This window comes from Choloepus didactylus, chromosome 13 (assembly GCF_015220235.1).
Source record: "Choloepus didactylus isolate mChoDid1 chromosome 13, mChoDid1.pri, whole genome shotgun sequence".
NCBI lineage: Eukaryota > Metazoa > Chordata > Mammalia > Pilosa > Megalonychidae > Choloepus > Choloepus didactylus.
The window spans coordinates 5,907,258-6,184,860 of record NC_051319.1 but is presented as its reverse complement, the minus strand read 5'-3'; the positions used below and the strand labels follow the sequence as shown (position 1 = coordinate 6,184,860).

General features: G+C 37.8%; 7 protein-coding genes across 20 annotated transcripts; 4 read left to right on the top strand and 3 right to left on the bottom strand.

The window, feature by feature from the left end:
* Window positions 1-80,188: 80,188 nt before the first annotated feature.
* On the bottom strand, window positions 80,189-99,362 carry MARVELD2 (MARVEL domain containing 2). Of its 5 annotated transcripts, XR_005211458.1 has the most exons (8): window positions 99,019-99,077; window positions 94,591-95,739; window positions 92,605-92,640; window positions 85,518-85,666; window positions 85,093-85,264; window positions 82,522-82,572; window positions 81,167-81,991; window positions 80,189-81,127 (listed from the first exon to the last, which is right to left on the bottom strand). XR_005211458.1 is itself a non-coding variant. In XM_037802083.1 (7 exons), the coding sequence occupies exons 2-7, from the start codon at window positions 95,722-95,724 to the stop codon at window positions 81,869-81,871; spliced, it is 1,665 nt and encodes a 554-aa protein (XP_037658011.1). In that variant the 5' UTR covers window positions 95,725-95,739; window positions 99,019-99,077; the 3' UTR covers window positions 80,189-81,868. The 5 variants fall into 5 exon arrangements, 3 of the variants coding, with proteins under 3 accessions (XP_037658011.1, XP_037658010.1, XP_037658012.1); XM_037802083.1 differs by having other exon boundaries at window positions 80,189-81,991; XM_037802082.1 differs by lacking the exons at window positions 80,189-81,127; window positions 99,019-99,077 and adding an exon at window positions 99,319-99,362 and having other exon boundaries at window positions 81,869-81,991.
* A 322-nt stretch (window positions 99,363-99,684) lies between these two features.
* RAD17 (RAD17 checkpoint clamp loader component) lies at window positions 99,685-170,626 on the bottom strand. Of its 5 annotated transcripts, XM_037801115.1 has the most exons (18): window positions 169,105-169,208; window positions 168,600-168,674; window positions 168,299-168,417; window positions 167,827-168,087; window positions 166,984-167,067; window positions 135,806-135,962; window positions 133,843-133,979; window positions 131,985-132,037; window positions 131,775-131,900; window positions 131,615-131,684; window positions 128,742-128,853; window positions 123,933-124,118; window positions 122,936-123,021; window positions 122,672-122,818; window positions 121,289-121,438; window positions 119,663-119,783; window positions 102,188-102,245; window positions 99,685-100,455 (listed from the first exon to the last, which is right to left on the bottom strand). In XM_037801115.1, the coding sequence occupies exons 4-18, from the start codon at window positions 167,962-167,964 to the stop codon at window positions 100,194-100,196; spliced, it is 1,887 nt and encodes a 628-aa protein (XP_037657043.1). In that variant the 5' UTR covers window positions 167,965-168,087; window positions 168,299-168,417; window positions 168,600-168,674; window positions 169,105-169,208; the 3' UTR covers window positions 99,685-100,193. The 5 variants fall into 5 exon arrangements, with proteins under 5 accessions (XP_037657043.1, XP_037657039.1, XP_037657041.1 ...); XM_037801111.1 differs by lacking the exons at window positions 168,299-168,417; window positions 168,600-168,674 and adding an exon at window positions 170,592-170,626; XM_037801113.1 differs by lacking the exons at window positions 168,299-168,417; window positions 168,600-168,674 and adding an exon at window positions 169,938-170,490.
* Window positions 170,545-186,580, top strand: AK6 (adenylate kinase 6). Its single transcript, XM_037801122.1, has 5 exons — window positions 170,545-170,780; window positions 172,551-172,643; window positions 181,490-181,548; window positions 181,690-181,835; window positions 184,738-186,580. Exons 1-5 carry the CDS (start codon window positions 170,594-170,596, stop codon window positions 184,928-184,930), a joined length of 678 nt encoding a protein of 225 aa, XP_037657050.1. The 5' UTR covers window positions 170,545-170,593; the 3' UTR covers window positions 184,931-186,580.
* On the top strand, window positions 170,731-174,455 carry TAF9 (TATA-box binding protein associated factor 9). 6 transcript variants are annotated; one of them, XM_037801116.1, is made up of 3 exons: window positions 170,731-170,780; window positions 172,551-172,643; window positions 173,438-174,455. In XM_037801116.1, the coding sequence occupies exon 3, from the start codon at window positions 173,455-173,457 to the stop codon at window positions 174,244-174,246; it is 792 nt and encodes a 263-aa protein (XP_037657044.1). In that variant the 5' UTR covers window positions 170,731-170,780; window positions 172,551-172,643; window positions 173,438-173,454; the 3' UTR covers window positions 174,247-174,455. The 6 variants fall into 6 exon arrangements, with proteins under 6 accessions (XP_037657044.1, XP_037657047.1, XP_037657048.1 ...); XM_037801119.1 differs by lacking the exon at window positions 170,731-170,780 and adding an exon at window positions 170,794-170,820; XM_037801120.1 differs by lacking the exon at window positions 170,731-170,780 and adding an exon at window positions 170,961-171,006.
* A 35,567-nt stretch (window positions 186,581-222,147) lies between the features above and the next one.
* Window positions 222,148-222,640, top strand: LOC119508466 (proteasome maturation protein-like). The gene has a single exon (XM_037802056.1). It carries the CDS (start codon window positions 222,148-222,150, stop codon window positions 222,616-222,618), a length of 471 nt encoding a protein of 156 aa, XP_037657984.1. The 3' UTR covers window positions 222,619-222,640.
* Window positions 222,641-235,765: 13,125 nt separating this feature from the next.
* Window positions 235,766-277,384, top strand: CCDC125 (coiled-coil domain containing 125). Its single transcript, XM_037801511.1, has 12 exons — window positions 235,766-235,851; window positions 239,876-240,222; window positions 242,687-242,745; window positions 244,234-244,320; window positions 248,061-248,138; window positions 248,850-248,935; window positions 256,647-256,729; window positions 267,156-267,274; window positions 269,335-269,442; window positions 270,668-270,842; window positions 275,718-275,848; window positions 276,674-277,384. Exons 2-12 carry the CDS (start codon window positions 239,916-239,918, stop codon window positions 276,998-277,000), a joined length of 1,560 nt encoding a protein of 519 aa, XP_037657439.1. The 5' UTR covers window positions 235,766-235,851; window positions 239,876-239,915; the 3' UTR covers window positions 277,001-277,384.
* LOC119508067 (cytochrome c oxidase subunit 7A2, mitochondrial-like) lies at window positions 251,479-251,743 on the bottom strand. The gene has a single exon (XM_037801512.1). It carries the CDS (start codon window positions 251,741-251,743, stop codon window positions 251,492-251,494), a length of 252 nt encoding a protein of 83 aa, XP_037657440.1. The 3' UTR covers window positions 251,479-251,491.
* Window positions 277,385-277,603: the final 219 nt, after the last annotated feature.

The following is a 277,603-nucleotide window of genomic DNA, read 5'->3' as shown; positions in this document are numbered from 1 at the left end:
TATCATATTTTATTTGCTTTCCTAATTCACTCATTCAACTATTTTCTGAGTGCCTACTCAGCGCACAGTAGTGAACAAACTAAGTAAATCCATGTCTTAGTGAAGCTTACTTTCTAGTTACTGCTGGATTCATGCATATCGAATAATAGGATTTATCAAGTTGAACTATATGAATTTGGTAATATTTGACAAATTTCATATGATTCAACCTAATACTAAACTAAATTTCTCTTGAAGTTTTGTATACCATTTGTATTCAGATTAACTTTCCAAACAATGCTGAAAACATTGAAAGATCTAAAAACTGTGTTCTTTTAACTATTATTTAATAGTGTGCAATTCATATAGTAGTTGAAAGTGTCCAGAAAGAAAATTCAGCCTTGAACCTAACACTTCATTCTTCAGTGGCAAAACATAATTTGTTGGGTGCTAAATGATGCATTACATAATCATTAATAACAAAAATGTTATTATTTTTAATTAAGTATTCCTTCTTGGCAACTCAGAATAGTATTATCCACTATTGAACATTATTTGATAAAAAATATCCCATGACTCAGAAACAAAGTAAATATTTTTCTCAAAAGACCTGTGATTTGAAATTGTGTGATTTTACCTGCAAGCAAATGAATGATAGTGATAAATAATCAATTTTATTTTCCTTTTTATATGTAAAGGAGAAAGTTAAGAGTTCAGATTATGCTCTCAGAAATCTAGGTTCAAATCTTGGTGTTGCCACTTATTAGCAGGGTGGCGTTAGGGAAGTTAAACTACATAAGCCTCATTTTTCTCTGTTAATTCAGGGTGATAGTAAATAGTACTTTCTTCATAAGGTTGGGAAGCATATGGATATGTTTTATCAAGATAAAACATAGGGTGCGCCATAAAACAAGTCATTGTTCTTTCCTCTCTACCTAAAACAGTCCCTGTCACACAGTAGGTTCTCCATAAATATTTGTTGAATGAGGGGATGAATATAACTCTGATTCCTAAATCTAACTGTGGAGTCTTAGCCATCTTTTTGTTACAGCCTCCTGCCATTGTGAAAATAGCACCTTCTTTAATAGGAATTTCAAGACTTAAATCTCTAGTACTAAGTCTTAGAGGAGAAAAGAAGGGAGATTAAAATATTTCCACTCCACCTCAGCTGCTTAGTGAACGAATTCAGTGATTGATATTTGTTCAAATGCAGCTCAGTGTGGAGTTGCTGAGGGCCTGACAGGAAAGGCTCTCTTGTTTCCTCACCCACTCGGGGATAGAGGTTCCCAGTCCATGTAGGACAGTTTCCTTGGAAAGATTTATGGACAAAAGTATGGGGAACTTATCAGGAAGGTAATTTTAAGAGGATGATGGTAAATAAAGCTCCATCTCCTCAATTCCAATGTATTAAGTAAGATCCTCCTGGGAGGAACTCAAGGTCAAACAAAGAGTCACACCTGAACTGGAATTCCACTTGAACAAGTAGAATAATAATAATAATTGTTATTATTATTACTCATACTCAGGACAAACATGTGCCAGGCACTCTGCTAAGTGTTTTATGGACTTTTTTTTTTAATTTTGCCTTTACAACAACCACATTAAACTATTATTTTCCCTATTTTACATGGTGGGAAACCAAGGCACAGAGAGGTTTGATCATTTGTTCAAGATATCTGCTAAGTTGTAGAGTCAAGATTTGAACACTGGTCATCTGATTCCAGAACTAATGTTCTTAATAGTTTTGCTATACTAAAAGGACCACTTTTTGTCTCTAAAAAATACCCAAACTCCTTAAAGCTACCTATAGAAAGATTTCAGAATGTAGCTGTGGAAAAAGAGAATCTTAAAAAAAAAAATGGGTACAATGGCATATTATCGATGAGAATTAACCAGTTATAGCTATTCCCAGTAACATAGTGAATCTTTAAAACAAATTTAGCAAAGTAATACCAGTTCCCCTCAAAATATACTGTGAGACATATTATATAACGATCAAAAAAGCAGGCAAAACAAAACTACATTTAGGGATTCATACATAAGTGTCAAAAGTATAAGGAAAAGTAACAAAATTATTATCATGAAAATCAAGATAGCGTTTACCTCTTGCAAGAGGTGAGAGAAGACAGAGGAGAGAGGGTAAAGATTGGAAAAGAAGAGTGGAAGTGTCTTGGGATGTAGGCAATATTCCACTTCTTCACTTGGGTGGAGCCTACATGACTATTAGTCTTACAATAATTTCTTAAACTGTACACATCCATTTTATGCACTTTTTGTATGAATTTTATGTTTTATAATAATAGAAAAAAAAGATTAGGAATTAGAGACATTCTTAGAAGATGGCTGGAGACCTAAGTCTAGGTATTATATTTTGTGGATAACAGTCCTCAAATACAGCAGAAAATAACTTTATAGGGTCAAAATAAATTGAGATCATCACATGAATAGGGAGAGAGTTGGTCTGGGACAGAATGTTGTCACAATTACATGGATAATCCAGAGAAAGAGATTTTTTAATTGCATCAGTCATCCATTGCAGTGGAGAAATAGCCTTGCAGGTTTTTAAAAAATTATTATTAGAGAAGTTGTAGGTTTACAGAAAAATCATGGAAAAAATACAGAGTTCTCATATACGGTCCCCTGCCCCCCTTCCCTGCCATAATTAACACCTGGCTTTAGTGGGATACCTTTGTAACAGTTGATGAAAGAATTGTATTATGATTGCACTTTTAACTACAGTTCATGGTTTACATTAGGGTCTTGCAGGCTTTTTCAGGATCTCGCCTTCCTGAATATTTTAATCTCATAAAAGGATTGAAGAAAAAGTAAAAATTAACCAACCACTTTGTTCTCATATCTAATTTTAACTTTATGGAACTCTTTACCTCCTGCATCCCCAAACTTAAAAAAATAATAGTAACCTGTAATTTATCCCAAGGAATCCTAACACTAGAAGAAAAGCACTTGAACCAAGTTGAGATGAAATTGATATACTTTAAGCAGATCAGAAATTCCTCTCGACATTCTGGTGGCTATGAGGTACAGTTCTTTTATTCATTGCAGGAGCTTCCAAGTGGCTGCTTTTCTGGTTTATTTGGAGTATCTTTAAGAGACATTTTAGGAGTCTATAAAGAGAAACTCACTGCAGCTCCTGAAATGTTGGTCCTGACCCACCTAGGGTGTGGTCTAAGTGGCATATTTAGGAACTGTGTATGAAAAGGAATATTTATGCAGTCAAATACATTTACTGAGCACCTGCTAGGTACCAGACCTTGTTCTAAGCCCTGGAGATACAGCGGAGTCAAGAGAAACAAGTCTGTCATGAAGGATTATACTCTATTTGGGGCAAGACATGCAACAAGATGATTAAACAGTAATGGACAAGATAATTTCAGATAGTGATGAGTGACTTGAAGAAAGGAAACAGGTTTAGGGAACAGAAAGAATGGGAGGGGCAGATGGAGGTGGGACAGGTGGCTGCCCCAAAGAGGTGATATTTGTGCTGAGATTTAAATGATAAGGAGCCAACCATGCAGAGACCTGGGCAGAGAACATCCTAAGGCAGGATCTAGACCATTTTGAAGATTATACATACAGGAAGCTAGAAGGAAGGAGAGAGTGTGGGAGATGAAGTATGAGAAGGGTAAAGAAATTAGATCTTGGATGCCATGCACCCAGTGTGTGTTTTCTTCTAACAGCAATGGAAGGCCTTCGGAGGGTTTTAAGCATTTCATAGTGATGACTTTGTTGAATTTTGCAGAATTTTGAGTCTCAACCTAAGCATTTTTAAATAATTCAAAATTATTTTTAAATAATTTTTTGAACACTTGAGCATTTATCTTAAAAGTTTGTAAACAGGATTTTACTTGAGAAAGAACCAGAGTTATCTGAACCCCAATTGATAGGATCTAGAGAAATGTGAACAATTCCTATTCATCTTCCTATAGGAATCTTAATTAGAAAGATTGGCCTTTGCCAGAGAGGTCTTGTGAAGAGATGCAGGAGGGAAGAGAAAGGGGAAATGGTAGGGGAATTGCTACAGGAAAACAACAAAAAATCACATGATTATTTCATTTTTCACGGTTTTTTACATTTTCTGAAATTTCTCAATGAACAGGCATGTGTTACTTTTGACAATTAGAAAAAAAAATGTTTTCATTTTTTCCTGACTTAGTATGTTGGAAAAGTTCAAACCTATAGAAAAGTTGAGAAAATAGCACAATGAACATCCTATATATCTTTTGCGTAAATTTAACAATTGTTAAAATTTTCTACCTTTGCTTTCTCTGTGTATGTATGTATGCATATATATATAAAAGCACATATGTATATATATCTATAGGCATATATACATGCACACATACATATGAAATGTGTATACAGTATACTTTTTGCTCAACTGTTTATACTCAAACATTTATACTTTTTTTTTTTTTTGCTTAACCATTTAAAAGTAATTTACAGATTGTATGCTTTGTATCACTGCATGATATGTGAATATATCTCAATAAAATTGAATTATTAAAAAAAAAGTAATTTGCAGGTATCATGACACTTCACCCATAATATTGCAATATGTATCTCCTAGGGGACCAAGACATTCTCCTACATAACCACCATACCATTAACACACCCAAGAAAATTAACATCAATACAATAATCCTATCTAATATGTAGGACATATTCATTCTCCCAGATATGTCTTTTATAGTTTTATTATTTTTGATCCAGGAGCCAGTCAAGAATCATTCATTGCATTTGATGGTTGTGCTCTAGTCTCCTTTAATCTTGAACACACCAATTGCCATTTTTGTCTTTTGGGACATTGCTATTTTTTAAGAATCTGGTCCAGTTGTCCTTGTGAATGTCTCACAGTCTGGATTTGTCTGTTTTTTTTCCCTCATTATTAGGTTTAGAGAAAGCATTTTGGCAATAATATTACAAGGGTGATGTTGTAGACTTCATACCGCATCACATCATGGGCCCAGTTGTCAAGTTGACTGCAGGATGACTGATGCTAAGTTTGATTGTTTGGTTAAGGCAGTGTCCCCCAGATCTCTCTTTTTCCTTTATAAGTAATAAGTCTTCTGTAGGATGATACTTTAATTCTGCGTGACTATCTTATTCCCCAAGAACTTTCATACAGTGAAAGATTTTAATGTTCCTTGCTGGTCCTTACCTGATACAACACAATATTTCATTGGTTTTTGCATAATTGTTATTTTCTAGTACCATCAAACACTAATAGTGACAATATTATCTAATACTATCAAGGAAAAGAAAGAATTCTTTTAAATTCTAAATGTGAGCAAAAGAAGGTGGAAAACATCTTATTTCATTAAAATATTGACTTTCCTGCAACCGTCCTGTAAGTTGGAAATTATTTTAAAATTAAAAGTAAAAAACTTGACTTTTCACAAAAATTTTTCCAAAAAAATAGGATGCAGGTAGAGGAAATTTTCTTTCTCTTTTGCCTTTAATGTGTCAACCAGTCCTCTCACCTGCCATTGTACTTTTTATTCATCACACAGAATATATGTATTGCTTGTTTATTCATTAAGTAGGGAAGGTGATGTGAAAAGGAATCAGTTTATACTTTTGTACACCACTCTTCCCTCATGTGGCCTGGGAGATGAGGTATCTCATAAAAATGAAATAATAATAAAATAAAAGGACAGATAGTTGCTGGATGTGTGGTGGAGATAACACTCTCCCTTCTAAGTGGATCTGCTCACCTGGCTGCCTGTATACTCCTCCTACTCCTGTCTCTGATTTGCCCTTTGCTCATACCAGTTCCTCTACCTGAAATGTTCCCCTTCCACCTCTGTGTCTTCCAGTCCTTCAAGACTGAGCTGAGATACCACTTCTTCTATCTAAAAACAGCAACAACGAAACCTTCTTTAATTTCTCTTCTTACATAAGAAGTGACTCCTCTCAATTCTGCACATAATCCAAAAACACTTTATCAGAGTCTTTTTACTGTCTAATGTTAAATCACTTTCAGTTTTGGATTACATAAAGCGTGTGTGGATCCCTCTTCCTAGAACATACACTGAGGGCTAGCTATCCATCTGATTCGTCTGAGTTCCCTGTGGGCTGCTCCTTAGGGTGCTTTGCACATCTGTTACTTTAATTGAGTAAGTGAACAACAGTCAATGCTGCAATAAATTGTCCTTAAGTATACTGGAGTTGAATTACACTGGTAGTATTCTCAATCAGAAACTCTACCCTTGCCCTCTTCTTGATTTTTTCAAACATATTCATTACAGTAATAGGTTAATGAGGAAGTTGCCTTTACTCCCTTCCCCCAGACAAGGGGAAAAAAATAACAGGAAACCAACCCACAGAACACAATGAAGATGAATATCAAATATTTATTCCTTTCCGTATAACAGGAGTTATGCACGATATTAGGTTGTGTAATATCAAAAGAATCAAAGTTGCTTTGAGCTTTAAGAATTTCCAGTATAGGAATTTGACTGTTTTTATCTAAATGGAGTAAAGTTAAAACATAACCTTCAACAGAAACTAATAGGTATTATTCCATTTCCCCATAATAGTCATATGGAAGTTGTGTTTGTCATAGTTTTGATCCAAAAGCCTGGTATGACGTTGCAGGCAGGTAAGTTGCTTCTTTACTGTGTTCCCATAGACATAATGTCTATTTATGTCTTACCTTGTAAGAAAAGAAATAGAAAATACTATTTGTTGAGTACCTTCTGTGAATCACACACATATTTTATACATCTGTCATTACAACATCTCAAGTTAAATATTGTCTCCATTTTGTAGATAAGGAAACTGAGTTTCAAAAATGTTAAACAACTTGCACCAAATCACATGGCTAGAAAGGGATAAAGCTGGGACTCAAAAACCCATGTCTCTCAATAAAACTGTATTTAAAAAAACAAAAACAAAGACATGTCTTTCTTTTTTTTTTTTTTTTTTAATCATCATTTTATTGAGATATATTCACATACCACGCAGTCATACAAAACAAATTGTACTTTCGATTGTTTACAGTACCATTACATAGTTGTACATTCATCACCTAAATCAATCCCTGACACCTTCATTAGCACACACACAAAAATAACAAGAATAATAATTAGAGTGAAAAAGAGCAATTGAAGTAAAAAAGAACACTGGGTACCTTTGTCTGTTTGTTTGCTTCCCCTACTTTTCTACACATCCATCCATAAACTAGACAAAGTGGAGTTTGGTCCTTATGGCATTCCCAATCCCACTGTCACCCCTCATAAGCTACATTTTTATACAACTGTCTTCGAGATTCATGGGTTCTAGGTTGTAGTTTAATAGTTTCAGGTATCCACCACCAGCTACCCCAATTCTTTAGAACCTAAAAAAGGTTGTCTAAAGTGTGCGTAAGAGTGCCCACCAGAGTGATCTCTCGGCTCGTTTTGGAATCTCTCTGCCACTGAAGCTTATTTCATCTCCTTTCACATCCCCCTTTTGGTCAAGAAGATGTTCTCCATCCCACGATGCCGGGTCTACATTCCTCCCCGGGAGTCACATTCCACGTTGCCAGGGAGATTCACTTCCCTGGGTGTCTGATCCCACGTAGGGGGGAGGGCAATGATTTCACCTTTCAAGTTGGCTTAGCCAGAGAGAGAGGGCCACATCTGAGCAACAAAGAGGCATTCAGGAGGAGACTCTTAGGCACAAATACAGGGAGGCCTAGCCTCTCCTTTGCAGCAACCGTCTTCCCAAGGGTAAAACTTATGGTAGAGGGCTCAACCCATCAAACCACCAGTCCCCTATGTCTGTGGTCATGTTAGCAACCATGAAGGTGGGGTAGGCAAATACCCCTGCATTCTCCACAGGCTCCTCAAGGGGGCACTACATCTTTTTTTTTTTTTTTTCCTTGTTTGTCTTTTTTCTTTTTTTTTTTTTTTTTAACTTTCCCTTCTTTTTTAAATCAACTGTATGAAAAAAAAAGTTAAAAAGAAAACAAACATACAATAAAAGAACATTTCAAAGAGACCATAACAAGGGAGTAAGAAAAAGACAACTAACCTAAGATAACTGCTTAACTTCCAACATGTTCCTACTTTACCCCAAGAAAGTTACATAATATAGCAACATTTCAGTGAACTTGTTCCTACTACATCCATCAGAAATTAACAGACCATAGTCATTTCTGGGCATCCCCAGAACGTTAAATAGCTTATCTGTTCTTCTTGGATTATTGTTCCCCCTTCCTTAATTGCTCTCTACTGCTAGTTCCCCTACATTCTACATTATAAACCATTTGTTTTACATTTTTCAAAGTTCACATTAGTGGTAGCATATAATATTTCTCTTTTTGTGCCTGGCTTATTTCGCTCAGCATTATGTCTTCAAGGTTCATCCATGTTGTCATATGTTTCACCAGATCGTTCCTTCTTACTGCCGCGTAGTATTCCATCGTGTGTATATACCACATTTTATTTATCCACTCATCTGTTGAAGGACATTTGGGTTGTTTCCATCTCTTGGCAATTGTGAATAATGCTGCTATGAACATTGGCGTGCAGATATCTGTTCGTGTCACTGCTTTCCGATCTTCCGGGTATATACCGAGAAGTGCAATCGCTGGATCGAATGGTAGCTCTATATCTAGTTTTCTAACTAACTGCCAGACTGACTTCCAGAGTGGCTGTACCATTATACAGTCCCACCAACAATGAATAAGAGTTCCAATTTCTCCACATCCCCTCCAGCATTTGTAGTTTCCTGTTTGTTTAATGGCAGCCATTCTAACCGGTGTTAGATGGTATCTCATTGTGGTCTTAATTTGCATCTCTCTAATAGCTAGTGAAGCTGAACATTTTTTCATGTGTTTCTTGGCCATTTGTATTTCCTCTTCAGAGAACTGTCTTTTCATATCTTTTGCCCATTTTATAATTGGGCTGTCTGTACTATTGTCATTGAGTTGTAGGATTTCTTTGTATATGCAAGATATCAGTCTTTTGTCAGATACATGGTTTCCAAAAATTTTTTCCCATTGAGTTGGCTGCCTCTTTACCTTTTTGAGAAATTCCTTTGAGGTGCAGAAACTTCTAAGCTTGAGGAGTTCCCATTTATCTATTTTCTCTTTTGTTGCTTGTGCTTTGGGTGTAAAGTCTAGGAAGTGGCCTCCTAATACAAGGTCTTGAAGATGTTTTCCTACATTATCTTCTAGGAGTTTTATGGTACTTTCTTTTATATTGAGATCTTTGGTCCATTTTGAGTTAATTTTTGTGTAGGGGGTGAGGTAGGGGTCCTCTTTCATTCTTTTGGATATGGATATCCAACTCTCCCAGCCCCATTTGTTGAAAAGACCATTATGGCTCAGTTCGGTGACTTTGGGGGCCTTATCAAAGATCAGTCGGCCATAGATCTGAGGGTCTATCTCTGAATTCTCAATTCGATTCCATTGATCTATATGTCTATCTTTGTGCCAGTACCATGCTGTTTTGGCAACTGTGGCTTTATAATAAGCTTCAAAGTCAGGGAGTGTAAGTCCTCCCACTTCGTTTTTCTTTTTTAGAGTGTCTTTAGCAATTCGATGCATCTTCCCTTTCCAAATAAATTTGATAACTAGCTTTTCCAAGTCTGCAAAGTAGGTTGTTGGAATTTTGATTGGGATTGCATTGAATCTGTAGATGAGTTTGGGTAGAATTGACATCTTAATGACATTTAGCCTTCCTATCCATGAACATGGAATATTTTTCCATCTTTTAAGGTCCCCTTCTATTTCTTTTAGTAGAGTTATGTAGTTTTCTTTGTATAGGTCTTTTACATCTTTGGTTAAGTTTATTCCTAGGTACTTGATTTTTTTAGTTGCTATTGAAAATGGTATCTTTTTCTTGAGTGTCTCTTCAGTTTGTTCATTTCTAGCATATAGAAACATTACTGACTTATGTGCATTAATCTTGTATCCTGCTACTTTGCTAAATTTGTTTATTAGCTCTAGTAGGTGTATCGTCGATTTCTCAGGGTTTTCTAGATATAAGATCATATCATCTGCAAACAATGACAGTTTTACTTCTTCTTTTCCAATTTGGATGCCTTTTATTTCTTTGTCTTGCCGGATTGCCCTGGCTAGCACTTCCAGCACAATGTTGAATAACAGTGGTGACAGTGGGCATCCTTGTCTTGTTCCTGATCTTAGAGGGAAGGCTTTCAGTCTCTCACCATTGAGTACTATGCTGGCTGTGGGTTTTTCATATATGCTCTTTATCATGTTGAGGAAGTTTCCTTCAATTCCTACCTTTTGAAGTGTTTTTATCAAAAAGGGATGTTGGATTTTGTCAAATGCTTTTTCAGCATCTATTGAGATGATCAATTGATTTTTCCCTTTCGAGTTTTTAATGTGTTGTAATACATTGATTGTTTTTCTTATGTTGAACCATCCTTGCATGCCTGGAATGAACCCCACTTGGTCATGGTGTATGATTTTTTTAATGTGTCTTTGGATTCGATTTGCAAGTATTTTGTTGAGGATTTTTGCATCTATATTCATTAGGGAGATTGGCCGGTAGTTTTCCTTTTTTGTGGCATCTTTGCCTGGTTTTGGTATTAGATTGATGTTAGCTTCATAAAATGAGTTAGGTAGTGTTCCATTTTTTTCAATGTTTTGAAAGAGTTTGAGTAAGATTGGTGTCAGTTCTTTCTGGAAAGTTTGGTAGAATTCCCCTGTGAAGCCATCTGGCCCTGGGCATTTATTTGTGGGAAGATTTTTGATGACTGATTGGATCTCTTTGCTTGTGATGGGTTGGTTGAGGTCTTCTATTTCTTCTCTGGTCAGTCTAGGTTGTTGATATGTTTCCAGGAAATTGTCCATTTCTTCTACATTATCCAGTTTGTTGCCATACAGTTGTTCATAATATCCTCTTATAATTTTTTTAATTTCTTCAGGATCTGCAGTTATGTTACCTTTTTCATTCATTATTTTGTTCATATGGGTCTTCTCTCTTTTTGATTTTGTCAGTCTAGCTAGGGGCTTGTCAATCTTGTTGATCTTCTCAAAGAACCAACTTTTGGTGATATTTATCCTTTCTATTGTTTTTTTGTTCTCTATGTCATTTATTTCTGCTTTAATCCTTGTTATTTCTTTTCTTGTACTTGGTTTAGGATTGGTTTGCTGTTCATTTTCTAGCTTCTTCAGTTGATCCATTAGTTCTTTGATTTTGGCTCTTTCTTCCTTTTTAATATATGCGTTTAGTGCTATAAATTTCCCCCTTAGCACTGCTTTTGCTGCATCCCATAGGTTTTGGTATGTTGTGTTCTCATTTTCATTCGTCTCTATATATTTAGCAATTTCTCTTGCTATTTCTTCTTTAACCCACTGATTGTTTAGGAGTGTGTTGTTTAACCTCCAGGTATTTGTGAATTTTCTAAGTCTCTGATGGTTATTGACTTCTAATTGTATTCCATTGTGGTCAGAGAATGTGCTTTGAATAATTTCAATCTTTTTAAATTTATTGAGGCTTGTTTTATGTCCCAGCATATGATCTATTCTGGAGAAAGTTCCGTGAGCACTAGAAAAGTATGTGTATCCTGGTGATTTGGGATGTAATGTCCTGTAGATGTCTGTTAAATCTAATTCATTTATCATATTGTTTAGGTTTTCAATTTCCTTATTGGTCTTCTGTCTGGTTGATCTATCTATAGGAGAGAGTGATGTGTTGAAGTCTCCCACAATTATTGTGGAAACATCAATTGCTTCCTTTAGTTTTGCCAATGTTTCTCTCATGTATTTTGTGGCACCTTGATTGGGTGCATAGACATTTACAATTGTTATTTCTTCTTGCTGAATTGCCCCTTTTATTAGTATGTAGTGGCCTTCTTTGTCTCTCAAAACATCCCTGCATTTGAAGTCTATTTTATCTGAGATTAATATTGCTACACCTGCTTTCTTTTGGCTGTAGCTTGCATGAAATATTTTTTTCCATCCTTTCACTTTCAGTTTCTTTGTGTCCCTGTGTCTAAGATGAGTCTCTTGTATGCAACATATTGATGGTTCATTTTTTTTGATCCATTCTGCGAATCTATATCTTTTAATTGGGGAGTTTAATCCATTTACATTCAACGTTAAAACCGTGAAGGCATTTCTTGAATCGGCCATCTTATCCTTTGGATTATGTTTGCCATATTTTTCCCTCTCTCTATTAATATCCTTTATTGTACCCATACCGAATCTCTTTAGTACTGAACCTTTCTCCAAGTCTCTCTGTCCTGTCTTTGTTTCTCTGTCTGTAGGGCTCCCTTTAGTATCTCCAGTAGGGCAGGTCTCTTGTTAGCAAATTCTCTCAGCATTTCTTTGTCTGTGAAAAATTTAAGCTCTCCCTCAAATTTGAAGGAGAGCTTTGCTGGATAAAGTATTCTTGGCTGGAAATTCCTCTCACTCAGAATTTTAAATATATCGTGCCACTGCCTTCTCGCCTCCATGGTGGCTGCTGAGTAGTCACTACTTAGTCTTATGCTGTTTCCTTTGTATGTGGTGAATTGCTTTTCTCTTGCTGCTTTCAGAACTTGCTCCTTCTCTTGTATGTTTGACAGTGTGATCAGTATATGTCTCGGAGTGGGTTTATTTGGATTTATTCTATTTGGAGTTCGCTGAGCATTTATGATTTGTGTATTTATGTTGTTTAGAAGATTTGGGAAGTTTTCCCCAACAATTTCTTTGAATACTCTTCCTAGACCTTTACCCTTTTCTTCCCCTTCTGGGACACCAATGAGTCTTATATTCGGACGTTTCATATTATCTATCATATCCCTGAGGTCGATTTCGAGTTTTTCAATTTTTTTCCCCATTCTTTCTTTTATGCTTTCATTTTCCATTCTGTCATCTTCCAGGTCACTGATTCGTTGTTCAGCTTCCTCTAGTCTTGTACTATGAGTGTCCAGAATCTTTTTAATTTGGTCAACAGTTTCTTTAATTTCCATAAGATCATCCATTTTTTTATTTAGTCTTGCAATGTCTTCTTTATGCTCTTCTAGGGTCTTCTTGATTTCCTTTGTCTCCTGTACTATGGTCTCATTGTTCATCTTTAGTTCTTTGAGTAGCTGCTCTAGGTGGTGTGTCTCTTCTGGTCTTTTGATTTGGGTGCTTGGGCTTGGGTTATCCATATCGTCTGGTTTTTTCATATGCTTTATAATTTTCTGTTGTTTTTGGCCTCGTGGCATTTGCTGAACTTGATAGGGTTCTTTTAGGGTTTGTAGACCAGTTGAAGTCCTTATCTCTAATTTATCAGATCTACAGCTTCGTGGAGTACACTTTCTCTAACTAACCAGCAGGTGGCGTCCACGAGCCACCTGTTCTCCACAAGCCAGATCTCCCCTGCTTAGCCTTTTTGGTGAGTGGGGGAGTGAGTCTTGTGGTGCCCAATTGGTGTACCAAGCTTGCGTGTGTAGTTGGTGTTGCCTGCCCTGTATGTGGGGCGTGTTTCTGGGCAGTCGGGGAGGGGGGGTGGCCCTAACAATCAAATCTCCCTGATGATCCTAGAGTTTTAAAGCTGCTGCAATAGTCTAATCCTTCAGTTCAGTCCTGCCACAGTTTGTCTCTGCCACTGACCCACAAGTCTTTGGTATTGGCGTATGGCTCCTGAGACTTGCAAGTGGGCCCCTCTTCCAGGCTGTGCACCCCGGGTCCTCTGTTGAGGGATGACTGTGCTATGTCACAGGTGAGTGCCGTCCCCCCAGGGCAGTTCTGGGCTGCTGGGCTGTGTTGGGAGGCTCCCAGTCTGCTCAAATGATGGCTGAATGGGGCTCTGTTAATTCACACTGCTCCCCCTTCCCAGCTCTGGGACATTCAGCTGAGGTTGCAGGGAAGGCTAATGTCCACGCCCAGTTTTGTGGTGTTTGCCTGTTATTTGAAGCACTTCCGTCACACTGGGTTGTCTGGGGCAGCTCTGGGCTATGGGGCTGGCGATGGGCAGGAGTGTTTCCTGTCCACCAGGATGGTGGCTGTGAGCAGACACCCCCCTTTTCTTGGGAAGTTGTGTTGTTTAGTGAATTTTCTCAGCCACTGGAATATTGCCTTTTGTCTGAGAGCTCTCTTAGTTCTGCTCTTGACTTGACGTGCCCAAATTTCAATTCTTTGAAGCTTTCTGTATTGAGCTTCTTAGAGTAATTGTTTTAGAAAAAGCAAAAAGGATTTAAAAAAAAAAAAAAAAAAAAAAAAACGGCCCTCCTCAGAGATCTAATGGGTTATTGAAATGCTAATAGACAAAGCAACCAGGGCCATTAAGGAAAGGTGCACAGGGCAGAGAGATCAGCTTTGCTTCGGGATTTGCATATGCGCCTCAAGGCCTGATCTCCGCCCTTCCCCTTTCTGTGTTCACCAGAACTTGAAAAATCCTCTGCTTTTATTTTGGAGTTTTTCGTGTTGTTTTTTTTCTATGTCTGTCTCCTCTCTGCTGGGCTGGCTGCTCTCAGAGTCTCTGGTGTCTGGTCTCAGTCTATCTATGGTTGGAGTTTGAATCAGTAGAATGAGTTTCCGATAAGAGCAGCCACTGCAATTCTCCCTTCTCCTTCCCGGATCTGACAGCCCCTCCTCCCCCGGGACTGAGCCTGGCAGGGAGGGGCGCGGGTCCCCTGGCCGCAAAAACTTACAGATTTCGCTGATCTCAGCAGTTCCACGTTTTCATGAGTGTTGTATGAAGTATGCCCAAAGACAGATTGCTCTGTGGTGTCCAGTCCACGCAGTTCCTGGCTTTTTACCTACTTTCCTGGAGGAGTAACTAAAACATACAGCTCACCAGTCTGCCATCTTGCCCCGCCTCAGACATGTCTTTCTGAACCCAAAACCCATACCAACATAGGATTGTACTTGTTTAATTGCCTGCCTCTTACACCAATCTATGAGCTCCTTATGGCCACATGGCTCACTTCAATGCCTGGTGCATAGTCATTGAATACATTTAGGTACTTCCCAACTCCCTTTACCTGTTTCTTCTTACATCACTAAATCCCAATTTTATTCTTGTGTTTACCCTCCCCATGCCAAACATTTTTGGATAGGTTGATCCCACTCCAAAATCCAGGGGTGGGTTTGACTGGCTAAAGGTAATCCTAGTTCCCTTGCAGGTGATTTGTTCAAAAACTCACACCCAAAAAAACTAGCACATAACAATTCCCCAGTAACTATTAATGGTCCAGAGGAAGGCAAGAACTCTAAGATAGGCCAATCAAACTGACTGAGGGGGAGCAAATTTTTTCCATCTAGTTGTCACGTGTTGCTGGCAGCCATCTTACAACCACAAGAGCAAACAACCTAAGGATCAAGTGCATACCCAGAGGAGGGAAGCTTGATTTTCTGTTGTCTTGAGCTAAAATCATCCCAAGTATTACAGAAAGTATACGCACTTAGTAGACATCTGTAATGGTTCAAAGCTGCTTGTACCCCAGAAAAGATCATGTTCTTTTAACCCATTCTTGTGAGTGCAGATCTGTTGTAGGTGGGACCTTCTGATTAGGTTATTTCAATTGAGATGTGAAACACCCCATTCAAGGTGAGTCTTAATCCTCTTACTGTAGTCCTTTATAAGAGTATAAAAGACAGAAAAAAGCCCAAGACAAGCTGAGAGAGGATGCCCTGAAGCCAGAAGCTGAGAGCAACAAAACCTGGGAGAGAAGGACCAGTAGACATTGCCATGTACCTTGTTATCTGACAGAGAAGCCCAAGCTCGCCAGTAGCCAGTCTTCAGAGACAAAGCATCACCTGTTGATGCTATGAGTTGGGACATTTCATGACCTCAGAACTGTAAACTTGTAAGTTATAAATCCCCATTGTAAAAGCTTTAGCAAACCAAAACAATGACTATTGAATAATATTTCTTTTGTGTCAGGAATAAGGCTAGTCAGTTCACACAAACCTTGCAAGGTAGTTATTATCATCACCCCTCTTCCCACTCCCTCACCCCATTTTTCAAGTAAGGAAACTAAACCTCAAAAGATTAAATGATTTGCTTAAGATCACAGAGGTGGTAAAATGCTGAATTTGGAAATCAAGCCAAAATCTTTTGCCTCCGTACCTCCCTTTCCTATCTGCCAGTTTGAATGTATTATGTCCCCCCAAACGCCATTATCTTTGATGTAATCTTGTGTGGACAGACCTATCAGTGTTAATTAGATTGTAATTCTTTGAGTGTTTCCATTGAGATGCGCCCCACCCAACTGTGGGTGATGACACTGATTGCATAATTTCCATGGAGGTGTTGGCCCACCCATTCAGGGTGGGTCTGAATTAAATTACTGGAGCACTATATAAGATCAGACAGAAGGAGCAAGCTGCTACAGCCAAGAGGGACACTCTGAAGAACGCCCAGAAGCTGAAAGAGGAAGTGCACTTTGAAGACGGCTATCGAAAGCAGACCCTTGCTCTTGAGAAGCTGAGACCCCAAGGACAAATACCCCAAGTGCAAGTAAGAGTGACACTTTTGAGAAACTGCAGCCTACAGAGGAACGTCCTGGGAGAAAGCCATTTTGAAACCAGAACTTTGAGCAGACGCCAGCCATGTCCCTTCCCAGCTAACAGAGGTTTTCCTGACACCATTGGCCATCCTGCAGTGAAGGTACCTGATTGCTGATGTGTTACCTTGGACACTTTATGGCCTTAAGACTGTAACTGTGTAACCAAATAAACCCCCTGTTATAAAAGCTGATCCATCACTGGTATTTTGCATTCTGGCAGCATTAGCAAACTAGAACACTATCATACTAATAAAGGAATGTAGATCCTCACTTTGTGACATTCTTTTGCTTAAGGTAGAACTCACAAGAAGTAATACAACCATTATTTGGCAAAATTAACTTCTGCTCTTTTCCATACACTTTCATTGATGTAGACCAAAACATCCATGTCCAAAATAGCCAAGCCAATCATGGTGATTAGGTTAAGATATGCTAGTTATGCTGATGTAACAGAAGTCTCCCAAATCTTGGTATATTACTCAGGGTTTTCCAGAGAAACAGAACTGTCAGGAGATATATATGTAAATGTTATAAAATTTATTATAGGAATTGGCTCACACAATCATGGGGATTGGAAAGTTCAAATTCCTTAGGTCAGGCCACAAGTTGGGAACACCAATAAAGATTTCAATGAATTCCCCAGGAGAAGCTGGCTGGCTCAGGTAGAGATAGAAATTCTGCTTTCTGATTGCTGAAATCATCAGTTCTCTTTTTAATGCCTTCAACTGATGAGATGAGAATTCCCTTATTGCTAAAAGCAGTCTCCTTCATAGATTATGGATGTAATCAGCCATAGATGCAATCACATGACTAACAGTTTAAGTCCACGAAATGCCCCTCACAGTAACAATCAGGTCAGTACCTGCTTGAGCAAACAACTGGACACCATAACCTAGCCAAATTGACAAATGAGCTTAACTATCATGCTCTACTCCTTGTCAACTTGGCACTCATATATATCTCCTTAAACTATACTTTATCTCTAAATAAGAACAATAACAGTCATACTTTCACCTAATGTAATTTAACTGTCCTGCATAGAACCAGAAACTCCCTAACATTTTCCCCAGAAAAGGATTCAAGTCCGTTAGTAATATTCGCTCTTAAACCTGATATCCTGTAACTTAAATACTATGACATAAAATAGACACAAATTATAGAATAAGGTGATAAAATAGGGAAGAAAACAAAGATGTTTTCTTTATGTATATATATAAAGATTCATAACAAACAAGTAAGAAATACTCATAACCATTTTAGTCCTCATTTCTTCAACTGGTCACATGGACCTAGCTCTTATTTACAACTACCTTCTTCCCCTACCCATTCCATATTCCCTTACTCTCAGCAACAACTTGAGTGCTTTTGGTTGTTTATCTAGTGGGGTACCCAAACCTTCAATAAAATAATGTTTTTGAAAATGTTTTGGATGTATAAAGTGCTATTAGTAGTTATTCGTTAATACATTCAATATTTAATACCAAATTGCTTTTATGAGCTCGATCTTAGTTGGGGTGGGGGGTACAAGAATAATTAAGGCAAGGTCTATGTTGTGGGCATTTTTTGTTTTGCATATTTACCTTCTGTTAAAAGCACCCAGCTTTTCCTTTGAGGATTTGTCCCTCCCCAGCTGCATGAGGTCCTGGTGGGATTGTCAATTACAGTGCTCTGCCCCCACTATAGTGGGAATATGATCCAGGGTAGTCGACCAGACATGATGACTGGTTCAAAGATGGACACATGACCCAAATCAAGGCCTATTGGTGGCTTTTCAGAGATGTAACAGATGGATGCTGGAAGAGTCACTGTCTTACTGGTAATTACTAGATGTAATTTTGATGCATACTGGAGCTGACAGCAGCCATCTTCCTCAGTTACATGGAAATATGGCAGCATGAGACTAATATGCTGTGAGAAGCAGAAAAGACAGAAGAGATGGGCTGAAAGGATCCCCTGAACATATCCTTTGCACTTTGAATCTAGCCTGAAGCCAAGTCAACTCCTGGACTATTTGCTTCTCTAAGTTAACAAACTCCCTTTTATGCATAAACTGGTTTGAATTGAGTTTCTGTCACTTGCAACCAAAGATGTTCTGACTAATATTAAGTAATTAATTCATATCCCACAAATTGTATAATTATTTACTTAATAATCAAAGAATAGAGATGATTTTAAAACATTTCAGCTAAGTTTAAAACATATCCACTAAAGGCAAGGATCAAGATGGTAGAGTGAAATGCTGCAGGGCTCCATCTTCTGCTGAAGCTTTGAACAATCAGTATAAATTGGCAGTAGCGTCTTTCTCAAAGCTTCTACTTCGGTAAAAGGGTGAAAGCCAAATCAAGAAATAGGCCACTTAAAAGGTGTAGGATTTCGGTGATGTCATCAACATGATGACATAAGACATCCCTGGAAAAGTCTCCCCTCAGAATCAACTAATAAAAGGACAAATCCCTCTTGCTTGGATCTCTGGAGTATAATAGAGACAGAAGAAGGACTTCACAAATGCCAAATCAAGGAGAAGGAAAAACAAATGCCAAAATCAGGTAGGAGATTTCTGTCCTGAACCTGCCAGTCCAGACCCCTCCCCATCATTTGGTCTCACACAGCTTGGAAATTGCACAAAGGCAGCCTCTTGCGAAAGATGCACACCATAGTGTCACTCACAGCAGTGAGTTAGAACCCCATGCAGTATGTAGCACACTATATAATCGAACTTGTATGGTCAGTTTACTCAAATACCGTAATTACATGGAACCTTGACTAGGGAGTGAGATCTGGTTGGTTTGTACAGGTTAGTGTGAAGCCCTGATACAACCCAGAGTAATTTGGGCAGAGAATAAAAAGTATTTGCAAAGCCCCCTTGAGGGACTGTGGAAATACTAAACTTCCCCAGCTGGGTATTCCTGATATTCTTGCAAACATTGGGGACCACCAGCTTAGTAGGCCAAGACCTCAATCTTGAGGCTTGGTCTTATGAAACTTGTTCTGCAAAGGAGAGGCTAAGCCTACTCATAATTGTGCCTATGAGTCACCCCCAGAGAACTTTTTGTTGCTCAGAAGTGGCCTCTCTCTCTAAGGCAACTCAGCAGGTCAACTCACTGCCCTCCCCACTATGTGGGACATGACTCCCTAGGTTATAATTCTCCCTGGCAATGTGGGATGTGACACCCAGAGATGAGCTGGACTCTGCACCATGTGATTGAGAAAACCTTCTGGACCAAAAGGGGGAAGAGAAATGAAACAAAATAAAGATTCAGTGGCTGAGAGATTTCAAATGGAGTCGAGAGGTCATTCTGGAGGTAACTCTTGTGTGTTATATAGATATCTCTTTTTAGTTTTTAGTTTACTAGCTTAGTTAGAAGGAAATACCTGAAACTGTTGAACTGCAGTTTAGTATCCTTGATTCTTGAAGGTGAGCATATAATTATATACCTTATACAGTGTGACCGTGTGATTGTGAAAACCTTATGGCTCACACTCCCTTTACTCAGTGTGTAGACAAATTAGTAGAAAAATAAGGACAAAAAGTAAATCAATAATTTGGAAGAGGGGGATATGGGACATTTTGGGTGTTCTTCTTACTTTTATTTCTATTCTTATTTTTATTTTTTGGAGTAACGAAAATGTTCAAAAATTGATTGTAGTGATGCAAGCACAACTGTATGATGATACTGTGAACAACTGCTTCACACTTTGGATGATTGTATGGTATGTGAATATATTTCAAAAATAAATAAATAAATTTTTAAAAAGACAATGACAATTAAATGCAATACATGATCCTCGGTGGGATCTAAGAATGGCAGAGAAAAGGTTCAAAAGGACATTATTGTAACATAAGAAAAAATTGGAATATAGAATGTAAGCTTTATATCACTGTTAAATTTCTTGAACTTGATACCTGCACTTTAGGCAATTATATAATTGTCTATCCTAGTTCATAGGAAGTGTGCATGGAAACATTACGCATTCAAGGAATATGATGTGTGCAACCTGCTCTCAAATGTTCAAGAGATAGGTAGATACCAGTGTCAACATTTTGTGCCAATAAATTCTCATTAATTAAGAAAAAAATAGATGGATGATAGATAGAAGAAAGAAAGAATAAAAGGAAGAGAGGGAGGGGGAGAGAAGAGAGAGAGAGAGAGAGAAAGAGAAAGAGAGAGAGAGAGAGAGAGAGAGAGAGAGAGAGAGAAGGAAGGAAAGAAGGAAGGAAGGAAAGAAAGAGAAGGAAAGAAAAAGAAAGGGGGGAAAGAATATCAAGGTGGAAAAATGTTATAATTGGTGGATCTGGGTATGGGGGGTTGGGGGTTGGAGTGTTGGAGTTTTCTGTATGGAGCTGCAACTGCCCTGCAAGTTTGAAATTATTTCAAAATAAAAAGTTAAAAAAAAAAGAAAAACCAAAATATCAACTAACTTTAAATAACTTGTGATGTCCATAGCACTATGGAAACTCACAATTGGAATGCCACTCTTTAATGAGCCCCCCCACTTTGGTGTTTGTCAACAGTGTGTTAGACTCAAACCTGTTTTTGCTACTTGAACTTGTTATTTATATGTCATTTAATTAAATATTTTATGAACTGATGAAATGTGAATGACTCCAAAAAGATGTTTCTAGTAAAAGCAAGTCAACTGTTTTGGAAAGAGTCAATAAAGATGTTGCTTTAAAATTTTTGTTGTCAACTTCGATGTGGTGGAAATGACTATAAAAGAATGAATGAAAAATATACAAAAATCCATAAAATTTCTGTTCTAAGATTGCTTCCTCACTCCGTTTTAAAGAAACTGAAACTGAAAATCATAGATTGTCATTTGGGGAATAGTTAATGCAAAAAATTACAATTTGAAAAATGATGAAATGATGATGTGGGAGCCCCAGACCCAGGGCCTTCCCTAAGTGACTTGAAGACAGCACACAGCAGTTTGCTTGACCTAGGAAAGTTAAGGGTTGACCTATTCTCCTTGTAATATCAGGCCTCAAGTGCTAAATGTTATCTATAGCTTACCTCCCTGAAACTCCCTGAGATACTGTTATCTACAAGATAATCTGTAATCCTCCTCTCCTCCCTGTTGATTACAATCAATCCCTCCCTACGTTGCAAGCCTGCCCTATGCTCTCATATCCATTGGAATGTCGAGCCCTTATAACCAGCTTGTTCAGTCCCCCAAAGTGTGCAGTATCTTCATGTTGAGCTCTGAACCTGCCACCATTCCGTGCAGCTCCTGAATCCACTCAGAGATGCTCCTGAATTCCGTGCAATGTGACTGATTTCCCACCCTGTAGGTAAGCCCCAAAATAAAAGCTCATGTCTTAGAATGTGTCCGGTACTTTCTTTAGTCCTTTGGCTGTAAAAGCCCTCTTGGGCCATGACAGATGAGAAACTACATACTCAAATAAAAGGACTTGATCATACCTTGGTAAATGATCATTCTTGGTAAATGAATGCACATTATATAGTTTTAATTAAAATAAACTATTTAAGGTATTTATTAGACACCTTTTGATCCCCACCATTAAACAGATTTTTCAGCTGAAACTGAAACTACTGATCCCAATTGTTTCAGGTAAGATAGCAACAATCAGTTGACTTCATATAATTGTGTTACTGAACAACAGCAGGTAAAGGGGGTTGGGGTATTCATTTTAATTGTTGTGACTCCTGAGTACACTACTGTCTTAGTTTGCTAATGCTGCAGAATGCAAAACACCAGAGATGGATAGGCTTTTATAAAACGGGGGTTTATTTCACTACACAATTACAGTCTTAAGGCCACAAAGCATCCAAGGTAACACATCAGCAATCGGGTACCCTCACCGGAGGATGGCCAATGGCGTCCGGAAAACCTCTGTTAGCTAGGAAGGCAGCTGGCATCTGCTCCAAAGCTCCTGCCTCAAAACGGCTTTCTCCCAGGACGTTCCTCTCTAGCAAGCTTGCTCCTCTTCAAAACATCACTCCCAGCTGCACTCTCTTTCCTCTTTGAGTCAGCTCATTTATATAGCTCCACCGATCAAGGCCCACACCGAATGGGTGGGGCCATGCCTCCATGGGAACATCTCATCAAAATTATCTCCGACAGCTGGGTGGGGCACACTCCAAGCAAATCCAACCAGCACCCAAGGGTCTGCCCCACACAAGACCACAAAGATAATGGCATTTGGGGGACACAATACATTCAAACCGGCACAACTACTGAAACATTTTAATGTATTTTCAAGACAACAAAATTTCAAGATAAGTCTTTCAGTTTGCTTAAGCTGCCAACAATTAAATATACCACAAATGGGTTGGTTTTTACAATGGGGACTTGTTAGCTAATAAATTTACAGTTTTAAGGCCATGAAAATGTCCAAGTTAAGGCATCAACAGGACAATATCTTCTTTGAAGAAAGACTGCTGGCATCTGGGACACCTCTGTCAGGTAGCACGGCACAGCCAGCAACTGCTGGTCCTTCTGTCCCAGGTTTCATTGCTTTCAGCTTCTGGTTTCAATGGCTTCCTCTCTCTGCTTCTGTGGGTGTGTCCTTCTCTCTCAGCTTCTGTAGGGCTTCTCTGTCTTCTATCCTCTCATAAAGGACTCCAGGAAAAGGATTAAGACTCATTATGCCAGTTTGTTGATGCTGCCTTTTTGCAAAACACCAGAAATGGATTGGCTTTTATAAAGGGGGTTTATTTGGTTACACAGTTACAGTCTGAAGGCCATGGAAATGTCCAAGTTAAGGCACCAACATGAGTATGCCTTCACCAAAGGAAGGCCAATGGTGTCCGGAAAACCTCTGTTAGCTGGGAAGGCACGTAGCTGGTGTCTGCTGATCCCAGGTTGTGTTCAATTCCTCTCTCAACTCCTGTGCATCCATCCTTCAAAATATTGCTCTTGGGCTGTTTTGTCCTCTCTTAGCTTCTCTGGAGCAAACTCTGGACTAGCATAAGTCTGCTTTCATTGGCTGTCTTCAAAATGTCTCTCTCATTTGCTCTCCAAAATGTCACCCACAGCTGCTCTGAGGTCCCTCTGCTTGTGAGCTCTTTTTATAGGATTCTAGTGAACTAATCAAGACCCACCCTGAATGGGCAGGGCCACATTTCCATGGAAACATTCAATCAAGAGGTCACACCATAATCAAAGGTGTCACTCACGGTTGGGTGGATCACATCTGCATGGAAACACTCAGTCAAAAGATTCCAACCTAATGAACGCTAATACGTCTGCCCCCACAAGATTGCATCAAAGAACTTGGCTTTTTCTGGGGGACATAATATATACAAACCGGTACACCCACCTTGAATGGGATGGGTCACATCTCAATTGAAATAACCTAACCAAAATGTTCCACTACAACAGGTCTGCACACACAGGAATGGACTAAAAGAACATGGCCTTTTCTGGGGGTACACAATAGTTTCAAACCACCACAAGAAGACTAACTAATAATTATGTGAAAGAGAGCACTTAATGTGAAATGTTTATTCAGCTTCATTTTTATTACCATTTTGCCTGTCATACAATTTTGAAGTTGAGTACATCTTTATTTCCATAGTTTTGCAAAATTCTTGGCATAACATAAATGGAATGCATTAAAATATTTAAAGGAATGTAGATCGTGTGGAAAGGATATTCTACAAACAGCGGAGAGACGGTACAAAACTACAGGACCTGAAAATCATAGCCTGTTTGTGAATAGCAAGCAATTGCAGCTGGCTCCTTTGCTCCGTGTAGCTGAAATGGACTACAGTGGCATACCTACAGTATTTGTACCCAGTACCAATAATTTTTTAACAACTCCTCCTCCATACAACAAAATCATTTTCTGTAATAGTCAAATAATAATCAGTAGTGATCATATATATTTTTTGCATTTAAAAATTTCCCCCTTTATCCACATTCAGATATATAATTCCGTGATGTTAATTAGATTCACAATGTGCAACCATAACCATCATCCATTACCAAGTGATCATATGTTCTCTAATTCATTTTTTTAGTTTTGAAACATTTAACAAATAAAAAAGAATAAATTTCAATTTTAAAGGTACTATTCAAATTCAGTGAAATATTCCATGGATGAACTAACATTTGCATTTGTGAGAGCCCAAGGCCCCATCCCCTCCTCCATTTTGAGAGCTAGTCACTGCAGGTGGCCAACCTACATGACCCAGACAGATATTAAAGGTTAACAAACCCCCTCACGAGGAAAGAATGTATCGTCAAAGTCTTAAAACTCCCCTCTCATGATCACTGCTAATACCCAAATCTCAGGAGACCCTGTGGAAACTCCGTCGTCACACCCTATGGACCTAAGCCTTTATAAGCCACCCCCTTGGCACTCCCCACTCTCTTCTTCACATGGTTCACTTTCCATGGCCAGCTATCACCATGGGACCATCTCCTACTCGTAAGTCCCAATTAAAGCCATGTCCGCTTCCATGCCTGGTGTGTTCTTCCGTCTTAGGGCTCAGCTGGGTTGGAATGGTATTTAGGAAACAAAAATATTACATCTCACAGTTTGCACTGTGTCAGTCTTTTAAAGTTTATGTGCAAATAAAAACTCCAAATGGTCACATAAAATAACCAGCATTGAAGTAATTAACATGTGTTTTCATTTTTACAATCACTGTGCTATACTTGTTATTTGGAATCTACTATTTAAATGCAGAGATATGTACACCTTAGGGGCTGGAGAATAACTGGGTCCCCCCCAGGAAGCTCAACTTCCTTTACAAACTTACTCTCCAAAAGAACATGAATAGCTGAGTCCCCTTGTGTCATCAGACAGTTCTCTGAATTAGCTTCCACAATAAAATACAACATTTTAAAAGGATAAATAATTAAAATGTGTTAATTTGAAGCTTAAGTATATATTATTAAAACTCCACTGTAACTTGTAGAACTTAAACCAATAAGTAGTTTTTTTAGAGACGAGTTATCTTATCACTGACCTTGTTTGGAGTTTCCCCTTGCATGATGGTGTTAAAAAGCCTGCAGGTTTAGTAAGTTTTGTTTATATCTTTGATTCTCTACAGACATCCTCTTATGCATCCTCTTATGGCCTTCCCCGGAGGTGGACAGCTTCTCATGCCATCCCGCCACTTACACCCCTTATATCACTAAGATGAGATGCAAGGTAGAACATAGAGTCTTGTAAAGGCTGGGATTTTAGATTTCATATTATAACATGGAGAGGGAGCTTTTGAAGGAAGCTGCACAAATGAAACTGTGTTAGGAAGAAAAGAACCTTGGTGACTATGGATGGAATGCATTGGAGGAGACTGAGGCTTGAGATTGTTTATTGCAGTTGCAATTTTGTGCATCTTTCACAAACCCAGCAGTTGCCCTGATTGCAAAAAACCCTCAAGGACTCTGAGTTCTAAGTAGCCTAAAGCTGAGTTTGCTATGCCCTCTTCAATCTGATTTTATGTAGTCCTATGGACTGACCACCAAGCCAATCAGTCTTCCCCACTCAAAGCCCCTTAACACACCCTGTTTTGTAATCCCAGCTATCCCAGCTCAGACCTCAACACCAACAGAAACTTTCCATCCAAAAATTTTCTGGTCATTACAGCCTATTGTAGCCTCGTCAGAATTTTTCTCCCCAGAATTCTTGGCACTTTTTGGATCTGTCAAGCCTGAGATAAGGTTTCTTACAGTTACGGTGAAATGATAAGGACTATATAAATGTAAAATTATAATATCTCTGGAATTGTTATTGAAACATAAGCATTCAGTGGAAAATTCCTGAAGGGCCAGGCAGGTATTTCAGGCTTCTTTGAACTCTGAAGGGCACTACACTAACTCATACTACTAGGCAGCTCTCATCTTTCTCAAAGGGCCTCTGGAGTGTCAACCCTCTTCTTCTGTCCTCCACTCCTTCCCTTCTCCCCATGCCTCACATCCTGGTTTCAAATTTTCAGAGAAAGGACCTTCTCATCTCTCAGCGATAAGTTTATGTTCTCCATCAGTGATTCACAAGGTAAAATTCCTGGTTCAAGTGTACCTCTCAAGGGTTTGCCCACTAATCCTAAACTGGAAATCCTTTCCATGGTTCCAAATACCGGAGTTCTTTCTCTCTCTCTTTTTTTTTTTTTTTTTTTTTTTTTAAATTCTACAAACATATTTTATTTGGAGGTAACTGTAGAATTCTACTCCGTTACACATTTAAGCTGTTTAAATAAATTCCCACATTAATTCTCACACCAGGTAACTGGTTTATATGTCATTATATCATCATCTCAAGAAGATACGAAACATTTTAGGGATTCATAGAAAAATAAACAACATGGTTGAAGAGATCTAAGAAAATGCTGACTTTTGAAATCTCACTTATTTTCCTTGATGTTCTCTATCCTCCCCACCCATGAGAAATCATGTACAGAAAAATTTTAACTGAGGTTAAATTCCAAAATAAACCTTCAAGCCAAAATCTTTTTCCAAGAGAATTTTCCTGACTTCTCTTTTTTTCAAATCTGGTTAAAATATTTTAGGCAATTAACTGCAGCGCTTCAAAGTTTCACCCAGGTTGCTTTCATGTACCTGTCTCAACAGGGAACCACAATTCTGCCTCTACTACATTACCTAGTGGAAGTACTTATCACCAAAGGGCTAGGCCACATGTCCAGTGGCAAGGAAGACAGCTTAAAATCTGGTATTTAATTATTAAATGTGCACCATATTTGGGCGTAATTGGCATTAAAATAATCCAGTAATGCCCATTACAAATAACTTATCTGGACAGACTCAATAATCAAAATAATTGGTTAACTTTAAAATAAAAAGAACCACATGTTTAACAACATATAAATAGCTTGATAAGAATGAACTGATGTGACCGAGGAGTCTAGAAATTCTTGGGTTAATTATAACAACATGGTGATAGGCTTTTTTTTTTTTTTTTTTTTTTTAATAAAAAACAAATCGTACTTTCGATTGTTTACAGTACCATTACATAGTTGTACATTCATCACCTAAATCAATCCCTGACACCTTCATTAGCACACACACAAAAATAACAAGAATAATCATTAGAGTGAAAAAGAGCAATTGAAGTAAAAAAGAACACTGGGTACCTTTGTCTGTTTGTTTGCTTCCCCTACTTTTCTACACATCCATCCATAAACTAGACAAAGTGGAGTTTGGTCCTTATGGCATTCCCAATCCCATTGTCACCCCTCATAAGCTACATTTTTATACAACTGTCTTCGAGATTCATGGGTTCTGGGTTGTAGTTTAATAGTTTCAGGTATCCACCACCAGCTACCCCAATTCTTTAGAACCTAAAAAAGGTTGTCTAAGGTGTGCGTAAGAGTGCCCACCAGAGTGATCTCTCGGCTCGTTTTGGAATCTGTCTGCCACTGAAGCTTATTTCATTTCCTTTCACATCCCCCTTTTGGTCAAGAAGATGTTCTTCATCCCACGATGCCGGGTCTACATTCCTCCCCGGGAGTCATATTCCACGTTGCCAGGGAGATTCACTTCCCTGGGTGTCTGATCCCACGTAGGGGGGAGGGCAGTGATTTCACCTTTCAAGTTGGCTTAGCCAGAGAGAGAGGGCCACATCTGAGCAACAAAGAGGCATTCAGGAGGAGACTCTTAGGCACAAATACAGGGAGGCCTAGCCTCTCCTTTGCAGCAACCGTCTTCCCAAGGGTAAAACTTATGGTAGAGGGCTCAACCCATCAAACCACCAGTCCCCTATGTCTGTGGTCATGTTAGCAACCATGGAGGTGGGGTAGGCGAATACCCCTGCATTCTCCACAGGCGCCTCAAGGGGGCACTACATCTTTTTTTTTTTTTTCCTTGTTTGTCTTTTTTCTTTTTTTTTTTTTTTTTAACTTTCCCTTCTTTTTTAAATCAACTGTATGAAAAAAAAAAGTTAAAAAGAAAACAAACATACAATAAAAGAACATTTCAAAGAGACCATAACAAGGGAGTAAGAAACAGACAACTAACCTAAGATAACTGCTTAACTTCCAACATGTTCCTACTTTACCCCAAGAAAGTTACATAATATAGCAACATTTCAGTGAACTTGTTCCTACTACATCCATCAGAAATTAACAGACCATAGTCATTTCTGGGCATCCCCAGAACGTTAAATAGCTTATCTGTTCTTCTTGGATTATTGTTCCCCCTTCCTTAATTGCTCTCTACTGCTAGTTCCCCTACATTCTACATTATAAACCATTTGTTTTACATTTTTCAAAGTTCACATTAGTGGTAGCATATAATATTTCTCTTTTTGTGCCTGGCTTATTTCGCTCAGCATTATGTCTTCAAGGTTCATCCATGTTGTCATATGTTTCACCAGATCGTTCCTTCTTACTGCCGTGTAGTATTCCATCGTGTGTATATACCACATTTTATTTATCCACTCATCTGTTGAAGGACATTTGGGTTGTTTCCATCTCTTGGCAATTGTGAATAATGCTGCTATGAACATTGGCGTGCAGATATCTGTTCGTGTCACTGCTTTCCGATCTTCCGGGTATATACCGAGAAGTGCAATCGCTGGATCGAATGGTAGCTCTATATCTAGTTTTCTAAGGAGCTGCCAGACTGACTTCCAGAGTGGCTGAACCATTATACAGTCCCACCAACAATGAATAAGAGTTCCAATTTCTCCACATCCCCTCCAGCATTTGTAGTTTCCTGTTTGTTTAATGGCAGCCATTCTAACCGGTGTTAGATGGTATCTCATTGTGGTCTTAATTTGCATCTCTCTAATAGCTAGTGAAGCTGAACATTTTTTCATGTGTTTCTTGGCCATTTGTATTTCCTCTTCAGAGAACTGTCTTTTCATATCTTTTGCCCATTTTATAATTGGGCCGAATGTACTATTGTCATTGAGTTGTAGGATTTCTTTGTATATGCAAGATATCAGTCTTTTGTCAGATACATGGTTTCCAAAAATTTTTTCCCATTGAGTTGGCTGCCTCTTTACCTTTTTGAGAAATTCCTTTGAGGTGCAGAAACTTCTAAGCTTGAGGAGTTCCCATTTATCTATTTTCTCTTTTGTTGCTTGTGCTTTGGGTGTAAAGTCTAGGAAGTGGCCTCCTAATACAAGGTCTTGAAGATGTTTTCCTACATTATCTTCTAGGAGTTTTATGGTACTTTCTTTTATATTGAGATCTTTGGTCCATTTTGAGTTAATTTTTGTGTAGGGGGTGAGGTAGGGGTCCTCTTTCATTCTTTTGGATATGGATATCCAACTCTCCCAGCCCCATTTGTTGAAAAGACCATTATGGCTCAGTTCGGTGACTTTGGGGGCCTTATCAAAGATCAGTCGGCCATAGATCTGAGGGTCTATCTCTGAATTCTCAATTCAATTCCATTGATCTATATGTCTATCTTTGTGCCAGTACCATGCTGTTTTGGCAACTGTGGCTTTATAATAAGCTTCAAAGTCAGGGAGTGTAAGTCCTCCCACTTCGTTTTTCTTTTTTAGAGTGTCTTTAGCAATTTGAGGCATCTTCCCTTTCCAAATAAATTTGATAACTAGCTTTTCCAAGTCTGCAAAGTAGGTTGTTGGAATTTTGATTGGGATTGCATTGAATCTGTAGATGATTTTGGGTAGAATTGACATCTTAATGACATTTAGCCTTCCTATCCATGAACATGGAATATTTTTCCATCTTTTAAGGTCCCCTTCTATTTCTTTTAGTAGAGTTATGTAGTTTTCTTTGTATAGGTCTTTTACATCTCTGGTTAAGTTTATTCCTAGGTACTTGATTTTTTTAGTTGCTATTGAAAATGGTATCTTTTTCTTGAGTGTCTCTTCAGTTTGTTCATTTCTAGCATATAGAAACATTACTGACTTATGTGCATTAATCTTGTATCCCGCTACTTTGCTAAATTTGTTTATTAGCTCTAGTAGGTGTATCGTTGATTTCTCAGGGTTTTCTAGATATAAGATCATATCATCTGCAAACAATGACAGTTTTACTTCTTCTTTTCCAATTTGGATGCCTTTTATTTCTTTGTCTTGCTGGATTGCCCTGGCTAGCACTCCCAGCACAATGTTGAATAACAGTGGTGACAGCGGGCATCCTTGTCTTGTTCCTGATCTTAGAGGGAAGGCTTTCAGTCTCTCACCATTGAGTACTATGCTGGCTGTGGGTTTTTCATATATGCTCTTTATCATGTTGAGGAAGTTTCCTTCAATTCCTACCTTTTGAAGTGTTTTTATCAAAAAGGGATGTTGGATTTTGTCAAATGCTTTTTCAGCATCTATTGAGATGATCAATTGATTTTTCCCTTTCGAGTTTTTAATGTGTTGTAATACATTGATTGTTTTTCTTATGTTGAACCATCCTTGCATGCCTGGAATGAACCCCACTTGGTCATGGTGTATGATTTTTTTAATGTGTCTTTGGATTCGATTTGCAAGTATTTTGTTGAGGATTTTTGCATCTATATTCATTAGGGAGATTGGCCGGTAGTTTTCCTTTTTTGTAGCATCTTTGCCTGGTTTTGGTATTAGATTGATGTTAGCTTCATAAAATGAGTTAGGTAGTGTTCCGTTTTTTTCAACGTTTTGAAAGAGTTTGAGTAAGATTGGTGTCAGTTCTTTCTGGAAAGTTTGGTAGAATTCCCCTGTGAAGCCATCTGGCCCTGGGCATTTATTTGTGGGAAGATTTTTGATGACTGATTGGATCTCTTTGCTTGTGATGGGTTGGTTGAGGTCTTCTATTTCTTCTCTGGTCAGTCTAGGTTGTTCATATGTTTCCAGGAAATTGTCCATTTCTTCTACATTATCCAGTTTGTTGCCATACAGTTGTTCATAATATCCTCTTATAATTTTTTTAATTTCTTCAGGATCTGCAGTTATGTCACCTTTTTCATTCATTATTTTGTTTATATGGGTCTTCTCTCTTTTTGATTTTGTCAGTCTAGCTAGGGGCTTGTCAATCTTGTTGATCTTCTCAAAGAACCAACTTTTGGTGATATTTATCCTCTCTATTGTTTTTTTGTTCTCTATGTCATTTATTTCTGCTTTAATCCTTGTTATTTCTTTTCTTGTACTTGGTTTAGGATTGGTTTGCTGTTCATTTTCTAGCTTCTTCAGTTGATCCATTAGTTCTTTGATTTTGGCTCTTTCTTCCTTTTTAATATATGCGTTTAGTGCTATAAATTTCCCCCTTAGCACTGCTTTTGCTGCATCCCATAGGTTTTGGTATGTTGTGTTCTCATTTTCATTCGTCTCTATATATTTAGCAATTTCTCTTGCTATTTCTTCTTTAACCCACTGATTGTTTAGGAGTGCGTTGTTTAAACCTCCAGGTATTTGTGAATTTTCTAAGTCTCTGATGGTTATTGACTTCTAATTGTATTCCATTGTGGTCAGAGAATGTGCTTTGAATAATTTCAATCTTTTTAAATTTATTGAGGCTTGTTTTATGTCCCAGCATATGATCTATTCTGGAGAAAGTTCCGTGAGCACTAGAAAAGTATGTGTATCCTGGTGATTTGGGATGTAATGTCCTGTAGATGTCTGTTAAATCTAATTCATTTATCATATTGTTTAGGTTTTCAATTTCCTTATTGGTCTTCTGTCTGGTTGATCTATCTATAGGAGAGAGTGATGTGTTGAAGTCTCCCACAATTATTGTGGAAACATCAATTGCTTCCTTTAGTTTTGCCAATGTTTCTCTCATGTATTTTGTGGCACCTTGATTGGGTGCATAGACATTTACGATTGTTATTTCTTCTTGCTGAATTGCCCCTTTTATTAGTATGTAGTGGCCTTCTTTGTCTCTCAAAACATCCCTGCATTTGAAGTCTATTTTATCTAAGATTAATATTGCTACACCTGCTTTCTTTTGGCTGTAGCTTGCATGAAATATTTTTTTCCATCCTTTCACTTTCAGTTTCTTTGTGTCCCTGTGTCTAAGATGAGTCTCTTGTATGCAACATATTGATGGTTCATTTTTTTTGATCCATTCTGCGAATCTATATCTTTTAATTGGGGAGTTTAATCCATTTACATTCAACGTTAAAACCGTGAAGGCATTTCTTGAATCGGCCATCTTATCCTTTGGATTATGTTTGCCATATTTTTCCCTCTCTCTATTAATATCCTTTATTGTACCCATACCGAATCTCTTTAGTACTGAACCTTTCTCCAAGTCTCTCTGTCCTGTCTTTGTTTCTCTGTCTGTAGGGCTCCCTTTAGTATCTCCAGTAGGGCAGGTCTCTTGTTAGCAAATTCTCTCAGCATTTCTTTGTCTGTGAAAAATTTAAGCTCTCCCTCAAATTTGAAGGAGAGCTTTGCTGGATAAAGTATTCTTGGCTGGAAATTCCTCTCACTCAGAATTTTAAATATATCGTGCCACTGCCTTCTCGCCTCCATGGTGGCTGCTGAGTAGTCACTACTTAGTCTTATGCTGTTTCCTTTGTATGTGGTGAATTGCTTTTCTCTTGCTGCTTTCAGAACTTGCTCCTTCTCTTGTATGTTTGACAGTGTGATCAGTATATGTCTCGGAGTGGGTTTATTTGGATTTATTCTATTTGGAGTTCGCTGAGCATTTATGATTTGTGTATTTATGTTGTTTAGAAGATTTGGGAAGTTTTCCCCAACAATTTCTTTGAATACTCTTCCTAGACCTTTACCCTTTTCTTCCCCTTCTGGGACACCAATGAGTCTTATATTCGGACGTTTCATATTATCTATCATATCCCTGAGGTCCATTTCGAGTTTTTCAATTTTTTTCCCCATTCTTTCTTTTATGCTTTCATTTTCCATTCTGTCATCTTCCAGGTCACTGATTCGTTGTTCAACTTCCTCTAGTCTTGTACTATGAGTGTCCAGAATCTTTTTAATTTGGTCAACAGTTTCTTTAATTTCCATAAGATCATCCATTTTTTTATTTAGTCTTGCAATGTCTTCTTTATGCTCTTCTAGGGTCTTCTTGATTTCCTTCATATCCCGTACTATGGTCTCACTGTTCATCTTTAGTTCTTTGAGTAGCTGCTCTAGGTGCTGTGTCTCTTCTGGTCTTTTGATTTGGGTGCTTGGGCTTGGGTTATCCATATCATCTGGTTTTTTCATATGCTTTATAATTTTCTGTTGTTTTTGGCCTCGTGGCATTTGCTGAACTTGATAGGGTTCTTTTAGGGTTTGTAGACCAGTTGAAGTCCTTATCTCTAATTTATCAGATCTACAGCTTCGTGGAGTACACTTTCTCTAACTAACCAGCAGGTGGCGTCCACGAGCCACCTGTTCTCCACAAGCCAGATCTCCCCTGCTTAGCCTTTTTGGTGAGTGGGGGAGTGAGTCTTGTGGGGCCCAATTGGTGTACCAAGCTTGTGTGTGTAGTTGGTGTTGCCTGCCCTGTATGTGGGGCGTGTTTCTGGGCAGTCGGGGAGGGGGGGGTGGCCCTAACAATCAAATCTCCCTGATGATCCTAGAGTTTTAAAGCTGCTGCAATAGTCTAATCCTTCAGTTCAGTCCTGCCACAGTTTGTCTCTGCCACTGACCCACAAGTCTTTGGTATTGGCGTATGGCTCCTGAGACTTGCAAGTGGGCCCCTCTTCCAGGCTGTGCACCCCGGGTCCTCTGTTGAGGGATGACTGTGCTATGTCACAGGTGAGTGCCGTCCCCCCAGGGCAGTTCTGGGCTGCTGGGCTGTGTTGGGAGGCTCCCAGTCTGCTCAAATGATGGCTGAATGGGGCTCTGTTAATTCACACTGCTCCCCCTTCCCAGCTCTGGGACATTCAGCTGAGGTTGCAGGGAAGGCTAATGTCCACGCCCAGTTTTGTGGTGTGTGCCTGTTATTTGAAGCACTTCCGTCACACTGGGTTGTCTGGGGCAGCTCTGGGCTATGGGGCTGGCGATGGGCAGGAGTGTTTCCTGTCCACCAGGATGGTGGCTGTGAGCGGACACCCCCCTTTTCTTGGGAAGTTGTGTTGTTTAGTGAATTTTCTCAGCCACTGGATTATTGCCTTTTGTCTCAGAGCTCTCTTAGTTCTGCTCTTGACTTGACGTGCCCAAATTTCAATTCTTTGAAGCTTTATGTATTGAGCTTCTTAGAGTAATTGTTTTAGAAAAAGCAAAAAGGATTTAAAAAAAAAAAAAAAAAAAAAAAACGGCCCTCCTCAGAGATCTAATGGGTTATTGAAATGCTAATAGACAAAGCAACCAGGGCCATTAAGGAAAGGTGCACAGGGCAGAGAGATCAGCTTTGCTTCGGGATTTGCATATGCGCCTCAAGGCCTGATCTCCGCCCTTCCCCTTTCTGTGTTCACCAGAACTCCAAAAATCCTCTGCTTTTATTTTGGAGTTTTTCGTGTTGTTTTTTTTCTATGCCTGTCTCCTCTCTGCTGGGCTGGCTGCTCTCAGAGTCTCTGGTGTCTGGTCTCAGTCTATCTGTGGTTGGAGTTTGAATCAGTAGAATGAGTTTCCGATAAGAGCAGCCACTGCAATTCTCCCTTCTCCTTCCCGGAGCTGACAGCCCCTCCTCCCCCGGGACTGAGCCTGGCAGGGAGGGGCGCGGGTCCCCTGGCCGCAAAAACTTACAGATTTCGCTGATCTCAGCAGTTCCACATTTTCATGAGTGTTGTATGAAATATGCCCAAAGACAGATTGCTCTGTGGTGTCCAGTCCACGCAGTTCCTGGCTTTTTACCTACTTTCCTGGAGGAGTAACTAAAACATACAGCTCACCAGTCTGCCATCTTGCCCCGCCTCCCTTTCTTTCTTTTTAAGGAGAAAATTTTTATATAACAATATGATTACTACCTTCTACTGGAGTTATTCAGGGTAAGTAATCTTTGCTGCTCATACACTAGAGTATTAGTTTATTCAGGGATCAACTCAGCATTGTACTGAGAAGATGAGTTGCCAGCAACTTTGCAAAGCTTGATTGTCTGATAGAAGGCTTTACTTGGTGCATTATCAGTTGACTTGGGTTGGTCTTTAGCTGTTAGGTTGAATTAATCTTTTCCTTTAAATGTAAATTATTGGTAATTTGGTTTCACTACTGTTAATTTGGTGTGGGTTGTTTAGCTAACTATATAGTTTTGGGGATGCTTCTTTGCATCAGTAAGATTTTGGAACCATAATTTTCAAGGAACTAGACTTTAATATGTTTATGCTTTGGTATTCTAAGAAAACTCTTCTAAATGCCAATTGCTAAAGCAGATGTTTTGGTTATGTGCTTCTCATTAATCTGTGCTATTTATATAGCTTAAAACATGGAATCCAAGTAAATGTATTGAAATGACTGGGTTATTTTAAATTTATAAGATGTTTTATAATATAAAATTATGTGGGCAAGCTTATATTTTGTTTATCAAGGAAATACCTACTAAGTAATTGTATATTTCATATCCAGGAACAAATTTGTTTATGAGGAAAAGCATTTTATTAATATCCCTAATCTATATTGTGATATGGCATTGTAATATTTGACAATATATTTCTTGTTTTATTAAAAGTACATTGGCATTGAACAAACAGGAAACTACAAATGCTGGAGAGGATGTGGAGAAATTGGAGCTCTTATCCATTGTTGGTGGGAGTGTATAATGGTTCAGCCACTCTGGAAGACAGTCTGGCACTTCCTTAGAAAACTAGATATAGAGTTACCCTTCGATCCAGCAATTGCACTTCTTGGTATTTACCTGGAAGATCTGAAAGCAGTGATATGAACAGATATCTGCACACCAATGTTCATAGCAGCATTACTCACAATTGCCAAGAGAGGGAAACAATGCAAATGTCCTTCAACGGATGTGTGGATAAATAAAATGTGGTATATACACATGATGGAATACTACATGGCTGTAAGAAGGAACGATCTCGTAAAACATATGACAACGTGGATGAACCTTGAAGACATAATGCTGAGTGAAATAAGCCAGGCACAGAAAGAGAAATATTATATTCTACCACTAATGTGAACATTGAAAAATGTAAAAGAAATGGTTTATAATGTAGGATGTAGGGGAACTAGTGATAGCAGTTAATTGTGCCTAAGAGCCTCCTCCCAAATGCCTCTTTGTTGCTCAGATGTGGCCCTCTCTCTCTAGCTAAGGCAACTGGAAAGGTGAAATCCCTGCCCTCCCCCCTAGGTGGGATCTGACACCCAGGGGAGTGAATCTCCCTGGCAACGTGGAATATGACTCCCGGGGAAGAATGTAGACCTGGCATCGTGGGATGGAGAACATCTTCTTGACCAAAAAGGGGATGTGAAAGGAAATGAAATAATCTTCAGTGACAGAGAGATTCCAAAAGGAGCCAAGAGGTCACTCTGGTGGGCACTCTTAAGCACAGTATAGACAACCCTTTTTGGGTGCCAATGAATTGGAATAGCTAGCAGTAAATACCTGAAACCATCAAACTATAACCCAGAACCCATGAATCGTGAAGACGATTGTATAAAAATGTAGCTTATGAGGGGTGACAATGTGATTGGGAAAGCCATATGGACCACACTCCCCTTTGTCCAGTGTATGGATGGATGAGAAGAAAAATGGGGGAAGGAAAAAAAAAAAAAAAGAAAAGGCACCCAGTGTTCTTTTTTACTTTAATTGTTCTTTTTCACTTTAATGTTTATTATTATTTTTGTGTGTGTGGTAATGAAAATGTCAAAAATTAATTTTGGTGGTGAATGTACATCTATGTAATGGTACTGTAAACAATTGAATGTATGCTTTGTTTTGTATGACTTCATGGTATGTGAATATATCTCAATCAAATGAATTTAAGAAAAGTCAATTTGACTCTTATTAATATATGTTTGTACTGAAAAATTTTATTCAAGAAAACTGAAAAAAATACATTGTTTAGAACTTTTGTTTGCTTTTTAAATGTTAATTCTAAAATATCTCAAATGTGCCTAAAGTACAAAGCATAAAAGAACCCATAATTTATGAAACCAACTCAGAACAGATATTAACATTTACCCTGTGTGCTTCAGAACTCTTTCCTACCATTTATATGGTTCAAAATTCAAAAGGTAAAAAAATGAATACGTCTTATGTCTCCTGACCCTCTCCCCAGAGGCATCCAATATTACCAGTTCTTCCTGCATCTGAGTTATTCTAAGACTATACAAGTGTGTGTGTATGTGCGTGTGTGTATATATATATATTTTTCACAAACAATAGCATTCATATACACTGTTCTGCCCCTTCTTGTTTTAACTTGTATACACTGAAGATAGTTCCAGATAAGTACAGAGAGAGCTGCCTTATTCCTTTTAATATCTGTATAGTATGCTATTTGAGGAGGTTTATTGATGGATATTTAGATTGTTTCCAATATTTTGCTCTAATGAACAGTGTTGTAGTGAATAATTTTGTACATAGCATACTTTGCAGATTTATCAGCAGGGTAAATGATAGAAGTGAGAGTACTCTCTCAAAAGTTAAGTTCATTGTAATTTTCAGTTATTGCCAAATTACTCTCTATAGAAGTTGAACCAATTTAGACTCCTACTGGTAATATATGAAAGTGACAGCTTCCCAAACTCTGATCATCAGTGTGTTATCAAATCTACCACTCTGAGAGGTGACAAAATGATAATTTGTTACTATCTTGGTTCACAGCTTTTCATATATTTAAGAGCCATTTGTATTCCTTTTTGGTGAACTGTCCCAATCGTTTGCTATTTTTCTATCATCTTTACTTTATTGATTTACAGGGACTCTTTAAAAAATAATGAATTTAGTCCTTTGCAATTTGAGTGAAAACTGTTTTTTCCAGATTTGTCATTTGTTTTTTATTTATTTTTTATTGTTTTATGAGAAGGGGATAAGGAGTGTTGCCATGAAGACATATTTATTTTCATGTAGTCAGATTTATCAATCCCTTTTGGGTTTCTACTAATCTTTAGAAGGGCCTTCCCCACTGTAACACTGTAAAAAAATTCTTCATGGTCTCTTCTAGATGCTTGTGGTTTCATTTTTGATGTGTAAATTTAGTTTAGTGTAAGGTGTGAAGATGTGGATCAACCTCTTTCCCAAATGCTACCCATTTTGTTAAATAACTTTTCTTTTCTCCTTTGATTCAAATTGTTACAAACCAAATTTCCATATATATTTAGAATTCTTATTGTTTTCATTGATCTGTCTCTTCATTTTTATCAGAACCACATTGTTCCAACCCAGATTAGCCCCAAGATCAAGGAAATTGCCTGGCATGGAATTACCCATAAGTTTAATTAGGGACTTGCAAGCAGGAGATGGTTTTTCACAATGACAGCAGGTTGGGAGAGTGAAGTCAGAGTTCTGCCATTCTTCAGGGAGAGAGAGGAGTGCCAAGAGGGGGGCTTATAAATGTTTGTGACAAAGAGTTTCTCATGAGATTTTGGTTGCTAACAGTGATTAGGGGAGGGGAGTTTTAATGCTCCCCCTCAAGGGGGAGGGGCCTGTTGCCTGGTCATGTAGGAGGCTGATGTGTATTTCAGTAATGGAGGAGGGGGCAGGGCTCCAGGGCTTGGGTCCTCATAATCTACTCCCATGCAGCAGACTACACTGACCATAGTACAGACATTGCAGAATAGGAGACAACATAACACTAGGGGTCCCCCCCCCCATACAGAAAGAACAAACTGACAAAGAGATGCTGTTGACAATTAGTAAAATCTTTGCTTATTTTCTGATGCATTGAATTCTGCTAGACCAGCAGGGTGTTCTACACACTCCAATTTGCAGGGGTTACAGTCTAAGAAAGGCCAGTAGCACCTAAAGGTGGCATGTCCATGCAAACCCAATGTTTGCAACAGATAGGCTTTCCATTTATCAATTGTGGGCATGAGTTACCACTGAGGCCCTTAGGGTGCTATGGGCAAAAAGAAAGATGTTTATGGGGAATAATAAGGGATAATTCCTGCTGATATACAAGCTAAATTTCCATTAGTGGGCAGAAGAGTTCCTGGGGAAGGGGTGTTACGATGGGGTTTTAGATAACACCCCTGCAATTGCAGGGAGTCTTCTTGAGTTAAATCTATGGTTAGCTTAGGCATAATAAGTGTCTACAAAGTTATATATACAGTAGCTTGAGGTATGGGGGGTCCTGGGTTGGTTATTTATATATTTTAAATCTTAGGTGACCCCAATACTCCCTGGGCTTAGGATTCCCAACACATGCAGCTGCATTGGCCAGGACCACAGCCAATTGACCTTATTTTCCACAATTTCTAATGCTCGTGGCACAGGCAAAAGCAAATTATTTTCATTACTTCATTGTGGTTGTAACATTGCCAGTCCTGTTACCTGAATTTGCTGCACTTGCATGAGTCCCACAATTACCAACTCAGCAGGAGTGGAAGCGACTGCTAGAGGTCATGAACTGAGGCTGGTGAGGGCTGGATCTAACCAACAGGTCACTGCTGCAGGGATTGTTTGTCATCTTTTCACTGCTCTTTTAAAAGTGCATTCATTCTTTCAATTAACTCCACTGCTGTGGGGTTGTACAGCAAATGAAATGTCCATAAGATGTCATGTTCAGTAGCCCAGGTTTAGGTTAATTGTCTGGAAAAGGGGGTCCCTCTATCACTATCCACATGAGTGGGGACCCCAAAGAAAGCACTTAATAGGCTATGTATTCAGCCATCTGGTTGACTTTTGCTACTGGGAAGGCCAGTAACAGTCCAGTAGGCGTGTCTACAGATGTAAAAGCATATTTTGCACCCTCAGATAAAGGAAGGAGCCCTATGTAGTCTACATGCCATCTGATGGCTTGTGACATTGTGACCCAGTTGATGAGGAAGCATTCTTGGAGGGCTAGGCATTCACACATCTTTCAGCTGTTGCCTCAGGATGGGCAACTGGAATTGCTGTGCCAGCCTCCAGAGTCTGGTTTCCTTGGTGTCTTGTTTTCCTATGTAGCCATTCAGTAGCCTTATGTAATGTTGGCTCCAGGCTATGAACTTTTACTAAATGCTCTGCTTTGATATTGCCAGGTAAAGGGTGAGTACAAATAGTGCATCTCCTGGATCATGAACAACGGCCATCCATACAGCCCTTAATTCAGCCCATTGACTGCTTTGCATAGTCGCAGTTTCCTACCATGTAGTGTCCATCATGGCTATTGCCATCTAGGTGGTAGGCTGCCCATGTGCTGATCCATCAGTATGCCAACAGACTCTGTTATACCGCCACATCTGTCAATGATGGGCACAGAAACAGCCACCTCAGAGGATCAACAGGAAGGGGCAAGCATTGTTCTTACACATGGGAAACTGGTACTATAATATCATGCATTTCTGCACTTAAGGGGCTGTTGTTAAAGACACTGCATTGCAGCAGATAGGCTTTCCATTTTATCAGAGTGCTAAGCTGAGCATTCCCTGAATGCGGTTTATTTGCTCTTTTTTATCCACCCATATATGCGGATGGGCAGTGTGCAATGACACTGGGCATTTTGGGGTTAGTCCTTCAACACAGCAGGGCAATATAGACAGCACACAGTTGTTTTTCTAAAGGACTGTACCACAGTTCAACTCCTTTCCAGAGATGAGACCAAAAGTGAATGGGAACTTGCTTTGCCTGTTGCCTTTGCCACAAGCCCCACCCAATGCAAATATTGGTACTGACCACCTCTAATTCACAAGACGCATCTGGCTCCGCCCTGTAAAGCCTGAGCCTGTGCAATAGCCCATTTGGCTTTTTCAAAAGCAGCCTGCTGTGGAACATCCCATTCCCATGTTTTTCCTCTGCTGACTAGAACATACAAAGGTTTTAGAATCTGCACTAAATGGGATATAAATGGTCTCCAATAACTCAACAAACCAAGGAAAGCCATGAGCTATTTAGGAGTATGTGGAGTGGGGGTAATTTTGCACTTTATCAACAACAGCAGAGGAAAAGTCTCAGCAGTGGTTTCCAATTCTGCAGGAGAGTAACCGGTCAACATAACATCATCAATATATTGAAAGAGAGTGACCTCTGCCAGAGGCTTCTACATTTCTAAATCTTTAGCTACCAAACCATGCAAACAGTGGGACCGTGAAGATATCCTTGTGGTAGCACAGCTAATGTCCATTGCTGTCTTTCCCACATGAGGGTGAACACAGGTTGGCTGGAGGGGTCTAAGGAGATACTTAAAAAAAAGCATTAGCAAGGTCTAACACAAAATGAAACTGGTCTAATTGCATACTTATGTCCTGTAACAAAGTGGTTGTGTTTGGTACAGCTGCAAACAAAGGAGGAGTTACTTTGTTAAGCTCTCTATAATCAACAGCCATTCACCAGGTCACACCGGTTTTTCTTACTGGCCAGACTGGACTATTAAATGGACTGTGAATGGGGATTATAATGCCCAATCTCTCTAATTCCTTGATTGTAGCAGTAATTTCTTGATGTCCCCTTGGCAACTTATATTGACGCACTGCTACTGTGCATCTAGGGAAGGGTACCTTTACCAGTGACCACTTAGCAAGTCCTCTTTGGATGTTTTTGACCACTCAGCACCAGAGAGAGAGTTCATCTACAGTAGTTTGCAGAGTGATATCCTGCAGAATATCAATTCCTAATATATATTCTGGAATAGGAAATATGTACCCTGTGTACTTTTGAGGTGGTAGCTGGCCAATCTACATTAGTAATTGTTGTTGTGTTGCTTTAATACTTGGGTCTCTGTGCCAGTTTGAATGTATTATGTCTCCCAGAAAAAGCCATATTCTTTGATGAAATCTTGTGGGGCAGACATAATAGTGGGGATTAAGTTGGAACGTTTGGATTAGGTTGTTTGCATGGAGATGTGCCCCACCCAACTGTAGATGATAACTGCTGGGATATTTCCATGGAGGCGTGGCCCCACCCATTGAGGGTGGGCCTTGATCAGTGGAGCCATATAAACGTGCTGACTCAGAGATGGAATGCAGTGCAGCTGTGAGTGACGTTTTGAAGAGGAGCAAGCTTGCTAGAGAGGAACATCCTGGGAGAAAGCCATTTTGAAACCAGAACTTTGGAGCAGACGCCAGCCACATGCCTTCCCAGCTAACAGAGGTTTTCCGGATGCCATTGGCCATCCTCCAGTGAAGGTACGCGATTGCTGATGTGTTACCTTGGACACTTTATGGCCTTAAGACTGTAACTGTGTAGCCAAATAAACCCCCTTTTTATAAAAGCCAATCCATTTCTGGTGTTTTGCATTCCGCAGCATTAGCAAACTAGGACAGCCTCTATACCCAGCAATGGCTAATGTAGGCCCCCTGGGCCATGGCCATTTTCCATATATTGGGGTGCATTTTGCTCCAGTATTCACCAGGGCTGAAACTTTATGTTCATTAATGGGGGACCAGAAAATAGCTAACTCAATATGTGGGCTCTGATCCCCAGTGTCCCCATTTGTAGCTTTTATTTGGAAATCTTGACCCATCCCAAGGGGTTTGCCATGCCTCCTCAGCAGGGGTAGCAGATGTCTCTTTATACTGCAGGGGTTGAGCTTTTTGGCCAGAGATCATTTCTCCCTCCAGTGATCTGGTTCTAAATTTGGTGTGTCTCTACCCTTTTGGTAACTTACTCCATAACCTTACTAGCACAGGGTTTGGCTGTCTATCAATATCTTCAATTTTAATGCCAGCAGCTATTAGATCAGTCCTCATCTGTCTGTGCAACACATGGTTTGGACCGTCATGTCTTTTGGAGGCATGGCCTATGGCTCTAACTCCAGCCCCTTTTTGCCTTAGGCATTCAGATTCTCCCAGATCTGCTACTACTTGGGCAGCCCTGGAGATGGGTTACCCCACCAATGCGCTAAGAATGGGCATCAGTGTCCCGTACCATTGATTTGGGGCACTTTGTAGGATTACATTTTTTATGCCCCTGCTGAATGTTTTGTTATCTGACCCCACCAAATTAGCAGCATAAACTGCATGTTTCATTCCTAGCCCCCTTAGTATATCTTGTAATTCATCAAGCGTGCTCCAATGGGGTGTGACCTGAGGCATGTCCCCCATGTTGGGCCAAGTCTCTTTACACTGATTCACTAATGAATTTAATAGTGAGCTGGACTCAGGTCAGGTGGCTAAAGAATATATACATTGACAGAGGGAAGGGGGAGTGTTTATAGAGGCTGGTTTGCTTATTTCATGTCCTGAAAGCAGTAGTCCCTCTGCGCCAGTGTCCCACAGGTACAGCACCCAATTTGGTAAAAATTTCTTTGGGTTTTTGTCTGTATTGATTCCCAATTTCCCATAACTAAGTGGCGGTATAATCCCACATTGTCACCCACACCTTTTGATCAGGAGGTGCTGCTAGGGCAGCGGCAGCTGCAGCACCATCCCCAAGAGCCTGGGGATTTGCACCATTTTGATTTTTTTATTAGACCAGAGGACAAACATGCCTATGTTCCTCAATCTCAGGTTCCCAGTCAGATGGGGGCTTATCCTCATCTGAAGAAAAATCGCTGGGGCCCCACACTTTGGGATCCCAGTTAGGGGAAGTCACAATATGCTTATCTTGCCCTTTGGGCAGCTTGTGCCCTCTCACCCTAGCATACCAGCATGCTATTTTCTCAACTTTTATCTAGGCAGTGCAGCCTCTCATTTAATGCATCCTTCAAATCTGCTTGGGCTATTTGCATGTTTCTTTCTAACTTACTTTCCCCTTCTAGGCAGCAGACCTCAGCTTTGACTACCAGAGCCTCTTCCTGCTGCAGAACCAACAATCCAACCGGGGAGTTCTTGGCATTGCCATACTCCCTCAGTGGCCCCTACTCATCCAGGAGGGCTGCTACCCCACCCCAAATGGCTGTTTCAGGCCATCTCGGTGTTCCCCCTGGTCTGTCTGCTTTCCTAGACTTGTCAGGCCTGTTCCTTGGTCTCCCAGCTGGCAAGCCAGATGTTCCAACCCAGATTAGCCCTAAGGCCAAAGAATACACATGGCACAGAGTTACCCATGAGTTTAATCAGGGACTTACAAAACAGGAGACATTTTTTCCTCATGGAAGTGGGTTGGGAAAGTGAAGTCAGTGTTCCACCATTCTGCAGAGAGAGAGAGAGAGAGAGAGAGAGAGAGAGAGAGAGAGGGAGGAGAGAGAGAGGCTTGTCAATGGGCGGGTGCTTATAAAGGTTTGTCACAACAGAGTTTCTTGTGAGATTTGGTTACAACCAGGTCTCTCAAGATTTGGTTACTAACAGTGATTGGGGGAGCGAAGTTTTAATGCCTTTCCCCCTGGGGTGGGAAGGGCCTGTTGCCTGATCATGTAGATGGCTGAATGTATCTCATTAATGAAGGAGGGGGCGGGTCCCTGGGCCTTGGGTTCTCACACACATTTAAGAAAAATTATTAATTTTATAATGTTTTGATTTCTAGTAGACCTAAGTACTCCCTTTACACTTTTTTTCCAGAATTTTCTGATTATTCTTGCTTGTTTATTTTTCTATATAATCTTTAGAATTGGTTTGGTTTGATCCAAAATATTATGGTAATATTTTTATAAGGATTGTATTAAATTTATAAATTAACCTAGAAAGAATGTAGACCTTTTCAGTGAGTTGTTTTTCTCCAAGTCTTTGGTCTCACTGAATTCTTTTTCTACTTGATAACATGGGTGGCTAGGTAGGTGAATTGCAGGGCCTTTGTAACCTAGTCTGGGGAACTAGACTACAAACCTTTCCCTGACTAGTTTTGGGCCCACTTGTTAGCCCACACTGGGATCTCCTCTTAGACTCACTCTAGGAAAGGGACACTTTCACCCACACTTTCTCACCTATTCCTTCCAATCCCAAACCTGGCTGAACAATGGGGACAGTCTATGCCCAGCTCCTTCTCTTCCCTGTTGTCCTGAAAATTAGTCTTAACTTCTTAAAAGTTTTATTGTTAATCACTCTGGGGAAATAGAAAGATAAAATGCATGATAAATTTATAAAGGCTAAGGAGACATAAAAGTGTCTTTCTCTGACCACTTAATTTTAAGTAGCCATCCAACTACTCTCTTTGATATCATAACTACTATCAGATATTTTTCTTATTTTTTATTTATCTCCTTCACTACAGTGTAAGTTCTAAGATAGCAGGGACCTATTTTTTTGTTTGCTTTACCATTGTACCCCAAGGACAAGCCTGACATGTGGTAGATAATACTTTTTGGGTGATGAATGAATAAAATTCTTACAGAATTCTAACCCATTACCAATTCTGTGATCCTAGGAATGTGACATAATCCTTCTAGATCTCAGTGTCTTCATCTATACAATGGAGACAGTGAATGTGCTGAGAATCAAGAGGCAGAAGTGAGGGGAGCCATGGGAAGGAACTATGGAGAGCTGGCCTTGTTTGTTGGTTTGGATTGATTTGATTAGGGGAGGAGTCATCCAGACTGTCAACCCCTTGTGTTCTCCACTATGGTTTGGTTTACAGCTGTATCCCCAATAACTACCCCATTGCTTCACACGGAGTATGTGGTCAATAAGTTTGTTGAATGAATGAGTGGAAGGTCTGCTAGAGCCAGGGTTTTGAGAGGTAATTAGGAAATAAAACCTAGTAATGAATTGAATGTTGGGGAGAGTAAAAGATATGCACAGGTTTCTGACTAAGAAAAAATCAGGAGGCTGTTTTTCTGCATGATTGTTTTATTTATGTGGATGGGGTTCCCCAGACCTGACCTTCATAATTTAAAACCTTTTCACTGGAATGAATCTTCCAAAGTCTAGAACAATAGACCCACCCTTTTTTTCTAAAATTCACAAAAGAAATTTGCTTCTCTGAGACCTTAGCATCTTCCTTTTGTATTATTCATATGGAATTAAAACAACATCATTTCCCAGCAAGGGTATCTCAGAATGGGAAGGGAAGAAAGAAGGTAAAGCCAGCTGCTATAAACCAGCTAAAATTAAAACAATGACATAATGAGGAAAGATTAACAGTGGCTGATTTGGCAGGTCATGTCCCTAAGATTTAGAGCCACAAATCAGAACCACAGATTCTGTTTCCCTCCCCACCACTCCCTCCTTTTGCCCCTGTTCCAGATTTAAAATAATAATAAACTTAACATAGGACTCTTAATTTCTCTGGTCTTGCCCCCCATGGTTACTAAGAGTAGTGACACCACATCTTCCCTTTATTCTTGTGCATTGGCTTCAGCTATTCACAGTTTTTTAAAACTTGGGAAATGACTTCCAGTTGACCAATGTTCCAACCCAGCTCTTGAAGGGCCTGGATTGGTACAGCCCCAAGACCAAAGAACACCCTAGGCACAGAGTCAGACATGAGTTTTATCATGGAGAAGATTTCTCCTGGTGGTGGCCATTTGGGAAGTCAGCACTCCATAAAGGTGGGAGTGCAAGGGGCAGCTTATAAGGGTTTAGGACAAAGACTTTCCATAGTGTATGAGAACAGAGTTTCAGGAGGATCTTTTGACACAGGGGTCTGGAGATTTGTTATCAACAGTGATCAGGGTAGAGAAGTTTCAATGCTTTACAAGATAAGTGGTTTATGATACCATCTGTACATTCTTTCCTCCTTGAGGAGGTCTGTTGACCTTTAAGTTCCATCCCAGTCAGATATGTGGCTTTGTGCAGCAACTTTCAATATGGAGGAGGAGCCCAGGTCCTGGTTGCCACAACTAAGAAGACAGCGTAAGACACTCTAGGGTGCCGTCCCCTTACAGAATTTTTGAGCAACTAACAAAAACTGGCAGAGATTTCTCAAAACTCCAGAAAACAGATAAAGGGTTACAGTAACTGGGCAAATGCTGGAAGAAGAAAAAGCAGCCTGAAAAATTGTAGGCAAGCTCCTGGTGTCCTTGCTAGTCCCTCTCCCAACCCCTCCCTGGAGTCATGTGGAGTTAGCACTCCCATTATGGATCCCTAGCCCTGTTCCAGAGGGAGCAAAGTAACCCCTATGCGCATACTGGGAGAGCAGTATGTCAGTGCCATTCTATCTGGTGGAAACCTGAGAGACTGCACCAGGAAACTTATCTCCTGCTCACCCTCCTAGAACTTGCCCCGAAGGCAGAGAAGAAACTTGTAGACCTTTAAAGCAGTTTAAGAAACAATTAGGTTGAAGTGGCCTGGGGCAAAGGATTACTTGCATTAAGTTATACAATAGAGCACCCAGGAGGGGGAGAAAGTCTATTTCAGTGGGGTATAGAAGGCATTCAAACTCCTGCAAACTGTGTATGAGTGAATTGCTAAGGCCAAGAGCAAGCTAAACCCAGGAAAAGAAGGAGACACCACTCTCCACTCAGGCTTAGATAAGATCAAGAAGACTCTACACTTCCCACTTGCCTCAAGTTGGGATCTTAATATGAGGGCTAAACTCTAAATGAGACCACTAGCCAAAGCAGAGCCAATTTGCAAAGACCATGAAAAGGGCTTTTGTAAGCTCCTGGCTCTCAAGGAAATTTGTCATATCACTAGCTGGAAACAAACTTAAGGTAGAGATACCCCAGGGACTAAATTCCAGAGTTAACACTTTAAAATATTAAAATGTACAGTGTGAAACAAAAGATTAAAAGACAAAGAAACAACAACCAAAAAAAAAATGATGACCCATCTGAAAGAACAAGATAAAAATCCAGAAAACACCAACAAAGAGGACCAGACTTGGGACATAATGGACAAGATTTTCTTTTAAATGATGCTCAGTATACATAAGGAGATAAAGGAAAACACAGGGAAAGAACTAAAGGATATGAGGGAAACAATGAATGAACATTATGAGAATCTCAATAGGAACCAAACAGAAATACTGAAGTAGAAGACCACAATCTCTGAGATGAAAAATTCCTTAGAGGGTTTGAATAGCAGATTGAAGCTAGCAAAAGAAAGAATCAGTAAACTCAAAGACTGGATGATTGAAATGATTCAGGTTGAGGAGCAGAAGGAAAAAGAATGAAAAAAGTGAACAGAACCTAAGATACCTGTGGGACACCATGAAGCATATCAATATATGCATTATAAGAGTCCCAGAAGGAGAAGAAAGAAAGAAAGGGGTAGAAGGAATATTCAAATAAATAATGGCAGAAAACATCCCAAATTTAATGAAAGGCATGAATAAGCACCTACAGGAAGCCCAAGGAACCCAAACAGAATAAACTCAAAGAGAACCACATCCAGGTACATAGAAATCAAACTGACTAATTTCAAGAACAAAGAGAGTTCTGAAAGCTGCAAGAGAAAGGCAATGAGTTATACACATGGGAATCCCAATAAGATTAAATGTTGATTTTTCATCAGAAACAATGTTGATGGAGGCAACAACATAGTGGGATGGAATACTTGAAGTTCTGAAAGAAAACAATTGCCAACCAAGAATTTTATATCTGGCAAGGCTTTCTTTTGAATATGAGGGAGAGATTAAGACATTCCCAGATGTGCCAGTTTGAATGTATTATGGCCCCCAAAATGCATTATCTTTGATGTAATCTTGTGGGCAGATGTATCAGTGTTGATTAGATTGTAATACTTTGAGTGTTTCCATGGAGATGCACCCCACCCAACTGTGGGTGAGACTCTGACTGGATAATTTCCATGGAGGTGTTACCCCACCCATTCAGGGTGGGTCTAAATTAAATCACTGGAGCCATGTAAATAGGCTGACAAACAGAAGAAATGCAGTGCAGCTGAGAGTGACCTTTTGAAGAGGAGCTATAGCCAAGAGGAACACTTTGAAGAATGCACAGGATCTGAGAGAGGAGCTGCAGATGAGAGACAGTTTGAAGACAGCTGTTGAAAGCAGACTTTTGCTTCAGTGAAGCCAAGAGAGGAAGAATGCCCCAAGAGCAACTAAGAGTGACATTTTTGAGGAACTGCAGCCTAGAGAGGAACATCCTGGGAGAAAGCCATTTTGAAACCAGAACTTTGAAGGCAGGTGTCAGCCACGTGCCTTCCCAGCTAACAAAGGTTTTCCAGATATCATTGACCATCCTCCAGTGAAGGTACCCAGTTGCTGATGTGTTACCTTGGACACTTTATGGCCTTAAGACTGAAACTGTGTAACCAAATAAACTTCCTTTTATAAAAGCCAATACATCTCTGGTGTTTTGCATTCCAGCAGCATCAGCAAACTAGAACACCAGATAAGCAAAATTTGAGGGGGTTTATCATCACTAGACCTACCCTATAAGCAATGCTAAAGGGAGTTCTTCAGACTGAAAGGAAAGGACAGTAGACAGTGGATCAAAGCACCATAAAGAAATAAAGACCTCTGGTAAAAATAATAGGGGGGATGTAGTGATTATGGGATTTTTCTTTTGGGAGCAATGAAAATGTTCTAAAATTGATTGTGATAATGAAAGGACAACTCTGTGATTATGCTGAGAGTCACTGATGGTACACATTGGGTGGGTTGTGTGGTATGTGAATAAAGTGCTTAAAAAAAAAGACTTCCAGTAAAGGTAACCATATGGGTAATTATAAATGCCAGTACTATTTGCATTACATCTTTTAGTATGTAACTCCACTTTTTATTCCTTGCAAGTTTTAAAATGCAAAAACAGAAAAAGTAATGATAAATCTATGGTTTAGATATAAAATGTATAAAGATATAATATGTAACAAGTGCAATAAAAGGTAGGGAGACTGAGGGATATAGGAATAATGTGTGTGTATGCTATGGAAGTTAGTTAGTATTAAATCAAATGTGATTGTTTTAGATTTAGGATTTTAAATTTTAGCCCCCTGGTAACAGCAAAGAAAATACATGACTATGAAAAATACATGTAAATAAAAATGAGCAGGGACTCAAAATGGTAAACTACAAAAAATAAAATAAATATGAAAGTAAGTATTAATTGAAAATTTGAGCATCAAAAAGGGTTAAGACTTACAATGACAAAAAATGGCAGAAGAAAGTTCTGCCTTATTAGTAGTTACTTTAAATGTAAGCTCTCTAGACAAAAGGCAGAGATTGGCAGAATGGATGAGAAAGCATGACCCAAGTATATGCTGTTTGCAAGAATTCACCTTAAATTCAAAGACACAAATAGGTCATATGTGAAAGGATGGAAAAACCATACTATGCAAATGGCAACCCAAAGAAAGTTGGGATAGCAATACTAATATCAGATATAATATTTATAATTAAAAAACTGTTACAAGGGTCAAAGAAGATTGCTATATACTGATAAAGGGGTCAACTCAACAAGAAGACAAACAAATATAAATATATATGCATCTAATGGCAAAGCCCCAAAATATATGAAACAATTGTTGATAGATGTGAAGGGAGAAATAGAAGGCACTACCTTAACTAAGGCTTAAAATGTACAGAGTTCCGATTTGGAACAATGGAAATGTTTTGGTAATGGAAGGGTGCGATGGTAGTACATTATTGTGAATGTAATTAACAGCACTGAAATATATATCTAAATGTGGATGAAAAGGGACTGTTAGATTATATACATAACAACAGATTTAAATAATTTTAAAAATGGAAGAAGACTTCAATAAACAACTTTCAATAATAAAGATGACCTCTACACAGAAGATCACTAAAGAAAATAGAAGAAAGATTGAATGATATTCTAAACCAATTAGACCTAACAGATATATATTGAACACTTCACCCAGTAGCAGCAGACTACACATTCTTCCCTAGTGCTCAGGTATCATCCTCCAGGATAGACCATATGATATGTTACAGAACAAGCCTTAATAAATTCAAAAATATTGAAATCACTATTTGACCATAATGGGAGGAGGTTAGAAATCAATAACAGGGGGAGAAATGGAAAAATTCACAAATATGTAGAAATTAAATAACATATTCTTAAACAACCAGTGGGTCAAAGAAGAAATCAAAAGGCAAACTAGGAAATATATTGAGGCAAATTAAAGTGAAAATACAACATACCAAAATTTATGGTGTGCAGCAAAGGCAGGGCTGAGAGGGAAATTTAGAGCTCTAATTATATAAAAAAGAAGAAAGATCTCAACTCAGGGACCTAACTACACAACTGGAGGACCTAGAAAAAGAAGAGGAAATTAAACCCAAAGTGAGCAGAAGGAAATAACAAAGATTAGAAATAAATGAAATAGAGAATAAGAAAACAATAGAAAGAATCAACAAAACCAAAAGTTGGTTCTTTGACAAGTTCAATAAAATTGACAAGCATTTCACTAGATTGACAAAGGAAACAAAGAGAAGAGGATACAAATAACAGAAATCAGAAATGAAAGGCAGGACATTATCAGCAACTCAGGAACCAAAAGAATTTTAAAGGATACTATAAAGAACTGTCTGCCAATGAATAGGATAACCTAGTTGAAATGGAAAATTTTCTAGAAAGACACAAACTATTGACACTGCCTCAAGAAGAAAGAGAAAATCTCAGCAGATCAGTAACTGATAAAGAAATTGAATCAGTAATTTTAAAAAAACCTCCCAACAAAGAAATTCGCATGACAAGATGGTTTCACAGGGGAATTTTACCAAACATTCCAAGAAGAATTAACACCAGTCCTGCTCAGACTCTTCCAAAATATTGAAGAGGAGCATGCTGGTTTGAATTTGTTTTGTAACCCATAAAAGGCTATGTTCTTTTAATCCACTCTTATGAGGGCAGTCTTATTGTGGGTGGGATCTTTTAGTAGTTTGTTTCCATGGAGATGTGACCCTGCCCATTCAGGGTAGGTCTTAATGAGTTTAGTGTAGTCCTTAAGACAGCTCAGGGAGAGAGAGAGAGAGCTCAGAGACGACACAGACCCTGACATCTGGAGATGCAGACAAAAAGACATTTGGAGATGTGACGCTACAAGATGAAACCCAGAGTTTGCCTCAGAGAAGCTAAGTGGGAACCCACAGATGCTTAAAGAGAAATCCTCTAGAATCAGAAGCTGAAAGTAACACAACCCGGGGAGCAAAGGACCAGCAGTTGCCAGCCACATGCCTTCATGGCTGACAGAGGTGTTCCGGATGCCATCGGCCTGTCTTCAGTGAAGGTATCCTCTTGTTGATATCTTAGTTTGGACACTTTTATGGCCTTGGACCTGTAAATTTGTCAACTAATAAACCACCATTGTAAAAGCCAATTCATTTCTGGTATTTTGCATTCCAGCAGCTTTAGCAAACTGGAACAAGGAGGGAACACTTCCTAATTCATTCTGTGAGGTCAACATTACCCTCATACTAAAGACAGATATACCCCAAGAAAAAAAATTATAGACTAATTTATTTTATGACTATAGATGAAAAAATAATGAAAATTTAAAATGCTAGCAACCAAACCCAGCATCACATTAAAAAAAATTATATACCATGGTCAAGTGGGACTTATCCCAGGTATGCAAAGGTAGTTCAACATAAAAACATTGGTTAATGTAACATGCCACATTCACAGAATGAAGAGAAAGAACTGCATGATCATCTCAATTAATGAAGAAAATACATTTGTCAAAATCCAGTACACCTTCTTGACAAAAACACTTAGAAAATTAGAAAAAGAAGGAGTCATTCTCAACCTGAAAAAGGGTACATAGGAAAAACCCACTGCTAACATCTTACACAGTGGAGAAAGGATGAAAGCTTTCCCTCTAAAATCAGGACAAGGATGCCCACTGTCACCACTGTTATTCAATATTGTACTGGAAGTTCCTGTCAGAGTAATTAGGCAAGAAAAGGTAGTAAAAGTCATCCATATTGGAAAGGAGAAAGTAAACTTTCCCTGTTTGTAGATGAAATGATCTTTTCTTTCTAACTTTCATTTTTCTAATAATGATCATGCATAAAATACAGGATTCCCATATACCACCCCACCAGCAACACCTTGCATTGGCATGGAACATTTGTTCCAACTGATGATAGCACATTTTTATAATTGTATTATTAATTAAAGTTATGGTTTAACTTGGGGTTCACTGTGTAGTGTAATTCTATGGATTTTTAAAAACTTTCTTTTCTATTACCATACACACAATCCAACATTTCCCCCTTTTAATCATATTCAGGTATATATTTCAGTGCTGTTAATTGTGTTCACAATATTGTGCTATCATCACCACCATCAATTACCAAAACATTTCCATCAGAGATGAAATGATCTTATATACAGAAAGTACAGAAAAGTCCATAATGAAGCTACAAGATCTAATAAATTCAGCAAAGCAGCTATGTTCAAGAACAACATGCAAAAATCTATACTGTTTCTATATGCTAGCAATGAACAACTTGAAGAGGAAATCAGAAAAAAAATTCCATTTACAATAGCAACTAAAAGAATCAAATATCTAGGGATAAATTTAACCAAGGATACATAGGAATGTGCACAGAAAAGCACAAAACATTGCTAAAAGTAATCAAAGAAGACCAAAATAAATGAAAGGACATTTCATGTTCATGGATTTGAAGACTAAAGATTAAGAAGTCAGTTCTACCCAAAGTGATTTACAGCTTCAACACAATCCCAATGAAATTCTAACAGCCTTCTTTGCAGAAATGGAAGAGCCAATCATCAAATTTAAACAGAAGTTTAATGGACCTGAAATAGCCAAAGCCATCTTGAAAAAGAAGAACAAAGTTGGAGGATCCATATTGCTCAATCTTAAAACATATTACAAAACCACAATAATCAAAAGAGCATGGTACTGGCATAAGAACAAACTTATAGACAATGGATTCAAATTGAGAGTTCAGAACCAAACCCTCAAAACTATGGCCAACTGATTTTTGATAAGGGTGCCAAGTTCATCAATTGGGATAGTATAGTCTCTTCACCATGGTGTTGGGAAAACTGAATCTACATATGAAAAAGAATGAAGGTGGACCCCTACCTCACACCATATTAAAAAATTAACACAAAATAGATTAAAGACCTAAAAATAAAAATTGGTATTTTAAACTCCTAGACAAAAACCTAGAGAAGCATTTTCAGGACATTTTGTCAGGAAATGTTTCCTCAGACTTTACACCCAAAGCACTAGGAACAAAAGAAAAGTAGATAAAGGGGACCTCATCAAAATTAAAAACTTTTGTGCATCAAAGGACTTTTTTCATGAAAGTAAAAGGACAACCTACAGAATGGGAGAAAATATTTGAAAAGCATATATTCAAGGGTTTAATATCCAGAATGCATAAAGAAATCCTACAGCTCGACAACAAAAAGCCAAAAACCCCAATTGAAAATGGGCAAAAGACTTGAATAGACATTTCTCCAAAGATGTACAAATTGTCAAAAAAGCATAAGAAAAGCTGGTCAACACAGTTTTCCATTAGGAAAATACGAATCAAAACTACCATGTGATACCATTTCACACACATTAGAATGGATACTATCAAAAAAAACTAACAGAAACTTACAAGATGTGGAGAAACAGAAGACATGCGTACCCATTGTTGGTGGGAATGTACAATGGTGCAGCAGCTGTGTAAAATCGTTTGGTGGTTCCTCAGAAAGTTAAGTATAGAGTTACCATATGATCTGGCAATCCTACTTCTAAGTACATGCCCTTAAGAACTGAAAGTAAAGGCTTGAACATATATTTGTATACCAAAGTTCATAGTGAGATTATCTACAATTGCCAAAAGATGGAAGCAACCCAAGCATCCATCTACCAACTGATGAATGGATAAATGAAATGTGGTATACATACAATGGAATATTATTCCTCCATAAAAAGTAATGAAGTTCTGATACATGCGACAACATGGTTGAACCTTGAAGTCATGTTGAATGAAATAAGCCAGACATAAAGGACAAATGTTGTATGATCTCACTGATATGAAGTAATTAGAATAAGCAAATTCATAGAGTTAGAAACTACAATAGAGGTTACCAGAGGCCAGGGTGAGGTTAGGGAATGGATTGTTAATGCTGAAATTATACAGTTTCTATTTAGGATGATGGGAAAGTTTTGGTAAGGGATGGTGGTGACAGTAGCACAACATGGTTGTTGTGGTTTTCTAATGCTGCCAGAATGCCAAACACCAGAAATGGATTGGTTTTTCAAAAAGGGGGTTTATTTGGTTACAAAGTTACAGTCTTAAGGCTATAAAATGTCCAAGGTAAGTTATCAACAATTGGGTACCTTCACTGGAGGACGGCCAACGGAAAACCTCTGTTAGCTGGGAAGGCACATGGCTGGTGTCTTCTCCAGAGTTCTGGTTTCAAAATGGCTTCCTCCCAGGACGTTCCTCTCTAGGCTGCTGTTCCTCCAAAATGTCACTCTCAGTTGCTCTTGGGGCGTTTTTCCTCTCTTAGCTTGTCTGGAGCAAAAGTCTGCTTTCAACAGCCATCATCAAACTGTCTCTCATCTGCAGCTCCTCTTGCAGCTCCTGGGCATTCTTCAAAGTGTCCCTCTTGGCTGTAGCAAGCTCACTTCTTCTGTCTGAGCTTATATAGTGCACCAGTGAACTAATCAAGGCCCACACTGAATGGGCAGGGCTATACCTCCATGGAAATTATCGAAGCAGAGTTATCACCCACAGTTGGGTGGGTCACATCTCCATGGAAACAAAGAATTACCATCTAATCAACACTAATACATCTGCCCATACAAGATTGCATCAGAGATAATGGTGTTTTGGGGGACATAATACATTCAAACCGGTACAATGGTAAATGTAGTTTATAGCACTAAATTACATATTTGAATGTGATTAAATGGAAACTTTTAAGTTGGTATATCTTACTAGAATAAAAATTAAAAAAAAAATAAGCCATAGGGCTGTACAACACAAAGAGGGAATTCTAATGTGAACTATGGACTATAGTTGATAGTAAAATTGTAATAATATTCTTTCATCAATTGTGACAAATATTCCACACTAATGTAAGAGGCTAATCATAGAGGGTATATTTGGGAACTCTGTATTTTCTGCATGATTTTTCTGTAATCCTACAACTTCTCTGAAGAAAGAAAAAATAAATATTAAAACAAAACTTGGGAAGCAAAGGAAATAACAGCCCCCCAGTCCTTTTGAAGCTGTGGGCCAAACTCTCCAACTTCCTCCGTTCCAGTGCCTCAGGAAAGAAAGGGCAGACTTTCAATGTTGGCAAAACAACAAGTTTGGTTTGTAAAGGGAAACAATAACAAACATTTTACATGCCTTTTCCCATGTTGCAGTGTCCCCACGGCAAAGATTTAATAAAATATTTATTCTCTGTCCACTCCCATTTTTGAATAAGGAAAAAACATACCACTTTTCTCTTAATTAAGTTGAATTAGGTAAATATCATATATATATTGAAAATAATGCATAAGATTTTTAAGTATATGCTTTAGTGTCCTTTTTTAAAAGCTACTTTTTAGTTTTATAAACCCCAGAAACTTAAAAGTTATTCATCTATTCGTATTATTTAAAGGGCTCGTGAACTGATTTTGATAGAATTTTTAAATAGCTTTCCCTCTTGTTTGAAATGTGTTGAAAAATTATAATGAAATTGCTAGACAAAAATAGTTTTCTGTAAAATTACTTTGTGTAGTTGCTGTTTTGAAAGGGTCTATTTTGTTAGCATGATGTTTCACTTATTTGTAATATTCTTGTGACTATCTCAAAACTCAAATTCTTGAATCATGTCTTTGGTCAAAAGTCTCAGTTAATGAGATGACAAACAAGGCAAAGGTTACAGCATGAAAGCAAATATTTAGATTGCCTCAGAAAAACTCTGTCACCTGCAATACTCCCGTAAAATAGTGTTACTGAAGTCAACACTGGAGGTGAGCATGAGAAGCAGAATTGGATGGCTTATTTTAATTGTTAATATCCTGACCCTCAATATTTACTTGTGATAGCAGTTTCCTATTCTCTTACTTGCTATTTATATCTAAATTTTCATTCTCTCAATATCTCTGAAAATGCTCTCATAATGTATGTACACTAATTTCATTCCCATTTCTCACCATATTTTCAGTCACTACAGCCTACGTTTTCTTCAGAATCTTCTGAACTGGAGGATCCTGGAATGATTCACTGGAGCTCTACCGCACCCCCACACACAAGCCAAAAACACTGCTGGGGCTTGTGCCTTCCATTTCCGACCCATTGATGGACACCTAGGTGCAGAAGTAGAGAGGCCCAGCAGCAGGCTTGGGGAACCACACATGAGAAAACATAGCTGCAAGTCTGAAGGGGTCTTGGCTTTTGTTGCCTGATTTTTTGTGGTGACCTATAGTCACCAACTAATCCAGCAAGGCCAGCTAGTATCCGTTAACCTAAGTAAACTCCACTATCATTAACCCCCTGTCATTATATTATTTTGCCTCTGAAGATAATCTAGATGAGATTATTTTCTAGAGTCTATTTTCACAAGTCATCTGATGAACAAACTGATGGATTTAGCCAAGTGCAAAACTAAATTAAAGAGAAAAAGAAGCAAAAAAATAAAAAAGAACTAGAAGGGAGGCTATTAATCTTCTCTCAGGTTGTCTTAATACACTTCAAATGTGATATCAACATTCTCAAATGTGATTCCTGACTCCAGGACATGGCGTGGGAGATCAGTTCAACCTCAGGTCATTTAGCCCACCTAGTGAGAAGGTGAAATTACTTGCCTAGTTTGAGTGATAAAAGAAAATATGAAACCCTGTTCGCACACTGGTATTCTTAAGAGATTTGAAGGTTCTGAGACTCGGAACTAACACAGGGACGGGGCAGGAAAGTCAGGTATCTCGAGTGCAATTTTCAACTCTTTATAAGACTCATGGGAGTTAAAGGTTGTTTTTAATTTTTAAAAAGATAATTTTTCTTATAACAAAATAAATGAAGATTCAATGTAGAAAAATTGGAAATTACATGAAAACATGAAGAAGAAAACAATAATGTGCATGGTTACACCAATCTAGAGAAAATAACTAAATAACTGTTAAAATTTTAGTGGATTTCCTTAAATTATGTTTTGTGTTGTGTACATATAAATGTATGTGTATTATTACATTTATTTTTTTAATTTTATATATAAGCAATGTATAACTATATATAGATCATATTGTACATGTATATTTAACTATGCTTCCTTCTTTTTGTTTAAATTTTAAATTTTTTTGAATTTGTGCTTTTCACTTTATTATTATAGCAGTTGCAGGTTTAAAGAAAAACTACGCAGAGAGTAAAGTATCCATTCATTGGTTGGTGGACACTTGGGTTGCTTCCATCTTTTGGCAGTTGTGAATAATATTGCTGTGATAATCAGTGTGCAAATATCTGTTTGTGTCCTTATTTTCAATTCTTTTGGGATTGCCAGGTCATATGATAATTCTATACTGAGATTTCTGAGGAACTGCCAAACTGTCTTCCACAGTGTCTGCACCTTTCACATTCCTACCAGCAAAGAATAAGTGTTTCTATTCCCCACATCCTCTCCAACACTTGCAATTTTCTGGGGTTTTTTGTTGGTGTTTTTTTTAATAGTAGCCATTCTAGTGGGTGTGAAGTGGTATCTCATGGTAGTTTTTGAGTTGCACCCCTCGTGAGGTTGAGCATCTTTTCATGTGCTTTCTGCTCATTTGAGTATCCTCCTTGGAGAAATGTATATTCAGTATTTTGCCTGTCTTTTAATTGGGTTGTTTTTGTTTTTATTGTTGCATTGTAGGATTTCTTTATATATTGAGGATATTAAACCCATATTGTACATGTGGTTTCCAAATATTTTCTCCCACTGAGTAGGTTGTCTTTTCACTTTTGCAACAAAGTCCTTTGATGCACAAAAGTTTTTTACTTTGATGAGGTCCTATTTATCTAGTTTTTCTTCTGTTGCTTGTGCTTTCGGTGTAAAGTCTAAAGAAACCATTGCCTAATACAAGATCCTGAAGATGCTTCCCTACATTTTCTACTAGGAGTTTTATCGTCTTGTTTCTTATATTTAGGTCTTTGATCCCTTTTGAGTTAAATTTTTTTATATGGTGTGAGATAGGGTTTCTATTTCATTCTTTTGCATATGTCTATACAGTTCTCCCAGCACTGTATGTTGAAGAGACTGTTGTTTCCTAGTTGAGTGGACATGGCCATAGATGTGAGGGTCTATTTCTGAGCTCTCAATTCAACTCCATTGGTCAATATATCCCTCCTATGCCGGCACCATGCTATTTGACCATTGTCGCTTTGTAATAAACTTTAAAGTCAGGAAGTGTGAGTCCTCCAACTTCATTCTTCTTTTTCAAGATATTTTTGCTGATTTGGGACCCCTTACCCTTCCAAAAAAATTTGGTAATTGGTTTTTCCATTTCTGGAAATTAGGCTATTGGAATTCTGATTGGGATAGCATGGAATCTGTAAATCATTTTGGGTAGAGTTGACATCTTAATGATATTTAGTCTTCCTGTCCATTACCATGGAATATCCATTTATTTACTTAGGTTTTCGTCGATTTTTTTTAGCAAAGTTTTGTACTTTTCTGTGCACAGGTCCGTTACAACCTTGCTTAAATTTTCTTGGGAACATTTACGAAACAACAACAAAAAGACAAACAACTGATTTTAAAAATGGGTAATTGACTTGAAATACAAATCAAAATCACAGTGAAATACCACTTCATACCCAGTAGTATGACCATTAATTAAAACATGGAAAATAAGTGTTGGAGAGAATCTAGATAAATCGGAATTCTGATGTACTGTTGTGGGGGTGATGTAAAATTGTGCAGCAGTATGGAAAGTCATATGCCAGTTCCTCAAATATTTAAATATAAAATTACCATATGATTTGGCAGTTGTACTGCTAGGTATATACTCAAAGAAAATGAACATAGGTCTCAAACAGATAGTTGTACACCAGTGTTCATAGCAGTATTATTCACAACAGCTGAAAGGGAGAAACAGCCCAAGTGTCCAAAAACAGATTAAGGTTAAACAAAACATAGTACATACACACAATAGAGTATCAATTGGCCATAAGAAAGGATGAAGTTCAAGGACCTGCTGAAAAATGGAATAATCTTGAAAACATTATGCTGAGGGAAATAAGAAAGACACATAAGAACAAATATAGTATGATGCCACTTACAAGAGCTATCTAGAAATAGGAAATTTGCAGAGAGAAAAAATAGGTTCTAGGTTACCAGGGGATTGAGGAAACGGGGGACTATTAAATGTTTGAAAATAAAAAATAATTTTAGAAACTTTCATGGCGAGATTGTGCTAAGTGATTGGTTAACAGAGGCTTAAAAGCTTGTCCTCATTTTGAAGATGAATGCTAAATATCAAGTTTATAGATATTGAACTTCCTATCTCTTTGATAAGAAAAAAATGCATCGTGAAATGAGATTTTCAAAACAGGCAACCTATTTTTCAACCATTTTGTCTTTAGCTTTAACTCACTGTAAATGAGTCATAAAATCTGGAGACATTTTTTGGGTCAAATATAGGAACATAAATGAAATAGGCTCTTGTCTGCAGGGATTAATCTCCCAATCCTTGAAGGAATAGAACCCATATGGTTGACACCTGTGATCATCAGGCGCTTAACTTTTTGCTGATTTACTCTTCCCTTCAGCTAATTCTTATTGATGTCCTATTATGTACTCAGTACTAAGGATACAGTGGTGAGTGAAACCAGAAATCGGCCTTGCCCGCATGGAACTTACAGTGGGGGAAGAAAAATACAAGTTAAAAAGAAACACAAATAAATATGATAGGGAAAATACTATTCTGATGGGGGTGGGAAGAGGGAGAGGGGAGTTACGAATGGGCATCTTGGAAGGAGCATCCAGCTCACAGAGAGGCTTGGTTGACCAGGATGGGGTCTTCAATCTGACATCCAGGTGGTTGATAGAACTACAAGCACCTTCACCTCCAAAATCATGGGGAATTAAGCTGAGTAATTTAACACTCCAGTGAAGGGAAAAACAAAACAAAACAAAACAAAGCAAAGCTTCAAGGAAAGGGAGAGAAGAATAATTGCTAATAATTTTTAAATGTTTTTTAATGTTTACTGAGTGCTAAAATTACTGTTCTCCGTGCTTTACATGTTTCAGCTCATTTAATCTTTATAAGAACCTTAGGAGATATGTGATATTATTCCTATGATACAATAAGGAGCCTGAGGCACAGAGAGGTGAAGTAACTTGACTAAGTTTCCAGAGCTAGAATCTTTGCTTAGATTTGGACCCAGGCAGTCTGATTTCAGAGCCAATACCTTAGCCATTCTATCATACAGCTTCCAACAAAGTTCATGGGCATTGGCACACCAGTGACTTCTATGAAAGAGGAAAATCATGGTTAAGTCTCACGAGTTGTTTAAGCAAAGCATGCTTTGTACACAGGAGGTGTTCAATTTGTGTTGAACAGTCATCACAAAATGGAGATAGGATGACCTATCTTCCAGTCTAGATATGAGCTGGTGTAGACCTGAATGTCACAAAGAGGGAGGAGGTATTTCTAAAACAATGCCTTATCATGAAAATAGGCAGAAATCAAGAACAACCTGTAGGGGAACAGTTATGCTGTGAAACTGACACACCAAGAATTACTCTGACTCATGGCATGTTGACATCATGTGCCTACAATAGCATTCTTGCAGTATGTGATGTCTCCATAGTCTCTGATTTCAAGCCCTTAATCTGACGGTTTTCTAAGAAAATCCTGTATATCCCCCTAACTATATGAACTGCAACAGACCATGTCCGTCACACTGTTGCTGAGTCACATGGCAGGCACCTTCCAAATGCCTTGGCAGTGGATCTGAATAACTTGGACTTGCCCTTCAGCAATTACAATCCCAGAGTACCCTTGAATATTAACAGCGGGTTTACTGGTCACAAACAAGATTTGAATAGGGAAAGACTGCTTGCTGCTTTTCACACATTGTTAATGAACGGCATTTTCCTCTCCTGTTATACAGCCTCCTACCCTATGCACAAGGAAAGAGAATTTAGTCACTAATACACGAATGTTTGAATAAAAGCATTTAAACAAGCATAAATAATCTTTAGGTTCACTTATTTGCAGACTATCTGTTTTAGGACCACTCGTTCAGGAAGAAAATGGTTATAATCTGCCATCTCAGATGTGGGTTTGGTTCAAAGTCATGCACACATTCACACACACACACACACACACACACACTCACACCCAATGCTTGGGTTTCACATATGACTCATGAAACCTACAATTGTAAGTTTGTTGTGTTGCCCCAGGTATAACTTTGTAAATGTTCTCCAAAGATCACTAGAACACTATAGTCCATCCTCAATTTATGAATGGTTTGTGTTGCAAAAGTTTACAGTGATTGTTTTAAAGTGGGAACATACCTTTCTTAAAATATATATATAATCTTTAAATGGAGATGTAACTTATGTACAAAAAGGGCATTTATTTTCAGTATTTAGCTTGGTGGATTTTTACAAATGTATGTACACAGGACCAACACTTAGATCAGGGTAGAGCACCCAGAAGTCTCCTACATGCCTTTTCCCAGTAAATAATCATCTTCCAGAGGTAACTCCTATTTTCACTTCTATCATCATAGTTTGGGCTTTTGGATTTCTTTTAAATAAGCTTTTACTGATGTATGACAGATATCTGATAAGTGCATAAAGTGGACTAATCTCCTAGGTAGAGCCCAATAAATACTTAAATATATGTACACGCAAGTAACTGCCATCCAGAGCAAAATATGGAATATTTTCAGCACCCCAAGAAGGCTCCCTTATGCCTCTCCCAGTTAATACCTGCTTTCCTGGGGTAACCACTAGCTCACTAACTGACATAGCACCACACTCAGTTTTTGTTTTTGCTTTTTTACAGTTTAAATAAGATTTATGAAGCAGACACCCATGCAATCACCAGTCAGGGCAAGACATAGAACACTAACAGTGTTTTTTTTTAATGTAATTTTATTGAAATATATTCACATGCCATACAATCATTCAAAGTGTCCAACATTTGTTCAGTTTCATCATACATTTGTGCATTCAACACCACAATCAATTTTTGAACATTTTCATTACTCCAGAAAATAAGAATAAAAATAAAAGTAAAAGAAAACACTCAAAACCTCCCCTACCCCTTCTCCCCCCTCATTTACTTTAAAAAAAATTTTAATTGAAATATATTCACATACCATACAATCATCCAAAGTGTAAAACAATTGCTCACAGTATCATCATATAGCTGTGCATTCATCACCACAATCAATCTTCAAACATTTTCATTACTCCAAAAAATAAAAATGAGAATAAAAATAAAAGTAAATTTACTTTTTTGTCCCCATCCATACACTAGGTAAAGGGAAGTGTGAGCCGTAAGATTTCCACAATCACACAGTCACACTATGTAAGCTACAGAGCTATACAATCTTCAAGAATCAAGGCTACTGGGCTGCAGTTTGACAGTTTCAGGTATTTGCTTCTAACTAGTCTAATAAACTAAAAATGAAAAAGTGATATCTATATAATGCATAAGAGTTACCCCCAGAATAACCTCTCAACTCCATTTGAAATCTCTTAGCCATTGAAACTTTATTTTGTTTCAATTCTCTTCCCCCTTTTGATCCAGAAGGCTTTTTCACTCACCCGATGCAGGGTCCAGGCACATCCCTGGGAGCCACATTCCACATTGTCAGGGAGATTTACAACCCTAGGAGTCATGTCCCACCTTGATTCCTTTTTGTATCTGAATAATATTCCATTGTCTGTACATAAAACATTTTATTTATCCATTTATCAGTTGATGGACACTTGGGTTACTTCCATCTTTTGGAAATTGTGAATAATGCTGCCATGAACAATGGTGTGTGAATAGCTGTTTGGGTCCCTGCTTTCAATTTTTTGGGGTATATATATATATATATATACCTAACTGCCAGAATGTCTTCCACAATGGCTGTACAATTTTACCTAGCCACCAGCAATGAATGAGTGTCCCTATTTTCTCTGCATCCACTCCAACATTTGTTAATTTCTGCTTTTTTAATAGCAGCCATTCTAATGGGTGTGAAATGGTATCTCCTTGTGGTTTTGATCTGCATTTCCCTGATGGACAATGATGTTGAGCATCTTTTCATCAACTGCTTTCGGGTCATTTGTTTATCTTCTCTGGAGAGATGTCTATTCAAGTCTTTTGCCTATTTTTTAACAGGGTTGTTTATCTTTTTGTTAAATTGAAGGATTTCTTTATATATTCTGGATATTAAACCATTATTGGATATGTAGTTTCTAAATATTTTCTCTCATTGTGTAGGCTGTCATTTTATTTTCATGATAAAGTCCTTTGATGCACAAAAGTTTTTAATTTTGTTGAGGTCCTACTTATCTATTTCTTCTTTTGTTGCTTGCACTTTGGGTGTAAAGCTGAAGAAACCATTGGCAAAGACAAGGTCCTGAAGATACTTACCTATGTTTTTTTCTAGGAATTTGATAGTTCTGACTCTTATATTTAGGTCTTTGATCCATTTTGAGTTGATGTTTGTATAAGGTATGAAATAGGGGTCCTCCTTTTTTTCTTTTTTTGCAAATGGAGATCCAGTTTTCCCTCATCATTTGTTGAAGAGACTATTCTTTCCTAATTGAGTGGTCTTTGCCCCTTTGTCAAAAAACAATTAGCAATAAATGTGAGGGCTGATTTCTGAGCTCTCAATTCAATTCCATTGGTCGATATGTCTGCCCTCGTGTCAGTACCATGCTGTTTTGATTACTGTGGATTGGTAATAAGATTTGGAAGTGAGTCCTATGACTTCATTCTTCTTTTTAAGATGGTGTGCGGGTTTAGATCTGTTATATATCCCAGAAAAGACTATGTTCTTTTAATCCAATCCTGTGGGCAATGACCTATTGTGGGTTTTGATTAGGTTGTTTCTATGGAGATGTGATCCCGCCCATTCAAGGTAGATCTTAATCCCCTTGCAGGAGTCCTCTATGAGAGGATAAAAGGCAGAGACATTTTGGAGAGAGCTCGGAGAAGCTAAGATATGTAATCCAAGGTTTGGCCCCAGGAGAAGCAAGGAAGACCCACAGGAGCTGAGAGAGCCATTACGAAACCAGAAATTGGTAGATTAGCAGACATTGCCATATCCCTTCTTATGGGACAGAAGGAGCCTGAAAGCAAGCTGCCTTTCCTCAGATAAGGTATCTTCCTGTTGGTGCCTTAATTTGGTCACTTCCATGGCCTTAGACTGTAAATTTGTGAACTAATAAACCCCCATTATAAAAACCAATCCATTTCTGGTATATTGCATTCCAGCAGCTTTAGCAAACTGAAACATACGGCTTTAGTCATCTTCCATATAAATTTCATGATCAGATTTTCCATTTCTATGAAGAACAGTATTGAAATTTTGAACAGGTTTGCATTGAATCTATAAATTGCTTTGGGTAGGATTGACATCTTAACAATATTTAGTCTTCCAATCCATGACCATGGAATGTTCTTCCATTTATTTAGGACTTCTTTGATTCTTTTAGCAATGTTTTGTTGTTTTCTGTATACAAATCCTTTACATTCTTGGTTACATTTATTCCTAGATATTGGATTCTGTAGTTGCTATGGTGAATGGAATTTTTTTCTTGATTTCTTCTTCTGATTGTTCATTGATCATGTATATAAATGCTACTGACTTCTAGGTGTTGCTCTTGTACTCGACCACTTTGATGAATTCCTTTCTTAGCTCTAGGAGCTTTTTTGTGTATTTTTCAGGATTTTCTGCAGATAGGATCACATCATCTGCAAATAGGGAAATTTTTAATTCTTCCTTTCCAATGTGGATGTATTTTATTTCTTTTTCTTCCCTGAATGCTCTGTCAATACTTTCTGGTACAATATTGAATAATGGTGAGGTTTTTTGTTTGTTTGTTTCTAATCTTAAGAGGGAAAGCTTTCAGATGTTAAGAGGGGAAGCTACAAGGATGTTAGCTGTGTGCTTTTCATATATGCCCTTTTTTCATGCTGAAGAAGTTTCTTTCTATTTTCAGTGTTCTAAGGGTTCGTGTTTTTTTTTTTCTTTTTTTAATCAACAGGGGGTGCTGGATATTGTCAAATGTCTTTCCTGCATCGAGATGATCCTGTGGTTTCTTCCATCATTGTGTCAATGTGGTGCATTGTACTAATTGGCTGTATCACGTTGAACCAACCTTTCATACCAGGAAAAGATCCCACTTGATCATGGTGTTTAATTCTTTTAATATGCTGTTGGATTCAGATTGCTAATTTTTTTTGAGGATTTTGCTTCTATATTAACAAGAGATTTATCTATAGTTTTCTTTTCTTGTGTTATCTTTATCTGGCTTTGGTTTGAGGGTGATGTTGGCCTCGTAGAATGAAGTAGGGAGTTAACATTCTTCAATTTTTTGGAAGAGTTTGAGCATGATTGGTATTAAATCTTCTTGGAATTATTGGTAGAATTCACCTCTGAAGCCATTTGGTCCTGGGCTTTTCTTTCTTGGGAGGTTTTTGATGACTAATTTAATCTCTTTACTAGTAACTGGTTTGTTAAGTTCATCTATTTCTTCTTGAGTCAATGTAGGTAGTTTCTATGTTTCTAAGAATTTGTACACTTCATCTAGGTTATCTAACTTATTGACATACAGTTGTTCATAGTTATCTTCTTATAATCCTCTTTATTTCTGTAGGGTCAGTAGTGTACCCCTTTTTAGTTTTGATTTTCATTATTTGTATCCTCTCTCTCTTTTTCTTTGTCAGTCTAGATAAATTCTTAACAATGTTACTGATATTTTTACAGAACCAACTTTTGATTTTGTTGATTCTGTTGTTTCCCTAGTCTCCATTTCATTTGTCTCCTCTCTAATCTTTCTTATTTCCTTCCTTCTGTTCACTTTGGGTTTAGTCTGCTCTTCTTTTTCTAGTTCTTCCAGTTTTGAGGTTAGGTTGCTGACTTGAAGTCTTTCCTCTTCTTTAATGTAAGCATTTAGGTCTATAAATTTCCCCCTCATCACTGCCTTCACTTCATCCTGTAAGATTTGGTATGTTGTATTTTCATTTTCATTCACCTCAAGATATTTCCTAATTCTGCTTGTGATTTCCTTTTTAACCCATTAGTTACTTAAGAGGATGTTGTTTAATTTCTACATATTTGTGAATTTTACAGTTCTTCCTCTGTTTTTGATATCTAGCTTCACTCTGTTGTGGGTGGAAAATATACATTGTATTATTTAAATATCTTTTAATCTATTGAGACTTGTTTTGTGACCTAACATATGATCTGACCTAGAGAATGATCCATGTGCACTCAAGAAGAACATGTATTTTGTTTTCAGTGGGTGAAGTGTTCTGAAGATCTCTGTTAGGTCTATTTGGTTTAGAGTGTCATTCAACTTTTGAATATCCTTACTGATCTTCTGTCTAGATGTTCTATCCATTATTGGATGTGGTGTATTAAAGCCTCCTATTATTAAGGTAGAAGCATCAATTTCTCCTTCAAATCTGTCAGTATATGCTTCATATATTTTGGGCTCTTCTGTTAAGTGCATATATATTTATAATTGTTACATTTTCTTGTTGGATTGTCCCCCTTATCAATATATAATTACTACTTTTGTCCCTCATACCTGTTTTTTACTAAAAGTCTATTTTATTAGATGTTAGTATAGCTACCCCAGATCTCTTTTGGTTACTACTTGCATAGTATATATTTTTTCAATCCTTTCACTTTTAACCTACTTGTATCTCTGAATTTAAGGTGAATCTCTTGCCTTCTTTTATCCATTCTGCCAATCTCACCTTTAAGGTGAGTCTCTTGCCTTCTTTTATCCATTCTGCCAATCTCACCTTTTTCCTGGAGAGTTTAATCCATTTACATTTAAATAAATTTACATTTAAAGCAGGGATTTCTTTCTGCCATTTTGTTACTTACCCTTTGTATGTCTTTTACCTTATTTGTCCCTCAATTCTTCCATTAATGCCTACTTTTACATTTATTTGATTTCTTGTGTTGTACCATACTGAATGCCTTCTCTTTTCCATCTGGGTATATTTTTCATATATTTTCCTTGTGGTTACCAGGGGTTATAATTTACCATCCTAAAAATATAACAATCATATTAGGTTTGATACCACCTTAACGTCAATAACCTACACATATGCTTTTCCTATGCCACTTTGTCCCCCTACCTTTTTCTTTGTACTTGTTACCACTTATATCTTTGTACACTGTATGTCCAAAGCCATAGATTTATAATTAATTTTTATGTATTTGCATTTGAGAACCTATAGGAAGTAAAGAGTGGAGTTACATACCAAAAAACACACTACAACAATCCTAGTATTTATAATTAACCACATGGTTGCCTTTACCCCATTCTTTGTTTCTTTATGCCACTTTGAACCATTGTCTGGTATCCTTTCTTTTCAGTCTTCAGAACTCCTTTTAGCATTTCTTGTAGGGCAGGTCTAGTGGTGATGAACTTCCTCAGATTTTTTTTTAATCTGAAAATGTCTTAATCTCTTACTTTTTTTTTATTTTTGCCTTCTTTTTTTTTCATGATTGTCTTTATTTTATTACTCATCTACCCATATGCTGGATAAAGGGAGTATAAGTCCCAAGGTTTTTATAATCGTGTGGTCACAAGATAAAAGCTATATAATTATCCAATCATTATCAAAGATCAAGGCTATTGGATTACAGTTCAATTTTTAGGTATTTCCTTTCGGCTGCTCTAATACACTAGAAACTAAAAACAAATACCTATATAACAATTCAGTTGTCACATCATTTGTTAAATCCTAACTTCTCCGCTACAACTCATTTGATCATTCTCTCAATCATCAGGGGTATATCTAGGCAATAACTGTTCTAACTTCTTTGTTCTGAAAAGGGCTGTCGACATTTTGGGGTAGAGGAATGAAACTGGTTGATATTCTTGGAGAGACTGGTACGCCTAAGTTTCAGGGCTTATCTGGCATAGGAACAATCTGGAGGTTTTAAGTTTCTGAAAAAATAGACTCGATAAGTAAAACTTTTATAGAGTCTTAGAGCCTAAGGTATTCTTTAGGATTTTCAGGAATACTGCTGATCAGAGCTTGGCATATGGTGGCAATTTGCCATATCTGGCTGAATCTTGCAGAAAAGTAGCCTCCAGAATGATCTCTCAACTCTGTGAAATCTCTTAGCCACTGAAACTATTTTGTTTCATTTCTTTTCCCACTTTTGGTCAAGAAGGCATTCTGAATGCCACGATGACAGGGCCAGGCTCATCTCTGGAAGTCATGTCCCATGTTGCCACGGAGACTTACACCTCTGGGAGTCATGTCCCACATAGAGTCTCCCTCATTTTTGAAAGAAAGTCTCACTGGATATAAAATTCTTGTTTGGCAGTTTTTTTTTTTTCCAGCAGTTTAAATATTTCAAACCACTGCCGTCTTGCCTGTATGGTTTCTGATGAGAAATCGTCATTCAATCTAATTGGGACTCTCTGGTACATAACATGTTGCTTTTCTCTTGCAGCTGTCAGAACTCTCTCCTTGTCCTTTGCATTTGATAGTGTTATCAATATAATACAGCGTCTGTTTTTCTTCATGTTTATCCTGTTTGGTGTTCTCTGGGCTCCTTGGATATACATATTCACCTCTTATGCTAGGTTTGGGAAGTTCTCTGTCATTATTTCTTTGAATATTCCTTCTACCACTTCTCGCTTTCTTCTTTTTCTGGGACTCCCATAATGCATATACTGGTATGCTCAATGGAATTCCAGAGGTGTCTTAGGCTATTTGTATGTCTTATAATTCTTTTTCCTTTCAGATCCTCAGCCTGAATCCTTTCAAGATTCTTGTCTTTGAGTTCACTGATTCTTTCTTCTGCCAGCTCCAATCTGCTCTTGAAATCTTCCTGGGAATTTTTCATTTCAGGTATTGTGGTCTTCAACTCCAGTATATCTGATTGTTTCCTTTTTAAAATTTATACCTCTTTAATATGACTCATATTGCTCATTTGTTGTTTTTCTGATATCCTTTAGCTCTATGTTTTTTTTCCTTCATCTCCTTGAGCATTTTTAAGATCACTTTTTTAAAGACTTTTTTCAGTATGTGCACTTTCTGGTCTTCTTCATTGGTATTTTCTGGAATTTCATCCTCTCCCTTTAGATGGGCCATCATTTCCTGTTTCTTTGCCTTGTACTCTTTTGCAGCTCACTGTACATTGATAATATTGTAAATATTAACTCTGTCATTTATTTCCTGAGATGTCTGTATCTTGATTTCTGTAACCAGCTGGTGATAATACAGAGATTTTCTTGGCTTCAGCCTTTCTATCAGGAAGGTCTGCCCAGAATAAATGCATTGTGCAGGATTTTTCCTGTCTTTCTGAGACTGTGCTTTGTACTGGGCTTTTGTTTGTTATTTGTTTTGGAGTACCCCTCTTTACAGGAGTTTGGCTGTTCCCTCTGTTTCCCAGCAAACTGGCCTCCCTCTCCTGGGTATTTGAAGCCAGCAAACCTTTGCCCTATATTGTTCACCTCTATAGTTTCTTACACTCCTTTTGTTGTCTCAAGCTGCTGTTGCCTGGAGATTAAACTCTGGGAGGAGTGGCATTCTAGAGAGGACTTTCCCACGTCAGTCTTTCCCAGAAATAACAGGGCCAGGGACCCACAAAAGGGTGCAGACCAACTCCAAACTGCCAAGAACATCTTCCATGGCTCCCCAAAGCAGGGCTTCCTTGGCCCCCCTCAAATGCAGCCCTTCAACTAACTGTCCCCTGCAACCCTGAGGAAGTATAGTATCTTTACATCTCATTCTCTACTGCTTTTGTTTGGGGCATGTTGAAACACTGTCCACCTTTAGAGCTGGCCCCCAGTAATCTGAAGTTGCTAATCAAAAGCCATGATCAGTGATCAGCTGTGCCTACCCTTGGTCTTGGGGAAAAGGATTTTTATGCCCCTGTCACCAGAGAGCTAGCCAAGGGCTGGACCCCACTGTGGCCGGCCATGAGAATGGGAGATAACTGCAGTATAGAGAGAGCAATTTACTGTTCTTTACTGTGATTTATCAGCCTTTTCCTCCCGCTCTTCCCTGGATGCTGTACAGTGTTCTGGCTTCCAGAGTTTTAAAATATTTGTTCCTGCTGATTTAATAGTTGTTCTGGTGGGAGGCCTGAGTCCTGGAGCTCCCTACTCTGCAATCTCCCCACAATGCCTCACCACTCAGTTCTGCTTGTTTTGGGACTTTATATAAATGGAATTGTGCAGTATCCGCTCTTGTCTGGCCTCTTTTGTTCAACAATAGGTCACGTTTTTGCAGTAGGTGTTTTTTCCTTTTTATTGCTCTGTGGTGTTCCATTTAAGTATATCACAATTTATTTCTTCATTCTACTACTCTTTTGTTGATAGAAATCCATGTTATTGCCAGTTTGGGGGCTGTGCTGGTTTGGATGTATTATGTCCCCCCAAATGCCATTATCTTTGATACAGTCTTGTGTGGGCAGGAAACCTATTGGTGTTGATTTGGTTGGAGACTTTTGATTGGATGTTTCCGTGGAGATGTGATCACTCAACTGTGGGCGAGATCTTTCATTGGATAATTTCCATGGAGGTGTGGCCCCGCCCATTCAGTGTGGGCCTTGATTAGTTTACTAGAGCACTATATAAACTCAGACAGAAGAAGCGAGTTTGCCACAGCCAAGAGGGACACTTTGAAGAATGCACAGAAGCTGAGAAAGGAACTGCAGTTTACAGAGACATTTTGGAGATGGCCTTTGAAAGCAGACTTTTGCTCTGGAGAAGCTAAGAGAGGACAAATGCCTCAGAGCAACTGAGAGTGACATTTTGGAGAGAAGCTGCAGCCTAGAGAGGAATGTTCTGGGACAAAGCCATTTTGAAATCAGAACTCTGGAGCAGTCACCAGCTTGTGCCTTCCCAGCTAACAGAGGTTTTCCGGACACCATTGGCCATCCTCCAGTGAAGGTACCTGATTGTTGATGCCTTACCTTTGACACTTTATGGCCTTAAGACTGTAACTTTGTAACCAAATAAACCCTTTATAAAAGATAATCCATTTCTGGTTTTTGCATCCCAGCAGCATTAGCAAGCTAGAACAGGGGCTGTTATGAGTAAAGCTGCTATGAATATTCTTGTATATGTCTTTTGATGAACATTTGTATTCACTTGTGTTGGGTATATATTTAAAGTGGAATTGCTGGATTATAGAACAGGCATATACTTAGCTTTCATAAGTGCCACTAAACTGTTTCTTAAAATAATTGTAGTATTTTACACTACCACCAGCAATATATGAGAGTTCCAGTTGCTCCACATCCTTGATAACACTTGGTAATATCAAGTTTTTAAAGTTAGCCTTTCTGGCAAGTGTGCTGTGGTATTCCACTGTGGTTTTTAATTTGGATTTCCCTGATGATTAATAAAATACAGCAACTTTTCATATGCTTATGGAAATTTTGGCATTCTCTTTCATGGAGTGCGTATTCAAGTCTCTTACCCATTTTAAAAATTATGTCTTTTTTTATTGATTTTTATATGATTTCCTTATATATTCTAAATACACACCCTTTGTCAGATATATGTATTGCAAGTATAATCTTTTAGTCTCTGACTTGCCTTTTCATTTTCCTCATGAAGTCTTTTTATGAAAAGACTTTTAATAAATTACCAAGTAATCTTTTCATTTATGGTTATTACTTTACTCATCTTGTTTAATGGATCTTTGCCTACTCCAAGGTCATGAAGATATTCTTGTTTTCTTCTAGAAGCTTTATTTTTTGAACTTTCACATTCAGGTCTATGTTCCGCTTTGAATCAATCTTTATTTATGCTGTGAGATAGGAGACATTTTTTCTAGTAAGGATCTTCAATTGATGCAATACCATTTATTTAAAAGACCATCCTTTCCCCCAGGGAAATGCAGTGGTGCCTTTGCTGTAAATAAGTTGACTGTATATGTGTGGGCCTCCCACAGAGACATTTTAAAGATTGGTTAGGCTAAAGATCTATACCATCCATCCATGCTTCCACCCATCCATCCATTGACCCTGGGTGCCTGCTATGTGCCACATATTGTGCTAACCTCTGGGAACATACTGATAAGCAAACAGTGAGTGACCCCTTCCCTCATTCAGACGCCCAACAATCTAGTTGGAAAGAAACTTAGAAATCAAATAACAAACAAATATCAAATAAATATAAAATTACTACTATGAAAAGGACGATAAAGGAGAGGTACATGGTGTGCTGAGAAAAAATAACGGTAGGATTTGATCTAGTCTGGAGAGGCCAGGAAATTATTGTGATGCAATACTTTCTGTAGAACAAAATCACTATTTCTATGGTGTTTTCTAAATCTCAAACCTGGAGGCCTGGAACTCATCTCCTGTGTCTATGACATTAGTGGGCCCCTTCCTCCTCTTCTCAGCTCTGGAAGCTTTAAGGTTAAGCACCTTTAGCAATTGCTGTTTTTTGTATAGCTGACCTGGTCATAAAGGATTAAGACAAATCTCTGACTACAACACAATTAGGACAACTGTTATTCTGTAGGGGATATTTGCCAGTTTTTTTTTGGTTGTCAGCATACAAATCTCTATCTTTCTTTTGGAGAATTTCCCAGCTGATGAAATTTTGTGGGACCCAATCCATTTATTGATGCAACCTCCCTTGCAACCAGAGCATGGGCAAATGACCCAGGTTCCATCCGTCCCCTTCTAACTCTGAATCAAGAGCCAATGTTACAAGAAGCAGGACAGCTCTGGTGGTGGGGCCAGCAAGACGAGAGGGTGTCCTTGGGTAACAGTGGGCAAGAGTCATGGCGGCTTCCAGTATCAGGGATGGTAGTGTTGCCAGTGCCTTTGACAAGAAGAGGTGGCAGGAGCAGGGAAGCTGTTTACACCGGATCTGTTTTTAGGTGCGATTTTAGGCAGCGTTCCTCCTGCATGGCTACAAACTCAGTTCTCTAGCCCTCCCAGGTATTTTGTGATACAATATATGTTAATAAATTCCTCTTCTTAAATCAGCCAGCTTTGGTTGACTGCTAAATCCTCCCAAAATTCCCCCATAACTGATGATTACAGATATCATTATTTTAATTTGTAGTGCAAAGGAGTGTTTTGTGTAAAAAGAGCAACTTTGTCTGCCACTCATAATTCAAACTGTCTCGGTAAATGCCTATTATGGGTCTAACATCTTGCCATAACTTCAGTTCCTCCAGGGCATTTAAGTATTAGGGTTATCCATTAAACAAAATTACTTTACAGGGCAAACAGTATGAAATCTTTAAATACATACGAAGAGGTGGGGTGAGTGATAAGCTCCTTTTATCTAGGGCCTTTTTTCCTCTCTTATAGAGAAGAAAGTAAGGTTTCAAATCTCTATCCTGATAAACTGGAAAATGCCCCCATTCCCCAGCCGCTTTCTCTTTCCTTCCTCTCCTCTTTTTCCAATGGCATATGAAGTTGCAACTTCAGTCAACTGAAACAGTTGAGATGGGAATGTTATTTGAATGTGTCAACTCCATTAATGGAGCTGGTAGGCTGTACCAGTATATACAGCCTTCCACAGAAGCCTGATTATGTCATAAATATACTCATGTCACCAGTTATTAATAATGAATTATACTTCTACTAATTAAAATTTCTTATCACTAACATCAGAACAAAGACATAAAACTAAACATAAGGATATCGATATTGTTTTCATAGAGCTTTAAAGTTTACAATATGATTTCAGGTACTTTTACCTCATCTGATCCCATTGCTGAGAGAAGTTAAGTGACTTGCCTGAGGTCACACAGCTTGAACCTAACCCTAACCCCTATTCCTTCCTGTTTCTATCATACAATATGAAAACCAGTAACTTTAAAACAATGATAACTGAATTGCATTACAATTAAATACATAGAAAACATAAAAACTATAAATTCAGAAAAATTACATGATCTAGTTTTAGCCAAGGAGAATGAAAACAGAAAACACAAAGTTAGTTTTATTCTTAATTAAAACCGAAAACACAACATACTACATAATTTCATTCTTGTGAATATGAAAACTCCTTCTTCTATAACATGCTTCTACAGATGTATACATGAGTAAGATGAGAAGGGACACATTCACGCTCCAAAATGTTAACAATGACTATGTCTTACGGGCGATCTTATTTGTGTGTTTGGGAGAGGGAGAGTGAGCTTATCTTCATTTTCTAAATTTTCTACAATAAATGTGCATTACCTATATATTTTTTTCAAAACAGTTTATCATTGTTATTGTTAAAAAGAAATGTCATATTGATATCCTATCTTTAGAATAATCAACTCATTATTTAGCTCAATGAAAAGTATATTTTGAATATCCAGCCAGCACTTTCCTGTTATTTTACATACATTATTTATTTAATTGTCACAATAACTTCACCAGTAGATATTACTATCTTTTCCAGATCAGGAAGCTGAGGCACAAGAGGAGTTAATTTGCTAAGGTCACACAGTGAGCAAGGGAGTCTTGGCTGTGAAGAGCTCACAGTGCACCATCTTCCGTAGGAATGAACTAACCCTCCTCCCCTCGGACTATTCCCAGGCAGCTTCTCTATTATAGGAGAGTTGTGCAGTTACATGCCGGTGCAGCCTTCTGATAATTAAAGTAGGAATGTTCCAAACAGTACATATTGCTGGGGAGTGGAATTGATAGTGGTAGGACTTTGATTTTCTATTTTTTAAGCTTTTATACTATTTAAGTTTTTAAGTTTTAAGTGAGCAGGTATTACTTTTATAATGGTAAGAATTAAAAATACAGATTATATGTGAGTCAAAAATTTTACATAGATTTTTCCTATGTTGTGTATCTTTTGAACTTTGGTACATCTCAATGTCAGGCTCACTATATAAATCATTTTTAGAAGTGCACATAACAAGGATGTATACTTCATCACCAACCTCTTCTTGTTCATATCTCCTGATAGATAATAATCTCAGGTTCTATACCTGTTTCATTGATTTACTGTATCTTCAGTGTTAGAACAAGTTCTGGCACAATGAAAGCATTTGACACATAATTGGTAAATAATTGAAGAATATGCATATTCCTCTTTTCAAATTTTAGATATACAGACATACCCTCATTAATTACATTTCAAATTAGATTACATGTTAAAGTCAGGTGGAAGAATAGCCAAAAATGTCTTGAGAAAGAGGAGTGAAGTGGGAGGTCTCACACTACCTGACTTTGAAGCATATTACAAAGCTACAGTGCTCAAAACAGCATGGTACTGGCATAAGGACAGAGATACTGATCAATGGAATCGAATTGAGTGTTCAGAAGTAGACCCTTACATCTACGGACAACTGATCTTTGATAAGGCAGTGAAGCTGAAGCAACTGGGAAAGAGCAGCCTGTTCAATAAATGGTGTTTGGAGAACTGGATATCCATTTCCAAAAGAATGAAAGAGGATGCCCATCTCACACCTTATACCGAAATTAACTCAAAGTGGATCAAAGACTTAAACATTAGCACCAAGACCATAAAACTCTTAGAAGAAAATGTAGGGCAATATCTTAAAGATCTTGTGAAAGGAGGTGGTTTCTTAGACCTCACACCCAAGGCACGAGCAACCAAAGAACAAATAGACAAATGGGATCTCCTCAAAATTAAACACTTTTGTACATCAAAGGACTTTGTCAGAAAAGTAAAAAAGGCAACCTACACAATGGGAGATGATATTTGGAAACCACATATCAGATAAGGGTTTAATATCCCGAACATATAAAGGAATCCTGCATCTCAATAACAGAAAGACAAACAATCCAATTACAAAATGGGCAAAAGACATGAACAGACATTTTTCTGAAGAGGAAATACAAATGGCTCAAAAGCATATGAAAAAATGCTAAACTTCACTGGCTATTAAGGAAATGCAAATCAAAACCACAATGAGATATCATCTCACATCTACCAGAATGGCCATTATCCAAAAAAACAGAAAATGACAAGTGCTGGAGAGCATGTGGAGAAAGAGGCACACTTATTCATTGTTGGTGGGAATGTAGAATGGTGCAACCACTCTGGAAGACAGTATGGAGGTTCCTCAGGAAGCTAAATATAGATTTGCCATATGACCCAGCTATTCCATTGCTGGGTATATACTCAGAGGAACTGAAACTTAAGACACAAACAGACATTTGTAAACCAATGTTTATTGCAGCATTATTCACAATTGCCAAGAGATGGAAACGGCCCAAATGTCCATCAAAGGATGAGTGGATAAACAAACTGTGGTATATACACATGATGGAATATTATGCAGCTGTAAGACAGAACAAAGACATGGATCATGTAACAATGTGGATGAACCTTGAGGACATTATGTTGAGTGAAGTTAGCCAGAAACAAAAGGACAGATTCTGTATGGTCTCACTAATATGAACAGACATTAATGAACGAACTTTGGGAGTTAAACGCTGACAACATAGGCGACCAGGAGATGGAAAGAGGGCAGAGATCAGCCATTTGATGCTGAAGGACTACACAATGTTTAGGATTAATTGCATAGATCCAGAAATAGATAGCATAATACTGTGTGATGGTAGCACGGTATTGTAAGTACACTGAACAAAGATGTCTGTGAGTAAAGCTGACAGAGGTGGGATAGGAGAATGTATGACACCAGAGGTAAAGACAGATGATAAAGACTGGGACTGTATAACGTGGCAAAAACTGGAGTGGCCAATGACTGTTACTAAATATATAAATATAAAAATGTTTTTGCATGTGGGAGAGCAAATGAATGTCAACCATGTAGAAATTTGAAAAAGGGATGGTATTTGGGAAAAAAACATTATCAAAGCAAACTGGAGTCTATGGTCAACAGTAACGTTGTAATATACCTCCATTAAATGTAACAAAGGCAATATGCCAATGCTAAATGTATATGAGAGGGGGATATAGGGGAGTAATATGGGATTCTTGGTAGTGGTGTTATTTGCTGTCCTTAGTAGTATATTGTATTGTATGACGTTATTTTTCTTTTTATCATTTTTTCTTATTGCTAAAAAAAAAACAAAAACAATTTTTCTTGTAGTAACCAGTATGTTCAAGTGCTGATTGTGGTGATAAATGTACAACTTTATGATGATACCATGAACAACTGATTGTACACTGTGGATAAATGTATGGTATGTGAATATAACTCTATAAAATTGTAGGAAAATCTATATATAGGAGTAAAAGTGTTGGAGAAAACATGGTGAGAGGGATGATGCCTCACCAATATGGACTAACTACAATGTGTAAACTCAGAATTGAATGTTAGAACATAGCCTAACTTGGACACTTACTATAATTGTAATAGTCCCTAGATTGTAAGCTCTTACAGCAGTTAACTCTATCCCTGAATTGTAAGGCCTATCTCTAAACTTTGAGATGCTGATCCCCTAGCATATAACCTGATTGGTCTCTGGAAAAATGCATATCTCTGAGACACCTGAAACTCAGAGCTAGAGCTCGGCAGATATGAATGTCAGTATTAGTGCATACAGCCACTGTCAAAAAAAAAAAAAAAAAAAAAGCTGAAAAAGAGCCCAGACTTCAATTGGTGATATGAATGAAGCAGGTCTGGTTAAGACCAGGGCAAGCCAGGCCAAAGGATAAAGGTCGAAACTGATTGTTTTAAAACTTCAACTTTCAAATGAGACCAAGGGAATAGATATCTATTTGGTACAGGATCTAAATTTTCTAAACGGTACAACTCTACAGTCGATTTGTTCAAACACCACAATTGCATGGAACTTTGAATAGGAAGTAAGATATGGTAGGTCAGTATAGGCTGGAGTGAAATAGTGACACATCCTAGAGTAATTTGGGCAGATAATAAAAAACATATTTACAGCCTCCCCCTCCCCAGCCCTGAGGATCTGGGGGAAGGTGCAGATGTGTTGGACAGCCTCACCTGGACTGGTGTTGATGTTGTCACAAACATTGGGACTGGAGGTTTGATGTGCTGAGCCCTCGAGCAAGGGACTTGCCCTTATGAATCTCATTACCACAAAGGAGAGTCTAAAGTTGTATGTAATGGTGCCTAAGAGTCTCCCCCTGAGTACCTCTTTGTTGCTCAGATGTGGCCCTCTCTCTCTCTAACTGAACCATCTCAACAGGTGAACTTGCTGCCCTCCCCCCTACGTGGGACCCGACTCTCAGGGGTGTAAATCTCCCTGGCAACACAGAGTATGACTCCCAGGGATGAATGTGGACCCGGCATCGTGGGACTGAGAATATCTTCTTGACCAAAAGGGGGATGCAAAATGAGACGTAATAGTTTCAGTGGCTGAGAGATTCCAGATGGAGTCAAGAGGTCACTCTGGTGGACATTCTTATGCACTGTATAGATAACACCTCTTAGACTTTAATGTATTGGAATAGCTAGAAGTAAATACCTGAAACTACCAAACTCCAACCCAGCAGTCTGGACTCCTGAAGACAATTATATAATAATGTAGATTACAAGGGGTGACAGTGTGATTGTGAAGACCTTGTGGATCACACCCCCTTTATCTAGTGTATGGATGAGTGGAGGAATGGGGATAAAAACTAAAGGACAAATGGGGTGGGATGGGGGGATGATTTGGGTGTTCTTTTTTCACTTTTATTTTTTACTCTTGTTCTGGTTCTTTCTGATGTAAGGAAAATGTTCAGAGATAGATTGTGGTGATGAACGCATAACTATGTTATCATACTGTGGACAGTGGATTGTATACCATGGATGATTGTATGGTGTGTGAATGTATTTCAATAAAACTGAATTTAATAAAAAAAAAAAAAAGTCAGGTGAAAGAAAGATAATGTACAGGAAAATATCTTTTCTCTTCAGTCTCACGACTTTTGGCTTTGACTTTGAGTTCTTGCAAATAAGGGGAAAGGGGTATAGTGAGTCACCTGAACTTCATGACCTACCAGTTTTCAGTGACTTTCCGGTTTATTTTTGATAAATGAAAATATTTTCAAGAAGTAACATGCCCAGTGAACACAGGAATGCTAGAAAAACAAACAATAAAGTACATACAACACAAAAACAACAGGTAACTGAAATTTTAATATACCTAGGTACTGACATAAAAACTTAAAAAAAAATCGTTACAACATTGGTTTTCAATGATTAATATTTACAATTGTAGTAAAATAAAGTTCCACAAAGTTAAATTCTCTTAATACTTCATTGCAGTATTTATCTAACTTTTTACAGTTCCAAAATGGTAGTATTACAACTTTTTTAAAAAAAGGTATGGTGTTCTTCTTAAGTGGAATGTTAAAGCAGGACCCCACTACATGAAAGAGAAAGTGAATTTGTTTCAGTGAAGGGCTCCCAGAGGGCCTCACTCTTCCCGAGATGTCTAGTCTTAAGATTTTTTGGGCTCTAAGTATAGTCTGGAAACCATGGAATTAAAATATTAACAATAAACACTAAATAAGATTTCATTGATAAGAAAAACTGGAAAATTCATTCAGTAACCAACACTTTCTAATGTTTGGTTTCATCACTTTAGAAAAGTCTTTGAGCATGGATTGTTTGAATGGCAGCTATATTAAACAGAAACTATAATTCTAGATTTGGGAATTTATTTACAACATAGATGCTGCTGAACAGACTCCAATAATGATGATTTTAAACATTTTTTTAGGCAGTCCATTGTTCATACAAATAAAGATAACATTTCTCACGAATAAAGCCCCATAGCCAAGACAATTCTTGAAAAGATAAAGTATCCCAATAAATCAAAGGGAGATTCCAAGTCAGTGTAACATCATGGGGCCTTGGGATGAATGTCCAAAGGGGATAGAAAAGGGCACTAATGTTCACTCAGTCCTTCTGTTCTAAGTGTACAGTTAGGCTGGGCTGTAGGGACATGCTCTATCTGTGACACTGGTCTGATCACTGATACTGAATATTAAAGATAGGGAAGCTGTGTTCAACCCCAGTGGGCCCAGAACCACCGGCAAGCATCTGCCTAAGCGTGGTATGTGTGGTGAGAGATAACTGCACAAAGAAGAAAGTGTGGCTCGCTGGCTGGGCTTGCTTATTAAGGACCTTTTCTTGAGACTCATTCTATGTAGTTTATTTATTTCACAAACATTTCTATAGATTTCACAAACACTAATAAATGAGTGAAGCACTTGACCTCTAGTGCATATAATGTGCCAGGCTTTGTTATAAGTGCTTTAGAAATATTAATTCATTTAACCCTCATAACGACCCTATGAGGCAGGTACTGTCATTAGCCCCATTTTATAGATGAGAAAATGGGCACTGAGAGCTAAGCAACTTGTCCAAGATCACAAAGCTTGTAAATAGTGATCTGGGATTCAAACCCCTTTCAGGGGAAGAGATGATACCTTTGGCTGGGAAGGGAAATTTGTCCTAGAAAAATCCTAGGAACGTGCCTGAGTGAAAAGAGAAAAAGCAGCACCAGAACTGAAACTCCACTTGCTCATCACTTTGCAAGGATGTGATCTCTAGAGCACTTAAAATGACAACACATTTTAACAAGATAGATGGGTATGGAATGGTAGACAAATGGTAACTTTGAATTTGTTTTGAAATGATTGAGTGAAGTCATACTCTTTAATAAGGTTAAACCAACTAGAAGCTGATTCAAGAAGCATTGCTTCTCTATCACAGAGAGTAGCATAAAAAGGCAGTAAATAAATATTAAATTTGCCATAAAAAGGGAGTTTCAAATAAGGTTTAAGAATAATCTTGCATGTCCCAATTCATTATTTTATCATATTCTTGAATTCTTTGTTTTATGTGCGAAAGTTTATTCTTTAGGTAATCACAACGTTCTTTTTTTTCCAGAAATGTAGGATCCTGTAAAAGAAACATAGCTTTTATCTCAGCCTCTGATTTCATCAAGGAAGAACAGACTTACTTGAAGCCAATTTTAATATTTGCCTCATAAGAGTTAAGCGCTCTACATTTTTAGGCACTTTTAAGGTAAATAGTGCTCTACTATTTAGGCACTTTTAAGGTAAAAAAGTAAACAATATAGACAAAACTGATAAAAGATCTCTTCAACCTCTACTCCTTTGTGAGACTAAGTTAAGAATGGAGTTAGAAAGATGTAGAATAACTCAATTGTTTTGAAGGACATATGTGTGAAGTTATATATATCACTGCTTATTTCCTTAGGTGTTAATTCTTGACATATCAGAATGTAAACAGGACAGAAATTACAAGAAAATGTGTCTGGCAGACACCGATTTTCCCTAACAAATGGCATCTTAAGATTAAAAAAAAAAAAGAAAGAAATACTTTAGCTAAAAGAATCTAAGTCTGTCACTTATCAGGAGTATAGCTGGATAAGCATATACTTTGAAGAAGAAAATTGTTTTACTCACATTCTTTTTTTTCTTAAACTCTTCATGGATTCTTGAAATTCTCTCATGTTCCTAAAAATAACACATTGTATAACTGAATTAAAACACATTTATTCAAGGTCATGTCTCAAAGTACATTGGGAATTAGGACAGAAAACAATTTTTACCCAAAATTATAATAAAAATACTCACACATAAAAATTCAGTTCACTGGACAAAGATCTGAGTGCTTGCTACTGCCAGGCACTGGGCCAGACACGGAGGTCCAGGGTGAACAAACAGAACCAGACTCGAGTCCCAGCACCGTCATTTGCCAGATGTGTGACTCGGGGCAAGCTAGTTATCCACCTGAACCTCAGTTTCCTTGTTGGTAAATGGAAACAATAACCCTAATTATGTAATAGGGTGGTGAGAATGGTTATTTATATGAAATGATCCTTATAAAGTGCTTGGCACATAATAACTAGAATATGAGCTATTATAAAGTATCATTTTTGTCCCCTTTGGAAAGTTCTTTTTTAAGTTATTAGGTGTTGAGATTAAGAGGTTGAGACTATTCAACTTTTGAAAAAAACTAATAAGGTTCCTTCTAACTTTATTCTAAGTTTTATAATAAGTATGAATTTGTTAAGGGTCTGAACAGTCTATCCAAAGGGAACAGAATACTAGAGCAATGCCACCATTCATCCGTGCAAACCTATAACTACAGATGCCAGATACTGCAAACCTAATAAATGAAAATTGCAATCTAGTAATCTACAGTTCTAAAAGCTTCCCCAAGAACATTTTCCATCACTTATTCACTTTCTTTTCCCAATATGTTTTTATTCTTCAATGTCATTTACATAATAAGATCATGCATATCATTCATGCTTTGATTCCTTTCCAGGAATGATGAAGAATCCGGTAATTCCGCTGTAATCTACACTAAAAGGTCCTGGGCTGGCAATGAGCTAGCTGCTTGGGGCTAGAGGTGCTGGGCTTAAGATGCAGGCAGAGACAAGCGCTGTCAAATCTATCCTAGAGTCCATCATAGACGGACTATTTTGGGCAATGTTCCCATTTTATGAGCTTAGAAAAGTCATGAAATTGTTTTACTTTTCAGGGGCACACAACCAGGTTTGTGAGAGAACCTGTGCCTCCAAACAGGCCCACAGGACCCTTTCTAACACATCACAAGCTCCCCTGGAGACATGCGGGGAAAATGAATGAGCCTTGCCAGCAGACCCCTGCCCATGGCAAAGCTCAGCCTATGGTCTATGAGAAGTCAACTTTTGTGACAACTAATATTTCTACTTTAGATAAAGACTGGAAGGGGCCCTGATAGTATCTGAGGGCTATCACCATGTTAAACATTAGAGAAGATGCTCATTGTTCACCTCGTGTGGATTCATCACAGGAAGCCTTAGTCCCAGCCCCTACTCTAATTAGGGCCTGTCCTTCCTCCATGCCCCAACTGCAGACCCACACGCCTGAGCCCTTGTCCACTCCCTGGGCCTACAAATCAGAGACCACCAGGCCCAGGCTCAAAGGCTGCAGGTCACAGTCAAGTCAGGGTTTTTCGGCATCATTTCTTCCAACCGGCTTGCTCTTCCCAACCTGTGCTGACCCCTTGTTCCTTCCTATATTCCTCTGACGGACACTAAACTTGGTCACCCTCCTTGGACCTGTGGACTTTGCTTGTTTTCCAAATGGTACTGACCCTTGACCTTCAGTATTTGCTAGAATTCTCCTGCTTCCTGGTACTGATGTCTCTAAACCAACACCATTCCATTGCTCCAGCACTGGGAAAATGTCACTACTGTATGTATTTGGCTTAGATAGCTCATAATTACAATTGGTTTAAATGAACACTTAAAATTCTGTGGGTGAAAACAAGACGCCCAACTAATATGGATTCTCAGAAGAATATATATATATACAAATTAATTCACTTGACATTTATAAAACAATGCTTCATGGGCTTTAAAAAATTTAATTACACAAGTAATAGATTAGGTTAATAATTCTCTTTAAAAAACAACAACAAAAAAACATAACAGTGCCAAAAAAGCTTAAGCACTCCCCTCACCCCGACTACTACCTCCACTCCTGGCTGTCCTCTCTGCCACAATCAGAGTCATCAGTCTGATGTGGGTGCCCGGTAGCTTCTGTGTGAAGCTTCAGGTCTACTCTCTATCCTACCTACTTGCTCTCTACCCTATGGGCCTGGGGTGGTAACTAACCCCTTCACTGTTACTTACCCCTGGAGAGCACACTACCCCTGCTGCTCCCCCCGACCCCATACACATTGCCTGCAGCTTTATGAATAAACCCTCTTTCAATTATCCTAATGTGAATGTGCCATCTGTCTCTGGTTGGGGCCTAACTGACCCGGAACATATCTTATGCAAATTAAATAAGATAACAAAATACTGTTTCACAATTGAAGGCAAAAGACATTAAACTGTATACTTGTAACTGTCATCTTGACTAGTCACCTTGAAGATATCAAGTGATTTTCCTAGATACTAGACGGCAGATGCAGAGGGAAACTTTGATTTTTCTTCCTTTGAATTTCAGTGCTTCTTCCAGCCAGCTGCAGGCACTGACCTGTCGGTTTTCCGAACGATGTGGCAATCTGCTCATCACTGCGTCCAGCTCATCAAGCTTCCTCAAGACGGCCTGCACCTCCGCAGAGAGCTCTTTGTACTCTGAAAACTGGTCCTGGAACACAGCTTTATAGCGCTCTCGTTCATCATCTTTCTGAATCACAGGGTATTTTCTGGGAAGGGGAATAAACCAAAGTTATAACTTTTTCACTGAAAACAAGCTATCTGGGAAAACAGCTTAGTTTATTCCTCATCTACCATACTGTGCCTTAAATTAAACATATGGCCCTTAGATAGCAAACAACGGTTCAAGTATAAATTATTTTAAGCAGAAAGTATTAACTTGGAGACAAAAGGAAAATGAAGGGCCCAAAATGGAAAGCTCTCAATTTCCACCCTTGAGGAAGAAGTTAGATATGTACTCACGCCACGTAGTCGGGCATCACGATAGGCTTGGGGATGTGGCCTGGGGGAATGTGTCCACTTAACAGTTCAGGTTTCATTTTTGTTGCTCTCAATTCTTTGATATTAACTTCTGGGTCTCTTTGTCTGTCACAACTGGTGGCCATTTCACACTACAGTTAAGGAGAAATAGAGAATTTACTTATAAACAAGCAAAAAAGAAACAAACAAAAAACCACAAATTTATTCTTACAAGGAAATAGGGGAGGGATGGAAAAGTGGAAGTAGAAGTTAAGATTGTACTTCAAAATTACATGTTTCATAAAGTTTAATAGTTAAAGGGAATTATATTTGAGATATGAAAGTATGTAACAGATAAAACACCCTCCCCACCTCCAATTATGTATGTCAAAGGGGGATGATAAAATAACAAAGGGAGTCTTAAGTACTTTACTTATTTAGGATTTATCCACCAACTAACTGTAAAAGGATGAGAGAAAGTAACTAAAAAATAAGAAATTCAGGGATAAAAATGGAACAAAGTCTATTTAAATGAAAAGAGAAAAATAATGATCAGGGAATTTGAGAGGAATCAATTTCAAGTAACCAATGAATATGTCAGAAAGGGGAACATTATTTTTATTATCTGAAAATGGAAGCATGCAAATTCATCTTGAGAAAGAAACCCTTCCTATCTTCAGTAGTTTTAAATGTAAGGAGCCTATTGCTGGGACCACAGAGGACAGGCTATGGCTCTGTTTTGTTTTGGTAACAGTTTTATTGAGATATAATTCACATACCATACAACCAACCCATTTAAAGTATAAGTTCAGTGGCTTTTAGTATATTTACAGAATTGTGTACCACAATCAATTTTATAATATTTCCATCATCCCAAGGAGAAACTCATACCCCTTAGCAGTCACTTCCCATTTCCCCCCAACCCTCTCCTCCTCTCCAGCCCTATGGACTTGCATTTTCTGGACTTTTACATAAATAGAATCATGCACTAACATGTGGCCCTTTGTGACTGGCTTCTTGCACTCAGCATAATGTTTTCATGATTCATCCATGTTGTATCTTATCAATGCTTCATTTCTTTCTTGCTTGCTTTCTTGCTTTTTATTAAACAGTTTTTGTAGGTTTACAGAAAAATCACACAGAAAGTACTGAGTTTCCATATACTCCTCTCACAGGCAGTTTTCTCTATTATTAACATTTTCCATTAGTGTGATACTTTTGTTTTAATTGATGTAACAATATTATTATAATTATACTATTAATTATAGCCCACAGTATACATTAGGGTTCATTCTTTGTGTCGTATAGCTTGATGGGCTGCAGTGGCTGTTTTTAACTTGTCTAAGTGATCTTAGCTTGTGATTCCCTAAAAAGGGCTATGAGAATCTTAGATACATATGTGTGGAGGGGGATGGTTTTTAAGTCAGCCTGGGTCCAAAAACAAAGAGCTCCTAGAAGCCTTGTGCCAGCTTGTATGTATTATGTCTCCCAAAACACCATGTTCTTTAATGAAATCTTGTGGGGGCAGACATATTAGTATTTATTAGGTTGGAATCTTTGGATTAAGTTGTTTCCATGGAGAAGTGACCCACACAACTGTAGTCAATAACTCTGATTAGATTGTGCCGGTTTGAATGTATTGTGTCCCCCAAATGCCATTATCTTTGTGGTCTTGTGGGGCAGATGTTTTGGTGCTGGTTAGATTTGCTTGGAATGTGCCCCACCCAGCTGTGGGTGATGATTTTGATGAGATGTTCCCACGGAGGTGTAGCCCCGCCCATTTGGGGTGGGCCTTGATCAGTGGAGCCATATAAATGAGCTGACTCAAAGAGAGGGAACTGAGTGCAGCTGGGAGTGACGTTTTGAAGAGGAGCAAGCTCGCTAGAGAGGAATGTCCTGGGAGAAAGCCGTTTTGAAGCCAGAGCTTTGGAGCAGATGCCAGCCATGTGCCTTCCCAGCTAACAGAGGTTTTCCGGACGCCGTTGGCCATCCTCCAGTGAAGGTACCTGATTGCTTGGACACTTTGTGGCCTTGAGACTGTGGCTGTGTGGCCAAATAAACCCCCTTTTTATCAAAGCCAATCCGTCTCTAGTGTTTTGCGTTCTGCAGCATTAGCAAACTAGAACAAGATTATTTCCACAGAGGTGTAGCTCCGCCTATTCAGTGTGAGTCTTGATTAGTTTATTGGAGCCCTACAAAACCTCACAAACAAAAGGACCTCAGAGCAGCTGCAACTTAGACATTTTGAAGATGCCCGTTGAAAGCCAAAGCTGTCTTTTGGGGAACGCCATTTTGAAACGCAACCTGGGAGCAAGCAGACGTCAGCTACATGCCTTCCCAGCTAACAGAGGTTTTCCGGATGCCAATGGCCTCTCTCCAGTAAAGGCATACTTCTGTTGATGCCTAAATTTGGACATTTTCATGGCCTTCAGACTGTAAATTTGTAATCAAATAAACCCCCTTTATAAAAGCCTATCCATTTCTGGTATTTTGCTAAATGGCAGAATTAGCAAACCGGAACAGGCCTTTTTAGTAAAAAATTGATGTGTTTAACAAAAGAGTGGAAAAGAACACCAGATGAAATGGTCTAGAGAGGAAATATCAGAGGATAGATCTCAAGAGCTAAAAAAGCTGACAAATGGAAAACAGAAGACCCCGGGGACCACTCCAGGTGGCAGCCTTGCGATGGGAAAAGACTGTTCAGGGACTCCACTGGGCAGTGCCCAGAACACCAAGATGATGAGGCTGGTGGATCTCTGAAGAGGAGTTTCCATTTTATACATAAAGAAGTGAGGTTCAGAGAGGTCAAGGAAATTATCCAAGGTCACACAGCTATGAAGTGGAAAAGCTGCAATTAAAACTCAGAACTATTTGGCTCATTTATACTTTGAGTAAGATGAGGAAACCTGTACTTTACATAAATGTAATTTGTTCATACCCTAAAGTTCACTGAAGTGCTGGCAGCACCCTAGAAATGAGTCTGTGATGGACAGGGCAGGCAGTGCCATACTGCTAGGGAAAGTAAGACTGTGTCTTTGGGACAGTGACTTGCTGAATTTAATTTGCTGAACTAAATTGAGAGTGGCTTCAGGAGGGCCCTCTAATTCTTTGAAAAAGAAATACAAAACAGGATTTTAAAACCTCGCTCTTTATCTTGCCAGGGCAGCTTTTTAAAGCCTCTGTTTTCTGATTTCCCTGTCTCCGAGACTTGTTCTGAGGTTCAGTTTAACATTAGCTCATTCTGAAAAAACCACCAGCTCTTAACTTGCCAAATAGCACACTCCACGGATTAGACATTCAGCCTGCTAACCAGCCCTTGGGGAAGGTTATGAAAAGGAGAAGCTCTACACCATGGCCTGGGTGAAATGAAACCAGATCACCAAGATACAGAAAGCAGGCCTACCCATTGGGCCACCAAACAGCAAAAATGTGAATGGGAAGCAGACTCCCTCAGGAAACAAAATGAAAGGACAGTTATTTTAGAGAATGCATTTTTGAGGTTAGTATTTATTCTGCTGTATTTTCTCCTAGTTAGCATGCCATTTCTTCATCCTAATGAATTCCTATATAGTTAATCTTGATAATGAATCATGGTATTAAATATTAGGGGAAATTTTTTGATCTGAAAAACGGATTTCTATTTCATGCCATCTCTCCTTAGCATCTAAATATTTAACAACTCAGTTTTCACTCGGACTGGCTGAAGAAGTTGCAGAGAAGTTCGCTGATCCTCTGGATCTTGGCAGAAGCACCAGGCATCAATCTCAGATTTCCTAGTCAAAGTAACAAATTCTGCCCAGGTGGTCACATTGAACAGAAGAGTCCACAATTAATTTTTTTTTTTAGGTGAAGTTTTTTCAAGCAGGAACTAACTATTTATTTTCCTTACTTGCCCATCCCTTATTCCAAGATTTACCTTTTAATGTTAAAAGGGTTTTTTTTTTTCTTTATTAGAGAAGCTGTGGGTTTACAGAACAATCATGCATAAAATACAAGATTTAAAATACAGGATTTTAAGAAGTCAGAATATTTCCATACAGACTATTTTACCTGCTTATTATTATTTTTAATTTTATGATCTTAACATTTTCTTCTACTCTTTTTGGGTGAACCTCATTGATTATCAGTTTGAAAAACTCTTTTGGGAAAAAATCCTGAAACTGGACATGAAGCAAAGAATTAAAATCCCTTAAGCCTTTCACAGGAAGGATGTGTTGGGCTTCAGCCTTGGGACAGACTGCTCTCAAACAGAGCTCCTGATTATATACATATCAAAGGAGGGCAGGGAAGGCACCCAGAGCCCCAAATTTAATATGAGCTTTCTTTGCTTCTAGCCAAGACTAGCCTTGTCAGTGAATATTAGAAAGGTTTTATTATAAGGCAAGAAAAAATAATTAAGCAACACAATAACTAACGTTTTCAACATAATTATTAAACTTTTCAACTTAAAAATGAGCTGAAAAAGTATCTTATCAAGTTATAAACAGGGAGAACTAAATAGCTAGCGTAATTGTCCAGTTTCTGATTCTCTCTGTTCAGGGTATGATGTAATGATGTATAGCTCCCTGGTCCCAAACCCACCCTATGACTTTTGAGGTCCTTCAGTTTTGGCTTAGGAAAGTGTGGAAAAGAAATCTGTTCAGTCCTTAGGAATTTATTAGAATTTAATGCTGTTTCTATTTGATTTTGCTTTTATGTCTCTACATTATTTCTTTTAAAAATGATTTTATTAGCTTTTTAAAAATTGTATTCTTCAAAATGCAAAATAAGAAGGGGTAGCCTAGTGGATAGTCCCAAACAAGGGACAGGAAACTGCAGTTCAGAAAAGGTAAGAGTGATGGTTAGGTTTACATGTCAGCTTGGTTAAGTTATGGTGCCCACTTATTTGGTCAAGCAAGCACTAGCCTGATGGTTATTGTCAGGGTATTTCCTAGATTTAAATCATTAGTCAGTTGATTGCATCAGTGGCTGATTACATCTACAGTCAACAAAGGAGATGGCCTTCAGCAAAGAAGTCTCATCCAATCAGTTGAAGGCCTTAAAGGGAAAACTGATGATTTCAGCAGAAAGAATAATCCTATTTCTACTTCAGCCAGTCACCCTCTCCTAGGGAATTCATGGAAACCTTCATCCAAGTTCCCAACTTGCAGGCTGCCCTATGGAATTCAGACTGGCTAATCCCCACAGTGGCATGAGCCAATTCTTATAATAAATCTCATAATATTTACATGTATACACCTATACATATAGACATGTATATATATAAATAAATAAAAATAAATACTATATATATATATATATATATATATAGTCAATTCTATTTCTCTGGAAAACCCTGACTAATACAGTAATTTACCCCAAGATCACAAAGCAAGTAAGTAGCTGATCTAGTAGATGATGCATCCTGCAATATTCACTTTGTATCACAGGTCCATAGCCTAGTTGGCACATGTTTGTTGAATGAATGAATAAATGATGACACTGATGTCTTAAACATGATCCCTTGGCCAGACTGTTCTACCAGTTCATAAATACCTTATTTCATTCTGAATAAAACATTTTCAAATACAGGTGTGCACTAATATATACAATAAAGTGAAAAGGGATCTTATGAGAGGTATTTACAAAATGTATGCTTCAGAAAAGGACTCATACAAATAAATAACCCAATGGAAAAACTGGACAGGATATGAACAGTTAGTAGGGAAGGAAACACAAATGTAACATATGGAAATATGCTCAACCTCCCTTCTGATAAGAGAAATTCAAATTTAAACTACATGAGATATCACTTTTCCCTTATCATTTTAACAAACAACAAAAAATGTCTTAACATACTGTATTGGTTGGGAAACTTGTACTATCATACAGTGCTGTTGGGAGTAGAAATTGGTAAAACCTCTACTGGGGAATTTGGTAATTAAAATTAAAAAATGCACATTCCCTTTGATAAAGAAATTCATTTCTCAGAATTCATCTTTCATATGTACTTGTACATTTATGGAATTAAGTATGTAAAGTATGAACTTGTATGTACAAGGCCACTTCCTGCAGCATTGTTTTAATAGTGAAAAACTGGAAACAACTTAAATATTCATTGATGATTAAATAAATTATGGTAAATCCATACCATGCAATACTATGTAGTTGTAAAAAAGAATGCAGATGCTGTTTATATACATTTTAAATGTGGAAACATTTTAGAATGTACTGTTAAGTGGAAAAAAAAAAAAAAAAAACAAGGGACATAGTATTTATAGTATGCTACCAATTTGTGTAAAAGAAGGGGAGAGAGAATAGATATAACACATTTCTGAAAGGAAACGTGAGACACTAATAACACTGGTCACCTCCAGACAAGGGAACTGGGAGGCTGGGGTATAGGAGTAAGAACAAGATTCTACACTTTGTACTAAGTGAATACAAACCCTTTTCAAAGAAACAAACAAACCCAAAGGTTAGATTCTTAATTTCTTGCTTAGAAAAACATTGTGTAGTATCTTAAAAAAGAACATTTCAATAGAGGGTAAAATTACAGTTATTAATAATATATTAAATTATCATATCTAAATAATTACAACAGCATCTCATTTAATCCTCTCAGATAACTAGTGTGGCAGAAATTACTATTATTACAATTTTACAGATGGAGAAGTGGAGGCAAGGAGAGGTTAAATAATTTGCCTATGGTCACACAATTAATTAATCATGGAATAGAAATATTCTGATCCTTCATAATTTGTTATCTGAAAGCAAAGTGAGAAAAACAGAAATGAATGCCAAAAAATTTTAAAGAGAACTAAAGAAAGTTTGGGAGAATTGCTTTTATTTTTTAAAAAATAAATTTTAAACACGTAAGGAGAACCAACTTTGTTTACCTGCATCTATCAAAATGAAAAGGAGCTATACATAGCATTGTCTGATTTGGTCCATTTAGATTATAAAAAAGTTGAAAGTCCTATTATGAATTCATTGGAGTAGATATACTTTCACAGACAGATGATCCTACCAATTAGATTAGTAGACAAGAAGAAAACTAGTTAATAAACCTAGAGATAAAAGTATAACGTGAAGGGAACTTTATTCTTACCATTTTCCTTTTTGATGGCAAAGATGGCTCATTTATCTGGAACAAAAAAAGTTAAAATGATTTTTCAAAAACATGAAGCTATTTACAAATATTTTCATCCATTTGCATTTATAGGCCAATCTCAATTCTACAGAGGTTGAGTCTCTATTTGACAGATGATGTCAGAGCTCAATGTTCCTCATACTGTCTTGGCTACATTTCCAAAGCCAGTGGAGAGCCTGAGGGTCAGAGCAGAACCCGGGAGGAAGGCGAGCTGTAATTCCCTGTGTGTCGGGAGCACAAGGCCAAGATGGAAGCAGGAAAATGGTGGATACAATTATGTGTGTAGCTTTGAACTCCCTAGAGATTTTATTTTTTTCCTGGATGCTTTTACCTTGAAAGATTTGAGAGTAGGACAGTTACACTATAACATTAATAGAAAAAAGCTACAGAATATTACATCTTCTAATGTTTAGGAAATTTTAGCAACACACAAAAAGGCACAGCCTCCAACATTACAGGTAACTTGTTCTAATCTACCTTTATGAAAGGCCTTATAGGAATGAATTTTTGTTGAGAAAGGGAAAAGAAAGAAAAGTATTATGGTGAAAATTATAGTCATATTCACATAGAATTTTGAAAATGAAATTAAGAACTTTGTTGTTATTAAGCTTACATAAAATTAAAAGGAAGTTTGTGAGTGTCACTATCTGGACTTCACATTGACTACAATTTAAAGTTATTTACCTTGAACACAGAGATGTAAATTTAAAAAATATGCTTAAGGTGCTGAGATAAATTTTTAGAAATAACTTGAATCTACATAGAGTTCTGGTAAAATAAATATATTTTGTGACATGAGGGTGTAGATCACATTGAAACATTTTGAGGTTCTTTATAAAACACATAAAGTACTTGTTTTGAAACTATTCAATTTTTTTTGCTGTTGTTATCCATCAGATTCATGCAAAAGATTAAACATATATATATGTATATATGCCAGTGTGTGCTTTTGAGTAAATAAGGACAAGATTTAATTTTCATTTATAGTTTTGCCCAATATACATCATGTGTAATTCTATGGTATCTATGAAAGTGGGAAAGAAAAAAAAATCATGATATAGTTGACTTAAAATTAAGAAAACATTTAAGATAAAACTGAAAGTTTTAGTGGCATAGAAAATTCCACTACACACACCTCCTCTGAAGAAGAGAACAAAACATCAATTTATTTCAGGGTATATTGAAGCTAGTAAAACATTCCCTACCATTTTTGCTACTGTTCAAAAAAAAAAATAGGACTTTCGCATAATCTTATCTCCCAGATATTATTATTAATTCTTATTCTTAATATTATATTTGATTAGTTAGGTCCTAGAAATAAAAACAAGTGCAGGGCTCCTATTCTATTTTTAGAACACACATATCCCACCCACCCCCACCCCAAAATAAGGATGAAACAGCAAAGCTCCTTGGCAAGTTTTCAGAGTATGTTCCTTACAGCTAAGCCATTCAATACTTGAAAAAATCAAATGTGGTTCACTTGATTTTATTTAACTCACTGGAAGAAAGTGGGACTCATCATACCAGATTTAAATGAGACCATTCCTCCTGTAACTGCCAAATTATGTTGCTTTTTTTCTTTAAATTCTAATCACACTTAAGAATCTAGATTCGCCTCCAACTTATTTTTACTGAATATATTATTCTTCTCTGCAGAAATTCAGTAGCTGTGTTTTCATCTTAAGCATCAGGAAGAAATAATAATGCAGTCAACAAACTATATATTATACATCCAGTGCCTACTTGCAATGTTATACAAGAGTGAATTGCCCGAGTGGGTCATCTTAGTCAAAGCATGTCTGGAATACTGAGTTAGGATTTTTGAACTTCAGATGTAAAACAAACCACACAATTATAAAAGGTTTGTTTTGAGGACCATACATATATCTAACAAGAGAGTAAGTAACAGAAAAAAATAAACAGAAGGACTGTTAAACCACTTACCTCTTGTTGTTCCACATATTCCCTATGTCTCCGAGCTGCCTCATGCCTCCATAACTTTAGGCAAACCAAAGCACTAATGAGATAAACAATCATGATGACAAACAGGAAGATCATCGCTGCGATCTGTCCTCCTTCTACCCGGCAGAACACTGCATTCACTGGTGTATTAAATAATGGATAGTAGCAGAGTCCACCTCGGTTGGTATCATTCACATAGACTATGGCTGCAGCCATATATAAAATAAACAAGGCGACATTAATTCCAAATTCAGTTAGAGGCCACCAATTAGAGTCTAAAAGAATGGTCCGATAATACATGGACATGCCAAGAACCAGGATAATAATGGTGGCGATCCAAGCTAACCCAGCAACCACGAGTACAAAAGGGGTCTTGGGACCACTGTAGTAATAGCCCCCATACATACTGCCCAGGCCACCAGCACCTCCGACACCATAGGGCTGCGAATATCCAAACAAGTTGTACCACTCGCTGTCCTTATGAATGTAAGCGGTGACACAAGCGAAGACGCCGGCCCCCAAAAGCAGCTCCACCACACCCAGAATTCTCAGTAGTCCTGCCCACGATTTCATGTAGGAATATCTCAGGTTATACTCCTCCACCTTCTCGCTGTATGTTCGAGCTGTTTGTGTGTGTCGGCCTAGAGAGCCATAGGGATCGTGGGGAAACATTGCGTCAGCCTCCTTCCGGGAATCAAGGGTTCCTTCTGACCCTTTGTAAGGATCTTTGCAGGAGTTGGGGGGAGAATGGTGGTTTGGTCTTGCTGGAGAGGCTGGAGGTGAACACTCCACTCCATTGGAAGTATATCTGATGTCAGACATCGGCTTGTCCCATTCCGGGTCCCTTTTCTTCCCTCTGAAAAAATTCTTCCAGGATTCGGGGACAAAACGCCTTATGGGTTTGAGATCTGGTGCTATGGCTGGTTCCTCTGTGTCACTTGAGTAGAAGTCTGGGCCGAATGGTGGCTGTAACGGGAGAGGGGGTGGTGGCAAAGGATCAGCACTCAGGGCCAGCTCGCTGTCGTGAAGAGTCTGGAGGGCTCTGGCAGTGCCATTTTGATCAGGCAAATCCACTGGGACCGCATCGTAGTGTCTGTCCCGATTCCCCGACGACATTTGTGATTTCCACGCCTGTGGAAGAGATTAAAGTGATCACGTGTGTTTAGTTATTTATCCTTTCAGTGATATTGATCTTATTCACTTATTTGCAAATGATCATATTCAGGAGACCAACATAATCAAGTCTAATTATAATGACACATAAAAATATTATAAATATAAATATTTTAAACCTATGTAACAGTTATGTAAGCCAGGGATATAGTCGTCATTCTATGTCATTTTAAAGGCAATTTAAATTTTTAATCTTCATTTTGAATTTTACAAGTTGTGACATTTATGAATCCAATGTATCTATAAGCTTTATAAATAATAAAACGTAAAAAACAAAAATGACAAAAAAACTTTAACAATACAGGATACTAACACTCCCAAGTAGAATCCTTTCCTCAAATAACTAAATCAAAACACTGAAGCATCTGAGCATACCAAAATTTGATGGGTCAGCAAATACTCATCATTTTCATTAACTCAAATCTGCTTTGGAATGGCCAAAGGAGAAGCAGTCTGTTAAAAACACATGGAGCAGAGAGAAGCTTCCCTTCCCAAATGAGGGAAGTTATTTATAGGAGTTGCTTCCTCTACTCTAAAATATTAACACTTAAGAGATTTTAAAACATTGTATTCTCTGAGAATAAAATCACCAAAAGAGAGGGTTCTCTAAAGGTGCAATACAGAAAAGCAGCAGAGTGATTATCTAAAAGTGATTTGCTGCCTGCCTGCCATGGTAAGTCTCAGAAAGTGTCTTAGAGGGATGTTTAATCCACCTCAAAAAAAACAAAGCATAGAAAAAGCTATGCTTTTACTAGGGCTAATGATTTCCTGCATGAAATCAGTGACCCGGACACAAAAACAAAGGGGAGGAAACCATTCGCTAATGTAACTACTAGGTTTATGGTATGATGTATTACCTACGAGCAAGTATTTATTAAAGACTCACTGGGCACAAAGCATTGTACCTGACTCTATGAAAGTCTTAAAATTAAAACGGATTCTCCCATCTTTACGATGTTGAACAACTCAGGTATTCTTAAGGTTTCGTTTTATATTTTATAAAATGGAGACATTATTCAACCAATTTTTACTGAGCATTGACAAAGTAAACTGAAATCCCAGCCACCATGGAGTTTAAACTCTAGTGTGAGGACACAGATAAGGTAAGGTGAAATATAATATAGCGTAAGCTAAGGAACAAAGTTAAGAAAGGGGATGGAGTACATTGTAGGTGTTGCAATTTTAAATAAAGTGGACAGGGAAGTCCCCACAGAAAAGATGACACGTGAATAAAGAATTGAAGGAAAGTAAAGGAGGACCCCAGGCAGATATCAGATGGAAGAGTGTTCCAGGCAGATGGGACAGCTAGTGCAAAAGCCCTGAGGCAGGAGTGCCTGACATGTTAAGAGAAAGATTAAGGCAATGGAGGGCAGTGTGGCAGCAGTAGAGTGTGAGGGTGAGTAGTAAAAATTTGTAGAAGCTGAAGTCATCTGAATTGTATGGAGCCTTGAAAACGACTGCAGAAGTCCTTTGCCTTTACTGAGAGTGAGATGAGAAGCCATTGGAGGATTCTGAGTAGAGGTGTAACGTGATTTGACTTATGTTTTAACAGGATCACCTGGATGCTGTGTTCAGAGTATACTTCAGGTGGCAGAGACTAAAACAGGGAGACGGACTAGGAGGACAGTCAAATGATCTAATAAACCACAGCGGTAGCAATGGAGATAGCGAGAAGAGGTCAAATTCTAGATACAGAAAATTTTAAAATGTTTATTATACACAGTTTCAAACATAATAAAAAGTGGAGAATATAGTATTATGAATCCTTGTATATCCATCAACCAGCTTCAATGATTATCAACTCATGGCCGATCTTGTTTCATCTATTTCCCTGCCCCACACTGTATTCTCTCTACCAATAGATTACTTTGAGGCAAATTCCAAACATCAGATCATGTCATCTGCAATATTTCATTTCTCCACCCCTCTGGCTTAGTCCTGGGGAGAAGTGGGCTGTATAGCTTGAGATTCCTGTTAGAAATCCAAGTAGAGATGTGAAGTTAGTAGTCTGCATACAGGAGACACCTGAGACAGGAAAAGGTATGGCTGTGAACTGAGAAGTGATCTGAGAAGAAAGGGTGTGGTCCTCTAATGGGGACCAATGTTACAGAATTAACTGTGACAGACCGAGCATGTCCCTTTCAGCTTGGAGCTTTATAAATGAGAGCAATTATTTTTGTCTTTTTAGAGCCTGTTGTCTAAAATTAAATTTTAAATTCTAGAAATGAAAATTGAAAAGAGTAGTGCTATTAGTTTTTTTCCCTTTATTAGAGAAGTTGTGGTTTCTAATATAGGTTTTGAGATACACATTCCTAAAAAATGTAGACGCAAAACACAACAAATAACTTTAGCAAGTTGTATATAATACCTCTCAATAGCTATTAGATATAGGCATCTTACAGATACCTCATTGTTTAACCCACCGGTAAAAGTGTGGTTCATTGTAATGGATTCAATTTATCTCCACTTGTGAAAAGTGACTTATTGAATTAGATCAACTTATCAATGTTTAAATACAAAGCAAAAAAATATAAATTTGAAGAACTGTGGAAAAGCAAAATAAGTGACTTTAGAGGGGCCGGGTCAGCTGCATTGTCTTACATCTGTAATTTAATACCCTTTGAATACTTCAGGAGGCCACTGAGCCTACACTTAGGTTCAGCACACTGAGAAAGAGTGGGTCTTTGTTTTGTTCAAGCCCCTGAAGCCTGTCTGCATTCTGTTGGAAAACATAGCTCGGAAAGCCATAGCGGTGGCAGGAAAAATGGCTCCCCCCAGCCAAGTGTCACGGAAATCATGACTAGTCGGTCACCTTTACACAAACTGAATCACTCACGGCTTTAACTGGCTGTAAAGTTTTGCTGGACTAACGAAATGCAGAGATTTCAGATATTTCTAGGCCTCCGGGCATGGGGTGAGGGGCAGGAATATCCTCTTTGTAGGTTTAAACACAATCCGCGACGGCCACAGAACTGAGCATTTTGGCGGGGGTTTCTCCGCAGTCAGCCTCTCGGCGCCCATTCCCGCAAATCCCTTTCAACTGTCTGCTCTGCCCACTCCAGATGAGTGTTCCGCCCTTGCAATTCTGATTGGAAATCCACTCTGCTAATCCTTCCTTTCAAAATTCCACCCCAAAGCAGCCAGAACCAAAGCGGGCCCGACCTCCCCAGGCCAGTGTAACCAGGCCCCAGGTTCGGGAAAAGTAAGAGCCCAGCGGGGCTCGGGCTCCACCTCTACCTGCTCCCGGAGAGCACGCAAGAGCAGCGGCTTCGCGGCCACAGTGGCGCGTCGTCGCGCGGCACCCGCGTCGCCTGAATGAAACCAGGCTGGGCGAGCGGGCTCAACCCTTACCACGCCCGCGTCCGGCCCGCCCGGAGCGGCTCGGGTCTCGGCCGCACGTTCTGGTGGGGCTGAGCGGCGAGCGCGGGCCGGGCCAGGAAACTTCCCAGGCGGCCAGCAGGCCTGTGAGAGGGGCCGTGTTCAGCCCCCGGCCCCCGCCCCGGTCACGTGGGCCACACACCCTTCGGCCCCACTCACCTGCGCGGCGGCCGGGAAGAGCGCGCACCGCCCGCGGGACTGAAACCGGGATCAGGCTTCCTGGGCGGGGCCGAGGCAGGGCCGGGCCAAGTTGTGCCCCGCCCGACTTTGCCTGCCGGACTCCAGCTGTGGGCCTGGCTGGTGGGCGCCCCACCTGCACCACACAGCAATGGTTCAACCAAGCTCCCACACAAAGAGCGAGCTTTGGTAAAGGTAGTTAAGGGTACGATTAACCCCTCTGGGGAGGTCTCATCACAAGGCTGCCATCCTTTCTTCCCTATCTTTTGAAAAGTTTGACACCAGATGTCTAAGTAAAAATGGCGGACATCGCATGTTAGAAAACGTTAAAAGATAAAAGAAACGAAATGAAATTCAACATTTTAATACTGATATAAATTATGTAAATACTTTCCAAAAAGTATCTAAAATATTCCACTTTACAACACATAAAAGGTATCTTAGAAGCTAGAGACCATCGAGAAACTGTAAATAAGGCACAAAGTTTATTTACACTCATAATTGCAGCCTGAACTGTTTTATAATTCCTATTTACAACCTCCACATAAAGTTTTCATATTCTGAATTATTCCTTCACATTTTCTTATATTTGGCATAACGTTCAAACATACTTCATACACACCGACCTCCTCTCTTATGCCACTTACAAAACTAAATAAATACTAGAGAAAATTAAAGGCTTGATCTTCCATTTACTTCAAGATGATAGAAGAGTCAGTTCCTTGTGATTAAATATTACAAGAGTGAAGAACTGATAATCTGTAATTCACCTGAAAAGTGTTTAACTTTGTTCAAGTACCAGTGAGCAAAAACTAAAATAAATCTATCAAGCAGCAATCTGACTGGCAGGCTGGTTTCTATGTCTCATCACTCTCATAGTCTTCTATTATTATGTCTTCTTCTTCCATGTCTCCTTGGGCTGAAAAGGGCTGAGGCTGGCTGGCGGGCAGTTCACTCCCACTATTCTGACTCAAAGGAAGAGTCAAGGCTTCGGGCTGAACGGCTTGTGTGAGTGCTTCTGCAGCATCTGCAGGCTGCCCTCCATTAAGCTGGGCTTCATCTCCACTGTCTGGGTCTATCATTGCATGCTCCCTGTCAATCAGGGCTTCCATTTTCAATCTGTCAGATTAATAATGAAGGCATTAATAATAAACCAAAGAGGGTATTCCTTTAAATTACAGTGTGAGTGTGATGAGTACAAAGCTATCTCTTTTAGTCTTTCATTTCTCTTCATTGTGCTCACTGTCTAGCCAGGCCCTTTAGTTTAACAATATAAACAAAACCACAAGGTAAATGACACACTATGAATAAATTCTAACAACTTACAATTCAACAGAGTTAACTAATATATTACATTTTTTCTTTTTAATTTGTAGCAGCTCTTTATTGAACATATTAGTTAACTCTGTTTTGCTATTATATTATATTAACTCTGTTTTGCTATTATATTAAATTATATTAATTTTTTTAAAAATTTGTAGCAGCTCTTTATTGAACATAATAGCAAAATGGGCACAGAACATGAATGGACAACTTATAAAAGAAATACAAATGCTTACAAAATAAATTGTTCAACCTAATTTGGAATTTTAAAAATACAAATTAAAATAATAAACTATTATATTTTCATCTTCTAAATTGGCAAAGATACTTTTAAAATGATACAACCCTTGTAATAAATGTTCCACACCAATGCAAGGTGGTGGTGGTGGGGTGGTATATGGGAATTCTGTATTTTATGAATGATTGTAATGTAACCCACAACTTTTCTAACAAAGAAACATAAATAAAATTTAAAAAGATAAAGCCCAGTGTTGGCAAGGGTTAGTAGAAAAGAATATACTCATAATTTTCTAAGCAATCTGGCAATACATAGCAAAGGCCTCAAAAATGTGTATACTTAATGATTCAGCAATTTCATGTCTATGAATTCATCCTACATAAACAGTATTTGATACAAGGTTGTGATGACAAACGTTGGAAATAAGCTAAACGTACAAAATTAAGGTGTTGCTTGAATAACAGATGCTTTAAGATGCATCTCTATTGTGCATTGTCTTCCTATAATCGTAAAGACAGATTCTATATAGCTAAGCCATAATCCATAAAGAACCACTAACACTACAAAGGCTTTAAATTGAAACTATTCAGGAGGAGGGAAAAAAAGCTCAGATAGCACAAAGTTTTCCATTTGGGATCAGGAAGGAGTGTCATTTTTATCATTTACTTTCGTTCTCATAACCAGGGAGCAAGCAATTAAAACATTTTTTTTAAATGCCTGAGTGCTTAATTTGACTTTACAAATAAGCTAAGTAGAATGAAATAGGCTTTGTGTCAATAACTGATCTAGGCCCAGAAGCCATTTCACAACATACTGAACAGTATATGTGTGTGTGTACACATCCATCTATCCCTATTTATTTATTTTTGTGTCTCTGAATTTTCTATGAAAAAGGAAATAAAAAGGACATTACTATCTTTTGAGGTAATTCCTGGTCATTAGAGGTTTTTAAGCATAGGTTAAGAACCCCCTTTTGGCAGGAAAGCTGAAAAGGGGTTTCTAGATTTGCAAGACTTGTTGAACTAGAGGAATTTAAAGACCCCTCTGCCTTTGTGATTTCATGATTCTGTTTGGTCTGTACATTCCATTGTGAATGGGTGAACATATGCTGTATATTTAATAATAAAACAAAGGCATGCAATGTAATTGTATGGTCTTTTATCACTGAGTACAACATATATTTCTAAGATTTTACAGATAACATTTATTGGTAATATACTGAATAAATATATAACATGTGCAGTAGACATTTCAATAACAGCTCTTTGGAAACTAAGGCAATAAGCTCACCTTCCAAAGTGTCGTTTCAGAGGAAGCCTTCCAATATCTTGGATAAAAGAAATCTGAGCTGAAAACAGAGATTAAAAAAAAAAAAGTTTTTAAAGATACCATATGTGCTGGTTTGTATATTTATGTCCCCCAGAAAAGGCCATATTCTTTAATGCATTCTTGTGGAGGCAGATGTATTAGTGTGGAATGGGTTGGAACCTATTGGTTCAGTGTCCATGGAGATGTGACCACCCAACTGTAGGTGATAACTCTGACTGGATAATTTCCGTGGAGGTGTGGCCCCACCCATTCAGTGTGGGCCTTGTTTAGTTTACTGGAGCACTATATAAGCTCAGACAGAAGGAGCGCGGAGCTAGCTGGAGCTGAGATGGACATTTTGAAGCTGGCCATTGGAAGCTGATGTAGATACTTTGGAGAAAGCCATTTTGAAATGCAACCTGGAATCAAACAGATGCCATCCATGTGCCTTCCCAGCTAACAGAGGTTTTCCGGACGCCACTGGCCATCCTGCAGTGAAGATATCCTTTGTTGATGGACACTTTATGGCCTTAAGAGTATAACTGTGTAACCAAATAAACCCCCTTTATAAAAGTCCGTCCATTTCTGGTGTTTTGCATTCTGGCAGCATTAGCAAACTAGAACACCATAATTAAGGAAGAAATGTTACTGATTCACAGGAATATGAGTTGTCCATCAGCACACTTTACAAACCTTTCCTAATGTGCCTCTCTCCTTTAAAAGGTAAAAAGAATAAACTTTGGCTCTATTTGAACCAGGATAATGCTGAATGGTAGTTCTGAAATTTTAGTATATATAAGAATCAAAAGAGCCTTATATATAAGAATCAAATGGAGGTATCATATTGCCTTGACTTCAAGTTATACAGTGCATTGAATACACGTTTGATTTATCTGCTTCCTTCTGACCCAAAAGATTGAGACTGTACACTGAATGGTGAGACCTAGGACCCCTTCATTAGACCTCCTCCCAGAACACCAGAGACCTAGTGTATTATTCTTTAGGTAGAAGTCTGAAGGATTCTTTCCTAGAGAACCTGAACAGACCCAAGAAAACATCTATAGATACTAACAACTTAAGACCTTCCCTAAAGTGAAGCCCAGCTGTTGACAATGCTGGCCATGCACACAGAGATTCCAATCAGCTTTTTAATCATTCATTTTATAATACTAATGCAGAAGAAAACAGGGATAATTAAAAACAAAAACAAACAAACAAAAAAACTACCCTAATCTCAGGGTAAAAAATAAAAAGATATTGCATTCACAAAACAAAAACAAGATACTATTAAAAATACAATCATGATGTGGCCTCTCTAAGCCAACTCTGCAAATAAACTCACTACCTTCCCTACCACATGGAAAATGACTCCCAGGGATGAGCCTGGACCTGGCATCATGGGACTGAGAATGCTTTCTTGACCAAAACGGGGGAAAGAAAAGGAACAAAATAAAGTGTCAGTGGCTAAGAGATTTCAAACAGAGTTGAAGGATCATTTTGGAGGTTACTCGTATGCAAGCTTTAGCCAGACACTGCAAACTACCACAGTATATCAAGCCCCAACCAACAGTATTCCTAAAAACCCTAGGGAGTGCCCCAGGCTCTATCTAAGTTACTATAAAAGTTTTTCTTAGTAAGTTTATTTTTTCAGAAACTTAAGGCCTCCAGATTGATCCCATGCCAGATAAGCCATGAAACCCAAAGGTTACCAGTCTCTCCAAGAATATCAACCAGTTTTATTTCTCTATCCCATAAGGTCAACAACCTTTGCTAGCATGAGGAAGTTAAAATGATCATTGCCCAGATACCCTTGAAGACTGAGAGAATGATCTAATGAGAGGGCGGAGGTATAACTGAGAAATTAGGATTTAACAAATAAATGACAGTGACTACTGACTCCATTTCTTTTTAGTGCCTAGTGTTTGAGAACAGACAGAAGGTAATACTTGAAGTTGTTGAACTGTAATCCAATAGCCCTGATCTTTGATAATGATTGTATAACTATATAGCAAATAAATAAATAAATTAATTAATTAAATTAAAATGTTGGTTGCCCTTATTTGTATGGACTTACTTCTGGATGTTCTGTTCTGTTTCACTGATCTATATATGTATCTCCGATAACACTACACTGTCTCAGTTAATCTACTCTATTGTAAGTATTAAAATTGGAAGCGCACAATCCTAGTGGTCAATAAAAGTCGGGGGTAAGTGGTATGTTATATGTAGGGTTTTCTTGTTTCTTTTTATTTCTTTTCCTAAGTAATGCAAATGTTCTAAAAATGATCATGGTGATGAATGCACAACTATGTCATGATACTATGAACCACAGATTGTATGCTTTGGATAGATTATATGGTGTGTGAATATAACTCAATAAAATTACATTAAAAAACTCAATCATGAGCATAAAATGCTTGTGGAAATGAAAATATGATTACTAAAATAAATTCAATAGATGGTTTAGAAAACAAAATTCAGATAATCTTCCAAAATGGAAGGACAAAAACACAAAGAGAGCAACAACAGGAAATAAAAGATAAGGAAGATCTTTCTCTAGGACAGATCATATGCTGGGAAATAAAAGAAGCCTCAATAAATTTAAAAATATTAAAATTAGTCAAAACACAGTCTCTGACCATAATGGAATACAATTAGAAGTTAACAACTATCAAGGAACCAGAACACTCATAAGTATCTGGAGGTTAAACAACATACTCCCAAATAATCAGTGGGTTAAAGAAGAAACTGCAAGAGAAATTGCTAAATATCTAGAGACGAATGAAAATGAGAACACAACATATCAAAATTTATGGGATCCAGCAAAGGCAGTATTGAGAGGGAAATTTATAGCTCTAAATGTATACATTAAAAAGGAAGAAAGAGCTAAAATCAAAGAACTAATGGAACAACTGAATAAACTACAAAATGATCAGCAAACTAATCCTAAAGCAAGTAAAAGAAAAGAAATAACAAGGATTAAGGCAGATATAAATGATATGGAGAACAAAAAAAAATAGAGAATAAATAAAACCAGAAGTTGGTTCTTTGAGAAGATCAACAAGATTGACAAACCTTTAGCTAGACTGATACAATTCAAAAAGAGAGAAGACCCAAATAAGCAAAATAATAAATGAGAGGGGGGAAATTACTATGGCTCCCGAGGAAATAAAAAATACCATAAGAGGATACTATGAACAACTCTATGCCAATAAACTAGATAATTCAGAGGAAATAGATAATTTCCTGGAAACATACAAACAACCTAGATTGAATAAAGAAGAAACAGAAGAACTCAACAAACCAATTACAAGTAAAGAGATCCAATCTGTTACCAAAAAGCTTTCTACAAATAAAACCCCAGCCCAGATGGCTTCACAGGGGAATTCTACCAAACTTTCCAAAAATAACGGACATCATGCCTACTTACACTCTTTCAAAAAATTGAAGAAAATGGAATACTACCTAACTCATTTTATGAAGCCAACATCACACTAACACCAAAACCAGATAATGATGCTACAAGAAAGGAAAACTACAAGCCAATTTCCCTAATGAAATATAGATGGAAAAATTTTAAACAAAATACTAGCAAATCAAATTCAAAGACATATTTAAAAAAACAACAAAAAAAAAAACCACCCTGACCAAGTACAGTTCATCCCAGGCATACAAGGGTGGTTCAACATAAGAAAATCAATTAATGTAATAAAACACATTAACAAAACAGAAGGGTAAAATCAAATGATCATCTCAATAGATGCTGAAAAAGCACTCGACAAAATCCAGCATCCTTTTATGATAAAAACACTTCAAAAGTTAGGAAATGAAGGAAACTTCCCCAATACGATAAAGAGCATATATGAAAAACCAACAGCTAGTATAATTCTTAATGGTTAGAGACTGAAAGCTTTCCTTCTAAGATCAGAACAAGTCAAGGAAAGGATGCCCATTGTCACTATTATTATTCAACATTGTGCTAGAAGTTCTAGCCAGAGCAATTCGGCAAGAAAAAAAATAAATGGCATCCAAATTGGAAATGAAGAAGCAAAACTCTTTATTTGCAGATGAAATGATCTTATGCTTGGGAAACCCTGAGAGATCAACAACACACCTACTTGAGCTAATAAACAAATTCAGCAAAGTGGCAGGATATAAGATTAATCAGTCAGTAATGTTTCTATACAGTAGAAATGACATAACTGAAGAAACACTCAAGAAAAAAGATTCCATTCTTAATAGAAATAAACAAAAAATTAAGTTCCTAGGAATAAACTTAACCAAGGATGTGAAAGACCTCTACACAGAAAATTAAATAACTCTATTAAAAGAAACAGAAGGCAACTTAAAGAGATGGAGAGATATTCTGTGTTCATGGATAAGAAGGCTAAACATAGCTAAGATGTCAATTCTACCCAAACAGTTCTAGAGATTTAATGCAATTCCCATCAAAATTCTAACAATCTACTTTGTAGACCTGGAAAAGCTACTCAACAAATTTATTTGAAAAGGAAAGATGTCACAAATTGCTAAAAATATTCTAAAAAAGAAAAACCAAGTGGGAGGACTTACATTGCCTGACTTTGAAGCCTACTATAAAGCCACAGTAGTCAAAACAGCCTGGTATTGGCACAAAGACAGACGTATCAATCCATGGAATCGAATTGAGAATTTGGAAGTCGACCCCTAGATCTACAGTTGACTGATTTTTGATAAGGCCCCCAAATCCACTGAATTGGGACATAATAGCCTCTTCAATAGATGGGGCCGGGAGAATTGGATATCTTTATCTAAAAGAATGAAAGAGGACCCCTGCCTTACACCTTATACAAAAATTAATTCAGCATGGATCAAAGTTCTCAATATAAGAAACTCTACCATAAAACTCTTAGAAGATAATGTAGGGAAACATCTTTAAGACCTAATAGTAGGAGGTCGCTTTTTAGACCTTAACCTAAAGCACAAACAATGAAAGAAAAAATAGATCAATGGGAACTCCTCAGAATTAAAAGCTTCTGTACCTCAAAGGAATTTGTTAAAAAAGATAAAGAGATAGCCAATTCAATGGGAGAAAATATTTGGAAACTATCTGATTAGAGACAGATATCTTGTATATATAAAGAAATCTTATAATTCAATGGCATTAGTACAAACAGCCTAATTATAAAATAGGCAAAAGATATGAAAAGACATTTCTCCAAAGAGGAAATACAAATGGCTAAAAAAACACGTGAAAAAATGTTCATTTTTGCTAATTATTAGGGAGCTGCAAATCAAGACCATAATGAGGTATCATCTCAAACTGGTAAGAATGGCTGTCATTAAGCAAACATGAAACTACAAATGCTGGAGAGGATGTGGAGAAATTGGAACTCTTATTCATTGCTGGTGGGACTGTATAATGGTTCAGCTGCTCTGGAAGACAGTTTGGCAGTTCATCAGAAAACTAGGTATTGAGTTACCCTACGATCCAGCAACTTCACTTCTCAGTATTTACCCATAGGACCTGAAAGCAGTGACACGAACAGATATTTGCACACCAATGTTCATAGCAGCATTGTTCACAATTGCCAACAGATGGAAGCAATCTAAATGTCCTACATCAGATGAGTGGATAAACTGTGGTACATACATATGATGGAATACTATGCATCAATGAGAAAGAACGAGGTTGTGAAGTATATGGCAACATGGATGAACCTTGGGGACATAATGTTGAGTGAAATAAGTCAGATACAAAAGGAGAGATACTGTATGATACCACCACTGTGAACTCTGTAAAAAATGTAAATCAAGTGTCTTATATTGTAGAATATAGGGGACCTAGAGATAGACAGCAATTAGTGAACAGGGAACAATAATGTACTAAGAACAGAGAAGACATTAAGGGTAATCTTAATGACATGGGAATGCTCAGGAATGACTATGGTTCATTAATTTTCTTGGGGTATGGTAGGAGCAGATTGGAAGCAATGTGGTTATTTTAGGATATATACATTTTTTTATTCCTTTGTTTTGTTTGAAATGGTATTTTAAAATTTTTTTGATAAAGTTTAAAAAAATAGATAAGCAAAAGATTAATTTTGGAGGTCAAACATCCAATATATTAAGAGGTCCAGAACTGAGAACTAAGAAAAAACAATCTGAAGTTAAAGGATACATTGTTCAGCACAATATAGGAAACAATCTTCATCAAAGCTTACTCTAGCTCAATTTTAGAACACTGGGGAATTAAAAGACCATAAGAGTTTTCAGAGTGAAAAAATAGACTCAGAGTAGCTAATAGTGTTGAACAGTCTTACTGGCATATCAGAAGGTAAGGGAGGAAATGCCTTTAAAATGGGGGAAATTATGTTAATTTTAAAATTTTAAACCAAGTGAACCTACTGATGAAATGTGGGAATACAATAGAAACATTTTCCACCTTTGGTGTACACCCTTTTACAGGAAGTTACAGAAGAACATACTTCATTAAAGTGACATAGCAGATTTCCAGAATGGCAGTGTGAGGAGCTCTGTGTACCAACTCCCCATTGAAACAATAAAACTGGTGAAAAATATTTAAAAAACCAACCATTTAGAATTTTTGGAAATTGTTCTAAGAGCATACAGCAAATGAAGAAACATTTCGTCAAGAAAATCCACTAAAACTTGGTAAGAACAGCGAGAGTCTGGCATTTGAGCCATGACCCACTCTCTTCCTCTCCTATCCCCTACCTCATTTGACAGAAACTTCACCCTGAGTTAGGTACAGCCAAGAACACAGGACTCCCTCCCAGTGAGTGTGGCTGAGAGTTTGGAGGCTCCCTTCTTCTACCCAGCTTCCAATATATAGTATGGAGGCTCTACCCCAGAGCCCAACTGCCTCTGCAACTGTGGTCACTTTCACCCCAGCTCAATTGTAGGGCAGAGGGTCAATGCCGGGAGAGGGAAGCCAAGATGATCAGAAGATTCTGCCCAGCCAAGCATCATCCCAGAATAGTGGCTCAGGGATTTTGCTCAGGGGAAGAGGCAATCCATAATAAAAGAACTATGACATTTTCCCCAAAGGAACTGACTTTATTTGAACTAGAGTATAGGTTGGATCAAGCCTAAGAGGATTCTTGAAATTAAGAGTTCTTCTTAACTAACAGCAATAAGCTAAACCATAGGCTAGCTAGTTTATCAGAGAGAACCAGGGAAAGAGATAGTAAAGAAGAGGTCTCCTAGAGTCAGAACATACCTCAAAGACTGACTTCAAAAACTACCTCTGCCTGAATTTAATTGGATCAGACTGTACAGTAATTTATGCCCTAGGGCACTGGTGAAAATAATACAGTGATTGGCTGGTAATTAGTGAAGCCCAATAGGTGGATGTGATACCAAATGAAGCAGACAGCTTAACAGAGAGATCAGGGAAAGAAAGTTAAAGAAAGCCTTGCTAAAACCACTCTTTGCAAGGTGCCTGTGTGCATGCCCAAGGCTGAGCCCTCTCAGGCATGACAGCAAAGGCATCACATGCAAGGGGAAATGGGCTTCCTCAAAATGGTTTAGCTGAAGTCACTAAAGAAATAAATAAGCAAACAACAATAAAACAAGCTCCAGAGGTGACGTCATCAACATGGAGATGTAAACCGCTACTGAAAACATCTCTCCAGAGATTCAACAAAAAAAAGGACAATTCTTAATTGTTTGAAACTCTGGAGGAGGATATAGACTGGACAAAGACCCTGCAAATGCCAAATTGAAGAAAGAGAAAAATATCAAGTAGGAATTTTCTGTCCAGACCAGCGGGAGGTCTCCCCCATCCTCACTTGGTCTCCGTGTGGGAAAGGCACAGAAATGGTAGACTAGAACCCTCCCACCAGGGACAGAGATTTTAAAATCTCACAGCAGTGAAAAAATACCCCCATTGTTTGAAGACCTGGTGGACAGGGGAGGACATTTCAAGGCCCAGATGAGTGAGGGATAAAGAGAGTGAGAAAACGTGGACAGAGAGTTTCCAGCTCTGGGTCTGAAAGTCCTTCCCCCGCCCTTGAAGGAAGCAGCAGCTGGCAGCCGTTTCCTTGCCTTGGAGACAGCTGAAGTGCAGATCAGATGAGGGAGTACTCTGCCACAGGTGGAGCCCCATATCGAGCCAGATTTTGTCCAGCAAAGTGAGGGCACAGGAATCCCACAGTTTCAGCCTGGCTAGGTCATAGACATACTGTGCACGGAGGCAAGGAAGCCTCTGAGGACGAGTAAGTTACCAAACAGCATCATCTGCTGGACAGTCCAGAAAGTGCAATGGAAGAGAAAGCTTTTTAAAAGATGCTTCAGACCCTTTCTTAGGAGCACAGGAACAGGAGCTTGTCTACATGCCCTGTTTTGGCTGAGAAATAGGGAAGACCCAACTGTGAAAGCAGGGCCACAAAACAAACTCAGGTCTTGCCAGCCAGTGGAAAATAAAGCACCACTGGAAGCCATCAGGTTTCTATCACCACACACAGCAAACTTGCTGGGGTGCTCACTGCTTACCTCCCATCCCTGTGGCAGGCCATGGTGGACACCTGATTTTGGGGGGAATGGGGAGGCAGAGCAAATCTGAAAACTGTCCAGGGAGAGAAAAAAGAAAAGATCAAAGTCAACCAACAAGAAAATCTCAGGCAAAAGAGAGAAAACCACCTCAGAATAAACCCGTCAAGAAAAACAATGCCTAGACACCAGCAGAAAAATCATGAGCCACATCAGGAAATGGGAAGATAAGACCCAGTCAAAGGAAGAAACTAACATTTCAACTGAGATTCAGTAGTTGAAACAACTAATTATAGATGCTCAAACAAAAGTATGTGACAAAAGAGATGAAGGATATAAAGAAGACACTGGGTGATCATAAGGAAGAATTCATAAGCTTGAAAAAACAAATGGCAGAACTTATGGGACTGAAAGGCACAAAAGAAGAGACAAAAAAACACAATGGAGACATACAACAGCAGACTTGGAGAAGCAGAAGAAAGGATCAGTGAGCTGCAGGACAGGACATACGAAATCCTGCACACAAAGGAACAGACAGGGAAAAGAATGGAAAAATATGAGCAGGGTCTCAGGGAACTGAAGGACAACATGAAGTGCACAAATATACATGTTACAGATGTCCTAGAAGGAGAAGAGAAGGAAAAAGTGGCAGAAAGAATAGAGGAAATAATCAATGAAAATTTCTCAACTGTTATAAAAGACATAAAATTACAGGTCCAAGAATCACAGCATACCATAAACAGAATTGATCCAAACAGACATACTCTAAGACACTTACTAATCAGATTTTCAGAAAGACAGAGAATTCTGAAAGCAGCAAGAAAAAAGTAATCCATTACATACAAGGACAGCTTAATAAGACTAAGCGCAGATCTCTTAGCAGAAACCATGGAGGCAAGAATGCAGTGGTATGACATATTCACGATACTGAAAGAGAAAAACTGCCAACCAAGAATCCTATATCCAGCAAAACTGTCCTTCAAAACTGAGGGAGAGTTTAAAATATTTACAGATAGGAACTGAAAGAATTCGTGAACAGGAGACCTCTTCTACAGAAAATACTAAAAGGAGTGCTACAGATATAGGAAAAGATAGGAGAGAGAGGTTTAGAGAAGAGTGTAGAAATGAAGATATCAGGAGACAGAGGGTAGAGATAGGGCATTTGATGCTGAAGGAGTGTAGAATGTTCTAGAGTATTGATTGTGTAGATCTAGAAATGGATAGCACAATACTATGTGATGGTAGCATAATATTTTAAGCACACTGAAAAAAGATGACTGTGAATATGGTTGAAAGAAGAAAGTTAGGGGAATGTATGACACCAGAAGGAAAGACAGAAGATAAAGACTGGGACTGTATAGCTTAGTAAAACCTAGGGTGGTTAATGAGTGTGATTAAATGTACAAATATAAGAATGTTTTTGCATGAGGGAGCAGCAAAAAGAAATGAAGTTGTGAGGTATGGACCATGAAGACAGTAGGTTGAGTGAAATTAGCCAGAAATGAAAAGACAAACATTATAATGCCTCACTAATATGGACTAATAATAATGTACAAACTCTGAGAATTGAATCTGGGAGCATGGGTTATAAGGGGAAGGCTTATGTAAAGGCTCCTAGATTGTAAGCTCTTACAGCAGTCACATATATTCATGAGTTGTAATAGTTATTTCTAAAGTTTGAAATTCTGAGCTGTTTGTGTGTAACATGGTTGATCCCTGGAGCTTCAGATGTCTGTGTGGCACCTGGGAGTCAGAGCCAGAGTTCAGCAGCTGTGAGTGTTGGCATGGACCCATAAATCAACTGTTAAAGAGGCTGTGAAGGAGATCAGACTTTGACTGGAGATATGAACGAAATGGACTTGGTTGAGATTGGGGTAGATCAGACTAAAGGGTAGAGGATGATATTAACCGTGTTTTAAAACTTTAGCTTCTGTGTGGGACCAAAGGAAGAGATGTTTATATGGCACACTATATAACTTAACTTGTACGGTCAGTTTACTCAAATGTCATAATTACATGGAAACTTGACTAGGGAGTGAGTTGGTTTGTACAGGTTAGCATGAAGCCCCAATACAACTCAGAATAATTTGGGCAAAGAATAAAAAGTATATGCAAAGCCCCCTTGAGGGACTGTGGAAAAATGTGGAAATATTAAACTTCCCCAGTTGGGGAATTCCTGATATTCTTGCAAGCATTGGGGACCACCAGCTTAGTAGACCAAGCCCTCGATCTTGGAGCTTGCCCTTATGAAGCTTGTTATTGCAAAGGAGAGGCTAAGCCTACTCATAATTTTACCTAAGAGTCACCCAGGGGGCCTCTTTTGTTGCTCAGATGTGGTCTCTCTATAAGCCAACTCGGCAGGTAAACTCACTGCCTTCCCGTCTACATGGAACATGACTCCTAGGGGTATAAATCTCCCTGGCAATGTGGAACGTGACTCCCAGGGATGAGCCTGGACCCTGCAATGTGTGACTGAGAAAGTATTCTGGACCAAAAGGGGGAAGAGAATTGAAACAAAACAAAGTTTCAGTGGCTGAGAGATTTCAAATGGAGTCGAGAGGTCATTCTAGAGGTAACTCTTATACTTTATATAGATATCCTTTTTTAGTTTTTTGTTTATTAAACAGTTAGAAGGAAATATCTGGAAGTGTTGAACGGCAATCCAGCATCCTTGATTCTTGAAGGCAATCATATAACTATATAGCTTATATGGTGTGACTGTGTGATTGTGAAAACCTTATGGCTCACACACCCTTTACCCAGTGTATGTAACAAATGAGTAGAAAAAGGGGACAAAAAGTGCATGAATAATATGGAGGAGGGGGTTATGGGACGTTTTGGGTGTTCTTTTTACTTTTATTTTTATAATTATTTTTATTTTTTGGAGTAATGAAAATGTTAAAAAATTGATTGGGGTGATGAATGTACAACTATATGATGATACTGTAAACAACTGTTTTACACTTCGGATGATTATACGGTATATGAATATATTTCAATTAAAACATTTTTAAAAATGTAAATGAGGGGAGAGGTGGGGTATGGGATGTTTTGAGTGTTCTCTTTTATTTTTATTCTTATTTTCATTTTTATTTTTTGAAGTAAGGAAAATTCAAAAATTGTGGTGTTGAAAGCACAAATATATGATGAAACCGAACAACTGTTATACGCTTTGGATGACTGTATGGTATGCAAACATATTTCAATAAAATTACTTTAAAAAAAAAACAGAAAACAAAAAACAAAAAACAAAAAGCTCCAGAGTGGAAAGAGGGGAATAAGCACCAACTGGCCAAATCTGGGGTAATCTGAGACCAAAATACAATGAACTATAATTGAATAAATAGGAAAACAGAAGTCCTACTTATATAAACAAAGAAGCAAATAAACAAACAGGGGAGAAGGGAAAGCTGTATCTTATAGTAGAATTCACCACCACAAACACAGAATGAATGATGACATTAGAAAATTACCATTTGCTAGCCATCATAGATTCAGGAAACAATCAACAATGGAAACTAAAACTAGTGAGTAAAATTTTAATGATAAACAAGATCTTTACATAGTGTTGAATTGTCTCCTCACAAAATTCTTATTAACTTTACATTAGAAAGTCTCAGAGACATCACCTTACCAAAATTATAAACATTAACTTAATCAGTAATGGGATAAAGAGACATCATATTCTCCCAATATGATGCAATGGGAACACAGCATCACTTCTGTGGTATTTCTACCAAAACTCCTACCCTGAATTCAATTATGAAGACTAATGAGACAAATCCAAATTGAAGGACAGTCTATATAGTAACTGTTCAAAACTTTTCAAAAATCTCCTGGACAAACAACAAAAGACTAAGGAACTGTTTCAGATCAAAGGAGACTAAAGAGACATGGCGACTAAATAAATAAATTCATCATGTGATCCTGCATTGAATCCTGGACAAGAAAGCAAAGATGGAAAAGGAACACTTTTGTTGTTATTTTACAAAGGACATTACTGGAACAATTGGCAAAATTTGACTGGGGTCTACAAATTACATGGTGTTATTGTATCAATGTTAATTTCCTGATTTTCATGCATATATTGTGTTTTTGTCAGCAAATGCCCTTGTTTTCAAGACACACACAAGGAAGTATTTAAGAATAATGGGGCATCATGCCTGCAATTTACTCAAAAAACGGTTCAGCATAAAACAATGTATTTTTATGTATGTGTGTATAGAGAAAGCAAGTGTGCCAGAATATGATAATGGAAATATGGTAAAAATTTAACACTGAAGAATGCTGGTAAAGGGTATACAAAACTTCTTTTGTTCTATTCTTGCATCTTTTCCCTAAGTATGAAAGCATTTCAAAATAAAAACTTAAACTAGTGTTAATTGTAACAAAAAATAGCAAGGATAAGAAAATCTCTGGATTTTGACACATAGATTAATTAAATCCACTGCCCACTTTTGCCTATAAAAGCACATTTTAAAACCTTTTAAGCAGCATTCCTCCCAAAATCCACAAGATGATAAATGAAACTCTTATTGTATGAAAATAGACATTTATTCTACTATCCTCCTTTCTACTCACTCATATGGCAAATCGCTTTAAAATTTCTGAGAAATTTGGTTAATGGTAAATTACTAATATTATGAATATTCCACAAATTCTGTTCTACCTTGAAGATCAACACTACATGAAATGTGGTCCCAAACTGAAAGAGAAATAACTGATGAAAAAATTAGTAATGTACATGAAAAGGCAAATCTCAGAAGATCCATAAATTGTGTAAGTTTAAGTGTGCCTCACGATAGGTATAATGTTTTTTGTAGCATTATTTATAATTATAAAAACTTGGAAAGACAATGTAAATATACTATTATTGACATTGTCATATTGGAAAGAAATGAAATATCAATAAAAATGAGTTAGATTCGGATACAATTTAGCATTTTTGCTTAGGCATTAATTTATAAAATATGGAGGACTAGGCATGGTAAGTGCCATAAGCAAATTAGAGCTTTTAGCCCATTCTTTTAAAAAAAAAAAAAAAAAAAAAAAAAAGATTTGTATATGCTCAGAAAAAAGTCTAGAAGAATCTATATCAATCTGTCAAAAGCAGTTACCTACAGTTTTAGGGAAGGTACTTTCAATATTTACTTTATATACTTCTGTATTGTTGTGTTTTTTGTTTTTTTTTTTTTCTTTTTTTAAACAAAACCATGTATTAATTCTGGATAAAAAATAAAGGGAAAAAACTTGTCTCATTATAACATAACCATGAGTTGACTGCAAAAAGATACTGATACAGGGAGAACCTAAGATGGCGGCTAGGTGATACGGCAAAAAACACCTCCGTGAGAAATACTAGCTAAAAACCAGAAAGTGACCCAGAATACCACTTCCAGTGATGCACCAGCTGGACGAGGTCTGCTAAAACCACAGGGACTGTGCACTTGGTGAAACTGGGAGTCTGCATTCTGAAACGAGTGAGTAAGCCAGCTGAAGTCCCGCAGCCATGCTGCAGTGTGGGGAAACTGCAAGTTGGCGTTTGGAGACAGACTAGTTCTCTAAAAAAAAAAAAAAAAAACAAAAAAACCCAGGAGTGGTTGCAGATACGGCAGTGAGAAACGCGCAGTGAAGCACTGCAGGAGCAGCTGTAGCCAATGCCTCGGTGTCTGGCGTGGAGGACAGCCCTTCCCACACCTGCTGATTGTCCCGGGGACAGAGGACAGAGGGGAGAGCCAAAAGGAGAAAGAAACCGCACCCCTTGCAGCTGGCTTCCCAGCGTGCTGGCGACACTCCTGCCCAGGGCCGTACCCACAGCCCACAGCCACGCCAGGAAACCCAGTCTGACGGGGAGAGTATCCCACGGCACCCCGCACATGCCATAATATCGGCCGTGGACAGTGGCCTTGGGTGCAACCACAGCTAATTGTCCCGGAGCTGGGAAGGCGGAGCTGTGCGAAAGGCGGCGGGGTTGAGACACCCCATTCAGCCATTTTTGCATCAGGCTGCGAGTGCCCCTGCACGGTTTGGCGGTCCGGGGCTTCCACTGAGGGAAGGTGCGCACTTGTGACATAGCACAGCCTTCCCTCAGCAGAGGTCCTGGAAGATCACAGCTATCAAGCAAAGCAAATGCCAAGAGGCCAAAAACAACAGAAAATCTTAAAGCATTTGCTAAAACCAGACGATATGGAGAACCCAATCCCAAACACCCAAATCAAACAATCAGAAGAGACACAGCACTTGGCACAATTAATCAAAGGACTACAGTCAAAGAATGAGAGCATGGCACAGGATATAAAGGATATGAAGAAGAACATGGCACAGGATATAAGGGACATAAAGAAGATCCTAGAAGAGCATAAAGAAGACATTGCAAGAGTAAATAAAAAAATAGAAGATCTTATGGAAATAAAAGAAACTGTTCGCCAAATTAAAAAGACTCTGGATACTCATATTACAAGATTAGAGGAAGTTGAACAACAACTCAGCGTCCTAGAAGACCACAGAACAGAAAATGAAAGAACAAAAGAAAGAATGGAGAAAAACATAAAAAAAAATCGAAAAGGATCTCAGGGATATGATAGATAAAATTAAAAGTCCAGATTTAAGACTCATTGGTGTCCCAGAAGGGGAAGAGAAGGGTAAAGGTCTAGAAAGAGTATTCAAAGAAATTGTTGGGAAAAACTTCCCAAACCTTCTACATAATATAAATACACAAAGCACAAATGCCCAGCAAACTCCAAATAGCACAAATCCAAATAAACCCACTCCAAGACATATTCTGATCAGACTGTCAAATACTGAAGAGAAGGAGCAAGTTCTGAAAGCAGCAAGAGAAAAGCAATTCACCACATACAAAGGAAACAACATAAGACTAAGTAGTGACTACTCAGTGGCCACCATGCAGGCAAGAAGGCAGTGGCATGACATATTTAAAATTCTCAGAGAGAAAAATTTCCAACCAAGAATACTTTATCCAGCAAAACTCTCCTTCAAAACTGAGGTAAACGGGGAGGAATGTAGACCCGGCATCGTGGGATAGAGAACATCTTCTTGACCAAAAGGGGGATGTGAAAGGAAATGAAATAAACTTCAGTGGCAGAAAGATTCCAAAAGGAGCCGAGAGGTCACTCTGGTGGGCACTCTTACACACAACAGAGACAACCCTTTTTAGGTTCTAATGAATTGGGGTAGCTGGTGGTAGATAACCTGAAACTATCAAACTACAATCTACAACCCATGAATCTTAAAGACAACTGTATAAAAATGTAGCTTATGAGGGGTGACAATGGGATTGGGAAAGCCATAAGGACCACACTCCCCTTTGTCTAGTTTATGGATGGATGAGTAGAAAAATAGGGGAAGGAAACAAACAAACAAACAAACAGACAAAGGCACCCAGTGTTCTTTTTTACTTTAATTGCTCTTTTTCACTTTAATTATTATTCTTGTTATTTTTGTCTGTGGTAATGAAGGTGTCAGGGATTGATTCTGGTGATGAATGTACAACTATGTAATGGTACTGTGAACATCAAATGTACGATTTGTTTTGTATGACTGCGTGGTATGTGAATATATCTCAATAAAATGAGTATTAAAAAAAATTGAGGGAGAGCTTAAATTCTTCACTGATAAACAAATGCTGAGAGAGTTTGCCAATAAAAGACCTGCCCTACTTCAGATACTAAAGGGAGCCCTATTGACAGAGAAACAAAGAAAGGAGCGCGAGATACAGAGAATTTTAAGACATATATAGAACCTTACATCCCAAATCACCAGGACACACATTTTTCTCTAGTGATCATGGATCTTTCTCCAGAATAGACCATATGCTGGGACATAAAACAAGTCTCAATAAATTAAAAAAAAAAAAACAAAAAACAATTGAATATATTCAAAGCACATTCTCTGACTACAATGGAATACAAATAGAAGTGAATAACTTTTGAATTGTAACTCCACTATTTACTTCCTTCATGATATAAAATACACAAACTCTAATGACAAATGAGTGGTTTGAACTCAACGTAAAATATGTAATTTTTGACAAGAACTATAAAAAGGTGGGGGAATGGAGGAGTACAGGAACATAGTTTACGGGTCCTATTGAAGTTAAGTTGGTATCAAAGAAAACCAAGATTGTTACAGATTTAAGAGGTTAAATTTAAGCCCCACAGTAAACACAAAGAAATTATCAGAAAATATGACCACAGAGATGAAAAGTAGGGTATGGGTTATGAGAAGTGGGGGAAGGGGCAATGGGGAGTTAAGAAATGAGTGTAGGGTTGCTGTTTGAGGTGAGGGAAATTTCTAGTAATGGATGGTGGGAAGGTGATAGCATTATAACATTCTAAACGTGATTAATCCCACTAATGGAATGCTAGGGAGGGGGTGGAATGGGAAGATTTAGGCTGTATATATGTTTCCACAATTGAAAAAAAAAAAAAAAAAAGACAGTCTAAATAGATGACAATTGAATGCCAAGGATGATCCTGGATGGGATCTGAGGATGGAGGACAGGAGGCTCAAAGGGAAACAGTCGGGACATAAGGGAAAAAAAAAAGGAAATATAGAATGTAAGCTTTGTATCAATGTTGAATTTCTTCAATTTCTTAGCTGCGCTTAATGGGATTGCATCAAAGAATGTTCTTGTTCATGGGAATTGTATATGCGAATTATAGTGTTTGTTCAAGGATGTGTGCAGCTTGCTCTCATATGTTCAGAAGACAGAGCAATAGATGATGGATGATAGATAGGGAGGGAAAGAGAAATGGCAGTGTGACAGCATGTTAAAGTTGATGAATCAGGGTATCGGAAGAGGGGGGTCAGGGTATGCTGTGCATGGGGTTTGTAGTGTTTTTGCAACTGTTCCTGTAACTTTGAATTTATTTCAAAATAAAATTTAAAAAAAAGATATTGATACAAAATACTACTTCTTCAGGAAATAAAAACCCACGTCATTACCTTGATTTCTCATTGGAATAGTTAGCAGAGCAAGGTATGGCAACAGCTGAGTTTGGAGGCATAAAGCTGGTAAGCAGAAGTCAGAAAAAAGTGCTTTTGCTGCCAGGCAATTCTCTCGATACTGTACAGAAAAACAATGAAAAATGGAAGATAAAAGGAAAAATAAAAGAAAAACTATGGTTATATTTTCCTAGACAAAGTTTATTATATCACAAATTGAGAGGGTTACAAATGTAACTGTATTTTTTAAAAATAAGTTTTATTAATTAATAAATGGAATAAGTTTCAGTCAAATTTTTTCTCCTTTTTGTTAAATTAGAGAAGTTGTAGGTTTATAGAACAATCATGTATAACATACAGGATTCCCACATATCACCTATTATTAACACTTTGCATTGGTGGGGATATAAATGTACTTTAAAGTTTATCCAAGTACTCCTTCATAACGGTCCCAGCATTATCTAATAAAGCCTTTTACCTAGACATCTATCTCACAGTTGACCTAACAGCAGTAAAAATTTTTTCTAGAGATTTTATGCACGAGAAAAACAACCTTAAAAATCAAAGGAATATAAGCATACACACATCACAAATTGTGTGAGGATAGTGTTTCTCAATAAAATAAATTCTTTCAAAAGGGCTCCACTAAAAACTACATTCTATTCTACTGGCAAGTTATGTGGTTCACTAAATTTGACTGTAGCTATTTTGAGCCTTAAACATAATTTTCTATATCCTTTGAAAAGAACGTTCATTTCTAACCTATTAAATATTTCTTCACTTAACACAAGGTACAATGTTAGGCTGATAGGGGAGAGAAGCCTGCCTTCAAGGAGCTTATAGTCTTAGAGATAATAAATAACTATAGTGCGAAATTGGTAAATATGCCACAAAGAGCAAAGCAATTTAATAAAAGACATAAATTGCTTAAATGTCATAAAATTCTCCAGGAAATCTCTGGGAAAATTTTCTTAGGTAATTAATTATAAGTTCTTCATTTTTAGCCCTATGATTTTAGAACTGTCAGACATCTTAGAGATGACTTACTCCAGGGGTCACAAATTCAGATGGTATCAGAGCCAGGCAGATAATAAGAATGTGTGAAGGGGACCAGTTGGGGACAGTGGAGCCTAACACCTGTCTCAAGTAGGCAGATGCTACATGGCTCAAGCTGGGACCAGTGATGCCTCACACTTTCTATTTTTTTTCTGGAGATCCCAGAAATTCAGAAATCAGATATTCACATTTGAGTTTTAATTATTCTACTAATTTTTAAAGATTGGCAAAGAATTAAAAAAAGAAATCAGTTGCATGTGTTGTATTCAGCTTGGGGGCCACCAATTTTTGGCCTCAAACATAATATAATACAACCCTCTATATTTATAGTTAAGGAAACTAAGAGCAAATTAGGTAAAATACCTTATCCAGATGGTTAGAGACAGAGCAAGAATTTATTTTTAATTAAAACCAAAAAATAATTACAACTTTGCTTCCAATAAAAGCCAATTAATAAATAAAATGGGTATGTGCTTTCAAATTTTCAGTGTTTTACTCTAATAATTATAAGAAAATTAAGGGACTTAGCAATATTTCTTACTAAGAATGAAACATCATTTATCTTTTTACCTTTTTGCTTATTAGAAACCACTGAGGTTTATGCAAGGGTCGAAAACTCGATCCTCCTCCTTGACAATGAGCAAATCCTCGAGCTTTGTTGGAATGCATCACACCTCTTGTAGCTATAGATGTACTATACTCCTTGAGTAAAGAGCGTGTCTAACAAATAAGATGTGAAACAAAGAAAATAAGTGTTTTATAAAACTGTACTATTGATACTGATACCAAAAAACCCCACTAACCATATTTAGTTATTATATGTTCATTTTTTCAACATCACCACAGACCTAAAAATAATAGTCCTATAAAATTATTTTGATCAAACTCAACTGAGACATAACCAAGTGAAATGTATAAACACTGACTGAATCTTGGTTGGGGACAGAGGAAACAATTTTAAAATACATTTTTGAGGCAACTAGGGAAATCTGAATAAGGACAGTAAGTGTGTTAGTGAGTTAATGTTAATTTCCTTAGGTGTGATAATGCTATTGTTGTTGTAATAGAACACGGCTCTTATGCATGCAAACAATGCTCTTAATAATTGCAAACATCTCTTGTACCTTCCAATTGTTTGGCCAAATTTATAAATACATACAGAGAGATTAAGGAAATGTGGCAAAATGTGAAAAACTGATGAACAAAGCTGAAGGGTATACAGATATAAAAGTACTGTTCTTTAAACTTTTCTGTAGGTTAGAAATATTCAAAATATAAAAGGAAATTTAAAGAAATGCAACCACTGAGTAATGAATCTAAATATAACACAGAAATAATATCATAAATATTTTTTGTAAACCTTTCCTAACTTTAGTTATTAATGCTATTTCAACATATATAACTTGAAAAGAACACTGTCCAAAAGAACATTCTGCAATAATGGAAATGTTCTGTATCTGGACAGCAGCTATCTGGCTATCGAGTACTGGAAATATGGCTAATGAAGAACTGAATTTTTAACATTATTTAATTTTAATTAATTCAAATGTAATTAGCCATGTGGCTAGTAACCACGATATTGGAGAGGGCAGTGTTAAAATGTTAAGAAGAACACAAATTTTATAGCAAATAATTTCAAATATGACTAGTTACTAAGATGCACAGCTTTTCCGCTTCTATCCACTTCTCAATGGGTCAAATTTCTACAAGTATTTATTATTTTTATAATCAGAAAATAACTTAAAAAATAATTACTGCTATATATCCTAAGAAAAACCACATTAACTACTGAAGCTTCATTACTAACACTGGGTTGAATGAATTAATTTTATCATAGCTATTACAAAGAGTTTTATAAATAATGTCAAATAATTGAGGATTAAAAGTAAACTTTCTTTTCTTAATTCTGAGGAAATACCCAAAAATAAAAACATTTAAGTGAAAAGGTCTTACATTCCAGTCACCATTGAAGATATCTGCAAAACTCAGAAATTCACTGGCTCTAACGAGATCATCTATATCCATGAAGAAATCTATGTAGTTTTGGTGAAGATATAAATTAAATAAATCTCCAGGCATGTGTGACATTTCTACTACTTCCTATAAAAAGAAATATATATATTATTTTGGTAAAAATGCAGTGGTCAAATAAATAGGCAAATAATATAAAAAACACACATTTTCTAAACAGCACTAAAATGCCATTAAAGACTTTACCTCGGGTTGAACAAGTAATGTATCACGTTCATACTCTGATAAATGAGGAGGCAAGCGAGGGGAGTCTAATTCTGTTAAAGATGCTCCTATAAAAAAATTCTGTAATTATTAAAGATAACACCATCTTCATAATTGCATAGCACTTCTCACTTGAAGATTTTCAACATTTTAGGCACATAGCCAAATATACTGAGCAAGCTGTTAAAAATAAAAAAAAAACAAAAACAACAAAATAACTGGAAGTTTATGTGAGTTGCCTATTCTATCATTATTAGTAAGAACTCCATTTAGGATGATGTTGGTGCCTGTATTACAGCATTTCTAGACTAAAATATTCCACTTCTCAAAGCACTAACCATTTCACCTTTCCAGCTCTGGGTTGCTTTCTCCCTTTTAATCTCATCTCAATATATAGATTTTCAATTTTATTTACTAAGTAGAAAGAAGCTGCTCTCTGTATGAAAGAATGGGATGCTATTTCCTAATGCAAAATGTTATAAAAGAAAGCGTCCAAGACAAGAATCAGGTGGAAATGGACAATGAGGTTCAGAGGTAGGAGGATCCAGGAACAGAGCATGTGTTCATTGCCACCTAAGTGATCCCATTTCATTCTCCTTAGGCAGCAGGAAGATTTCCATTTATATACCCCGATTTTCTCCCTCCAGGATCATAAGACTAAAAACTGGTATTTCTATAAAAAGAACAGGAGTATGGAATTTTATTGAAAGGAGGGACGATTTGGGAGTTTAGAGATGGACAACAGGGGTAGAAGGGCTGAGGGAGAGCAGGTATCAAAGAAGACCCAAGAGGGCAATGAATACATCCGTTTGGGAGAAAGCAAACTAGTGAAGAGTACAGAGGAAGCTAAGAAACCTTAAGCTAGTCAGCAATTTGTCTATACAAAACCAAATACATGTCATTTTTAAAAATGTGGCATTTTTATTTCAGTTTTAAGAATAATATCCAACAGATAAAAAAAAGTATAAAGTTTTCTTACTTTTGCAATACAGTATTTTCCCCAAAGCTCTGAAGAGGAAGAGAGAAACATCTTTGCCGCCAATAGCTTGGATCTCTTGATTTTCAGAAATCCTATTAGGTTTTTTTCTTTGTTTTGATTTTGACAGAGCAGCATCTGATTTTAATGAAGACTCTCCTTTTTTCCTCGGCCATAAATTGTTCACTCCTAAATAACATTCACCCAAATGACAATATTTAACACAAAATTGAAATATGAAATTAAAACTAAGATCATTTCAGATATAGTTAAACTAAATATTCTAATTAAAATATATTTTTCTAATAAACAATTATAAAATATATGAACTAAGTCAGAGACCTCTGGGTTACTAACACTAAAACATCATTTAAAAGTACTATCTTCCATCTGGATCTTTCTTTTGCTTAAAAGTTACCTCTTTGGTAGGGTTAAAACCACCATCCCATCTAATTAAAGAAGAAAGTAAACTGAACATTCCTCTTAGGAACAGGGAAACTTTCTGTGGTTGCCAAAAAGAATCTGAAATGCTTTAAGATGGAGTTTATATGTTCAGTCAAATCAGCAGTTATAAATTAATAGCTTTGTGCAAGGATTCAGAACATAAATAGAAGGAGAAAAGAGATTATTCTCCACAACAGCCTCAGGGAAAGGGAAGCAGGTGTTTTCAAGTCCCATTCATAAAAGCCACGCACAAGCCCATAAACTTTTCTATGGCCCTTTACTGCAGAGACAAGAAAATTCGCCATTTCTATTTGTTAAAAAGACTTCAGCTTTCATGTCCTGGGAGAACACAGAATGCGTGACCCTGAAGTGGCACACACACATCTTATGCAAGAAAATAAAAAAAGATTTTATCATGTAAAAAAAAAAGAAAGTACTATCTTATGACAGATTTCAAATGTAGTCATATCACTTTGGTTCCTTACAGTAACATGTGCACATTAACTATAATTTAACCTTCACAACAAAGCTACGGGGAAGAATAATATTACAGACGAAAAGAAATGAGATACAAAAAGGCTAAATAACGGGTTCAAGGTCATCAGCTGGCAAGTGATTTGAAAGCAGACAGTTTTACTCTGGAATCCATGCTTAACAATTATGCTATTATTACCTCTCTATTGGTTTGGACAATCTCAAATTTATGAATATGCTCATGCTCAAATTTCATAGCAAGTCTATTATTTAAAACTTAGAATGCATAATTTACAGGAATTACCTGGAAAAGCAAAAAGAAAGCAGGAGCCAAAGCTGAATACTAGTATTATTTATCTCATTAGGCTGGTCTGAAAACTAAATGAAAAAATGTAAAATACTAATAAGGCTCCTAGCCAACTCAATAATTATTATTTTCTTCTCTTTAAAATTTCTGAACCCTACTGGGCAGATGAACTCACTGCCCTCCCCCCTACATGGGACTTGACTCCCAGGGGTGTAAATCTTCCTGGCAACGCAGGATATGACTCCTGGAGATGAATCTCTTGGATTGAGAACATCTTTTTGACCAAAAGGGGGAAGTGAAATGAAACAAAATAAAGTTCCAGTGGCTGAGAGATCTCAAATGGAGTCAAGAGGTCACTCTGGTGGGCATTCTTATATACTGTATAGATATTCCTTTTTAGGTCTCAGTGAATTGGAATTGCTAGAAGTAAATATCTGAAACTATCAAACTCCAACCTAGTGCCCCTGACTTTTGAAGATGATTGTGTAACTATGTAGCTTACAAGGGGTGACAGTGTGATGGTGAAAACCTTGTGGATCACCCTCCCTTTATCTAGTGTATGGACAGATGAGTAGAAAACTAGGAACAGGGACTAAATGAAGATTGGGGTGGCATGGAGGGGATGATTGGGTGCTCTCTTTTACTTTTGTTTTTTATTCTTATTTTTATTCTTTCTGGTGTAAAGAAAATGTTCAAAAATGGATTGTGGTGATGAAGGCACAAGTATTTGATAGTACTGCGAACAGTTGATTGTATACCATGAATGACTATATGGTATGTGAATATATCTCAATAAAACTGAATTAAAAAAAAATTCCTGAGGCCTGAGAAATAATGTTATAAATGGCAGTCAGGATCCCAAACTGGCCCACTTAAGCCTTCCTAACCCGTAATTCCAGAACTGAACCTAAGCACTGTTTACATTCATGTTTTCACACAAATAAGCAGAATTCTGGTTTCAGTTCTGTTAGGTTGGCTATTCCTCTACAGTTATTTTTTGAAAAACCAAGATGCAAATTAAATGAGCAAGTTACATGTATGGGCAGAAACTCTAGGATTTCAGGTGGATCCTGAGAGCTCCAAAAATATATATATATATTTTTTCAATTTTCTAAGGTCAATTCCTCAGTTTCCAAGTTGTTAGCTTGCTAAATGCCTTCTAATGAGTGCTATGTTTAGTAAATTATGATCATTAAAGTAAAAATGTAAATCTGCCAATGGGGGACTACTTTTTTTTTACAATCCCATGACTATTAGCCCTTCTTACATTTTAATAAGCAGAAATTAATTTCCTAAGCATATCATAAATTATTAAATAAATATTAAGCCTTCCTCAGCACAATACTATTAAACTAACAGGAAGTTGGTTATAATATTTATTGAGCCTTTAATAATGTGTCAAGAACTGTCATAAGCACTTTACAAGTACTACCTTATTAAATCTTTTACACAAGCCTATCTATGATTTAGGTTCTCATATAAAAGGTAAGAAAACAGAGGCATAGACCCTTGAGGAGCCTGTGGAGAATGCAGGGGTATTCGCCTACCCCACCTCCATGGTTGCTAACATGACCACAGACATAGGGGACTGGTGGTTTGATGGGCTGAGCCCTCTACCACAGGTTTTACCCTTGGGAAGACGGTTGCTGCAAAGGAGAGGCTAGGCCTCCCTATGGTTGTGCCTAAGAGCCTCCTCCCGAATGCCTCTTTGTTGCTCAGATGTGGCCCTGTCTCTCTAGCTAAGCCAACTTGAAAGGTGAAATCACTGCCCTCCCCCCTACGTGGGATCAGACACCCAGGGGAGTGAATCTCCCTGGCAACGTGGAATACGACTCCCGGGGAGGAATGTAGACCTGGCATCGTGGGACGGAGAACATCTTCTTGACCAAAAGGGGGATGTGAAAGGAAATGAAATAAGCTTCAGTGGCAGAGAGATTCCAAAAGGAGCCGAGAGGTCACTCTGGTGGGCACTCTTATGCACACTTTAGACAACCCTTTTTAGGTTCTAAAGAATTGGGGTAGCTGGTGGTGGATACCTGAAACTATCAAACTACAACCCAGAACCCATGAATCTCGAAGACAGTTGTATAAAAATGTAGCTTATGAGGGGTGACAAGGGGATTGGGAAAGCCATAAGGACCACACTCCACTTTGTCTAGTTTATGGATGGATGAGTAGAAAAATAGGGGAAGGAAACAAACAGACAAAGGTACCCAGTGTTCTTTTTTACTTCAATTGCTCTTTTTCACTCTAATTATTATTCTTGTTATTTTTGTGTGTGTGCTAATGAAGGTGCCAGGGATTGATTTGGGTGATGAATGTACCACTATGTAATGGTACTGTAAACAATCGAAAGTACGATTTGTTTTGTATGACTGCGTGGTATGTGAATATATCTCAATAAAATGAAGATTAAAAAAAAAAAAAAAAAAAAAAAAGAAAAGAGGCACAGAAAGATTAAGTCACTAGCACAGGACTATACAACTGGTAAACGGCAGAGGCAAGATTTTCACCAGGAAGTCTCACTCCAAATAAACTTTGAAAAGTAAAATAGCAAACCTTGCAAGTGAATTAGATTTTGTCTCAGAGATAAGGACATATACGATGATATATTCATAGGGGTATGTATGCATGCCTATATACAAAATCTTAAGCCACTATCTCAATTTTTAAAAATTCCTTTTTATTGAGATATATGCACATACCATGCAGTCATACAAAGCGTACATTCAATTGTTCACAGTACCATTATACAGTTGTACATTCACCACCAAAATTAATTTTTGAACATTTTCATTACCACACACATAAAAATAATAAGAATAAAAATTAAAGTGAAAAAGAACAATTAAAGTAAAAAAGAACACTGGGTGCTTTTTTTTTTTTTTTTTGCCCCCATTTTTCTACTCATTCATCCATACACTGGACAAAGGGGAGTGTGGTCCATATGGCTTTCCCAATCACATTGTCACCCCATATAAGCTACATTTTTATACAATTGTCTTCAAGATTCAAGAGTTCTGGGTTGTAGTTTGATAGTTTCAAGTATCTAACACCAGCTACCCCAATTCATTAGAACCTAAAAAGGGTTGTCTATATTGTGCCTAAGAGTGCCCACCAGAGTGACCTCTCGGCTCCTTTTGGAATCTCTCTGCCCCTGAAGACTATTTCATTTCCTTTTACATCCCCCTTTTGGTCAAGAAGATGTTCTCCATCCCACGATGCCGGGTCTACATTCCTCCCTGGGAGTCATATTCCACGTTGCCAGGGAGATTCACTCCCCTGGGTGTCAGATCCCACGCAGCAGGGAGGGCAATGATTTCACCTGCCAAATTGGCTTAGCTAGAGAGAGAGGGCCATATCTGAGCAACAAAGAGGTATTCGGGAGGAGGCTCTTAGGCACAATTATAAGCAGGTCTAGTCTCTCAATTTAAAAAAACAAAACAAAACAAAACAAAAAACAAAACTGGAGATAAGAATATATCAATTATAAGTTGAAGTATTTTTAGTTTGATTTCATTTTATAAATAGCCAAGAGAAAGTTAATAACCTACATAGGGCTATATGAATGTACCTTCCATAGTTACCTTTTAAAGAAGAAAACTGGAGGCTGTTTATTGCACTTCTGATATCACCAGAACATCCTTGACAGAGCAACTCTAGAGAAGCTTTAGCAGGGACAATAATTTTTCTTCCATTCTAAAATGAGAAAATTAAAATTTAAAGAACCATGGAACTAAGTTAGAATCTTTCAAATTTGAATGATAAAAAGCCTCCATGTTAAACATCAGTCTCCCTATGAGGGATATAAGCATCAATGCCTTAAAAGTTAAGGTAAAATTAACAATATAAAATACCGTTTTTTTTACTTTGACCAGGTCACATTTTAATGTTTTTTTTTTCCCCTCTTTTTCCCCCTCCCCACATATACACAAACATTTACATACATACAATACATACACACACACCTCAAAACACAAAATAATGTGATAAAATTAAATACACAAAATAAAGAGGCTGAACTTAAATGTTAAGAAATGGACAGAGGTGAGGGCAGATCATTATTAGAATTACAATAGTGCTGAATTATAGGTGAATTTGGTTGAAAGGGGTTGTTTAGAGTCATGTATGCCACCAAAAGGAAAGCCAGAGGTTAAAACGTGGGATTGTATGACACAGTGAACCTTGTGGTGGACAATGGTTATGATTAACACTACAAATATTACTTAAGTTCTTTCATGAACTAGTACACATTTATGACACTTGCACCAAGTTAATAATATGGTGGGGAAAAAGTATATGGGTAAAAAGTACCTACTGCAAGCTATGGACTATAGTTAATAGTAATGGCTTAATATTCTTTCATCAACACTAACAAATGCACCACACCAATACTAGGGGTCAATAATAGTGGCAGATAAGGTGTATGGAGTGTTTTTGGGTTTTCTTCTTTTATGTCTATTTGTTACTTTTCTTTTTGGAGTAATGAAAGTGGTCTAAAAATTAATGTGATGATTGCACAAGGTGATGATACTGTGAGACACTGACGGCAAACTTTGGAAGGATTATATGGTATGTGAATATAGCTCAATAAAATTTGCAGTTGAAAATAATAATAAATAAACACAAAAAAATCTGTCAAATTTAAAAACACAAAGTAATCTGACAAATCTTTGAAATTTACATGGAATTCCCTACACTGGGCTTTTCAACATATTAGTATCTGTTGAGTATTAAAAAGCCATGATTGCATAACTTCATATTAAAGTCTAAGCTTTATATAGATGTTTAAGATAGATAAAATAGATGTATATTTTTAAAAGACAGGTATGTAAATTTAAATAAATAAATAATATATCACTTGGTAATGCAAGTACTTTTCAGATCTTGTAAAAACTGATAATAGAAAAATAGTATTTTACTGCAACCCTCAAATATACATTTATTTTAATTTTATTTACCAAAGATATTTCAAAAGTTCTTTATGAAAAAATTATTGCCCTGTTAGTCTCCCTAAATCCAACATACTGTCAGAGATAATAACTATTCCCTCCCCACAGTTGTTTCCTTACCTCTAAAAAGGAGATAATATACCAATCTTGTGCCTGACACATAATAAGGTCTAAATACATCATTTCTATTATCAGTATTGTGATGATTATTTAATGATTATTTAATTTTGCATCTTGTTATTTTTAACATGACTTTAAATTGTATTTTTGCATGTCATTAAATATTCTTCAAAACACTACTGTTAATGACATAAGTTTGTCATAGTAACTGCTCCATTATTGAACTTGGCTTGTTTCTGAATTTTTTCTTTTAATAACTGTTATTTATTAAGCTAAATGCTCTACAGATATTTTCTTGTTTAATCCTCAAACAGCCTCTCCCATTGAGATTTCTCTCACTTCCTGTGATTAAAGCTGTGGAATAAAAATCTTTCATTCAAGTACTTGTTGATTTCTAGCATTAGGGCCCCCTGGATCCATGCTGCTGGAAGAAGAAGTTTATTTTATCATCTTTATTTGAAAGATAGGAAAAAGGAAGTATTAAAAGTGACAACACTATTTTAAAATATTATCTATAAATCAGATGCCTATAGTTGTGTAGGCTGTAAACCACCACTGCCTTCCAAGCCTTGCTACCTTGCAAATTCCAGGTCAAGGGCCATTTGGGAGGGTTACAGCTTTTATCGGAATATTAGAAACTTTCCTCTTCCAACAGGAGGTAGATTTTCAGAGTGGGAAAGTCTTGGAGGTCAGCGCAGATTCTTCTGGACTTCCTTGGATATAGATTGAGTAGTGGGCCAGGAAAGAAGTTACTCAGGAAACATAAGTCATGGTTTCTCTGAGGGTAGATCCATGCATTCTTCTCTAGCTCAGCCATCACTGGCCCTGCATCTTCCATGGTTTGGCCATAAGCCCAGGTCATGTGAGGGAACAATTACAAAGGGAGATGCCCTTAAAGACTGGCCAACCAAATAGGCAGGGATAGAGAGGGAGAAAAGGAACTTGCTAAAATCCTACCAGTTTCTGAAAGTGTGAGCACTGTGCATTGACATATAACACAACTACTGTAATAGCAATATTAATAAAAACACTGTAGAACAAGTTAAAAAAGTGACAATAAGAAAATATTCGAGTTGAACTGTTGATAAAAGGTAACGATACACCAGGAAACTGTTTCTTAATGATAGGCCCATTTTTGAATAGCAAGCCAAGCAAAGGGAAAATTTACCTCAGTGTGAAAGAGAAAGCTAAGTCTAATAGTTGAAAAAAGTAAAAGTTTTTTTAACCAATACTTTCTATATTTAAAAAAATTACATACCTCATGCATGTCAAAATTTTTATTTCTAAAACCCAAAACACAGCATGTCTCTAATTTCTCAAGTTTACATAAAGCCATTTAAGTTGGGCTTTCTACAAGATTCAAATTCATCAGTTCTTAAGAGACTTACCTTATTAGCTTCTATCGTCACTATTCGATTAAGAAATTTCATCATAATTGTTGGTGCCACAGGGTTGAAACTGTCAAAGTTTTACAAAAAAAGACGGTGGTTAAATGATTAATTTTATAATATAGCCTATATGTGAACAAATGCAGCAGAAATCGTTTACCTAATATTTGATATAGAACACTCTTCCTGAATTTCTTTAGGAAACAGTAACCTTTGATTATTATCTCCACTGATACTGTCAGAGATTATAAATATAAGGGGACACCGGCCGATCTGCACATACTTCCTAAAATAACAAAACATGACAATGGTGAAATTTAAGCCACTTGACATTTAATTTGTAGTTTTAGAAAACATCACTGAAACTCACCTTAGAATTTCATGTAATGTATGAGAGTCTTGATAAAACTGGTTAGGTAAATCCTATTGAAAACATAGTACAAATATTAGCTCAATATTATTCCTACACAAATTTACATCCAGATTTATATTTATCAAGAAAGAATTTTTTTTTTAATCTTTCCAATGTATTTTAACCGGAACTTTCGTGGAAATTAAGGGAAACATGAAATTCTAATCAGTAATATGTATCAATGGGAACCCCAATTTTCAGATCATATTTTCTTAAGGCCACTTTACCAAATATATTGTTTTCACTTAGAAGTCATTTTCTGAACATTTCTTTTGCTTTTCTAGACATGCTTAAACCATTAAATTTTTACAGTTTGTTAACCTTTAGCTTCTCTATTCCAGTTGAATGAAAGACTTCATGTTACTGCCATCACAAAGCCTCTATGTTACATTTTACCACTATTAATATTATGGAAGGAGTTAATATTATTATCAAATAAAATATTTCTCTCATTTCTTTACTCAGTAACTGTGGGAAGATATCAAAAGTGGTCCTTACTGGGGAGCTTTTACCTAATATGTACAGATTTGTTAACGAGGTTGATTTTAAATGTTTGGGAATGGTTAGAGGTGATGATAGTTTGCTACTGGGATTATAAGTAATAGAGCCTAATGAAGGTGAATACGATTCAAAGGGACTGTCTAAAGTCATGTATCTTACTGATAAATACTACAAATATAAATAAGTTCTTGCATGAACTACTTCAAATGTATGACACTTGTACAAAGAGTTAATAATAGAGTCGTATATGGGAAAAATGATCTGTTGCATGCTACAGGCTTTATTTAACAGCAATACCTTACTAGTACCACACCAGTACTTGGGGTAAATAATTGGGGGGGGGGGATAAAGGATATGGGGTGTTTTGGGTTTTCTTTTATATGTGGCTGTGTATAACTGTTAATTTTCTGTAATGGTGAAGCTAAATCCACTTATAAACACATCTAAGAGGTACCCCCAGGGAACCTCTTTTGTTGTTCAGATGTGGCCTCTCTCTAAGCCAAACTCTGTAAATAAACTCAATACCCTCCCCTCTACGTGGGACATGACTTTCAGGGATGTAAGTTGCCCTGGCAATGTGGGACATGACTCCCAGTGATGTACCTGACTCTGGTATTGTGGGATTGAAAATGCCTTCTTGATCAAAGGGGAAAAAGAAATGTGACAAAATAAGGTATCAATGGCTAAGAGATATTAAATAGAGTCAAGAGGTCATTCTGAGGTTATGCTTAGGCAAGTTTCAGCCAGATATTACAAATTGCCATGTTATATCAAGCCCCAACCAACAGTATTACTGAAAACCTTAAAGAAAACCCAGGGCTCTAAGACTCTATAAAAGTTTTACTTATTAAATTTATTTTCCAGAAACTTAGAACCTCCAGATTGTTCCTAAGCCAAATAAGCCCTGAAACTTAGAGGTACCAGTCTCTCCCACAACATCAACCAGTTGTATTCCCCTACCCCATAATGTTGACCCTTTTCAACATGAAGAAGTTAGACTGGTCAATGCCCAAATATCCCTTAAGACTGAGAAAATGAACAAATGAGAGGCAGTAGTTATAACAGAGAAGATAGGATTTAACAAATGATTATGACTATTGAATCATTATACAGATATTTCTTTTTAGTTTAAGGAAATACCTGAAATTGCATAACTGTAACCCATACTATTCTTTGGAAATTTGCCCTTAACTACTTGTTAAACTGTATTTTGAAATTTATCACTTTTCTGTATATATTATATTTCACAAAAAACACACATTTTTAAAAAGTGTTATATTTTACAATAAAAAATATTTTTAAAAAAAGTCCTTACTTCAACTAGAATTATCTTCTTATCGGTTCTTAAATCATCTCCAAGCATTTGTAATTTGTTATACTTTGTTGCTCTTAGAAGAAACTCTTTAAAAACTGCCATCTGAGACTGATAGGGAAATATATGGAAGCTTGATTCTAAAATGAAACACATGTAATACCTTTATTTTCAAGAAATTATATATATATCAAGTTTATATACATATGTGCATATATATACACACACATACATATACATATACAACATTTATATATGCATGATGGATTTCTCAATGTTGCAGGTAGACTATTTTCTAACTAGGGGAAACTGTTCAAATTTAAAATAAAATACTCATTTCAAATGACAAGAATCATCATAGATAACAGTAATTTTTCTATACCAGTGTATGTAATATGGCGTTAACTGACTTTAGAACACAGCTGTCAGGATAAAGTGTATATAACTCGTAACAGTATCTATGAATTAGGCCTACGTAATGGAGACACTACAAATAAGTACCTGACTAAAAATGAATTTTCTTCAATAGTAATGGTTTAACAACAACAACAAAATATCTGATTAGTGAACATGGAACATAGGAGATTGCTCAAATGAAGACTTGTCAGACTATCAAAAGTAACGTTACTGCTTAAAAAGCAGTAAAAAAATCCCAGGAGCGTAGGATACTACCAGCATAAGGTGTATATACCAAAAAGAACAACCCAGAGGAAGGATTTTGAGGGATACTCCTCATTAAACAACATTATCATTTTACAGAACCCCTGTCACTTCAAAATGATATTGGAGATTTGGCTACCCCTAGAGTCCAGCCAGCTATAAAAAAACAATGCAAGTTAAAAACGATAGTGCAGGAGTATATAAGCATATGCATGAAGTTATAATATAATAAATATTTAAATTGATACTATTATTTTTGGATGTTTGTCTTAAGGCTTCCTTCCAAATTCCAATGATGGTCTTTGCCTTATACTTTTATTTGACTTGACTCTGAAAGGTATCTACTGATCTAAGCTATCTTGTTGGAGTCAAGTTCCTTTAATAGATTTTAAGACTTGATTTATATTTAAAAAAAAAAAAATTATTTGCACTATCTAATTGCCCATTCCAGAGCTTATAAAAAGTACATAAATAATGCAGACAGACTGACTTGTTACCTAAACAAAAAGTTAAAACATAATCTTCAAAGAATCCCTGTCCTTGCTCTCTACTGGAGGCACCTTGTCCTTCCCTGTCTGAAAGGGGAAGTTATGGAAAAAAATGCACTCATTTGGTTTCACCTGATTGCCATTCTGACTTTGTAACACAGCAGGTATTGGGCAGATGACAGTCTAGTATAGGAGTAGCATTATATACCTTCTTTTCTGTGGTGGTTTGAGGCTAAGTACCCCAGAAAAGGACATGTTCTTTTAATCCATTCCTGTAGGTGCAGACCTATTGTAGGTGAGATCTTTGGATTAGGTTATATCAGTTGAGGAGTACTCCAGGATGGGTCTTAATCCTCCTACTGGAGTCCTTTATCAGAGGATAAAAGCCACAGAGAAGCTAAGAGATGAAATTCAGAAAAGCACCCAGAGAAGCTGAGATGGAGCAGCCAGAAGCTGAAAGCAATGAAACTCAGGACAGAAGACCAGCAGAGGCCAGCCATGTGCCTTCCCATGTGACAGAAGTGTTCCAGATGCCAGCAGCCTGTCTTCAGAGTCCAGGTATTGTCCTGTTGATGCCTTGAGTTGGACATTTTCATGGCCTAAGAATTGTAAATTGTAAGCTAATAACTCCCCATTTAAAAAGCCTGCCCATTTCTGGTATATTGCATTTTCATCAGCTTTAGCAAACCAAAATACTTTCAAAAACATATTGAACAGGATCAAAGATATCTTTAGTACACAGATGGGTTGTTTATTTCAGAACTCAGTTAAGAACAGCTTTTCCCCAATACTTCCATTACCTTCACAGCAAATCTTACCAAGATTAAACATCTCCTTGAAATCATCTTTTCGAAAGTCTGATGAAACTGGATTAATCCATTCTTGTACTTGGATACCATGTTCCTTTGATAGTACTTTTATAGTTGTTGTCTTTCCACATCCAGGAGGACCAGTTACTAATAAAATAGATCCACCCTAAAACCAAATACAAACATCAATTTAAAATCACTAGAATGCTAGAATATCAGTTTTTAATTTTCATTCTAACGATTATTTATTATTTCCACAAATATCTCTTGACTGTCTTGCATCAGCAGACTAAACTTCACAATGATACCAACTGGGATAAACCAAATTTAGAAAAAACGAGAGAATCTGGTTTTCCTGAACTTTAAGCACAGTAGAAAAACATCAATTTCCTTTAATTCCTCAATTCTTTCATTATGTCCCTCCCAAGGCTACGTACTAACCTAACTAGATATTTTTGTTCTATGGCCAGAAAAAGAGCAAGCCATTAGATAGGACTCTTGGTGAGATCTGCCCTTGGACTCAGCACCTTCTACGCGGGTGCCCAGGGGTCAAAGAAGCGGCCTCAGGTTTATTCTGTAAAACTGGTGGACACAGTGGCTTAGAACCCATTGTTATAATGGAATCTGCACACAAGCAGATGCCAGGGCCTATCCTTGAAACCCACCTATCTATTTATTTACTGAACGGGGTGGTCCCTACACTCAGAATTTGAAGAATCTGAAAGATTCAAGATGGCATTTCGAAGACCCTGGCCTACAGGGTTTTGAGAGGTGATGTTTCTCTAACCATCATATTTGGCAAGCTAACAGTGTCAGGACTCTTCCCAGAAGGTGATGAAGTAGAGCAAAAAAGATGTCTCAACATCTGAACTGCCTGAGCCCCTGAAAGGGTTTTATGTGGAAATGACTGTCACCTAATCTATAAAGATGATTTTGTTCCAATCACTGACAAGATCCTCAACTATTTGAAATCATGGTCTGATGGCTCTGGCCCAGAATCCTGATTGACTCCTGAATTCCAAAAACCAGGACTCTAGTTCAGTATGTAAATTGGATAGATGCCTTGATTTCCATTTTTTATTTGTGAGAAATACATACATTTAATTTTGCTGTAAAATAAAATCACTAATAACATGCAATAAATATAAATAAATATGCACCAAAAGAAAAAAATACTAACCTAACTAAAACAACTAAACTTTTCCTAGAGTAAGGAAGTAATGTTTGAAACAGAGATTTTCAGAAGTTAACTCAATATGTAAAATTCAGTCTAAATATAAACCTGTCATTGGATAATACAAGTTAATTATTATATAAGGATATTTTGGGAAGATCTCAGTTTGGAAATCAGGCTCTTTCAGAAACATATTTACCAACGATAGAAGGTTATGGATTTTAGTAACACTGTACCATATTGCAGATGTGATGAAAAAGTAATACTAAATAAAATATCTGAAGATTTCGTACATACAATGGTAGGCTGTAATACTTGCTCATTTGTTTACATTTATTAACCAAAGTAGGTAAGGGGCCGTGTACTTGGACCTAGGGGAGAGCCCATCTACTTTTAAAAATGCTTCAAAAACAAATCAAAGAAACAAACAATAAAAACAGCAGTGATTCAAAGTGGGAGACCTGATTGTTTACCAAAAATCCCATTAAAAAATATATTCCAAATATTGGGGTTAATGAAAATGTTCTAAAATTGATTGTTGTGATAGATGCCCAACTCTGTGAATATGGTAAGCCACTGAAATGTATACTTTAAATGGGTGAATTACAGTATGTGGCTTGTATTTTAATAAAGCTGTTAAAATTATATATACATGTATATACACATGTATACACATACATATATGCCATATATATACATATGCCAATAACAAGTGTTGGCAAGGGTGTGAAGAAATTGGAACCCTCATACACTGCTGTTCAGAATGTAAAATGGTGCAGTCACTTTGGAAAACAGTTTGGCATTTCCTCAAAAAGTTAAACAAGGAAATACTATACATACCAGCAACTGAACCCCTGGGTATATAACCAAGAGAAACGAAAGCATATGTTTACATAAAAACCTGTACATGAATGTTCTTAGCAGCATAATTCATAATAGCCAAAAAGTATAAAACACCAAATGTCCATTAACTGATGAATATACCACAACTAAATATAATGTGGCATAAATAGCACAACTAAACATAAGGTGGTATATACATACAATGGAGTATTATTCAGCCATAAAAAGGAATGAAGTACTGATGCATGCTACAAAACGGATGAAACTTCAAAACATTATGGTAAGTAGAAGAAGCCAGACACAAAAGACCATCGACTGTATGATTCCATTTATACGAAATGTCTAGAATAGTCAAATTTACAGACAGAAAGTAGACAGTGGTTCCCTGGAGCTGGAAGGAGGACATGTGAGTGACTGCTAATGGGTACAAAGTTTCTTTTGGGGGTGATAAAAATGTTCTGGATTAGATGGTTGCACAATTCTTTGAAATGTACTAAAAACCATTTAATGGTATACTTTCATTCAATGAGTAAATTTCATGATACGTGAATTAAATCTCAATAAAGCTATAAAATATTTATATGAGTAAATATATATTATATAAATATACATATACACACAGATTTCTTTTATTACATTTCAAGTATGGACATATATTTTAAATGACCCACATTCTACATCTGGTCTGGTGAGCTTTATGGGCAAGGCTATTTTACATTGTGGAGAAACCTGTTCAGAATTAAAAAATTTTTTCCTTTGTATTATTGCGCCAGTTTGAATGTATTATGTCCCCCAGAAAAAGCCATATTCTTTGATGCAATCTTGTGGGGCAGACATATTAGTGGGGATTAAGTTGGAATGTTTGGATTAGGTTGTTTGCATGGAAATGTGCACCACCCAACTGTGGGTGATGACTCTGATTGGATCATTTCTACGGAGGTGTTACCCCATCCATTTAGGGTGGGTCTAAATTAAATCACTGGAGCCACATAAATTTACTGACAAACAGAAGGAATGCAGTGCAGCAGTGACATTTTGAAGAGGAGCTACAGCCAAGAGGGACACTTTGAAGAATGCACAGAAGTAGAGAGAGCAGCTGCAGATGAGAGACAGTTTGAAGATGGCTGTTGAAAGCAGACTTTTGCTCCAGAGAAGCTAAGAAAGGACAAACGCCCCAAGAGCAACTGAGATGACATTTCTGAGTAACTGTAGCCTAAAGAGGAACGTCCTGGGAAAAAGCCATTTCGAACCAGAACTTTGGAGCAGACACCAGCCACGTGCCTTCCCAGTTAACAGAGGTTTTCCAGACATCATTGGCCATCCTCCAGTGAAGGTACCCATTGCTGATGTGTTACCTTGGACACTTTATGGCCTTAAGACTGTAACTGTGTAACCAAATAAACCCCCTTTATAAAAGCCAATCCATCTCTGGTGTTTTGCATCCCAGCAGCATTAGCAAACTACAACAATTATCAACCCAACTATCAATCTCCTCCAATAAAATATAAATTCTATAAAGACAGGCCATGTCTGCTTTGTTCAGTTGTATGTCCAGTGCTTAGTACAATGCCAGGCTATGGTTAAGTGCTCAATAAATGTTGCTTGATTGAGCAAACAAATAAACAAATGAACAAATGGAAAGAGGTATATAAACTCAACACAGAGCACTGATGACCAAAGGATCATAAAAAGCACAAAGGTCAGGATTGGAAGAAATCTTACCAGGCAGGTCTGGTAAAAATTTTCAGAGTGTTAGAGAACAATATATTCTGTTTCCTCAGTTTTTATCTTTTGATGAACACTAAATGCCTTCCTACTATGAGATCAGAAAGCAAAGCATTTTTCTATATGCAGATGACATGTCTTTACTGTAATGACCTAAAAAATGGTCTCATTATTGCTAAAAAGAAAAGCTTCAGAATAACTATTATGAAACCAAACTCATTACCATTGGTAGCCACACCTAAATTGTTACTCAACTTATATCCCACCACCCTACTACGACTTCAGTTATTTAGGGCTGAACTTTACAACTGAGTTCTTTTATTATATTTACCAGGCTGTTACAGTGCTTAAAATTAGACCTTTTATTATCGCATCACTAAAAACTTATTTTAATTGTCAAGGTAGACAAATGATGATGATGGCTTTAGACACATTGCAGATTAAAAACCACTTCAGTCAGTAAGTCACAGGGCCTTGGCTGTTTATTTATCCATTGTTTCGGACTAACTTCAATTACTAAGGAACACCTTGACTGTGTCCACAATATTCTCTTGGCTTACGTATAAGCCTTCTTTTCAGATACTTGCTCCCAATAATCTCCTCAGTTTTCATGAATGTTTTTCTACCGGTGTTCATTAGCTAATTATTAAAGTATACGTATTTCTATTTAACTTGCAACATACTGCTGGTTAACAACTTTTTCAAATCATGACACATTAGAAAACGATATTTGTTTAGCAATCTGCTGCCTGAGGCCAAAGGTGACTGGCCTGAAGGCCCTGAACTGCTGGGTTATCATAAAAGCCACAGGCATCTAAATCTTAAGGCACACCAGTTAGAAAGTTCTGACAAAAACTATTTGCACTTCATATACTTGTCAGGGAGACTATCTGCACTTCATGTATTTGTGTCAAACACAATGCCACACAATCCTTATCAAAGGCTTAGCTGAGAAAAAAGTTATCATCTATGCAGACAAAACAAAAGATGTTACAGAGAATACAATTCATTACTTTAGCTGCAACAACAGAAACTATTCTTAAGTTTTAGGAACGGCTGTGCTTCTACATTTTTTTATCCAATCGACACCATTAATCACGAAAATGATTAATTCTCTCTTTGTTTTGGCCACTAGAAAGAGAATCAAAAGTTTAATCTCCCCTGTATGTGAAATATAACTCAATAAAGCTGTTTTTAAGAGGGGAAAAAAAAATAAACTCATCTAACATGTGTACAGATCTCCCAGCATGTATAATATAAATATCACCATAGCTTTATTGTATTATTATATTTTTCTTGTCCTTTTTATCTTTTTGCTCTGTTTTCTGATTTAAGAAATATATATATACACAATACATGTATTTTTACAAGATACATTAAATCCTTTTTAAAATAAAATAGGTAGAAAGCAAGAGAAAACATGAATGTGTATTTATGAGTTTACATGTACATATAAACAGGAAACTTTATGGTCTTTCTACTGAAAGACTATTAATAAAAATTTCCCCTGCAATTGAAGTCAATGTAACTGTGCTGTTGACATAAGAGCAGAAAAGTAAATCATGATCGTATTTTCTGTTCCCTTTTGCTGTTGCAGCTGAAACTGCTCCCAGCTTACAGTGTTTCCAAGCAGATCAGTTTTTTAAAAAAAGAAGAAGCCCAAGCACAGGCAGCCATGGATTTAGGTAGGGCATTAACACCTAATTGATATTCTTATGTTGAACTACCCTTGCATGCCTGCGATAAATCCCAGGATTGGTGTTAATTCTTCTTGGAATATTTGGTAAAATTCAGCAGTGTAGCCATCTGGTCTTGGACTTTTCTTTGTTGGGAGGTCTCTAACTACTGATTCAATCTCTTTATTAATTACTGATCTATTGAGAGCTTTTTTCTTGAGTCAGTTTAGGTAGCTTGCATGTTTCTAGGAATTTGTCCATTTCATCTAGGTATCTAAGTTGTTCATGCACAGTTATTCATAGTACTCTCTTTTAATCAATTTTATTTCTGTGGGGTTATATGTTACTCTCTTATAATCAATTTTATTTCTGTGGGTTTATAATCCCCCCTTTCATTTCTGATTTTAGTTATTTGCACCCTCTCTTTTTGTTTGTTTGATCCAGCTACAAGTTTGTCAATTTCATTGATCTTTTCAAAGAACCAACTTTTGGTTTTGTCGATTCTAATATATATACTATTCTAAATTTCATTTATCTCCACTCTAATTTTTATTTCCTTCCTTTTGTTTGAGTTTAGTTTGCTTTTCTTTTTCTTCTTTTTTAACATAAACATTTACAGCTATAAATTTCCCTCTCAGTACTACCTTTGCTGCATCCATGAGTTTTGATATGTTATGTTTTTGTTTTAATTCACATCAATATATTTCCTAATTTTCCTTGTGATTTCTTCTTTGTACAATGGTTGTTTAAGAGTATGTTGTTAATATGGACAGTGGATTATATATCACGGATAACTGTATGGTGTGTGAATGTATTTCAATAAAACTGAATTTAATTAAAAAAAAAAGAAATTAACAACAACAACAAAAAAGAGTATGTTGTTAAAAAAAAAAAAAAAAGAGTATGTTGTTAAATTTCCACATATTTGTGAATTTCCAGTTCTCCCTCTGTTGACTTCTGCCTTCATTCTGCTGTGGCTGGAGAAGATACATTGCATGATCTTGGTATTTCTTAATTTTTTGAAACTTGTTCTGTGACATAAAATACGATCTATCCTGGAGAATGATCCATGTGCACTTGAGAAGAATGTGTATTTTGCCAAAGTTGAGTAATGAGCTCTATATATATCTGTTAGGTCTAGGTGGTTTATAGTATTGTCCAAATCTTCTACTGACTTACTGATCTTCTGTGTACACGTTCTATCCATTATTGAAAGTGATGTACTGAAGTCTCCTATTATTAAGGTAAAACTATCAATTTCTTCCTTCAAATCTGTAAGTATTTGCTTCATATATTTTGGGGCTTTGCTGTTAGGTGCATATATATTTATAATCATTAAATCTTCTTGTTGAATTGTCCCCATTATCAGTAAATAGTGACCTTCTCTGTTCCTCATTTTTTTTTTAATTAAAGTGTATTACATCTGTTCTTACTACAGCTACCCCAGCACTCTTTAGGTTACTATTTGCATGAGATAGTTTTTTCCATCCTTTCACATTCAATCTACTTGTGTCTTTAAATTTAAGGTGAATTTCTTATAAACAGCATATAGCTGGGTCATGATTTTTAATCAATTCTGCCAGTCTCTCCCTTTTGACTGGTGAGTTTAATCTATTTACATTTAAAGTAACTAGTGATAATGGAGGACTGTTTTCTACCATTTTGCTATTTGGTCTTTGGAAGTCTTACACCTTTTTTGTCCCTCAATTCTTCTGTTAATACATATTTTCATATTTATTTGATGTTTTGTAGTGTACCATTTGGAGTCCCTTTTCATTTTTTTCAGATGTATTCTCCGTATTTACCATGGGGCTTAAATTTAACATCTTAAATCACGTTTGATTTGATACCAATTTAAATTCAATAGCATACACATACACTGTTTCTAAACCATTCTGCACTCCCTTCTTTTTTTTTTTTTTTTTTTTATTTTTATTTTTTTAATCATCATTTTATTGAGATATATTCACATACCACGCAGTCATACAAAACAAATTGTACTTTCGATTGTTTACAGTACCATTACATAGTTGTACATTCATCACCTAAATCAATCCCTGACACCTTCATTAGCACACACACAAAAATAACAAGAATAATAATTAGAGTGAAAAAGAGCAATTGAAGTAAAAAAGAACACTGGGTACCTCTGTCTGTTTGTTTCCTTCCCCTACTTTTCTACACATCCATCCATAAACTAGACAAAGTGGTGTTTGGTCCTTATGGCTTTCCCAATCCCATTGTCACCCCTCATAAGCTACATTTTTATACAACTGTCTTCGAGATTCATGGGTTCTGGGTTGTAGTTTGATAGTTTCAGGTATCCACCACCAGCTACCCCAATTCTTTAGAACCTAAAAAGGGTTGTCTAAAGTGTGCATAAGAGTGCCCACCAGAGTGACCTCTCGGCTCCTTTTGGAATCTCTCTGCCACTGAAGCTTATTTCATTTCCTTTCACATCCCCTTTTTGGTCAAGAAGATGTTCTCCGTCCCACGGTGCCAGGTCTACATTCCTCCCTGGGAGTCATATTCCACATTGCCAGGGAGATTCACTCCCCTGGGTGTCTGATCCCACGTAGGGGGGAGGGCAGTGATTTCACCTTTCAAGTTGGCTTAGCCAGAGAGAGAGGGCCACATCTGAGCAACAAAGAGGCATTCAGGAGGAGACTCTTAGGCACAAATACAGGGAGGCCTAGCCTATCCTTTGCAGCAACCGTCTTCCCAAGGGTAAAACTTATGGTAGAGGGCTCAACCCATCAAACCACCAGTCCCCTATGTCTGTGGTCATGTTAGCAACCATGGAGGTGGGGTAGGCGAATACCCCTGCATTCTCCACAGGCTCCTCAAGGGGGCACTACATCTTTTTTTTTTTTTTTCCCTTGTTTGTCTTTTTTCTTTTTTTTTTTTTTTTTTTTTTTAACTTTCCCTTCTTTTTTCAAATCACCTGTATGAAAAAAAAAGTTAAAAAGAAAACAAACATACAATAAAAGAGCATTTCAAAGAGACCATAGCAAGGGAGTAAGAAAAAGACAACTAACCTAAGATAACTGCTTAACTTCCAACATGTTCCTACTTTACCCCAAGAAAGTTACATAATATAGCAACATTTCAGTGAACTTGTTCCTACTACAACCATCAGAAATTAACAGACCATAGTCATTTCTGGGCATCCCCAGAACGTTAAATAGCTTATCTGTTCTTCTTGGATTATTGTTCCCCCTTCCTTAATTGCTCTCTACTGCTAGTTCCCCTACATTCTACATTATAAACCATTTGTTTTACATTTTTCAAAGTTCACATTAGTGGTAGCATATAATATTTCTCTTTTTGTGCCTGGCTTATTTCGCTCAGCATTATGTCTTCAAGGTTCATCCATGTTGTCATATGTTTCACCAGATCGTTCCTTCTTACTGCCGCGTAGTATTCCATCGTGTGTATATACCACATTTTATTTATCCACTCATCTGTTGAAGGACATTTGGGTTGTTTCCATCTCTTGGCAATTGTGAATAATGCTGCTATGAACATTGGCGTGCAGATATCTGTTCGTGTCACTGCTTTCCGATCTTCCGGGTATATACCGAGGAGTGCAATCGCTGGATCGAATGGTAGCTCTATATCTAGTTTTCTAAGGAACTGCCAGACTGACTTCCAGAGTGGCTGAACCATTATACAGTCCCACCAACAATGAATAAGAGTTCCAATTTCTCCACATCCCCTCCAGCATTTGTAGTTTCCTGTTTGTTTAATGGCAGCCATTCTAACCGGTGTTAGATGGTATCTCATTGTGGTCTTAATTTGCATCTCTCTAATAGCTAGTGAAGCTGAACATTTTTTCATGTGTTTCTTGGCCATTTGTATTTCCTCTTCAGAGAACTGTCTTTTCATATCTTTTGCCCATTTTATAATTGGGCTGTCTGTACTATTGTCATTGAGTTGTAGGATTTCTTTGTATATGCAAGATATCAGTCTTTTGTCAGATACATGGTTTCCAAAAATTTTTTCCCATTGAGTTGGCTGCCTCTTTACCTTTTTGAGAAATTCCTTTGAGGTGCAGAAACTTCTAAGCTTGAGGAGTTCCCATTTATCTATTTTCTCTTTTGTTGCTTGTGCTTTGGGTGTAAAGTCTAGGAAGTGGCCTCCTAATACAAGGTCTTGAAGATGTTTTCCTACATTATCTTCTAGGAGTTTTATGGTACTTTCTTTTATATTGAGATCTTTGGTCCATTTTGAGTTAATTTTTGTGTAGGGGGTGAGGTAGGGGTCCTCTTTCATTCTTTTGGATATGGATATCCAACTCTCCCAGCCCCATTTGTTGAAAAGACCATTATGGCTCAGTTCGGTGACTTTGGGGGCCTTATCAAAGATCAGTCGGCCATAGATCTGAGGGTCTATCTCTGAATTCTCAATTCGATTCCATTGATCCATATGTCTATCTTTGTGCCAGTACCATGCTGTTTTGGCAACTGTGGCTTTATAATAAGCTTCAAAGTCAGGGAGTGTAAGTCCTCCCACTACATTTTTCTTTTTTAGAGTGTCTTTAGCAATTCGAGGCATCTTCCCTTTCCAAATAAATTTGATAACTAGCTTTTCCAAGTCTGCAAAGTAGGTTGTTGGAATTTTGATTGGGATTGCATTGAATCTGTAGATGAGTTTGGGTAGAATTGACATCTTAATGACATTTAGCCTTCCTATCCATGAACATGGAATATTTTTTCCATCTTTTAAGGTCCCCTTCTATTTCTTTTAGTAGAGTTATGTAGTTTTCTTTGTATAGGTCTTTTACATCTTTGGTTAAGTTGATTCCTAGGTACTTGATTTTTTTAGTTGCTATTGAAAATGGTATCTTTTTCTTGAGTGTCTCTTCAGTTTGTTCATTTCTAGCATATAGAAACATTACTGACTTATGTGCATTAATCTTGTATCCCGCTACTTTGCTAAATTTGTTTATTAGCTCTAGTAGGTGTATCGTTGATTTCTCAGGGTTTTCTAGATATAAGATCATATCATCTGCAAACAATGACAGTTTTACTTCTTCTTTTCCAATTTGGATGCCTTTTATTTCTTTGTCTTGCCGGATTGCCCTGGCTAGCACTTCCAGCACAATGTTGAATAACAGTGGTGACAGCGGGCATCCTTGTCTTCTTCCTGATCTTAGAGGGAAGGCTTTCAGTCTCTCACCATTGAGTACTATGCTGGCTGTGGGTTTTTCATATATGCTCTTTATCATGTTGAGGAAGTTTCCTTCAATTCCTACCTTTTGAAGTGTTTTTATCAAAAAGGGATGTTGGATTTTGTCAAATGCTTTTTCAGCATCTATTGAGATGATCAATTGATTTTTCCCTTTCGAGTTTTTAATGTGTTGTAATACATTGATTGTTTTTCTGATGTTGAACCATCCTTGCATGCCTGGAATGAACCCCACTTGGTCATGGTGTATGATTTTTTTAATGTGTCTTTGGATTCGATTTGCAAGTATTTTGTTGAGGATTTTTGCATCTATATTCATTAGGGAGATTGGCCGGTAGTTTTCCTTTTTTGTAGCATCTTTGCCTGGTTTTGGTATTAGATTGATGTTAGCTTCATAAAATGAGTTAGGTAGTGTTCCATTTTTTTCAATGTTTTGAAAGAGTTTGAGTAAGATTGGTGTCAGTTCTTTCTGGAAAGTTTGGTAGAATTCCCCTGTGAAGCCATCTGGCCCTGGGCATTTATTTGTGGGAAGATTTTTGATGACTGATTGGATCTCTTTGCTTGTGATGGGTTGGTTGAGGTCTTCTATTTCTTCTCTGGTCAGTCTAGGTTGTTCATATGTTTCCAGGAAATTGTCCATTTCTTCTACATTATCCAGTTTGTTGCCATACAGTTGTTCATAATATCCTCTTATAATTTTTTTAATTTCTTCAGGATCTGCAGTTATGTCACCTTTTTCATTCATTATTTTGTTTATATGGGTCTTCTCTCTTTTTGATTTTGTCAGTCTAGCTAGGGGCTTGTCAATCTTGTTGATCTTCTCAAAGAACCAACTTTTGGTGATATTCATCCTTTCTATTGTTTTTTTGTTCTCTATGTCATTTATTTCTGCTTTAATCCTTGTTATTTCTTTTCTTCTACTTGGTTTAGGATTGGTTTGCTGTTCATTTTCTAGCTTCTTCAGTTGATCCATTAGTTCTTTGATTTTGGCTCTTTCTTCCTTTTTAATATATGCGTTTAGTGCTATAAATTTCCCCCTTAGCACTGCTTTTGCTGCATCCCATAGGTTTTGGTATGTTGTGTTCTCATTTTCATTCGTCTCTATATATTTAGCAATTTCTCTTGCTATTTCTTCTTTAACCCACTGATTGTTTAGGAGTGTGTTGTTTAACCTCCAGGTATTTGTGAATTTTCTAAGTCTCTGATGGTTATTGACTTCTAATTGTATTCCATTGTGGTCAGAGAATGTGCTTTGAATAATTTCAATCTTTTTAAATTTATTGAGGCTTGTTTTATGTCCCAGCATATGATCTATTCTGGAGAAAGTTCCGTGAGCACTAGAAAAGTATGTGTATCCTGGTGATTTGGGATGTAATGTCCTGTAGATGTCTGTTAAATCTAATTCATTTATCAGATTGTTTAGGTTTTCAATTTCCTTATTGGTCTTCTGTCTGGTTGATCTATCTATAGGAGAGAGTGATGTGTTGAAGTCTCCCACAATTATTGTGGAAACATCAATTGCTTCCTTTAGTTTTGCCAATGTTTCTCTCATGTATTTTGTGGCACCTTGATTGGGTGCATAGACATTTACGATTGTTATTTCTTCTTGCTGAATTGCCCCTTTTATTAGTATGTAGTGGCCTTCTTTGTCTCTCAAAACATCCCTGCATTTGAAGTCTATTTTATCTGAGATTAATATTGCTACACCTGCTTTCTTTTGGCTGTAGCTTGCATGAAATATTTTTTTCCATCCTTTCACTTTCAGTTTCTTTGTGTCCCTGTGTCTAAGATGAGTCTCTTGTATGCAACATATTGATGGTTCATTTTTTTTGATCCATTCTGCGAATCTATATCTTTTAATTGGGGAGTTTAATCCATTTACATTCAACGTTACAACCGTGAAGGCATTTCTTGAATCGGCCATCTTATCCTTTGGATTATGTTTGCCATATTTTTCCCTCTCTCTATTAATATCCTTTATTGTACCCATACCGAGTCTCTTTAGTACTGAACCTTTCTCCAAGTCTCTCTGTCCTGTCTTTGTTTCTCTGTCTGTAGGGCTCCCTTTAGTATCTCCAGTAGGGCAGGTCTCTTGTTAGCAAATTCTCTCAGCATTTCTTTGTCTGTGAAAAATTTAAGCTCTCCCTCAAATTTGAAGGAGAGCTTTGCTGGATAAAGTATTCTTGGCTGGAAATTCCTCTCTCTCAGAATTTTAAATATATCGTGCCACTGCCTTCTCGCCTCCATGGTGGCTGCTGAGTAGTCACTACTTAGTCTTATGCTGTTTCCTTTGTATGTGGTGAATTGCTTTTCTCTTCCTGCTTTCAGAACTTGCTCCTTCTCTTCTATGTTTGACAGTGTGATCAGTATATGTCTCGAAGTGGGTTTTTTTGGATTTATTCTATTTGGAGTTCGCTGAGCATTTATGATTTGTGTATTTATGTTGTTTAGAAGATTTGGGAAGTTTTCCCCAACAATTTCTTTGAATACTCTTCCTAGACCTTTACCCTTTTCTTCCCCTTCTGGGACACCAATGAGTCTTATATTCGGACGTTTCATATTATCTATCATATCCCTGAGGTCCATTTCGAGTTTTTCAATTTTTTTCCCCATTCTTTCTTTTATGCTTTCATTTTCCATTCTGTCATCTTCCAGGTCACTGATTCGTTGTTCAACTTCCTCTAGTCTTGTACTATGAGTGTCCAGAATCTTTTTAATTTGGTCAACAGTTTCTTTAATTTCCATAAGATCATCCATTTTTTTATTTAGTCTTGCAATGTCTTCTTTATGCTCTTCTAGGGTCTTCTTGATTTCCTTCATATCCCGTACTAGGGTCTCATTGTTCATCTTTAGTTCTTTGAGTAGCTGCTCTAGGTGTGTCTCTTCTGGTCTTTTGATTTGGGTGCTTGGGCTTGGGTTATCCATATCGTCTGGTTTTTTCATATGCTTTATAATTTTCTGTTGTTTTTGGCCTCGTGGCATTTGCTGACCTTGATAGGGTTCTTTTAGGGTTTGTAGACCAGTTGAAGTCCTTATCTCTAATTTATCAGATCTACAGCTTCGTGGAGTACACTTTCTCTAACTAACCAGCAGGTGGCGTCCGCGAGCCACCTGTTCTCCACAAGCCCGATCTCCCCTGCTTAGCCTTTTTGGTGAGTGGGGGAGTGAGTCTTGTGGGGCCCAATTGGTGTCCCAAGCTTGCGTGTGTAGTTGGTGTTGCCTGCCCTGTATGTGGGGCGTGTTTCTGGGCAGTCGGGGAGGGGGTTGGCCCTAACAATCAAATCTCCCTGATGATCCTAGAGTTTTAAAGCTACTGCAATAGTCTAATCCTTCAGTTCAGTCCTGCCACAGTTTGTCTCTGCCACTGACCCACAAGTCTTTGGTATTGGCGTATGGCTCCTGAGACTTGCAAGTGGGCCCCTCTTCCAGGCTGTGCACCCCGGGTCCTCTGTTGAGGGATGACTGTGCTATGTCACAGGTGAGTGCCGTCCCCCCAGGGCAGTTCTGGGCTGCTGGGCTGTGTTGGGAGGCTCCCAGTCTGCTCAAATGATGGCTGAATGGGGCTCTGTTAATTCACACTGCTCCCCCTTCCCAGCTCTGGGACATTCAGCTGAGGTTGCAGGGAAGGCTAATGTCCACGCCCAGTTTTGTGGTGTGTGCCTGTTATTTGAAGCACTTCCGTCACACTGGGTTGTCTGGGGCAGCTCTGGGCTATGGGGCTGGCGATGGGCAGGAGTGTTTCCTGTCCACCAGGATGGTGGCTGTGAGCGGACACCCCCCTTTTCTTGGGAAGTTGTGTTGTTTAGTGAATTTTCTCAGCCACTGGATTATTGCCTTTTGTCTCAGAGCTCTCTTAGTTCTGCTCTTGACTTGACGTGCCCAAATTTCAATTCTTTGAAGCTTTCTGTATTGAGCTTCTTAGAGTAATTGTTTTAGAAAAAGCAAAAAGGATTTAAAAAAAAACAAACAAACAAACAAAAAAAAAAAACGGCCCTCCTCAGAGATCTAATGGGTTATTGAAATGCTAATAGACAAAGCAACCAGGGCCATTAAGGAAAGGTGCCCAGGGCAGAGAGATCAGCCTTGCTTCGGGATTTGCATATGCGCCTCAAGGCCTGATCTCCGCCCTTCCCCTTTCTGTGTTCACCAGAACTCCAAAAATCCTCTGCTTTTACTTTGGAGCTTCTCGTGTTGTTTTCCTTCTATGCCCGTCTCCTCTCTGCTGGGCTGGCTGCTCTCAGAGTCTCTGGTGTCTGGCCTCAGTCTATCTATGGTTGGAGTTTGAATCAGTAGAATGAGTTTCCGATAAGAGCAGCCACTGCAATTCTCCCTTCTCCTTCCTGGAGCTGACAGCCCCTCCTCCCCCGGGACTGAGCCTGGCAGGGAGGGGCGCGGGTCCCCTGGCCGCAAAAACTTACAGATTTCGCTGATCTCAGCAGTTCCACGTTTTCATGAGTGTTGTATGAAGTATGCCCAAAGACAGATTGCTCTGTGGTGTCCAGTCCACGCAGTTCCTGGCTTTTTACCTACTTTCCTGGAGGAGTAACTAAAACATACAGCTCACCAGTCTGCCATCTTGCCCCGCCCTGTTGCACTCCCTTCTTTTTGTTGTACTTGTCACAAATTATATCTTTATACATTGTATGTCCAAAGCCATGAATTTATCAATTTTTGATGCATTTGCATTTTAGGACTTGTAAAAAGTAAAAAGTGGAGTTACATACCAAAAAATAAATACAACAGTACTGGCATTTATATGACCCACATGGTTACCTTTACTGGAGGGTCCTTATTTCTCTGTATATGATCTATTGTCTAGTGTCCTTTACTTTGGTCTGAATAACTCCCTTTAGCATTGCTTGTAGGGCAGGTCTGGTGTTGAGAAACAACTCAGCTTTTGTTTATCTGGGAATGTCTTAACTCTCCCACATTTTTGAAAGACAGTCTTGGATAGAAAATTCTTGGTTGGCAATTAGCAACTGTTTTCTTTCAGCATTTTAAATATTTTGTCTCACTGCCTTTTGGCTTCTATGGTTTCTGATGAGAAACTGGCGCTGAATCTTATTGGGAATCCCTTAGACATAACACATTGCTTTTCTCTTCCAGCTTTTAGAACTTTCTCCTTGTTCTTGGTATTTGACACTTGACTACTTACTGGTCTGGGTGTTGTCCTCTTTGAGTTTATCCTGTTCAGGGTTTGCTGGGCTTCTTGAATGTATATATTCATGTGTTTCATTATATTCAAAAAGTTTCCTGCCATTATGTCTTTGAATATTCCTACTGTCCCGTTGTCTCTTCTTCTGGGACTCCCATAATGCATATACTGGTAAGCTTGATGCTGTCCCACAGCTCCGTTAGGCTCTTTTCACTTTTTTACATTATTTTTTCTTTCTATTCCTCAGCAGGAATTATGCCAATTGCCTTGTCTTTGAATTCAATTTCTTTCTTCTGCCAGCTCCAAAGCACTGTTGAAACTCTCTAGGGAATTTTTCATTTCGGTTACTGTACTCTTTAACTCTAGTATTTGCTTCGTTCCTTTATAAAATTTCTCTCTCTTTATTAAGATTCTCATAATGTTCATTCGTTGTTTTTCTGACATCCTTCAGTTCTTTTTGGTGTTCTTCTTTACCTCCTTCAGCATACTGAAGATAATTTTTTTAATAATTCAATTTTATTGAGATATATTTACATACCATACAGTCATACAAAGCGTACAATCAGTTGTTCACAGTACCACCATATAGTTGTGCATCCATCACCAAAATTAATTTTTGAACATTTTCATTACCGTACACACAAAAGTAATAAGAATAAAAATTAGAGTGAAAAAGAACAATTAAAGTAAAAAAGATCACTGGGAGTTTTTTTTTTTTTTTTGCCCCCATTTTTCTACTCATCCATCCATACACTGGACAAAGGGGAGTGTGATCCACATGGCTTTCCCAATCACATTGTCACCCCTCATAAGCTACATTTTTATACAATCGTCTTCAAGATTCAAGGGTTCTGGGTTGTAGTTTGATAGTTTCAGGTATTTACTGCTAGCTATTCCAATTCATTAGAACCTAAAAAAAGGGTTGTCTATATTGTGCGTAAGAGTGCCCACCAGAGTGACCTCTCGGCTCCTTTTGGAATCTCTTTGCCACTGAAGCTTATTTCATTTCTTTTCATTTCCTCCTTTTGGCCAAGAAGATGTTCTCCAACCCACAATGCCAGGTCTACATTCCTCCCCGGGAGTCATATTCCACGTTGTCAGGGAGGTTCACTCCCCTGGGTGTCAGATCCCACGTAGCGGGTAGGGCAGTGATTTCATCTGCCAAGTTAGCTTAGCTAGAGAGAGGGTCACATCTGAGCAACAAAGAGGCACTCAGGAGGAGACACTTAGGCACAAATATAAGCAGGCCTAGCCTCTACTTTGCAGTAACAGTCTTCCCAAGGGCAAGTCTCATGATTGAGGGCTTTTTTAAAAAGTCTTTGTCTGGTATGTCCAAAATCTGGTAGTTTGTTGATCATTTCTCAAGTTTTATCTTGCTCCGTTTGGATAGGCCATCATTTCCTATTTATCTCATAATCTTTTGTTGTACACTGTACATTTTAATATTTTGAAGGGTTAATTGTGGGATTTAGTCCCTAAGCTTTCTGTTCCTTAAGCTCCATAGACAGTGATATGACAAGTGATTTCCTTGAGTGCCAGGAGCTAACAAACAAACCAAGACAAAAATTACTTTTCACAGCATCTTTGCAAATTGGCTCTACGTTGGCTGGTGCTCTCCTTCTGAGTTTAGGTCTCTAATCAAGATGATCAGCCTGAGGTGAATATGAACCACAGGATCCTCTCCTTCTTTTTTGAGCCTGCTCTTTTCCTGGGCTTGTGCTTACTCATGGCCACAGGAATTCCAGTGTCCCCTGACCCCTGACCTGGGTTCCAGGGTGCTCTATTGTATTGTATTACTTAAAGCAGGTTCTCATTTCCCCAGGCCACTTAGACTTAATTGTTTCTTACACTGTTTTAGCTGTCCACAGGGTGCTTCTGCCTCTAGGGCAAGTTCAGGAAGGGTAAGCCAGATAAGTTTACTAGTTCAGTCTTCCAGGCTGCTACCCTACGGGTTGCCTGTGACATACTGGCACCAATGTACATGCACAGGGGTTCTCTGCTCTCTCGGGAACAGTGGCCAGGTACTCACAATGGGAGCAGAGGCTGATTCCCTATAGTGCCAGAGAGGACGTGGTAGAGGGGTCAGCAAGGGCACCATGAGCTTCTGCTACTGTTGGTAAAGCTGAGTTTTGTTGATTCGGCACTCGCCCTGTTACAGTAACCTTCTGATAGTATTCCAGAGTTTTGAGGAAGATGGCTCTGCCAGTTTTTGCTAGTTTTTCAAAGATTCTGTGGAAATACGGCACCTGAAGCATCTTACACTGCCATCTTGGTCAATCAGTAGCCCATTCTTCTAGAACAGTTGAAAGTACTTAATGCCACTGAATTGTACACTTAAAAATGGCTAAAATGTAAATCTCATGTTATGTATCTTTGCCACAATAAAAAAAAAGAGGTTATTTAAAAAAAAAAAAGTGTGTTGCTCAGTGGAACAACACAGCGAACACCAAAAAATGAAAATTATTAGTTGACCAAAAACAAATCAGTAAGAAAAAGCTTGTATGTAAGAGGTATGTCAGGGCAACTGCCCACGGATGTGGACTCAGAGAATAGAGATGAGAGAGATTTCTATGAGCCATTAAAAGGATACTGACAAAAAAAAAAAAAAAAAGAATACTGATACTGACATAAATGGAATTCTATCTTGAATATTGAGCCAGTTCAATGTATTGTGTCCCCCAAAACGCCATTATCTTTGATGCAATCTTGTGTGGGCAGACATATTAGTATTGATTGGATTTTGGAATCCTTTGGGTGTTTCCATGGAGATGTGATTCAGTCAACTGTGAACAAGACATTTGGCTGGATAATTTCCATGGAGGTGTTGCCCCCACCCATTCAGGGAGGGTCTGAATTAAATTACTATGGCACTATATAAGCTCAGACAGAAGGAGCGAGCTTGCTACAGCTAAGAGGGACACTTTGAAGAACGCACTGGAACTGAGAGAGGAGCTTCAGCTTACAGAGACATTTTTGAGATGGCCTTTGAAAGCAGACTTTTGCTCTGGAGAAGCTAAGAGAGGACAAATGCTCCAAGAGCAACTAAGAATGACATTTTTGAGGAGCTGAAGCCTAGAGAGGAACATCCTGGGAGAAAGCTATTTTGAAACCAGAACTTGGCACAGATGCTGGTCACCTGCCTTCCCAGCTAACAGAGGTTTTCACTGGCCATCCTCCAGTGAAGGTACTCGATTGTTGATGCACTACCTTGGGCACTTCATGGCCTTAAGACTGTAACTGTGTAACCAAATAAACCCCCTTTTATAAAAGCCAATCCATTTCTGGTGTTTTGCATTCCGGCAGCATTAGCAAACTAGAACAAATACATTATCTTAGCCATAAACAAAAAGGTTAGACCCACAAGTCAGACAGCAAGGACCGTGATTCAACAGAGAAGGATCTGCTTCTAAAACACTAATTACTTTAACTGGAAGTTGAAAATTAAAGGGAAAGACTTAAAAATTAAACTGCCTTTTGAACTGGAACTGTATTTCAACGTAACTAAATAGTCCCAGCTGATGATGGCAAGCTCTGGTTTACAAAAAATGCTAGCTAACAATTTTAGAAATAGTAATAAAATTAGAAAACCACCATTTCACAGCCTAATAAAGTAACATTCAGGCAAGAATTGAAAAAGGATGCCAAAGTGCTTAAGTGAAAGGTTGCTTGGGAACTGGACACTCCCATGCTGCCAAACATCTCCCCACCAATTATTTAAGTGTCAGTTTCAAGGGAAAGTAATTTTATCATGAAAATTTCTGACTGTCACTTTCTTATCCTAGTGATGAAACTTAACATCAAAAATAGCCAGAAAACCAGACATACTTTCTGATAGGATGCAATACAAAATTATAGCATGAGGAGGGATTTCCAGAAAGATGGTGGAGGAGATGAGGTGGAACAGGCTTCTCCTCCATGAAAGTAACTAGAGATGGGCCAGAGGATGCCAGGGACCGTGGTTTCGGGGTGTGACCAATCATAGACTGTCCACCACAGTACACGGAGGGGACACCAACAAAAACACAAGAGAGACGGCGGTGCCGGGATGGAGTGAATTTGTTCCCACCAGACTGCCTAATGGCTGGCAGCAGCAACAAAACCACCAGGCAAGGGAGTGAGCAGTGGATCTCCACTGCTGTGCACTTACCTTGGCAATTGGCTTGGGGGTGATACTCCACAGTCAGACAGCAGGAAGCTCCTGTGAGGGAACCCGGCAGCCAGCATTTACTCTGGTGGGGGATGGTGCACCCAAAAGAAGTGGGGAAGGGAGAGGCGCCATACCGACAATCAGCAGCCCCTCCCACACCCCAGAGACATGGGCGCAAGGCAGGCAGGGAGTAGGCAGGCAGGGTCCACGTTCAATCTGCAGGGTGCCCTTGAGCCAACTCCCTGCCTACCAGCTCAGGGCCCACATCACAGTCCCAGAGCGGGCAATCCCCAGTGCACATGGAGAACTGGTGCACTGTTTATTTCTCCAGCCAGTTTGGACCCCGCCCAGCGTCCAGGACAAGTTGAAGGATGACAGCGCCACCTGCTGGTAGGTTAGGGAAACAGCACTCCAGCAAGCTGTACTTCAAGAGTGCCACCTGCTGGTAGGATTTGAAAACTGCAACCCAGCAACCCGTAGCTTTACCAAATTTATATAAATGCTCAAATAATCCTGCATTTCCAAAAATACTGTTATCAAGACAAGCAAATTCCCCAAAGCCAACAGAAAATCACAAAGCACTTGAAGAATACAGAAGATATGGACAAGTCAAACAAGCAAATGAAAAACTGGAAGAGACACAAAATTTGGAGCAATTAAAGAAGTACAAACAACTCTTCAAAACAATTTCAGCGAGATGACTAAAGACAAAAAGGAAATTAAGAAGATTCTACGGTAGCATAAAAAAGAATTTGAAGGAGTAAATTAAAAAAAATAGCAGACCTCATGGAAATAAAAGACACTAGAGAAACACAATAGCAGATTTGAAGAGGCCAAAGAAAGTATAAGTGACCTCAAGGACAGAATAATTGAATGTGAGCACACAAAAGAACAAATGGGAAAAAAAAATAGAAAAATTTGAAATGGATCTCAGAGAAATGATGAACATGAAGTGAACAAATATAAGAATCACTGGTGTCAGAAGGGGATGAGAAAGGTAAAGGGCTAGGAAGAGTGTTTCATGACATCATTGGGGAAAACTTCCAAAGCCTTCCAAATGACATAAATACGCAAATCAAACATGCCCAATGAACCCCAAATGGAATAAATCCAAATAAACCTACTCTGAGACATATACTGATTAGATTATCAAATGCTAAAGAAAAGGAGAAACTTCTGAAAGCAACAAGAAAGAAGTGATTCATCACATACAAGGGAAACAATGTAAGACTAAGTAACAACCACTCAGCAGGCACCATGGAAGCCAGAAGACAGTGGTATGACATATTTAAGATTCTGAAAGAGAAAAATTGCCAGCCAAGAATTCTTTACCCAACAAAGCTCTCCTTCAAAACTGAGGGAGAGTTTAAAATTTTAACAAACAAATGCTGAGAGAATTTTTTAAGAAGAGACCTACCCTGTAAGAAATACTAAAGGGAGGTCTAGCAGCTGAGAAAAAAAAAGAAAGGAGAGAGAGGACTGGAGGAGAGCACAGAAATTGTATTGGTAAGGGTAACTTAAAGGAAAAAAAGAGAGGAGAAAAAAAAATACATCTAACAACTAAAAACCAAAGGATAAGATGGCTGATTCAAGAAATCCCTTCACAGTAATAACTTTGAATGTGAATGGATTAAACTCTCCAATTAAAAGATATAGACTGGTAGAATGGATTAAAAAGTACGACACATCTGTTCTTTTTCACTTTAACTTTTATTATTATTTTGTGTGTGTGTGGTAGTGAAAATGATCAAAAATTGATTGTGGTGATGAATGCACAACTATATAACGGTATCATGATCAACTAATTGTACACCATGGATGATGGTATGGCATGTGAACATATCTTAATAAAATTAATTTTAAAAAAAAGTATGATGCATCAATATGCTGTTTATAAGAGACTCATCTTAGACCCTGCAACACAAAGAGACTGAAAGTGAAAGGATGGAAAAAAATATTCTACGCAAACTACAACCAAAAGAAAGTAGAGTAGCTATACTAATATTGGACAAAATAGACTTTATATGCAAAGATGCGTAAGAGACAAAGAAGGACACTATATATTAATAAAAGGGACAATTTACCAAGAAGAAATAACAATCATTAATGTTTATGTACCCAATAAAGGAGCTCCAAAATACATGAGATAAACATTAGCTAAACTGGAGGGAGCAACACACATGTCTACAATAATAGTGGAAGACTTCAATACGCCACTCTCTTCTACAGATAGAACAACTAGATGGATGACCAATAAGAAAACTGAGAACCTAAACAATATGATAAATGAATTAGACTTAACAGACATATATAGATTGCTACATCTCAAAGTACAAGGATATACATTCTTCGCTAGTGCCCATGGAACGTTCTCCAGGATAGATCATATGCTGGGGCACAAAACAAGCATCAATAAATTTAAAAAGACTGAAATTATTCAAAGGACATCCTATGACCATATGGAATGCAACCAGAAATCAATAACCACCAAAGAACCAGATCTTTCACACACATATATATGGAGGTTGAACAACATACCTCTAAACAACCAGTGGGTCAAAGAAGAAATTGCAAGAGAAACTGGCAAATATCTAGAGGCGAATGAAAACGAGAACCCAGTATATCAAAACCTGTGCAATGCAGTGAAGGTGGTGCTGAGAGGGAAATTTATAGCTCTAAATGCATATATCAAAAAGCTGAAAGAGCCAAAACTAAAGACCTAACTGAACAACTGAAGAGGCTAGAGAATGATCAGCAAACTAACCCTAAAACAAGTATAAGAAAAGAAACAAGAAAGATTAAAGCAGAAATAAATGAGCTGGAGAACCAAAAAAAATAGAGAGAATAAATAAAAGAAAAAGTTGGTTCTTTGAGAAGATCAACAAGATTGACAGACTCTTAGCTCTATTTACAAAGTCAAAAAGAGAGAAGACCCAAATAAACAGAATCAGAAATTAGAAGGGGATAATTACTATGGATCCCAAAGAAATAAAAAATTCATAAGAGAATACTATGAACAATTGTATGCCAACAAGCTAGAAAATTTAGAGGAAATGGACAATTTCCTGGAAACACATGAATAATCTAGACCGACCCAAGCAGAAATAGAAGACCTCAACAAACCAATCTCAAGCAAAGAGATCCAATCACTCATCAAAATCTACCTAAAAATAAAAGCCCAAGGCCAGATGGCTTCACAGGGGAATTTTACCCAACTTTCCAAAAAGAATTGATAGTATTCCTGCTCAAACTCTTTCAAAATTTTGAAGGAAAAGGAACACTACCTAACTCATTTTATGAAGCTAATATCACTCTGATATCAAAACCAGATAAAGATACTACAAAAAAGGAAAGCTATAGGCCAATCTCCCTGATGAATATAGATGCAATAATCCCAAACAGAATACTTGCAAATTCGAATCTAAAGGCACATTAAAAGAATTATACACCATGACCAAGTAGAGTTCATTCCCGGCATTCAAGGGTGGTTCAATATAAGAAAATCAATTCATGTAATTCAACACATTAACAAATCGAAGGGAAAAATCAAACGATTATCTCAATACATGCTGAAAAAGAATTTGACAAAATTCAACATCTCTTTGTGATAAAAACACTTCAAGAGGTAGGAATTGAGGGAACCTTCCTCAATATGATAAAGGGCATATATGAAAAGCCCACAGCCAGTATAGTACTCAACGGTAAGAGGCTGAAAGCCTTCCCCAAGATTGGGAATGAGAAAAGGACGCCCACTGTCACCCCTACTGTTCAACATTGTGCCAGAAGTTCTGGCAAGAACAGTTTGACAAGGCAAAGATATAAAAGGTATCCAAATTGGAAAAGAAGAAGTAAAACTGCCATTATTTGCAAATGATATGACCTTATATTTGGAAAATGCTGAGAATTCGCGACAAAGCTACTTGAGCTAATTAAAAAATTCAGCAGAGTGGCGGGATATGATACTAATGAACATAAGTCAGTAATGTTCCCATACACTAGTAATGATCTAACTGAAGAGGCAATCAAAATAAAAACTCTATTCACAATAGCAACTAAAAAAATCAAGTATCTAGGAATAAACTTAACCAAGTACATAAAAATCTCTAAACAGAAAACTACAAAATTTTACTAAAAGAAATAAAAGGACCTAAATAGGTGGAAAATATTCTGTGCTCACTGAACGGAAGATTAAACATTGTTAAGATGTCAATTCTACTAAAACTGATCTACAGATTCAATGCAATTCCAATCAAAATTCCAACAAACTATTTTGCAGACTTGGAAAAGTTAGTTATCAAATTTATTTGGAAGGCAAAGGGGCCTCGAATTGCTAAAAACATCCTAAAAAAGAATGAAGTGGGAGGACTTAAAATTCCAGACTTTGAAGCCTACTACAAAGTTACAGTGGTCAAAACAGCATGCTATTGATATAAAGACAGACATATTGATCAATGGAATTGAATTGAGAATTCAGAAATAGACAGTCAGATACATGGTCAACTGATTTTTGATAAAGCCCCCAATCCCACAGATCTTGGACAGAAAAGTCTCTTCAACAAATGGGGCAGGGAGAACTGGACAGCCATAATCAACAGTATGAAAGAGGACCCCTACCTCACACTCTATACAGAACTCAACTCAAAGTGGATCAAAGACCTCAATATAAGAGACAGCACAATAAAACTTTTAGAAGAAAATATAGGGAAACATCTTCAGGACCTATAATAGGAGGTAGCTTCTTAAATCTTAACACCCAAAGCACAAGCAACAAAAGAAAAAAATAGATAAATGAGAACTTCTCAAAATCAAAAGCTTCTCTGCCTCAAAAAACTTAGTCAAAAAGGTTAAGAGGCAGTCAACTCAATGGGAGAAATTACTTGGAAACAATATATCTGATAGGAGACTGATAACCTGCATATATAAAGAAATCCTACAACTCAACAGTAGTACAAACAGCCCAATTATAAAATGGACAAAAGATATGAAAAGGATTTTTCTGAAGAGGACATACAGATGTCTAAAAACACATGAAAAAATGTTCATCTTCACTAGCTATTAGGGTGATGCAAATCACAACCACAATGAGATATCATCTCAACCAGTAAGAATGGCTGCCATTAAACAAACATAAAATAATAAATGCTATAGAGGATGTGGAGAAATTGGAACTCTTATTTATTCATTGCTGGCGGGAATGTACAATGGTACAGCCACTGTGTGTGGTTTCTCAGAAAACTAGATATTGAATTACCCTACAATCCAACAATTCCACTTCTCAGTATTTGCCCAGAAGATTTGAAAGCAGTGACACGAATAGACATTTGTACACCAATGTCTATAGCAGCACTGTTCACAACTGCCAAGAAATGGAAACAATCCAAGGGTCTTTCAATAGACTACTGGATAAAAAAAATGTGGTATACACACACGATGGAATACTATACAGCAGCAAGATAGAACAAGGTCTTGAAGCATAGGGCAACATGGATGAAGCTTGAAGATATGTTGAGTGAAATAAGTCAGACATAAAAGGAAGAGATTGTATGTTACCACTTCTATGAACTCTCTGAACACTGTAAAATCAATTTCTTATAATGTAGAATATTGGGGACCTAGTGATAAAAAGAAGCTAGTGAGGGGGAATGATAATCTAATATGTTCAGATATGTTAATGATGGTGAATTCAAAATTGTGGTAATGGATGGGGTGACGATCGTTTGTTAATGGGACTATTAAGTATCAGAGTTGTACTGAAGAAGTATAGGATTAAAAGGGATGTCTGAAGGCATGTTTCCCAAAGATCAGCACCACAAATATAAATAGGTGCTTGCAAGATATACTTCTAAGGTAGGACGCTAGCACAGAGAGTGGAAAACAGAAGGCTATATGGGAAAAATCTGTGTATTGCATACTAAGGACTAATTAATAGGAATACCTTACTGGTATCACACAAATACTAGGGACAAATAATTAAGGGCTGACAAGAGCTACAAGGTATTTGGGGTCATGAGAATTGTTTAAAATAGTTACAAGGATTGTACAACTAAGTGACAATGTGAGATATGGATGGATTACCGTGGACATAACATATGCTATCTGAACTCAGGAAACCCCTAACAACTTTGGAAATTTCCTATATAACTACTTGTTAAATCATACTTTGAAAGATACTATCTTTTTCCTATATATATTTCACAACAAGGAAGTAACTGAAACTGTGGAACTGTAACCCATAATATTCTTTGAAATTTGCTTTCTAACTACTTGCTAAATTGCACTTGAAAAGTTATCACTTCTACATATGTATGTTATATTCTACAATTAAAAAATTTGATTTAAAACAAAAATTACATTATGACCTATGAAGTATTCTTGCAGAATTCAAGCTCTTGATTCAAAACTTTAAGGTTACAGGAAATGTAGGATACAAGAGCATGTTAATCACCAGGAGGAAACAACCTAAGAAATCCAGAATATTAGACTTCTACAAGTCAACTGGCCCAGTCTCTTCAATAAGTCAACATCTCGGAAGAAGGAGGAGGAGGAAGAGAATTGTTCTATTTTTAAAAAGACCTAAGAGATACGACAATCAAATGGAGTGTGTGGTGTTTGCTTAGATCCTGGTTTGAACAAACTGGGTGTAAAAGACATTCTGGAGATATGAGCTATTAAATAACATTAGGAAATTACAGTTAATTTTGTTAGGTATAAAAGTGGCAAGTTTATATGCTACCACTAATGTGAACATTGAAAAATGTAAAACAAATGGTTTATAATGTAGAATGTAGGGGAACTATCAATAGAGAGCAATTAAGGAAGGGGGAACAATAATCCAAGAAGAACCGATAAGCTATTGTGGGTAAATTTAACGTTCTGGGAATGCCCAGAAATGACTATGGTCTGTTAATTTCTGATGGGTATAGTAGGAACAAGTTCACAGAAATGTTGCTATATTAGGTAACTTTCTTGGGGTAGAGTAGGAATATGTTGGAAGTAAAGTAGTTATCTTAGGTTAGTTGTCTTTTTCTTACTCCCTTGTTATGGTCTCTTTGAAATGTTCTTTTATTGTATGTTTTTTTTTAATTATTTTTTTTATTTTTTTATTTTTCATACAGTTGATTTAAAAAAAAAAAAGTTAAAAAAAAACACAAAAAAACAAGAGGAAAAAAATATGTAGAGTGCCCTTGAGGAGCCTGTGGAGAATGCAGGGGTATTGGCCTACCCCACCTCGATGGCTGCTAACATGACCACAGACATAGGGGACTGGTGGTTTGATGGGTTGAGCTCTCTACCACAGGATTTACCCTTGGGAAGACTGTTGCTGCAAAGGAGAGTGCCTAAGAGCCTCCTCCCGAATGCCTCTTTGTTGCTCAGATGTGGCCCCCTCTATCTACCTAAGCCAACTTGAAAGGTGAAATCACTACCCTCCCCTCTACATGGGATCAGACACCCAGGGGAGTGAATCTCCCTGGCAACATGGAATATGACTCCCGGGGAGGAATGTAGACCCGGCATCGTGGGATGGAGAACATCTTCTTGACCAAAAGGGGGATGTGAAAGGAAATGAAATAAGCTTCAGTGGCAGAGATTCCAAAAGGAGCCGAGAGGTCACTCTGGTGGGCACTCTTACGCACAATTTAGACAACCCTTTTTAGGTTCTAAAGAATTGGGGTAGCTGGTGGTGGATACCTGAAACTATCAAACTACAACCCAGAACCCATGAATCTCGAAGACAATTGTATAAAAATGTAGCTTATGAGGGGTGACAAGGGGATTGGGAAAACCATTAAGGACCACACTCCACTTTGTCTAGTTTATGGATGGATGAGTAGAAAAATAGGGGAAGGAAACAAACAAACAAACAAACGCACCCAGTGTTCTTTTTTACTTGAATCGCTCTTTTTCACTCTAATTATTATTCTTGTTATTTTTGTGTGTGTGCTAATGAAGGTGTCAGGGATTGGTTTAGGTGATGAATGTAAACCTATGTAATGGTACTGTGAACAATCGAATGTACGATTTGTTTTGTATGACTGGTGGTATGTGAATATATCTCAATAAAATGAAGATTTAAAATAAAAAAAAAAAAGGAAATGGATACAATTCTGCTGTAACATTTCAGGCTCTTTCTAATTCTTAACAAATTATTATGAGATATTTAATTTTAACCAACAAGTAAAGAGAATACAAGAACCAATATCAGTGTACCCATCAGCCACTTATCTTGATGAAATCATAGTGTCTTACTATCCATGCTTTACCTATTTTAAAAACAAAAGACATAATATATACAGTTTAAACTCCTCACTGTTTTTTTTCATATTGAATATAAAGAGTGGTTTATAAATTCTGGAATCTAATTATTTGCAGTTATATGTGTTACAAATATCTTTATGCAAAATGTGGCTTATCTTTTCAATTTACTCATGTTTATCTTTTGTTGGATAAAAGTTTTAGTTTTTCTTGTAACCTAATGTATATTCTGCTGATTTGAAAGCTACAGATATTTTTATTCATTTTAGCATGCATTCTTGAGGACATGGTTTTATAAAAATTAAGTTACTTTTTATTGCTAACTTCCTCTAAAAGAACTTTGCAACATTAACTGTAGATTGAATAACCCCATTTTGTTTTCCTTGTCTAAAAACAATATTGTTAAACAGATATTTTATCTTTATGTTACTATATTAATGTTTTTATTTTAATTATATTTTATTCATCCCTGTGCTCAGCATTGTATCTTGTATACCACAACTTCCCTCTCTGTTCATTTTCTTTGGGATGAAATACAATCATTAATAATTATTTTGGGGAGTCTGTAGGTGGTAAACCATCTTAGTCTTTGTATGCATTTAAAAAAAACTCTTATCATTCATAAATGGTAGTTCTGCTGGCATAAAATTATAAATTGACAGTTATTTTCCCTCAATCCTTTTGAAGATAGTTGTTCCATTGTCTTTGGCCCTAATTGTTGCCTAAGTAAAGTCTGCCATCAGTCTAACTGTTGCTTTATCAGGGATCTATCTTTTCTCTGTAGTAGCTTTTAACAGTTTCCTTTTACTCTTGATCCTCTACCATCTTGTTATAATTTCTCTATGTGTAGATTAATCTTTCTTTATCCTGTTCAGTACTCACAGCGCACTCTTGTTTTGAGGAAACTTTATTCAGTACTGGAAAATTGTTGATTATCTATTCAAGTATGTATTCCCTTCTTCTGGAACTCCTGTTAGACATATGTTTGGACATCTCAAAGTAGCCTTTATGTCTCATAACTGTTTTTTCAAATATATCCTTTAATCTCTTTGTCTATACTGTGTCATGGGTGAATTCCTTGGTTCTAAATTCCAATTCATTAATATTCTCCTCAACCTAAAATTTATCCTATCTATTGCTTTTTTAGAAAGAATTTCAATGACCATATTTTTCATTTCTAAGATTTCTAAATTGTTTATATCTACTTTATTTCATTTTAATATGCATTCCTCATTTGTGCCTATTTGAAAAGAATTTATTTTTAATGGACGTTATTCTTTAAAAAATATATTTGAGCACCTTATATTAATTTTAAAGTATTTGTCAGATTGTTTTATAGACAATTTTATTTGGAGTGAATTCATGTCCAATTGTTGAATTGTTGATTTGTTTTCTATTTTCTTTTTTTAGTATTTGCATTTTTCCTTATATTTGGGGATTTGTGATTTGTTGGTTTGTTTTGAGTAGGATGTTTTGGAGTTCTTGATTTATTTTTGATTTTGGTTGGTTCTCATCTCTCTCCTGCCTTGACCATTAATTGTTCACTTTTCTGTTTGTCTTCAAGCCACAAGGAATCCCATCTAGGACTAAGCATTATAATGCAGTCTTAGGGCTCCTGTTATTTGGTGATGCTAGAGATATCCTAGATCCAGACAAAAAGTCGGCAGGTGGCTTTGACTATTTCTAGGTTGTGAGGCTCATTCTTTGTCCAAAGGCAAAGGTCCAGAACCTCAAACAAAGCTGATGTTTCAGGCAGTGGATCAGCGTTTGTTTCAGCCATATTTCCTAATCATGGACTCTATATCCTAATACCTGACTTTACACAGAGATTGATGCCGGTTCCCCATTTCACACAGAATATTCTTAGTCCTATTACCCGGCAAAAGCTAACCTCCCAGGTACCCTGCCTGATTGTGATTACAGCTTCTGCACCACCCACTATGTTGTATTTCTGTCCTGCTTCTGACCATGTTGGGGATTGACTTGGGTCCCCAAGTTTGACAAGTTCTTGGTCTTTGCATTCTGGTGGTTGTGAACCCACTGTAAATATAATCTCTTTGAGATGTCACTTCAGTTAAAGTTTGGTCCAACTGAATTAGGTTGGGCTTTAATCCAGATTACTGGAGTCCTTTATGAGCTGAGTGAAAGTTAGAGAGAGAAGACATGGGGAGCAGCCAGAAGCCACATGTCAATAGCACTCAGGGGAGAAAGGAGAAGACACTGCCATGTGCACTGCAGTATGATGGAAGAGCCAAGGATCCCCAAAGACTGCCAGCCAGCCAGCAGATACTGACCCCTGGAGGAAGAAATCCTTCTAGCCCCTGAAACCATGTGCCAATAGATTCCTGTTATTAAGCCAAAAAAAAAAAAAAAAAAAAAGTGGTATGTATGGTTAGTTAAGAAAAAACCTTTTCTTTAACAGAGGTATAATGAAGTATGTAAAAGTCTGAAATGATTGTCTATAATTTTACTTGGAGGGGAAATGATGGGTGTATTATGGGCATATGAGTATTAATTTACGATTCTTTGCCCTGTATGCTTGAAGAATATCAAAATAAAAAAGGTTTTAAAAAAGAGAGAAAGAGAGAAAAAAAGAATATTCTAGCTTGGGGGCCTGAAAGCAACTGTGGAATTAGGAAGTGAAACAAAAAACATCAGCCTTAAACGAATGATGACCGTTTTAGACTATAATTACCACAAAAACTAATATATAATTTACCTGCTTGTTTCAGTGTCAGTGTCAGATAATCTGATGTGCTAAATACACTAGCACCCTAACCAGTTTACTGTGCATTATGTTGATGACAGGATGTAAGTGGGAAAAAGACATACACAGAAAGGAGAAAACTCAACGTTGCTGAGTCTTCGAGGGAGGCTGGAAAGGTAAATTCGGGGAGCTTTCTTTTGGAGGCGAGCTGGACTTACATGAACAGTCAACAGAAAAGTTTAACTTCTTGCAACCAACTATAAGTCAAAGAAACATCTGCATATTAAATATTTTTAAGCACACATTTCTTATATTACCTGTTTTGGTTGCCTTTCTAAGACGTGAGTTTTTAACCAGATTTCAACTTCTTCAATTTTCTTTTTATGCACAGCGAGTTCTTGCTAAGAACGAAAATCAGAAGTTTAAAAATAAAACATTTTAACCCAAGAATTTTGGGCACATCAGCACAGATTAAGCGAAGATAAACATTTTTAATGGAAAAAATAGCAAACAACTAACATGATATATTCTGATAAAGAAAGGTCCTTTTAATTACCCTCAAGTGTTTACATTATCATGGAAAATTCTGTTCTTAAGCTGATACCACTGTAAGATAACTTGGGGCAAGTTTCCAATTACAAAATTGTTTAAAATTACAGAAATACATTTTGGGAAGGTCAGAGGAAAAGGTATCAAGTTAGTAAAAACAAAACAAAACAAAACAATGACAAATAAGCAGACTGATTTTAGGCTGGGGTTAAGTTAAGCCCAAGACAAATAACCACCAATGGTATAATTTCAGAACAACTGCTGAAAAAACATTTTGTGGGTACAGAGTTTACGTTTGGGATGACGAAACTTCTGGAAATAGATAGTACGGATGGTTATACAACATTTTGAAAGTACTAGTGCCTCTGAATTCTATACTTAAAAAACGGTTAAAACATAAATTTTATGTTATACATACCACAATTTTTAAAATGCTAAAAAAAATTTTATGCAACATACAAAAATCAAGAAATTACTCTCTTTTTTTCCTAATTCATTTAGACAGAGATTTCTCTAAGTAACAATGTGAAAATGTACATCCCTCTCCTTCTCATCCTCCCTCATCCACCCTGAAATTAAGATGTGCAAACATGTTTGCATCCATTTAGTACCTGAGTTTCTGGTTGATATTTATCCACCCATGGTTCCTTTTCAGACAGATATTCTTCTGAATTTTCTAGACCATAAATCTGTTCTGAGGAGGATAGCTTTCCTCTCTTTCTAGCTGGAAATCTGCTACTTTCTAACATGGAGGGCACATTCTTCCTTCTATGACTTGTATTATTCACATCCAATGATGTGGCAGGAAGAATAGTAGAAATGTTGATATTTTCTAAAAAATCATCAAACGATGGGTCTACCCAGTCTGTTACCTGAAAAAAAAAGTAACCATGTAAATACTATTACGTTTTTCCCATCTATTCTCCAGATATATTAACTACTTTAGAAAAAAAACATTCAAATACTCATAACATTTTAAATAAAAATATTACAGATTAGCTCTTTAAATAAAACTAGCTCTATATGTTATTTTTATAAGTTATTTTTGTACTTTACAGTAAGTGCAAATGCACACTTGTTTACCTGACCATGGTAATGGTGGATGCCATATAAAGGAATGAAGAATGCAAACTTAATTCTTTTTATTAGCCATAATCCTCCCAGAATAAGAGTAGGCTGATTTTAAATATTCATTTGTAGGACTGAAACACAAATATTAAAGTTACCTACCAAAAAATAAGTAATAAAAATAAAGAAAGAAGATGATATTATCTTAACCAGGTATAGCAATAAGAAGAGTAACATTTTTGTCTTGATCAAGTTAAAACATAAAAAAATTTAAATAATATTTTATAAAATATAAAAATATTTTGTTATATTAAACCTTTGATAGTGTTTCTGATCAATTTGCATATTCTTATCCATTTCATAATTTCATTCCTTACATAAACGTGGACTCCTATTTAGTGAAAAAAAGGAAAAGAAAGAGCAAAGTTAAATAATTTACTTAAGATCACAGGCATCATGAGGGAAACACTACCTTGCACGAGTATGATGCTGGCTGATCCTCTGGCTTGCTCAGAACTGGCCACGTGATTTCTTTGAGGTTAGGCCAGTGGTCAATTTATAATAATTCTACTACTCTTTGATTAAAGAGTTGTGAGCCTCTTTTTTGTGACTAAGACTGTAAACTCCTTTTCAAAATTCATTCTACTTTTAGTGTACAAATTGTTTCACAACTTACTACTAGACCTTCTCATATCACTAATTTATACCACAGATATTGAGCACCATTACTTTGATAACAGTGATACGTTATTAAGAACATACACAAACACTTCTAATTCTTTTGAGGACAATTATTACATGGCTATTTTAGTGTATCATACCTTTGTGGAAGATACCTTTGGTCTAAGGAAAGTTTTTGACATTATAAACTTTGATAGTTCCCATCCGTAGTACACAACCTGTAGTACATTAAAGTACAATTCACCTAGGAAAAAAGGAAGAAAAGAATCACCTCAAATTAACAAAAAGTAAACACAAAGTAAATTATAGTAATCAGTATATACTGACATAATCAACAAAATAATAAAGGTAAGGCTCAAGAAATAGTGAAACAGGACCTACTAAACACAGGTTAAGGAAGAAATCAAAATGCTAAATTTTACTTTTAATAACCAATTAACCTCATCCATTTTTGATGTTATAAAAGGTAAGTTTATAAACTCAACAACATATAACCAGAAACTCTATTGGTACATTTTTCATACTGAAAATTAAATTTCTCCTCATCTCAAATTGCAACTGCAGTTCTTTATTTCCAAAATTTCAAGAAGAAGCACTACACAATGAATTCAGGCTTATCACTTACTTTGGGCAAGGAACTGAATTCTTATTGTAATTCTTTTTCAATAACTACTTTCCTTATTTGAACATATTAGAATTTTTGCTTTTTTGGCAACACCGAGTTTTTCAACTTTAAGAATTCTTAATGTTTATGCAAACCAGTAAATTCACCAATTTTAAGTTAGCCAGAAAAAAAAGTTTTAAGGTCAATGAAACACAAACAGCTTATATGTACATTCTCCCACACAAGAAAATAAAATTCCCACCCAAAATTAGTTCACGGCTAGAGTTAGAAAACATCTGTGTGAGTTGGCAGGTCGGGCTGTTATGTTCAAGACTCAAGACGCTCTTTTAAAATAAGATTGACAATTACCTCCGTTAAAAAGCAGGCAACTGTCCCTGATAATGCCAGGTTCCTAAAATGAGATGTCAGAGGTGGAAAAGACCTTCAAGAATATTTCTAGCAGATCCACCACCACCTCAAACTGCTCAGGGAATATTAAACTGGTCATTCACTCAACTAACGTAGTGTTGCTAATCAGCATATAGCCGGGATTAGCCAGCGTTCCCCGGCTGCAGGTTAGGGCTCTGTACCCTCACCCCTGTCGGCCCAGATAGGATAGGCAGGTCGGAAGGACGGGCGAGAGGAGCCCGAGAAGGCGTGAAGACAGAGACGGATTCACGTCTCTAGGATTTATATACATCACAGCCTCAGCTGCGGCGACCTTACTTTCCAAGTGCTGCATCCCCTCGTGGGTAGAGAGGTGTGGAGGAGCCCAGGCACTGCTCCTGGTGGATGGGCAACCAACCCGCCCTAACCAGGATCAGCGCCGAGCCTCTTGGAAGTCCCGCCTCCCGGGGACCTTCCAGCTCGGTCGGCGCTTCCGCGACGCAACGCGAAGGGCGGGGGCCCCCAAAGGAGCGGGTGACTTAGGCTTCCAGCTCACTGCCTAACCCGAAGCGCGAATCCGAACTGTAATCCTGCCCGGACCCTACGATGGAACCATGTTATAGAAGGCCAACTAACCAATGGTCGGCGGCCGGGCTGCGGAGGTGGTCGGGATCGCAGCGCCAGAGCTCGAGGATCCCGGGGCCGCTGGCGCTTGCTGCTGCCCGCCTCTTCCGGCTCCTCCCTGTTGTACGTGGGGCGCGCAAGGCTGGGCGTTCGGAGCCATCGCGGTGACGACCATGTTGCAGCCGAACATCCTACTCACCGGTCAGGGCGCGCGGCGCTGTGGGGCTGGACGACGGGGCAGGCAAGGGACGCCGAGAGCTCTGTGGCCTCAGGCGCCCGACGCGGGCCACTCAGTGTTCTTTTTCAGGGCCGGTCGAGAGCCGCGTGGCGTGGCAGTTGTCAGCGCCTCAGGACTGGGCCCTCGTGAGCGTTGCGGCGGAAGGGGACGTAGAACGTTAATTCTGTTGGCCAGAGGCAGCACGCTGAGGTGGAGAGAGGGAGATCGCGCTCCCGTGTTTGGCAAGCGGTTTAATCTTTTGAGTCGGTTTTTTACTTGTAAAATTGGCTTTGATTCTTGGTAGAGTTGTCGTGGGATGTTAGCGAGCTAACATGAGGCAGTATCTAGCCCTTAGTGGATATGTTAGTAGTGGATGCCTCAGTTCTTAGGCCTTTGGCCGTCTTTATTTTTCCTTTGCTTCTAAACTGTGATTTCGGTAAATAGGTTCGGATGTTTATGGTGTAGGATAATTAAATTATTGTATTTTTACTTCTTTTTTTTATTTTTTTTTTTAAAGAACAGAAGGCGTCTGCTAATACTCTGGTCATTTCTCGTGTAGAAATGCTGCAAGGTTTCCGGGCTGACTTTGGGCTCTTCTAGGTCTTTGGATCCACATTCAGGGCGCCTGTTACATGTGAAGGGAACCAAAATGGCTGCAGAGAGGTTTTAAAGACTATCATTGCCTGTCGTTTACCTTTGAAAGTGCTTGTAAAATTATGGCATTTAATGACATCATAGGCCGTTCATGAAGAATCTAATGGGTGTAGATACTATTGACATGTATAAAAAATCTAGATGCTTCTTTGTGGAAAGCAATAGTTTTGTCGTTCATCGAAGGATGTTGGCAGCACACCGTCTGTTTCTGTGTGCTGCAGATTAACCACTCAGTAAATTACTTTTAGCCTTTTTTGAACATCTGATTTATTTGGGTCGGATACAGTGTGTCCAAGTTTTTAAAAATTAAGCCATATTGTTAAAACTCTTAAGTGTGAACGTTTTATTGAAAACACGGTGAGTCCCGGGTCCAAACTTAGCTTATTGTTAGTGGACCTGAGGTAAATGTTGTTGTTCTTCATATGGAGACTCGAATTACCCGTGTTATCTTTACTTATAATGCCCATTTCATAATTTTAGCTCCGTTAAATCTGAACAGCTTAATTTATGTATTTGATTGTCTTGAAATATAAGAGATGAAAAAGGGAAAGCAAAGAGCAATGTGTAGTACATTACCATGAATAAAAGAGATTGTATGGTAGCATACCATATATGATTGTGTTTATATATATTTACGTATATGTACGCATAGGATTTCTTTGGAAAGATATAAGAAACTGATTTATGGTGGTTGTCTCTAGGGAAGGGTATGGGAGTCCTTCCTACTGCTTAAATTTTTCCCATGAACAATTTCTTTCAGGTTTTTTGTTTGTTTGTTTTTTAATTAAAGTAAATACATGATGGTAATTGATTTGAGATGGCTGATTTTATTTTGGGCAGTTCCATGGTGGTGGCAGGCACTCTAAATTGGCATCAGAATCACCTGAACCCCACCCCTAGCAAATCAGATACAGTGGGTGATGATTGTGACATCCAGTTGGTTTTCGGGAATTTTGACTAGGTCATACTGTATATTCATATATGATTACTGAGGATTCTTATTTTAGTTGCTAAGAACCTTAAGGAAGAGCATTTTAGGTGACTGAATTCTGCTAAGTAATGTTTCACAAATAGTATCTTTCTATGGTTTGTCTTAACAGGTACACCAGGGGTTGGAAAAACTACACTAGGCAAAGAACTTGCATCAAGATCAGGACTGAAATACATTAATGTGGGTGATTTAGCTAAAGAAGGTAAGGGATACTTTGGTGTTGTATCTGTTTTCTTAAAAAGGAAGATATTGAGGGCATGCTTTTTACCCTGCTAAGGATATGTAGTATTAGAACTATAGTTGGTGGTGTGAGAAGGCACAAAAAAGCAGAGAAAGACTGCCATTAAGGAATTTATGCTCTGTTAGGGACCCACAGAAATAAAAAACATTAAGCATCCATTGCTGTGTCCTGGTTATTTTAACCAAACTTCCCCCTCCTACAAATTGACTAGTAATTCTTGTTGACAGGAATAATTGAGAAGGCTTCAGTGGAGAGTGTGAACTTTAGCTGTACTTAGGATAGATAGAATTTAGGAAGAGGGAGAATGTTCTGAGTTGGGTGAACATATAAAGGTTTATTTGGAGCTAAGCTTATGTATTGGGACATTGAGGGTGTTGATCTCACTGGAAAGATATTATTTTGAATGCAGTAGTAGGTAGTAAGATATGACTGTTCTTGATATTTTCTAAGACTATTTTGTAGTTGGCATGCAGGATACATATATTATATAATGATATATGTTTATACTTATTTTACCCTGTGTTCTCCTGATCTTTTATCACACCTGTGTTTGTGTCTTCATCTTTCTTCATTTACAATGATTTACACAGGGTAGGAACTCAGTAAATATGTAAAGGGAACTTTAAGCATGCCTAACTAATTAAAATAAACAGAGTCAACGTATATTTTTTAAAGTTTTCAACTCCTGACAGTTGCTACTAAAGTAACTATTTCAGGTCTGATCTAATGTACATTTTTTTTCAAATGATCTAAAGTCTGATCACCGGATATCATGGAGTCTGGCAAGATGGCTTCTCCCAAGAGCATGCCGAAAGATGCACAGATGATGGCACAAATCCTGAAGGATATGGGGATTACAGAATATGAGCCAAGAGTTATAAATCAGATGTTGGAGTTTGCCTTCCGATATGTGACCACGATTCTAGATGATGCAAAAATTTATTCAAGCCATGCTAAGAAAGCTACTGTTGATGCAGATGATGTGCGATTGGCAATCCAGTGTCGAGCTGACCAATCTTTTACCTCTCCACCTCCGAGAGATTTTTTATTAGATATTGCACGTCAAAGGAATCAAACCCCTTTGCCCTTGATCAAGCCATACTCAGGTCCTAGATTGCCACCTGACAGATATTGCTTAACTGCTCCAAACTATAAGCTTAAGTCCTTACAAAAAAAGGCGTCTACTTCTGCAGGAAGAATAACAGTTCCCCGGTTAAGTGTGGGTTCAGTTACTAGCAGACCTAGTACTCCCACACTAGGCACACCAACCCCACAAACTATGGCTGTTTCAACTAAAGTAGGGGCTCCAATGTCCCTCACAGGGCAAAGGTTTACAGTGCAGATGCCCACTTCACAGTCCCCAGCTGTAAAAGCATCCATTCCTGCAACATCAGCAGTTCAGAATGTTCTGATTAATCCATCATTAATTGGGTCCAAAAACATTCTTATTACTACTAACATGGTGTCATCACAAAATACTGCCAGTGAATCATCAAATGCATTGAAAAGAAAGCATGAAGATGATGATGATGACGATGATGATGATGATTATGATAATTTGTAATCTAGCCTTGATGCATGTAATGTATACTTGGTTTTGAATCCATTGTACTTAAACATGCATGCTGGATCTTTTGAAGTTCTGTTTTAGAAAACTTAGTGTTTAATGAGTAAATATGGTTACCATGATTTTCAGTTGAGATGTTGGATTTTCTAGTAGTGGGTTTTCATCACCTTTTAAGTGTAAAAAATAAAGTTGTCATTCATCAGTTTGATTGTTGATACTTTGACAATTATATTTTTAGAAGCTGTTTTCCCCTCCATTATCACCAACAGGAATAACCCTTGCAAATTTCAAGTTGTTATAGTCTATTCATTATGATTAATAAGAGTGTCACCTCTAGTACCTTCAGATGTTCAGATCATAGTATGATCTGTTGTATAAGTAACTTTTATGGTCGGTTCTCTTAGATTTCTGAAGTATAACTCCTTTTTAGAGAGACTACTTAGAATTTGTATTCATAGTGAATCCTCATCTATTTGGATTTATCTTTCTTAATTGCCCAGTTTCTTCTTAGATCCTATTTTTCTATCCCTTTATATTTAAAGACCCTCAGTGTCTCCCAGCACCAGTCGTTCTTTTTATAATTTTTATTCTTTGCAGTATCCCTTTGTGTGAGTCAATGTTAGGCACCTTGTCATATTATTCATACTATAAGCCAGCACCATGCTATTATTTTTAATCCAGGTCTGGCATTTAGTTTGTAGTTTCTAAAACTTAGATCTTGCTGTGGTGCATAGCTAGGCCATTCTCCATTTTATATCTATATGAAATCTGGTTTTGTTCCCCACTTGAACTTTACCCTGTTTGTGACAAGTGATTTCAAAATCACATATAGTAGACAATAAATTTTAGTCATGCCTTCCAGTTTTTGCCCATTCAGTTTAACATTTCTGAACTTAATGAAGTTGCTAGGTAATCTCATGAAAAGTATTGAGAGGAACATTAACACAAGTCCAAGGATTGGCAAGACCCTTGTCTTTGTCTTCACTGGGTCCTCTCTGACATGTGCTCACATCATTTTAACTGGTTGTGTATCCATCTAATGATAGTATATTCCCAGCCATCTTTTTTGTAGCTTATTGATGAGATTATTTTATGAAATGGAATCAGCCTTTAAGGAAAAATACTGTATGTTTTTTTTCCCCCTGTGAAACCAGTTAAAGAATTTCTGGTCTGACTTAAATTGGAGTTAGATGAGGTTTCTCATACTGTACCAAATATTTTTTTTCCCAGGTACCATTTGAATATAACTAAAAATCTTACCAGAAAAGAGTCTGATGCACCTGGAGTCCCTCTTTTTTTTTTTCAAATAATGATATATTTTAAGAGAACAATGAAATCATCTACTCTTATAAAGCAGTGGTTCTCAACCATGGGTGTTTTGCTCTTCAGGGGACATTTGGCAATGTCCGGGGGCATTTGGGTTGTCGGAACAGTGGTTGGGTGGTTTTGCTATTACAGTGGGTAGAAGCCAGGATTTATCTAAACATTACAATGCACAGGACAGTCCCCACAACAAAGAATTTTCAGGTTCAAAATGTTGAAAGTATTGAGGTTGAAAAACCCTGCTATAAAGAAATGAGGTGTTTTGGATTTTTTTTTTATTAAAAAAAACTGGTTTTAAACAAATCACGTATCTAAATGGAGTTTATTGCCATCCTGGTAATCATGTTGAATTGCTGTATTATTTGAGAGACCATCCTTATTCAAAACACCATTTGAAACCAAGGAAGGAAAATACTAGGTGGTGAGTTAAGCTTAATAAAACTATTGAGAATCATAAATGGCATGTGACTGTAAGAATGCTTTTCTTACCCTTATTCACCCAGTCTTAGATTTCTCCTCACTTGATTTCCCTTTCCCATGTGCAATCATTTAATTACACTCTTAACCAGCATTCTTAATTTTCCTGCCACCAGCTTGTCAGCCTTGAGCCTCTGTCCCTAACAGATGCCCATAGGTGTATAAACAAACTAATAAAATTATATTGACATTGAATCCATTTCGAATAGTTGTAAAGCATAGCTCAGGGCTCTCAGTACTTACAGTCTTGTTGTGTCTCTAACCCAGGGGCTGGCAAATTACTGCCCATGGCCAAATCTCACCCACTGCCTTCTTTGGTCCAACCCTCAAGCTAAAGACTACTGTATATCCCTAAAAATATTTACTATCTGGCCCTTCACAGAAAAAAAATAATGTTGACTCCTGTTCTAACCTCTTCTGTATCCCATTTCCCCCTCTCTGGTGGGCTGTCTTGGAAGTCTTTGAAACTCTCTAAATCTTTGTGTCTGATCTCTGCCTCCCTGTCGCCATATACCTCTGTTTCCCTTGTGTTTTCACTGCAGCCATCTTCCAAACCTGTCCCTTCAGTGATCTAACTCATTTGGCACTCCTTGTGCTGATGACTTAAATTTAACGACATGATTTGAACTTTTTACTTTGTCCATCCTCCCTAGTGAAACATTGAAGACTATAAACTGGCTTCATTTTAACTTCAGCTTTGCATGCAGCCACTCTCCTGTATCTCCATGTTATTTACAATAGACTATATTGTTCCTCAAGCACACTGGGTGGGAATTTTCCAACTCCATGTCTTTATACATGCTATTCCCTTTACCTGTTAAGTGCCCTTCGTAATCTGCCTTACAAATTCCTCCTTAAAGGCCCAACTCAAATGTCACATTTTTGGCTCTCCTTGACCTCTGGCAGAATTGTTCTTTTATCTGTGTAAAATGCCAGATTTTTTTCAAATCATCAACCTTACTACACCAATTATACTGACTGTACTACAGTTACAAGCTTCCTGTTGAGATGAGTGGTCAATATATTTCCAAAAGAAGAAATCTGGGAATGTTTTATATACTGGAAGCAGCATCAAAGTAGGTATCTAGTGTCCCATATGATTAATATTAGAGAACAATACTCATCTCGGTGCATAAATTTTAGGACTGTGGTTAAAGAAATAAACATGAATTTATAATTTGACAACAGCTGGTAATGTCTTTAAAGGTAAGAAGTTAGTTGTGTAGCCTTTTAACTCTGACATCACCATCAATTTTTCATCAGTAATATATCTTTACCTGAAGTTCCTTTACATAAACCATAGGAAACTTAGGAAATTAATTTTCTAAGCTTTCAGTTTTTTAATCCAAGCTTTTTGATCTTTGCTGTATTACAGTCCTATGTATAGCAACTCTAAATTTGTCTTCCATTTGAAACTCTCTGAAATTACATACATTTTTCCTCTTTTTTGAAATTTAAAATGAGGTTTAGAATCTATCCATTTCTCTCTCTCCCCGCGGTGACTAACTCTGGTACAGCCATAATCATCACTCACCTAAAACTTGACAGTAGACTCACCTAAAACTCTGCCATAGACTCAGTATGTTATCCCTGCTTTCCTGAATCTACTTCCAGGTCATTCTCTACACAGAAACCAGAATTGTTTTTAAAATTTGAAACTGATCATGTCATTTCCTGCTTAAAATGTTTAAATGATTTTCCTTTGCTCAGAATAAAGTTCATGCTCCTTAATGCAGTCTTCAACTTTTGGATCTGGCCCCAGCTTACTTGTCCACCCTGTTACCCTCTCACTACTTATTTTCTAGTGTTTTTTAAAAGACTTGCTTTCCCTCAAAAGAGCAGCTCCCTAATATCTTTACCTTGAAACATCTTGTTTTCTTTGTTTAAGAATAGTCTTCCCTACCTTTTTTTCCTAGGTAACTTCTTCAAGTCTGTTTAGAAGTCACTTCCTCCAGGAAGCCTCCTCTGACATCTCAAGTTTGTTTGGTGCCCATCCTGTTGTCCCCATAGCACCAAGAACTGTAATGTTAAAATAGCATAGTATAATTTCAGGTTACTTGTTCTCTCCCATTTTATTGCAGACGCTTCAGAGATAGGATCATGTCTGTCATATTATCTTATTTACTTTCTTCACAATTACATCTCCATAACTCCTTCGGTCACTGGTATATGGTGTTTGATAAACACTTTTTTTCAAATGAATTTTGAACACTTATTAACATGATTTAAGAAATTCTGCATTTCAGCATTGCAGTATAAAGACTTTAGTTCTAAGAGACAAAGACTTAAAATGTGAAGAAACCTTAGGTTTATATAGTCCAGATGCCCATATAGTATAGAATCAACTCGAGCTATTAGATTTTGTGACAGTTTTTTTAAGATAGAGAGTGTTGGTCCCCCCATGCTGATGTCATATTTTAACTCTCAGTTACTTTCAAGTTCTTGGGGGTAAATGTCACTGCTCCCCCTCATATGTTGCCTGTATTTCACATGAAGATCTCGTAATGCATAGGTTGACCCTTCTACATGCAGATATTGTCAGAATTTTGCCCCTCTGTACACATTTGCAATCAATAGCTCTATTATAAGGGCTTTATCTCAATTTCCTTATGATGGGGTTGACAGGAGGAATATTCTGTCTTCATTACCTCCTGGAGAAATGCTGAAATAAATGAGAGTCAATTAAAAAAAAGTAGATAGTATTATGAAAATAATACTACATGGAAAAAATACTCTAATTTATTTTCATCTTTTGTTTTTCTTCTAATCTTTGTTCCTATTGCAGACAACTCTAAATCCTCCTTTTTCCATTTTATATAAGCCGATGTCATATTGTACCTGGTCTAGACTACATAGTGTTTTTAAACTACATGACACCTATTTAACTTACATATTTCATCAAGTTAATAAAACAAGACTTATTTCCTTATTGTTGAACATTTTTTATCATTTATACTTTTTCCCAATTAGAAATAAAATGGTAGAAGAAATTTCTGAATGGATATGCCATTTTTTTTTCAAAATTATTTTTTAAAATAAATTCCCAGTGTCAATTTACTCGATCAAGAGGCATGAATATTATTATGGCCTCTAAAACTCACTAACATTGCATTTCAAAATGATTATACTCTTACAGGTAACATGTTTATACTAGTTTAACTGTACCCAGTTTAGTATTGTGAATTACTGGTATTTTTATTTTTACTATATAATAGGCCTAAAAATGCTCATTTCAATTTGCAACTCGTTAGTAACAGAAAGTCCAACATTTTTCCAGGTATCTTTACTAAATGTCTTACTCTTACCTGTTGTGATCTTGTTTTTAAAGATCTTTTTATAATATACATTTCAATCCCTTATCCTACTGCAGATATTTTTCCCAGTCTATTTTTTAAGCTATATTACCTTTCACTCAACAGAGATTTAACATTTTATGTATTTGAATCAGTTTTTTTCTTTATTGCTCAAGAAAGTCAAATGAATCATTCTTTTATAGATTATAGATAAATTTTCTGCTAGTTTCTTTGGTATTAAAATATTAGCTCTTGAATCTATCTAGAGTTGTGGTATAAAGTAAGGATTTAGATTGTTTTCTAAATTGTTAACAAGTTTTCCCTATACCAAGACAGTATAATTTTCTAGGCTAAGAGTTTCTGGTAACTGAGCAGTAACCCGGGGAGGCAGGGGCCATACTAGAAAGCTGTGGAAGTGGCTCTTGTACCCAGAATCAGTCCACAGACCTCCGTGCACGACAAGGAGTTACACCTGCCTCTGTGCCTTCCACTAACCCTCAGACTACCTCTTGTCACTTCAGAACTAAAGTTTACTTAGTTTCAACCTGTACCAAAATATTAAGGGGAAAGAGGTGGGAAACCTACCACGTAACATGCTCTTAGAGATGTCTATGATGTAAGCTTGTCTTAAAAGTGCCTACCTTCTAGGGGTTCAGGATGAACATATGTCCTGCCTTCTAAATTAAGACTTTACTCTTCCTAAAGTAAATCTTTTGGGAAGCTGAAAATCTAGAAATAAAGATACTACTGCTCAGGGGCATCTGGTTATTGACTTTCCTTCTTCACCCCTCTTGAAGATGTGACCTCAGTGACAGGGTTCGCTTCTGAACTGTAAGAACCCATCATTTTTGATAAGGTTTATATTTTTGGCCTAATAAATTGGAACTTAACCTTCTTTTAATGTGTGTGTTTTGTGTCTATCAGTCCTGTGTTCCTCTTCCCACCAATCTGTAGCTCAACAAAAATAGTGCATTCCTCTTCTACTGATAGTCCCATAAATTCTGAAGTTTGTTATTCATTCTTTGTAGTTTGTTTCAATTTGGATACTTAAAACAGTTTCAGATATAGTGCTATCCAAGTTTCCCTCTAGACAAAATTCTGATTTATCAACGTTACTTTTTTTTTTTATCATCATTTTATTGAGATATATTCACATACCACGCAGTCATACAAAACAAATTGTACTTTCGATTGTTTACAGTACCATTACATAGTTGTACATTCATCACCTAAATCAATCCCTGACACCTTCATTAGCACACACACAAAAATAACAAGAATAATAATTAGAGTGAAAAAGAGCAATTGAAGTAAAAAAGAACACTGGGTACCTTTGTCTGTTTGTTTGCTTCCCCTACTTTTCTACACATCCATCCATAAACTAGACAAAGTGGAGTTTGGTCCTTATGGCATTCCCAATCCCACTGTCACCCCTCATAAGCTACATTTTTATACAACTGTCTTCGAGATTCATGGGTTCTGGGTTGTAGTTTAATAGTTTCAGGTATCCACCACCAGCTACCCCAATTCTTTAGAACCTAAAAAAGGTTGTCTAAAGTGTGCGTAAGAGTGCCCACCAGAGTGATCTCTCGGCTCGTTTTGGAATCTCTCTGCCACTGAAGCTTATTTCATTTCCTTTCACATCCCCCTTTTGGTCAAGAAGATGTTCTCCATCCCACGATGCCGGGTCTACATTCCTCCCCGGGAGTCATATTCCACGTTGCGAGGGAGATTCACTTCCCTGGGTGTCTGATCCCACATAGGGGGGAGGGCAGTGATTTCACCTTTCAAGTTGGCTTAGCCAGAGAGAGAGGGCCACATCTGAGCAACAAAGAGGCATTCAGGAGGAGACTCTTAGGCACAAATACAGGGAGGCCTAGCCTCTCCTTTGCAGCAACCGTCTTCCCAAGGGTAAAACTTATGGTAGAGGGCTCAACCCATCAAACCACCAGTCCCCTATGTCTGTTATCAACGTTACTTTTTATATCTGGTGTCCATATGTCATCTGGTCCATTAGTGCCCTCCCTTGTTTTGAAAAAGTAATTGGTGATAGATTTCCTTTAACTTTGAAAACAGTCTAGAATTAAAGATTACCTTGAGTTACTAAGAATGTACCATATTAACAAGCCATTGTAAATCTCTCTTAGGGCAACTATATGATGGCTATGATGAAGAGTATGACTGTCCCATTTTAGATGAAGATAGAGTAAGTACAATTTTTAAATAAAGTTTGCATTTGTCAAGTTTAATAGGAAAGTTGACCTCAGTTTTCTTATGGAGCATTCATCTTTTTCTTTTTCTTTTCTTTTCTTTTCTTTTTTTTTTTTTTTTTTTAACTTTCTTACAGGTAGTTGATGAGTTAGAAAACCAGATGAAAGAAGGTGGAGTTATTGTTGATTACCATGGTTGTGATTTCTTCCCTGAACGCTGGTTTCATATAGTTTTTGTGCTGAGAACAGATAATAGTGTATTGTACAAAAGACTTGAAACAAGGTAAGAAAGGAAAAACATTGAATTCTTAAAGTGTATTGTGCATTTTTATTCTGATTTTGGCCAGTGGTATCATGATAAAGTGTTCTTTTTGAAAATATGTCCACTTTATTGGGTGTCTTGTTATAAACCAAGTGTATATGATGCCAACATTCTGCCTGTAAGAGAAACAGGTACATTTGTAAAAAAAAACACAGGCAGTACTTTCTAGTGACTAAAGGAATTTCTCAAGCTGAATCGATTTGATTCAGTATGTACTATGTAGAAACCCAATTTTTAGCCATGTTTTTTCCTTAGTGTAAAACCTTGCAAGGAAAAAAACACCTTAAGACAGTAACATTTTTTGTTTGTCCACTCAAATTATACTCATAACAGGAATGGAAATACTTAAGAAAAATTAAGATAAATCAAAATTGGACAGTCCTTAAAATATATCCCCACCAATACAGATTTAATCCGGAATAGATTTAATCCAGAATAATCAGGAGGACAAACTTAGGGGAAACTTTTTTCCAGTATCTTTTGATCCAAGCTGAGGGAAGATGGGGATATTGGAGTAATTTACAGTACAATGTCAAGAAGGAAAGAAAGCTCTAGAATTTTGCCCAAGGTTAAGTTCAAAATTTGTGGTTCTCACTGAATGTACTCAGGTCTGATTAACCACTATTGGACAGGATACTTGCAAAAATCCTTTCACAAAGGAGTATAGTGGCAACTATATATTGGGAGAGTTAGATTCAGGCTAGTCCTAAAACTTTCACCTTTCTTTAGATAATGAAAAGCTGGTAAAAGACTTAAACAGAGAAATAATAGGAATGCTCTGTTTCATCATTTATAGAGAGATCATCATTTATAGAGAGACCATAAACAAGAATTTAAAGTTTTGATTAAGAAATCACTGTTTTATGTAAATAGCTAAAGACTAAGTTATGAAAAATCTGAGAGAACTAGTCTTTTTTGTTTTTTGACCATTGAAAAAGATATTTAATCACTTTTTAAAATGAGAGCATTATTGAGATATAATTCATATTCCATACAATTCCCCCACTTAAAGTGAACAATTCACTGGTTTTTAGTGTACTCACAGAGTTGTGCAACCATCATCACAATTTTAAAACATTTTCATCACCCCAAAAAGAAGCCCTGTACCAATTTGCAGTCACTCTCCAATTCCCTACCAATACTCTACTTTTCTCTCTGTATGGATTTCTCTGTTTCAGATATTTCATATAAATGGAATCATACAATATGTGGTCTTTTGTGACTGCTTTTCATCTAGCATGTTTTCAAGTTATATGTTATAGCATGTAAAAGTACTTCATTTGTTTTTATTGCCAAATATCCTGTTGTATGGACATACCCCATTATATTTAGCCATGTATCAGGTGATGGACATTTGAGTTGTTTCCACTTTGGGGCTATTAGGAATAACACTGCTGTGAGCATTCATGGACAAGTTTTTGTTTGGGCATAAGTTTTAATTTCTCCTAGGTACGTTCATAGGAACAGGATTGCTAGGTTCTGTGGTGACTCTGCTTAACTTTTGAGGAACTGCCAGACTTTCTTTCACAAGTGGCTACACTATTTTATGTTCCCATCAGCAGAGGTCAAGGGTTCCAGTTTCTTCACATTTTCATCAACATTTATCATGTCTTTTTTATTCTAGCCATTCTAGTGGGTATGAAGTAGTATCTCATGATGGTTTTGGTTTCCATTTCCCTGATGACTAAGGATGTACAGCATTGTTTCATGTGCTTATTGGCCATTTATATATCTTCTTAGAAAAATATGTCTTCAGATTCTTTTGCCCATTTTTTAATTGTGTATTTGTCTTTTATTATTATAAAAGTTCTTTATGAAGAAGCCATGGCTTCTTACAGAGAAGAAATAGTGCATCAGTTGCCAATATATAAGAATTCTTTATATATTTTAGATGCAAATCCCTTATCAGATAAATGATTTGCTGAAATTTTCTCCCATTCTCTGGGTTGTCTTTTCATGAAGCTAATCAACATTTTTTTTTAAAGTAAGACAAGTAATTTATTTGCAGAAATATTAAGAAAGACTAGTTGGAAAGAGTATTGTATATAAATGTGGATGGTAAATCCCAGACCCCTAAATAGTATTCTGTACCTGTCTCAAAATAGGATAACCTGAGATAAATGTGGAGTCACTGCTTAAACCTCATTATTGTGACTTCTAGGTGGGATTATTTTATACTGTAAACCACACTGTCTTCCAGGACCTATATTGTGATAGCTATACTTGCTGTTTTGTTTATTTTTTTTAGTTAATCACCTTTTGCATAGTTCAATTTCAGTTGATTATTGCAATGTTAACTAATCTGAATTTATTTTACCTTTTTACTTAGCTAATTGGTTGGCTAATTTACGTATCTGCCTAAAGATAATTTTTTTCAATACCTTTGGAATTGGTAAAATATGAGGCTCTCTATGTGATCAGGTACCCAATTAGTATATTCTATTCCTTGTCATGTGCACTGCATTTTATTTCATGCTATCTATTTGTTTTATCTCTTATGTCTTAACACCTCTGATTTTGTTGAAAGATAGGAACATGGCCATAGACTTCTTATTTATCTCGTAGCTCAGGTTCTGGCTTAAGATAGGTAGGTACTTGTAATTTTGTAAATTGATTGTTAATTGGTAATAATTAACCTAAACATGGGTCTCTTGGTCCTTAGTTTAGCCTTCTTTTCAAGGAAGTCTCTTGCATTTACAGGTGCCGGTCTATTTTCTCAAAGTAAAGAGGCTGCAGAAAGTATTTTTGTGTGATTTTTTTTTCCATATATTCAAGAGTGTCCAGTTTCTGGCATGTTCCTAATACTCCAGTTAATGCCATTCAGTTTGCTTTCTGTTTGCTTATACCTCTCTTTGCCCTCTAGGGGTTATAGTGAGAAGAAACTACAAGATAATATTCAGTGTGAAATTTTTCAAGTTCTTTATGAAGAAGCCATGGCATCTTACAGAGAAGAAATAGTGCATCAGTTGCCAAGTAATAATCCAGAAGAGCTAGAGAATAATATAAATCAGATATTGAAATGGATTGAACAATGGATCAAAGATAATAACTCTTGACTTAGAAGACAGGCCACATGTCAATCACTATTGTTGATATTTCTCTGCCCACATCATAGAAATTGTCCAAGTATCAGTAAAACCTCTGTATTAAAATTGTGTTGCAAGAATCACAGGTAGATAGTATAAAGGTTTATTCCTGGGCTTTTTTTCCTCCATGAGAAAGCTAAACAATCTCATATATAATGACTACAACACTGTTAAGGATTGCAAGTAAAGACTATCATCATTTAATGCTTAAACTGCTAAAGAATAAATAAATCTGACAAAATAGGTGAATACTTAAGTTTATTACAGAGAAAAATGAAGATGATCGCTTAAAATAAAACTTAAGACTAAAGATAAAACATCAGAATATTCCTTATTCTTTTTTCCTTTGAAATAGTATTTGGAGCTGGTAATACAGGTACTTTGTGCTCAATTCAAAAAGTACAAAAAAATTGTATACTATGAAGTAGGTTTCCCTTTTGTAGGCCACTTCTATTCCCTAGGTGCCCAGGTCCCCCCTAGGAAATAATGGTACTGGTTTTCTATATGTCTTTTCAGAGATGTGTATGTGTGTACTTTTTTTAAAAAGCATTTTGTAGCATATCAGAAAGGTTTTGTACCTTTGTTTTTTCATTTAAGGTATTTTGGAAATTATGCCATCACAGAACATACAGAGTTCCCTATTCATTTTGTTTTGTTAATTGAGATATAATTTACATACCATAAAATTCACCACTTCAAAGTGTACAGTCCGCTAGTTTTTATTATATTCACAAGGTTGTACAACTACATCAGCACATTTTAATCACTCCCAAAAGGAATCCCATGCCCATTAGCAGTCCTCATTTTCCTATTTCAATTAGAATAATGTTTTCAAGGTTCATCCACATTGTATCATGTGGCAGTATTTTATTCCTGTTTATACCTGAATAATCCACTGTATGGATAATAGATTTTGTTTATTCATTCATCAGTTGCACAATTGAGGTGTTTCTACCTTGGCTATTATGAATAATGCTATGAACATTCATGGGCAAGTTGTGTGGATAGATGTGTCCAATTCTCTTGGATATATAACTTGGAGCAGAATTTCTGGATCATATGGTAGCTCTATGTTTAACTTGTTGAGGAAACACAAAACTGTTTTCCAAAGTGGTTTCACCATTTTATAATACCAGCATCAGCAGCATGAGTGTTCCAATTTCCCAGTGTTTTTGTCAGCGCTTGTTATTGTCCATCATTTTATTAGAGCCATTCTAGGAAGTGGGGAGCCATATCTCATTTTGGTTTTTCATTTGCATTTCCCTAATGACTAATGATGTTGAGTATCTTTTCATGTTCTTATTGGTTATTTGTATATCTTCTTTAGACACCTAATGTCTTTAATATTTGCAAAGAATTTCAATAAGGATGACTGATTTAATCATACCCTTGTTGAGAGACTGCTAGGTGGTTTCCAGCTTTTCACTATTACACTCAGTAATGCAAGAATGATAAGAGTAACACATATATTTCTATGTACCAGGCTCTCTTCTAAACACCTTTTTTTAAATTCATTTTATTGAGATATATTCACATACCATGCAGTCATACAAAACAAAGCGTACATTTGATTGTTCACAGTACGATTACATAGTTGTGCATTCATCACCAAAATCAATCCCTGACACCGTCATTACCACACACACAAAAATAACAAGGATAATAATTAAAGTGAAAAAGAGCAATTAAAGGAAAAAAGAACACTGGGTGCCTTTGTTTGTTTGATTGATTGTTTCTTTCCTCCATTTTTCTCATCCATCCATACACTGGACAAAGGGGAGTGTGGTCCATATGGATTTCCCAATCTCATTGTCCCCCCTCATAAGCTATATTTTTATACAATCATCTTCAAGATTCATGGGTTCTGGGTTGTAGTTTGATAGTTTCAGATATTTACTGCTAGCTACTCCAATTTACTGGAACCTAAAAAGGGTTGTCTAAAGTGTGCATAAGAGTGCCCACCAGAGTGATCTCTCGGCTCGTTTTGGAATCTCTCTGCCACTGAAGCTTATTTCATTTCCTTTTACATCCCCCTTTTGGTCAAGAAGATGTTCTCCGTCCCACGATGCCGGGTCTACATTCCTCCCCGGGAGTAATATTCCACGTTGCCAGGGAGATTCACTCCCCTGGGTGTCTGATCCCACGTAGGGGGGAGGGCAGTGATTTCACCTTTCAAGTTGGCTTAGCCAGAGAGAGAGGGCCACATCTGAGCAACAAAGAGGCATTCAGGAGGAGGCTCTTAGGCACAACCATAGGGAGGCCTAGCCTCTCCTTTGCAGCAACCGTCTTCCCAAGGGTAAAACCTGTGGTAGAGGGCTCAACCCATCAAACAACCAGTCCTCTATGTCTGTGGTCATGTTAGCAACCATGGAGGTGGGGTAGGCGAATACCCCTGCACTCTCCACAGGCTCCTCAAGGGGGCACTACATCTGTTTTTTTTCCTTGTTTTTCTTTTCTTTCTTTTTTTTTTTTTTTTAACTTTCCCTTCTTTTTTAAATCAACTGTATGAAAAAAAAAAGTTAAAAAGAAAACAAACATACAATAAAAGAACATTTCAAAGAGACCATAACAAGGGAGTAAGAAAAAGACAACTAACCTAAGATAACTGCTTAACTTCCAACATGTTCCTACTTTACCTCAAGAAAGTTACATAATATAGCAACATTTCTGTGAACTTGTTCCTACTATATCCATCAGAATTTAACAGACCATAGTCATTTCTGAGCATCCCCAGAACGTTAAATAGCTTATCTGTTCTTCTTGGATTATTGTTCCCCCTTCCTTAATTGCTCTCTACTGCTAGTTCCCCTACATTCTACATTATAAACCATTTGTTTTACATTTTTCAAAGTTCACATTAGTGGTAGCATATAATATTTCTCTTTTTGTGCCTGGCTTATTTCGCTCAGCATTATGTCTTCAAGGTTCATCCATGTTGTCATATGTTTCACCAGATCGTTCCTTCTTACTGCCGCGTAGTATTCCATCGTGTGTATATACCACATTTTATTTATCCACTCATCTGTTGAAGGACATTTGGGTTGTTTCCATCTCTTGGCAATTGTGAATAATGCTGCTATGAACATTGGCGTGCAGATATCTGTTCGTGTCACTGCTTTCCGATCTTCCGGGTATATACCGAGAAGTGCAATCGCTGGATCGAATGGTAGCTCTATATCTAGTTTTCTAAGGAACTGCCAGACTGACTTCCAGAGTGGCTGAACCATTATACAGTCCCACCAACAATGAATAAGAGTTCCAATTTCTCCGCATCCCCTCCAGCATTTGTAGTTTCCTGTTTGTTTAATGGCAGCCATTCTAATCGGTGTTAGATGGTATCTCATTGTGGTCTTAATTTGCATCTCTCTAATAGCTAGTGAAGCCGAACATTTTTTCATGTGTTTCTTGGCCATTTGTATTTCCTCTTCAGAGAACTGTCTTTTCATATCTTTTGCCCATTTTATAATTGGGCTGTCTGTACTATTGTCCTTGAGTTGTAGGATTTCTTTGTATATGCAAGATATCAGTCTTTTGTCAGATACATGGTTTCCAAAAATTTTTTCCCATTGAGTTGGCTGCCTCTTTACCTTTTTGAGAAATTCCTTTGAGGTGCAGAAACTTCTAAGCTTGAGGAGTTCCCATTTATCTATTTTCTCTTTTGTTGCTTGTGCTTTGGGTGTAAAGTCTAGGAAGTGGCCGCCTAATACAAGGTCTTGAAGATGTTTTCCTACATTATCTTCTAGGAGTTTTATGGTACTGTCTTTTATATTGAGATCTTTGATCCACTTTGAGTTAATTTTTGTGTAGGGTGTGAGGTAGGGGTCCTCTTTCATTCTTTTGGATATGGATATCCAACTCTCCCAGCCCATTTGTTGAAAAGACTGTTATGTCCCAGTTCAGTGACTTTGGGGGCCTTATCAAAGATCAGTCAGCCTTAGATCTGGGGGTCTATCTCTGAATTCTCAATTCAATTCCATTGATCAGTATGTCTATCTTTGTGCCAGTACCGTGCTGTTTTGACAACTGTGGCTTTATAATAAGCTTCAAAGTCAGGGAGTATAAGTCCTCCCACTTTGTTTTTCTTTTTTAGAGTGTTTTTAGCAATTTGAGGCATCTTCCCTTTCCAAATAAATTTGATTACTAGCTTTTCCAAGTCTGCAAAGTACGTTGTTGGAATTTTGATTGGGATTGCATTGAATCTGTAGATGAGTTTGGGTAGAATTGACATCTTAATGACATTTAGCCTTCCTATCCATGAACATGGAATATTTTTCCATCTTTTAAGATCCCCTTCTATTTCTTTTAGTAGAGTTATGTAGTTTTCTTTGTGTAGGTCTTTTACATCTTTGGTTAAGTTTATTCCTAGGTACTTGATTTTTTTAGTTGCTATTGAAAATGGTATCTTTTTCTTGAGTGTCTCTTCAGTTTGTTCATTTCTAGCATATAGAAACATTACTGACTTACGTGCATTAATCTTGTATCCCACTACTTTGCTAAATTTGTTTATTAGCTCTAGTAGTTGTATCGTCAATTTCTCAGGGTTTTCCAGATATAAGATCATATTGTCTGCAAACAATGACAGTTTTACTTCTTCCTTTCCAATCTGGATGCCTTTTATTTCTTTGTCTTGCCAGATTGCCCTGGCTAGCACTTCCAGCACAATGTTGAATAACAGTGGTGATAGCGGGCATCCTTGTCTTGTTCTTAGAGGGAAGGCTTTCAGTCTCTCACCATTGAGTACTATGCTGGCTGTGGGTTTTTCATATATGCTCTTTATCATATTGAGGAAGTTTCCTTCAATTCCTACCTTTTGAAGTGTTTTTATCAAAAATGGATGTTGGATTTTGTTGAATACTTTTTCAGCATCTATTGAGATGATCATTTTATTTTTCCCTTTTGATCTGTTACTGTGTTGTAATACATTGATTGGTTTTCTTATTTTGAACCATCCTTGCATGCCTGGAATGAACCCCACTTGGTCATGGTGTATGATTTTTTAAATTTGTCTTTGGATTTGATTTGCAAGTATTTTGTTAAGAATTTTTGCATCTATATTCATTAGGGATTTAGGCCTGTAGTTTTCCTTTTTTGTAGCATCTTTGCCTAGTTTTGGTATTAGATTGATGTTAGCTTCATAAAATGAGTTAAGTAGTGTTCCATTTTCTTCAATGTTTTGAAAGAGTTTAAGTAAGGTTAGTGTCAGTTCTTTTTGGAATGTTTGGTAGAATTTCCCTGTGAAGCCATCTGGCCCTGGGCATTTATTTGTGGGAAGCTTTTTGATGACTGATTGGATCTCTTTGCTTGTGATCGGTTGGATGAGGGCTTCTGTTTCTTCTCTGTTCAGTCTGTGTTGTTCATATGTTGACAGGAAATTCTCAATTTCCTCTACACTATCCAGTTTGTTGGCATACAGTTGTTCATAATATCCTCTTATAATTTTTTAAATTTCTTCAGGATCTGCAGTAATGTCACCTTTCTCATCCATTATTTTGTTTATATGGGTCTTCTCTCTTTTTTATTTTGTCAGTCTAGCTAGAGGCTTGTCAATCTTGTTGATCTTCTCAAAGAACCAACTTTTGGTGATATTTATCCTCTCTATTGTTTTTTTGTTCTCTATGTCATTTATTTCTGCTTTAATCCTTGTTATTTCTTTTCTTCTACTTGGTTTAGGATTGGCTTGCTGTTCATTTTCTAGCTTCTTCAGTTGATCCATTAGTTCTTTGATTTTGGCTCTTTCTTCCTTTTTAATATATGCGTTTAGTGCTATAAATTTCCCCCTCAGTACTGCTTTTGCTGCATCCCATAGGTTTTGGTATGTTGTGTTCTCATTTTCATTTGTCGCTATGTATTTAGCAATTTCTCTTGCTATTTCTACTTTAACCCACTGATTGTGTAGAAGCATGTTGTTTAACCTCCAGGTATTTGTGAATTTTCTAAGTCTCTGATGGTTATTGACTTCTAATTGTATTCCATTGTGGTTAGAGAATGTGCTTTGAATAATTTCAATTTTTTTTAAATTTATTGAGGCTTGTTTTATGTCCCAGCATATGATCTACTCAGGAGAAAGTTCCATGAGCACTAGAGAAGAATGTGTATCCTGGTGATTTGGTATGTAATGTTCTATATATGTCTGTTAAATCCAATTCATTTATCAGATTGTTTAGGTTTTCAGTTTCCTTATTGGTCTTCTGTCTGGTTGATCTGTCTACAGGAGAGAGTGATGTGTTGAAGTCTCCCACAATTAATGTGGAAACAATTGCTTCCTTGAGTTTTGTCAGTGTTTCTCTCATGTATTTTGTGGCACCTTGATTGGATGCATAAACATTTATGACTATTATTTATTCTTGTTGAATTACCCCTTTTATTAGTATGTAGTGGCCTTCTTTGTCTCTCATAACATCCTTGCATTTATCTATTTTATCTGAGATTAATATTGCTACTCCTGCTTTCTTTTGGCTGTAGCTTGCATGAAATATTTTTTCCATCCTTTCACTTTCAATTTCTTTGTGTCCCTGTGTCTAAGATGGGTCTCTTGTATGCAGCATATTGATGGTTCATTTTTTAATCCATTCTGTTAATTATATCTTTTAATTGGGGAGATTAATCCATTTACTTTCAACATTATTACTGTGAAGGCACTTCTTGAATCAGCCATCTTATCCTTTGGTTTATGTTTGCCATATATATATTTTTCCCTCTCTCTATTATTGTCCTTTAATGTACCCATACTGAATCTCTTCAGTACTGAACCTTTCTCCATCTCTCTCTCTCCTTTCTTTGTTTCTCTGTCTGTAGTATCTCAAGTAGGGCAGATTTCGTTATCAAATTCTCTCAGCATTTGTCTGTGAAAAATTTAAGCTCTCCCTCAAATTTGAAGGATAGCTTTGCTGGATAAAGAATTCCTGGTTGGCAATTTTTCTCACTCAGAATTTTAAATATATCATGCCACTGCCTTCTCGCCTCCATGGTGGCTGCTGAGTAGTCACTACTTAGTCTTATGCTGTTTCCTTTGTATGTGGTGAATTGCTTTTCTCTTGCTGCTTTCAGAACTTGCTCCTTCTCTTCAGTATTTGACAGTGTGATCAGAATATGTCTCAGAGTGGGTTTGTTTGGATTTATTCTATTTGGAGTTCACTGGGGATTTATGAGTTGTGTATTTATGGTGTTTAGAAGATTTGGGAAGTTTTCCCCAACAATTTCTTTGAATACTCTTCCTAGACCTTTACCCTTCTCTTCCCCTTCTGGGACACCAATGAGTCTTATAGTTGGATGTTTTATATTATGTATCATATCTCTGGGGTCCATTTTGATTTTTTCAATTTTTTTCCCCATTCTTTATTTTGTTCTTTCATTTTCCATTCTGTCATCTTCCAGGTCACTGATTTGTTGTTCAGCTTCCTCTAGTCTTGTACTATGAGTGTCCAGAATCTTTTTAATTTGGTCAACAGTTTCTTTAATTTCCATGAGATCATCTATTTTTTTATTTACTCTTGCAATTTCTTCTTTATGCTCTTCTAGGGTCTTCTTCATGTCCTTTATATCCTGTGCCGTGGTCTCATTGTTCATCTTTAGTTCTTTGATTAATTGCTCCAAGTACTGTATCTCCTCTGATCTTTTGATTTGGGTGCTTGGGCTTGGGTTATCCATATCGTCTGTTTTTTTCATATGCTTTAAAATTTTCTGTTGTTTTTGGCCTCTTGGCGTTTGCTTAACTTGATAGGGTTCTTTTAGGGTTTGTAGACTGATTAAAACCCTTATCTCTAATTTGTCAGATCTACAGCTTCGTGGAATACACTTTAACTAACCAGCAGGTGACGTCCGCAAGCCACCTATTCCCCTCAAGTCAGTTCTCCCCCACTTTGTCTTTGTGGTGAGTTGGGGTGTGAGTCTTGTGGGGTCCAATTGGTGTACCAAGCTTGCACGTGTAGTTGGTGTTGCCCACGCTGTATATAGGGTATTTAGGGCTGTGCCAGTTTGAATGTATTATGTCCCCCAGAAAAAGCCATATCCTTTGATGCAGTCTTGTGGGGCAGACGTTTTAATGCTGATTGGATTGGAATCCTTTGGGTGTTTCCATGGAAATGCACCCCACCCAGCTGTACGTGATAACTCTGATGAGATAATTTCCATGGAGGCATGGCCCCACCCATTCAGGGTGAGCCTTGATCTGTGGAGCCATATAAATGAGCTGACAAGCAGAAGGAACTCAGTGCAGCTGACAGGGACATTTTGAAGAGGAGCCACAACCAAGAGGGACACTTTGAAGAATGCACTGGGACTGAGAGAGGAGCTTCAGCTTACACAGACATTTTGGAGATGGCGTTTGAAAGCAGAATCTTGCTGCAGAGAAGCTAAGAGAAGACAAACACCCCAAGAGCAACTAAAAGTGACATTTTTGAGGAACTGCACCTTGAGAGGAACGTCCTGGGAGAAAGCCATTTTGAAACCAGAACTTTGGAGCAGATGCCAGCCACGTGCCTTCCCAGCTAACAGAGGTTTTCCAGACACAGTTGGCCATTCTCCAGTGATGGTACCCGATTGCTGATGTGTTACCTTGGACACTTTATGGCCTTAAGACTGTAACTGTGTAAGCAAATAAACCCCCTTTTATAAAAGCCATTCCATCTCTGTTGTTTTGCATTCCAGCAGCATTAGCAAACTAGAACATGGGCGTGTGTCTGGGTGGTCAGATTGGGGGGGGGGGGCTCTAACAATAAAATCTCCCTGGTGTTCCTGGAGATTTAAAGCTGTTGCAAATAGTCCAATCCTTCAGTTCAGTCCTGCCACAGTTTGTCTCTGCCACTGACCAACAAGTCCTTGGTATTGGCGTATGGCACCTGAGACTTGCGAGTGGGTCCCTATTCCAGGCTGTGCTCCCCCAGGTCCTCTGTTCAGGGATGACTGTGCTATGTCACAGGTGAGCGCTGTCCCCCCAGGGCAGTTCTGGGTTGCAGGACTGTATAGGGATGTTCCCAGTTTGCTGAAAGGATGGCTGATGGGGCATGTTAATTAACACTGCTCTGCCTTCCCAACTCTGGGACAACTAGCTGAGGGTGTGGGGAAGGCTAATGTCCATGCCCAATTTTGTGGTGTGTGTGTGTTGTTGGAAACACTTCCCATCACAGTGGGTTGTCTGGGGCAGCTCTGGGCTGTTGAGCCAGTGACTGGTGGGAGTGTTCCCTGTCCACTGGGAAGATGGCTGTGAGGAGATGCCCCCCTTTTCTTGGGAAGTTGTGGTGTTTAGTGAATTATCTCAGCTACTGGACTTACTGACTTGTGTCTCAGAGCTCTCTTAGTTCTGGTCTTGTCTTGACTTGCCCAAATTGCAAGTCTTTGAGGCTTTCTGTATTGGGCTTCTTAGAGTAATTGTTTTAGAAAAAGAAAAAGATAAAAAAAAAAAAGAAGAAGAAGAAGAAGGGCCTTCCTTGCAGATCTAATGGGCTATTGAAATGCTAAGAGACAAGGAGATTAGGGTCGTTAAGGAATGATCCAAGGAGCAGAGAAACCAGTTTTTCAGACAACGAAACTCATGTTCTGGATTTGCGTATCAGCCTGACTCTGCCTGAGCTCTCTGCTCTTGCCCTTTCTATGTTCAACAGAACTCCAAAAAGTCTCTGCTTTTATTTTTGGGTTTTCCTTGCTGTTTTTGCTAACCCTATCTCCTCTCCACCAGCCTGGCTGCTCCCGGATTCTCTGGTGCTGGTCTCAGTCTATCTATGTTTGGGGTTTGGATCAGTAGAATGAGTTTCTGATAAGGGCTGCAGCTGCAGTTCTCCCTTCTCCTTCCCAGCACTGACAGCCCCTCATCCCATGAGACTGAGCCTGGCAGGGAGGGGTGGGTCCACTGGCCAGGAAAACTTACAGATTTTTCTGATCTCAGCTGTTCCATGTATTCATGAGTGTTGTATGAAGTATGCCCAAAGTCAAATTGCTCTGCGGTGTCCGGTCCATGCAGTTCCTGGCTTTCTACCTACTGCCCTGGAGGAGTAACTAAAACATACACCTCACTACTCTGCCATCTTGTCCCTGCCCTCTAAACACCTTTTAAACAAGAACACTTTCAATGCATGGGGAAGTATAAATTTGGGATATTTCCAGCCATTATTTCTTTGCCTCTTTGTCTCTTTCTTCTCTTTTTGGGACTCCCATAATGTGTACATCAGTATGCTTAGTGGTGTCGCACATTTCTCTAAGGCTTTATTCACTTTTCTTCATTTTTTTTTTTTTTTTCTGCTCCTTAACCTGAATAATTTCAATTATCTTATTTTGGAGTTCACTGATTCATTCTTCTGCCAGGTACAATCTGCTGTTAACACCTCTAGGGAAGTTTTTATTTGTTATTTTGGTCTTCAACTCTAGTATTGCTATTTGGTTCCTTCAAATTTATAAGCAAGGGTAAGTGGCCCTGAGTAGCCAAAACCATCTTGAAAAAAAAGAACACAGTTGGAAGACACATACTTCTGTAAGAAAGGGATAAGTTTAGCTTTCACATAGAGACAGCATGGAATAGGGAAAATGGAGGCAGAACCAGCTTAAACAAGCCCTGTGGTAAAGGGAAGAAAGAGAGAATCTGCACCATCTCCTTATATGGAAAAGTAACCATGGTTACTGGAATGTAAAGAGATATGAGGTAAAATCAGAGGTGGGAGCTCCCAGCAGAAAATTTAAACTGAATGAACTCTCTCAGATAGGCTGATCAATTCAAAATCTCAGTAATGAGCTAGTTGGCTCTCTCAGATAGGCTGTACAAATTAAAATCTCAAAGATGGGCTAGTTCTCTCAGATAGACTGTAACCTCTGTAGTACCCAGCCAATGGGGAAACAGGGGAGGGACTTGTGCATTAGGAATAGGAAATTAAAAGCTCACCATTCTCTTCCTCTGGCACACCAGCCTACCATGTTTTTGGCTGTGTGCCCTTTCTTGCAAGATCATAAATAAATTCTTTTCTCCTCCAGAACTGGGTGAGCATTTTTATATGATGCTTGTTTCTAACAACTTGGGGTCTTCGCTGGGATCCAAAGCTTCGGAGGGGGCTCCCGAGGTGGACAAAGGGAGGGCGTGCCCCGCTGATTGAGCGGTTTCAGACTCCGCCATTGAGGGCCCATCTCCAGCAGCTAAAGGGCCTGAGACCAGATGCTTGGATCTTCCGGCTGTGGATGAGAAAAAGGGGGAAAGGGAAAGCCTGCCTCTGGTTGAGCAGGCAACTCCGTGCACAGACCAAGGTAAGGAAAGAAATATTATATTACCTTGGTGGTTGAAACATTCTAAGAGTCTGGGGCTGATCCTGAGGGAAAGATGCCCAAACAAGACTCAGAATGGGGACATTCTGATGAGCCTAGAGCTGATCCTAAGGGAAACATGCCCAGGCAAGACTCAGAATGGGTAATTGAGGCAGTCAGCCAGCTGGGAATAAAGGGAAGGGGGTACCTTTAGGGTCACCCGGGAACATTCCTCTAAATAATCCATTGGGAAACACGTTAAAACATTGGGCTGAAAGTGATCAGACCAAGGGAAAGGATAAAAGAAAATGATCAAATATTATTGTTACATTTAGGCAAAAAAAAAAGGCATTTTGCTGCCAGATGTATTCTGGCCAAAATATAAGGCAGATGAGAGTTGGCTCTGTGCTGACATTTGTGTCATGTTTGAAGTGGGGCCCCCTTTCCCCTTAATCCTATAACATCTGCAAAGTAAAAATGTTGTGTAAACGGCATTAAGCCATGAGGAGGAGGGAGTGAGACTGTACCAGTTAAAGGAAGCAAAACTTTTCCATTCAGGGGAGGTGAAACTGCGGTTGCACGCATCAGCCAAGCATAACCTTTTTGTATCAATAACTGCACCAGTTCCAAGTGAAACTTTTTGTATCAATAACTACACCATTTCCAAGTGAAAATTTTGTGAAATGTTTCTTAGCTAAACCTTGCTAAATTGTCTTTTGTAACCAATAGCTAACTGCCAAGTCTGCTTCTGTTAAATAGCTTGCTTGCATTTCCAGGATATGGTTTCTGTCTATATAAGGCACCAGCACACACAGGTCAGTGCTGCTTACTGAACTCCCTGCGCAGAGTGACAGTAAGCAGTCACCGGCCGGCTAGTAAAGGCTCTTTAAATTCTGTTTGGCTGTCTCGTACTTTAACTCGCGGGCACCGTAACATTTGGAGGCCCCAGCGAGATCTCCTTGGCTTTTGCCGAGGCTCATCGGTCGAGATAAGGTCTGACTACTGGCCCTCCCCCGGGGGCGCATGCTGAGAGACGTTCCTCAGCCCCGGAGGAGAACCAAGTGGTCAAGCCTCAAAATTCAAAAATCCATCTCTGGAGCCATCTGGACGTGGGCCCACAACAGTAAGAGATCTCTAATCTGGTCTGGTGGTGTACCCCTTTAGGGTCTTTAGGAGGGCTGGACGCAGCCATAACTCCAAGACCTGGCCTTGGACCACGACGGTGGCCAGTGGCCTCAGGTTCAGGTTCTGGTTTAGGTTCGGAATTGGTCTCTTAGTGCAGACCTAGTCTCTGTTTTGTGTTTTGTTGTGAGTGTCTTTGTTCTGTTCTGTTTCTGTTTTGTCAACCATCAGTCCCGCAATGGGTCAGTCTCTGTCTTCTTCCGCTTGCTTTCTGCTGCAATGTTTCTTACTCTAATTGGCCACCCAAGGGCACTCTAAACTTGCCAGTTGCCTTCCAGGTTCAGAGAGCTATTTATGGGAAACCGGGACATCCAAATCAGATTACTAATCTCTCTGTTAGAGTCCGTTTTCTTTACCCATCAGTCCACATGAGAAGATAGAGAGAAAATCCATGCCCAGGGATGAAAACTAGTCGTGGAGCCAGATGGTCTACCTACCACAGAAACAGACCACCTTGAGGCTGTTTTTCATTTCACCCGACCACAGTGGGACCCTAACATGAATCAAGGTAAGGAGGCTCTCGAACGGTACCACCAGACTCTAAGGGGGGCTCTCCGAACAGCGGCACGGAAACCTACAAATATGACCAAAGTAACTGAGGTGACTCAGGGGGCCACTGAGTCCCCTGCCAGTTTTCTAGAGTGCCTCCAGGAGGCTTACCGATTATATACCCCTATAGATCCAGAGGCGCCAGAAAACAGACAAGCAATTAATATTGCCTTCGTCGCCCAGTCAGCCCCAGATATAAGGAAAAAAAAGTTACAAAAGTTAAAAGGCTTTAAGGGAAAAGTGCTGTGTGAGTTGGTGAAGGTTGCTCAACGAGTCTTCAATAATGGGGAAAGTTCCGAAAACTTAAAAAAAAAAAAAGGCACAGCTTTGCGTTTCACAAGCCTCTTATCTTTGGTACAATATAACTGAAGAAAAGAGAACATTGTCTAATAAACGCATTCAAGCCATTCTCCAAATTCCAGCACCCCGGACAAAGCGGCAAGTCCGGGAGTGTTTAGGAGCGGTCAGGTATTGCCAGCTATAAATCCTTGGGCTTGCCGAAATAGCCTGCCCTCTTTATGCCAGTACCCGGGGGAAGAACGCAAAACTAACTTGAACTGATAAAGAGGAAGGAGCCTTCCAAACTCTTAAAAAGGCACTTACTCAAGCCCCAGCCTTAGCACTGCCAGATCTCAGAAAACCATTCCAGCTGCATGCAGCTGAGGCACAAGGGACAGCAGAGGGAGTGTTAACACAGCACTTAAAGCCATGGAAGCAGGTTGTAGCCTATCTTTCAAAGCACCTCAATCCGGTTGCGGCAGGTTAGCCTAACTGTCCCCAAACCATTGCAGCTACCGCCTTGCTAGTTAAAGAAGCCTCTAAACTCACCTTTGGGAAAGAACTGCAAATCATCGCCCCCCCCCACGTGGTCAAAACCCTCCTCAAAAGCCCCCAGATAGGTGGCTCTCTAACGAAAAATTACTCAATACCAAGTCCTTCTCCTTAATCCAGCCAGAATAAGCTCTCCGATGGGCCAAGAAAAGCGGTGAATATCTACACAGACAGCCGGTATGCATTTGCCACTGCACACATGCATGGGGCCGTCTATCAAGAATGCGGCCTCCTGAGCAGCAGGAAAAAGGACATTAAAAATGTCTCAAAAATACTAGGGCTTTTAATGGCCCTTTGGTTTCCCAGAGCAGTAGCCATAATCCACTGCAAAGGACATCAAACTTCAAATACGCCTGAAGCAAAGGGAAATGCTTTCGCCGACCAGACAGCTAAAAAAGCGGCCCTAAAACCAGTGGGGCCCCTTCAAGTCTTGCCCCTCCTACCACCCCGGGTACTAAAACACATGTGGGAGGAACAAAACTGGCTAAATTGCTAAAAACTGACTTCTACCTAAGCTTTTTCAGGTAACAAAAAGGTAAGCAGAAGATGTCATGTCTGCACTCAAGTTAACCCAAGTCATGTAAGTACCCGTGCTACCCCCGGTCAGCACCTAAGAGGTCAGCTCCCAGAAGAGCAATGGAAAATAGACTTTATGGAGCTGCCCCCTGGACCAGGGGAATACAAGTACTTACTTGTGCTGGTGGACACCTTCTCAGGATGGGTTGAAGCCTACCCAACTCAGTCAGAGTCAGCTCAGGTAGTAGCTAAAAAATTATTGGCTAAAATTGTCCCTCGGTTTGGCCTACCGGTAGCAATGGGGTCTGACAATAGTCTGGCTTTTATAGCCCAAGTTACCCAAAATTTAGTAAAGGCTTTAAGAATCAAATGAAAATTACACTGCATATACAGACCACAAAGCTCAGGGCAGATAGAAAAAATGAATCGGACACTTAAAAAAACCCTCACTAAACTTAAGTTGGAGACTGGTGGAAACTGGGTGAGCCTCCTTCCGTTTGCCTTGCTCAAAGCTAAGTGTACCGCTTATGTAAAAAGTATTACTCCATATGAAGCCATGTTCAGCAGGCCACCCCCGCTCCTCCCCAAGTTAGGGGAAGAGCAGCTCACTTCCCTAACTCTGAACTTCTCAAGTCCCTACAGGCCTTACACTACAACTCCAAAAACATCCACCACACCATCCGCGCCCACCAGTCGAAACCTGACGCTGTGAAAAAAGAAACCCCTACCGCTAAACCTAGGAACTTGGTGTGGATCAAGAAAAAAGACCCCTCCTCCCTCAAAGCACGCTGGACAGGACCTATCAGGTGATCCTAAGCACACCAACCGCTGTAAAGTTCGTAGGTAAAAAATTTTGGATACATCACTCACAAATTAAGAGGGCGGACTCTGACCAGAGTGCAGAATGGTTTGTACAGAAAACATCAGATCCCCTAAAACTTCGGCTGCGGTGACGTATGCCATTATGCTGACTCTAGTAACAGTACTAACTGCCGAGAACCCTCATCAAGCCACTAATTATACATGGCAATTAACTCGCACCATTAATGAAACAATAGTTAGCCAAGGTAACACTCCTGGCAGCCCTAAATTTGTTTTTAACCTATGTAAACTCTTTAGGGAGACCTGGAATTTGCCAGTGAAGGCAAAAGGGGGAGGAGCAGGGGTGACAGCTTACGGCTGTAGTGCATTACACCAAAAACAAGGGCTGTGGCATAGTCAACATTTTATCTGTCCACAGGAAAGTGCCTCAGCGTGCAGGGGAGAAGACGATTATCCCCTCAATTCCTTTTGTCAACCTCCCCTTATGTTAACTCTTGTGCCTCCGAGACCACTTTTAGGAACAGCTCTGTGAAGCATCATGGATATTATTTAGTAGCACCCAAGGAAACATGGTTTGCCTGCACAACAGGGCTAACTCCATGCTTATACCCCCTAGCTCTCATGTGACCCAGAGCCCCAGGACTATGCATTCTTGCCCATGTCCTCCCCCAGGTATATTACTATTCTGGCGAAGGGGGTAGGGAACACCTTGGATTAACTAACTTAAAACGGGTCAAGCGAGGAGTGCCCGTATTAGTGCCAGTGCTCCTCAGGATTGGTGTAGCCAAAGCAACCGCAGTAGGAACCACGGCACTAGTCACAGGAGACCAAAACTTCAAAAGTCTTAGTGCCCAAATTGATCAAAATCTAAAAACCCTGGAGAAGAGCGTCACTAAATTTAAAGAGTCCCTAAGTTCTTTAGCTGAAGTAGTGCTCCAAAACCGAAGGGGACTTGACCTTCTATTCCTGAAGCAGGGAGGGCTCTGTTTAGCCCTAGGCTAAGTGTGCTGCTTCTATACTGACCACTCAGGTGTAATTAAAGGAAGTTTGAGCCAACTCTGAAAAAGACTACAAGATAGGAAAGAGCAAAGGAAAAAAGAGGCAAACTGGTTTGAAAATTTATTTTCTTGGTCGCCATAGTTAACTACCCTAGTGTCAGCAATTGCTGGACCTTTAGTCCTTCTCATATTAGCCCTGATCATAGGTCCTTGTGTTATAAGCTGTTTAATTCAGTTCGTCCAGCGATGCATTCAAAGAGTAAAACTCATGGTTTTGCAGTCCCAATATCAACACCTACCCTCAGAAGAAACAATGATTTGATTCTCCCTAAAAACCAGTGGGGAATGAAGTGGGGCCCCCTTTCCCCTTAATCCTATAACATCTGCAAAGTAAAAATGTTGTGTAAACGGCATTAAGCCATGAGGAGGAGGGAGTGAGACTGTACCAGTTAAAGGAAGTGAAACTTTTCCATTCAGGGGAGGTGAAACTGCGGTTGCACGCATCAGCCAAGCATAACCTTTTTGTATCAATAACTGCACCAGTTCCAAGTGAAACTTTTTGTATCAATAACTACACCAGTTCCAAGTGAAACTTTTTGTGAAATGTTTCTTAGCTAAACCTTGCTAAATTGTCTTTTGTAACCAATAGCTAACTGCCAAGTCTGCCTCTGTTAAATAGCTTGCTTGCATTTCCAGGATATGGTTTCTGTCTATATAAGGCACCAGCACACACAGGTCAGTGCTGCTTACTGAACTCCCTGTGCGGAGTGACAGTAAGCAGTCACCGGCCGGCTAATAAAGGCTCTTTAAATTCTGTTTGGCTGTTTCATACTTTAACTCATGGACGCCATAACAATGTTAATAAAAATAAACCTTTTTCCAAGGCAGAATTGAACTGTGCCATGTGCTGGCTGCAGGGAAAGGAGAAACAAACCTGGGATAAGCATTCCCCCACCTTATGGTTTCCCCTCCCCCACTGGGGCAGGAACCATTAAAGCCTGGGGTTTTGGTGGAACCAGTCTATGCCCCCAGGCAATTGGAGAGCCGGTTAATGCTGACTGCTCCAGTAATTACAACCCACCAAAAGTTAAGGAAAGAAAAAAAAAGGAGAGATATCCAAAAGTTTCTGTTTCTGAAGGCTCCTAAAGAAAGGAAGGTGAGAATCATTAATGAAAAGCCTAGCAAGGCTAGCTGAATAACAATTAAATCAATTCTTAGACTCTGGTTTATGTAAATATCCCCTTCTTGGGAGAAGAAAGGGGAATGGGAAAGAGGGGGGCTATGAGAGAAAGAGAGACGCAGCATCCACCTGAAATAAAATTGGCTGTACCCATATCCCCAAAAGAACCATGGAAGTTGAGGTCTGAACTCAAGTGGTCTCAGGCTGGGAGAGTGGAGTGGCCCACATGCATGAAAAGGGTGAGTTTGCCCTGGAGGTTGAGGGTGGGCCTTCCACCTCAATGCTCTGGAAAAGTTTTGCCACCACAGGACCCAGAGGGTGGAGCACATTCCCAGGCAAATGGGGAGAGCCAGGCCGCCACCCCACTGTTCAGAGAGGGTAGAGCCTTTGCCCCAGAGAGGCAGAGTCTGGGTGGCACCCTGATGTTTAAGGAGGGTGGGGCCAAAAAGGTAATCTCCCCAACATCACCCCAGACTTTGAAGAGAAAAGGGCTGCCACAAAAGCCTCTGAAAAGGGTTGGACTCCCACTCTCTCAAGCCCCAAGAATACAATGTCATTCTGTCAATGACTCTCAGACTTTAAAAGGTCAGCTATATAAAGGAATTTTAGCCTAATATTCAGAAAAGATCCAAAAAAATGGCTGAATGGCTGAATAAGCCATTGGAGGAATTATTTAGAGAGTCTACAAGGCAGGGAGGAAACAGACAAAAGTGAGAAAGAGAAGTAATGGGAGCAATTAAAAAAAAGAAGAAGAAGGGGGAATTTGTAGCATGGGGTTTGTGTGATTTTCTATTTGTATACTTATGTAGGGCTAAATAGGTATTAATGAATACATTTACATATTTTAGTGTGTTGTGTAATTAAGTCTAAGGCACGTGGAAGTTACATTTAAAGTTCCTAAATGTGTGTATCAGGGTGCACAGGAAGTTATATGCACATTTTCTAGGACTGTATTTGGATGCATTCTGAGAGTTAAAACTTCATGAATCTAATGGAAGTTTAAATTGTATGTTTATACAGGGATGTGGGATAGTTGTATTTGTATGTAACAAAAGCATGTAATATAATTACGTAGGAGTCTTTGGAACTGTGGAAGTTTGTCAGTGTATAATTTAAAACTTGGCAAAAATTTCCTGTGTACTCATCTATAGTAAACTGAAGCTATTTCTTTGTGTCTTTATAGCGTACACTAGTTTGTGTGTACTCTAAAGCTGGGCAATTGTGTGCAGTTTCACAATAGTGTGAAGAATGAAAAAAAGTGAGAAAAACTGTGTAAAGGTTTTCTATGTATATGTAACAGTAGTGTATTGGCTATACATGCTTGTAAATGGGCATAACGTATGTATGTTTTGTATGGTTATGAGTGTGTATATAAGTTATATGTGTCTGTCTGTGTTCCAGATATATGGGACTGTGTATTCTTGTAAGAAGCAATATGGTTTTGCTGATATATTTTGGACAAAAGCAAAAGGTCCATACTCAAAGTGCAAGTAAATGTCCCTATAAAAGGGGTTAAGGTTCACTAAAGCTGAATTAAACAAACTTGAGACAGTGAGTGGTTCATATCTCTTCCCAGCTCTCCATTTAGTGATGCCAGGTTGCTATCTTACAAAATGTACCTGGTTCCTTCAATAAAAAAATTTATGTATATAGTATAGGGGTTCCCCGGGAAGTTCCTAATGAGTTTAAAGCTAAAAATCAAGTAGCTGCAGGATTTGAATCATCCTTATTCTGGTGGGTCACCATCAATAAAAATGTAGATCATCAGCTATGCTAGCTGAAAAAGGAGGTGTCTGTGCTACAGTTGGGGGAAATTGTTGCACATTCATCCCCAATAATACAGACCTGAAGGAACTATCACCAAAGCTCTACAAGGCTTAACAGCCTTATTTCAGGAACTAGCAAAAAAATTCTAGCATTAACAACCCACTCACAGAATGGTTGGAAAATTGGTTCGAGAAATGGAAAGGAATTGCAACGTCTATTTGAATTTTCCTTATCATTCCAGCCAAAATGTTTACAACAGCTGGGTGCTACATCATCCCGTGTGCCCAGAGGCTAGTTCAAAGACCCATCAAAACCACTCTAATCAAGAATATCAGCAGGAAAATCTATACCCCCATAAAAAGAAAGATTCCTATGAAAATGTGAAAGCTAAAAGGGTTAAAAAAAAAAAGAGGAGGGATTCTGTAAGAAAGGGATAAGTTTAACTTTCACATAGGGACAGCATGGAATAGGGAAAATGGAGGCAGAACCAGCTTAAACAAGCCCTGTGGTAAAGGGAAGAAAGAGAGAATCTGTGCCATCTCCTTATATGGAAAAGTAACCATGGTTACTGGAATGTAAAGAGATATGAGGTAAAATCAGAGGTGGGAACTCCCAGCAGAAAATTTAAACTGAATGAACTCTCTCAGATAGGCTGATCAATTCAAAATCTCAGTAATGAGCTAGTTGGCTCTCTCAGATAGGCTGTACAAATTAAAATCTCAAAGATGGGCTAGTTCTCTCAGATAGACTGTAACCTCTGTAGTACCCAGCCAATGGGGAAACAGGGGAGGGACTTGTGCATTAGGAATAGGAGACTAAAAGCTTGCCATTCTCTTCCTCTGGTGCACCAGCCTACCATGTTTTTGGCTATGTGCCCTTTCTTGCAAGATTGTAAATAAATTCTTTTCTTCTCCAGAACCAGGTGAGCATTTTTTGTATGATGCTTGTTTCTAACACTTCCCAATTTAAAAACTTATCACAAAGCCACAGTAACCAAAACCTCATGCTACAGTCACAACGACAGACTTACAGACTAATGGAATCAAATTCAGAGCTCAGAAACAAACCCTCACATCTACGGCCAACTTGTTTTCAACAAGCACGTCAGGTCCACTCAATTTGGAAAGAATAGTCTCTTCAACAAATTGTGCTGGGAAAACAGATATCCACATGCAAAAGAATGAAGGTGGATACCTACCTCACATGATATAGAAAAATCAAATCAAAACAAAGACCTAAATATAAGAACTAAAACTATAGAACTCCCAGAAGGAAATGTCTTAATCTCTCCCTCATTTCTTTTTTTTTAAATTAAGTTCAGTTTTATTGAAATACATTCACACACCATACAATCATCCATGATATACAATCCACTGTCCACAGTATGATAACATAGTTATGCGTTCATCACCACAATCTATCTCTGAACATTTTCCTTACATCAGAAAGAACCAGAACAAGAATAAAAAATAAAAGTGAAAAAAGAACACCCAAATCATCCCCCCATCCCACCCCATTTGTCCTATAGTTTTTATCCCCATTCCTCCACTCATCCATACACTAGATAAAGGGGGTGTGATCCACAAGGTCTTCACAATCACACTATCACCCCTTGTAATCTACATTATTATATAATTGTCTTCAGGAGTCCAGACTGCTGGGTCGGAGTTTGGTAGTTTCAGGTATTTACTTCTAGCTATTCCAATACATTAAAGTCTAAGAAGTGTTATCTATATAGTGCATAAGAATGTCCACCAGAGTGACCTCTCGACTCCATTTGGAATCTCTCAGCCACTGAATCTATTTCGTCTCATTTTGCATCCCCCTTTTGGTCAAGAAGATACTCTCAGTCCCATGATGCCGGGTTCACATTCATCCCCGGGAGTCATACTCTGCATTGCCAGGGAGATTTACACGCCTGGGAGTCGGGTCCCACGTAGTGGGGAGGGCAGCGAGTTCACCTGTCGAGATGGCTCAGTTAGAGAGATCGATCTCCCTCATTTCTTAAAGAGAATCTCACCAGATATAAAATTGTTAGCTGGCTGTTGTTTTCCTTCAGCACTTTAAGTATTTCAACCCACTGTATTCTTGTCTCCATGGTTTCTGATGAGAAATCGGCACTCAATCTTATTGGGATTCCTGTGTATGTAACAGATTGCTTTTCTCTTGCAGCTTTCAGAACCCTCCCCTTGTCTTTTGCATTTGATAGTGTAATCATTATATTACCTAGTGTGCTGGTTTGGATGTATTATGTCCCCCAAAATGCCATTATCTTTGATGCAATTTTGCGGGGGTAGATGTATTGGTTTTCATTAGGTTGGAACCTTGTGTTTGAGTGTTGCCATGGAGATGTGACCCACCCAACTGTGAGTGACAACTTTGATTAGGGTGTGACCTCTTGATGGAGTGTTTCCATGGAGATATGGCTCCTCTCATTTGGCATGGATCATTATTTGATCACTGGAGCACTTTGAAAAGAGCCACACAGGCCCATATGCTGGTGCAGCCTAGAGAGGAACATCCTAGGAGAAAGCCATTTTGAAATCAGAACTCCGGAACAGATGTGCCTTCCCAGCTAACAGAGGTTTTCCAAACTCCATTGGCCATCCCCCAGGGAAGGTACCCTTAAGACTGTCACTGTGTAACCAAATAGCCCCCTTTTTATAAAAGCCAATCCGTTTCTGGTGTTTTGCATTTCTGGCAGCATTAGCAAACCGAACACCTGGTATAGTTTTCTTCATGTTTATCCTGTTTGGTGTTCTCTGAGCCTCTTGGGTGTGCACAATCATGTCTTTTGCTAAGTTTGGGGAGTTCTCTGTCATTATTTCTTTGACTATTCCTTCTGCTCCTTTCTCTTTTTCTTCTCCTTCTGAGAGGAGTTCAGGAAAGGCACCAAAAGCTGCTTTGATGGCTTGCCACAGCTGAGCTTTTTTTGTCCTGCCCAGCAAATGCTGCCCTTCAGCTAATTGTCCCCCACAGCCCTCAGGAGGTATTGTGTGATTAAATCTCCACTGCTTCCACCCCTGTCTGGGGAGGGTTGAAATAATGGCTGCCTTCATGTTTGTCTGGGGCAGGTTAATTCAATAGCTTCCCTCAGAGCTGGGACCCAGTGATCCAAATTCAGTAATCAAAATCCATGATCAGTGATCATCCATGCACACCCCTCTTCTGGGGAAGAGAAGTTTTACATTCTTTTCTGTTAGGTAGCCAGGAACTGGGTCCTTCACAGGGCACTTGGGAGCTTGACTGCACTCCTTTCGTGGGTTCCTGGCCCTGTTTTGGTAAGTAAAGACCAAATTGAGAAAGTCTTTCCCAGGGTGACCTGCCTCCCAGAATTTGCCCTTCAGGTAAAAGCAGCATAAGATAATGAAAGGAGCATAAAAAACTTTAGAGGCAGACAGTCTGCGACAAAGTCCTGCCAGCTTCAGATACTCCGGAGAGGGAGGTCTGTCTTCTGGGAAAGAGAGAGACAACCAAACTCCTGTAAACAGGCTTACTCCAAAACAAATAACAAGCAAAAGCCCAGGACAAGACAGAGGCCCAGTAAGACAGGGCACATTGCATTTGCTTTGGGCACATCTTCCTAATAGGAGGGCCAAAGCTCAAGAACATCTCTGTCTTATTACCAGCTGCTTAAAAAACCAGGAAACAGACATCCCAAGAAATAAATCCCGTTGTTAACATTTTAAAATATTAAAAGTTACACTCTGTACCATTTACACTGAGTGTATGACAAAGAAACAGGGAATGATGGCCCATCCAAAAGAAGAGGCTATAAATAAAATCAATGAAGAAAATGAGAATATGTACATTCCAAACAAAGGCTTTAAAAGAATGAATTTAAAAAATTTAGATGAAGGAGAGTACGGAGAAAGAACTGCAGGATATAAGGAAAAGGATGAATGAATAATATGAGAGTCTAAATAAAGAAACAGAAACTTTAACAAGGAACCAAACAGAACTACTGGAGTTGAAGACTACAATAACTGAAGTGAAAATACCAAGGCAACAAGATGCAACCCCTTTTCCCATAATGTCGACACCCCTTTACAACATGAACAAGTTAGGGTGGTCACTGCCTAGACATCCCTGAAGATTGGGAATGTGATTAAACTAGAGGAAGGGGTTGCAACAGACAGGATGGAATTTGACAGAGTAGCATGAATAGTGAGTTTCTAAATAATTTTCTTTTTCTTAGTTTCTAGAGTATTAGAATAGCTAGAAGATAAGAACTGAAATGGCAGAAATGTAACCCATAGCATTCCTTGAAATTTGTTCTGTAGCTACATGTTAAATTGTAATTTGGAAGTTATCACCTTTTTGTATATGTTATATTTCACAATAAGGAAATAGCTGAAACTATGGTACTGTAACTCATAACATTTTTTGAAATTTCCTATAAAACTATTTGTTAAATCATACTTTGAAAGTTATTACCTTTTTGCATATATATTTCATAATAAGGAAATAACTGAAACTGTGGGACTGTAACCCATAACATTCTTTGAAATTTGCTCTCCAACTATTTGTTAAATTGCACTTGGAAAGTTATCACTTCTATGTATATATGTTATATTCCACAATAAAAAATATGATTAATAAAAAAATATTTAAAAAAGAACACCCAAACTGTTTATCCCCCCCCCATTATTTATGTATTTATTGTCTTTGTTTTCTTACTCATCTATCCATATACTGGATAAAGGAAGTGTCAGATGGAAGGTTTTTGCAATTACATAGTCACACCTTAAGAGCTATATGGTTATACAATCATCTCAGTTGAAAACTTTTAAAGAAGAAGAGAGAATTTTCATTTCTTCTTCAGACAGCCATCCTCTCCTGGGGGTTCCTCGAAGACCTTCATCAGAATTGCCAGCTCACAGTCTGCCCTATGGAATTTGAACTCATGCATCCTGCTCTATAGGATTTGGACTCATGCATCCCCACAGTTGCTTGAGACAGTTTTATAAAATCTCATATTTACAGATATCTCCTGTTGGTTCTATTTCCCTAAAGAGCCCTGACTAATACAGCTTGGTACCAGGAGTGTTTCTTGAGAAACAGAATTTTAAATGGGCTTTTACAATTGGTTTCTACTCTGATTAGATTCAAAGTTACCAATGACTCTATTTCCAATACTCAAGATGGCACTGACAGCCCTTGGCATGAGTTGGCAATACAGATACACAAAATATCACCATCTGATTCTCCTAATCATATTCTTGTAAGAGGTGAGGCTCTGAGTGACTGTTTTTGACACCTTAACAGAGTTTTGTGGAGTTCAAAGGTATAATGATGTTGGCTGGTTGCTCTTGGATACACTGGATACAGTTATAAGGGATGAGCTGAAGGCTTCAAATTTGCAAATGAAACACCATATGAAAGATGTAAAGGTTTCTGTGTGCCCTGAAAGAAAATCTTATTTCCCTTGGCTACAGACTTGAGATTTCTGAAAACCAGACCCAGAGTCTCACTGTGTAAGTAGCAGATTTACAATGTAAACTAAAATCTTAATCTTTCAAGATGTCTGCTATTAAAGTAAACGCATTGGTTGGAAAAAGAATGGGATCCTGAAAATTGAGATGGAGACATGTGGGTTGATAATGATGGGGGGACATTGGATATATCTAGTCTTTGCTAGATATACCTGTAATGGTCTGCCCTGAGGACCTCCCCCCCACATCCAGCCTGCCCTGAGGAAAGAGCCACCCAATCTCCAGCCTGCCCTGAGGAGCCTGCCATCTAACCTCCATCTAAAGAGATTAACCCTTCAGTGCCTGCTAAACCTGTAGTCACTTTCCCTGGGGAAACAGCCCTCACTTCTCTGTCTGGAGAGATTAATCTGTTTCACCAAAAGAAACTGCAATGGAATGCCCTGAGGCAACTGGCTTAAAGGATACTTCTAATTCTTTTCATGGCCTACCCCTCCCACCACTCTTTTCTTCAACACCTATAACTAGACTAAAGTCCCAACAAGCCCTGAAAGGTGAGGAACTAGTGTGACCCATGAGGAAATACACTATTCTCCAAAAGAATTGCATGAGTTTTCCAATTTATATAGACAGAAATCAGGGGAATATTTGTGGGAATGGATATTAAGGGAAAGGGATAATTGTAGAAGAAATATAAAGTTGGCTCAGGCTGAATTGATTGATATGGTCCCACTAAGCAGAGATTCTGAATTCATTGTTGTAGCTTGAAGGGTTAGAAAGGGCATTAACAGCTTGTTTGGGTGGTTGACTGAAACAGGGACCAAAAGGTGGCCAACATTACCAGAGGTAGAAATGTCAGAACTGCCTTGGTATAATGTAGAGGGGCAGATCCAAAGGTTTAGATAGACTAGAATGTTAGAGTGGATTTATCATGGAAGACCTGCTCACACACCCCAGGAATGTCCAGAGGACACACCTTTTACCAGGACTCTGAGGAATAAATTTCACTAGCTCCATCATCTCTGAAGAGTTCTGTAATTGCCCTTCTCTCTAGGTCAGATATTACTGTGAGAACGATCACTAAGAGAAAATCCTTAAACACAATAGGGATAATCGGATCCTGAGTTGGTAGGAGCCAGATGGCAGGACTTAAATCTCCAAAGACAAGATGGGTGTGGTTACCATAATGGACAGCAGACTTAAAGCAGCAGTCAAAATAATCTGAACCTTATGGTGTTGTCTAGTAGATCATAGGTATGCCAGTTTGAAACTATTTTGGACACCAGAAGAGCCATGATTTTGTAACCTAATCTTATTGGGTGGAACATTTTGATTAAGGGTTTCCATGGAGATGTGACTCACCAAACTGTGGGTGATACCTTTGATTAGGTTATTTCAATGGAGGTGGGGACCCCACCCATTCAGGGTGGGTCTTAATTGGTTCACTGGACTAATTAAGAGAACTCAGGAGACAATACAGATGCTGATGCTTGGAGATGCTTGGGGATGCAGACAGAAGGACATTTGGAGATGCTAAGCTAAAGCTTGCCCTGAGAAAACTGAGAGAACTCCCAGAATCTTAAGAGAGAAATGCCCTGGGAGAAAGAAGGAATGGTACACAGGAGCTGAGAGAGAGGAGCTAAGACAATAGCCCAGAGACATTTTGGAGAAAGCCATTTTGAAACACAACCTGGAGTGAAGGACTGGCAGACACTAGCCACATGCCTTCCCAGCTGACAGAGTTATTCCAGACACCATCAGATCAGCTGTTCTTTAGTAAAGGTATCCTCTGGTTGATGCCCTAGTTTGGACACTTTTATGGGCCCGGAACTGTAAATTTGTAACCTAATAAATCCCTTTATAAAAGCCAATCCTTTTCTGGCATTTTTCAGAATGGAAGCTCTAGCAAACTGGAACAATGGGTTACCTGGAAGGAAAACAGATGGACAGTCTACTAAATTCTTGTTTGATCTATATTAGCAGAAGAATTATAGGCAAGTGAACAAAAGTCTAAGTTGAATTACAGAAACAGTCATGGCCCCTTAATCAATTCCCAGACTTGAGACAGTTTACAGACCCAGAGCCCCCTGAATGAGGGGAAGGCTGGGTACCTTTGGGGAAGGACCCTGTTACACTGCCAAAAGTTTATACTGTTAATCTTCCTCCCATACTTCCTCAAGGAGCCTACAGTTTTTACTAGGATAACCGCACTGGGGAAAAGGAAATCATCAGATATTTCAGGGAATATCAGACACTGGCTCAGAAGTGACATGAATTCCGGAAGACCCAAAATGTCACTCTGATCCACCAGAGTAGGGGCCTATGGAAGTCAGGTGATCAATGGAGTTTTAATACAAGTCCATCTCATATTGGGTCCAGCGGGTCCTGAACCCATTCTGTGGTTATTTCCCCAGTTCCAGAATGCATAATTGGAATAGACATACTCAGCAACTGGCAGAATTCCCACATTGGTTCCCTGACTTGTGGAGTGAGGGCTGTTATGGTTGGAAAGGCCAAGTGGAAGCCACTACAACTGCCCTTGCCTAAAAAAATTAGTAAATCAGAAGCAATACCAGATTTCTGGAGGGATTGCAGAGATTAATGCCACTCTTAAGGACTTAAAGGGTACAGGAGTGAAGAATCCCACAATATCCCTATTCAACTCTACTATTTGATCTCTGCAGAAAACAGATAGGTCTTGGAGGATGATAGTGGATTATCATAAGCTTAGCCAGGTGGTAACTTCAATTGCAGCTGCTGTTCCAGATGTGGTATCACTGCTTGAGCAAATCACCATATCTCCTGGTACCTGGTGTGCAGCTATTGATCTGGCAAATGCTTTTTCTCAATAGCTGTTAGTAAGGACCACCAGAAACAGTTTGCATTCAGCTGGCAAGGCTAGCAGTATACCTTCACTATCCTACCTCAGGGGTATATCAACTCTTCAGCCCTATGTCATAATCTTGCCAACAGAGACCTTGATCATTTCTCCCTCCCAGGAGACATCACACTGGTCCATTATATTGATGATATCATGTTGATTGGACCTAGTGAGCAAGAAGTAGCAACTACTCTAGACTTATTGGTAAGGCATTTGCATGTCAGAGAATGGGAGATAAACCCAACAAAAATACAGGTAAATTTCCACCTCAGTAAAATTTCTAGGTGTCCAGCTGAGTATTGTTAGGTGAGACATATGTCTGTTATTGGTTATTGTGTTCTGTTTAGAGATTAAGTATGGTTTAAGGTGATGTGTATAGCTGCCAAGTGATGGTTAGGTTCATGTGTCTACTTGGCCAGGTGATAGTGCCCAGTTGTTGGATCAAGCAAGCACTGGCCTAACCACTACTGCAAGGACATTTTGTGGCTGGTTAATAAACCAGAAGGCTGGTTTATTAAGTCATCAGTTAATTGATTGCATATGTGGCTGATTACATCTACGATCAACTAAAGGAGTGTCTTCCGCAGTGAGAGAATCCAATCAGCTGGATTTAATCCAAACATTTGAAGACTTTTAAAGGAGAAGAGAGAACTTGCATTTCTTCTTCAGCCATCCAGCCCTCCTGGGGGATTATTTTAAGACCTCATTAGAGTTGCCAGCTTGTGGCCTGCCCTACAGAATTTGGACTTGGCATCCCCAAGTTGCATGAGACACTTTTTAAAAATCTCATATTTACAGATATCTCCTCTTTGTTGTTTCCCTAGAGAACTCTGACTAATACAAAAAGGAAATTTCCTCAACATGTTAAAGAGCATATATGAAAAACCCAAAGCTAACATTGTACTTAATGGTGTAAGACTGAAAGTTTTCCATCCGAGATCTGGAACAAGATAAGGATTCCCACTGTCACTGTTATTCAGCTTTGTGGTGGAAATTCTGGCCAGACTAGTTAGGCAAAAAAAGTAACTAAAGGCATCAGAATTGGAATGGAAGAAGTAAAACTTCCCCTGTTTGCAGAGGACATGATCATATACATAGAAAGTCCTGAAAAATCCACAACAAAGCTACTAGAGCTAATAATCAAGCTCAGCAAAGTGGCAGGATACAAGATCAACACACAAAACCAGTAGTGTTTTTATAAATTAGTAATGAGCAATCTGAGGAGAAAATCAAGAAAAAAATTTCATTTATGATAGCAACTAAAAGAATCAAATATCTAGGAATAAACTTAACTAATGATATAAAGGACCTATATTCAGAAAACTACAAGACATTGCTAAAAGAAATCAAAGAAAACCTAAATAAATGGTTTTCTGTGTTCCATGGATTAGAAGACTAAATATCATTATGTCAATTCTACCCACTGACACAGATTCAATGCAATCCCAATCAAAATTCAACAGCCTTCTTTGAAGAAACAGAAAAGCCAGTTATAAGTTTATTTGGAAGGGTAAGGATACCAAATAGCCAAACACATCTTAAAAAAGAAGAACAAAGTTGGAGGACTTACACTTCCTGACTCTAAAGCATATTAAAAATAAACAGTTGTCAAAACAGTATGGTACTGGCATAAAGATACATATATTGATCACTGGGATCAAACTGAGATTGCAGAAGTAGACCCTCACATCTATGGCCAATTGATTTTTCACAAGGCTGCCAAGTCCACTCAACTGGGTAAGAATAGTCTGTTCAACAAATGGTGTTGGGAGCAGTGGATATCCATATGCTAAAGAAAGAAAGAGAACCCCTATCTCATACCTCATACAAAAATTAACTGAAAATGGATCAAAGACTTAAATATAAGAACCAGGACTATAAAACTCCTAGAAGAAAATGTAGGGAAGCATCTTCAAGATCTGTAATAGGCAATGCTTTTTTGTGGTTTTTTTTTTTCATTTTTTTTTTATTGTGAACTTTAACATATATGAATAACAGTGATAACTTTCAATGTACAACTTCACAAGCAGTTAGAGAACAAATCTCAAAGAACATCATGGGTCACAATTCCACAACTTCAGCTATTTCCATTATTGTAAAATACAACATATATACAGAAAGTTGTCATCTCTCAATGTACAGCTAAATAAGCAGTCATATAAGTAATTTCAAAAATTGTTATGGATGACAGTTCCACAATTTCAGTTCTTTCCATATTATTCAATATAAGGTATACACAGAAAGGTGAAGACCTTCAAGGTACAGTTCAGTGAGCAGCTACAGAGCAAATCATGAGGCTAGTTCTACCATGTCATTTACCTCCTTCCAACCATTCCAATACCCCAGCATCTAATATTATATATATATTTATAATTTATAAAATTTCAGTATACATAGACCTTTGTTCAATCTTATCTTGTTTGCTGCTACCCCTTCCTCTCACTTAATCTCTTTCTCCATCTTCAGAGGTGTCTAGGCAGTGAGCACCCTAACTTGTTCATATTAAAAGGGGGTGTTGACAGTATGGGGAAGGGATCTGCATCTGATAGTTGTTCTTAAAGAGGCTGTTGCCTCTGGATTTTAGGACTTGTCTGGTATAGGAACACTGGTGGATTTAACTTTCTAAAAGATAAAACTTAATGAGTGCATCTTTTATAGACTCTCATGCAGGGACTTAGGGGGACTACTTTTGGTAAGGGCGTGATGTACTGTGCCATTTGGGATGTTTAACTGGAGCTTGCAAAAGAGAAACCTCCAGGATAGCCTCTCGACTCTATTTGGGGTCTCTCAGCCTCTGTGACCCCAGCTTGTTACCTTTCTTTTTTTCCCACTTTTGGTCAAGTAGGCATTTTCAATCCCTCACTGCCAGGGCTAGGCTCATCCCTGGGAATCATGTCCCACATCACCAGGGAGATTCATTCCCCTGGGAGTCATGTCCCCCCTGGGGGTGGTGGGGAGTTTAATGAATTTATTTGCTGAGTTGGGCTTTGAGAGAGAAAGGCCACATCCAAGCAACAAAGAGGTTGCCTGGAGGCCCCTGTTAAGCATAATTATAGGAGGGCTTAGCATCCTACTTACAACCCTAAGTTTTACCAGAGCAAATCTCAAGTGAAGGGCTTGATTTATTAAGTTGTGGGTTCCTAACTTGACTTAGTATATATTCTATCCCAAGATAAACAGTTGCTGACATTATCTTCTCTTAGTTGTACAATTATCATCACTCTCCACCTTAAACAATTATTGTAACATAGTATATCCCAGAGCTTTTATCAGTTGCTAATTATTCATCCCTAGTGTTAGTGTAGAGTTGGTAAGATATTTCTATTAAATATAGTCATTAATACATAATGGGTAGTTTTTCCATACCACTCTGTTGTTAACCCTCTGCAGCAGTGTCATACCTTCTAAGTATATCATGCTAACACTTATTTAGGTTTGTAGTGCTACTCTGTGGGTTACTTGCCTTTAAACAACCATTTATGAAGATGCTTACCTTCAATGTGTCACTGATACTTATAATCTCATTAACAAACTATGGTCACACCCGACCATTCCCATCCCATTAAGATCACCCTCATTATCACATCTGTACATATTATTGTTCCCCCTTCACTAGGTTCTATCTGTATGCCCCCTATATTCCATATTTTTAGACACTTATTTTACATTCTTCACAGAGTTCACATTAGTGGTGAGATACAGTATCTTTTTTGTGTGTCTGGCTTATTTCTCTCAGCATTATTGTCTCCAAGTTTCATCGACGTTGTCATATGTTTCACAACCTTGTTCCTTCTTACTGCCATGTAGTATTCCATTATGTGTATACACAATATTTTGTTTATCCACTCATCGGTGGAAGGACATTTGGATTGTTTCCATCTCTTGGCAATTGTGAACAATGCTATGAACATTGGTGTGCAAATATCTGTTCATGTCATGCCTTCAGATCTTCTGTGTATATATTGAGAAGTGAAATTGCTGGATCATATGGTAAGTCAATATCTAATTTTCTGAGGAACTGCCAAACTCTCCTCCAGAATGGCTGTACCATTATACAGTCCCACCAGCAATGAATAAGAATTCCAATTTCCCCACATCCTCTCCAGCATTTGTAGTTTCCTGTTTGTTTAATGGCAGCCATTGTAATTGGTGTGAGGTGATATTTCATTGTGGTCTTGATTTGCATCTCCCTAATAGCCAGTGAAGATGAACACTTTTTCATGTGTTTTTTTTTTTTTAAATATTCATTTTATTGAGATATATTCACATACCATGCAGTCATACAAAACAAATCATACATTCGATTGTTCACAGTACCATTGCATAGTTGTACATTCATCACCAAAATCAATCCCTGACACTTTCATTACCACATACACACAAATAACAATAATAATAATTAAAGTGAAAAAGAGCAATTAAAGTTAAAAAGAACACTGGGTGCCTTTGTCTGTTTGTTTGTTTGTTTCCTTCCTCCATTTTTCTACTCATCCATCCATAAACTAGACAAAGGGGAGTGTGGTCCTTCTGGCTTTCCCAATCCTATTGTCACCCCTCATTTTTATACAATCATCTTCAAGATTCATGGGTTCTGGGTTGTAGTTTGATAGTTTCAGGTATCTACCGCCAGCCACCCCAATTCATTAGAACCTAAAAAGGGTTGTCTATATTGTGCATAAGAGTGGCCACCAGAGTGACCTCTCTGCTCCTTTTGGAATCTCTCTGCCACTGAAGCTTATTTCATTTCCTTTCACATCCCCCTTTTAGTCAAGAAGATGTTCTCCATCCCACGATGCCAGGTCTAGATTCCTCCTCAGGAGTCATATTCCATGTTGCCAGGGAGATTCACTCCCCTGGGTGTCAGATCCCACATAGAGGGGAGGGCAGTGATTTCACCTGCCAAGCTGGCTTAGCTAGAGAGAGAGGGCCACATCTGAGCAACAAAGAGGCATTTGGGAGAAAGCTCTTAGGCTTTCATATGGTTTTTAGCATTTATATTTCCTCTTCAGATAAATTTTATTTTCATATCTTTTGCTCATTTTATAATTGGGCTGTCTATACTATTGTTGAGTTGTAGGGTTTCTTCATATATGCAAGATATCAGTCTCTTATCAGATACATGGTTTCCAAATATTTTTTCTATTGAGTTAGCTGCCTCTTCACCTTTTTGACAAATTTCTTTGAGGTACAGAAGCTTTTAAGTTTGAGGAGTTCCCTTTTATCTATTTTTTCTTTTGTTGCTTGTGCTTTGGGAGTAAGGTCTAAGAAGCAACCTCCTAATATTAGGTCTTAAAGATGTTTCCCTACATTATCTTCTGGGAGTTTCGTGGTACTGTCTCTTATATTGAGATCTTTGATCCACTTTGAGTTAATTTTTTTAAATTCAGTTTTATTGAGGTATATTCACATACCATACAATCATCCATGGTGTACAATCAACTGTTCACAATACCATCTTATAGTATGGGGTGCATTCATTACCCCAATCTATTTTTGAATATTTTCCTTACACCAGAAAGAATCAGAATCAGAATAAAAAATAAAAATATAAATAGAACACCCAAATCACCCGTCCATCCCACCCTATTCTTCATTTAGGTTTTGTCCCCATTTTTCTACTCATCCATCCACACACTGGATAAAGGGAATGTGATCCACAGGGTTTTCACAATCACACTGTTACCCCTTGCAAGCTACATTGTCATACAATCATCTTCAAGAGTCAAGGCTACTGGGTTGGAGTTTGGTTGTTTCAGGTATTTACTTCTAGCTATTCCAGTATATTAAAACATAAAAAGCGTTATCCATAGAGTGCATAGGAATGTCCACCAGAGTGACCTCTCAACTCCATTTGAAATCTCTCAGCCACTGAAGCTTTATTTCATTTCATTTCACATCCCCCTCTTGGTCAAGAAGATGTTCTCAATCCCATGATGCTGGGTTCAGATTCATCCCCATGGGTCATGTCCTGCATTTCCAGGGAGATTTACACCCCTGGGAGTCAGGTCCCATGTAGGGGGAGGACAGTGAGATCACCTGCCAAGGTGGCTTAGTTAGAGAGAGAGGGCCACATCTGAGCAAGAGGCACTCAGGGGGAGACCCTTAGGCACAATTATAAGCAGGTTTAGCCTCTTCTTGAAGCAACAAGCTTCATAGGGGCCAGCCCCAAGACAGAAGTCTCAGCACATCAAGCCGTCAGTCCCCAATGTTTGTGAGAACATCAGCAACAATCCAGGTGAGGAAGTCCAACACCTCTGCATTCTCCCCAGCTCTTCAGGGCAACCCTGAATATATATTTTTATTCTCCCACCCAAAGTACTTTAGGATATGTTGCTATTTCATTCTCATCTATACAGACCTACCATAGCTCACTTCCTATTCAAAGTTCCATGTAATTATAGTGTCTGAACAAACTGACTGTAGAAGTTATATTGTTTAGAAAATAAAGATCCTACACCAAATAAACACCTCTTCCCTTGGTCTCACATGGAAGTTGAAGTTTGAACACAGTCAGTTTCAACCTTTACCCTTTGGCCAGATTTGTTCTAGTCTTAACCAGATCTGCTTTATTCATAGCTCTAATTGAAGTCTGGGCTCTATTTCAGCTCTAGCTCTGAGTTTCAGGTGTAAAACAGATTCCCAATGTTCCAGAGACCAATCATGTTATACATTAAGAGATCAACATCTCAGAGTTTGGAGATAGCCATTACAATTGAGGAATAGATTTGACTCTCTAAGAGCTTACAATCTAGGGACCATTACAATAATTATTTCTCTGTTAGGATGTGTTCTAAGATTCAATTCTGAATTTACACATTGTAGTTAGTCCATATTGGTGAGGCATTATAGTGTTTGTCTTGGTTTCTCACATACTTCACTCAACATGCTGTCTACAGGATCCATTCACCTCTTTGCATGTCTCACAGCTTCGCTCCTTCTCATAGTTGCTCAGTATTCCATTGTATGCATACAGCACAGTTCATCATTCTGTTCCTCAGTCAGTGTACCCTTAGGCCACCTCCACCCATTGCAAATCATGAATACTGCCTCCATAAACACCAGTGTGCAAGTGTCCATTCATGTCTCTGCTCTCAGATCTTCCAAATACATATCCCATAATGAGGTTGTAGGACTTTATGGCCCTACATATTTAGCTTCTTGTGGAGCCACCACAGTAACCTCCAGAAAGGTTGTACCATTCTGCCTCCTCATCAACAGTAAATAGGTACATCCCTCTCTCCATGTTTTCTTTGAGTTAATTTTTGTGTAGGGTGTGAGGTAGGGGTCCTCTTCCATTCTTTTGAATATGGATATCCAGTTCTTCCAGCCCCATTTGTTGAAGGGACTGTTATGTCCCAGTTCAGTGGATTTGAGGGCTTTTTCAAAGTTCAGTTGAACATAGATCTGGGGGTCTATTTCCAAATTCTCAATTCGATTTGGCAATGGTTTCTTATATTTTACATCAAAGCACAAGCAATGAGAGGACAAACTGATAAATGGGACCTCCTCAAATATAAATGCTTTTGTGCATCAAAGGACTTTGTCAGGAAAGTGAAAAAACAACCTACTGAATGGGAGAAAATATTTGGAAACTGTATACTCATAAGGATTTAATATTCACAATATATAAAGAAATCCTACAACTCAACAATAAAAAGATGATCAATCCAATTAAAAAATGTTCAAAAGGTTTGAAAAGATCTTTCTCCAGAGAGGAAATACAAATGGATAAAAAGCACATGAAAAGATGTTTAACATCACTAGTGATTAGGGAAGCGCAAATCAAAACCCCAAGGAAATATTGTTTCACAGCCATTGGTATAGCCAGTACTAAAAAAAACAGAAAGCTACAAGTGTTGGAGAGGATGTGAAAAACAGGAACACTCATTCATTGCTGGTGGGAATGTATTATGGTGCAGCTGCTGTGGAAGACAGTTTGGAAGGTCCTCAGGAAGCTAAATATAGGATTTCCATAGATCCAGCAATCCTCCTACTAGAAATATACCCAAAAGAACTGAAAGCAGGTTCACAAGTAGATATTTTCACACTGATGTTCATAATAGCATTACTCACAATCGCCAAAAGACGGAATGTTCTGATTTCAGAAGCTGCTAGAATGCAAAATACCAGAAATGGTTGGCTTTTACAATAGGGGTTTATAAGTTCACAAATTTATAGTTCTAAATCCATGAAAATGTCCAAATTAAGGCATCAAGACATGGATACCTTCTCTGAGGAAAAAGCTGATGGCGTCCAGAACACCTCTGTCAGCTGGGAAGGCACATGGCTGGTGTCTGCTGGTCCTTTGCTCCTGGGTTTCAATACTTTCAGCTTCTGATTCCAGTGGCTTTCTCCTTAAGTGTATGTGGGTTCTCACTTAGCTTCTCCAGGGCAAACTCTGGGCTTCATCTCCAAATGTCTGGGTCTGTGTTGGCTCTAAGGTCTGTGTCAGCTCTGAGCTCTCTTAAGGATTCCAGTAAACTAATTAAGGCCCACCTTGAATATACAGGGTCTCATCTCCATGGAAACAACCTAATCAAATGGTCCCACCTACAATAGGTCTACCCCCACAAAATGGGATTAAAAGAACATGGCTTTTCTGGGGGACATAATAGGTCCAAAGCAGCACATGGAAGGAACCCAAGCGTAGATCAGCTGATTAATGGATAGACAAAATATGGCATATACATACAAGAGAATATTATTCAGCAGTAAGAATGAATGGAGTCCTGATGCATACAACAACATGGATTATGTTAAGTGAAATAAGCCATACAGAAATGGACAAATATTGTTTGATCTCACTGATATTAATTAATTATAATAAGCAAACCCATATTGTTTGAATCTAGAATATAGGTTACCAGGGGATAGAATGGCAGTAGGGAATGGGGAGCTTATGGTTAATTTCTGCAGAATTTCTATGTAGGTTGATTGTAAATATTTTGAAATGGGTAGTAGTGATGGTAGCACATTTTTGGGAGTGTAATTAACAGCACTGTGTTATGTTTGTGAATGTAGTTGAAAAGGGAAAGTTTTGGGTGTTGTGTTACTAGAAGGAAAACTAGAAGAGAAAACATGTATGACAGTGAACCCTGTTGTGGATGATGACTGTGGTTAATAGTACAAATATAAGAATGTTCTTTCATGAATTATAACAAATGTATGACAAGGTGTTATCAATAGGGTGGTGTTTGGAAAAATACACCTAATGCAAACTATGGTCTATAGTTAACAGTAATATCTTAACATTCTTTCATCAGTAGTAACAAAGGTACCACATGAATGCAAAGTATCAATAATAGGGAAGTATATGTGAATGTTGTATTTTTTACATGACTTTTCTATAAGCCTACAATTTCTCTAATTAAAAAAAAAACAGAATTAAAAAAAATAATGCTAAGTAAAAGAAACCAGACACAAAGTACTACATATTGTATGATTCCATTTATATAAAAGTAAATATAAATAGATTTATAGAGACAGAATTAGATGAGTGGTTAATGTAGGGCTGAGAAATGACAGAGGGATTGAGAAGTGACTGCTAAATGGTATGGGGTTTTTCTTTTTCAAGTAATGAAAATGTTCTAAAATTGATTGTGGTGATGAATGCACAACTCTGATTTTATGAAAAGCCACTGATTTTACACTTCGGATGGTTTGTATGGTATGTGAATATATCACAATAGAAGTGTTTTATAAAACAACCACAATGATATCATTTCACAATCATTAGAATAGCTGCTATTAAAAACAAACAGAAAATAAGAAATGTTGGCAAGGATGTGGAGAAATGGGAACACTCCTTCATGACAGTAATAGGGCTGAGAGGTGGTGTGGACCACAGGCTGAAGGTGAATGCCAGAGGACTTGGATTTCAGCTAAAGGACAGTATTCCAGTTACTGAACTTTCAGCAAGTGGCCCTTTTGAAAGTCGAGAACTTCTTCAGACAGGATTTCCTTATGTGAAAAATGAACTTTTGTCCAGTAATTCTCCTGAATTATCAGAAAAGAATTTCCAGCTCAACCAAGAAAAAATTAATTTTTCCACACTGAGAAACATCCAAGGTCTGTTTGCTCCACTAAAATTACAGATGGAATTCAAGGCAGTCCAACAGGCCCAGCAGCTTCCATTTCTTCTGAGCTCAAACTTTTCACTGGATATTTTGAGGGGTAATGATGAGACCATCGGATTTGAAGATATTTTTAATGATCCATCCCAAAGTGGAGTAATGGAGAAACCACACTTGACATTTGAATATAAACTTGGTTTACTGTAATAAGAGTTGTGCTGTTAATGAAAATAGTGACTGCATCTTGTTTATAGTTGTCTTTCTACTATAATTTAATGTATACATTGAAAGTATTGACACATGAAAATTTTTGCCTAAATAGTATCAGTGACTGAAATTATTTGGTTCTTTGATTTATGGCCATGTGACAATTGAAAACACTAAAGGGAGACCACTTTAAAATTATTTTATATTAAAACAGTCACCTTCTAAGTCTTTAGAAAATTGTCACTAATTAATGTTATAAATCTGCCTGCATGTTCCAATTAAATCCATTTTCTAGGTATTTGATAAATTTAATTTTGAATAGTCATTATCAGCATTTGAATGTGAAGCCTTCATAGTAGCATCTTTCAGAATAAATATTTGTAATTGATTTGACAACTGCAGATTAAGAACAAAATATGATGTTTATACTTTATCCTGTTTCAGTATCAGCAATTAGCATTCATAAGAATATTTGCTTTATCGATTTCAAGTTGAAAACTATAAGTTCAGAGGTTTTGATTTTGGTCTTGTCTTTAAAATGAAAAAAATTAAAGTAACCAGCAGAAGTATATTAACCTGTGGTTCTTTATCAGTTGATAGATCTATTAATAAATATTTAAGATGTTACTAATTAATACTGTTAGAGACAAGTAAATCTCATCTTGTCTTATTCTTGCTTTATATATCAAAACATGTTTAAATGTTAAAAATTACAACCTTCATACATACATTCACACAATAATTTCTTTTAAAATTTTCATCATGCTTGCTCTTTCTTATAAGGTATTCTTTATGAACCTGGTACACAATTATTAAAGATTTTTTTTAACATTAAAAAAAAGGAACATTCATTCATTGCTGTTGGCAATATAAAAATGGTGCAGCCGCTGTGGAAGACAGTTTGGCAGTTTCTCAGGAAGCTAAGTATAGAATTACCACGTGACCTGGCAATCCTTCTAGTAGGTGTACACCCAAAAGAACTGAAAGCAAGGGCTCAAATAGAGTTGCACACCAATGTCCATAGCAGCATTACTCAGAATTGCCATAAGATGAAAGCATCTGAGTGTCTATCAACCAATGAATGAATAGATAAAATGTGTTATGTACAGACAATGGAATATTATTCAGCCATAAAAAGTAATGAAGTCTTGATTCATGGGACAAAATGGATTAATCTTGAAGACATTGTGTTGTGTGAAACAAGCCAGCCACAAAAGGACAAATATTGTATAATCTCACTGATATGAAAATAAGCAAATTCATAAAAGCCAGAATCTAGAATACAGTTTACCAGGGACAAGAGAAGGGACAGGGAATGGGGAATTAATGCTTAATTGGTACAGAATTTCTATTTGGGGTGATGGAAAAATTTTGATAATGGATGATGGTGATGTTAGCACAACATTGTGAATATAATTAACATCACTGAATTATATATTTGAATATGGTTAAAAGGGGAAATTTTAGGTTCTATATGTTACTAGAATAAAAATTTTAAAAAGACTCATAGGACTGTACAACACAATCAGTGAATCCTAATGTAATCTATGGACTAAAGTTAATAGTACAATTATAATAGTATTACAGTGATGCCAGGTGTTAATAATAGGGGGACGGAAGAAAACTCTATCTTCTACATGATTTTTCTGTATCCTACAACTTTATAATTGAGAAATTCAGAATTAACCAATGATTATGATTACTGAAACATTATATAGATGTTTTTTCTTTCTATATTGTAGAATAGCCAAAAGGTAATACTGAAATTACCGAAACTCAACTAGTCTCAGCCCTGTTTACACTTTCATAATGATTATTCTAGCCTAACCTCACCTTTGTTTATACTCACTATTGTAATGGTCATTTTAGCCTAGTCTTGGCCTCATGTATACTTACTTTTGTAATGGTTATTATAGCCTAGCCTCTGCACTGTTTGTACCTGATACTGTAATGGTAACTCTATCTCTCTTTGTTTGAATCTATAAAAACCCTGAACTCCTTACACAAGGGGAGACAGATTTTTGGGCAGATAAGCCACCTGATCTCCTGCTTCATGTACAGCAATAAACTTTCTTTGAAGCCCTCCTGTCATGGATTGGCTGTTATGCACATTGGGCAGAGAACCCCACATTTGTTCAGTATCACCTTCTCTAAAAAAATAAATAAATAAATGTATAATGAATGAAGGAGTTGGAAGAAGATAGCAGCACAGAGAGGAGTGGAGGCTAGTTAATCCCCCTGGAACAACTAATAAACAATGAGGAACAACTAGTAAATAATCTGGAATAACTGCTGGGGAACAAACATGACTGTCCACACATCATACTCCAACCTGGATTGGGAGGAATGCCTAAGATCACAGCATAAAATCTGTAAGTAAAAACTGCAGACCTGACCTGAGAGCCCCTCCCCTCGGGCAGCCCAAACTGCAAAGCCTCACTGTACTAAGGACCAGCACTCTCTGAGCAAGCAAACATACCTCATCCCAGCTCCAACTGAGGTTTTAATTAACAAATACTGACTGCTCAATACAAGCTACGAATCCCCAACAAGCAGAGGCTTTTGGTGATGACTGACCTTGGAGAGCCGGAGGACCTCTCTGGGAGGAAGAGGGAGCCCACAGGACCGGTTGCTATCTTTGGCTGATGGGTGAAACTGAGGGTGGCCATGGACTGGCCCTGAAGGGGGGCTTTCTGTCCCTTTTTTGGCTCAGTGGAGAAAGCCTCAGCCATTTTCAGTTCGCAGCTCTCTGACACAGACAAGGGTGGAGATAGCAGAATCAGAGAGACTATTCAAATGCAAATGATATCTCCTCAGGGGGTATATCTTCCCTAAGAGGAAAAAGGTATTGCCAAGCTCTACTACCTGCCTTCCATTCAGAACCAGACCCCAGAGCCTGGGGGAAAACAGCCATGGGCCACACCTCCTTACGCCAGTTGTGAGTGACAGGCTGACAGGTGCCACCTCCTGGGCAGAAAAGCACAGTGCCTTGAGGCCTCAAAGGGTATATCAATCTTTTAAGACACACCCTCAGGGAGATATGATACTGAATATTGCCCCCTTCCGAGATCTGAGCTCATTCTGGTCTGGGAAAACCTGATTGGGGTAACCAAGGAAATCAGATCACTAGACAACAGAAAACTACAACCTACACTAAGAAAAATGAAGTTATGGCCCACTCAAAGGAAGAAACTTACACTTCAACTGAGATACAGGAATTGAAACAACTAATGCTAAATCAATTCAAAAAGTTTAGGGAAGATAAATGTTCTAGTTTGCTAATGCTGCCAGAATGCAAAACACCAGAAATGGATTAGCTTTCATAAAGGGGGTTTATCTGGTTACACAGTTACAGTCATAAGGCCATAAAGTGTCCAAGGTAATGCATCAACAATTGGGTACCTTCACTGGAGGATGGTCAATGGTGTCCATAAAACCTCTGTTAGCTAGGAAGGCATGTGGCTGGCGTCTGCTCCAAAGTTCTGATTTCAAAATGGCTTTCTCCCAGGATGTTCCTCTCTAGGCTGCAGTTCCTCAAAAGTGTCACTCTTAGTTGCACTTGGGGTATTTGTCCTCTCTTAGCTTCTCCAGAGCAAGAGTCTGCTTTCAATGGCCGTCTTCAAAATGTCTCTCATCTGCAGCTCCTGTGCTTTCTTCAAAATGTCCCCCTTGGCTGTAGTAGCTCGCTCTTTCTGTCTGATCCCATATAGTGCTCCAGTAATCCAATTCAGACCCACCCTGAATGGGTGGGCCAACACCTCCATGGAAATTATCCAATCAGAGTCATCACCCACAGTTGGGTGGGGCACATCTCCATGGAAACACCCAAAGAATTACAATCCAATTAACACTGATAGGTCTGCCCACACAAGATTACATCAAAGAATATGGCTTTTTCTGGGGGATATAATACATTCAAACTGGCACAATATGGCAAAAGAGATGAAACATATAATGAAAACACTGGATGAACATAAGGTAGAAATCAAAAGTTCAAAAAAATAACCGACAGAATCTATGGAAATGAAAGGCATAACACAAGAGATGAAAGACACATTGGAGATATACAACAGCAGATCTCAAGAGGCAGAAGAAAACACTCAGGAACTGGAGAACAAGACACCTGAAAGCCTACACACAAAAGAACAAAGAAAAGAATGGAAAAATATGAGCAACAGCTCTGGGAATTTAATGGCAACATGAAACACAGTAATGTATGTGTCATTGGTGTCCCAGAAGGAGAAGAGAAGGGAATAGGGGCAGAAACAATAATAGTGGAAATAATCACTGAAAATTTCCTATCTCTTGTGAAAGACATAAAATTATAGATCCAAGAAGTGCAGCATACCCCAAACAGAATAGATCTGAGTAGGCCTACACCAAGACAATTAATAATCAGATTATCAAATGTCAAAGATAAAGAGAGAATCCTGAAAGCAGCAAGAGAAAAGCAATCCATCACATACAAAGGAAGCTTGATAAGACTATGTGTGGATTTCTCAGCAGAAACCATGGAGGCAAGAAGGAAGTGGAGTGATATATTTAAGATACTGAAAGAGAAAAACCACCAACCAAGAATTCTATATCTGGTAAAACTGTCCTTCAAATATGACGGAGAGCTTAAAATATTCTCTGACAAACAGACAATGACAGAGTTTTTGAACAAGATACCTGCTCTACAGGAAACACTAAAGGGAGCACTGCAGACAGAAAGGAAAAGACAGGAGTGAGAGGTTTGGAACACAATTTTGGGAGATAGTGGCACAGCAATGTAAGTGCACTGAACAAAGATGACTGTGAGTATGGTTGAAAGAGGAAGGTTAGAAGCATGTGGGACACCAGAAGGAAAGAGGAAAGATAAAGACTGGAACTGTATAAGTCAGTGAAACCTAGGGAGCTCAATGATTGTGATAAAAGGCACAAATAGAAAAAGAACTAAGATGGTGGCATAGAGAGGCATGGAAGCCAGTTACTCCCCCTGGAACAATTCATAAACGAGAGAAAAATTAGTAAATAACCTGGAATAACTGCCGGGAGACAAACATGACTGTCCACTCATTCACCAACCAGAATTGGGAGGAATGCCTGAGATCACAGAATAAAATCTCTAAGTAAACACTGTGCACCTGCACCGAGAGCCGAGAGCCCCTCCCCCACAGAAGCCTTGCGATGCTAGAGAGCAGCACTCTCTGAACAAGTGAGTGAACCTCTCAGCCCAGCTCCAACTAGGGTTTTAATGTTAACTGCTCAATACAGACAGCGAATCCCCAACAAGCAGACAGAGGCTTTTGGTGACGACTGACCTTGGGAGAGTCAGAGAATGTATCTGTCTCAGGACTGGAGCCGAAATGATCAGGTGCTATCTCTGGCCGACAGGTGAATCTGGGGGCTCTCTGTCCCTTTGTCTCTCTGTCAAACTGGGCAGTTCAGTGGAGAAAGCCTCGGCTGTTTTCAGCTCGCATTGCTTTGCAGTAGAGAAAGCCTCAGCCATTTTAAATTGCAGCACCCTGACCCAGACAAGAGTGGAGATAGCAGAGTCAGAGAAACAAAGAATGTATTTATATGCAAATATCCTCTCTCTAGGGGGCATAACTTCCAAAAGGAAAGAGGAGGGGCCCAGCTCTACTACCTGCCTTACATTCAGAACCAGACCCCAGAGCCTGGGGGAGGAGAGTTGCGGGCCACACCCTCTTACACCAGCCCATGACAGGCTGACAGGCGCCACCTGCTGGGCAGAAAAGCACAGGGTATGTCAATCCTCTAAGACACACTGTCAGGGAAACCGGATACTGAATATTTCCTCCTTCTGTGACCTGAGCTTGTTCTCATCTGGGAAAACCTGACTGGCATGGCCTAGGAGGTCAGATGCCTAGACAACAGAAAACTACAACCTACACTAAGAAAAATGAAGTTATGGCCCAGTCAAAGGAACAAACTTACACTTCAACTGAGATACAGGAATTTAAACAACTAATGCTAAATCAATTCAAAAAGTTTAGAGAAGATATGGCAAAAGAGATAGAGGCTGTAAAGAAAACACTGGGCATACATAAGGCAGAAATTGAAAGTTCAAAAAAACAACTGGCAGAATCTACGGAAATGAAAGGCACAACACAAGAGATAAAAGACACAATGGAAACATACAACAGCTGATCTCAAGAGGCAGGAAAGAACACTCAGGAACTGGAAAACAAAACACCTGAAAGCCTACATGCAAAAAAGCAGATGGAGAAAAGAATGGAAAAATATGAGCAACTTCTCTGGGAACTTAAGGATGAAATGAGATATAAGAATGTACATATCATTGGTGTCCCAGAAGGAGAAGAGAAGGAAAAAGGGGCAGAAGCAATAATAGAGGAAATAATCCATGAAAATTTCCCATCTCTTATGAAAGACATAAAATTACAGATCCAAGAAGTGCAGCGTATTCCAAACAGAATAGATCTGAATGGGCCTACACCAAGACACTTAATCAGATTATCAAACATCAAAGACAAAGAGAGAATCCTGAAAGCAGCAAGAGAAAAGGGATCCATCACATACAAAGGAAGATTGATAAAACTATGTGCGGATTTCTCAGCAGAAACCATGGAGGCCAGAAGGAAGAGGTGTGATATACTTAAGATACTGAAAGAGAAAAACCACCAACCAAGAATCCTATATCCAGCAAAGCTGTCCTTCAAATATGAGGGAGAGCTCAAAATATTTTCTGACAAACAGACAATGAGAGACTTTGTGAACAAGACACCTGCCCTACAAGAAATACTAAAGGGAGCACTACAGAGTGATAGGAGAAGACAGGAGTGCGTGGTTTGGAACACAATTTTGGGAGATGGTAACACAGCAATGTAAGTACACTGAACAAAGATAACTATGAATATGGTTGAGAGAGGAAAGTTGGGAGCATGTGAGACACCAGAAGAAAGGAGGAAAGATTAAGACTGGGACTGTGTAACTCGGTGAAATCTAGAGTGCTCAACAATTGTGATAAAATGTACAAATACGTTCTTTCATGAGGGAGAACAAGCGAATGTCAACCTTGTGTGGTGTTAAAAATGGGGAGGCATGGGGGGAGGGACGCAATCAATGTAAACTAGAGACTATAATTAACAGAATCATTGTATTATGCTCCCTTTAATGTGACAAAGGCGATATACCAAGGTAAATGCAGATAAGGGGGGGGGGATAGGGGAGGGGTGTGAGACACTTGACATTGGTGGTGTTGTCTGACTCTTTATTCTACTTTGATTTAAAGTTATCTTTCCTTTTGCTGCTTCCTAGCTGTCATGTTTTTTTTTTCCTCTTTCTTTTTTCTTTTTCTTTTGCCTCTCTCCCTTCTTTGACTCTTCCTCCTGCTTTGTGGAAGAAATGTAGATGCTCTTATATAGATAGTGGTGAGGGTGATGAACACATAAATATGTGACTATACAGGGAACCATCGATTGTCTACTTAGGATGGGATGTATGGCATGTGAACAAAACCATCTTAAAAAAAAATGGGTTGATGATGAAAACTTGAGGGCAATATACTGAGTGAAATAAGCCAGACACATGAGGACAAATATTGCAGGGTCTCACTGATAGGAACTAATTATAATATGTAAACTCATAGACATGAAATATAAGTTACCAAGATATACAACGAGGCTAAAGAATGGGGAGCAGTTGCTTAGTATGAGCAGAATGTTCAACTAGGATGAACTTAAACATTTGGAAATGAACAGAGGTGATGGTAGCACATTGTGAGAATAACTAAAAATGCTGAATGGTGTGTGAATGAGGTAGAAAGGGGAAGCTCAGAGTCATATATGTCACCAGAAGGAAAGTTGGAGGTCAAAAGATGGGAATGTATTAAACTGAATCCTATGGTGGGCAATGTCCATGATTAACTGTACAAATATTAGAAATCTCTTCCATGAACCAGAACAAATATATGATAATATAACTAGAAGTTAATAATAGAGGGACATATAGGAAAAAATATATATACCTATTGCAAACTATATACTACAGTTAGTAATATTTCAACATTCTTTCATAAAACAGTAACAAATTTGCTATACCAATACTACAAGTCAACAATGGAGGGGGGGTGGTTAGAGATATGGGAGGATTTGAGGATTTGAGTTTCTTTTTCTTTTTCTTTTTTTCTTTTTTTGCTTCTTTGTCTTTATTTCTTGTCTGGAGTAATGAAAAGTTTCTAAAAATTGTAAAAAATTTAATTGTGGTGATGGATGCACAGCTGTATAAGGGTACTGGGGGCAACTGATTGTATACTTTGGATCTTTGGATAATTGTATGGTATATGAACAATCGCAATAAAAATTAAAATTAAAAAAAAAGGTACAAATATGTTTTACATGAATGTCAACATTGCCAGCTCTTAAAAATAAGGGTGGGATTGGGGGAAAATACAATCAATGCAAACTAGAGAGTATAATTAACAGAAACATTGTATTATCTTTCCTTTAATGTAACCAAAGGCAATATAACAAAGCTAAATGGATATGGGGGGGCATAATGGAGGGGTATGAGACTCTTGGCATTGGTGATGTTGTCTGACTCTTTATTCTACTTTGGTTTAATGCTAGCTTTTCTTTTGTCACTTCCTAACTGTCATGTTTTGTTTTGTTTTGTTTTCTCTTTCTTTTTTTTCATTTGTCTCTCTACCTTCTTTGACTCTTCCTCCTTCTTTGTGGAAGAAATGGAGATGTCCTTATACAGATAGTGGTAATGGTGGTGAATACATAAATATGTGAATATACAGGGAACCATCGATTGTTTACTCAGGACAGAATGTATGGTGTGTGAACAAAACTGTCTTAAAAAAATGTGTTGATGAACAAATCTTGAGGGCACTATATTGAGTGAAATAAGACAGAAACATAAGGACAAATATTGCAGGGTCTCACTGATATGAACTAGTTATAATATGTAAACTCATAGACATGGAATATAAGTTGCCAGGATATAGAATGAGGCTAAAGAATGGGGAGTGACTGCTTATTATGAGCAGAATGTTCAACTCGGTGAACTTAAACGTTTGGAAGTGGACAGGGGTGATGGCAGCATGTTGTGAGAATGACTAACAGTGCTGAATGGTCTGTGAATGTGGTGAAACGGGTAAGCTCAGAGTCACGTATGTCACCAGAAGGAAAGTTGGAGGTTAAAAGTTGGGAATGTATAAAACAGTGAGTCTTGTGGTGGACAATGTCCGTGATTAACTGTACAAATATTAGAAATCTCTTTCATGAACTAGAGCAAATGTATGACACTATAACTAAAAGTTAATAATAGGCATATAGGAAAAAATATATACCTATTACAAACTACATACTACAGTTAGCAGTATTTTAACATTCTTCCATCAACAGTAACAAATGTTCCATACCAATACTATGTGTCAATAATGGAGGGGGGTGTGGTTAGGGGTATGGGAGGATTTGAGGTTCCTTTTTTTGTCTTTATTTCTTTTCTGGAGTAATGAAAATGTTCTAAAAATTGAAAAAAAAATAATTGTGATGGATGCATAGCTGTATGATGGTACTATGGGCAACTGATTGTCCACTTTGGATCTCTGGATAATTGTATGGTTTGTGAACAATCTCAATAAATTTTTTTTTAAAAAATTAATGAAGTTCTGATCTGTGCTAAAACATGAATGAACCTCGAAAACATTATGCTAAGTGAAATAAGCCAGAAACAAAAGATCCTATATTATATGCTTGCACCTATATTAAATATACAAAACAAGCAAATTTATAGAGACAGAAAGTAGAATAGAGTTTACCAGGGGCAAGGGCAGGGAGAAAGAATGGAAAGTCATTGGTTTAATGGGTACCAATATTGGGGGTGCTGGGAAAGTTCTGGAAATAGATAGCTGGTGATGGGTCATACAACATAGTGAATGTGACTAATGTCACTGAACTGTACACTTAAAAATAGTTGAAATGGCAAATTTTATATTATATGTGTGTGTATAACCAAAAAAAAAACTCTTTTAAAAAGAGAAAAGGCAACCTACATAATGGGATAAAATATTTGCAAATCATACATCTAAGTCTTGAGAATCCAGAATATGTAAAGTACTCTCACAACTTAGCAACAAAAACAACCTAATTTAAAAATGGGCAAAGGATTTGAACAGACATTTCTCCAAAGAAGATATACAACTGTTCAATAAGCACATGAAAAGATGCTCAACTTCATTAGTAATGAAGGAAATGCAAATCAAAACCACAATTAGAGACCATTTCACACCCACTAGGATGGCTAGAATTTAAAATAATGGAAAATACCAAGCATTAGTGAGGAGGTGAAGAAATAGGAGCCTTCAAACATTTTTGGTGGGAATGCACTCTATGTGGAAAACAGTTTGGTGGTTCCTCAAAAAGTTAAACATAGAATTACCATATGACTCACCAATTCCACTCCTATGTATATACCCAAGAGAAACAAAAACATTCCACACAAAAACTTGTACATGAATATTCATAACAGCATTATATATAACCAAAATTTGAAATAATCAAAATATCCATTTGCTGGGGAAGTCATCGATGCATCTAGTACCCATGTCCCAGCACTGGCTATCCCCTCTCCCCCTTTTCTGTTGCATGCAGATGTTTCAACATGTCCTCATTCTGCCGTCCAGGGCAGATACTGGTCTAATGGAGTGTCTTGACCATATCTTAAACCCAAAACCTGGAATAAGCAGTTACAGCTGCTTATCAGGGAGGGAACTCTCAGATACAGGGGTTCTTCCCCCACAAATACCCTGCCCTTGGGCAGCACAGACTTGTCTCTCCTTTCCAACTCTAAGTGTGGTGCTAATACCACAAAGGCAGTGGATTCTCTCCCTGATGTGCTCAAATGACAATTCCTGAGACACCGGGGTTTCAAAAGAGAAAGTTTATTGCTAGGTGCAAAGCAGGAGAGCAGATGGCTTATCAGCCCAAAAATCTCTCTCCGAACTGCAGTAATTCTGCTGGTTTTATAGTATCAAAGTTGGGCAGGTTTTAGAATAATGAGCACAATGGCTCTGGATGATGTAATTAGAGGTGCTCTAATTATTGAGCATGATCAGATTGATTACATGCTTAGTTACAGAATGTGTGTAAGAAAATGGTGGCCTTAATATGATGATGGGCATGATTTTTAGTATTATAATGAGGTATAGGTCACTTACAGGTTAAAGTCTAAGCTACTGCACGTGTCAGACAGGCCCATTTTGGTTAGATCCAGCTTTGGTTATCAAGATAACTTTGGACTTTGCGTGGCTTAGCTCTGGGCTGACCCAAGACCCTTCATTAATAAACATTAGGACTGTTTTTAGTGATCATAAGACTATAAAGTAAAAAAAAAAAAAAAAAAAAAAAGATAAAATGGGTACAAATGAAGGTTAGTCACAAGGTTTTACAATCACAAGGGCACAAAATACAGGGTATACAATCATTTTCAGAGACCAAGGCAGCCGGATTACACTTTAGAGATTTCAGATATTTCCCTCTGTCTACTCAAATATACCAGAAAGTAAAAAAGAATAGCTATATAATGATTCAGTGATCATAATCATCCCCTAAATCCTAACTTCTTGGTTACAGTGTGGGGAACTGCCATCCACAGAACCTGACCTGAGCAGTTTGGCCTCCCGGGAGCCTGACCACCATAGGATCTCTTCCATTCCTCTTTTAGACCCTTGTGCTATGTAGTAATAAAGAGACCATTTGCTGAAAGTTTCTGTTGTGGCTGAGCCTGTGTTCCCATGACGCACCATATAACTATTCAATCCACACCATCTGTGCCGGTTTGAATGTATTGTGTCCCCCAAATGCCATTGTCTTTGTAGTTTTGTGGGGCAGAAGTTTCGGTGCTGGTTAGATTTGCTTGGAATGTGCCCCACCCAGCTGTGGGTGATAATTCTGATGAGCTGTTCCCATGGAGGCATGGCCCCCCCCATTCGGGGGTGGGCCTTGATTAGTGGAGCCATATAAATGAGCTGCCTCAGAGAGAGGGAAGGGAGTGCAGCTGGGAGTGATGTTTTGAAGAGGAGCAAGCTTGCTAGAGAGGAACGTCCTGGGAGAAAGCCGTTTTGAGGCCAGAGCTTTGGAGCAGACGCCAGCTGCCTTCCCAGCTAGCAGAGGTTTTCCGGATGCCATTGGCCGTCCTCTGGTGAAGGTACCTGATTGCTGAGGTACCTTGGACGCTTTGTGGCCTTAAGACTGTAACTGTGTAGTGAAATAAACCCCCGTTTTATAAAAGCCTATCCATCTCTGGTGTTTTGCATTCTGCAGCATTAGCAAACCAGAACACCATCTAATGTGCAAATTGCGTTAATCTTGATCAGGAGAAATTTTAGAGCCTCAATTCTAAGTCTGGTTTTTCATATACTTGATATGTTCCTTTGGGGAATGGGGTGGTTAAGGGAAATGAGCAATGGATCCAGCGAAGAGGAAGAATAAAGGTTTGTTATTGTGAGGAAAGAGGAGTTTATTAGTTTCGTATATTTTTAAGCCAGCTAGTCTTTAGTACCAGCCACGTTTTTTTTTTTACCACTTCAGTTATTGCAAGTTTATTGGGCATTAGGAAATACTAAAATCATTTTAACAAAGTAATTAAGTTAATGATCTAACACATTTGGGTGGAGTTAGAGAGAGGAAGGAAATCAACAGGGAATAAGCTGTCCCAGTAACCCACTGACCGGTCCCCCAGGACCATCTCCTCTTGTTGTCTCCCACTGCCAATCTTTGCTAGAGCAGTTCCTGTTTACCTAAAACACCCTCCTCACATCTTAGTACTGGTATCCAAGGTTCGCCTCTACCTCTTAACTTCAATTCAAATCAAAGCCATCCCTCTGACAGTACTCTTAGGGGACTTAAGTTTGAACCACCCAACTTTACATTTAAGCATACACTATTGTGTTTTTCAAAATCCCGTGCTAATATTTCCATTTCGGTTACTCGTAGTAGGAAAATTACCGACTTTGGAATTAGAGGACAGCTAACACCTGGGCCTCACCGCCTAGCAACTGTGTGAACTCGGAGCCTGGCGCAGGAGCCCCGCGGCAGCGCAGAGGAAGCACCAGCCGCGCCCTTCGCCCACGGTGGCCTCTCAGGCCTTTCCGGTCCCGGACGGCTCCGCGCGGGGTCACGTGGTCTGCGGACGCGGCGGCGGCGGCGGCGGCGGTGGCGGCAGCGGCGGCTTCGCGTGCGCGACGTGGAGGCTCCGCGCTGGGTGAGCGCGCTACAGGGGGTGCCGGGCAGGGCAAGGGCGAGGGCGAGGGCGGCTGGAGGGAGCTCAGGCGGGCTAGAGTCAGGTTCTGACTCCCCCCGGTGCCGGATCTGGCAGGTTGGAACCGTGGGGAGTGGATCCCCGGAGGGGGGGGGGTGTGTGGAGATTCCTGGAAACTGGGCAGGTAGTGGACACGGTGGCTAAACTGGCTCTTATTTCCCTAATGCCATCCAGTGGCCTCGTGTGGCACTGAGAAAAATAAAAGAATAGAAATGAAAAACCCTCTTCCTGTCTCCTTTATTATTTTTTTTCTATCAATTTCGAGCCTTAAAACTACAGCACACTAAATACAATGTGGTTCCAGGGATTTGATCCTGGAACAGAAAACGGATATCAGTGGGAAAACTGGCGAGATCCTAAGAAAGTCTGTGGTTTAGTTAAAAGCATGTATTTTGATAAATGTACCCAAACGTTAACATTAGAGGAATCTGAGTAGTACACAGGAGCTCTCTGTAAATATCTTTGCAACTTATCTGTAAATCTAAAGTTATTTTAAAATTCAAAGTTAAAAAAAACAAAATCCTACACACAGTGCATTAGGCTTTTGTTCACCAGGGAGTGCTCCAGTTAGTTTCTCTTTGCCAAGCTTGACAGGAATTGGTGTCTGTTTGACCAACTTGTTTGCTAAGGTAGAGTTGCCAGGAAGAAACAGACTAGTGGGTGTGAATGCTTTTAGCCCAGTTTTTCCCGGCGAGAATCAGTTTTCTCTTACAGTTCCATCTATCAAAATCTTTGGAACACCTGTTATGCCCAATCAAATGAGACGCACATACTTCCTGCACTGGAGGATTTACAGTCTGGCATGTGCAGTAAAATTGCAAGTTAGTAGGAAGTAAAGACTATTAAAAAGTGCAATACAGGATTAGGAGGTCTCAGAGGCAGGAGAAATCACATCTGGCCCAGGGGAATCAGGACAGCTTCCTGGAGGGAGTGGCTGTCAGGAACTGAGGGAAGGGAGCTGGGGAGGAGAAAGCATTCCAGGGATTGAGAATTGCATCAGCAATGGAGGTGTCCAAGCTTAGGGCACCAGGGAGCAGGTGCAGTCCCCCTTAAATGGGGGCACAGAGCATACCTACAGAGTACTGATGGATGAAACTACAAGTGAAAACTGGAACCTTGTTGTAGGAAACAGGGTGATGCTTACTTTTTAATTATAATGTAATGGGAGCCATGGAATGTTTTAGGGCAAGAGAAGGGCATCATTGATCTGTGTTTGGAGATCACTGACTTGGCAGCAGAATGCAGGATGGCTTGGAATAGCCCAATTAGGGAACTCTTGGTATAGCCCAGGGGAGGTCATGAGAAACTCACCCAGGGCAGTGAAGTTAATGTGTAAAGAAGGACATGTTTTGGGGCGATTTCTGTGGCTCTACAGGATTTGGCAGCTGAAGGGTGTGAGGACCAAAGAGAAGAAAAAAACAATTCCAAAGTTTTGAGCCTGGGTGTTTTGGAGCATGGTTGATGGATTTGCAGAAATAGAGAACTTAAAAGAAGAACTGGGTTTGGAGGCTGTGGCAGCGGGATAATGAATTTGATTTTGAACATGCTGTGTTTGAATTGCTGGTACGATATCCAGCTGGAGATGTGTATATAGGAGTGTTCAGAGTGGAAGGCAAATAGACACAGGGCCATAACAGGAATAGGAGCCAGAGTGGGCAGTATGGCAGTCAGGGAGGAAGGAGGAAAATCTGATTTTTGTGGAGCTGAGGAGCCGTGGTGGACTAGGGGACCTGGGAGAGGTGAATCAGTAGTGTCGCAGGCTGCTACAGAGATTGAGGAACCTAGATCTTGGAAATTTAGCAATTAGGAAGCCACTGGTCGTTTTAGTGGCAAGGTAAGAGGTCTGCTCACAGTCTGCAATTTATTCATCCTATGGCCTTTCCCAAGTGACCAGAGCATTGGGCAAGGAATACAGATATAGGGTTTCTAGTCCTGTCGCTGCTGCAAACTAGCTGAGTAATTCTGGGCAAGTCACAAATGCCTAGACTAGAAAAGGAAAACATCCCTTAATTAAACCAAAAAGACCCTTTTATTCCTAACAACACCTAATAGCCCACAGAATTAGTGTTCCATGGGCACACTGTGGAAAATGCTAACAAAGAAACAGAACTTCAGAACACTAAAGAACTAAAAAATAATTTTATCCAATCCTTTCATTTGACAAATGAAGAAATTGACACTCAAAATTCTAATTCAATAAATTAGACTTGGCTACTATAGGTGCTTTCAAATAAATTATGTTGATGGTTCCCCAGATGATCCTGTGAAGTAGTTATGCTTAAACCATTTTGGAGCTAAGAAACCAGGAAATTAAATGACTTGCCCAGGATCACAGAGTGGCAAGGGGTGGAGCTGAGATTAGAACTCAGAATTCCTGAGGCAGTGCCCTCTCTTACATGCCCTGCTGCCTCCCTGGTCATCAACATTGAATATGTTTAAAACTGGTTGAATGGTTAGTATTTTAAGTATTTTTGCATTCTTAGAAGAAATGCATTCCAAAAGTAAAGTTTAATTTGTACTGGGTTACACATTACTATTCCTGTTAGCATATTAAATGTGGGAGAGTTGACAGCAAACAGTTCCCAAAGTTACCTTTTTAAAAAGCCTGGCAATAGAGCATTGGATCATGTGAAAACCATTATGTGTTCAAATCTGAACAGCATAAAAAGGAACCCATGACCCTGGAATATATTTGGTTCATCAAAAAAATTAAAACAGCAGCAACAACAACAACAAAAAACAATAACTCTTAGCTAATCCTGCAATTGCTTAGTCTTTCCTCTTATGACTTTTCCCCCTGTGTTGACCAATTCCATTTTCTTCACTGCTGGCTCATTCTGTCTGGCTCCTCCTTAACAGGCTAAAGTTGTACTTAATGAGAAGGAATAGACTGCACAATGGAACACAACATCCCAAGGGATTATTCTTTGATTCATTAATTTCCTATCCACCTTAACAAATAAAAATAATAAATTTAATTCCTAAGAAAATAACCCTGTAAATGAGGCAAGATGATTTTATAAAAATTTGGAGGAAAAAATGTGTCCAACAGACTGTGTTGAGGTTGCTAAAACTAGCTGTTTTAGACTTACTTTCAGCTCTATTTGAAATCATAAATAATAGAAACTTGGTATATTCTGATGTTACTCTCACTGGAACTTTCCAAGTGATATAAAACAGTGACTAAGAGTGTTGGCTCTGATGTCAGGATCCTGAGTTCAAGTTCCAGCTCCATCTTTTGTTAGCTGTGTTACTTTAACCTCTCTGTGCTTCAGTTTAATTGTCTTACCTAAATAATAACAGTATGGTTTCATAGACTGTGAAGGTTAAATAGGATAATCCACTTAGAACAGTACCTTGCATATGGAAAGCAAGCAATGAATACTAGCTATTATATCATTGTTTTAAAAAATTTGTTGCTGATTGGAGGAGTCCAGTTTAAGCATTTTCTTATGTAGGAAGGTATAACAATTAAAATACTTCTCATCTGGTCCTCCAAATCCAGTTAAAGGGCCCTTGTTTTTTCATTTTTAAAACTGAATTATTGAGGAATAATTTACTATAATAAAATATACTCATTTTACACATATGGTTTGATGAGTTTTGAAAACCACCACTCTAGTCACAATATAGACTTTTTCCATCACCCCAAAGATTTCCTTCATGCCCTTAGGTGAAGTCAACCCTCTGCCCAGGGCAACCATTGGTCTGCTTTATCCAGACCAGTAGATTATTGGATTCAATGAAAACCTTTGCTTCCCCACAATTCACTGCAATCTTTGAAATAAGCGGTTGACGCTCTCCTTGTCTAAATGTTCAATAGTTTGAATTGGATTGCAAGGGGTATTTGTGTGTTAGTGCATTGCTAGGATCTTGATATCTGCAGAATACAGAAAGGCACTATTCTTTGGGAAATCCAACTTTATTATACTGACCATTTCTTAACTACTGTTTTTCTCAACTACAGATAACCTGTTTTTCCTTATGATAAAGACGGCATTTGGCTGATGAGCAGGGTGTTCAGGTCATCGAGTGAATCAGAGGTGCAAGTCTGGGAAACAGATGATGATGACATGACAGAAGGTGATTTAGGATATGGCCTTGGAAGAAGACCTGGTGGTATTTGTGAAGTGGAAGTTTCACATTTATTTACATCTAGAAAAAGATCAGATGGAAAGAATTTTAGCCCTCCATTTCCACAACAGCAGTCAGAAAGTAGTGGTGGCATTTTTCAGTCTTCTAAGCATAAGAACTTGCAAGATTCATATCCTCAAGGATCCAGAATTTCTGATTACAGGCGACAAAGTAGCACTGGTAAGAAGAGCTAATTTCCTCCACTTCTTCCTTCTTCCCTGTGCTATAACCAAAACTCTCCCAACACATGAAAATGGATATCCATGGTGGATTTTAGAATTTTAATTCACCTGCCTCTTGGGATTGATAATAGTACAAAAGTAATTGATGTTTATATTTCCAAGTATTGTACCAAAATGTAAAGTATAGTAGCTATTCTGCATTAATGTATTATATGTTGGCAACATCAGTGATTACCTGCCTTGCTTTTTTTATGTGTGTGTGTGTGATGTAGTGGTAGACTTCATTTATTTGTTTTTGTTTTGTTTTTTTTCCTATTCCACAAATATTTATTGTGTACCTATTAGGTACCAGGCATTGTTCTAGGCACTGGAAATGACACTAGTGAAGAATATTGTCAAAGGCCCTAATGTCACAGAGCTTACATTTCTAGCAGAGAAGACTGAAAATAAACCTAGGAATCAACAGATATATATGGAGGCAGTGGTGAGTGAAAGAATAGAGAATGACTGTGGGGGATGGAGGGCTGCTATTTCAGGTGAGGGTTAGGGAAGGCCTCTCTAAGGAGGTCACATTTGAGTTCCTGAATGAAGCAGGGAGCAAGCCTGGTGGTTATCTGGGGAAGACTGAGTGTTCTAGGTAGAAAACAAATGCTTCCAGACTGTTTAAAGATGTCATGAAATTCTCAAAAGTTTTCAAAACAAAGTTAGTTTTAATGTACCATAATTAAAAATAAAATATGCATTACCTTAAGGAAGGAATAAACCCAGGATCATATTGTGATAGAAGGTTCTACCTCTAACGTGATTGGGAATCTGTGGATGAGCACATGCCTGCACTGTGGCACCACCTCTTATCTGGCTGAATGTTTTGTAATCCATATTGTTAAACTTCCCTTCCTGAAACTTACCCCAGCCAAGTCGAACAAAAACAAATTAGAACAAAATGAAAATAATTCAACATGATTCCAGAGCCACAAAAAAACATGTTGCAGCTTGGGATCTATCTATATTCTTCCAAATCCTTTTTGAAATTAGGATGGGATTATTTATCTATAATTTCTTCCAGTTCCTTATTTTGCAAGCAATGTGTTGAAAACCAAACATGTTGCTAAAATGCCTTCATAAAAACATGAGGAAACTGCTGGGTTATAAACAAGTTTGATACTAATAGTATGAGCTCCTGTTTTGATGTCCTTTTATCAAAGTTGACCTGACTCTAGGTAAGGGGATTGTATTAGTTTTCTATAGCTAATAGGTAATTTCCACACTACCACAAATTTAGTGGCTTAAAACAACACAAATTTATTATCTTCAAGTTCTGTAGGACAGAAGTCTGGAATGGGTTTCATTGAGTTAAAATCAAGGTGTTGGTAGGGTTGCATTCCTTTCTGGAGGCTCTAGCGGAGAATCCATTTCCTTGCCTTTTCCAGTCTTTTGAGGCCACCTGCATTCCTTGACTCGTGGCCTCTTTCCTCCATCTTCAAAGACAGCAGTGGCTGGTTGAATCTTTCTCACATTGCATCCTACTCAGACACCTACTTTCCTGCCTCCGTTTTATAAAAACCCTTGTGATTACATTGGGCCCACTTGGATAATTCAGGATAATTTCCCCTAAGGGTTGCAAGATCCTTAGTTTAATCACATCTGCAAAATTCCTTCTGCCATGTACTCTTGGGTTTTGGGGATTAGGACCATGGATACTTTTGGGGGCCATTAGTCTTCCTAAAACCAGTATTAATTAGAAAGAACTTGTTGCCAACCCATTTTCACTTCTGTCCCTCCTTGAAACCCTGTGTCATCCAAGTTTTCTTATAAACATGGTTTAGGTTTTGGTTTGGGTACTATCATGTTGATGAAAGTTCAGAATAGCAAAGAAAAAATTATTTTGAGAAGTTTTGAGTGTCCATCAAAATATTCTTCCTAAAATTATTTTTCTTTCTTTGGCTCCTTCTTACTTCTTGCTTGTAATTTACCAATTTAATGTTTTCTATTGCAAGTGATATTGCAATGAAAACAATGCTCCTAGAAGCTCAGTTTAATTTCTCAGCTGATCACACTGACAGAATAATTCTACTTATAGGAGACTTCTAGTCATTCTCCTTAGAAAGAAATCAAATTCAGGCTATTTCTTAGATATTCATATCACTATGCTGATCAAGCTTACACCGAAAAGCAAAATTTATTTGTTTTGTCCACCAGCATTAATGTTTGTATTGTGTTTGGATACAGGATTAAGTCATTAACCTCAGTCTTATTTTAGAGTACAGTTTTTACTCATTACTTTATTCAGAAGTATGTGCCTTTTCATTTGTGAAATGTCATAGGCTAAATATTTTTTATCATTATTTGGTTATTGCAGTTCTTTTCTCTTTTCAATTTAGGGGAAATCTGTATTGATATTTTGCAAACAAATGTCCTATGTTTAAATAGTTAAGGAAAAAATTCAATTTTTTTTTTAATAGATTCTAATTCAGGATTGTCAAATGTAGAATTAAGTCAACGTCTTCATGAAACTTTAGAGGTAAGTACTTTGGGTAATATAAAAATTCTCATGTGAATAAAGTTCACCTATAATTTTGTTTAATTAATACTTACTAAATACTGAATAATACAGAAATTGTATAGAAGATAAATATTGGCTTCTAGAGAGTCCAGATATTCTTGACGAGCCAGTTTAAAGGTCATATACCTGGTTTCTTCTCTTTTCTATCCTTCTCATTGCTCAAAAAACAGGTAATTTATGTAAACATGCCCTCCAGTTCTCCTTTTCAACCGTATTTCTCTAATCTCTTAGAGAAAATAGCAATCACTTCTCCATCTGCCTTCCCTGAATGTGTGACTAGAAATAACCTGACTTAATTTAACCTCCTTGAAGTGGGAAGAACTGAAAGCATCTCAGGTGACTCAAACAGCCAGTCCAGCCCATGGATATAGGACTTTCTATGAGGGGTGCCTATTGCTTGGATTGTTACTCTTTTTGTGAAAGATACTATAGATGTGTAGATGGCCTTGTGCTTATATTATGAGGCCTAAAGACCCCCACCTCCACCCCCACCAAACTCTTAGCTGTGGGGCTGTTCTAGTTTGCTAATGCTGCTGGAATGCAAAACACCAGAGATGGATTGGCTTTTATAAAGGGGGTATGTTTGGTTACACAGTTACAGTCTTCAGGCCATAAAGTGTCCAAGGTAACACATCAGCAATCAGGTACCTTCACTGGAGGATGGCCAATGGCGTCCAGAAAACCTCTGTTAGCTGGGAAGGCACGTGGCTGGTGTCTGTTCCAAAGTTCTGGTTTCAAATTGGCTTTTTCCCAGGATGTTCCTCTCTAGGCTGCAGTTCCTCAAAAATTTCACTCAGTTGCCCTTGGGGCGTTTGTCCTCTCTTAGCTTCTCCAGAGCACAAGTCTGCTTTCAATGGCTGTCTTCAAACTGTCTCTCATCTGCAGCAACTCTCTCTGCTTCTGTGCATTCTTCAAAGTGTGCCTCTTGGCCATAGCTCCTCTTCAGAATGTCACTCTCAGTTGCACTGAGTTCCTTCTGTTTGTCAGCTCATTTTATGGCTCCAGTGAACTAATTCAGACCCACCCTGAATGGGTGGGGGTCACACCTCCATGGAAATTATCCAATCAGAGTCATCACGCAGAGTTGGGTGGGGTGCATCCCCACAGAAACACTCAAAGAATTACAATCTAAGCAACACTGATACGTCTGCCCACACAAGATTACATCAAAAATAATGGCGTTTTGGGGGACATAATACATTAAAACCGGCACAGGGGCCGAGATGGGTAAAAGCAAAAGATTTGGGCTTTTAGTCACAACTGGCACTAATAATGAGGCTCTCAGTCTTAACCTCTCTGGTTTCCTTACGAAGCCTAGAAAAATTTCCAACCTCGTTTATAAAGTCAAAGTGCTTTGAGCCAAGGGTAAATGTAGATTAGCCAAGTAGATAATGTTTGGTTTGCATATCTCCAGATGGGAAGACTTAATTTTATTTCTGTTCTCAGGAGGTAGAAATTTTAAAAACTGAGCTTGAGGCATCTCAAAGACAACTTGAAGGTAAAGAGGAAGCATTGAAAATTCTTCAAAGCATGGTAAGAAGTTACTTTTAAAATTGCATCACTTACACATTCCAATAAGTGGTATGGATTAGCTTTTAAAACAAAAGTAGCAGTGCCTAATATAAGTTTTTGAGGTGTAGATTTTTTAACAGCTTTATTTAGGTGTAATTTATATACCGTAAGTTTCACTTGTTTTAAGTGTACAATTCCTTTTATTTTTACAAAACTTACACAGTAGTACAACCATCACCACAGTCTAATTTTAGAATAATCCCATTCTCCTAAAAAATGAACCTTGTGCCCATTTATAGTCACTCCCCATTCCTAGCCCTAGACCCAGACCACCACTAATTTACTTTCTTATAGATTTATCTTTTCTGCCTTTTTTATTTCATATATAGAGAATCATACAATTTGTGGTCTTTTTGTCTGGCTTCTTTCAATTAGCATGTTTTTGAGGTCCATGCATATTATAGCATGTATCAATGGTTTGTTCCTTTTTATTGCCAAATAGTATCTCATTGAATGGATATACCACATTTTTTTAAAAATCCATTCACCAGTTGACACACATTTATGTTGTTTCCATTTTTTGGCTATTTTGAATGATGTTGTTATGAATGTTTATGTACAAGATTTTGCATGGATATATGTTTTCATTTCTCTTGGATAAATACCTAGAAGTAGAATTGCTGGGTCATATAGTAAATTTATGTTTAGCTCTTTAGAAACTACCATACTGTTTTCCAAAGTGCACCATTTTATCTAATTCCCAGTAATGTATGAAGTTTCGCTTTCTCTACATTCTTATTTTCTCTTTCTAATTTTAGCCATTTTATGGGTATGAATTGGGTGTCTCTTATGGTTTTGATTTGCATTTCCCTAATGACTAATGGATGTTGAGCATCTTTTCATTCCTTATTGTTCATTCTAATATAGTTTTGGTTTTGTTTTATTTTTTTTGTTTTTATCTCTTGGGCCATCCTTCACTATTTGTTTTTCTCACCTGTTTCTGACATTTTTACCTACTTGTTTTTAAACGCTTGCATCTGTTTTACTTTTCGCTGACCAAAGAAGGTGCTATTTATGTGAGATATCCAGTGGTGTTCTGGAGATAACTTGTATCAGGTCATGGTACCCAACTGTTATTAAACATTAAATTGTGTAACTTACATCTAATATATTATATTACAAACAAAGTTAATAAATACTAAAAGTCATTACTTCTTAATAATTTTACTACATTTTACTATTATCTGATTCAGTAAAGAGGTCACTCATGTCATTTACAAATGACTGGAAGCTCCGATATATCTTCCTTGTATATCTTTTATCTTATCCCTTAAAGTAAACAATCAATCAACCAGCATTTATATCTGAACTACATTTTGTTCATCAGTTGCAACCACAGATAAAAGAGTTCAGCAAAAATCTCCAAAAGCATTCAGGGAGAATCAATTGACTATTTGGAATTGACTATAAAGAGTAATGCATGTCTTATTATTATTTATAAATTGTGTGCCTCATATCCTTTATATTAGTAAAATTCATAATAAACACACACGTATACACATCTTTGTGGGGAGAGCTGATTGTTAAACATTTACTAGCACAACCCTGGAGATATCAGTTATTTAAATAAATAGTAGACATGAATAATGTGGATTCTAGTTATCTTGCCTTGAGTTACCTTTAGTTCTTTTCTGAAGTATTGACCAAGATGACCATTACCCCACTTTTGAGTGATAGGATATAACATGGAAGTCTGCTCATCTAAGTACAAGAATAGGGGCCTTATGCCCAACTGAGGATAAGTGATGGGGTAGCAAAATGGAATTCAGAAGTCAGCTCTGTAGCCAAAATGATAGACTGAAGCAAAAGAGCTTCAGGGACACGACAGGCTTTTTTGTTGTTCCTGCACCCTTGTTAGGTAGCTCTTGCAGTAGCAGTGAGGGCAAGTTCTGTATCACATCACAAGCCCAGGAGCTATCACTGTGGCTGGATTCTTTGGAGGAAATCTGTAAATATCCCTGTCTAAATTTGCCAGGGCTGCCATAACATACCAAAGACTGGTTGCCTTAAAAAACAGGCATTTATTGTCTCACATTTTTGAAAGCCAGAAGTCCAAAATCAATGTGTTGGCAGGCCATGCTTACTCCAAATCCTGTAGTGTCCTGGTGGTGGCTTGCCAGCAATCCATAACTCAATCTCTGCCTCCATTACATGGCCATCTGTCTCCTTCTGTCTTCTACTGCTATTGTGTCTAATTTCCTATGCTTATAAGGTCTCTTCCAGTCATGTTGAATTAAGGCCCACCCTGATTCAGTTTGTCCTCATCTTAATAGGATCTTCAAAGATCCTATTTACAAATGAGTTCACACTCACAGGACTGGGGGTTTAGGACTTGAACATGTCTTTGTGGGGGACATGATTCGATCCATAACAATCCCCATTTACAAAACTGCTGACTAATCCCCCTTCTTTACACGTAGGAGAGAAGTAATAGCTATATTATAATAAGCCACGTTCCTGTTGTCTCAAGGATGGGAATGTTATAATCCAGCTCAATTTCAATAGGGAAATGTCTGTAGTGAAATGTCAAAGTCATTAGCCTCAATGTCTAGCCAATGACTTCATTCCAAGCAGTAATAACTGGGCACACTCAGTTCCATTTTTCCAAGTGCATTTTAGAAGCCTTACCCTTATCTCTCTCATCTTCTGACTTAAGTTTTGCTTTTCACCTTGCACATGGCCTGTTGTACCATAATTGGACACCCTCAGGCTTCTGTGTGTGTTTCCTAAGGCTGTGAAGCTCTCCCTCGGGGAGCAAAGTGCAACTGAGAAACCCACTTGCTATGTTAGAAAGGTGAACCAAGCCTGGCATAGCCCTGCACATAGTAAGTGCTCAATAAATGAATGAAAAAGCTTAAAAATATTTGAGCATTTGACTGAGCTGTGTTGTCTTGTTCCTATTTACTCCTGATAAGGAAAAGCAAAAGGGATAGAAATCCCATCTACCTATTTTCTTATCCAGATCTTGGGAACCATTTCCCTTCTTCCACCCCATCCCACCCCATCCCACCCCTGAATACCTTACTGTTTAGCTCAAATCCTAAATGAGAGCCCTGGGTATGTAAAAGAGCTGAAGTTACAACTGTATCAAAATAAAGAGTGAGATCTTCTCAGAAATTTTGGCTTGTATGCTTAAAACCTTTAGCTTTGATGTTTTAATGGTTATAGAATATCTCTTTCCATTGATTCATTTTCTTTTTCTAAAAACTATATAAAAATATATTTGATTTTCACATTATCTTTGCTTGAAAAAATTGATGTACCAAACATGAAAATTAACTACTGAGATTTTTATGCCTTCTTCAGAATTATCAAATGAATCTCTAAATGAGTTTGAATAATGACAAGCACTGGAATAATCCTCAAAACAAATTTGAGAAGTATATATAACAACTTTATAGATAAAAAAGATGAAGCTCAATGAAGATAAGTGATTTATTTGATGGCACACAAAGCTGGGATTTAAACCAACTTTGTCTGGTCCTTAATCTTTAATCCCTTTTACATCCTCTAAGAATCACAATATTTATGGGAGAGCCTGGGAAAGAACAAAGCTAAGATCTTCTGACTATTAGACTATCAAACTCTACACAAAATGTGGTCACAGTGTAATTCTCATCTCAAGTTAATGCTCTATTGCCTTAAAGTAAAAGTGTGAGTAGAAATTTAATTTAAACTAATATTATTTTTATTTTTCTTAGGCAATATTTGGCAAAGCCACAAGTCATACCCAGGCAGTGTTTAAAAAAACTGTGGAACAAAAGAGATCCTTGGAGAAGGTATTTGCTACTATTAGCATAGACTTGTTCAATAAGCTTTAAACAGAATTTCCTTAAAATCACCATACTAATGCTAGATGCACTTTAATTTCATATTGTCACTTCCCTTTTGGTGTTTATAGTCCAAAACAGATTGTTATATGGTTAAAGAATTCTGGTTTCTTCTATTTACCCATCCTAAGGTGGTAGGAGGCCTGCCAGATGGACATTTCCTATTTTTCTTCTTCTTTTTCTTTTTTTAATCCTCTGCTTGCCTGGCAGAGCCTGCTTCTTTCTAACATCTCATCACCACTAAAAAGGTAGTTGGGACTTACCTTAGAAGGTCACATTTCTATGCCTATTGTGCCCTCCCTTGATGGGAGGACACTGGGCTAGTTCACGCCTTCCAGGAGCGCATTTTGTTTGTGATGATGTAGGGGTTTTGGGAATGGGGTGGTGCGCTGAGAAATCTAAGTTCAGTCCAGCAAATTGTGAAGCTAAATAACTTGAATTTTTTTCTATATTAAGTAAGCTTTGGCAAAGCTTTTATTAGTGTTAAAGAGGCATGTTATATCTGTTTACAGATGTGATAAGTATTTTATAGCAAGAATTATTTTTTATCTTTAAATCTTTTCTGTGAAATGATTAAATGATTTACTTCATCTGTTCACAATGTCTTAAAATGATTTATTACTACTAATTTTCTGTGAAAGTGTTATTTTCTTTCCATAGGAAATAAATGCCTTGCAGTGGGAAATAGAATTTGATCAAAATAGATTTAAAAATATAGAGGAATCTTGGACCCAAAAATATGACAGGTTTGTATGTTATTTTTCCATAATTTTTCTTTGGAAATCTTTAAAGTATGTGTAATTCACCAGTAGCTTAGACTTTCTTCTTCTTTTTCCTAACTGTAAATATTATAAATAAAATTGCTTTTTCCAGTTACCAGTTCCATATTTTTATTAGTGCTAATTTTTACATTTTGAAAAATAGAGTATAAAACTGAATTTTAATATACAGTATATGAGCCATGTTTTCCAAATTATTTTAGTATTGGAACTGTTTGTTTTTTCAAACAAAAACTTTTAAGCCACTCTTAAAGTGAATTTATTTAATAACTTTAGATTATAATATATACTTATAAAGTCAATTGTTGAGAAATTGATTTGATATCTGCGGTTATAGATAGCTTTACTACCAATTTTTTTCGTCTTTGGAATATAACTTTCTGTGTTTATTTATTTATTTTTGCAAACTTTTTATTGGGAAATATATATGCAGAAAAGTGGTAAATTTCAAAGTACAGTTTGGCAAGTAGTTACAGAGCAAATTTCAAAGTATGGTATGGATTACAGTTCCACAATTTCAGTATTTCCTTCTGACTATTCTATACACTAGGTACTAAAAAGAAATATCTATATAATGATTCAGTATTTACTACCAATTTTTAAATTTATTATTATTTAACTTTTTATTTTGAAATAATTGAAGACTTACAGAAAAGCTGCAAGAACAGTACAAGGAATTTCTATATTTCACCCAGATTACCCAAATTTTAATGCTTTACCACATTTGTTTTATCATTTTCTCTCTCTCCCTCTCTGTCTTTCTTTAGATAGATAAATACAGATTTAATTTCTTTTCTGAACCATTTAGGAGTAAGTTGTATATAAGAGGCCCCCTTACTCTATAGATACTTCAGGGTGTTTTTTTTAGGACATTCTTTTTCATAACTATAGTATAATTATCAAAATCAAGTCATTAACATTGACACAATACTATTATTTAATCTACAGACAGACCTTACTCAAAATTTTCCAATTGTCCTAATAATGCCTTTACAGTAAGAGAGGACAAAACTTCCCCCTGTTCTGGATCCAATCCAGGATCACTCATCATATTTGGTTGTTACATCTAAACTTTAGTCTCCTTTAATCTGAAATAGTTCTTCAGTCTGTCTTTGTCATTTTTGACCTTGACATATTTTAAGGAGTAAAGGCCAGTTATTTTATAGAATATCCCACAATTAGGTATGCCTGGTGTTTCTGGATTAAATTCAGATTATGCGTTTTTGAAAGGAATATAACCAAATCAATACTGTCTTCTCAGTGCATCATATCTGGAGGCATGTGATGTTGATTTTTCTTATACTGGGATGTTAATCTTGAGCACTTGGTTAAAAGGGGGTGTCTGCCATGTTTCTCCACTGTAAAGTTACTGTTTGTCTCCTTGTAATTATTAGTAAGTATCTTGTGGGGAGATTCTTTGAGACTATGTACATATACTGTTACTCAACACATTTTTACCCTCTAGTTTTTATAGCCACTGATTATTTTACCTTAAAGCAATTATTACTAAAATGGTTGCCAAATGGTGATTTTATTATTTCTTCTACATTTGTTAGTTAGAATTTTAGTGTAAGAAAGTACTTTTCCTTTTCTCCCATTTTTTTTCTTTATATCTATATGGACTCATAGATTTCTGTTTTATTCAATGGGCTAAAAGCTATTACTATCATTATTTCTTTTGATGCTCAAAATTCTGCAGCTATGGTCAATGAAAGCCTCTTCAAGGTGACTTCTTTCTCTGTCTTTGTGACACCCCTATTAATTATCCTTTGGACATTCGTTGCTCTCTGGTAGTTTTCCAGGCCAGTATGCCTACAGTATTAGACATTTCTGGTTCTTTTTAGTGGGGCATGGTATTTACAAACAATGATCTGGGTTCTAAGTCTGGTCATTGCTACTGAGGAGGCATTGCTAGAAGGCCCTCTCAGAGAACAGAGTTGGAAACCACAAACGCACACATGCACACTCACACACACCTATACTTACACACACATACATCTATCTCTCTCTATCTGTTAAAAACCGTGTGTTCACACCCATACCTCCAATTCCAGGCCACCACCCCAGGATTTACTTTAGCTTTCTCCCTGTCCATATTTGTAATTTTGATAGTGAGAAATCTGGCTCCCATTACCCAATATATTTATTTATTTGTTCCATTGTAGAATATGCAGAAAGTGGTTTTAGAATTGTTAACACATACCATTGTAAAATCAAACTCACTAACTAGAGTTTAGTATCTGTTTAAAGTTTGGTCTTCATCCTGAAGGATATAGTGGTATTCAAAAGTTACTTGGTTAGTTTTTTTCTTTTTTCTCTTCAGTATAGCTATGTTATTCATCTGTTAAGTTCATTTATTCCTATTTGTTTTCTTTTTTTTTTGGTAAAAACTGCTTTATTGGTGGCAGTTAGTACAAGTCAATAAATATTGATCCCCCAAAAGCTCAGTTATTTATCAGATTATTGGTCCATAGAGAGCTGAATTAAATTGAACCAAGTGATTGCTGGAATGATAAACTGAAGTCAATTCTGCTTCTTGGGAAATGAAGCCATGCCCAGCTGATACATAGCGTACATTGTTCCACCAACTGTAAGAACCATAGTGGCTCTATACAGGAGGGCGTCAGCTATCCCACCCTTCAGGTGCACTGGTATTCCATTACCATCCTGAAATAGCTTTTGTTTTTCTGGAACTTTATTTTCAAATTGCCTGCATGAAGCAGTACTTACAGTCCTCTGGGTGATTTGATGAGGAGCCAACAGATTCCTCAGCATCTTTCTGCTACTGCTCACCAACCGCGACAACTGAACGCTGAGCAAGAAGCTGTTTGTTTTCTATTTTAGTTTTTTTCCCTTCATCCTTGTCGATTTTATCTACTTTGTTTACCTTTGAGCTTGTGAGACATTAGCATAGTTATAAAAGTCAGAACTACTCAGAAAAGTATACTCAGGGAAGTGTCATTCTCCTCCATGCCCTCTACCCCATTCTCAACTGTCCCTTCCCTATCCTTGCTTCCCCTCACCATCTGTGAATAACCAATCTCACTCTTTTCTGACTTATCTTTCCTGTATTTCTATTTGCACAGATAGGCAGATATATGTATGTTTTCTTATTTCCCCTTCTTTCTTACACAAAAGATAGTATACTGTACATACTCTTTTGCTCTTTTTGTTTCACTTAACAATATATCCTGGAAATCACTCCAGATTGGGTCACAGAGCACTTCCTCAATTCTTTTCTGCAGTTTGTTTGCAGTATTGTGTGGATGTATCATTGTTTGCTCAACCACTCTCTTACATATAAGCACTTAGATTATTTTCAATATTTTGTGATTAAAAGCAGCATTGCAATAAATAACCTTGACATACATATTTTTTTACTCTTTTTTAAAAATTTGATTTTATTGAGATTGTTCACATACCATACAATGATCCAAAAATTAAAGTGCACAATCAGTTGCCCATGGTACCATCATACAGCTGAGCATTCACCACAATTAATTTTTTTTTCAATTTTTAGAACATTTTCATTACTCCAGAAAAGAAATAAAGACAAAAAAAAGAAAACACAAATCCTCCCATACCCTTAACCACCCCCCCTCCATTATTGACTCATAGTATTGGTATAGTACTTTAGTTCCTGTTGATAAAAGAATATTAAAATACTACTAACTGTAGTACATAGTCTGCAATAGGTATATATTTTTCCCTATATACCCCTCTATTATTAATTTCTAGTTATAGTGTCATACATTTGTTCTAGTTCATGAAAGAGATTTCTAATATTTGTACAGTTAATCATGGACATTGTCCACCACAAGATTCACTGTTTTATGCATTCCCATCTTTTAACCTCCAGCTTTTCTTCTGGTGACATATGTGACTCTGAGCTTCCCCTTTCCACCACAGACACACGCCATTCAGCACTGTTAGTTATTCTCACAATAACATGCTACCATCACCTCTGTCCATTTCCAAACACTTAAGTTCAACCTAGTTGAACATTCTGCTCATTTAAGTGACTGTTCCGCATTCTTTAGCCTCATTCTATATACTGGTAACTTATATTTCATGTCTATATGTTTACATATTATAATTAGTTCATATCAGTGAGACCATGCAATATTTGTCCTTATGGTCTAATTATTTCACTCAACATAGTGCCCTCAAGGATTCAAGATGGTTTTGTTCACCCACCATACTTTCCGTCCTAAGTAAACAATTGATGGTTCCTTGTATAATCACCTATTTATGCATTCACCACCATCACCACTGTCTATATAAGGACATCTCCATTTCTTCCACAAAGAAAGAGGAAGAGTCAAAGAAGGTAGAGAAACAAAAGAAAAAGAAAAAGAAAGAAAAGAAACCATGACAGCTAAAAAGCAACAAAAGGAAAGATAGAAATAAACTAAAGTAGAATAAAAGAGTCAGAGAACATCACCAATGCCAAGAGTCCCATACCCCTCACTTATGTCCCCTCTTATAGGCATTTAGCTTTGGTGTATTGCCTTTGTTACATTAAGAGAAGCATAAGACAATGTTTTTGTTAACTGTAGTCTCTAGTTTGCATTGATTGTATTTTACTCCAATACCACCCTATTTTTAACATCTTGCAAGATTGACATTCATTTGTTCTCCCTCATGTAAAAACATGTTTGTAAACTTTATGTACATTTATGTTTGATAATCTGATTATTAAGTGCGTTGTCATAGGTCTATGTCTTGTCATAGGTCTATTCAGATCTATTCTGTTGGGGGTACGCTGCGCTTCTTGGATCTGTAATTTTATGTCTTTCATAAGAGATGGGAATTTTCATTGAGTATTTCCTCTATTATTGCTTCTGCCCATTTTTCCTTCTCCTTGTGGGACACCCATGACATGTACATCCATACACTTCATGTTGTCATTCAGTTCCCTGAGACATTGCTCATATTTTTTCATTCTTTTCTCTATCTGTTCTTTTGTGTGTAGGATTTCAGGTATCTTGTTCTCCAGTTCCTGAGTGTTTTCTTCTGCCTCTTAATATCTGCTGTTGTATGTCTCCACTGTGTTTTTCATCTCTTGTGTTGTGCTTTTCATTTCCATAGATTCTGCCAGTTGTTTTTTTAGACTTTTGGTTTCTACCTTATGTTTGCCCAATGTTTTCTTTATAGCCTTCATCTCTTTTGCCATATCTTCCCTGAACTCATTGATTTGGTTTTTTATTTGATTTAGCATACTTCTTTGAAAATCTTTAATAGGTTGTGTCATTCAAGTGAAACAATATATCAACTGTATCTTGATTGAGGTGTAAGTCTGTTCCTTTGACTGGGTCATGTCTTTGTTTTTCCTAGTGTAGATTGTAGTTTTCTGTTGTCTAGGCATCTGGTCTCCTTGGTTATCCCAATCAGATTTTCCCATACCAGAACGGGTTCAGATCTCAGAATGGGGTTATATTCAGTTTCCAGTCTCCCTGTGGGTGTGTCTTAGAGATTGACAGACTTTCCTTTGAGATCTCTAGCTGCTTGCTTTTCCTAACCTACCCAGCAGGTGGCACCTGTCAGCCTATCTTTCCCAACTGGTGTAAGGAGGTGTGGCCCCTTTAGTTTCTGTTTCTGTTTTGGCTGTTTTCCCCCAGACTCTGGGGTCTGGTTCTGAAGGGAAGACTGGTAGTAGAGCTGGGCCCCACCTCCTTCCTCTTAGGGAAGATACACCCCCTAGGGAGTTATCTGCATTTGAATAGCTTCTTTGTCTCTCTGGCTCTGTTATCTCCATCCATGTCTGGGTCAGAGCTCTGCAAACTGAAAATGGCTGAGGCTCTCTCCACAGAGTTCCTCAGGTTGAGAGAGAGAAAAAGGGACAGAAAGCCTCCTTTCAGAGCCAGTCTACAGCCCCTCAGTTTCATTTGTTGGCCAGAGATGATAACACCTGGTCTTCTGGGCTCCCCCTCCTGGGACAGCGGAGTCTTCTGGTTCTTTAAGGTCAGTTGTCACTAAAGGCCTCTGTCTGCTTGTCAAAAGTTTGTATCTTGTATTCAGCAGTCCACATTTGTTAATTAAATCCCAGTTGGAATTGGGCTGAGCTATATTCGCTTGCTCAGAGAGTGCTGCTTTCTACCACAGTGAGGTTTTGCAGCTCAGCCTGCCATGGGGGAAGGGGGCTCTGGCGTGGTTCCACAGTTTTTACTTACAGATTTTATGATGCTATCTCGGGCATTCCTCCCAATCCAGGGTGGTGTATGAGATGTGGACAGCCACGGTTTCCCCCAGTAGTTATTCCAAATTACTTACTAGTTGTTCCTGGTTGTTTTATTAGTTGCTCCGGGGACTTACCAAATTCCATTCCTCTCTACCAATACATATTTTTGTATTGTTGGCTTTATATTTTCAGGGTAAATTCTTAATAGTGGAATTGATGAGTCAAAAGGCAAACACATGAAAACTTATTAAATATTGCCAGATTCCTCTCTGTGAGGGCTGTACCTATTTGCATTCCTACCAGCAACAAGTGAGATGGCCTGTTTCCCCACAGCCTCACTAAGAGAATATGTTTTCATACTTTTAAATTTTTGACAATTTCATAGGTGGGAAATGGTATTTTAGTTTGTTTTTCATTTTTTTTTTTTCTTATAACCTATTTTGTTTTCTTGTATTTTGTTTTGGCTACACAGAATCCAGAAGATTCAGATTCACACATACACATTTATTTGTGGTAAACAGATTGCCTTTTAGGATACTCTTCAGTTAAGCAGAATTGGCAGAAGATAATCTATTATGAGGTCTGCACAAAAATAGTTAACCAGGCAGCAAAGTTAATGCATTTAGGTGAACAGCTTGCTTTTTGAAATTAGTGTATAAAGTGGTTTAAATGGATCTAATAAAAGATTTATGAGCATATTAAGGATTTCCTCAAAACCTTAGTTAATACAGAATTTATTTTGAAGATTACAGACCAAAAGTCTCAGGAAGAGGTTGTGTTGAAAAAGCTGCTTTATTCCTCAAGGGTTATAGACCTTGCTTTAAAAACCTAGCTAACCTTTATTTGTGTGTTAAGTAATCTGTGGAAAATGAATATCTTAGATTTACATTTCACTTTCGATTTAGAACCTTTAACTTCAAGAATACTGTTTTAATGATCTTAGGCCAATTCTGAGGCCAGCATATAACATTCCCCATAAATATCCCAAAATATCTTCCTAGATTTTTTTTTTTTTATTTCAAGTTTTAAGTTTAACAGAAGATCTGACCACTATTTTTAATTACAAAGGAAAAAAATGTTAAGCCTTTGATGCTGGGCAACTTGGGAAATCTTGTAAGTAATTTCAGTTTAGCACCCTATGTATCTTTTCTTGCATGTCTTTTAAGGTGGTTTAAGCATATAGTTGGTGTTCAAATGATTGTTAAAATGAATTAAAACTTTATTAAGGAGAGCAAGTATGCAAAGTAGATGCCTTAGAGATATTTCTGGTTGTGATTATTTCTCAACTAAGCATAAAGAAGGGCTTAAGACTGTGTTTAAAATATTACCACACTCCTTTAATTTGTTTTATTTTTGTAACATATAAGTTCTAGACTGTTATGAAATAGGAAAAATTATATTTTGGTTTTTGGGTTATGATTATGGAAATAAAAATATTTTCATTCACCAAACATGTATTAATGTTGTAGTTATTTGGAGGAAACTTTTTTTTCCCAGACTAAACTGTGAAAATGCAGTCCTCAAAGAAACTTTGAAACTGAAAACAAAAGAAATTAAAATGCTGAGGTCTGAAAATGCAAGTAAGTAGAGGATATTTTGTTGATTCTTAAAAAATATTGTTTTTAAAAAAATCAGGTTTACATAGAGTCCTGTTTTAAGAACATACATATCAATAGAAATAAAGTGCTAGTATTTTGAAGTAATATATTTTCAGTATAATGGAAGAAATGTATCATTTAGTGTAAAATAAAATGGTATAACATCTGGTGTTGGAGGAACTTTGGTATATATGTATATGTATATATATATATAATAATAAAATAAATAAAATTTAAATTTAAATTAAAAACTGGGAGCATTATTTGCCAAATGCTTTGCCATTTGGTTGTGCCTAGGGTTATGAAAACTATTGGGCCTATGCAGTACTTCTCAAGACACAGCTGTCGTTCTGGAATAACAACCAGAATTCACTGAAAACAGGTTCAGAGATGAAAATCTTCCCAAGACAGATCTCCATTGGTTATAAGAAATTATATTAACATAATCCTCACTAGAACTTTAGGTGGTAAGGGAACTTATAGTTAAAATTATCAATTGTTTTTTAAACCAATTAAGAAAATTTTACTTCTTTTGCAAAAAATGTTATAAACTCTTCACAGCCTATTTAATTTTTACAGTTGAATTTCTAAAGGAAAGAAGTTTTTGTTTATACCCCTGATACACTCCATTTTCAAATATTTTAGGGCTATCCAGACTGTTCTTTCCTTCAATCGATTAAACAACAAACCTATTATAACATGGATCTAATACTTAATACTGGTGGGAAAATACTGTCTTCAAACTCCTCATTCCTTAATGGCAATAATTTTCCACTGTGGGGCTGTACTCACTGGGTATACTTGAAGATAGTCTCTATATGCTGTGAGAGGAAGTAAAAATCACTTGGCAAGAAATTTCTGACTGTGGCAGTATTTTTCATTTACATATTGGTAAGTGATTTGCATACTAGTTAAGTTAAAGATGCCACAAATGTCTCTCTCATTTACATCACCAAGAGGGGGAAATAGATGATGACAGGATGAATGTGAAAGCACTTTGTAAAGTACCAACAAAATATAGACCTCTACTATCAAGATCAGACAGAATATATATTTTATGGGGTCACAAGTAGGAAAAGTATATAATTATGTGATTATTCAAGATCATCTTCTGTCATTAAAAAAGAAGCATTGCCATATTGTGACATTTTAGGCACCAAAGCAGAGCCAGTAGTTCTTTTCTCTCTTCATGTTGGCTTATTTTAACTGATTGAGATGAAGTTTGGTGTAAGATGTATGTAACCTAATGTTAACTTTGTGATCTCAAGTGTTTAGCTAGCAAGCAGATTCCTTAGTAGACGAAAACTTCTATCACAGAAGTATGTGTTCTAAGACATATACCTTGATATTTAAAAGAAATCTTTAATGACTTGAGTTTCATCTTAGAGGATCTACTTTTTAAACCTTCCATCTATGTAGTTAACAACACTGTGTGTGCTAGGCCTCTAGGAATTAGTATGTTAAACAACCAACTCCATGGGAGTAAATATCCATAGGACTTGTTTTCCAAAGAAAAGTATTGTTTAGAGTAGGACACTTATAAGCTTGCCTAAGCTATTGTAAAGCAATGAAAAGACTCAGCCGGCTTGTGAGTGGATATGTAGTGTCCAAATCCTGTTCTGCTTAAAAGGTGATAACAAATACTGGTGAATAAAAAAAAAAAAAGAGTTGTATTTAAAAAAAAAAAGTGTTCTGTGACTTTATTATTAATACAGATATTAATTTTTCTAGATGTTATTTGACTCATGAAGAACTTGAAATTTTTTACTTATAAATAAGCCTCTTATATAATGACTCATATTATGACAAAAGTTGATGGGAAAATATTAAGGCGTTTGGTCAAAACTTAAAAATTTTTGAAAGAAGAAATGGTGGCTAGAGGGGACAAAATAAGATAAAAATCAGGTCATGGGATAGAGAGCCACTTCATGTAGTGCAGTAACTGAACTGTGTAGATGCCTCCAGGTGGGATCTGCACACACAGATGGTACTTCTCAAAACCAGTACTTTGTTTTTTTTTTTTTCATTGAGATATATTCACATACCACGCAGTCATACAAAACAAATCAAACTTTCGATTGTTCACAGTACCATTACATAGTTGTACATTGATCACCTAAATCAATCCCTGACACCTTCATTAGCACACACACAAAAATAACAAGAATAATAATTAGAGTGAAAAAGAGCAATTGAAGTAAAAAAGAACACTGGGTACCTTTGTCTGTTTCCTTCCCCTATTTTTCTACTCATCCATCCATAAACTAGACAAAGTGCAGTGTGGTCCTTATGGCTTTCCCAATCCCATTGTCACCCCTCATAAGCTACATTTTTATATAACTGTCTTCAAGATTCATGGGTTCTGGGTTGTAGTTTGATAGTTTCAGGTATCCACCACCAGCTACCCCAATTCTTTAGAACCTAAAAAGGGTTGTCTAAAGTGTGCGTAAGAGTGCCCACCAGAGTGACCTCTCGGCTCCTTTTGGAATCTCTCTGCTACTGAAGCTTATTTCATTTCCTTTCACATCCCCCTTTTGGTCAAGAAGATGTTCTCCATCCCACGATGCCGGGTCTACATTCCTCCCCGGGAGTCATATTCCACGTTGCCAGGGAGATTCACTCCCCTGGGTGTCTGATCCCACTTAGGGGGGAGGGCAGTGATTTCACCTTTCAAGTGGCTTAGCTAGAGAGAGAGAGCCACATCTGAGCAACAAAGAGGCATCTGGGAGGAGGCTCTTAGACACAGTTATAGGGAGGCCTAGCCTCTCCTTTGCAGCAACAGTCTTCCCAAGGGTAAAACTTATGGTAGAGGGCTCAAGCCATCAAACCACCAGTCCCCTATATCTGTGGTCATATTAGCAACCATCGAGGTGGGGTAGGCCGATACCCCTGCATTCTCCACAGGCTCCTCAAGGGGGCACTACATCTTTTTTTCCTTGTTTTTCTTTTTTTTTTTTTAACTTTCCCTTCTTTTTTAAATCAACTGTATGAAAAAAAAGTTAAAAAGAAAACAAACATACAATAAAAGAACATTTCAAAGAGACCATAACAAGGGAGTAAGAAAAAGACAACAAACCTAAGATAACTGCTTAACTTCCAACATGTTCCTAGTTTACCCCAAGAAAGTTACCTAATATAGCAACATTTCTGTGAACTTGTTCCTACTATATCCATCAGAAATTAACAGACCATAGTCATTCCTGGGCATCCCCAGAACGTTAAATAGCTTATCTGTTCTTCTTGGATTATTGTTCCCCCTTCCTTACTTGCTCTCTATTGCTAGTTCCCCTACATTCTACATTATAAACCATTTGTTTTACATTTTTCAAAGTTCACATTAGTGGTAGCATATAATATTTCTCTTTTTGTGCCTGGCTTATTTCGCTCAGCATTATGTCTTCAAGGTTCATCCATGTTGTCATATGTTTCACAAGATCGTTCCTTCTTACTGCCGTGTAGTATTCCATCGTGTGTATATACCACATTTTATTTATCCACTCATCTGTTGAAGGACATTTGGGTTGTTTCCATCTCTTGGCAATTGGAATAATGCCGCTCTGAACATTGGAGTGCAGATATCTGTTCGTGTCACTGCTTTCCGACCTTCCGGGTATATACCGAGAAGTGCAATCGCTGGATCGAATGGTAACTCTATATCTAGTTTTCTAAGGAACTGCCAGACTGACTTCCAGAGTGGCTGAACCATTATACAGTCCCACCAACAGTGAATAAGAGTTCCAATTTCTCCACATCCCCTCCAGCATTTGTAGTTTCCTGTTTGTTTAATGGCAGCCATTCTAACCGGTGTTAGATGGTATCTCATTGTGGTCTTAATTTGCATCTATCTAATAGCTAGTGAAGCTGAACATTTTTTCATGTGTTTCTTGGCCATTTGTATTTCCTCTTCAGAGAACTGTCTTTTCATATCTTTTGCCCATTTTATAATTGGGCTGTCTGTACTATTGTCATTGAGTCGTAGGATTTCTTTATATATGCATGATATCAGTCTTTTGTCAGATACATGGTTTCCAAAAATTTTTTCCCATTGAGTTGGCTGCCTCTTTACCTTTTTGAGAAATTCCTTTGAGGTGCAGAAACTTCTAAGCTTGAGGAGTTCCCATTTATCTATTTTTTCTTTTGTTGCTTGTGCCTTGGGTGTAAAGTCTAGGAAGTGGCCGCCTAATACAAGGTCTTGAAGATGTTTTCCTACATTATCTTCTAGGAGTTTTATGGTACTTTCTTTTATATTGAGATCTTTCATCCATTTTGAGTTAATTTTTGTGTAGGGGGTGAAGTAGGGGTCCTCTTTCATTCTTTTGGATATGGATATCCAACTCTCCCAGCCCCATTTGTTGAAAAGACCATTATGACTCAGTTCAGTGACTTTGGGGGCCTTATCAAAGATCAGTCGGCCATAGATCTGAGGGTCTATCTCTGAATTCTCAATTCGATTCCATTGATCTATATGTCTATCTTTGTGCCAGTACCATGCTGTTTTGGCAACTGTGGCTTTATAATAAGCTTCAAAGTCAGGGAGTGTAAGTCCTCCCACTTCGTTTTTCTTTTTTAGAGTGTCTTTAGCAATTCGAGGCATCTTCCCTTTCCAAATAAATTTGATAACTAGCTTTTCCAAGTCTGCAAAGTAGGTTGTTGGAATTTTGATTGGGATTGCATTGAATCTGTAGATGAGTTTGGGTAGAATTGACATCTTAATGACATTTAGTCTTCCTATCCATGAACATGGAATATTTTTCCATCTTTTAAGGTCCCCTTCTATTTCTTTTAGTAGAGTTATGTAGTTTTCTTTCTATAGGTCTTTTACATCTTTGGTTAAGTTCATTCCTAGGTACTTGATTTTTTTAGTTGCTATTGAAAATGGTATCTTTTTCTTGAGTGTCTCTTCAGTTTGTTCATTTCTAGCATATAGAAACATTACTGACTTATGTGCATTAACCTTGTATCCCGCTACTTTGCTAAATTTGTTTATTAGCTCTAGTAGCTGTATCGTCGATTTCTCAGGGTTTTCTAGATATAAGATCATATCATCTGCAAACAATGACAGTTTTACTTCTTCTTTTCCAATTTGGATGCCTTTTATTTCTTTGTCTTGCCAGATTGCCCTGGCTAGCACTTCCAGCACAATGTTGAATAACAGTGGTGACAGCGGGCATCCTTGTCTTGTTCCTGATCTTAGAGGGAAGGCTTTCAGTCTCTCACCATTGAGTACTATGCTGGCTGTGGGTTTTTCATATATGCTCTTTATCATGTTGAGGAAGTTTCCTTCAATTCCTACCTTTTGAAGTGTTTTTATCAAAAAGGGATGTTGGATTTTGTCAAATGCTTTTTCAGCATCTATTGAGATGATCAATTGATTTTTCCCTTTTGACTTGTTAATGTGTTGTAATACATTGATTGATTTTCTTATGTTGAACCATCCTTGCATGCCTGGAATGAACCCCACTTGGTCATGGTGTATGATTTTTTTAATGTGTCTTTGGATTCGATTTGCAAGTATTTTGTTGAGGATTTTTGCATCTATATTCATTAGGGAGATTGGCCGGTAGTTTTCCTTTTTTGTAGCATCTTTGCCTGGTTTTGGTATTAGATTGATGTTAGCTTCATAAAATGAGTTAGGTAGTGTTCCATTTTCTTCAATGTTTTGAAAGAGTTTGAGTAAGATTGGTGTCAGTTCTTTCTGGAAAGTTTGGTAGAATTCCCCTGTGAAGCCATCTGGCCCTGGGCATTTATTTGTGGGAAGATTTTAGATGACTGACTGGATCTCTTTGCTTGTGATGGGTTGGTTGAGGTCTTCTATTTCTTCTCTGGTCAGTCTAGGTTGTTCATATGTTTCCAGGAAATTGTCCATTTCCTCTACATTATCCAGTTTGTTGCCATACAGTTGTTCATAGTATCCTCTTGTAATTTTTTTAATTTCTTCAGGATCTGCAGTTATGTCACCTTTTTCATTCATTATTTTGTTTATATGGGTCTTCTCTCTTTTTGATTTTGTCAGTCTAGCTAGGGGCTTGTCAATCTTGTTGATCTTCTCAAAGAACCAACTTTTGGTGATATTTATCCTCTCTATTGTTTTTTTGTTCTCTATGTCATTTATTTCTGCTTTAATCCTTGTTATTTCTTTTCTTGTATTTGGTTTAGGATTGGTTTGCTGTTCATTTTCTAGCTTCTTCAGTTGATCCATTAGTTCTTTGATTTTGGCTCTTTCTTCCTTTTTAATATATGCGTTTAGTGCTATAAATTTCCCCCTTAGCACTGCTTTTGCTGCATCCCATAGGTTTTGGTATGTTGTGTTCTCATTTTCATTCGTCTCTGTATATTTAGCAATTTCTCTTGCTATTTCTTCTTTAACCCACTGATTGTTTAGGAGTGTGTTGTTTAACCTCCAGGTATTTGTGAATTTTCTAAGTCTCTGATGGTTATTGACTTCTAATTGTATTCCATTGTGGTCAGAGAATGTGCTTTGAATAATTTCAATCTTTTTAAATTTATTGAGGCTTGTTTTATGTCCCAGCATATGATCTATTCTGGAGAAAGTTCCGTGAGCACTAGAAAAGTATGTGTATCCTGGTGATTTGGGGTGTAATGTCCTGTATATGTCTATTAAATCTAATTCATTTATCAGATTGTTTAGGTTTTCAATTTCCTTATGGGTCTTCTGTCTGGTTGATCTATCTATAGGAGAGAGTGATGTGTTGAAGTCTCCCACAATTATTGTGGAAACATCAATTGCTTCCTTTAGTTTTGCCAGTGTTTCTCTCATGTATTTTGTGGCACCTTGATTGGGTGCATAGACATTTACGATTGTTATTTCTTCTTGTTGAATTGCCCCTTTTATTAGTATGTAGTGGCCTTCCTTGTCTCTCAAAACATCCCTGCATTTAAAGTCTATTTTATCTGAGATTAATATTGCTACACCTGCTTTCTTTTGGCTGTAGCTTGCATGAAATATTTTTTTCCATCCTTTCACTTTCAGTTTCTTTGTGTCCCTGTGTCTAAGATGAGTCTCTTGTATGCAACATATTGATGGTTCACTTTTTTTGATCCATTCTGCGAATCTATATCTTTTAATTGGGGAGTTTAATCCATTTACATTCAATGTTATAACCGTGAAGGCATTTCTTGAATCAGCCATCTTATCCTTTGGTTTATGTTTGTCATATTTTTCCCCTCTCTCTATTAATATCCTTTATTGTACCCATACTGAATCTCTTTAGTACTGAACCTTTCTCCATGTCTCTCTGTCCTTTCTTTGTTTTTCTGTCTGTAGGGCTCCCTTTAGTATCTCCAGTAGGGCAGGTCTCTTGTTAGCAAATTCTCTCAGCATTTCTTTGTCTGTGAAAAATTTAAGCTCTCCCTCAAATTTGAAGGAGAGCTTTGCTGGATAAAGTATTCTTGGCTGGAAATTTTTCTCACTCAGAATTTTAAATATATCGTGCCACTGCCTTCTCGCCTCCATGGTGGCTGCTGAGTAGTCGCTACTTAGTCTTATGCTGTTTCCTTTGTATGTGGTGAATTGCTTTTCTCTTGCTGCTTTCAGAACTTGCTCCTTCTCTTCCGTGTTTGACAGTGTGATCAGAATATGTCTCGGAGTTGGTTTATTTGGATTTATTCTATTTGGAGTTCGCTGAGCATTTATGATTTGTGTATTTATGTTGTTTAGAAGATTTGGGAAGTTTTCCCCAACAATTTCTTTGAATACTCTTCCTAGACCTTTACCCTTTTCTTCCCCTTCTGGAACACCAATGAGTCTTATATTCGGACGTTTCATATTATCTATCATATCCCTGAGGTCCATTTTGATTTTTTCAATTTTTTTCCCCATTCTTTTTTATGCTTTCATTTTCCATTCTGTCATCTTCGAGGTCACTGATTCATTTTTCAACTTCCTCTAGTCTTGTACTATGAGTGTCCAGAATCTTTTTAATTTGGTCAACAGTTTCTTTAATTTCCATAAGATCATCCATTTTTTTATTTAGTCTTGCAATGTCTTCTTTATGCTCTTCTAGGGTCTTCTTGATATCCTTTGTATCGCATACTATGGTCTCACTGTTCATCTTTAGTTCTTTGAGTAGCTGCTCTAGGTGCTGTGTCTCTTCTGATGTTTTGAATTGGGTGCTTGGGCTTGGGTTATCCATATCGTCTGGTTTTTTCATATGCTTTATAATTTTCTGTTGTTTTTGGCCTCTTGGCATTTGCTGAACTTGATAGGATTCTTTTAGGATATGTAGACCAATTGAAGTCCTTATCTCTAATTTATCAGATCTACAGCTTCGTGGAGTACACTTTCTCTAACTAACCAGCAGGTGGCGTCCACGAGCCACCTGTTCTCCACAAGCCAGTTCTCCCCTGCTTAGCCTTTTTGGTGAGTGGGGGAGTGAGTCTTGTGGGGTCCAATTGGTGTACCAAGCTTGCATGTGTAGTTGGTGTTGCCTGCCCTATATATGGGGCGTGTTTCTGGGCAGTCGGGGGGGTGGTGGCTCTAACAATCAAATCTCCCTGGTGATCCTAGAGTTTTAAAGCTGCTGCAATAGTCTAATCCTTCAGTTCAGTCCTGCCACAGTTTGTCTCTGCCACTGACCCAGAAGTCCTTGGTATTGGCATATGGCTCCTGAGACTTGCAAGTGGGCCCCTCTTCCAGGCTGTTCACCCTGGGTCCTCTGTTGAGGGATGACTGTGCTATTTCACAGGTGAGTGCCATCCCCCCAGGGCAGTTCTGGGCTCTGGGCTGTGTAGGGAGGCTCCCAGTCTGCTGAAATGATGGCTGAATGGGGCTTTGTTAATTCACACTGCTCCACCTTCCCAACTCTGGGACAATCAGCTGACGTTGCAGGGAAGGCTAATGTCCACACCCAGTTTTGTGGTGTGTGCCTGTTATTTGAAGCCCTTCCGTCACACTGGGTTGTCTGGGGCAGCTCTGGGCTATGGGGCTGGCGACGGGCAGGAGTGTTTCCTGTCCACCAGGATGATGGCTGTGAGCAGACACCCCCCTTTTCTTGGGAAGTTGTGGTGTTTAGTGAATTTTTTCAGCCACTGGATTATTGCCTTTTGTCTCAGAGCTCTCTTAGTTCTGCTCTTGTCTTGACCTGCCCAAATTGCAAGTCTTTCTGTATTGGGCTTCTTAGAGTAATTGTTTTAGAAAAAGAAAAAAGGATTAAAAAAAAGGGCCCTCCTCAGAGATCTAATGGGTTATTGAAATGCTAAGAGACAAAGCGATTAGGGCCACTAAGGAAAGGTCCACAGGGCAGAGAGATCAGCTTTTCTTCAGGATTTGCATATGAGCCTCAGGGCGTGAGCTCTGCCCTTCCCCTTTCTATGTTCACCAGAACTCCAAAAATCCTCCGCTTTTATTTTGGAGTTTTTCCTGTTGTTTTTTTCTATGCCTGTCTCCTCTCTGCTAGGCTGGCTGCTCTCAGATTCTCTGGTGTCTGGTCTCAGTCTACCTACGGTTGGAGTTTGGATCAGTAGAATGAGTTTCTGATAAGGGCTGCCACTGCAGTTCTCCCTTCTCCTTCCTGGAGCTGACAGCCCCTCCTCCCACGGGACTCAGCCTGGCAGGGAGGGGTGCGGGTCCCCTGGCCGCAAAACTTACAGATTTCGGTGATCTCAGCAGTTCCACGTTTTCATGAGTGTTGTATGAAGTATGCCCAAAGTCAGATTGCTCTGTGGTGTCCAGTCCACGCAGTTCCTGGCTTTCTACCTACTTTCCTGGAGGAGTAACTAAAACATACAGCTCACCAGTCCGCCATCTTGCCAGATGTTCAAAACCAGTACTTTGAGCAGGTGGAGATTTCTCCTGTGCTAAGTTAATTCCAGAGCCTCTGTTCAGGACAGAAGCTGCTCATAACCAAAAACCCCTTCCTCTTACCAGTCCAACATGTAAGAAAAGGGAAAAGGTTACTGTTTTCTGTTCTCCAGTAGACAGCAGGACACTTCTAAATGTTTAGTTTGAGGGACTCCTGTGAAAACTCTTAACTAATAGAAAAAAATGTGATCGAGTTTGGAAAGCTGATATGTTTCACATTAATACAAAATATGAGATCTCAACATCCAGGTGTCTCACTATCCACAAAGCCTCTGAATAATTTCCCTTTGTATGTTCCCATTCCCTTTTTGAAAACTCAACATATTTTCTAAGAGCAAATGAGGATTGGACTAAGGTTGCAAAGTTAAGAGACTTCAACATTAAAAATAACTTCTTATCTGGTATTAACATGTATTCTCTCACTTGATACCCACTATTCTATCAGATAGATTTCTAGATAGGGCCAGATGTTGTTGGTAATGTCTGTTGCATATGTATCGCCTATAAGAAATGAGTATTTGTTGGTGTAACTAGATTAGGTGAGGCTGGTGTTAGACCTCATAACTTCTTTTTATATGTTCTTCCTAGTTTTGAATGAACAGTATTTGGAGGCCCTTGCAATGCTTGATATGAAACAGCAGAAGATGGCTCTGGAAAACATGTGCCACAGTAAAAGTAGCTGCTTTACAGAGATTTCAGGTCTTGAGGTAGGTAAATGTGTATGAAAGTTGAACAGCAGGGAAATTTTCTACTTTCCTTTTCTTTCCCCTCATTGTTCTTTTGGTACATTTTCTAGGGTAGCAGCATACTTAGTAATTTGAGACACAGTGAGAGAGGCCCAAGTGTCACGCCCAGGTCAGTTCTTTCAGTCTTGCTGGTTCCTTGGCCTTCATGCATGACATTCTTGGGATGTACTGATTACCTAGTGTCCTTTTATTTCTTCTTTTTACACTTCTAGCAGAAGCTACACTAGCAGTGTTTCGTACCCTGGGTAGGGACCTACAGTTTCAGAGTATTTACACACACATTATTTTATCTAATCTTCATAATAGTTTTCTGTGGGCTGCAAAGCAGGTATTGTTATCTCCATTTAAGAGAGGAGGAAACTTAGGCTCAGCTAGATTAAGTAACTTTCCCAAAGTGACATGCTCAATCTGTGGCTGAACCAGATTCAGAACCAAGATCTGCTCATGCATTGCTAACTGCTTGTGGAGGAGTTAAATGCCTTACAATGTAGAAGTTTGACTAATAGGGAAAAAGAGTTCTGGGACCCAAAGAAGTAAGATGCTGACAAACGACTGAGAAGGAACAGCACTCACTCACTGAATAGAACTTCCAAAAGGGCAGTTAATAATAACAAACACTTACATAGTCCTTAGCACCCCCAGACATTGTTCTAAATGTTTTACATATAACACATTTAATCCTCACAACTAACCCATGAGGTAGGTATTATTATAATCCCTATTTTACAAATGAGGTGACAAGGCACAGAGAGGTTAAGTAAGTTCCCCAAAGTCACACAGCTACTAAGTGGTGGAACTGGGATTCATACCCAGGTGGCCTGGGTTTAAAGTCTATACTTTAATCACTATGCTCTACTGCCATGGGTAGAAAACTTCATGTAAATAGCAAGAAGGAAAAACAAAAGAAACTCACTTGAGAGAGAGTTCAGAAAAAAGGTGCTTTACCATCACTTGAGTAGGGTATAGGGCCAGCCTTAACCTTAGGCCAAGCAGGAACAAGCACCCTGATCCTGTTGATGAAGAAACGCTAAGGTAAGGAAGTAGAATTAAGATACAGAGAGCCTGCAGAAGCCTCGCAGATTATATTGGCACTCCCAGGTGTTAAATGCTTTTGGCATCTTTCGCAAGGAGCAGTTATCAGCAGTGGGAAAGTAAAAAGGGAAAATGCATATTTGCCACAGATCCACCATTTGTACACTCAAGTCAATCAAAAGCTATGTGCTTCACAATTATCTTTGATGTGAGAATTTTCTGAAATAGCCTTTGCACTAAATCAGCCCAACTATATGAAATTTACAGCAACAGGAAGCTTAGACAATAATTTTATAGTAAGCTCCATTAAAATAGCTGCCCCCATTAAATTGGCAGTTATTGGAATATGGTGGGAAAGTAACTTTTGGTTAGTGGCCAAAATGGACTGAAAAAAAAAAAAGTAAAATTCTTACTTTTCTTTTAGTTACAGTGGTCAACTAGGAGGGACCTGTGTGGACTGTTGACTCTTTTCTTTATTGTGATCCATAGTCAGCTTTTGAGCAATAAGGGCCACAGGTAATTCCAGAACAGTGGATGAGCCAACCAATATCTAAGAATACATAACATGATTACAGAGTATATATATTTTTAAAATTTTAAATTAAAAAAAACAAACTCACCATTTCTGAGCATGCAGCTTTCGCTGGAGGGGACTGGCAGGAGTTTGGCATCAGAAAAAAAGCACAGTCACAGGAAACCCACACATGGATGAAGTTTCCTAACTACAGGGGCCTGGTGGCAGGGCTAATGGTTTTAGGAGCCAAAAGGAAGATAGAATTTCTTTATATTTTTGTTCCAAGTAATACGACTCTTTCCTATTTTGTGAATGATTTTCACCTGGATCCTGAAATCCTAGCTCCCGCTTTCATTCTTCTATTTTTTTCCTTTCCAGTTTCTTTGGCTCACAGGCTTGATAGTAATGTATGTGGGTGTGTGGGCAGCTAAAGCAGTGTGACATTTATGATGGGACTAATGCTTTGGATTTAAAGCTTGCAGTCCTTGGAGCCTGCCTTTGTCATGGTCCTGGAGGGAGCCCCTGTTCCTGTGCCAAAATGGCAGCATCCACTCGGAAACTGCTGCTTCAGCTCAAACAAGAGGTATTGTATTATCAAAACAGCAGAAGTCTCGGTTTTATTTCTCTGTTAGTAGTAAAATAAATGGAAATAATTGTAATAATTAACTTCACTTTAGTAGTCATTGGCTATGGAATTAATGCCTAGTTTTATATGACTTATAAACTGGATTTTGTTTACATGGTTCTAAAATACAGATAGTATTTGGCATAATATTGAAGCTATATAAAGTAGTTTACCAAAATTTGTAGTTAATATTTCCTAAATTCCTATTTCTTGCATCTATACATGGAACTAAAAGTACTATGTAATTGAGGAAAAGATGTAGTCATGCTTCTTAAAATTGCTAGGATTGGCAACACAGATTGAGATGCACATAGAACCTATTAGGAAAGCAGCAAAGTGTAATGGAAGAAAGCTTTGTACCAGACAGACCTAGATTTAAATCTTATTTCTATTATTTACTAGCTATGTGGCTTTGGACAGGATAACTCTCAGTTTTCTCATATATTAAACAGAGGGTAAAGACAACCTTAGAGGGTTGTTAGAAATAGAAGAAACATACATAGAATGCTAAGCACAGTGCCATGCACATATCAGGCATTTGAGCAAATAGTAGCTGTCATTATAATTAGGTTTGAATTACAAAAACGGTACATGGAATATAATTCTAAAATGTTTTACCAAAGGTATGGGATTTTAAGTTTTCAGAGTATATAGAAAAGCTAACAGCAAAACATAAGCAATTTATTAAGAAAAATGTCTGGTTATAAGCAGAAAATTGCATAGATCAGAGTCAGGGTCAACTAGAGGAGGTATTTGCAAGGTTGTATTCGCAAATACAGAATTTTAGGTGGTATTGTTAGAATGGCCAAGGCAAAATTGAAATGAAGCCTTTGGCATCCTACCTTCCTTTGTTTTGGACCCTTGTTTAAGGGATTTGGGGAAGACACGCGCAGGGCTGGCCTAGAGTAATGAGATACAAAATTTGGATTAGCCAGGAGTTGACAGGTACCACAAAGAAAATTGCTGGTGATGCAGTTCCAAGTGGGCTGCTACTGCAGAAAAGAACCAGCAAGTACTAATTAGTCTAAGCAGATGAAATAGATCAAATTCAGGCAATAGACCTGTGCTAGGCCTTGAGAGAGCCCAGAAGCAGGGAGACTGCATTTGCAAATCTGACTTACATTTAAGCAAGAATTGTTCTGGTTTTGCCTCTGATACCTCCTAAACATTCTTTCAAAAACAGCTGGAACTCTTGCGGAAGAGTAAAGAAGAAGCTTACATAATGGCAGATGCATTCAGAATTGCATTTGAGCAACAATTAATGAGGAAAAATGACCAAGCACTAAAACTGACACAAATGGATAAAATGTGTAAAAAAGCAACAAAACGAATAAATTGGAAGCATCTTAAAGAGGATGGTAACTATGATTTATAATGGCAATAATCAGGTTTAATTTTAGTCATTATACATTATAATAAAAAGTAATTATATTGATTTAAGTTGGGCAGGGTTAACCCAATGTGGCAGAATTTAATTAAAATTTCACATAGTTGTGATTTAAAAATGTAGCAACTATGGAAAAAAGGAGGTCATTTACAAACGCAGAATAAGCTACTGGGATCAATGAAACCATAACATATCTCTTTTTTTAGATAGATACTCTGTCTCACTAAAAGATCATGTTTAGCAGAAAAAAATTAACTATAAGTTTGAGTTTAGTTTTTGGTTCACAAGTCTATCAAACATTCAAGGCCATTTTTGAGTATTATTGTATTAGTTGTAAACAAAATATAAAAATGGTGTGAGAGAATAAAATTACAGTTGAAGTAGATCTTCCAATATAAATAATATATTCTTTAGAAATTCTTTATGCTTTAGCAATTTGTTTCCATAAATAGTATCAATTTTATCAATATATAGAATTAAACAATGCCAATTAAATTAGTTTGAAACCATTTATTATTCAAGAAGTAGAGTGAATTTTATAGTGAGTTGAAATGTTTTAGTATTAAAATTCTGAGATGACTGTATATCTGAATATTTTCATATATGTCAAAGCCATAATTCTGATTCCAGTATATTTTACATTCAGATGAACTTCAGGCCTAATAAGCATCTTATAATATTAAAAACGAAGCCTTTGATAGCAGATACCTATTTGGCTTGAAATATGTACTTTCAAATAGTATATATATTAGTAATAGTATATGGGTCATCTATCATGAATATTAGCTTTATCAACTAAACTTTACCCTACCTCCTTCCCGAAATGGTGGGATAATAAAAATACAAGTAGTAAATCAGAACTATGAAAGCAGCTAAAAGCAGGTCATTAAAGCTATATATTTAGTGTTCATTAGGTTGAAGTGAGGGCACATGTCTCACAACTCTCATGCTCAAAAAGGTATTGCACACTTGTCCTGACATTAAATTCTACAAGCACTTTCTGATGTGAGACTTATGAGGTCACTGAGTAATGTAATGGCTAAGTCCCTAATAATTTATAAGTATAAAATCAATTTTTATGTGGCCTATTTCTTTGTAACATCCCTTGACAAAAGCTGACCTTTAATCTTTAATTCTGACTCAGGGTAGGTATTTTTGCCAGGGAAATAAGCTAACATGACCCATGTATTTATTAGCCTTTTAGGAATTGGCTGAAAACAGTAAGATAATCTAGGATTACCATGGACAGTGTGTGTGTGTGTGTGTGTGTGTGTGTGTGTGTGTGTGTGTGTGTGTGTATGTAGGTGACCATCCTCAAGCTTATCTCTAGAGCTAGGTCCTTGATAGGAGTTGGATTGGCAATATTTTAAAAGGCATTCTCTGAGAACAGACCTGGTGTTCTGTGTAGTTAATTGAAGACAGATCCCTTTAGAAACTACATTTTATTTGCTTTTTTTTTTAATGGGGTGATGATGGGAAAGAGGAACAGGAGGGGAAAGCCAGGTTCTTATGAAAGCTTATCACAGTCTGTCACCTGCATGAAGGCCTCCAAGTCTGTACAGCAGTCAGTCACAAGGATAGTGCTATGTAGACAAAGCTGGGTTTTTTCTTAAAGAGGTAGATTCACATTCATTTCAACCCTTCAGTAAGTGCTCATTTTTTATCCCAGAATTCCTGTCTTTCTTAGTTGTTGACAGACCTCAGCAGTTTTTCCAAAGAAAATAGGATTCTAGGAGTTAAAGCTCCCAATCTTTATTTCAGTAAGGCACTGAATACAGACTGGAAGTTGTCTTTAAAAAAATCAGTTCATCTCTGCAGAGCTTTTTTTTTTCATGTAAGTTTCTGTAGCTCTTTCGGAGTTTCTTAGTGTCAAGACTTTGATTCATTTTAGGATTATATTTCAATAATCTGAGCAGGTGTGGTTTTCTTATGTTTGGTTAACACAGGGTATTAACTTTTCTTCTTGGTTTGACAAGTTCTGAAAGGTAGTTTATAAGCACATTTCTTTTCTCTTTTTTTTGGACTGAATAATAGACATAGATGTATCCGCTCATCAACACTGATGAATGTGTCAACTTGCCTGGCTTTTTTGTTTTGCCAGTTTCTCACCAGTCAGGGTGTTCTGAGCTATAGTCACTGTGGTGTGGCAGGATTGGGTGGAAAGAAGTGTCCCGTATCTGCTCCCAGTTTCCCCTTAGGGGGAGACCATTTACATAGCATTCTTGAAATTTCCTTTGTATGAATCTACAAATTTTCTACCTTCTAATACAAACTGCATCATTTCTATGGATGAAGAAGTACATCAGTGTACATGTTTCAGGGTATGTAGTGTTATGCCAGAACTTGGGTGTTTTCACAACTGTGTTAAACTATTTAATGTCCCAGTAACACTGAAGAGTAGATAACATTACTCTAATTTTAAAGTTTAGGAAAATAAAACTCAAGAGAATTTAAGTAACTTATATAGCTATTAAGTGACTAAATGAGGATTCGAATCCAGGCCTTTCTGGCTCTAAAGCAGTAGTTCAGAGGTCTCATGGCCTGCAGAAATGTTTTGCTAGCTCTGCATAATGTTTTCAATAATATGGATTTGTGTCTGCCCTTTAAAACTGGGAGATTTCATGTAAAAATCTGGATTTCTGGCTGTCTTGAAGACTGTGATGATCTAGTAACACAGATCAGATTCTTGCTTGGCAGCCATCAGCTGGAGTTGAGCAGCAGCTGTGCAAATGAGGCAGGGCAGTGCTCAGTTTTTCCTCACATGGTGGCCCTCCCTGTGTTTGCTGTCAGGACTCAAAAGTCTATGCTGGGGGAACAATAATCCAAGAAGAACAGATAAGCTATTTAACGTTCTGGGGATGCCCAGGAATGACTATGGTCTGTTAATTTCTGATGGATATAGTAGGAGCAAGTTCACAGAAATGTTGCTATATTATGTAACTTTCTTGGGGTAAAGTAGGAACATGTTGGAAGTTAAGCAGTTATCTTAGGTTAGTTGTCTTTTTCTTACTCCCTTGTTATGGTCTCTTTGAAATGTTCTTTTATTGTATGTTTGTTTTCTTTTTAACTTTTTTTTTCATACAGTTGATTTAAAAAAGAAGGGAAAGTTAAAAAAAAAAGAAAAAAGAAAAAAGACAAACAAGGAAAAAAAAAAAAAAAGATGTAGTGCCCCCTTGAGGAGCCTGTGGAGAATGCAGGGGTATTCGCCTACCCCACCTCCATGGTTGCTAACATGACCACAGACATAGGGGACTGGTGGTTTGATGGCTTGAGCCCTCTACCATAAGTTTTACCCTTGGGAAGACGGTTGCTGCAAAGGAGAGGCTAGGCCTCCCTGTATTTGTGCCTAAGAGTCTCCTCCTGAATGCCTCTTTGTTGCTCAGATGTGGCCCTCTCTCTCTGGCTAAGCCAACTTGAAAGGTGAAATCACTGCCCTCCCCCCTACGTGGGATCAGACACCCAGGGAAGTGAATCTCCCTGGCAATGTGGAATATGACTCCCGGGGAGGAATGTAGACCCGGCATCGTGGGATGGAGAACATCTTCTTGACCAAAAGGGGGATGTGAAAGGAAATGAAATAAGCTTCAGTGGCAGAGAGATTCCAAAACGAGCCGAGAGATCACTCTGGTGGGCACTCTTACGCACACTTTAGACAACCTTTTTTAGGTTCTAAAGAATTGGGGTAGCTGGTGGTGGATACCTGAAACTATTAAACTACAACCCAGAACCCATGAATCTCGAAGACAGTTGTATAAAAATGTAGCTTATGAGGGGTGACAGTGGGATTGGGAATGCCATAAGGACCAAACTCCACTTTGTCTAGTTTATGGATGGATGTGTAGAAAAGTAGGGGAAGCAAACAAACAGACAAAGGTACCCAGTGTTCTTTTTTACTTCAATTGCTCTTTTTCACTCTAATTATTATTCTTGTTATTTTTGTGTGTGTGCTAATGAAGGTGTCAGGGATTGATTTAGGTGATGAATGTACAACTATGTAATGGTACTGTAAACAATCGAAAGTACAATTTGTTTTGTATGACTGCGTGGTATGTGAATATATCTCAATAAAATGATGATTAAAAAAATAAATAAAATAAAATGGATACCACATTTCCAAGTGGAGCAAATGCAAAAAAAAAAAAAAAAAAAAAGATATTTCCTAATTTTTCTTGTGATTTCTTCTTTGGCCTATTGGTTATTTAATAGTGTGTTGTTAATTGCCTTATATTTTTCAGTTTTCTAGTTTTTCTTCTTTTCTGGATTTCTAGCAATATTCCATTGTGGTATGACTTCTTTGGCCTATTGGTTATTTAATAGTGTGTTGTTAATTGCCTTATATTTTTCAGTTTTCTAGTTTTTCTTCTGGATTTCTAGCAATATTCCATTGTGGTATGAACGGATGCATTGTATGATTTCAATATTTTAAAACTTATTAAGATTTGATTTGTGGCCTAATATTTGGTCTATCCTGGAAAATGCTGCATTAAACTTGAGAAGAATTGTATATTCTGTTGGTGGTGTGTTCTATACTTGTCCATTAGGTCTAATTGGTTAATAATATTATATAAGTCCTCTATTTCTTTATTGATCTTTCAATTACTGAAAATGGCATATTGAAGTCTCCAACTATTATTGTAGAAAAATCTATTCCTCTCTTCAATTCTTTCAATTTTTGCTTCATATTTTTGGCTCTGTTGTGAGTTGTATATATGTTTACAATTGTCATGTCTTCTTGCTGGATTAAAATTTTATCAATATATAATATAAAAAAAAAAAAAAAGTCTATGCTACTTCCACTACACTGTGTATTCTTATGTCTCAGCTGGATTTGAATGTTCCACTTTAGGTTTTCCATCACAGGGGAATAAGAAGAGTTTAGGACAGAAACTGTTGGGTATGCTCCCTTCAGAAAACAGTTCTAAGAAGACTGAAGACCAGGATAATCCTCAAGAAGTCTTTAAGATGCTAATAGATTTGGTTAGTATCTGCTTTCGTCAGAGGTTATGCTTAAGCTAACCTATTTGCTTCCTATTAATTCCACCCTCTACTTGACTCTCATGCCTTTTTCCCAGTTGAGTACTATCCTCCCCATGTTTTTCATCTTCAGGATTCAACTCCCTGAATGCTCTTCCCACTTCTCCCATCCATGGTCTTCCTGTCCAAGTTTAAAGCCCCACCTCTAGCCAGCTGTTGTCTATGTTTATATGTACATAAGACATCTTTTATAAGAACTTAGTTTATAAGGTCTTATAAACAAAAGACATGTTTTTATAAGGTTCATGACAAGACCTTCTGTTTATTCAGGCATTCAGGTTTTCAAGGTACTTCCTCACACATTATATCCTATAATCATTACAACCCTGAAATCAGTCCTGTTATCCCCATTTCATAGATGATTAAACTAAGACTCATGTTATAGCAACATATTTAATTCTAGAGTGTTGGTTATTTGCATATAAACAATCTTGTATATAAATAACAACTTCAGTGTTCTTTTAGAGGTAAGTATATGTTGATTTTTATATATATATACACGCATATTAAACTATACATATATTTTTTCTTTCTCCTCAAGTGATTTATAAGATTTTCAATAGAAGGAACATTGACTTTTGTTCTTTCTTTGAAAAAAAATTCGTTAATCACATGCAGTAAAATGCTTGGGAATCAGTGCACACCTATTTAATTTATTCATATTGACTTGACATTTTAAGGATTGAATGTTTTGACAAAATACTGTAAAACTTAATATAGCTATATATTCTGTGATAGATGGACTAATTTTAATTTCTCTACATATAGCTGAATGATAAAGAAGAAGCTCTGGCTCATCAAAGAAAAGTTAGTTACATGCTTGCTCGGGCACTGGAAGACAAAGACACTGCCTCAAAACAGAATAAAGAAAAAATTCCCATGGAAGATAATTATTTTCTACTCAAAGACTCCTGCCATAAAACTTCAGAATTCTCTGTTTTGCATGATCCTGTATATTCAAAAGTCCAAATTTTTAATTCTGTGGGCTGCACTTGTTCAATCCAGCACCCTGAAACAGATAAAAACTGTACAGGAACTCTGAAAAAGTCCTGTTCTTTGCCATCAGGTATCATGTTTGGAAGACAAGCCAGTTGAAATTAGAACTGAGAGCTGTTTATATCAAGAGACTTTAAAAAAGGATTGTGTAACTGTTGCTACATCAAGAAAAGTTGTATATTTTCCAGGTATTTGTAAATTTGGGGCAGCAGCTTAAATAATCAAACTTTACAGAAATATTTTTTATAAGAAATTTACTAGCATTGTGTTGACTTTATAAATTACATTAATATATTTTATGAATTTTTTAGTTTGACAACAGTGTAAAACCAGGAAAAAAGTGATTTTTTGGGAAAACTTTGGATCAACTATAGGGATTTTAGGTTGTCTAAAGAAACAATATAACAGTGTAAATTATTGCTCTAAGTAACAATGCCTAGGAGTGACTGAATGTTGAGTTTTGAAATACACTTATCTTGTTTATTTGCCTTTCTCGGACTTTTCATTTGCCATATAAAATTTAAAAATAATTTCCTCAAGTTAACTTCAATAAGAAAAGTTATGTTGGGACTTTAGCAGAAGTTTCTTCAGTCATTGCTGGCTTCATTCATATGCTTTCTGTTTTGTTAGAGTGGTGACATTTTGTAGTCAGTTCTGCACAGAGGTCTGTCAATCAGACCATTCTGATTAATGTCTTGATTC

Bases quoted from the DNA above. Each gene is read 5' to 3' on its own strand.
- RAD17 (XM_037801112.1), bottom strand. The intron at 167,068-167,826 runs GTACTAAATGGA...TTTCGTTCTTAG, and splicing joins AATATCAACCAGAAACTCAG to CAAGAACTCGCTGTGCATAA. The intron at 123,022-123,932 runs GTAAGAAAACTT...ATTTTTTTATAG, and splicing joins GAAAATACTGTATTGCAAAA to GAGCATCTTTAACAGAATTA.
- CCDC125 (XM_037801511.1), top strand. From the start codon at position 239,916: ATGAGCAGGGTGTTCAGGTCATCGAGTGAATCAGAGGTGCAAGTCTGG. The intron at 270,843-275,717 runs GTAACTATGATT...GTTCCACTTTAG, and splicing joins GAAGCATCTTAAAGAGGATG to GTTTTCCATCACAGGGGAAT. The intron at 275,849-276,673 runs GTTAGTATCTGC...CTCTACATATAG, and splicing joins TTAAGATGCTAATAGATTTG to CTGAATGATAAAGAAGAAGC.
- TAF9 (XM_037801116.1), top strand. From the start codon at position 173,455: ATGGAGTCTGGCAAGATGGCTTCTCCCAAGAGCATGCCGAAAGATGCA.
- LOC119508466 (XM_037802056.1), top strand. From the start codon at position 222,148: ATGACAGTAATAGGGCTGAGAGGTGGTGTGGACCACAGGCTGAAGGTG.
- AK6 (XM_037801122.1), top strand. From the start codon at position 170,594: ATGGTCGGCGGCCGGGCTGCGGAGGTGGTCGGGATCGCAGCGCCAGAG. The intron at 170,781-172,550 runs GTCAGGGCGCGC...TTGTCTTAACAG, and splicing joins GCCGAACATCCTACTCACCG to GTACACCAGGGGTTGGAAAA. The intron at 181,836-184,737 runs GTAAGAAAGGAA...TTTGCCCTCTAG, and splicing joins TACAAAAGACTTGAAACAAG to GGGTTATAGTGAGAAGAAAC.
- MARVELD2 (XM_037802082.1), bottom strand. From the start codon at position 95,724: ATGTCGTCGGGGAATCGGGACAGACACTACGATGCGGTCCCAGTGGAT. The intron at 92,641-94,590 runs GTAAGTGGTTTA...TTTTTGTTCCAG, and splicing joins AATATGTGGAACAACAAGAG to ATAAATGAGCCATCTTTGCC. The intron at 85,667-92,604 runs GTAAGAATAAAG...CCTTAACTGTAG, and splicing joins TGCCATCAAAAAGGAAAATG to TGTGAAATGGCCACCAGTTG.
- LOC119508067 (XM_037801512.1), bottom strand. From the start codon at position 251,743: ATGCTGAGGAATCTGTTGGCTCCTCATCAAATCACCCAGAGGACTGTA.